General features: G+C 45.7%; 12 protein-coding genes across 24 annotated transcripts in view; 6 read left to right on the plus strand and 6 right to left on the minus strand.

The window, feature by feature from the left end:
- Positions 1-23580: 23580 nt before the first annotated feature.
- Positions 23581-33215, minus strand: MUC22 (mucin 22). The gene is made up of 4 exons (XM_082210528.1): positions 32707-33215; positions 30777-31487; positions 28623-28732; positions 23581-24218 (listed from the first exon to the last, which is right to left on the minus strand). The coding sequence occupies exons 1-4, from the start codon at positions 32771-32773 to the stop codon at positions 24147-24149; spliced, it is 960 nt and encodes a 319-aa protein (XP_082066654.1). The 5' UTR covers positions 32774-33215; the 3' UTR covers positions 23581-24146.
- Positions 33216-38143: 4928 nt separating this feature from the next.
- LOC309524955 (E3 ubiquitin-protein ligase TRIM39-like) lies at positions 38144-47986 on the minus strand. The gene is made up of 6 exons (XM_082210218.1): positions 47215-47986; positions 45920-46015; positions 42469-42699; positions 41196-41218; positions 40492-40610; positions 38144-39132 (listed from the first exon to the last, which is right to left on the minus strand). Exons 1-6 carry the CDS (start codon positions 47677-47679, stop codon positions 38624-38626), a joined length of 1443 nt encoding a protein of 480 aa, XP_082066344.1. The 5' UTR covers positions 47680-47986; the 3' UTR covers positions 38144-38623.
- Positions 47987-50404: 2418 nt separating this feature from the next.
- Positions 50405-90949, minus strand: VARS2 (valyl-tRNA synthetase 2, mitochondrial). Of its 3 annotated transcripts, none has more exons than XM_082209309.1 (30): positions 90811-90949; positions 88377-88759; positions 87173-87257; positions 86874-86974; positions 85813-85934; positions 83771-83837; positions 83018-83115; positions 82550-82631; positions 81748-81867; positions 81546-81657; positions 80179-80267; positions 74091-74181; positions 73092-73219; positions 71736-71839; positions 70767-70848; positions 69201-69277; positions 67398-67485; positions 67167-67272; positions 66335-66405; positions 64529-64654; positions 62176-62280; positions 61500-61568; positions 61312-61390; positions 60630-60757; positions 58168-58320; positions 56510-56719; positions 54987-55098; positions 54458-54639; positions 53091-53240; positions 50405-51346 (listed from the first exon to the last, which is right to left on the minus strand). In XM_082209309.1, the coding sequence occupies exons 2-30, from the start codon at positions 88653-88655 to the stop codon at positions 51245-51247; spliced, it is 3318 nt and encodes a 1105-aa protein (XP_082065435.1). In that variant the 5' UTR covers positions 88656-88759; positions 90811-90949; the 3' UTR covers positions 50405-51244. The 3 variants fall into 3 exon arrangements, with proteins under 3 accessions (XP_082065435.1, XP_082065434.1, XP_082065436.1); XM_082209308.1 differs by having other exon boundaries at positions 67167-67275; XM_082209310.1 differs by lacking the exons at positions 86874-86974; positions 87173-87257; positions 88377-88759; positions 90811-90949 and having other exon boundaries at positions 67167-67275; positions 85821-85936.
- On the plus strand, positions 90928-105987 carry GTF2H4 (general transcription factor IIH subunit 4). 2 transcript variants are annotated; one of them, XM_082210270.1, is made up of 14 exons: positions 90928-91058; positions 92313-92449; positions 94302-94406; positions 94673-94804; positions 96903-96999; positions 97758-97846; positions 99084-99195; positions 99297-99365; positions 100357-100440; positions 100708-100840; positions 102448-102578; positions 102805-102852; positions 104095-104173; positions 105292-105987. In XM_082210270.1, exons 2-14 carry the CDS (start codon positions 92319-92321, stop codon positions 105462-105464), a joined length of 1383 nt encoding a protein of 460 aa, XP_082066396.1. In that variant the 5' UTR covers positions 90928-91058; positions 92313-92318; the 3' UTR covers positions 105465-105987. The 2 variants fall into 2 exon arrangements, with proteins under 2 accessions (XP_082066396.1, XP_082066395.1); XM_082210269.1 differs by having other exon boundaries at positions 91012-91169.
- Positions 105988-136534: 30547 nt separating this feature from the next.
- LOC309525196 (early activation antigen CD69-like) lies at positions 136535-147826 on the plus strand. Of its 3 annotated transcripts, none has more exons than XR_014216093.1 (6): positions 136535-136656; positions 140759-140910; positions 142159-142275; positions 144844-145097; positions 146787-146890; positions 147602-147826. XR_014216093.1 is itself a non-coding variant. In XM_082210692.1 (6 exons), coding segments are annotated over exons 1-6 (744 nt in total). In that variant the 5' UTR covers positions 137111-137328; the 3' UTR covers positions 147717-147826. The 3 variants fall into 3 exon arrangements, 1 of the variants encoding a protein (XP_082066818.1); XM_082210692.1 differs by lacking the exon at positions 136535-136656 and adding an exon at positions 137111-137330; XR_014216094.1 differs by lacking the exon at positions 136535-136656 and adding an exon at positions 138973-139388 and having other exon boundaries at positions 139457-140910.
- A 9874-nt stretch (positions 147827-157700) lies between these two features.
- On the minus strand, positions 157701-173737 carry LOC309525199 (killer cell lectin-like receptor subfamily F member 1). Of its 3 annotated transcripts, none has more exons than XM_082210699.1 (6): positions 173594-173737; positions 167280-167378; positions 163518-163667; positions 162429-162583; positions 161918-162030; positions 157701-160342 (listed from the first exon to the last, which is right to left on the minus strand). In XM_082210699.1, the coding sequence occupies exons 1-6, from the start codon at positions 173667-173669 to the stop codon at positions 160219-160221; spliced, it is 717 nt and encodes a 238-aa protein (XP_082066825.1). In that variant the 5' UTR covers positions 173670-173737; the 3' UTR covers positions 157701-160218. The 3 variants fall into 3 exon arrangements, with proteins under 3 accessions (XP_082066825.1, XP_082066824.1, XP_082066826.1); XM_082210698.1 differs by lacking the exon at positions 173594-173737 and adding an exon at positions 169783-169900; XM_082210700.1 differs by lacking the exon at positions 173594-173737 and adding an exon at positions 168106-169325.
- Positions 173738-174345: 608 nt separating this feature from the next.
- On the plus strand, positions 174346-203070 carry LOC309524915 (uncharacterized protein). Its single transcript, XM_082210147.1, has 3 exons — positions 174346-175699; positions 175762-178417; positions 203060-203070. The coding sequence occupies exon 2, from the start codon at positions 175955-175957 to the stop codon at positions 177476-177478; it is 1524 nt and encodes a 507-aa protein (XP_082066273.1). The 5' UTR covers positions 174346-175699; positions 175762-175954; the 3' UTR covers positions 177479-178417; positions 203060-203070.
- LOC309526175 (C-type lectin domain family 2 member B-like) lies at positions 188984-197586 on the plus strand (the record flags this gene model as incomplete). The annotated part of the gene is made up of 5 exons (XM_082212090.1): positions 188984-188993; positions 193664-193777; positions 194232-194425; positions 195299-195402; positions 196607-197586. Coding segments are annotated over 5 exons (588 nt in total), but the record flags the coding sequence as incomplete, so codon positions are not given.
- On the minus strand, positions 202156-228516 carry LOC309525259 (killer cell lectin-like receptor subfamily B member 1B allele B). Its single transcript, XM_082210796.1, has 5 exons — positions 228342-228516; positions 225283-225381; positions 224483-224590; positions 223239-223396; positions 202156-202574 (listed from the first exon to the last, which is right to left on the minus strand). Exons 1-5 carry the CDS (start codon positions 228388-228390, stop codon positions 202404-202406), a joined length of 585 nt encoding a protein of 194 aa, XP_082066922.1. The 5' UTR covers positions 228391-228516; the 3' UTR covers positions 202156-202403.
- Positions 202624-215764, plus strand: LOC309525155 (C-type lectin domain family 2 member D-like). 5 transcript variants are annotated; one of them, XM_082210612.1, is made up of 7 exons: positions 202624-202976; positions 210724-210836; positions 211088-211210; positions 211665-211858; positions 212679-212782; positions 214237-214413; positions 215137-215251. In XM_082210612.1, exons 1-6 carry the CDS (start codon positions 202828-202830, stop codon positions 214400-214402), a joined length of 849 nt encoding a protein of 282 aa, XP_082066738.1. In that variant the 5' UTR covers positions 202624-202827; the 3' UTR covers positions 214403-214413; positions 215137-215251. The 5 variants fall into 5 exon arrangements, with proteins under 5 accessions (XP_082066738.1, XP_082066739.1, XP_082066736.1 ...); XM_082210610.1 differs by having other exon boundaries at positions 202625-202976; positions 210724-210875; XM_082210611.1 differs by having other exon boundaries at positions 202626-202976; positions 210724-210875; positions 214237-214398; positions 215137-215764.
- A 9679-nt stretch (positions 228517-238195) lies between the features above and the next one.
- Positions 238196-244533, minus strand: LOC309526176 (C-type lectin domain family 2 member B-like; the record flags this gene model as incomplete). The annotated part of the gene is made up of 7 exons (XM_082212091.1): positions 238196-239003; positions 239655-239831; positions 241077-241180; positions 241583-241764; positions 242220-242354; positions 243936-244031; positions 244497-244533. The coding sequence occupies 6 exons, from the start codon at positions 244531-244533 to the stop codon at positions 239666-239668; spliced, it is 720 nt and encodes a 239-aa protein (XP_082068217.1). The 3' UTR covers positions 238196-239003; positions 239655-239665.
- Positions 244534-278012: 33479 nt separating this feature from the next.
- The window catches only part of LOC309525217 (killer cell lectin-like receptor subfamily B member 1B allele A), a 15390-nt gene continuing 8903 nt past the window's right edge, over positions 278013-284499 (plus strand). For both annotated transcript variants that reach the window (XM_082210737.1, XM_082210736.1), the window contains exons 1-3: positions 278013-278155; positions 283118-283216; positions 284363-284479. In XM_082210737.1, the coding sequence (XP_082066863.1) occupies positions 278065-278155; positions 283118-283216; positions 284363-284479 (307 nt within the window). In that variant the 5' untranslated portion in view covers positions 278013-278064. The remainder of the gene's footprint in view (positions 278156-283117; positions 283217-284362; positions 284480-284499) is intronic.

Raw genomic sequence — 284499 nt, forward strand, 5'->3', positions numbered from 1 at the left:
TGGTTAGACTGGTCCATTATCCTGCAAGTTTAGTACAGTTCCATGTAGATTCCTTGAAAAGGAGACAATGACTGCTCCCTACATTAAACGAGGGGCGCTCTTTGCGTGGTCGCGCGCAGCCCCCTGGACCCTATGCAGCACCATTAGCACAGGCTTGGCTTTGCCTTCCCCAGGTGGGATACCTGGAGGTCTCTGCCTACTTCAGCCAGTTGCCCAATCCAGCCTGGCGAGGAGCTGCCAAGGTGATCAGACCAGGTAGGGGGAGGGACCACCTGCCCACACAATAGGGGGAGGATCTTACCTGGGAATCTTCAGTTGGCTCCAGAGCTTCTCCCACCCTACCCACCCTCAGTTAAGACTTCTTTTGCAGGTTAACCTTTTCTCCACAGGTACGTGGGCGCTGCTACGTCAAGGTCGCTGTTGAAGGAATTCTCCTGCATTGGCAGGTTTGCCTTTCCCGTAGCAAAACGTCACAACTTTGGCGGTATCAGGCCTTGGGTGGAATCCTTTAGTCTGTCTTCCCTAAGGGGGGGGGCATGCAGCGGTGACCCATGCCCCCTCCTCTTTGGGGCGGCGATCCCAGGGTTCCCCGTTAAAGGAGTTGATTGAGGGAGGCTTTGGCCGTACGCCTAGAGGTTGTCATTGCTCTCCCCTGCAATGGCGGCGTAACGGGGGCGGGCTCTCTCTGCTTGAATTCTCCAGAGCCAGCCCATCCCCCCCCCACACTGGATAACCCTGATGTTCCCCAGATCCCCGGCGGGGGACCGGGAGGGATAAACGCCCAATGCCTGAGCCAAGGTCTACCCACATCTGAAACATAATAAAGTTGTGGCCAGTTTTAATCCCATAGCATGTTGTCTTGAGTTGTTATTCCACATGGGGGCCGCCCAGGGTTGGGGGACTCCGCCTGTCCATGCAAATGCCACTAGATGCCTCTGAATACCAGTTGCTTGGAATTAGAAGTGGGGAGAGATTGTTGTTGCCCTCAAGGGGAATCTCATAGTCATCTGGTTGGCCACCAGGAGATCAAGATGACACACCAGATGAAGCTTCAGCCTGACCCGGCAAGGCTCTTCATAGGCTCTTCAGCTCACTTCATTGCAGAACTTAGAATGTGAGAATAAACTACTGCCTGTGAAAGCAAGCAGTCATTTTCATGATTTGTGTAAGGTTGTTAGAATAAAGCTTAGGAACTCTGGATCTAAAAAGTTTAGTGGTGTTGCCTTTGTTGTAAAATAAATAAATAAAAAATCATCGTCCTGCCCTCCCTGTCCTTTGCCATTTGCCATGCTCGGTGGGTGAGGGGAATGTCATTGAGGCAAAATTCAGGGTGCTTGATAATTGGTTTATCATCTCCTTAATGAGTAGCTTCTATTTAAAGACAAATAAGGCTGTATCTTACAGATATCTAGGGGACACACTGCAGAGACTGCCCTATTTCTGCTCCTGCTTTCAGACTGAATGCCACCAGGAAAATGGAAGGTATGTGCATCTTTCTATCTCTCCATCCATCTACCCTGTGTCTTGTACCCTGTGTCTTGTATTATAGGGCTGCTCTTTCGCCTGTTCTGTGTTAAGCTTCTTATAATCCCTGGCTGGGGAAAAATAATCATTGCCATCTTATCCCTATCCATGCATGGAATTCATTTTGTTTTTGTTTTATAAATCTATCCATTGTGACACAAATTCACCTGGATGTTCAAACACCTTTGATTTCTTTTTTCTATTACATTTCTCATTGAAATAGGCTCCCCCCCATTTTATCACACATACTGACCCGCTCTCCTGCTGTCATTATACTTTAAAATCCAGCATCTGTCTGTTCGCTGTGTAGTTCTCAAATGCTCATCAGTAAAATACGATTTTCCAGATTCGCATGTCTATAAATAATATCCAATTTGCTTACTTTTCCCTATGCCTCATTACCATTTCCCTCTCCTTCGTTATGACTACGGCACCTTATATATATATAAGTTCATAAATATTTCAAATAGATTCTCATTTCCAGTGGCGTAGCGTGGGTTGTCAGCACCCGGGGCAAGGCAAGTAATTTGCGCCCCCTAACCCGTGGACTTGCGCCCCCTAACCCGTGGATTTGTGCCCCCTAACCCTACCCCCCAGATGTTGCGCCCGGTGCGGCCGGCCCCCCCCCTGCACCCCCACGCTACGCCACTGCTCATTTCCCAATGCAACTGAATCCCAAGGAAGCGGGAAGGATACGAATCATCTTGTTCTCCCCCTGCCCTTAAAGTTCATAGTCAAGGCCGTCTTTAGCAGATGCAGCACCAGGGTGCAAATATCCGCCCAGCACCCCCCCAAATTACCATGGATAGTTGGGGGACGAAGCTGCACACTGCCAGCTATGCCCCCCCCACAACTCTCCGCCATGCCACTGTGGGAGAGCAATCCCTGCAGAGGCTTGGAAGGCAAGCTGCATGCCCGCCAGCCATATGGCTGACGGGGCGCAGCTGGCGGGCATGCAGGGAAGGGGGGAGCTGCTGGCAAAGCCGCTCAGCTCCCACACTTGCTGGGACGCCCCTGAGAAGCCAGCGCCCTGGCGCAATGCACCACTAATCCCTATGGGAAGGGCGGCTCTGCTCATAGTTGTACTATGGGAATTTGCTCCTCCAAGCTGTGGCAACAGACAGGAGCTTAGGTTGCTTTATAAAAAAAGGATTGGGGGAATTCAGGGTGGTAAAGAAATCAGTGGCTACTAGCCATCGTGATGGCTTATACCTGGCTCCAGTATACCTGAAGGAGCATCTCCACCCCCATCGTTCTGCCCGGACACTGAGGTCCAGTGCTGAGAGCCTTCTGGCGGTTCCCTCGCTACATGATTTTTGCATTTTTGTATGTTTACTTTGCTGCTGTTGTTCAGTTTTAAATCAATTGGTATTTGTTTTCTACGCATTGTGAGTAATTGTGATGGCTTATAGCATTAAAGATTTCATTCAATGATAGGGCTGGATTTAGGTTTGATCAGGCCCTAAGCTACTGAAGGTAATGGGGCCCTTTATATGTCCAGCTGTCCTTTGTCAACAACAAATTGTCACTGTTTTTGTGTGTTGAATATACAGTGGTACCTCGGGTTACAGACGCATCAGATTACAGACACTTCAGGTTACAGATGCTTCAGGTTACAGACTCTGCTAACCCAGAAATAGTACCTCGGGTTAAGAAATTTGCTTCAGGATGAGAACAGAAATCACGCGGCAGCAGCGGGAGGCCCCATTAGCTAAAGTGGTACCTCAGGTTACGAACAGTTTCAGGTTAAGAACGGACCTACGGAATGAATTCAGTTCTTAGCCCGAGGTACCACTTTATGCTATATGGTAATCTATGGACCTAATAGGTATCTCAAGCCATTTGCACATAAAAAATATGCATTTTATCAAAGTAATTGTTGAACTGAAGTACAATTAAGAAGTATATTAATAGCGAAATACAGTTAGGAAGAAGTATATTACAGTATAGTGAAATAATTATTAAGCTCTAACTTATTTTGGAAATGTACATCCAGTTTTTTCCCCTTTACATTTTTTGGGGGCCCCAAGAGAGTGGGGCCTCAAGCTACAGCTTGTTTAGCTTATACATAAATCCAGCACTGTTCATCAATACCAGTGACTGAACATAACAAGAGCCCTGCTGGATCCTATCTAGTCCAGCATTCAGTCCTCACAGATGCCTGAGGGAAACCCACAAGGAGGAACTGGGCACCAGGTTCCCCTCCTGAAATTTCCTGCAACTGGCATTCAGGCAAGGAGCATTGCCATGGAGATGGACCATAGACAGGCATCATGGCTGGGAACAATTGCCCCCATGTCTTGCTTAGAGCCAGTGTGGTGTAGTGGTTAAGAGCAGTGGACTCGTAATCTGGTGAACTGGGTTCGCTTCCCTGCTCCTCCACATGCAGCTGCTGGGTGACCTTGGGCCAGTCACACTTCTCTGAAGTCTCTCAGCCCCACTCACCTCACAGAGTGTTTGTTGTGGGAGAGGGAGGGAAAGGAGATTGTTAGCCGCTTTAAGACTCCTTTGGGTAGTGATAAAGCGGGATATCAAATCCAACACCTCCTCCTCCTCCTCTTCCTCTTCCTCTTCTGGATTTCGTATCTGGTTAGCCACTGTGGGTTTTCCTTATGCTCTTGTGCTAAACTGTAACAGCTCTTACTGCACCTGCCCTTTACAAGCCTGGATCAGGGTGTGTGTGTGTGTGTGTGTGTGTGTGTGTGTGTGTGTGTGTTCCCCAAGACTGATATTGTTGATAAAATCATTGGCAGGATTATTGTAACACCCTGAAGTTTTATAAGAATATATATTTAAAGAAGATGGATAAATGAGCAAATTAATTTGGATGTGCAGAAGCTATTAAAAAAACAAATTTAAGGAACCCCAGAAAGAAGGGGGGGTGGAAGTCAAGTTTTGAAATGTCAAAATGAATGTTAAAGTTAGTGAAATGTATAAAACTAGTGAAATGTATAAACTTGAAAAGTATAAATAAACAAAATATCTAAAAATAATAATAATTAATAATTCGTTTATTTGAAAAAATATTTTGAAAAGTGCAATATAATAAAACAACACCAACACCTGCTTTTGTTGAAACTCCACAGCTACAGGAAGTCTATAGACAAATAGTGCAGTATCAGAGATTCCTCTATGCACTGGGTTGTACCATCTAAAGTACGCACAACCGAACACACTCCCAGGAACGATGCATTGTACTGGACTATTTGTCTACAGGCTTCCAGCTGCTCTGGCATTTCTACAAAATCAGTCTCAGGGGAAACCCGCCCCATGCAGGCTTCTAAAAGACAGATGCAGTGAGGGGTGTTACAGTTTTCTGTGTGGTTTATCTTGAACACTATTGGTGTGAAATTACAGGGTAAATGGAATTACTTTATGGGACCGACTGAAGGTTAACAACTGATCAAAAGAAAAAGGCTTTGTTTTGTTAGCCCAAAAATGGAAAACGAGCGAGGTCGCAACTAAAGAAGAATGGCAGCTTGTTGACAGAATATGCACAGCTCAGACTTAACATATAGAATAAGCGAACAAGAAGAACATACTTTTAAAGAAGATTGGAATTTTTTTATTGAATTTATGGGAAATAATTGTGTACAGTTGAAAATGCTGGCAGCGTTAAGATAAATTCAGCAGTGTAAACAAGTTTTGATGGATGCAATAATGGAATACTGAATGGTATAGTTTTTGTAAAATATGCAGGGATTTATGATTTGTGATATGTAAAATGAACCATGGAAAGAGAAGAAGGGAAGTCATTGATATCTTAAGGATGTAAAATGAGTATTTTAAGTGGTAAAACAAAAAATTTAATTAAAAATTACAGTGGTACCTCGGGTTACATACGCTTCAGGTTACGGACTCTGCTAACCCAGAAATAGTGCTTCAGGTTAAGAACTTTGCTTCAGGATGAGAACAGAAATCACACAGCAGTGGTGCGGCAGCAGCAGCGGAAGGCCCCATTAGCTAAAGTGGTACCTCAGGTTAAGAACAGTTTCAGGTTAAGAACAGACCTCCAGAATGAATTACTAAGTTCTTAACCTGAGGTACCACTATATATACGGAAAAAAGAAAAGAAAAAGGCTATAGGAAGCTGCTGTTCTGATAACAGAATAATAATTTGCGGCGTTGAGTTTGCTTTTCTTGTATTGTTGTTCTCATTTGCTGCACAATCACAGGTTTCATTATTGCTGAACACGGTTGAAGATTAGAAAATGGAGCCAGTAGAAACAGGAGGAATTGCCAACATTTGGGTAGGCAGCAACCAAAAGAGCATCACAGTTGATGACCAGCAGACCAACAGTGCGGACGTTCATTCTGTGACTGACACAACTACAACCCCCAGAAACACACCTACGCTTCAGAACACAGCTCCCATTGGTGAAGACCTTGTTACCTCTGAAGCCACATTTGCCATAACATCAAAAAGCTTCACCACAGCTCACCCTAGCCCAAACACCATACATCAAAAGCACATCAGCCCAGCCTTTGAGAATGATACTGCTACTGTTGGCCGTAGGGGGAGAGACACTTCGGGGAAAAGCCACATCAGCATCGCGAAAGCAGCTCGTAGCAAGTCATCTTCTAGAGATGCACCTAGAGAAGTCTTAAGCTGGGAGTCCTCTTTCAAGTCCAAAGATGCCCCAGGAAATGCTAATTCCACAGCTTCTGAAGATGCCTTGAGTAAAGGATGTGTTATCAAGGCGAGCTGTGCTGAAAATAAGGCACCTGCAACTGAGGAGACCAGCACAGTTCTTGGAAAGATCTCCACAACGGGTGACAATTTCTACAAAGCTCCTAGAAATACTGCTATGGATGAAAGCAACAGGGACACTGCTGTCGACGTCACTCCTGGAATCAGCTGCACTCTGACAATTGCCCTAGGAGATATTTGCAACAGGAAGTCAGTTCTTGCTCCTGGAGATAGCAATAGCATCACTTCTGGAGAAAAGGCTATTGATAGCTCATTCTTTGGAGAGGTCTTCAATACTGGAGACACTGCAATTGCTGCCACTGTCTTTGGTGCCACTGTGGATACCAATGGCGCTCAAGTAACCTCAAGCCCTGAGGACTGTACCACTAAAGTGGGTGACATCACCAGTTTCTGTGATGAGTTAACCAGTGGCGCTAACCCTGTTTTTGACCCTGGAGACAGTTCAGCCACCACTTTTAAAGAAATGTCCTTCTCTAGCCCTGAAAATACCACTGTCTTCTCAGGGGGCAGCACTACCAACCTTTTCAGTGTGGAGAATTCAGTTGTCACTACAGCATTTTCAGCTCCCTCCCAACCACCTTCAGCTGTTGTCTCTACAAACATCAGCCTGGCTCTTGATGGCAACAACACAACTTCTAGTCCTAGAGAAAGTCCTACCAATGGAAACAAAACAGGAACTGTGTCTAGAGAAGCCAACGTTTCCTCTAGTACTGCTACAACATCTAGAGAAACCCATGAAGCCTCCACAGATGGCAGTCTTAACACTTCTGGCAATATATCCACCCCTGTCCCTTTAGGGGCTGTCACAACAGACTCTGGAAATTCCGTCACCATTCCTAGTGAGAATGACACGTCCCTTGGGAGCATCACGACCACTTGTTTAGACACTGCCACCGTTAACGAGCCTTTTTTCATTCTCCCTGGAAACATGACCAATGTTGTCGGCATCATAGACACTACAACTGGTATGTTTAAAAACATGGCCACAATCCACGGAAATATACCAGCCGCTATTGTAGTAGAGACCATCACCATAGCCAACCCTTCCGAAGAAATTGCCACTGTGCCATCTTCTGGCGATGTCAGGGAGACACCCACTCCTAGAGAAGGAGCTAGCACCGAGTATGAAAGTTCAACCGTTACACCTAGCTCAATTCATGTCCGTGAGAATGCTAATGCTGCTGGATATATTGATATCAGAGATTGTGGAGATAACACAATCAGGGAAGACAGCGTTGCAACTGCTCCAGAAAATGCCAACCAAACCGAACTCTTAACTTCCTCTTTGAAGGGTGCCAACATCAGTTCCAGAGAGAACCTCGACACCTCTCTTAAAAAGACATGTAGAAATACCACTGCAATTGCTCCTTTCGTTGAAAGCACTCCCATTCCTGTTGGTACTAAAATGACAGCAACTCCAGGAAACACACACACAAACATGGTTGGGAACATGGTCGCCATGAACCAGGGGTCCACCGTTGTCTCTGGAGATGCACTTAGCACCACCTCTGACGAGGACACCACCTTTAGACACAAGGACAGTAGTGATTGTCTTAGTGACAATGCCACCCCTGAGAATGACACCGCCACCATGTGCACAGAGGAAAGCTGTTTTCTTCATGATGATGCTATAACCACTGTCTCCAGCGAAGCCTTTGCTGCATCCCAGGATACCACCTTGAATGTTCCTGGATCTGTTACTATCACCACTGTCTCTCAGGACACCACTGGAACAGAACTTGGGAAACCCTCAGAAACTATAGCTGACAAAACCACTATAGCTTCTGGTAACATCATCACTCCCCATGAGAAAACTGCCAGCACTGATGTCATTATTCCTACAAATATTTCCAGGAGTGAACCTGCCAGAGAGGCCACTACTAGAGACACAACCACCACACTGGATGGCCGGTGTGCTCCTGCTCTTCAGAGCACCAGTGCTGCAACTCCTGAAGAAGTCACCGTCCCAAGGACTTCTATGGCATCTAGAGAGGCAACTACGATTCATTTAGAGAATGTCAGTGCAACTGTGACCACCTCTACTGCTTCTGAGGACACCTCTATCACCTCTGCAGGTGCTACTCCCACCATTGGAAAAAATACTATGGACGTTGTTTCTGGAGATGTCTCCACTTCTACTCACAGTGCAGCACAGGACAGAAATCTGAATGCCAGTACTATTGCTGGTAACAGCAAAGCCCCTTCAGATGCCACCATGGCTGTTTCTGAGGTTGCCACACCAAACCCCGGGTCTGCTGCTAACATTTCTTTGCTCTCAACAGAAGTAGAAAATGATGCTGCAGAAGACACTACCACCAAGGACACACCTGGTTCTTTGCTAATCAACACAACTAAGAGCAGAGACACCTCCACTGACACTCCAGAGGAGATGTGCTATGGAGACAGAGTTGATTCTGTATACAGTGAGACCACCACAATCAGGGGGCATATGCCTACCCCTAGTTTATCATTCTCAGCTGGAACTAGTATTCAAGAGGCCAACACAAGTCCAGGAGATACCACCCCTGCCTTTAGTTGCACCAGCAAAATTCCAGAGGGTGCACACCTTGCGGGGACAGTTAACTCTGTGCACAATGAGATGCTCCTTGCCCTTGAGCAGGCATCCTGTAGGAAAACAACCAGTAGTGGACGTGTCATTGCTGAAGCCACCACACAAAGTGAGAGGAACCTAACAGAAAATGCTGCTGGCTCCTCTGGAGACAACAAGAAATGGTTTGATACTCGCATGGTGGTAGGAACTAAGAAAGGGCCACCAGGCCCCAGTGTAGCTAGCAGGACTTTTAAAATATCTGAAGTCACTACTACTTTTGAAGATGCCAAATACACCACTGCTACCAGAATTTTTTCTGTATTTGCTAATGAAGACAACAACACCATTGCAATGTCCGTAGGCACCAACTTCATTCCTACCACCAAATTCAAGGAACCTACTGCTACCAATGTCTCAGGAGATGTTTCTCAAACCACCATCCTTGGGGGAGATGCTATCACCACCACTACCATGGGAGCCACATCCACAGTTACTTCCCTTAGAGATACTGTCATGGCCACCCAGGCTTTTCCTGAAGATATTACCACTGTTTCTAGAAACATATCTACTAACATCCTTCAGGACACCCCAAAACTGGGAGAAATAGTTACCTCAGAGGATACTGCTACTACTTCTCCTCTCAGAGACATCAGAATCCATTGTGATGTCCTTACTCGGGGGACAAGGTCTTCCGCAGACACTGACATTCTTGAAGAAACCTCTGATCTAGCTAAGATTATTCCAAAAGATGATCTCAGCAGTGACCTTTCTGATTGCAGGACTATAGTTACAACAAATGTAAGCACTAGTACCAGCAATACCTTGAGTGATACTGTTTCTACTCCTGATAATGCTACTTCTGTGTTCAAGATCACTACTAGCTCTGATGGAATTCCAACTTCTAGGGGTGTCCCAGCCACCATTGTAAGTGCCAGGATCCAGGATCAGACCACAATCACTGAGGCTCCCACTGTTGTCCCTGAGATATGCTCCTTTGCTACTGGAGAAAATGTCACCACCACCACACAAACTGTCACTGGAGAGGCCACCATGGCTACTGTCCCACAAGGCACAGTCACCGGTAATGTCACCATCATCAATAATCCTGAAAATGCTGCCAATATAACAGTCAGCCCTAGAGATGCAGATGATGACGCTTCTAATCCATGGGACAGAACCACTTTGACCCTTGAAGAAATAGTCCCCACAGGGAAGACACCTTCCTTGGGCAATGCAATCAATGTGACCACACCTCTAAAAGAATCCAGTGCTCATCCACCCAGCTTCCGTCCCACAGAGGCATTCAGCACTCCGGACAGCACCCTTTATGGCGACACCACTGGTCACCCAGGAGCAGTATTCATTCCAAGCCTGGACACTATTTCCATACCAGGAGATACTTCTAAGATACCTGAGACATGCATTGCCTTGGATAATTCCATCCTTCCCACCCAATTGGTTGATAGAACTGACCTGCCTGTTGCCACTGAAGACACTTCTACCCCTAAAGCCACTCCTAGCATTACCACTTCTGAAGACCTGAGCATCATCACTGTTGCCCCTGAAGCTACCACAGTTCCTGGATGGGCAAATGCCAATGAATATAGAGGGGTTATTGGTACCCCTATCCCTGAGCGTACCCCCACCACATCAGATGTCATTGTCCTTTCTTCTGGAGATAGTACCACAGGCCTCTCTGGTAGCCAGGACACAATCACCACTGCCACACTCTCTGAGGATATCATCGCCACTGAAGATGCTGCTGAAGATGCCCTTGGATACAATACTTCTGACACCATTGCTCCAACAGCCACTGCAATTGGAGACATTCACCCCACCACTGAGACTGCTTCTGGAAAGGTCGCCAGCACAATCAGAGGCAGCACAGTAAAAAGAGGTGCTTTTACAAAGATCTCCAGACCTATTCTTGAAAACACCAGCACCAAGTATGAAGCTTCTAGTCCTAGCCCTGGAAGCCACTATGGGAAGACACCAACATCTGACACTGTATCTATGCCTATGACTAATTTGGCCCCCTTTGGCAGTGATTTCTCCAAATCTGTCATTCATACAGGTGAAATGGCAACTGATAAAATTCCTGATAGTAGTGCAAATGTTGCCAACAAAGCCTCTAGTGGAAACTCTACCTCTACCAGTGGAGGTAATAGTTCTTTCTCTGAAAGCTTCGCCACCTCTGAAGGGCCAGTTACTTCCAGGCAGATCAGCATGGCAGCTATGCTTGAAGACACTGAGACACAGAAAGATACCTCTGGGGCAAGCGGTTCCCTTGAAGAGACACCTGTCACTGAGGTGCTTTCCGTCTCTGAAATGAACCTTACTTGTAGAGAAGACACCAACATCACTCCTGAAACTACAGTTACAGAAGATCCCATATTGTTCCCTATTGCTGCTGCCATCACTCTAAGCAGTGGAACCATCCTTTCCCATAGTGAGACTACATCTCTAGGGAAATCTACAGACCTAAGCTTGAGTACCATCTCTTCAGCAGATTCTATCACTAGGACTTTCACCAACCCAAGAGACGATGCCCATATTTCCCCCGAGGTAATATCTGTCCCATCCTCTGGAGGCACTGGGAAAGAGAGCTCAACTATTGGGACCACTCTTGGAACTGCTGAGGCTCAAACTTCTAAAGTTACTCCTCCTCCTGAGGAGAGTCTCGTCCCTGGTGACACCAGTGTTTCTGAAGATACCAGTACTAGTGTTTCTGAAGATACCAGTACTAGGGCAGCCACATTTGACACTGGAAAGGCCTCCACATCTGGTGCTAACAGTGTATTGGAAAAACACTCCAGTTCTAAAGCAGCATATACCACTACCATCAGCAGCACATCTTTCCCTGGGATTATTGACTCCACACCTTGTGACAGTGATAGACCTGATGAGACACTTCCTTCTGGGAAAGTCACCGCCATTGATGTCTATGGTAAGATACCCAGTTCCAGAACTACCACTTCTCCTAGAGAGGCTTTAGTATTTCAAGACAAAGCTACCAGTGCTTCAAGACACCCAAATACCCCTGAAAATAGGAGAAACGCACCTGAAAACTCAATGGCCGAAGTCAGCATTCCTGCCTCTGGAAGCAACAGTGCTGCTCTAGATGATCTCGTGACCACCATGCTTGACAAGTCCAATGACACCCACACTAGAGAGTCTGCTACCATCGAAGGGGCCCAGGTTATCAGTTACAGAAAAAGACCCACTCTAAAACCGAGAGAAGCTGATACTAGCACACTTACAGGTATTGCAATGGTTCCAGGAGGGTCTTCCACCATCCCTCCAGCAGAAGCAACCACCGTCACATCTGGAAAGACCATGGACAACAGTTCAGAGAGCCCTATGTCCATAGAACAGAACAGTGAGACTGTCTCTGGGGACCCCTCAGCTGCCCCAGGATTGGTCCTCAATGCCAACATCGGAGAGACTAATATTGCTATAACTGGAAAGACCACGGATCCCACCACTAGATCCATGGATCCAGGTGTGACTCTAGCTATTAGTTTGGGAGAGGTGCCTGATGCCGCCACGTTTGGAGAAAGTGTTGACACTACTGCAGAAACTCATGGACACAACTTGGCTGCTCTGGAAGTCTCTCTTATTGACACCCCAAGAGGAGTTGCCAAACCTGGAAATGCCACTGAAGCCACCCAAAGGGAGACCCCCACGGCCATATGTGAAAGCACCACAGTTATTCACAGGAAAATATTGCCTGCGGTCCCTGGGAAGGCCCCCACCACTGCCACCTCTGGAGCATTCCCTTCCACCGTTCTTGGTGAGATTCCACCTGCTGTCTCTGAAGATGCTGCCATGGACTCTAAAGGGAGCCCTCCTGCTTCACCTACAGAGAACGCTCCTGTTGCTGCCCCTACCTGCAAAAAGGCTCCTGTGGTTGCCCCCAGAGGGGTTACCTCCGCTTCCCAAGGAAAATCCAGAATTACCAAGCCAGGTAAGCCAGATACAATCTGGGTTTTGTGAATGCTAGCTAAATGTCATTTTATTTATTAATTGATATACCACGAAATGACAAAATAAACTTCTAAGCCATGGGTAGGCAAACTAAGGCCCAGGGCCCGGATCCAGCCCAATCGCCTTCTAAATCCAGCCCATGGATGGTCCGGGAATCAGCGTGTTTTTACATGAGTAGAATGTGTCCTTTTATTTAAAATGCATCTCTGGGTTATTTGTGGGGCATAGGAATTCGTTCATTCCCCCCCCCCAAAAAAAATATAGTCTGCCCCCCAAGGTCTGAGGGACAGTAGGCCGGCCCCCTGCTGAAAAAGCTTGCTGACCCCTGTTGTAAGCAGTTTGCAAAATATTTTAAAAAAACCCACAAGTTGCATGAACTTTAAAATAAAAACATCCATAATTAAACTATTTGTTGATTTAATGTCCTTATTTTGGAATATGGAAGGGAAGTCAGCCTTTTGGGTAACCAGGCCTGCAATTGCTTAGGCATAGCTCAGTTGGTAGAGCATGAGACTCTTAATCCCGGGGTTGTGGGTTCAAGCCCCATGTTGGGCAAAAGATCCCTGCGTTGCAATGGGCTGGGCTAGATGACTCTCATGGTCCCTTCCAACTCTATGATTCTAAGACCTTAAAATAGCCACCGCAGGTCCCTCAGCACTGACATCACACATGTCTGGGTGAGGGACACAGCTCCGTCCCCTAAGAAACTTGTGTACAATATTGCACCCAGGTGTCCATTTGTCTTTGGGATTGTCATATGTGGTTGGGCAACCATTGTGAAATCTTAGCCCCTGGTTTTCATAATGGAAAGCAGGCCTTTTGAAAGAGGCATAGGCATGGGAGCTATGAGTTCACGCCTGGCACATCCTTCCAGCCCAGTTTTTGTGTGTGCTTGATTGAGATGCCAGAAATCAACCTTCCTGTTTTAATTAATGGACCACCTCTTTCCATGTGAACCTACCCTGAGATCATCTTCTGAGGCCCTTCTTCGTGTGCCTCCTCCTCGAGAGGTCTGGAGGGTGGCAACACAAGAACGGGGCCTTCTCTTCAGTGGCTCCCTGTCTGTGGAATGCTCTCCCCAGGGAAGTTCACCTGGCACCTTCATTATACACCTTTAGGCGCCAGGCAAAAACATTCCATTTTAACCAGGCCTTTGGTTGACCTGATGGACATCCTATACCCTTTTTAAATGTGGGTCTTTTTTGGGGGGGTGTTATTGGGATGCGGGTGGCGCTGTGGGTTAAACCACAGAGCCTAGGACTTGCCGGTCAGAAGGCTGGTGGTTCAAATCCCCACAACAGGGTGAGCTCCCGTTGCTCAGTCCCAGCTCCTGCCAACCTAGCAGTTTGAAAGCACGTCAAATTGCAAGTAGATCAATAGGTACCGCTCTGGCGGAAAGATAAACAGTGTTTCCGTGCGCTGCTCTGGTTTGCCAGAAGCGGCTTAGTCATGCTGGCCACATGACCCGGAAGCTGTACACCGGCTCCCTCGGCCAGTAAAGCGAGATGAGCACTGCAACCCCAAAGTTGTCCACAACTGGACCTAACAGTCAGGGGTCCCTTTACCTTTACCTTTATTTTGTCGGACTCCATCTAACCCTAGGCAAAGGGTTAGGCTAGCAACTGTCCAGCAACGGGAACTTCCAGCATAGTGCGGCAGCCCTGGTGGAAATGACTTACCCAACACACCCCTATGGCTGGCTTCTGCATAGAATCATAGAATCTTGGAAGGGTCCCAAGGGTCATCTAGTCCAACCCCCTGCAATTCAGGAATCTCAACTAAAGCATCCATGACAGATGGCCACCCAACCTCTGCTTAAAAATCTCCAAGGAAGAAGAGTCCACCACCTCTTGTGGGAGTCTGTTCCACTGCCTAACAGATCTTACCATCAGAAAGTTTTTTTCAAATGTTTAGTCGGAATCTCCTTTCTTGTAACTTGAAGCCATTGGTTCGAGTCCTACCCTCCAGAGCAGGAGAGAACAAGCTGGCTCCATCCTACATCATGTGACAGCCCTTAAGATATTGGAAGATGGTTATCCTATCTCCTCTCAGTCTCCTCTTTTCCAGGCTAAACATACTCCTTCAAGCGTTCCCCGTAAGGCTTAGTTTCCAGATCATCTTGGTTGCCCTCCTCTGCACATGTTCCTGCTTGTCAACATCCTTCTTAAATTGTGGTGCCCAGAATTGGGCACAGTATTTCAGGTGTGGTCTGACCAAGGCAGAATAGAATGGTACTATGACTTCCCTTGATCTGTACACCAGACCTCTGTTGATGCAGCCTAGAATCGCATAAGCCCTTTTTTTGCTGCTGCATTGCACTGTTAACTCATGTTACGCTTGTGGTCCACCAAGACCACAGGGTAACTGAACAGCACTCTGCACATGACCAGCGTCTCATTGACTCATGTGATCCAAGACTGTACCAAGGCATTGAAAACAATTTCCACTGACCACAAAGGGCAGGCATAAGCTCCAGATGAAGCAGCAGCAAGCCAGGTGAAATTAAAGCAGCTCATCCTTTCTCTCCTTGCTTCCTGCAGTCACCCTTCTGCCATATTGGCCCACGCTGCTCATCGGCATGCTGGTCATCCTGGTATTGGCTATTGGATTTTGCATGGTAAGGAAGACAGACACTTCACACACCATGGACATTGTCAGATATACCCTTATTGGGTGTGTAGGTGTTAAAACAGAAAGAGGGCATTTGTTTGTTTGTTTAATTTTAATAATAATATTTTAGATTAGAGGAAATGGGCAGGGTGGGGGTAGGGGTGGCAATTGTCTTGTTATTTTAAAAAGTCTTAGGTGTTTTCTAAGCCTGGGAATAATGGATTCTGCCTACTTCCAAGATGAAAAAGCACGACAAATTTAAATTTATGGATATTTTTCGGTTTAGAAAAGGACCAAAACAGTGGGGATTTCCCCCCTGCTTTACAAAAAACAAAACCCTAATTAGCTGGGGGGTGGAGAAAGAAAACTGGCACTTCTAGAGAAAACTGCATGAACTTTAAAAGGCAAGTAGAAGGATTTAAAAAAAAAAACAATATATGGAGGTTTTCTATATTAAAGATTTTTTAAGGGAGGGACAGAATTTTGCCCAAAGGACAATGAGGAATTCAAAGAGGAGAGGAGAGTTATGCATGCCAGATGTTTTAATGCACCTTTCCCAAAATCAGAAACAGGATGTTTTTTTGAGCCAGGGCTTGAGGGTCCTTTTCTTTGACTTGCATGTTATTGTTGCCCTGAACATATATCAGTGATTCATTCATTCATTCTCTCTCTCTCTCCTAGGTCATCTATTATGCAACGTTCTTCATCCTGGTCACCTACTCAACATTGTAATTGAACATGTTCCCCTGAACCCATTTTGAAATGAGAGTATTATCAAAATTCCGAGGGTCTGATTCTGATAGGCAGCCCAAGAATGGATGGTTGTGGCTGATATTGAAGAGGGAAGCGGGGGATAAAGGCAGCCCTCTCAAGGAAAATCAATGGATCGTAGAGAAGGTTTTGATCACCAATGGCACTATCTAGTTCTGCACAAGTGAATTCATTTATAAATCAGTGTTGCTTTTATAATGCTAGCGCAAAGCCATCAGGTTTCAAAATGGGAGGGCTGTCTGCCTATAACTTCCCAAATGGAAATCTTAGTTTTATAGAATCATAGAATCAGAGTTCAAAGGGACTGCATGTCATCTAGTCCACTCCCACCACCCCGCAACGCAGGAATCTTTTGCCCAGCGTGGCACTCGAACCCACTGCGAAAAGCCTGTTGTCACCAGGTTAAGGAGACTGATTACTTCAACTTATCAAACTCCCCCGATGCTTCCGCCTTCCTTACTGTAGTAATCTGACCACCATGGTGTTAACGGCAGAATCTCTTATGGTTACAGACTGCATCAAGGTTCCAGCATGGAAAATGAATTTATTCCCACTGCTTTTTGCGTGTAGTGCTGTATATAAGGAAACCATTACGATTGTAACTAACACCTTATCTCGGTGGGGAGGGGTGTTATGTACTGAAGTTCTCACCCTGGGGCAGCAGGGGGATACTGTATAGTTCAGGTCCACATATGCAAATAAGGGATTGGAAGTGACGTTCAGTGATTGGATAGTTACAGAAAATGGTTACTGTTGTGTTGTAGTGGAGCTCTATATAAGCAGGCTGGCTGAACCCTTCAGTTCAGTTCTGCTCTGGCCTGTGAATAAACAAGAGCTGTTTGAAGAATAGCTGTGTCGTCTGATATGTTCACCCACAACTTAACACTTTTCACTTTCTGTCTGGTGTTGTTCCAGAAACAAAACCTTGCAAACCTGCAGATAAAATTAGTAGGTGTTTCATATCTAAAAGAAACAGCATACGAAACTAACTCTTCCCAGTGAGGTGGCTGCTGAATATTGGCTGTCCCATGTAGTGTATATTCTTGTTGCCAAGAGCCTGCTAAAATAGTGAACAGTAGAGTATGGTTACCAGATTTTTTTCCAATGAATCCAGGGACACTTTTTTTTTTTTTTGAAGCTGAGTAGCAACAGGGAGTCAGTAGTGGGGATGATGAGGCAAAAGACCCTAGACCCAAGCACACGTGCATATTGTATAAAGATGCAAAGCCCTTCTTTCACACCCTGTGAAACATAACTGTGCAGAGTTTTTAAAAAACTGGGCAATGGTGCGCCGCCTGCCCATGACTCCCAAGCCTCCTCCGATCTGTCAACACAAAGGGGGAAGGGGGCAGGAGATCTATCCCTGGTTCCCCTTCACCAGTGGCAGTGGCAGCAAGCAGCTCCTGAAGCCACCCAGAGCCAACTGCGCTACCAGGCTGGCTCCGGGCTGCTGAAGCTGCCACTGCCACATTTCCTGGGGACAGATTTGCAAATCTGGGGCCATTCCGGGGATGGAATTTGTCCGGGGACAGATTTGCAAATCCGGGGACTGTCCCCGGGAACCGGGGATGGTCTGGTAACCCTACAGTAGAGCATGGTACAGTGGTCTCATCTGACTCCAGGCAGCCGAGTCGTGATTGCTTACTGGTGGCAGGGAGGTCAGTACAGTACAGTACAGTGCAGATGCACCGGCAGAGGCAGCCCAGCACACCTAACAATATGTTTGCACCGCGCCAAACTCCCTACCAACTTGTCTCTCCTCCTCTTGCGAAGCAGCAGCAACCCAGCGGTATCTGAGGCATCCGTGATCAGCAATGTATCCATGTTGCCATTTGCCAGTTACCCCACTCCAAAGACAGACGGCATTTAGCGCGGTTGCCAAACTACAGGTTAAGAGAAACGCACACCTGTGAGGTGTTCAAACGGCCTTTTCTTTTATATATATATATATTTTTATTGGGTTTTCACATTTTATATAGACAAAAACAAAACACAAAACACCAAAACAAACATAAAAGACGACAAACATGTACAATTTCCTAACATCTTATTTTCTAACCCTAGTCCTTGACTTCCCCCCACCCCCACCCTTGCCTCCCTATTCCCAGATTTATGTCAGCAAGTTAGCATTTCCTTTTCATCTTAATATTAATCCTTTTATAAAGAAAGACAAAAATAAATTTTCCCTAAGTTGGACCCCAATTCTCTTCCATCGATTTCTCATTTTTTCTTGAATGATTTTCTTATTAACTAAACCCCCTGGTCTTGAGTGTTGTTTGAATTTAAATGCTTCCCTCCCTCCCATCCCCGGTTTGCGTCCTTTCCCAAGACATGTCCAAAATATCAATTTTTAGCCTGGGTTCCGCACGTCCGAGGCTCTCAAATCTCTTTCAGTCCCTCTCCGCCGGTTTTGTTGGTAGTCCTTTTTGTCGGTCATCGAGTCTCGAAAGAGCTCCTTCACAATCAATCCAATCAGTCCATAGTCTCTTCCCATATTTAGAGACAACTGTTGTAGAATTTCCACAAGGCCTGAGTCTTGATGATAATCAAAATCAAAGTCTGTGTGGAGGCCCCAATTGTACTTCTTTATTTCAAGTTCCTGAATTCCATAAACTCCCGGGGCCTCCACTTTCGTCTTCTGTATCTTTCGTAGGCTTAAAATGGACTTAATCCAATAGTCTCCTTGCTTATGTTCTCCAGATGTCAGCTTCTGGTTAGTGTTTTCCCACTTAACTTGTTCTCTTTCTTGTTTTGTCTTCTCCTCTTCTTTGTTTATTATTTCGAATTCAGCTGTGGGTTCTTTCTCACTCAAGTCCTCATTACATTCAGCAGAACTACTTGTTTCAGAATTCAAGGTCATCAGTTGTTTACTCATAGCTGTAGTCTGCTCCTGTAAAGTTCCCACCAGTGAAAACATCCTTTCGATTTCTCTCAGTATCTTTCCACCCACAGCCATTGTAATTCCACAGAATTCCCCCTAGAGGGAATCTGGTTACTTAATGTTCTTTTCTCCAAAAATCCTCTGTCCTGTTATTGTTTCTTTGTTTCCAACAATTTTGATTCAATTGTAACTCCTTTTAATCCGGAGAGATCTTAAATAACAATTTTTCCACTGTTAACAGTCCAATTGACAGCTTTGACAGCTGTCAAATTCTGCTCCTCTATACAGGCTCCAAAGCAGGTCGCTCCCGGGCCCGGGAGGGAGGGTTGTATACAACAAAACGAAGTCTCTTCCAACACTCCACTCTCCTGCTCAAATTTGCCTTTTCAAATCTTGGAAGTTACTGACCTTTTGAAACTCACCCTTTACAGGGTAGGCACTCCAGCTTAGCTCTTATATCATTGCTCTGGATCGTCTGCAAGGGGGGGGGACTTCCTTTTAGCACACCCCCCGGTCGTCTCAAATTCAGAAGGTAAAATTTTTAAAGTTCAGTTCCAGATTACTCACGGGTTCTTTTTTTTTCAGTCCAAATTTCAAGGAAGGAAGTCAGCGCTCTCCAGTTATGGCTCGCGGCTTCGCTCAGCGGCGGTAGCGATCGACTCTCAGTGCCGCGCCGTCCCCCGTATCCCCTCCATAGCCTTTAAAAAGGCTCTTCGCGAATCAGGGGGGGCGCTTAAGGCACCCGCCGAGTCTTCAGTCCGCAGGCTTCCGCGCCTGCGGTTTTTAAGGGTCCCCGTGTCGCCGGCACGGCAAAGACCCATCCACCGCTGAGCCGATTCCCTCCGGAGCTCGGAGGGAATCCGCCATTTCCAGATCGCGCCAACCCGGAAGTCTCAAACGGCCTTTTCTAGGGAAGTATGCTGGCAGGTGCATTTTGTGGGATTCCCAGCTGTTTTACCTTCTGCTCCCCCAAGCTGCCCGCATGTTTGGTACGCTTATAGTTCAGCGCTGTTATATCGATGCTTAAAAAAAAACAAAACAAAACCCTTAACCATTGCCCAGCAGAAGGAGCAGAAAATATAACACGTCTTAAGAGCTCATCCAGACTTCCTTTGGCACCACTCTTTCAGACACAGATCTGCGCTTTCCAGGTCTGTCCCAAGCGTGTGTGTTTTTAATCCCACTGCTTTAATTCTTTATTTTAATTTATATAGAGCAGAGTAAACACTGCTCTAAAGATAACATGCTGATATGTTTAGACTAAGCTCATGTTTAGACTAAGCTCATAAAGTTTCCTTGATAATATAATAGAATAGAATAGAATAGAATAGAATAGAATAGAATAGAATAATAGTATATTAAAAGAAATAATGTAGTGATACATGATTTGCAGTGTAAATAAGAACTTGAATGAAAAAATGATGAGCACTGGTGGAAGGAAGTCATAAAGGTGTATTATCATCCACCTATTTCATGTACTTCTTTCTTACCTTAACTTTTCTTTTCTTTTTCTTCTTATCCTTTTTTTTGTTGTTATTATGTTATTATGGTTGTAAGTGTATGTGTATGAATGTCAGTATGAATGTCTAATCAATTAAAATAAATAATTTAAAAAATAATAATTTATTTATTGATACATATTCCAAGATATACGAAAATACATACCCATTGCAAAGTATCTTTTTATAATATACTGAGATAAAACAGCTACTTTAGTCTATAAGAGAACAAAGTCAGGAGGGAGAAAAGACAAGGAAAGGAAAAACCTAAAGAAAGAGAAAGCGAGAAAAAAGAAAAAAAATAAAGAAGAAAAATAAAGAGCTTCTGATTCTCAGTCCTGCAGCTACATAAGATATTCATTCCTTAAGATCCAACCATTCTATCGTCTATAAACCAGTATTTTCCATCTTTGTGCATATAGCAGTCTTGCCACTGTACTGGAAACTGCTCAGACAAGGACATGGAAAACGTGTCATGAAAGGAAGTCTGGATGAGCACCTAAGTGAAAGGACTTCAGATCCTCAATGCCCAGTTCCAAATGGAGAAATCATATTGCTCTTCTGTCCTCTGGCAAAGAAGTACCGTATTGGCCCGAATATAAGCCACACCTTTAAAATTGGAGCGGGGAGGAGATAAGAAGAAAAAGACCCAAATATAAGCCACTCCATTCCTCGCTGCTTCTGGCTGCACACGGGGTGGGGGGGGAGACTGCTGCTTTGCCCCCAGCCTTTCCCCTTTCTCGCTTTCTCCCTTCCCGGCCTTGGGGGAGAGGATGGAGGACTACGCGCAAGGTGGGTGGCCGCTTTGCCGTGCTCCTGGCACTGTTTGCCCTGAGCTCCTGGCTGCATAGGTCGCGAATATAAGCCACACTTTAAATTTTCATGGTCGGAATTTGGGGGAAAAGCAAGGCTTATATTTAGGCCAATACGGTAACCTTTTCTCTGAGGTTTTGTTTCACTTGATCAATTGCCTGCCAGCCTTGAGTGGCTTTGTAGCTTCTCCAGCCATCAGACTTGTGCTGGCGAGTTGTTGTTTAGTCGTTTAGCCGTGTCCGACTCTTCGTGACCCCATGGACCAGAGCAAGCCAGGCACTCCTGTCTTCCACTGCCTCCAGCAGTTTGGTCAAACTCATGCTGGTAACTTCGAGAACATTGTCCAACCATCTCGTCCTCTGTCATCCCCTTCTCCTTGTGCCCTCCATCTTTCCCAGCATCAGGGTCTTTTCCAGGGAGTCTTCTCTTCTCATGAGGTGACCAAAGTATTGGAGCTGGCGAGTATGTGATCACAATTACCAGCCACCATGGATATGGCTGAACTTAGCGATCTCTGTGTCTCTGTGGCAGGATAGAAACAGTTTGCCCTCTCAAAATAGCCAGGAAAGGAGAGGAAAATCTGGTTGGCTGGTTTTGCCAGTGGAACCTTTGAAAAGGTGAGCAATTGCTGTAAGGAGAGAACTAATGCTGTCCTAAGATGTATCACTGCCCACCTGCCTGCCTCCGTCCTGTTCAACTTGTATATTTATAATTAAAAAAAATAGTGCAAGTCTCCATTTTTTCATTTCACTTTTAATTTGCATATTACGATGCACAAGGCGGTTCGCAAGCTGAAGGAACGACAAAATAGATAGCAAAGATCACACACGTAACCACAATCTGATCCGATACAAAAAAGGGTCATGATAACTTTTTAAAAAAACTTATATCAAATAGAGCAATATTCAATAATCCATTAGAATATAACAGCAAACAGCAGAATTAAATATCAGCAAAAAACAATTAAGCAGTCTACACTTAACAATTACAATAAAGAATTACTAAACTGTAGTCAATAAAAATAATGACAAGTCACAATGCGTATGTATATATTCCTATATGGTTCAGGAAGTGGCCTTTACATCATGTGAATGCTCAAGTATAATGTGGAAATCAACAGGGAAACTCAGTGAAAATGGAATAAACTGTCATGTGAATGTAGCTGCTGTCTAGAGTACCCAACTAGAAGGTCGGGACCCATCTGTATTTTGGACTCCACACCATGGAAGTACCGTATTTTCCTGTGTATAAGACGCCCCCATGTATAAGATGACCCCTATTTTTTCGAACCCAGAATTATTAAGAATTTATTAAGAAAAGTTGTTGATCGCCCTGCTGAAAACCATGTACAGTGGTACCTCGGGTTAAGAACTTCATTTGTTCTGGAGGTCTGTTCTTAACCTGAACTTTAGTTAATGGGGCCTCCTGCTGCTGCCGCTGCGCTGCCGCCGCGCCGCTGCTGCACGATTTCTGTTCTCATCCTGAAGCAAAGTTCTTAACCCGAGGCACTATTTCTAGGTTAGTGGAGTCTGTAACCTGAAGCGTATGTAACCTGAAGCATCTGTAACCTGAGGTACCACTGTATCAGACAACCCCCCATGTATAAAAACTAAGAAAAAAAATTCATCTTATACACAGAAAAATACGGTAAATTCAGATGCAACCCTGCTTACATTTACATGGGAGAAAGCCCATGAAGATGTTAGGTTAAAAAAAAAAAGCTGAGAAATACTCATCTTCCTTGGGCACATGAACAAACATGAACAACCAGAACGCATGGTTAGCATGTCACAACATCTTCATTAACACAAACCAATCCCACAAAAGGCATTTAACAGAAAGAATCAAGAAATACAAAATTTCCTCCTGTAAGCTTCAGGAACTACAGCTCATTGGTACTAATTCATCCAGTCTTCAGTAACATAAACAAATTATGAATCATGAAAATTGCCTCCCCTTTTCTGGCAAAGCTCCTGTAACTTTAACAACTTCATAATAGACAGATGTTCAACAGGTACACCCCCCCCCAAAAAAAAAACAACACTTCAAGCTCTGTAAGGAGAAAACAATTCATCTGCTGCTACTGTCCCTTAAAAAGCACATGATCATTCACCATGAACAGGAATGAAAGAAATAGCCCTAAATATCAAGGTGTGTGACCAAGGATCAACTAGGTAAACAGTACAGTGGTACCTCAGGTTAAGAACTTAATTCGTTCCAGAGGTCCGTTCTTAATCTGAAACACGATTTCTGTTCTCATCCTGAAGCAAAGTTCTTAACCTTAGGTAGTATTTCTGGGTTAGCGGAGTCTGTAACCTGAAGCGTATGTAACCCGAGGTACCACTGTACGTAGATCAACAATAAAGGCTCTCTTTTTGCCTTTTTATTGAAAATTGGGCATAGAGAAGGGAGCCAATCAGGAAGTTAATGGGAATTTTCCCATTCTTTTGTGGGCCACCATATATGAAAGGATTGGAGAATCTCAGGCCCAGTGACCAATTACAGAAACCCTCTCCTTTCCCTATAACTTCACGTGTTTCCAAGACTGGGTCCTGTCACTAGAAACAGGTTCTGGGACTGTCAAGAGAAGGCTGGTGATTACATATGCTAGTCAAAATTCAAGTGGGTGAAAACTGTCCACTGTCTGGGATTTTTATTTCAAAAGTAAACATATCGAAGCCGCAAAACAGAAAGAAAGAAAGAAAAACCCCGTCATCTAGAAAAGCAGCTACACAGCCGACTCATTTGGACATTTCAGCGGTCTCTCTCTCTCTCTCTCTCTCTCTCTCTGGAAAACTGCTAAGTCGACGTTCGAAGGGCTGAGCTGCAGGCCACAGTGGTGGGGTGTGCAACCTTTGTCCAGTATGGAAACTAGGAAGAAAAGAGGGAATATATATATGAATGTATGTTGCATGACTTGATAAGGAGGTGCTGTGATTCATAGGTGATGGCACTCTGTGCTTCCAAAATATTCAGTGAGGCGCACCCAAGGTCCAAGTCCAGGTCATCGCGATTATACGGTCTCCTGACTGTTCAGCTGCCACTTCAGCTCAATATTTCCTTACCTTTTTTACCATCACTTAACTTAAGGATAGGGTGCAAGTGGCCCTCCCAGATGTTGTTGGCCTACTATTATTATCAGCTATTAAATTTATTGCTTGCCCAGGTCCCAGGGCAGGTAAAAACAATTAAAAATTCAGAATTAAAAACAGTTAAAACAGATTATAGCTGCAGGAACAGAGAGGGCGCTGAAAACACACATCTCAGGGGTCAAAGGCCAAGGTAAAAAGCCGTAAGCCGTATAGTGAGGAGCCCAGGCACACTTCTGCAGGGAGTGAATTTCACAACTGAAGGGCTACCACGGAGAAGACCCCCACTCCAAACTTCTGAGGGAGGTGGAACTGCCACAAAGGTCCCCACTGCTGATCTCAACACACGTGAGGGTCTGTTGGGAAGGAGGCAGTCTTTCAGACTACAACCCCCCATCATCCCTGAGCATTGGCCAGACAAGTCTGGGGCTGGTGGAACAACAACAACTGGAGGGCCACAGCTTCCTGAATCTCTGACTTAGCTCACTGTAGTTAAGGCCAGTGGTGCCATTAGGGTAAAGCTTGGAGGGCAGATGTCTATGGCCATCCTATTCAGCAGAATGAGCAGGATTTCACCCCAACGAACACACCAGTGAAGAAGTAATGCACATTCTGAAGTAATGCCGGTTTCTGATTTGATCCCAGAATATCTCACTTTTCTTTAAAGGTAAAGGGACCCCTGACCATTAGGTCCAGTCATGACCGACTCTGGAGTTGTGGTGCTCATCTCGCTTTACTGGCTGAGGGAGCCAGCGTACAACTTCTGGGTCATGTGGCCAGCATGACTAAGCCGCTTCTGGCGAACCAGAGCAGCGCACGGAAACGCCGTTTACCTTCCTGCCAGAGCAGTACCTATTTATCTACTTGCAGTTTGACGTGCTTTTGAACTGCTAGGTAGGCAGGAGCTGGGACCAAGCAACGGGAGCTCACCCCGTCGCGGGGATTCAAACCGCCAACCTTCTGATCAGCAAGCCCTAGGCTCAGTGGTTTAACCCACAGCGCCACCTGCGTCCCTCACTTTTCTTTAGGACGTCCCTATTTTCATTAGAGAAATGTTGGAATGCATGCGTCCTAAGAGGGTGCCCATAAGTCCATGTGAAGTAATACAGTTTACCACCAGAACAGCCACCCTCCTGAAAGAGCATTAAGTCCAGAGCCTACAATTACTGAACTGTGCTACTAAAATTCAAGGCCTGATTTGAACAATGGGAATAAGGCAGAGCGAGTCATTCCTGAGGGTTGCAGGGCAGACGGCGTGCGCTCTCCGGTTAAAAAGACAAAGCAAAACACTGTGCAAACAGAAAATGAAAAACACCAGGGAGAAAGGTTCCAGCCCAGCCCTTAGCCTGCTCAGCTGGTTTTCTGTGGATGGATTTTGTTTTGTTTCTTTAACACAAAGGAGCATTTGGAAAGATCATCTGCCATCACCTCCAGTCTGAAATGACACAGTCCGTCCGGTTACCTCAACATTTATCACATTCTACTGTAGTCATTACTAGGTTTCTTTCATCGAAAGACTCAATGACCTTTGAACACCCTTCCAGCTCTGACTGTGCTGCACATCTGGATCCAGCCTAAGTTCCCTCTTCCTCCTAAAACTTAAGAGCATCTTCACATTCCAGGTCTTTCCCTCTAGCCTTCTTGGCCATGGCTACAACTGTTAGGTCAAGGCCAGGGTGGGTGTTGTGCGGATGCCTGATTATCGTCTTCCAAAGCAACCACTCTATCTGAATTGAAAAATGGTAAGCGTGATGCTGGTGGTCAACAAAAGAGGTTCAAAGAATCTCTCAAGGCAAATCTTTAAAAATGTAGTATAAACACTAACAAATTGATTGTATTGATATGGGGCTATCTGTTTAGCCCATTTTAGTGTTGGCTAAGTTCTAAAATCTTCCTGGAGCTTTTAACTGTGTATTGACAAATGTACTTTTTTCTGACTGACGGTCGAATAAAAGGTTGATGATGAACACTAACAAATAGGAAACACTGGCCTGCGAGCGCTCCAATAAGAGAACAGCCTCCACCAAAGGTGTTGTGGGTTTTGAATACAGGTAGGTAGCTGTGTTGGTCTGCCGTAGTCAAAACAAACAAACAATCAAAATTCCTTCCAGTAGCACCTTAGAGACCAACTAAGTTTGTTATTGATATGAGCTTTTGTGTGCATGCACAAGAAAGCTCATACCAATCACAAACTTAGTTGGTCTCTAAGGTGCTACTGGAAGGATTTTATTATTATTATTATTATGGATTTTGAAGATGCTCAAACTCAGGACGCAAGGGAGAAACGTGCTAAGAGGAAGCCACGCTTGGCAAACCCTCACCGTGATTAGCTCCCGCCCAGAAACCTATGTCCCCACTGTGGAAGGACGTGTGGATCCAGAATTGGCCTCCACAGTCACTTACAGGCTCACTTTTAAAACTGTGTTTATGGAAGACAATCCTACTTGGCTACGAGTAACAGTTCCCTCACTGCGAGAAGCCAAGTTACAGGGAACCAGGCAGAGGGCCTTCTTGGTAGTGTCACCCGCCCTGTGGAACGGCCTCCCACCAGATGTCAAAGAAAAAAACAACTACCAGACTTTTAGAAGACATCTGAAGGCAACTCTGTTTAGGGAAGCTTTTAATGTTTAATAGACTATTGTATTTTAATATTCTGTTGAAAGCCACCCAGAGTGGCTAGGGAAACCCAGCCAGATGGGCCAGGTATAAATTATTATTATTATTATTATTATTATTATTATTATTATTATTATTATTATTATTGAAGGGTGAGGGCCACCAAGCTGCAGTTTGTGTGCTGTGGTCTCTAGGCAGCAGAATGCAAATGGAAATATCTGGCTAAAGGATGTCCAACTCTAAGATTCCATGGTTCTATTGTTTTCATTTTTCTGTATTTTGTATTTTTTCTTCTTTTTTCTTTTCTTTTTCTTATTTTTGTAATCTTTTCTGAAACTTTAATAAATATCATTTTTTTTAAAAAGATCCCATGGTTCTATGTGATGTGGTGGTTGGACTAGCTAGAACTGGGGAGACCTAGATTCAAATCCCTGCTCATCTATTAAACTCACCCTCTTTTCATCTACCACAACCTGGATAAAACAAGGGGGGGGGGAGATGAACCATGTAGGCTTCCTTGAGCTTCTTGGAAGAGAGGAAAGATTTGCAACCTTATTGTATTTTATTTATTTAAAGCAGGGGTGGGAAACCCTCAGGCACAGGGGCCAAATGCAGCTGTCTGTGTCTCTCTATCTGACCCTCAGGTCTCTCTCCAGGTTACACCCCTCACTGCTCAGAAACCCCTAGTTTTGTACTGAATACACTTACCCTCCAACATCTGGGTGATCCAAATTGGGAAGCTTGTTTCTGTTTTTTGTTTTGGTCCTGAGCTCTTGTGGGAGCCAGCTGACTTGCGCCAGAGCACCAGACCAAAAACAGGACATTCCAGGATCCAATCAGAAGCCGAGATGGCTTCTGATGTCCCACCTAAATCAGGACAGTCGAACGGTATGAATACTACATTCTAGCCATGCAAAGGAAAAAGGTAATCTCCATTGCTCCACCCACTTTGGCATCTGGCTCCTCCCAAAAGTAGCATCCAAGCCCTTAAATGTGGCATTTTGACTGAAAAGGGTTCCCCACTCTGATTTAAATAGCTCCTATGCTGTCTTTACGAACAAAATCCACCCAAGGTATCTCACAAAATGAAATTGATCTCATATACCTAACAGGAGAATTTAAGTTCATGGACTTAGCAGAGAGTCACACTTTCAAATGAATCACAGTGCAGCCCACTTGCAATGCTCCCAGTCTTGCATTAAAGAAAACAACCAATTAAATAAATTGCTTAAGCATCCCCTCTCTGAAGTAGGATCACTCCCATCAAAGTGATGGCTTTTTCCTCCAGGGTTCACGTTTGGGACAGTTGTGTCCTGTGCCAAATGAATGGGCCTGGGCATACTTGCGGAGGAGGAAAAAGCCTTTTGTAACAAGGGGAAACAGGCACGGGGAACAAAGTTCCAGACTAGCTTTCTACTCTACTGCACCCGAGTGCCCTGCCTTTTTCAGAGACCTTCAGGGTCCGCCTGACTTCCAGGCAGCTGTAAACACTATCTATCTGCTCTGGTGAGGTTTCACAGGCGTTGGACCCAGAGCTGACCAATTCTTAATAATAATAATAAAAACTTACCAAAAACAGGAAGCCAACCAGCATGAAAATGAAGAATGACATTGTCAGGCATAGGAGAACTGTGGCCCATCCTGGAAAAGCGCCACAGTTGGGATGGCATGTGGTGTTCTCTACAAAAACAACAGGAATAAGATATGTGAACTAAACTGACAACAATTTACTCAATTTACTCATCAACAACTTCTTATAGGTGATCCACATTCCAAACACAGGGCAGCTTGAGGAGTTGGGGGTTCTCCAGCTCAGATTTTTGCTTGAAAGTAGTGAGAATGTTGAACTGTCTTCCAGCTGCTGCTGCTGCTGCTGCTGCTGCTGCAGCTGCTTCCTTGTCATCCCCTCCACCATTACTGGGTCATATCTCGGTTGTAAAAAGGTAAAGGTAAAGGGACCCCTGACCATTAGGTCCAGTCGTGACCGACTCTGGGGTTGCGGCGCTCATCTCGCTTTATTGGCCGAGGGAGCCGGTGTACAGCTTCTGGGTCATGTGGCCAGCATGACTAAGCCGCTTCTGGTGAACCGGAGCAGCGCACTGAAACATCATTTACCTTCCTGCCGGAGCAGTACCTATTTATCTACTTGCGCTTTGATGTGCTTTCGAACTGCTAGGTTGGCAGGAACAGGGACCGAGCAACAGGAGCTCACCCCGTCGTGGGGATTTGAACCGCCAACCTTCTGGCAAGTCCTAGGCTCTGTGGTTTAACTCACAGCGCCACCTGCGTCCCAGCTTGGTTGTAGGATCATAGAATTGTAGGGTTAGACCCCTTGCAATGCAGGAATCTTTTGCCCAACATGGGGCTCAAACCCACAGCCCTCCGTTAAGACTGAATGGAGCCACCAACCTCATTTCCCCCACCTGCCTGCCTTCTTACATATTACGCGTTCAAAGGGGCTGCATTACTGCCTGTCAGTTTCCACACCATCCTCTCCTCCATCTCACCGTTGCCCTTGTAGAACTCAGCAGGGAGGACAGTGGCAGACAAGGCTAGAATTTGTTGGTTCTGCCTGTCGTTGACTCTGGCTCCACCTGCTGGTGGTCTCCCTGCCTAGCATCCTACTGGTTCCAACCAGCCCCAGCCACTGCAAGGCAAACGTGGGATTCCAAACCCCATGTCTGCATTCCAAAGTGTAGGGTGGGGAGGAATGTCCTTAGGTCTGGGAGAATCAGCAGACAGAAGAAGGGTTAGGCACCCCCTCCTTCCACCCACCAGTTTCCCCCCACAAAGTGTCCCATCTCCTCACTATTTGCATACCCTCCAACATTCCTCTGAGGAAGACAGGGGTGCCCTATATTGTTGTTGTTATACCCATCTGACTGGGTGGGTTGCCCCAGCCACCCTGGGCAGCTGTCAACATATATACAGTGGATGCTCAGGTTGCGAACGTGATCCGTGCAGGAAGCACGTTCGCAACCCGCAGCACAGCGTATGCACATGCACAGGTCGCGATTCGGTGCTTCTGCACATGCGCTGAAACCAGTTCTGGTACTTCTGAGTTTGGCACGGTGCGCAACCCAAAATTGTGCAACCCGAAGCATCTGTAACCCAAGGTATGACTGTAAACACATAATAAAACATTTAAAAAAGCTTCCCTATACAGGGCTGCCCAGATGCCTTCTAAAGGTTATATACTATCTCCTTGACTCAGGGGTCAAGTAACTCCACACCCTCCAACATTTCTCCGATGAAAATAGGGACACCCTAAGGAAAAGTGGATCATTCTGAGGTCAAATCAGAAACCGAGACGGTTTCTGTAAATCCAGGACTGTCCCTGAAAAATAGGGACACTTGGAGTCTGCTCTGGGTTTACCAAAGCAAATAACCACTTTGCAGAAGTAGGAACCTAGGAACTACCTTATACTGGATCAGACCAATGGCCCACCTTAGCCCAGCAATGCCTGCACTGACCAGAAGGAAGTTCAGGCAGGGGTTTCTCCCAGCCCTGAATCGAAAGTTTCCTGCTTGGCAGGGGGTTGGACTCGATGGCCCTTGTGGTCTCTTCCAACTCTAGGATTCTATGAAAGCGTGATGAATTGAATTGACCACTGAACTGAAAGCAGATACTGTGCCGTTGAACTGTGCCCAGTGCCCTAAAGTAACATGCAGTTCTACCCTGAAGAAGCCAACTCAGCGGGGCTATAGATAGGTTGCTTATTACCTTCCGCATGGACCGTGGACTTTCTAAGAGTGGGAGTGGCATTTACAGGTGGGACGGTGACGGTGGTCTCTTCCTGCTGCGGGGTGTTAGTTTCCACAGCAACGGTGCCAGTAAAATTCTCTGTCGAAGGGAGGGTCAGATCCTCAAGGTTTTCTGTCGAGGCAAAATCTTCCTGGCCAGGGGAGCCTTCCCCCAAGAAGCTGATGTCACTTCCTGGAACGTCCAACCCAGCTCCAGTTTGGGTTGCTGTAGCAACACTCTCAGGACCCAGAGAAGTTGCATAGGGAGCAGATGGGGGGGTTGTAGAAGCAGCACTGTTGACGCTGGGAGAGGTGCTTTCAGAGGAACCTTCCAAAGCCATAGAGGAGACGTCAGGGGTGGTTGTGTGGGCAGCACATCCCAAAATGGGGCCTTCAAGTTCACCACCAACTGCATTGTTGCCGACTTCTCCAGTGGTGGCTCTAGTAATTCCTCTGACGGTGGTGGTGGTACTTCCTCCAGCAGTAACAACTGTGTTTTGCCCATGAGCTGTGACATTTAGAGTCAATATGACTGTACATCCTTGAGAGATGTGGGCTGCCATTAAGGCAACATCCACAGCTGTTGCAAATGGCAAAGCGCAGTGTACTGTAGTGACGGTATCGCCACTTACGCTGAGTGATATCTTCATTTCTGCAGCGGTTCCTTCGGTGATAACGGGACCTGTGGGTGCTGAAAATAAGAAATATATAAATTCCTGCACCGAAATTCTCTCTACCACCTTCATAGTTTTTTCATGCAAGAAGAAGAGGAGGAGTCTGAATTTGATATCCCACTTTATCACTACTTGAAGGAGTCTCAAAGCGGCTAACATTCTCCTTTCCCTTCCTCCCCCACAACAAACACTATGTGAGGTGAATGGGGCTGAGAGACTTCAAAGAAGTGTGACTGGCCCAAGGTCACCCAGCAGCTGCATGTGGAGGAGCAGGGAAGCGAACCCGGTTCACCAGATTACGAGTCCACCGCTCTTAATCACTACACCACACTGGCTCCCAGCTGGATACTGAAGGGAGGGGTGGCATGGCTCAGTGGTAGAGCACATGCTGGTTCAATCCCCAATATCTCCGGGTACGGCTAGCCTTGGGAAGAGCTGCTGCCACTCTTTGTAAACAATACTGAGCTAGACAAACGAAGCGGTGGTCTGACGATATAAGACAACCTTGTTGGAAGGGACCCCGAGGATCAACTAGCTCAATGTTTCCCAAACTTGAGTTTCCAGCTGGTCTGGGCTACAGTTCCCACCATCCCTGACCAATGGTTCTGCTAGCTTTGGACGGTGGGAGCTGTAGTCCAAAAACAGCTGGAGACCCAAGTTTGGGAAACCCTGATCCAGTCTAACCCTCTGCAATCAAAGAATAAGCAGCTGTACCTCATGGGGATTGAACCTGCAAGCTTGGAATTATCAGCACCATGCTCTAACCAACTGAGCTATCCAACTCAACAGGGGAAGGTCCCCCAAATCTGCTGCATGAGACAGCCTGCTCCACATTGCCCAGTGGGAGGGATGGCTTTCATTTGCTTATTATTGCATTGACACTCCACATTTGCTCCAAGAACTCAAGGTGGCATAGATCACTCTCCCTTCTGTATTATCCTCATAACCACTCCATGAGGTTGGTGACTGGCCCAAGGTCGCCCAGAGAGCTTCCAGACTTAGTAGGGGGTTGAATTCCTGAGTTCTAGTCCATCAACTGTAATCACTACACTACACTGTCTGCAGCTTGTGTGTCAAAAATTCTGGCCTCTGCCACACACACACACACACACACACACACACACACTGGCTAAAATCCTAAGCACACTTACATGGGAGCAAGATCCATTGACCACAGCGGGAGTTGCTTCCAAGTAAATATGCACCAGATTTGGCTGTGAATGCAGGAGGTCTTACCGGTTTCCGCAAGGCACAGGATTGCTGGGAAGATGATCTTCCAGGGGGCAGCCAGCACCGGCTCCATTGTAGCTGCTCCTTAGCGACTTCACCGGTTGCCTGAGGCAGGAGTGCCAGCGATCGCATGGTTTTATGGGAACAAAACAAACGGGATGGTTTTATGGGAAGGAGGTCGCCTGGTATCCAGTGACACCAAGGAGTGTTTCCATTAAAATGGAGGTGCTTCTGCCCAGTGATAAGGGAACTCATCCGGTGGCGTTGGGCAGCGAGAAAATTATAGCCAGTAAAGTGTAATAAAACAGCCTTTCATCTGGGGCTAAATCCTTTCTTCCAGTTGGGTCAGAGCATTTCCAAACCAGATTTCTCCAGTTTTTCTTTTTATTGCATCTCCTCTCACTAGAAAACCTTTCTAGGAAATGGAAGAGAAAACTGGAGCATTATCTGAATATTCTAGGGGCAAAGGAATAAGAGACCATGAGAGCTGAAGGGACTTCCTTAAACCCATAGGTATCACCATGTTTTGAAGCGCCCATAACAACTCAGATATGGTGGGTTAAAAAAAATAATAATCTTACATTTGTATATTCTGCGCTCTGCATGTCCACTACACATCCAGCTATCTAATTGAATCACCTACTGCAGGATCTTCCCACCTCCAGACAAGTAACTGTCATGGTGGACTGGTTGGGTGTAGCATACGGTTGCCAGATGTCCCCATTTCCTGGGGGCAGTCCACGGATTTACAAATCAGTCCCTATACAAAATCCATCGAAGTTGAAAAGTGTCCCCGGATTCATTGAAAACAATCTGGTAACCTTAATGTAGGAGTGGTGGGACACACCAGCTAGGGAACCCCCAGAGGAAGAAGGCTCAGAGCCAGGGAACTGGTGATGGGATGACCATGAGTGGTCAGAGGGAGCAGACTGGGAGGAGGTGGTGATGTCGGAAGCTGAAGAGGCAACAGGGTTTAGTGAGCAGGAAGAGGATGTGTCAGAGAGCAGTCTAGAATCAGAGGCAGAAGCAGAGATCCGGCTGCTGAAGAAACAGAGAGTCTCCCCCTCCTGCTTCAACCAGCTCCACTCTCCCTTGGTTTCCCAGATGTAGAAATGAAGAGGGTATAACAGAGACAGACAAGGCGTCAGTCTCAGACTCCTTAGGAAGAGGAGGAGCCTTAGAGAGCAATGCAAAGGTGGGGACCTTCAGTCCTCGCAACTGCCTCATTGGGGCAAGACCTACTGGGAAGAGTTGCTGTGATCACTAGACCTGAGCAGTTTTGTTTCTTTGAATGAAGAGTGAACTTCACTGGCATCGGGCACTGTGTTGTTTTATTGCTGACCTATGCCTGAGAGCATCCTTTACACCAGAGGATAGCTGTTCTTCTGGCAAGGAATTGGATCTCTTCTAAGTGAATGTTTCCCTCTTCCTCAGAGTGTTATTCTTCTGCCAACACCTTCATTCTCGCCAGCAGCAAGAGAGTGATCCTTGTAGGAAAGGGACACATCTATAACGTCCCTGAAGGCCTCACCCCGCAGCCTCTCTTAGTTTTGGCATGTCTGTCACCTTGGTCTCAGGAGAAAGAACTCACTGCATCTTGGACACACCTAGGGCTTCTGTCCAACAAGGAGATAGTTGTACATGTGGCGGAAAGTGAGGGGAAAAGCCCCACATTCCTGCTAGCATTCTCCCTGCATAATTGTTTTTGTAGTTAGTTTTGCAGCATGAGGGCATTCCCGTTGAGATCTCATAATGAAGTTCTATATCAACCTATTGCAACTTTCAGGATAGTGGTACCAGATCTCACATTATTTTTGATACAGCTTGTAAAATTTCCAAATGCTCTTCAAAGACATCTTTTAACACATCAAAGGCAGATCTGGAGTAGCGACTTCTCCCACGGGAACACTAAGATGGAAGAAGCTACATTCGTCAGAAACTTCCTTTTTCTTATTTCCGGGCTCTGAGTGCCGTTGCCAAAAGGCACCAACCCACGCGGAATATGAGCGAAGTTGGGGTAATCACATGGTTTGAAAAATACAGACGACCTCTTTGATGGGAGAATTGTATGGAATCCAATGAAGGAATGTGTTCATTGGCTATGAGATACTGACTGACTCCTGGGGTGAAAAAATATTAGTAATGGGGAGGGGGACTAAGAAAGCAAGAAGATCCCTGCTGGATCAAACCAAAATCTTGTCTAATCAAATAGTCTTGCAAAGTGGCCAACCAGCTATCTATGATGCAGGTGGCGCTGTAGACTGTAAACCACTGAGCATCTTGGGCTTGTAGATCGGAAGTTCAGCAGTTCAAATCCCCTCGACGGGGTGACCTCCCATTGCTCTGTCCCAGCTCCTGCCAACCTAGCAGTTCGAAAGCACACCAGTGCAAGTAGATAAATAGGTACTGCTGTGGCAGGAAGGTAAACGGTGTTTCTGTGCGCTCTGGTTTCATCACGGTGTCCTGTTGAGCCAGAAGCTTCTGTTGAGCAGAAGCAGGCCCACATGACCCGGAAAGCTGTCTGTGGACAAACACTAGCTCCCTTGGCGAGAAGAGCACCACAACCCCAGAGTCGCCTTTGACCGGACTTAACTGTCCAGGGTCCTCTGCAGGTTGGTGGACAGGATTGGAGCACAGTGGCATTTCCCTTGCTGTCCTTCCCCCACCAACTGGTATTCAGAGGCACAGCGTGACTGGAATCCTTAACAGGGGAGCATGCCACGCTGCTGCAACATTTTGTTGCGGGATCCATTCCTTCTCTTGACTACACAGTTATTAGAGTCACAGGCGCCGTCTCCTGAACTGCACCAAGCAACCTCCAAAGCATGCTTCTTTAGGTGCAAGCTCTGAAAAGCCATTAACTGGCCCATAATGGACAATCAGTAAGCATGGAAACCCATCTCCTGTGCCACTAACTGCCTATTTGGGAGCATTTGCTGCTCACCAAAGCTGTGCATGAGTCATTGCCGTCACTGTGTTTGATTCGTAAGTCAACACATCCCCTTGCAGTGGGAGGCCAAGGCAAGATGGCAAATAAAAGAATTGAGACTGGGTTGGGTGCCCATAAGGCAACAATGAAGAAACATTGACCTTATGGGATTCAGAATCTCTCTTCAGGACAATGCTGCATATCCTCCTGATAACTGACTCTGAAGAGAATAGTTTTTATTGTGAATGTTCCTTTAAGCAGGCCCCAATCCCCCTCTACAGGAGGCAGGGCTGTCAATAATTCAGTCAGGCCAACCATGTGCTGCCCACCAAGGCTTAATGAAGAACTCTCAGGAATTTAGGCCACATTCACACCTCACATTTAAAGGACAATGGTACCAATAATAATAACAATAATTTTATTATTTGTACCCCTCCCTTCTGACTGGGTTGCACCAGCCACTCTGTGTTGCTTTCTACATAAAGTGGTACCTCTGGTTACAAACTTAATTCATTCTGGAGGTCCGTTCTTAACCTGAAACCGTTCTTAACCTGAGGTACCACTTTAGCTAATGGGGCCTCCTGCTGCCGCCACACAATTTCTGTTCTCATCCTGAGGTAAAGTTCTTAACCCGAAGTACTACTTCCGGGTTAGCAGAATCTGTAACCCGAAGTGTTTGTAACCCGAGGTACCACTGTATATAAAAAAACATAATAAAATATCACACATTAAAAAGCTTCCCTAGACAGGGCTGCCTTCAGATGTGAATAGTCATGAATTCTGGGAGCTGCAGTTTCATAGTTGTGGGGAGACTCCTATTCCCCTCCCACAGCTACAATTCCCAGAGTGGTTAAAACAATCAATCCTTCTTCACAGGAAACTGGGGTGTTTTTACATTGTGAATGCCCCTGTGGTCCTCTAAAGAAGGGTGATATAAATTAACTGAAAAACAAACGAACTCTGGGAATTGTAGCTCTGGGAGGGGTAGAAACGAATGCAGATGAGGATGACCACGATAATAAAGGGTCTGGAAATCAAGCCTTAAGAGCAAGTTGGGTATGTTTAGCCTGATGTAATACGATTGCCATCTTCAAACCAAACCCCCTGATGATCTCTCCCAGCGGCTGCATGAAGATGTTGAAAAGCATGGGGGAGAGGACAGAACCCTGAAGGCACCCCACAAGTGAGAGCCCAGGGGTCTGAACACTCATTCCCCACCACCACTTTCTGATCACAGCCCAGGAGGAAGGAGCGGAACCACACTGGAAGAATGGCAGATGAAAGTGATGGACTACATGGAATTGGCAGAAATGACTGGCAGAATCCGTGACCAGGGAGAAGAGTCGGTGGAGGAAGGCTGGAAGAAATTTAAAGACTATTTGCAGAAGCACTGTAAAATTAAGGAATGTTAAAATGACGTTTGATTGAAAAGAAGTGGTATTGGTAAAAAGATTTTTAAGAAAATGTAAATGGGGATTGATAAAGGATAAATGCTAGAGGGTAAGGATTTGCTGAATTTAATATTTGAACTGGAATACAAAATGGGAGGCGTGAGGAGGTCAAGAAACTAGTGAATGAACTATAAGAGATGAAAATGTTAATTTATTCTTTGTTCTGTTTTTTGGTTTTTCTTTTCTTTTTTTCCTTCCTTTCTTTTGTTAATGGTTTGTTACTGTGTATTTTTTATATGTTTTGTTCCTGTATGCTTTTATTCTTGAAGTTCTTCATATGTTTAAATTTTGAAATTCTTTATTTTTTGTGAAACTTTAATAAATATTATTTTTTTTAAAAAAAGGAAGGAGCGGAACCACTGTATGACAGTGCCCCCAGCTCCCAGCCCCTCTAGACGGTCCAGAAGGATGTTATGGTTGATGGTGTCAAAAGCCGCTGAGAGATCCAGCAGAACTAGGAAACAGCTCTCACCTTTGTCCCTAGCCCGCCGGAGATCATCAACCAGTGCGACCAAGGCAGTTTCAGTCCCATGATGAGGCCTGAATCCCGACTGGAAGGGATCCAAATGGTCCACTTCTTCCAGGTGTGCCTGGAGTTGTTCAGCAACCACTCACTCAATCACCTTGCCCAAGAATGGAACATTTGAGACTCGGCGATATGTAATAAGGCACCAGACTCAAGTTATATTAGCCGAGGCATGGAGCTAGACGTTATGAAGCAAACAGCACCCCCAGACTTGTGGTTTCCTTTATATGCCAAAACATTTGACCCCCAAGTCCCACTTGTTGAGGAAAATTGCCTTTGATAAGGAATGCTTAACCCTCATCTCCACTATCTTTAATTACTTTTTGCACAGCTGAGGGGGGAAATACCATTAAGGAGTATTTGCAGGAGAAAAATAGGAAGCACAGCATAGGATGATGGAGGCACCTCCCTCTCCCGCTGGGCCTTCTCATTTATGACTACATTTCGACCCCATCCATCTTCTGAAGGAAGTGCCCTCCCAGAGTTATTGGAGTACAACTCCCATCATGCCTGACCTCAAGAGCTCAAGGCAGTGTACATCTTTATTTTCCATTTATTCAACCCTGTGAGTAGATTTGGCAGAGATAAAGCGATACTTTTTGAAGGGACGCAGTACACTTTGCAACCATGTGCTGAATGGAACCTAAACCTCCCCAGGCTACGTGGAGCACTCTATCCAGGGCACTCTGCCTCACCGGCAAACACGGGTTTAGTAATGCACGATTGCCTATAGATCAAGGGATGGTGTGGCCCACCACCCGCTGTTGGACTTCAACTCCCATCATCCTTTGCCAACCCCTGATACAGACTATGGCAGATTCTGAGTTCTACTTGGCTCCAACAGGACTCACAGACCCGGAATCAGTCTGAATGACCTTGTGTATTGGGAGTTAACAAAAATAGCTTTGTGGGTGAACCAGTGCACGTTGTTCTTTCTTTTTCCCCACATCACTCCAGGGCAGAAGACTGTGATCAAGCGATAGCATCTCCCGTTCCTTTCCACCTCTCCACTTTGCCTCAGGGACACAGTGTGAGAGAGGCCTCAGGGGACCACAGCCAAAAGAAAGGGTAAAGCTTCTCCGTGAAGGAGGCCCTCAAGGTGAAGAGTGTTTCTGAACTACAAGGGTCGGAGAACGTCACCCGCCCTGCCTCATAGTCCAAGCTAACAAGAATCCTGCGGGTCGGAGTCTCTGTCTCTGCCACATTTGCTGGTGTTGCAGGAAGGAGCTGGTAGGGTCCCAACTCCACAGCCCAAACCCCATGTTCTGGTTGAAGTACCACAGGCCTCTTCCTTTCCACAGATTCCTGAGCTACACCAAGGGCCCAACCGCAGCAGCCTTTCACATCTACCAGCCAATGGTGGCGACCGCTCAAGAAGCCCTCAGAGCCCAGCACACAGAAGGAGGGGTGGAATCTTCTAGAAGTGTCGAGGTAAGCTGGGAAGCCATCCCTGCGGCTCACGGTCCTCCGGTCAGCTGAAATCGCCAGGTTCGGATGAGCTGAATTGGGATCCAAGGTGATGATCTCTGTAATAACACAGAGGAGTGTGTGCTTCTACCTACATCACATATGAAGCGCATGCACAGATAAGATCTTCCACTCTAGATTATTAATAAAAAGAGAAACTGGCTGCCCAGCTTAGTATTATTGCGCTCGCTCCAATTCCCTGAGCGATGAGATGTTTCAGCAGTGCAGTGCTTACTATGTTTGGATTCCATTGGAAGGAGGTTACTGGAGGCATTTATATTTTTACATCTAAATAGGGTTGTTTTTCAGCTGGAACTCATCGGAGGCACCCCTAAAAGTGGCTGTGGTGCCCCGAAAAGCTCAACAACTTAGGGTTGTCCACCCCACCCCACCCTCCCACTATATATAAGAAGTCTGGTGACTTCTTTCAGTGTATCTGAAGAAGTGTGCATGCACACGAAAGCTTATACCCAGAACAAACTTAGTTGGTCCCTAAGGTGCTACTGGACAATTTTTTAATATTTTAATTTATTTCATCCCAAAAATGTGAGAGTTCCTGCACCTCTTTTTCTAGAAAAAAAAGCACTGCATATAAATACAAGTCTCGCTATCCGAACACATTACATTCTCAGGAAATTCCTTGTAAAAGCAAAGATTTTCTTAACGAGACAACAATTTCCCTGGATTCCTATGTGGAAATTTCTAATGCGTTCCTGGCCATGGAGTTTTGACCCTGAAACGAACAACAAAACAAACAGGGACAACCCTCTGAAACCTTGCAAAAGCCAAACAAGGAAGGGGGAAATGATCTTACTTGTCCAATCTTCCTCCTCCCCTTACTGCCATGGTTTCATGGTTGCTGCCGCAAACCAGCAAAACAAAAAATTAAGGCTTGCTCAAGGCCAGTTATTTGTTTACCGTACTACATGCAGATTCAACTGTTTGGATATCTGAATCTGTAGGGTGTATAGCGAGGCTTAGGGTACTAATTCCTCATGTTTGGATAAGTGGATTTTTGTATAATGGAAGCGGTATAGTAATCCCTGGCATGCTTTTGTCTCTATACCCATTCTCCTGACCACTCTACACTAAAAACCCAACTCCACCTGAACTTATTCAATGTCCATTGTAAAAAAAAAGGGGGGGGGAGGAGGAGACCTTCCTCCCATCCGTTCTTGGAAGTATCATGTCTAGGATATAACTAACATCATCAATGCTACTATATTAACATAGGAAGAGCCAAAGGTAGGACAAAGCCATTGTGGCTAGTTCCAATTGATAGCCACTGATGTTCCATGAATGACTAGGTTTTTTTTTATAAACCATCCAAGTTGGTGGCCTTCACTGCCTCTTGTAGCAGTGAGTTCCACAGTGCACCTGTGTCTTGTTGCGCAAAGAAGTTAGTGCAAAGTACTAACCTCTCATCTCGTTCATATGCTCCCACAGGGCAGTCTTCTTCCGAGAGAGATAGGAAATTCTCTCCTCCAATTCCATGGTGGACACCGGCGACCATTTTGGAAAGTTCCAGTTTTTGCACCTACCACGAAAGAGAGAGAAAAATCAGGTTGCTTCTGGGCACATAGTCCTGTTTGGCAGAAACTCTGGGCTGTATTCAACTACAGAGCAGACGCACTGAAATTGAAGCAACGACACGGGTGGCGCTGTGGGTTAAACCACAGACCCTAGGACTTGCCGATCAGAAGGTCGGCGGTTCAAATCCCCGCGACGGGGTGAGCTCCAGTTGCTCGGTCCCTGCTCCTGCCAACTTAGCAGTTCGAAAGCACGTCAAAGTGCAAGTAGATAATAGGTACCGCTCCGGGGGGAAGGTAAACGGCGTTTCTGTGCGCTGCTCTGGTTCGCCAGAAGTGGCTTAGTCATGCTGGCCACATGACCCAGAAGCTGTACGCCGCCTCCCTTGGCAAATAAAGCGAGATGAGTGCCCCAACCCCAGAGTCGGCCACGACTGGACCTAATGGTCAGGGGTCCCTTTATCTTTAAATTAACAGCATCTATTAATTTCAACGGGTCTGCTTTGAGCATGACTGAAGGTAGATACAAGCTTACAAGCTTCTCGGGCTAGTTGTTGACAGAATGAATCACACTTACAACCACAGTTGCTTACCTCTTCAAGAGGCTCCCAGCATCCTAAAGGAGGGAAAGAAATGGGGAGAAAGCAGAATTTTAAGGGGTGCCCTTTCACAGTATCAATTCACAACTCAAAATTCCTCCAGGAACTATGTGGTAGGGTGGGGTGTAACGTATGAACTGGGCTCTCGCTGAAGTCTAATTTTGTGGCGGGACGGCTTATTAAATTTGTATATTTGTATTCTATTGCTTTTGAGTGCTTCCAGGCGACCTATTTACCAAGCCTTCTTTCCAATCTGTTTGCAGGGAGTTTAGAGGCTGCCGCACCGAAGCACGTCTTAAACTGCGCTCCTAGTAAGTTAGCAAAAATGTGTAAGACAGGTACAAATGTCTGTTGGAAATGTAAAGAAAAAGAAGGCACCTCCTATCATATGTGGTGGACATGTAAGGTAATAAAAGTATTCTGGGAAATGATATACATTGGACTGAAAAAAAAAGGTTTAAAATAACTTTTTTATAAAAAACAAACCAGAGGCTTGTCTATTAGGAATTGACGGTGCTGGAATTCCAAGGGCGCAGAAAAGACGTTTTATGTATGCGAAGACAGCTGCACGGATGTTGTTAGCCCAGAGATTGAAAGAAGATAAAGTCCCTACCAGAGAAAAATGGCAAATCAAGTTGTTGGACTATGCCAAAATGGCAAAACTGACCGGAAAGCTCAGGAACCAAGAAGACCAGAACTTTAAGAAAGAATGGGGGAAATTTATAATTTATCTTGGAGACCACTGTAAACAGATGAAAACGTTAGCAGGATTGCAATAACACGCGTAATGTAGCAAGTACTATGGAGACAATGGACTTGTATAAAATATGGACTATTGAAAAGATGCAATAGAAAAGGTTTAACAACAGAACCCAAGGAGGGGAAGGTGGGAAGTCCAGAGATTCGAGGGAATCTTGTCATTTTGGGTGTGTTGTGGTATGATTATAAACTTAAATATGTAAAACCAAATAAAAATTAATTTTTTAAAAAAGTAAAAATAAAAATAACTTATAGTTGTGTTTTCCAGGAAGTTTCACTGTACATTAACAGATCTTGCACACTATTCTCTCGAAACAGAAGCACCTTCTGTTTTCAATGTTCCCAAAGCGCTTGGCATTGGAGTATGCAGTGGCTTAAAAACTCTCCCTTTCATGCTGACGGCCAGCTCCAAGATGCTGGAGAGAGGAACCCTGCAGCAAAAATAGCAATGTGTCTTCAACCCCACTCCCCGCACAAAAGACGCTGAACCACCAGCCGCTGCTTTTACCTTGAGGAGCTCAGTATCTGGCCGCTGACAAATTTGCTCCAGCTCAACTATCAGTCCTCGTAGAAGCGGCGCCCCCTGCAGGATCTTGCTCTCGTTCTCCCGCTGCCTTCTCTCCAGCTCGCTGGCCACTTCCGAAAGCCCCTGTAGGGCATGGCACTCCCTGTCCTCCAGGGTCTTCCGTAACTGCTGGAACACGCGGGCAGTTCTCTGCCTCTCAGCTTCCGCACGACCCTGCGGAGGAAGGAACGGGAAACGGTGCCACTCCAAAAGGGTAAGGACAGGTAACATCGAAAAGCACCTTTTCTCCTTGCTTGCTGCAGCAAAACCAGAGTATCGGAGTCTAGTAAGTTCAGCAATGCTCCTGGATAAGAGTCGCTGGAAAATACAGGAGGGGAGGGCGCCCTTTTGCTTGAATCCTACTTGCTGGGCTTCCCACAAGCAACTGCTCAGCTGCTGTGAGGACTGTGGCTCAGTGGTAAAGTATCCGGCTTGCATATGAAAGATTCCAGGTGTCAGCTAACAACCTTACACCATGCATTTGCCACCATGTCTAGCTTGGGTCTTATGCTTGGGGTTTTGCTTAGATCTATGGGACACAGGTGGCGCTGTGGGTTAAACCACAGAGCCTAGGGCTTGCCGATCAGAAGGTCGGTGGTTCGAATCCCCGCAACGGGGTGAGCTCCCGTCGCTCTGTCCCTGCTCCTGCCAACCTAGCAGTTCGAAAGCACGTTAAAGTGCAAGTAGATAAATAGGTACCGCTCCGGCGGGAAGGTAAAGAAGGTAAATGGCATTTCCATGCCCTGCTCTGGTTCACCAGAAGCGGCTTAGTCATGCTGGCCACATGACCCGGAAGCTGTACGCCGGCTCCCTTGGCCAATAAAGCGAGATGAGCGTCGCAACCCCAGAGTCAGTCACGACTGGACCTAATGGTCAGGGGTCCCTTTACCTTTAAGGCAGGCATGGGCAAATTCGGCCCTCCAGATGTTTTGGGACTACAACTCCCATGATCCCTAGCTAACAGGACCAGTGGTCAGGGATAATGGGAATTGTAGTCCCAAAACATCTGGAGGGCCGAGTTGGCCTATGCCTGATGTAAGGTTTGGGCTGAGGACTATACTCTACATCCTACCCCAGTCTGAAATGCAGCAACCCTGCTTTTTGCCTCGACTTTCCCAACAACAGTGTTTCCCAAACTTGGGTCTCTGGCTGTTTTCGGATTACAACTCCCACCATCCCTAGCTGGCAGAACCAGTGGTCAGGGATGATGGGAACGGTAGTCCAAAAGCAGCCAGAGACCCATAAGATATAAAGATCTGCTGGAAATCAAAACCCCTAGATGGGTGTCTCCTGTGGAGGCTAAGGCAGTGAAGAAAATCAATATGGAGGTCGGATGGCCGAAGTATTGTGAAATCTTGGAACAAGAGGGAGATAAACTGAAATTACAAAGTCATGAGAAAATGAAACATAAAGTACAAAATTGGTTTCAATATCATCAAATAATGGAGTTTTTCAAACAGGATAGGAAAATTGGCTTTCAGGTGGAAAAATCAAAATTAGAGACTGAATTGTTAGAACCCAATACTAAGAATTTATCAAGAATGTATAACTTGCTGCTGAAATGGAATACACAAGATGAAACAGTTAAATCGGCTATGATTAAGTGGGCACAGGACATTGGTCATAACATTATGTCTGCTGACTGGGAGTGGTTGTGGAACACCGGTATTAAATTCACGGCATGTAATGCCTTAAAGGAAAACATTATGAAAATGATTTACAGGTGGTACATGACCCCAGTCAAGCTAGCAAAGATTTACCATTTGCCTGATAACAAGTGCTGGAAATGTAAAGAGACTGAAGGTACTTTTTACCACCTTTGGTGGACATGCCCGAAGATTAAGGCTTTCTGGGAAATGATTTATAATGAAATGAAAAAGGTACTTAAATGTACTTTCCCTAAAAAACCAGAGGCCTTTCTCTTGGGCATTGTCGGCCAATTGGTGTCAAAGAGGGACAGAACTTTCTTTATGTATGCTACAACAGCAGCAAGAATACTCATCGCAAAGTATTGGAAGACACAAGATCTACCCACTCTGGAAGAATGGCAGATGAAAGTGATGGACTATATGACATTGGCTGAGATGACAAGCAGAATCCGTGATCAGGGAAAAGAGACGGCGGAAGAAGAATGGAGAAAATTTAAAAGTTATCTTAAGGACTATTATAAACTTGATGAATGTTAGAATGTTGAGGTTTTCAGGAAGAAAGGGATACAGTGTTAAGAGATAAGATTACAGAAAAGACTAAGATGACAGAGGTTGGAAAGGTATATTTAGAAGTTGCTAAAAAATACTTTGGACATTGGGATGCAGAAAGGGGGGGTATGGGGGAGTCCCGGAAAAGAAATGTATGAAAAAATGTTATGAAATTATACGTGTTTGTATGTCTTTTTATGTGTTTGTTTGTGTTTAAAAAATCTGTAAAACCAATAAAAAATTTATTAAAAAAAAAAAAAAAGCAGCCAGAGACCCAAGTTTGGGAAACCGTCCCCTACAAGGTACGGATTGGGGTCACTGTGTGCTATCGATTCAGCAGCACAACTGCTCTCTATTTGTGTAGCCTAGACTGGCATTTGCCTCTTAATTGCTAGCTATATACATACGTGTGCCACCCAGAGTGACACATTTTGATCTGTGGAACCATTGCTTCAAGAGCTGCTGTTGCTATTTGTCGCCCCAGCTGGTCTGACAGCGTTTGCTGGATGGACATACACATTCTGACACAAAATGTGCCTCTTTCCTAAGTGATGTCACTCAAGCCCCAAATATACCTCAAGGAGCATCTCCAACCCCATCGTTCTGCCCAGACACTGAGCTCCAGCTCCGAGGGCCTTCTGGCGGTTCCCTCACGCGAGAAGCCAAGTTACAGGGAACCAGGCAGAGGGCCTTCTCGGTAGTGGCGCCCGCCCTGTGGAACGCCCTCCCACCAGATGCCAAAGAACTAAACAACTATCTGACTTTTAGACGACATCTGAAGGCAGCCGTGTTTAGGGAAGCTTTTAATATTTGATGAATTATTGTGTTTTTAATATTGGATTTGGATTTGATATCCCGCTTTATCACTACCCGAAGGAGTCTCAAAGCGGCTAACATTCTCCTTTCCCTTCCTCCCCCACAACAAACACTCTGTGAGGTGAGTGGGGCTGAGAGACTTCAGAGAAATGTGACTGGCCCAAGGTCACCCAGCAACTGCATGTGGAGGAGCGGAGACGCGAACCTGGTTCCCCAGATTATGAGTCTATCGCTCTTAACCACTACACCACACTGGCTCTCTGTTGAGAGCCACCCAGAGTGGCTGGGGAAACCCAGCCAGATGGGCGGGGTAATAATAATAATAATAATAATAATAATAATAATAATAATGACAGCTTTGCCTAAGAAGGCGAACTTACCAGCAGCATCTCCAGCCTCTTCCCTTGGTTCACTGCAAGGACCTCCCTGCTGTCCCTCTCGCTTTTCAACAAGGCCAGGTGGTGCTGAAACTGGGCCTGCCAATAGCAAAGAGCAGATGGGTGTTCAAGGCTTAGGGAGTGGGCAGTTCTGGGTTTCTGCATCGTTCTCCTCCCTCCATAGGCATGAGCAAGGCAAGCAGATCATAGGCAGTTCTAGGATGCCCAAACACTCCTGAGAGGTATAGGACCTCAAGCCTCCTTACAAGGTGTGCACTCTTTCCTGCAAGGTTCTAGTTCTAGGTTCCTGCAAGCGCCTGGTAGGAGGATCCTGAAAACCCATTTCAGACAATGGCGAGGCTCCCAAAATGTGAACCTTCACAAAGCCTTCCATCTCAAAATGCCCTGTGACTGCAGGTCATAGGCAAGTTTCTAAGAGCCAAAGTGCATTCCATATGCAAACAGAAATAGTAGCCAAACAGCCAGTTTTAACTTGAAAAATCCACTGGAGGGGCAGAGGCTGAGAGTGGAAGAAGCAGGTGGAGGGGAAAATAAATGCTTTAACTCTTTTCCCCACCAGCCATTTCCCTACTACAAAACCACCCCTGAGAAACTTCTTTCCTGCACAGGGTTTAAATATATATAATGGTATATATATCTATGTAAAGTTGTTAAGTGTGAAGTCTTAGGATAGTACAGTGGTACCTCGGGTTAAGTACTTGATTCGTTCCAGAGGTCCGTTCTTAACCTGAAACTGTTCTTAACCTGAAGCACCACTTTAGCTAATGGGGCTTCCTGCTGCCGCTGTGCAATTTCTGTTCTCATCCTGAAGCAAAGTTCTTAACCCAAGGTACTATTTCTGGGTTAGCAGAGTCTGTAACCTGAAGCGTATGTAACCCGAGGTACCACTGTATATGATGTGACTTTAGCTATACACTGAATGTGTCGTGTGTGGTTCTCTTGTTGTTTCGATACATAAAGCAATAAGGAGGGACACTGCCATTCTTAAGAAATCCTTTGCGTGCAAAATGCACCCCCCAATCTCTCACCTCGCCCCCCCCTTCAAAAGCAAAATAATGTTTTGTTTTTAATGCAAGTATCTCGTGAACAGAGATCACTGGAGCAAACGCACCCCGAGCTACGATCCTTCCCACTATTCTGGGTTGCGTGCAAAGCTCGCCTTACTCACGAGTAGCCCTACTGAAGACAATGAACTTGACTGATTACGGGCGGCGGGGGGCGTCATTCCTTCCGACGGGAACTTCGTGGGAAGGCGACTCTCCTCTCGCTGCCTTTACCTTGTACTCCTCGGCTGCCTCGTCCGCGGGGACCACCGCGTGAGATCGGTGCTCCTTGGATCTGTCGCAGACCACGCAGATGAGAGCCTCGTCCGCCCGGCAGAACAACTTCAGCGGCTCCTGGTGCTGTCGGCAAACCGGCCCCGATCCTGGGCTGCTGCTGCTGCGGGCGGGCGGCGGGGAAGGCGCGCCCGGAGAGGCGCCGGGGAGCTCGGCCAGCTCCTTGGCCCTCTCGGCCACTTTGCCCAGCTGCGCGTTGGGCCGGAGCTTCCCGGAGCGGGACCTCTTCCTGCACTGCGGGCAGGGGAAGCAGCTGTCGCCCAGGCCGCTCCAGTAGGTGGTGATGCACGCGCGGCAGAAGTTGTGCTCGCAGCTCAGGATCACCGGGTCGCCGAAGTAATCCAGGCAGATCGGGCAGAAGAGCTCTTCCCGCAGGGCGCGGGCAGCGGCGGCAGCAGCAGCCATGGAGGAAGGAGGGAGAAGCAGCGCTTTTTTGCAACGGCCCCGGCTGGCACCGCCTGCCTCTTTCTTGCTCAGGCGTGCAAAAATAAACAGCCGCCACCCAAAACCGAAAGTAGGCGGGGAGAAAGCCAGAAGTGGGTGTGCACCATAAAAGGAAACTCTGGGAAGTGGGGACTCGTGGAAGCTAAATACGTGGCTATTTCTACACCGCTTACTGCATGAGAAATTATCTCCAAGCGGTGCACATAAAAAAGTGAAGCAGGCGCGGGAAACTTTTGGTCCGCAGACGCCGCTGGACTACAGTTCCCACCATCCCACGGCATTGGCCTGTGCTTGCTTGCTTGCTGGGGCTGTTGGGAGTTGTAGTTCAACAACACCTGGCAGGCCAAAGGTCCCCCCCCCAATGCCTGGAGTAAGGGGCAGATCCACAAGAAGCAGATTTGATGCACAGACAGTGGCGTAGCGTGGGTTCTCAGCACCCAGGGCAAGGCAAGTAATTTGCGCCCCCTAACCCGTGGATTTTAGCACTCGAGTCTCTTCCGCGCCCCCCCAGATGTTGCGCCAGGTGCGGCAGGCCCCCCCTGCACCCCCCACGCTACGCCACTGCTCCCACCACAAGTCTTCAGGACAGCCATCCGAAGGCTGGTGCGGGGAGAAGGTCTCTCCGCCCCACCGCCAGCCTTCGGAGGAGGTCCGAGGACAGTGGGGTTCCTGCTTCCTCGAGGAGGGCCGGCCAAACGCGCGCCCCCCAAATGTTGCGCCCGGTGCGGCCGGCACCCCTGGCACCCCCCACGCTACGCCACTGTGCACAGAGAATCCCGGGAACTACGGTTTTCCCCTCGAAGAGTTCCAATTCCTGGTACCCTTAAACTAAATAATAATAATAATAATAATAATAATAATAATAATTATTTATTATTTGTACCCCGCCCATCTGGCTGGGTTTCCCCAGCCACTCTGGGCGGCTTCCATAGAAACCAAAAAACACTAAAATATCATACATTAAAAACTTCCCTGAACAAGGCTGCCTTAAGATGTCTTCTGAATGTCAGGTAGTTGTTTATCGTTTTGACATCTGGTGGGAGGGCGTTCCACAGGGCGGGCGCCACTACCGAGAAGGCCCTCTGCCTGGTTCCCTGTAGCTTTGCTTCTCGCAATGAGGGAACCGCCAGAAGGCCCTCGGCACTGGACCTCAGTGTCCAGGTAGAACGATGGGGGTGGAGACGCTCCTTCAGAAACTACAGTTCCCATTATTTTTGGGGGGTGGTTATGGGCTTTGAACGTGCGTGTGCTATAGAGTGTGGAGCTACCCCAAAGTAATGGACAACTTAAAACAGCAATACAGTGGTACCTCGGGTTACATACGCTTCAGGTTACATACGCTTCAGGTTACAGACTCCGCTAACCCAGAAATAGTGCTTCAGGTTAAGAACTTTGCTTCAGGATGAGAACAGAAATCGTGCTCCGGTGGCACAGCAGCAGGAGCCCCCATTAGCTAAAGTGGTGCTTCAGGTTAAGAACAGTTTCAGGTTAAGAACGGACCTCCGGAACGAATTAAGTACTTAACCCGAGGTACCACTGTACTAAAGTTATATACATAGCTGTCAAGTTTTCCATTTTCTTGCGAGGAATCCTATTCAGAATAAGGGAATTTCCCTTTAAAAAGGGAAATGTTGACAAGCTATGTAAATATACAAAAGTTACATTTATACAAATTAATAGAGATAAATCTCAGTTCCTTCACCTGATCCCTTTCCCACTCCCCTCTGTCTCCTTGTCACAGCAGCCTGGCTTTTGCCTATGCCTTCGCCCACCCAGTTCCCCACCGGGGGCCCAAACTTACAGCCACAACAGCTCACCATGGAGAGGAACCCTGAAAAGTGCTGACACGCCTCTAGTCTCTCCCTCTCTGGTTTGCTTTTTATGGACAAGCAAAGTGTTGGAGGAAGCTTCCTCAGGCCACCCGCATCTGTGGCCCAAGCAGCGGTCAGCTGCGCCAGTTCCAGGCTAGAGCCAGTTTGGGCAAGTTTCCCAGGGGGTCCTCAGGATGGGGAAAGGTCACCCCCCCCCTAAATACTATCAGTTGCGTTTTTGGCCTTTGGCTGCTTCTGCTCCTCCTCCAGCTGCTTTTCAGATAGTTCAATTTGAGTTGCAAACTGGTCATTAAAAGGGTTGCTCACTGGTGTTAGCCCTACTCATAGCAGATCCACTAAAAATAATGGACATGATTTACTTAGGTCCATTAATTTCAATGGTTCTGCTCACAGAATAATTTAATTGGCTATGGCCCTTGTTCCTTTGTTCTCATGCTGCAACAGGTGTTTGGAATCAACCTCAAGCAGTTTGCACCTAGAGGTGATGGACCAAGAGACATGCACCTGGGCTGCAGGTCTGTGTAAACCTACACTTCACTCCAGCCTTTTGCTAGAGCAATTCTTTCAAGCCTTGCCTACCGCTAGGTCTTCTTAAGCAGTGAGCTGCCCATGATCCTAATCAACTAGGTTGCATCTTGAACTTTTAGGGGTGCCTAAGGGGGACATCTCTGTTGGGGGCGGGAGGGAAGGGTTACGGCTGCTCTCTTTCCCCGTACACCTCTTTCACAATTTGCAGCCCTTAATCTCTCCTGCAGGGGCCGTTAAGCCCATGTTTTGCATGTTCAAAATCCACATTGCATGTTCAAAAATGCAATAGTAAGAAAGATTTAAAAGGAATTGACTTAAAAGGAAGATGTAATTCCAAACATTTATTTTACACTTCATCTTGGCATGAAAGCCTCTTAAATCTGCATAGTTAACCTTGCCGGTGGATACATTCCCAACTCTGCATTGTCGCAAGGAGTGAAAAAGAAAGAAAATTATTTTAGACAACATTTTGTTTGACTACAAAGACCAAATTTCTCTCTTTAAAAAAAATATTGATGGGACAACAAGCTCAGGCGTTCAAATCCTTTTCCGAATACTGTGTGCCAACAGTCTCTGGAGTGCATTCGCATGGATAAATTTAGTGTAAAAAGCAGATAGCCGCAGGCGAAGACTTTTCCACAATCGCAGCAAGACTGTTGTGTGAATTACTTGTGGGTGGCTGCGGCTCCATGGGCAGCCTGGCTCACATATTTATTCCCTCTGTGTGAATGCATCCCATGGGAGAGAGAACAAGTTGCCTGGAGAAGGTTTTGAACACCTGAACCCATCAAGCGTACTGTGTGTGGCTATCAAGACTGGCCCTCAGTGGTTGGGTAAGGGTATATCGTAACGGTTCCACAGCTTCTGCAGTGGTAAAGGCTGGCATTGAACCTTGTTGGTGATAAAATATCCCTTCTCTAAACTTGTGAAGGTGGCATGTCAGCCCACGGAGGCTTCTGGAGTCCAGCTGGTGATCCCAAGTGTTCAAAATCAAGTCAGTGTGCCGACCCAACGCCACCCTTCATCTTGACGCAAGACAGGCCCCATCGCAGAACTGGGTGTCTCAGAACCGCACAGAGCTTCCAACTTTCCCCAGTCTTCCGTATCTTCTCAGTCTTGTAGTTAATCCACCTACGCTGTGTAAGGCTAATTTCTGCCAGTCCTCACTACTCAGGTGGTTCAGGAGACAATTCCTGCCTCACAGGCATCTTCCAGAGGGCTGACGTGGCCTGTTCTATTTGCTCTAGCTCGGAATGCAGCAAGGAAATCTGTGACAAAAAAAGGAGAAAGTTAAACACGCAGATGAAGTATCACTGCTACCAGTGAAATAAGGAGGGCCTTGGCTGTTACTAATACAGACTTATTCCCCCACAAGTTCATACCCAAAGGATGTCACAAACACGTATTTATACTATTTCGTTTGCTGAAACTTGCAGTATAATCCTATGGACATCAGCTCCAAGAAACAGTTTATGGTTGAATAGCAAAGCACAGGACAGATATACTATTATAACAGAAGAAAATTATAATGAGTCTCTGGGTCCTGTCCACAGCAAAAAGACTGATACTGATGAATTGGAAAAAAATAAAAATGTGGCTCCCTTCTACGATTGGGTTGAAGACTTCTACAAACTTGCAACATATGAGCAACTTGCATATAAATGCAGACTTGCCATGGACAAATTCAATGATATTTGGAATCCATTCTTACACCAGGTTAAGATCTGGTGAAGTACAATAACAACCTTGTAAAGTATAGTTTTAGGGACGCGGGTGGCGCTGTGGGCTAAAGCCTCAGCGCCTAGGGCTTGCCGATCGAAAGGTCGGCGGTTCGAATCCCCGCGGCGGGGTGCGCTCCCGCTGCTCGGTCCCAGCGCCTGCCAACCTAGCAGTTCGAAAGCCCCCCCGGGGGCAAGTAGATAAATAGGTACCGCTTACCAGCGGGAAGGTAAACGGCGTTCCGTGTGCGGCTCTGGCTCGCCAGAGCAGCGTTGTCACGCTGGCCACGTGACCCGGAAGTGTCTCCGGACAGCGCTGGCCCCCGGCCAATAAATGTGAGATGGGCGCACAAACCCCAGAGTCTGGCAAGACTGGCCCGTTTGGGCAGGGGTACCTTTACCTTTACCTTTAAAGTATAGTTTTGGGTTTTTCCCCCTCCCTCCCTTTACTTTCCCTTCTACACGGGTGCCGTTTCTATTTATCTTTTTCTCTCTTTTATTTACATCTTGCCATGTTTAGTGCACATATAACTACTGTCTGTACTTTTTGAACTTTCAATAAAGATGTTAAAAGAAAAAGAAAATTATAATGAGGAATATTTTTTTGTCGAAAGCCTAAAATGAAAGGGGAAAAAAAGTATTGTTTTCCAGAACAACAATGAAGTATTTCAAAAATACCCATATGCTCTTTTTTTGGTGACACTCAAAAGGTTTGTTTCTCTCCAACCAAACCATAGTACCACTTGCAGTTTCGTTCGGCGAAAATAAAGTCACGAGTTTGGGCTCAGACAATGCAATAAAGTTGCAAAGAAGCAACTTTTGAGCCACACAATCCTGATTGCCACTTGCTCATGTTGCACAATTAAACATAAGTAAAGCGACCCCTTACCATTAGGTCCAGTCGTGACCGACTCTGGGGTTGCGGTGCTCATCTCGCTTTATTGGCCGCGGGAGCCGGCGTACAGCTTCCGAGTCATGTGGCCAGCATGACTAAGCCGCTTCTGGCGAACCAGAGCAGCACACGGAAACGCCGTTTACCTTTCCGCCAGAGCGGTACCTATTTATCTACTTGCACTTTGAGGTGCTTTCAAACTGCTAGGTTGGCAGGAGCAGGGACTGAGCAACGGGAGCTCACCCCGTTGCAGGGATTCGAACTGCCGACCTTCTGATTGGCAAGTCCTAGGCTCTGTGGTTTAACCCACAGCGCTACCCATGTCCCACAATTTACCCCCACAACATTACCTGTTGTTTAATGTGGTGTGCAACCATAGCCACCTCCCATAGCAGTTAATACCTTTTGCTGGTGATCCAGTTTGGCTTTTGGGGAGACCTGCTCCTGATATCTGGCCCCTTGAACCCGTACGGTGAGATCTGCCAGCTGCTGCTCCAGTTTCTTTTGCCGAGATGCAAATTTGAGGAGCTCCTTTTGGGGATCAACCAATCCCTATGGTGAGAGAAGTGTCACAGGTTCAATGCATGATATACATTTAAAAGAACCTCCTTCTAAACCTCCTTGAAGTTACTCCCTGAAAGGTGGCCATAATCCTCCCACAATGCATTTCACCTGGTCACCACTGTTACAAGAATTTTAAGGTCTCAAATGTAGAATAAATATTGACAAATGCACACATATCTGCATTGTTTGAAATAGTAACGGTAAAGGGACCCCTGACCGTTAGGTTCAGTCGTGGCCGACTCTGGGGTTGCGGCACTCATCTCGCTTTATTGGCTGAGGGAGCCGGCGTACAGCTTCCGGGTCATGTGGCCAGCATGACTAAGACGCTTCTGGAGAACCAGAGCAGCACATGGAAACGCCGTTTACCTTCCCGCCGGAGTGGTACCTATTTATCTACTTGCACTTTGATGTGCTTTCGAACTGCTAGGTTGGAAGGAGCTGGGACCGAACAACGGGAGCTCACCCTGTTGCAGGGATTCGAACCGCCAACCTTCTGATCAGCAAGCCCTAGGCTCTGTGGTTTAATCCACAGTGCCACCCGTGTCCCGTCTGAAATAGTACAGGAGAGCAATTCTGATGCCATTTTTACTCTCCCAATGACCTCAAATGTTCCTCTGCAATAAGGGAGGAAAAATGGGGAAAGCCTTCCCATTGTCTTTTGGCTTGCAAATCCTGTCTTAAGGGCACATTTGTGTATGAATAGGGTGAACCTATGAACCGGATTCAGGATCTAAAAGTATTTACCATCACAAAAGAATGGCTGGACTGGCCAGATAATGCAATCAGTGACCATTATCAGACATCCTGTCAGGCAGGATTTCTGCTGTAGATGGCCTCCTTCTGTGATGTATTTATGATGTTTCAGGAAGTGGTGGTCTTGGGCTACTGGGCGGGCAATTTCAAAAGTCTATATAAGGGCTTGTGCAGCATTTTTCAGGGTTCTCAACCCTCCTGCGTGTGGTGACCCTATTGCAACAGTTCCTTGAATAAAGATCAGGCTTACTAGCCGCTTTGCTTCTCAATATAACTCTGCTTGGCCTCTGTTTTCTTCTACCAATAGGGAACCCACTTAAGGACTCTATATGGGCTCCGGAATACCCCATATGGGAAAGGGAGCAGGTTTTTTTCTTATAACACCACCTTTCTTTGGTTTTCTTATGAACCTGTCTCCTTGAACCAAGCAGTTGCCCCTACCTGGGTCTTACCTGCAGATCCACATAGATGGCAGTGTGCTCGTGCCCCTTCGCAGCCACACAACTTGCAGGTAGTTCTGCTCCCTCGATACCTGAGAGGAGTTTCAGAGTTCCAGCCAAGGACAAAGTCTGCAGGGGTTCTCGATAGGTCTCATATACGCCACGGGGAACTGCCTCTGGGCAAACCAGATACACTAGGGACAGACACAGAGATTTAAAAATACAGGCACTGTCCTCAGACAATCAAAGGAATCAGCCAATTGGAGGGAAGGGGCACCAGTTATACCTTCTATCACAGGCATCCCCAAATTCGGCCCTCCAGATGTTTTGGGACTACAATTCCCATCATCCCTGACCACTGGTCCTGTTAGCTAGGGATGATGGGAGCTGTAGTCCCAAAACACCTGGAGGGCCGAGTTTGGGGGTACCTGCTCTATCAGGAGTGAGGGAACTATTTTTCTATCCCAGTGACCACATTTCCTTAGTAAGCCCTTGTGCAAAATGAAGTTTTCCACACAACAGACATCTGAAGAGATCTTACCTGTTGGCCGAGCTTTGGTCAGCTGGTAAGTTGCCCTCAGGGCACGGACAGCTCTAATGACTTCCTGTACTAACAGGAAGTTTGCCTCTTCGTCGGGATGACGCCAGTGAGCCTAGAAATGTGGAGGAGGGGGAAACTGTCATGCTTATGATAATATTTTATTGTCTTGCTAATTATGCCGTTTTAAATGTGCATTTTATATTTAACTTCACTTAGCAATGTTTCCTTTGGAATTTTTAAGATTTTTTAAAAACTTTGTTTGTGTTAAATATGTATTCTGTAGCTGACCTCCTTTGTAATGTTTTATTTTGAAATCTTTAAGACAATATTTTAGTTTCCTGTTAATTATGTTTCTTTGACTGTATATGCTATATTTGACTTTCTTCAGCAATGTTTGATTCTGGATTGTTTTATTGATGTTTAATATGCTGTAAACCTCTTTGAGGTTTTTCTTAAAAATATAAGGCGGTATAGAAATGGGGGGTGGGGGTGGGCAACTTGAAAAGATCCTTCTTTCCTTGTAGAATTAGAACCATGCCTGCACCATACCTTTAAAGCTCACTATTGTATTTCGTATTTAGTTCGTGAAACTTGTATATTGTAGAAAACCTTACACCAATTTAAGTGTCATGCCTTTCCCCAAAGAATTGTGGGAGCAGCAGTTTATTAATGGTGCTGAGACTTGTTAGGAGATGCCTATTCCCCTCACAGTTACAATTCTCAGAGTGGTTTAATTATCCAGTCCCTTTCCCAGGGAACTCTGGGAATAACTGTTCCAGTTTGTGAACACTTTTCAGAAGCCGAACATCCAATTGGCTATTGTTTCCGGGGTGCCTGCACCTATCGGAAGCTGTGCCTTGGTTTTTGAACATTTTGGAAGACAAATGGACTTCCGGAACTGATTAAGTTTGGCGCTTTTGTTTTTGCTATTTATTTTGTGTTTTTGCTTTTGAGGCTTTTTCAGTTTATTTGTTTTCGTGACTGTGTGGAACCCAGTTCAGCTACTGATTGATTGATTGATTGATTGATTGATTGATTGACTGATTGATTGTGTGACTGTGGAAATGGATAAAAGTCCCCCATCCAAACAATGACTATCATCAGTGCAGGTAAGATTTATTATTATTATTATTATTATTATTATTATCATCATCTACAATACTGTCTTATTTATGTTATAGGACAGTACATTGATTATTGCTTTCATTTTATGGATCAATGGTGTCGTTAGATAATAAAATTCATGTTAAATCGCTGTTTTAGGGGTTGTTTTTAAAAATCTCGAAGGGCATTACTTTCTATGGGAAAGCCCGCCTTGGTTCGGAACGCTTTGGTTTTGGAATGGACTTCCGGAACGGATTAAGTTTGAGAACCAAGATACCACTGTAATCCAGGCTTATGAAGTAAACTTGTACAAGCACTTATGGAAAATGCACATGTGAGCCCTGAATCACTTTGAAATGCCCCCCCCCCCCCGCATTTTAACACATTTCCTTCTTTCAGGTCCCCGGAAACGCCCTCACCAGTTGCTCCGCACTGGGATATCTGGCCACGCAGATACTGGGAGGAGACTGGGATCCGATCCTGGGGAGGCGCTGCCACAGTTCCTCTGTGAGGAAAGGCATAAAGGGAGAAAGGAGGCGCAGAGCCACGTCCGCACAACTGTGCAAGGTCCGACGGGTGGAGAGTAGCTGAGATGGATCCCCGCTCCTCAATATGGGCTTCACAGACTCCTGTGGATGAAAAACCAGGCACGTTACCATCGTCTGGGAAGAGAGATGCTTTCTGAAGATCCAACTCCATGCCAGGGTTGGGAAGCTGCGGCCCTCCAGATGTTGACAAACTACAAATCCCATCGCTCCTGATCGTCATCCAGGCTAGCTGGAGCTAATAGGAGTTGTAGTCCCGTAACATACTAAGGGCCTCATGAAGCATCTGTAAATGGTTCAGCATGGAGGTGGGGGAATATTTTCCTTTACTTTGAAGGTAACCTGTTGGAGGGCACATGCAAGCAAGGGGTAGGAAGAGAGCCCCCAAAAAGGATGGAACACATAAAATGAGCCTGCTGGATCACACCAATGGCTAATCTAGTCTAGCATCCTTTTCTCATTGTGGCCGACCAGATGCCTGTGGGAAACCTGCACCCAGAGAATGGGGCCTTCTCTGCAGTGGCTCCCTGTCTGTGGAATGCTCTCCCCAGGGAAGTTCGCCTGGCACCTTCGTTATACACCTTTAGGCGCCAGGCAAAAACGTTCCTTTTTAACCAGGCCTTTGGTTGACCTGATTGACATCCTATACCCTTTAAAAATGTGACTAGAGTGGTGCCTCGGGTTAAGAACTTAATTCGTTCTGGAGGTCCGTTCTTAACCTGAAACTGTTCTTAACCTGAGGTACCACTTTAGCTAATGGGGCTGCCCACTGCCGAGCAATTTCTGTTCTCATCCTGAAGCAAAGTTCTTAACTTGAGGTGCTATTTTTGGGTTAGTGGAGTCTGTAACCTGAAGCGTCTGTAACCCGAGGTACCACTGTATGTGTGTGTGGGGGGGGTGTTATTGTTTTTATTTTGATTTTATATATTGTGATCTTTTCTATGAACCGCCCTGAGACCACCGGGTATAAGGCGGTATATAAATTCTAATTCTAATTCTAATTCTAATAATAATAAGCTGCACATGAGTGAAATAGCACTCTGCCACTCCCAACATTCTATTCTTTCTTTTTCTGCGCTCCATATTCTCTTTCTGCCGCCACCTCTCTCTCTCTCTCTTTCTTTCTCCATGCCCTCTTTCCCCCATAATCATCCTTGCTACCCACAATAAATCAACACCTGCTTCAGCGTATAGAGCACCTGGATTACTCAAAGCCTCACCTCCGGTGAAAAATCTCATGGAAAATATGAGAACCAGAAGCATACTCCCTAGACCAGCCTTTCTCGAACTGTGGGTCCCCAGATGTTGTTGAACTACAACTCCCATCACCCCTAGCTAGCAAGGCCAGAGCTCAGGGATGATGGGAGTTGTAGTCCAACAACATCCGGGGAACCACAGGTCGAGAACTGCTGCCCTAGAGCCTAGACGATGCCCACCTGTATCCTGACCTGCAAGTTTTTCACTTCTCAGGCTACGATCTAGTCCTGCCCATCTCACTCCCAGAGAGGTGGTAGGAATCTGGCAGAGCTCACCAAGTAGTTATCGCAGAAATCGTGCAGCCAGAAAAGATGGACCGAGGACGCGACTGAATGCAGTTCGTACCCTTCAAACCTCCGGGCACAATCTTCCACTGTGTGGTAGAGACGACTGAGGATCCAGCGCTCCATCGGGGAGCTAGGGAAGACCTGGAGGAAGAGGCAAACGAGTGGCAGAAGTATTCCAGTGTATTCAAATTTCTACCCCACCTTTCTTCTCTCATGCAACTCAAGACAGAGGCCATAAGGTTCCTAGCTGTCTTCCATCAAATCACTGGCCAGACCCATTGCAAGGTGACTGCATCCCTTGCCTGCAGACTAAGCCCTGTGTTTTCCTTTATTTCTCCCCTTCTCCCACATTGCTCACAGGCCCATAATGACAGAAAAGGTGAGAGCTGGAATGAATGCTGGAAATGGAAGCAGGTGGAGCACAGAACTGTAAAAGCTTCAGCCCTCAGCGCTGCTGCTTTGCATTACATTTTAGGGTGGTAGCTAACAAAGTTCACCAGCACGCCTGGTAAAATTAACAAACCTAAGTTAGTCACGTCCAATAACTTCACTCTGGAGCAGGACTAGCACTGGATATAACCATTAGTGTATACATGGCAAAATATTTAATACAGAGCACGTTTTGACACAGCCTTCTGCAAGCAAGTGCACTCCAGGTGTCGTCAGACTACAACTCCCATCCGTCCAAGTCAGAAGGGCAAAGTCAGGGAATACAGGAGTTGGGAGTCTGGTTGGGGTACCAGATTGCAGAAGGCTGTTTTAACATAAACATGTTGTTAGGTACGTCTTCCTGAAGATCTAGCTGTGCTAGTCTCTTGCAGCAAAAGCAAAGTCTCTTGTAGCACCTTAAAGAATAATCCAATTTATTGTGACATTTGCAGGGACTGCATAGCTAGTTACACGTAGGAGGGAGTGCAAATTTACATTGGGAGACCTGCATGACTCTGGGCAATTTCGTAGTATGTAGCCCTAAGCGAGGACTATATAGTACTCACAATACTTGACCCGATATTTTCTAACAGATGGCTGGAAAAATTCACGAGCAAAGAAATCGCCCAACTACCTCGGTTCCCATGCTGCACTGTCCTTAAGGCTGCTTAGACCTCCCTAGAGTCCTTCCTTCTTGCCCTGTGGCCTGTTCCGGGTGTAGTGCCAAACCACGGTTTAGCATTCTGTGAATGAGCATTGCTGAGGCTGCAGGCTTTTGTGCTCCCCTCTCCTAATGCACAGATTGCGCCTGAATGTCGGATGGGAGTTTTGCTGTCAAGCACATCCTACTTCATTCATTCTCATTCATATCTACAGTCCTACCTCGGGTTGAATGTGCTTCGGGATGAGCGCGTTCGAGTTGCGCTCCGTGGCAACCCGGAAGTAACGGGGAGCGTTACTTCCGGGTTTCGCCGCTTGCGCATGCGCAGACGCTCAAAATGACACCGTGTGTGTGCGCAGACGTGCTGTCACTTGTTACGTTTGCTTCTAGATGTGAACGGGGCTCCAGAACGGATCCCGTTCGTATCTAGAGGTACCACTGTATCTATCTATCATCTATCTATGTATTTATTTTTCTATATAAATTTTCTGTTTTACAATTTAAAATATTCATTTAAACAACCTTAAAATATCAATGACTTCCCTTCTCCTTCCATGGTTTATTTTGCATATCATAAATGCCTACATATTTTACATATTACGTCAATCAGAACTTATTTACACTGTTGAATTTATCTTAACGTTTTCAAGTGTACACAATTCCCCCCCCCCATATATTCAATAAACATTTTCCAATCTTCTCTAAATGTATGTTCTTCTTGTTCTCTTATTCTATATCAGGGGTCAGCAAACTTTTTCAGCAGGGCACTGGTCCGCTGTCCCTCAGACCTTGTGGGAGGCCAGAATATATTTTTTGGGGGGAAATGAACGAATTCCTTTGCCCCAAAATAACTCAGAGATGCATTTTAAATAAAAGGGCACATTCTACTCATGTAAAAACACGCTGATTCCCGGACCATCCACGGACCAGATTTAGAAGGCGATTGGGGCAGATCCGGCCCCCGGGCCTTAGTTTGCCTACCCATGTTCTGTATATTAAGTCCGCGAGCTGCACGTATTCCATCAGTTTAAGTTGCCATTCTTCTTTAGTTGGGACCTCCCTCATTTTCCATTTTGGGGCTAACAAAACACAAGCCGCGGCAAACATTAAAAACTTCGCCCAGTGGAACTGACTTTTGAGCCACCGTGTCTAGGATTCGGCTGTCAGTGTGGTAGACGAGTGCAGAAAATGCTTACTAGTCAAATCCTAGGTGTGCTGAAAGGTTGAGGAGATGTTTGTTTCTTCGGGAGACCTCTATTCTTCAGTCTACGTTTTACACAGCACAAAGACAGACTGACAGACGTCAACATATTCTGTAAGCAAATCACTCCTTTCCCTGCATACACACACTCCCAGTTACCTTCTCTGGCTCCAGTGGGGTAAATCCTTCTCCCAAGGCTCCCAAAGTAAACTTCAGGGCATTCCACACTTTGTTGCAGAAACGACTGGTGCTCTCCACCGCAGCCACATCGAGGTTAATGCCGTCACCTGAGGAAGGGCATGCATGTGATGTTAAGGGCCTCAGTTTCCAAGTCGGCCACATCCCCGTACCTACGGGACCGCCTCTCCCAGTATGCCCCACGGAGAGCCTCAAGATCCATAAATAGCAACACCTTAGATGTCCCGGGCCCTAAGGAAGTTAGATTAGCTTCAACTAGAGCCAGGGCCTTTTCAACACAGGATCTGATTTCTTTCCGCAGGGCCTGTAAGACAGAGTTGTTCCGCCTGGCCTTTGGCTTGGAGCCAATATGATTCCCTCCCTCCCTCTTTCTTTTTTCTTTTCCCTTTCTCCTGTGATGAGGCTGCATTTTAATATTATAATGTTTCTATATTTTTAATGTTGTATTTTAATCTTGTTTTTAAGTTGTATTCATTCAACTTGTTTTATTATTGATTGTTAGCCGCCCTGAGTCTGGCATCTCCAGGATTTCAGACAGGGATCTCTCCCAGTCACAACTGGAAATGCCAGGAACTTCTCCTTTGGTTATTTCATGGACAGCCCCCCCCCCCCGAAAATAAAGGGGAATGTTCCAGCTTCTCACCTTGGGCAGAATAGGAGCAGAGAGCGAACCTGAGGGCATCGGTTCCACATTCGGGAATTCCTTGAGGAAAATCTCGCTGCTGGAAAGGGACAATGATAGGAGGAGGTGAGAACACACAGGAACCCTAAAAAACAAAAGGGCGAGTGGGTCCGGCTGGAGGGCAGGGTGAGGTGTGGGGAGGAACCGACCTGGCCTTCCATAGCAATGGCAACCTCCCTCGGGTCCAGATTGCTGTTTTGAAGCTTCTCCTGTAGCACCTGAAAACAATAAATAATAAGAGGGAAGATTCAGGGAGAGGAGGAGCCAGAGATAAAGGAAAATCACCACTGGCTTTCCAGGGTTTTCCCTGCTTAGGGTTATACCATATACACAGAACCTTAGACAACTTATAACATCACAAGAATCTCAGCATTTTGAACTTTATTTTTAAAGCAGGTTTCTAAACCTCCTAGCTATGGATACAGTGGAACCTCGGAAGCCGAACACCTTCGAACTCGAACATTTTGGCTCCCGAACGATCTAAAACCGGTAGCAATTGTTTTCAAATGATTTTTGGAAGCTGCATGTAAGGCACGGCTTCTTGTTGGCTGCAGGACGCTCAGCAAACTCTGGGGCTCCCTAAAAATGATAATGGAGGGCAGTTTTTTACACTGTGAGTAGATTGCAGTCTCTTGGGAGTTGGACATACCTGGTATAAGGAAACCTTTTATTAGTTACTTTTGAACGCATTATCATAATGACGTAGTATAATAAGGAAAATACTAGGGCCACAGTCCTTCACAAGCGCAGACAACCCAGTGGGATGTCAAGGTCTACAGAGGGTGAAGAGAAAGACTTGTTCCAATTTTCTGAACGGTTAAGTACCTGCAAACGGGCACCATAAATAACATCCAAAGGGTTGATCACATTCCCAAGAGATTTGCTCATCTTTCTGCCATGAGCATCACGGACCATTGAGTGAAGGGAAACCTGAAAGGGAGAGAGATAGGAAATGTGTTACGTCTTCAAAACCCTGCAAAGAGCACCAACAGGATATCGAGGAAAAGCAAGGGCAACCCGTACTATAAAATTACAGCCATGGGAAGGCACAAGGAACACAGGGAATGCAGCCTTGTGTTATTATTTGAATTGGTAGATTCATGAGACTTCGGTCTGTATGCTTACAAATCACAGACTACAGTGGTTCTCTTTTCTGAAACAGCTACAGTTTCTCAAGATCACAAACTGCTGCATCTTAAAAAGCAGAGACATCACCTTGCCAACAAAGGTCCGTACAGTGGTACCTCGGGTTAAGTACTTAATTTGTTCTGGAGGTCTGTTCTTAACCTGAAACTGTTCTTAACCTGAAGCACCACTTTAGCTAATGGGGCCTCCTGCTGCCGTCGCGCCGCCGGAGCCCGATTTCTGTTCTTATCCTGAAGCAAAGTTCTTAACCTGAAGCACTATTTCTGGGTTAGCAGAGTGTGTAACCTGAGGCGTATGTAACCTGAAGCGTATGCAACCCGAGGTACCACTGTATAGTTAAAGCTATGGTTTTCCCAGTAGTGATGTATGGAAGTGAGAGCTGGACCATAAAGAAGGCTGATCACCGAATAATTGATGCTTTTGAATTATGGTGCTGGAGGAGACTCTTGAGAGTCCCATAGACTGCAAGAAGATCAAACCTATCCATTCTGAAGGAAATCAGCCCTGAGTGCTCACTGGAAGGACAAATCCTGAAGCTGAGGCTTCAATACTTTGGCCACCTCATGAGAAGAGAAGACTCCCTGGAAAAGACCCTGGTGCTGGGAAAGATGGAGGGCACAAGGAGAAGGGAACAACAGAGGACGAGATGGTTGGATAGTGTTCTCGAAGCTACCAGCATGAGTTTGACCAAACTGCGGGAAGCAGTGGAAGACAGGAGTGCCTGGCGCGCTCTGGTCCAGGGGGTCACAAAGAGTCGGACACGACTAAACGACTAAACGACAACACAGTAGTTCTCTTTTCTGAAACAGCTACAGTTTCTCAAGATCACAAACTGCTGCATGTTATCCCTAGTCCAAAGATAGGAACTCTGTGGCAGCAGCGTCGGGATGGGGGTGGCAGGAGTGGCAGAGAAGAGTGGCATTTCGTGTTTCACCTCAAGTGGCCAAATGGGATGCGCCGCTCCTGCCCGTGGCTGCCCAAATACTGTTGGGACTTCCACCAGCCCCTGCTGGCATAACAATGGGGTTTGTAACACAACAATTGGAGGGCCACTGGCTTCCTATCCATGCCCTGTGTGCAAGACATTTCTTCAAATAGAACACACAGCAGGAGAATCTAAAAGGCAATTCTAGCCCCACCACGATGACCCAGGAGAACAGAAGCACAACACGACAATTCAGGTTAAAGCAAGTGGTGGGGATTAATCAAAATAAAATAAAAAACCTGGCCGCCTGGGAATGAAGTTCTTATCACGCCAATTTTAAGACTCAGGAGGACAGAAAGGTAGAGTACTGGAATCCAGACAGAACTAAGTGGATTGACAAGGATTACTTTAAAAATACAATGGTGCCTCGCAAGACGAAATTAATTCGTTCTGCGAGTTTTCTCGTCTTGCGAATTTTTCGTCTTGCGAAGCACTGTTTCCCATAGGAATGCATTGAAACGGTTTCCCATAGGAAAAAGGAAACAAACTTGCAAGACGTTTTCGTCTTGCGAAGCAAGCCCATAGGGAAATTCGTCTTGTGAAGCAACTCAAAAAATGAAAAACTCTTTCGTCTTGCGAGTTTTTCGTCTTGTGAGGCATTCGTCTTACGAGCTACCACTGTAGTATTTTTTAAATGCAGCTTGCGATGAACCAATTGCAAGGACCTCTTCAACAGCTGTGCTCACATATCCTGTGTTGATAATCAGGAAGTACATTACAGTGGTACCTCAGGTTAAGTACTTAATTCATTCCGGAGGTCTGTACTTAACCTGAAACTGTTCTTAACCTGAAGCACCACTTTAGCTAATGGGGCCTCCTGCTGCCGCTGTGCCGCCGGAGCCCGATTTCTGTTCTCATCCTGAAGCAAAGTTCTTAACCTGAAGCACTATTTCTGGGTTAGCAGAGTCTGTAACCTGAAGTGTATGTAACCTGAGATAGCACTGTATAAGTTGTGGATAAATAGTTAGGGCTCACACTTTGCTTCTCTCAGTCCCATGGATCTTCTCGAAGTACAGAAGTACAGAATTTCTAGCATCCAATCCATACCTGAGAAAAAGGTAGCTCTCCGGTCAACTGTTTCCCCAGCATCACCATCCGGGCCACCCAGAAGAAGAGAAGGTCACTCCCAGTCTCCAAAAGGCTATTGGGGTAGAACTGCTGGAGATCTTCTGTCTGCAGGGGGACGAAGGCAGGAGCAGTGGCGTCAGCACACGCCCCACATCTGGGCTCACCATATTTCAAAAAGGAACATTCCTGACACCCCCAAAGCTGTTGAGCTTTTCTTTTCTGCCCCGAACTGGCACATTTTGCAGGGTTTTATGACTATCCGCCACCCCTGGAGGAGGAGATCTGCTGGCTTTCCCGTCGCAAGACTGTGACACTGCCGGGCAATCGCCACCCAGCACATCTGGATGCCCGCTCTGCCCAGCTCCGAAATGAAACTTTTTTTTAAAAAAAAAGGAATGCAAAAAAACCCTGGAAACACCCCCCCCAAGTGAAAATGGCCAAGCTCATGGAAGTGGTGCCTTCCTCCCTTTCCCACCCTCCTTCCTCTCTCCCCCAATTCCCCGGCCAAGGGAAGGGACCTCTTGTCACTTCCACTGCTGCTGGGGTGCAGCCTCTCCAATAATAATAATAATAATAATAATAATAATAAATTATTATTTTAAAACCAACACGGGCGGGGGGGGGGGACGACCCAGAAAACTGAAAGAAACTCTGGCTTGCCATGCGTCCCGGAAATTCCTGACATCCCTTAAGATTTGAAAATTCCCCCCAGACGTCATTTTAGGCATCCAATTTCCGTGCATGTCCGGAATTTTCCAGACGTATGGCAGGCCTACCTACTTCAAACCTGTAACAGCCCCTCCATTCCTCCTGCCTCCCTGCTGTCTCCCTGTTTCTGTACCAATCTCATGAGAAAGAGAACGTTTAGTGAAGCTGGATGTTTGATATGGACCTGGGAGAACTAGAGCCAGCAACTCACCAAATAATAATAATAATAATAATAATAATAATAATAATAATAATAATAATTTATTATTTATACCCCGCCCATCTGGCTGGGCTTCCCCAGCCACTCTGGGCGGCTTCCAAAAGAATATTAAAATACTGTAATCCATCAAACATTAAAAGCTTTCCTAAACAGGGCTGCCTTCAGGTGTCTTCTAAAAGTCTGGTAGTTGTTCTCTTTGACATCTGGTGGGAGGGCGTTCCACAGGGCGGGTGCCACTACCGAGAAGGCCCTCTGCCTGGTTCCCTGTAACTTGGCTTCTCGCAGTGAGGGAACTGCCAGAAGGCTCTCGGTGCTGGACCTCAGTGTCCGGGTAGAACGGTGGGGGGGGGGGGGGAGACTTGAAACAGCCACTTAAGTCTTGGTGCCCCATTTAGAAAATGTGAGGAGTATTAACCCAACTCAAAAGCATATTGCAAAGACGAGCTTAAAGACTACAAGTGCTCAGCTAAAAATCCAAAACCAAACCTCTATCTGTGGTGCAAAAAGTTAATCATACAGAGGACTGATCACAAGAAGACTGCTGTCATGACTCCCATTAAAAATATCCGGCCTGCTGCTCATGCTTCACCCATGGCAAGTGAGCAAGAAGCCATACATGCTACCTCCAAGGCAGGGCTGGAGATGCTGGACTCCAACTCCCATCATTCCTCATCATTGGCTATGCTGGCTAGGACTGATGGGAGTTTGAGGTCATGAGGATGTATGCCTGGGGTTGCTGTAAGGGGAGAGGTAAGTATGGCACCCCCATTACGCTACCCACTGGCTGGCTTCTTATTGGCCAGGGGCGGGGTGAACATGTGGCTCTTCAGCTCCTTGTCCCTCCCAGTTCTACTCACCTTATGGGGCCAGCCCAGCGCAGCGAAAGGGAAAAGTCCGGATGAGAACCAAGTGTCCAGGACATCGGCATCTGGTGAAAACAAAAAACAAATGTGAATGCTTTATTCAAAAGGCCCAGGGTGCCTGATCTGGAGGAGTTTAAAGGCCCTCCAGTCCCCATCCCAAAGTCCCAATCCAGATTGTCCCCCCACCCCATCTGCAATGTATAATAATAATAATAATAATAATAATAATAATAATAATAATGTATTTATATCCCACCCATCTGGCTGGGTTCCCCAGCCACTCTGGGCAGCTCCCAACAGAATATTAAAAATACAATAAAACATCAGACGTTAAAAACTTCAGACATTGAAAACTTCCCTAAACAGGGCTGCCTTCAGATGTCTTCTAAAAGTCAGATAGTTGTTTATTTCCTTGACATTTGATGGGAGGGCGTTCCACAGGGCGGGTGCCACCACCAAGAAGGCCCTCTGCCTGGTTCCCTGTAACTTGGCTTCTCGCAGTGAGGGAACCGCCAGAAGGCCCTCAGCACTGGACCTCAGTGTCCAGGCTGAATGATGGGGGTGGAGACGCTCCTTCAGGTATACCGGGTTGAGGCCATGTATGGTTCATAGAAGGCTTCCTTATAGGAATGTGCAGAGTAAATGTAAGCAATTTCTCAAGGTGGCGGGGATGGAAAGGAAAAGTAGGGATGTGTGACGGAGAACAACGTTGGCTCAGTTCCATCACAAAGGCCACCAGATTTCATTTCAAGCACTTCCTTGCGTTTGGCCTGACACATTGGCACTCTCCCTCCCAGAAGTACGAATATTTGTGCTGCTGCCTTACCTCTCACCAGCTCCAGATCCTCTTCTGGTTTTCCCAGCATGCCTGCTGCTTTCCCCCGAGCTTCTGCTTCTGTCCTGCCCACTACCCATAATCCATCGCTCTCCTCCTGCTGCAATGCAGATGAAAAAAAGTTGAAGTCGCATTGCAACTAGGACCGGGGGCGCCAGAGACTCAACCCTGCGAACCCCTTGCTACAGTGGCTGATACACAGTCAAAGAGGCTAAAACTCACCTCTGCTACATCTGGCGATCCAGGAACCATGACCCGATAGGCTGGAATCTGATGGCCCCACCACAACTGGCGAGAAATACACCAGTCACTGAGCGGGAGGGAGGAGAAAATCAATCAAAATGATGCCATTTGGATTTCAAGAACACAAGGGCCGCTTGCAAGATCAAATGAAGGTCCGTCTAGCTCTGCTTTCCCCAACATGGTGCCCTCCAAGTTTTGGACTACAACTCCCATCATCCCTAGCCATTAGCCAAGTTTGTGGAGGATGATGGGACTTGTGGTCCCAAAAACCTTCTTTAACAACATTTATATAACGCTTGCTCAATAGAAGATCTCTGCGGCTGGATGGCATCAGGCTGGGCTAGCTAGATGCTTCTGGAATAATTGTTCCCTTTATTTGTGGTGTTCAGGCTGGGAGCGCCTCTGCTTGCATAGCCAAAACAGCACCTCCCATGTAAAAGAGGGTGACTTCATAGAAGCATCTCTGTTAAGTCCCATCAAGTCCAGTGGGGCTTACACCCAGGGGGCAGCGACCCATAACCAGTGTCACCGCTTAGAAGAAGAAGAAGAGGAGGAGTTTGGATTTGATATCCCGCTTTATCACTACCCTAAGGAGTCTCAAAGCGGCTACCATTCTCCTTTCCCTTCCTCCCCCACAACAAACACTCTGTGAGGTGAGTGAGGCTGAGAGACTTCAGAGAAGTGTGACTGGCCCAAGGTCACCCAGCAGCTGCATGTGGAGGAGCGGAGACACGAACCCGGTTCACCAGATTACAAGTCTACCACTCTTAACCACTACACCACACTGGCTTACTAAGAGGGAGAGGTGGCAGCGAGGTAGGTGCTGTGCAAACACACTAATGCGGGCGACAGGAGGTCAGGTAAGTGCTGCCAGCCCACCCCAACGGCCACAGAATTGCAGTCAAAATCCCTCTTCATTACTTCAGCAACAGGAAAGAATGAATGAATCTTTATTTGCGTCAGCCATCAGCCATAGCAGTAAAACAACAATACAATATACAAAGAATAGAAATAAAAGGTCAAGTATATAAAATACATTTAGGGGTTTTGAATCAATAGTCAGAAGGTGGATCTTATCCTGATTGCCTCAGCTAAAAAACCTTGCAACCTTTGCTGTCACTTGCTCATCTTGATCTGCCAGGAGAAAGGACACTGTGGCAGTGGTTGGGCGACCCGGAATGGGCAGTAAAAGAGGTGTGATAATCTCAGTCCTCAAGTCTTTATAAAGAGTGCAAGCCAGAAGGGCATACACTACTGATTCGGGACTGCCATCTCCGCAGGGACATAAGCATTTTTTGTGTGGAATCTGTAGGAATCGTCCCTCAAGTACAGCCGAGGGCAAGACATTCAATCTTGCAAGAGTAAAAGTGCATCTATATTTTAGAATTGCTAGGTTATTCTAGGTGGAACAGGAAAAGGGACCACAGCTCTGGGAAAAGAGCACATGCTTTAAATGCAGAAGGCCTTCAGCTCTATCCTGGTCATCTCCAAGAAAAAAAGCACCCCAGGTATATTCGTGATGGGTAAAAATCCTGCTCAAGACAGCGGAGCACCTGAAAGCACTCCACAAATTTATTTTCAGAGTAAACTATACAGGCTGGATGAATGAATAGCCCGAGAGAGTAACACAGTGTTCAATGGTCCAGCATAGGGGAAGCTGTTACTTGAACTGGCTCTCACTCATATGAGTCCTGATTGGCCAGTCCTAAGAGATACGTCAAGTCTTGGAAGGAGGAAAAGAAGAACACAGGTGATCAAAGAGGCATAACTCCCTTATCTTACCTGGTATTCGAGAGCCAAGTCCTCCAGTTTTTCTCATGGAATTTAGGGGTCAACTTCAAGAATCCGGACTCCACAGCCTTAGGGCAGAAACAGATAAACCTGGTTAACCCAATTTAGGGCAAGCTGATACCTTGATTTATCAGCTACTTTAAAATGAGGCTGCATTTTAAATTGCGTTTTAACCTGTATTTTAAATTGGTTTCCCCCCCTTCCCCCCCTATTATATTTTTACTGTGGTTTTATTGGTGTTAGCCACCCTGAGCCCAGCTCTGGCTGGGAAGGGCAGGGTATAAATAAAATTTATTATTATTATTATTATTATTATTATTATTATTATTATTATTATTAGGTGGAGAAGTGCATCTTTCTATCTCTTAGTAACCAATGAGATGCCCCCAGGAAACATGCAAGCAGGCGACGAGTCAAGCCAAAACACTTCCCCACTCTTGGTTCTCTGGCGACTGAAGTTCAGATGAAGGTTGCCTCTGATTCTGCAAGTGGCATCTAGCCATCATGACTAGTAATCGCCAGTAACTCCATGGGTGGCATTCAACATCACGTAATGTGATCATTGGGACGCAGGTGGCCCTGTGGGTTAAAGCACAGAGCCTAGGACTTGCCGATCAGAAGGTTAGGATTAGGGTTAGGGTTCGACAGGTACCACTGTGGCGGGAAGGTAAACAGCGTTTCCGTGCACTGCTCTGATTCGCCAGAAGTGGCTTAGTCATGCCGGCCACATGACCCAGAACCTGTACGCCGGCTCCCTTGACCAGTAAAGCAAGATGAGCGCCGCAACCCCAGAGTCGGTCACAACTGGATCTAATGGTCAGGGGTCCCTTTACCTTTAATGTGATCACTCCATCAGAGCAAGCATTTCTGCTTGTCGGATGGACCAATCTCTCCTCCCCTCCCCCCACGAGCTGTTCTGGGGACTTTCCAGAATCCAAAGAGCTGATTTAAGGAGGCATCACAGAGGAGGAGAAGGGGGCAAGTACTGTTGCGTTAGCGGGACTCTTTGTGCTGTCTCACACTGCCACAATTCAAAGCGTTGGTGCTGACCTTTAAAGCCCTAAATGGCCTTGGCCCAGTATACCTGAAGAAGCGTCTCCACCCCCATCATTCTGCCCTGACATTGAGGTCCAGTGCCGAGAGCATTCTGGCAGTTTCCTCCCTGCGAGAAGCCATGTTACAGGGAACCAGGCAGAGGGCCTTCTCGGTAGTGGCACCTGCCCTGTGGAACGCCCTCCCACCAGATGTCAAAGAGATAAACAACTACCAGACTTTTAGAAGACATCTGAAGGCAGCCCTGTTTAGGGAAGCTTTTAATGTTTAACAGGTTATTGTATTTTAATATTTTGTTGGAAGCCGCCCAGAGTGGCTGAGGAAACCCAGACAGTTGGGTGGGGTATGTATGTATGTATGAATAAATAAATAAATAAAATTATTTAGCAATTCTTAAGATCTCTGCAGTCTAACGCAAGCATGCTCTCCTCCCTTATAGTTCCAGTCTTAGAATGTGGGCTGTATCAGATTATCCTAGCAATGTTAAAGCATTTGGGGAGTTACCTCCAAGGCCCCACGAGCCATTTCTTCACATCGGACAAACCACTGGTTCTTCAAGAGGGTTTCGATCACATCCCCAGAGCGGCTGTGAAGGATGGGAGTCGGGGGAGAGAGAGAACAAAGGGTCACTTCCGATTCCCAGGATACCTTCCACCTTGCAAAGCTAAAATCCTCCAGCCTCAGGATGTTAGTGCCATTTATATAGGGATGTGGGCATAGGTGGAGCATATGCAATAATGATAATAAAAAGCCTCAGCCCCAAGGAGCAATACATTCTCAGTTGTTTGCAGGGACCAGAGAGAGAGTGAGCTCTGGATGACTGCATTTTTAAAAAACATATTTATGATTTTCAGTTTTATACATTTCAATAATTTTACATTCAATTTAACATTTCAAAACTCAGCTTCCTTCCCCCTCTTTTTCTGCATATTCAAATTAACTTAATTTGCTCACTTATTCATCTTATTCAGCTTTAAATATATACTCTTATAAAACTGCAGGTTATTATCCTCCCAATGTTCTTATCTGTTTACAGTTGATTTGTAAATATTCAATAAACCATTTCCATTCTTTTATTAAAAAGTTTGCTATCTTGATTTCTTTCTTCCCACCCCCACCCCCCAAACCCGGTAGGTTTTGCCATTTCTGCATATTCCATAGGTTTTTGTATCCATTCTTCTTTCGCTGGGACTTCTTTTTCCTTTTGGGAATTATAGGGACAGAACTACCCAAGACGTATAGAAGTTTATTCATGTATGCGACTACAATGGCAAAAATGTTACTTGCCACCCCTTCCCCCAAAAAACTGGATGGCTGCATTTGTTCCCCAGGGCCTGGGATACCCCCACCCCTAATGTACAGCACCCTGTTTCAGCAGGGCTTTAATCACCATCACAATAAAGACAGCTAGATGAAACTGAAGGATGGCTGGGGAGGGAAGGGGAGAGGTATAAAAAATAATTCTACCATTACCTGCAAAGTGGAAGCACCATGGGATGCTCCCTGGCCCCCCGATGGAGTCCTCTCTCCTTCAAAGCAGACAACACCTTCTCACGGGCCAGGAATCTATGCAGCCCCTGAAAGGGGAACACCTTTCCTATCACCCAGTGTCTTGTGCTAACTTTAAAAATTATACTGTATTTTTCCGTGTATAAGACGCCCCCATGCATAAGACGCCGCCTATTCTGGGGGACTCAAATTTAAGAAAACGGGAGAGGGGATGGCTCAGAGTTATTGAGCTTTTTAAGGGGGAGATGACGCAGGGCTGTTGAGCTTTTTTAGAGGGATTGCTGAAAATCTCCCCTCACTGGCAGAAGCTGCCAATCGCCCACCCAATTGCTGCAGCGCCAGCCAATCAACACCAGCCCTTGACGCAGCAACCAATAACACGACCAACAGCCGCTGACAGCAACCAATCAAATGTCCACCCTACACACTATACATGTATAAGACGACCCACACTTTTAAGCATAACTTCAAAAGAAAAAAACCTAGTCTTATGCATGGGAAAGTACAGTAATTAATGGTTTTATTACAACATAGGTTTTGCTGGGGTTCTTTTTTCATGCGCATGGTGACTGGGAGTGGCCGCCAAGACCGTATAACACCGGTCCTGAAAGGTCTTCATTGGCTCCCAGTATGTCTCCAAGCACAATTCAAAGTGTTGGTGCTGACCTTTAAGGCCCTAAACGGCCTCAGCCCAGTATACCTGAAGGAGCGTCTCCACCCCCATCATCCAGCCCGGACACCGAGGTCCAGCTCTGAGGGCCTTCTGGAGGTTCCCTCACTGCGAGAAGTGAGGTTACAGGGAACCAGACAGAGGGCCTTCTTGGTAGTGGCGCCTGCCCTGTGGAACGTCCTCCCAGCAGAAGTCAAGGCAATAAACAACTGGTTTACCCTTAAAAAACAACTGGAGGTGGCCTTGTTTAGGGAAGTTTTTAATGTCTGACACTGTATTGTTTTTAATATTCAGTTGGAAGCCACCCAGAGTGGCTGGGAAACCCAGCCAGATGGGTGGGGTATAAATAATATATTATTATTATTATTATTATTATTATTATTATTATTAACAGACCCCATCTAAGACATTTTGGTATTGGGGCATAAAATCCAAATGTCACCTCTCATGTAAGAAATCCATCCACATTGAAGAATCAAACAACTGCCTTCCAGTTAACAGTGCCTCCGAATCTGCCATCTTTGGCAAGCTACATCAGTTGGGTCAGCCCCAACGTGGAGGGATGTGGCGGTGACTGCAAATGGCTCTTGCTGCAGTCTTCCGAGCAACCGGAACCTTGCATGGATGCCACCTTAAAAGGCCAAGCTTACCTGTAGCCAATGGCCACACTCGGCCGTCATCGTGCCATCTTCCGCAATAACCGAGATGAACGGCAGGCTGTGCCGCCGAGCCAGTTCGTAGTCGGCATGGCTGTGCGCTGGGGTCACCTTCACAGCCCCTGCAGTGAGAAAAAGTGAGAAGGGGCATCTCTGAGAACAGATACCCCACGCCGGACGCCGCTGTTGGTATTCATCACACTGAATGGAGACTATCTCCCTCTCTCTGGAGAATAGCAGAAAGTGCTATGTAAGCCATCTAGGCCAGAAAGACAGTCACAAGAGATGAGCTAACTCGTGTCTGTTTTAAAATTTGCACAAGACAACAGTTTGGGGAAATTTGCACAGGCTGGCAGCTTGGGCATACGGGGGGGGGGGGGTGGAGAGAGAGACTAGAAACGTTCTGCTTTTTGCCGCTTGAGGAAAGTTCTGCTTTTTTGCTTGAGTAATCCTGTAAGCTAAGGGAGCAGGTGGAGCTGTGGTCTAAACCACAGAGCCTAGGACTTGCTGATCAGAAGGTCGGCGGTTTGAATCCCCGTGACAAGGTGAGCTCCCGTTGCTCGGTCCCTGCTCCTGCCAACCTAGCAGTTTGAAAGCACGTCAAAGTGCAAGTAGATAAATAGGTACTGCTCTGGTGGGAAGGTAAACGGCGTTTCCGTGCGCTGCTCTGGTTCGCCAGAAGCGGCCTAGTCATGCTGGCCACATGACCCGGAAGCTGTATACCTGCTCCCTTGGCCAATAAAGCGAGATGAGCACCGCAACCCCAGAGTCGGTCACGACTGGACCTAATGGTCAGGGTCCCTTTACCTTTTAATCCAGTAAGAAGTTGTTTGTTGCTCATTATAAATGGCAGCCCCCCAGCGAAAAATCGGTGCTCAGCATTTGAGAAACATCTCGTGCAGCTAAATGAATTCTGACCTTCTTCGGAGAACCCGTGTCTGTCTTTATTGACTGCAACAACACAAACATCCAGCTTCCACAAAACAGGCCTACCTGTGCCCATCTCCTGCTCCACAAAGGGGTCGGTAAGGACAGGAAGGAGACGGCCGGTCAACGGGTGGCAGAGTCTCTTGCCGTGAAGGTGCTGGCAAAAAAACCCCAGAAAGACAAACCAGGTCACACTGCGGTCAGCTCTCGAGAAAGAGAAAATTCAAAGGAGCTCCCCTTTGGTGGTGGTGGGAGAGTCCCACACATAAACTGTTCCAATATGCTACCAATAATACTTCCGGCCACCCCAGTGAGCAGGGCAGCTGCTTCACAGTAACTGATCCCTCCTGCCCAGTACTGCCTGATCTGCACACCCAGATTCATCGAAACATAGGAAGTTTCCTTCCACTGAATCTTCTCGCTTAGTACTTAGACTGCCAGTGGCTCTCCAAGGTTTTAAAGCAAGAGTCTTTCCCAGCTGGAGATGCCAGGTACTGAACTTGGGGCCTTCTGCAGGCAGTGCAGTTGATCCACCTGCATTGCAGGGGTGTTGGACTAGATGTCCCTCGGGGGGTCCCTTCCAATTCTAAAATTCTGATTCTTTTTTCGGGTTTTTTAAAAAAATTCTTTTTTTTAAAAAAAGAATGTTCTCTAACTTTAAATCATTTCCCATTTCTTAACACTTGAATCCCTGGGCTCCCCGCCCCATTTCCCAAAACATTTCTATTCTTTCTGCTGAATCTACATTTTTCCAAATTCCTTTTATATCCATTTTCAACTTACGCCTTGTTACATTTTAAGTGTTATAACCATCTTCCTAATGTTTTTAAATATCTACAGTGATCTTTAAGATACAGTGGTACCTCTGGATGCAAATGGGATCCGTTCGGGAGCCCCGTTTGCATCCTGTAGTGAACGCAACCCGCGTCTGCGCGTGCGCGGGTCGCGATTCACCGCTTCCGCGCATGCACATGACATCAGAGGGGGGGACATGTAAAGGTCAGAGGGGGCAGGGTTTCTGTTGAGGCAGGGGATTAGCTGTGGGAGGAGCTTATCAGAGTTTGCAGGGCATCAGTTGAAGAAGGAGCAAAAAGGGTTTTCTTGTGTGTGTGTGTTTCTTTGTGGCTGATTAGCTGTTTTCCCTGTGTAAAGGTCAGAGGGGGCAGGGTTTCTGTTGAGGCAGGGGATTAGCTGTGGGAGGAGCTTATCAGAGTTTGCAGGGCAGCGGCGCGCGCAGTTAGATCCATATTTTAGATTTAGGGGAGCTAGTCTCAAACGTTTGTTTGGGGAGATCTAGGTGTTTTTTTGTGTGGGGGAAGTTATTGTCCTGTCTTCAAGCTTTTTATGATGGAGGACCTCTGTAGCCAACCCCAACGACACGATCTCAAGATGGAAGGGGAGGGAACAGCTGCAGTCGCCTGTGATTCCTGCGCAATGTTTGCCATCTTGCCAAAGGTTGCAGGCAGCTTTACCTGCAGCAATTGCATGTTGATTGCCCTCTTAAAAGACAAAGTCCAGCAACTGGAGGAACGTGTAGCTACGCTCCAAAGAATTAGAGAGCTGGAGCTCTTCTTGGAAGCAACAGAGCACACCGTCTCCACCAAGGAGGAGACAGGGGACTCCCCTGAGAAGGAGTCTAGTTCACCAACACAGGAGCCAGATATATGGAGAAACGTGACTCAAAGAAGTAGGAGGCCCAGGGTTCACTCTGATTGTTTAGAAATACACAATCGTTTTGAGGTCCTCTCCCCTAGCATGGAAGACAAAGAGCAGACTCCATTTGAGGATCTCTCCCTTATTACAGTCGATCAGGTATATGAAGACGAGCAGCAAAGTCAGTCCTCAGGGAATGTGCAGGCGACCTTGGAACGGACAGCTCACGGAAGAACCCCGACCAAACCCAAGAGGAGGCGTGTAGTGGTGATAGGGGATTCCCTACTGAGGGGAACAGAAGCAGTGATCTGTGGGCCTGACAAGATGTCTCGGGAAGTGTGCTGTCTCCCCGGGGCTAAGATCCAAGATGTAACTGAACGACTGCAAGGAATCATAAAACCCACTGACAAATACCCCTTCCTCTTGGTTCATGTGGGAACCAATGACACTGCAAGCAATAGCCTCCAGAAGATCAAAAGAGACTACGAGGCTCTCGGCAGGAAATTGAAGCAACTAAATGCACAAATTGTCATCTCATCTGTCCTCCCAGTTGAACGATGTGGCCCAGGGAGAGAGGGGAAAATAGTGGAAGTGAACAGCTGGCTTCGCAAATGGTGTAAACAGGAACGGTTTGGATTCTTAGATCACGGACTGCAGTTTCTTGAAGATGGACTTCTGGCAAGTGATTGGCTGCACCTCACAACAGTTGGGAGAAATGTTTTTGCCAAAAATCTCAGAAACCTCATCAGGAGGGCTTTAAACTGACTAATGTGGGGGAGGGAGACAGTGCTCCTGAAGGTAGGAGTCTATCAATTAATGAAGATGATCATCCAAATGTCATAGACCAAATGGAGCAAACAGTACGCGGACCTAGTGGTGGGAGGAAAAAATCCTTAAATAAGAGACACGGGGGAATGATTAATGGACTTCAATGTCTGTACACTAATGCGCAAAGCATGGGAAATAAACAAGATGAGCTTGAGCTCTTGGTACAGCAAACTAAATATGACATAATAGGCATCACTGAAACCTGGTGGGATAAGTCCCACGATTGGAATGTAATAATGGGGGGATACAATCTATTTCAGAGAAACAGACCAGACAAAAAAGGAGGAGGAGTGGCGTTATATGTCAGGGATGTGTATACCTGTGAAGAGATCCAAGATTTAGATCCTCAAAGCCAAAGTGAGAGCATTTGGGTCAAAATTAAGGGAGAGAAGAATAACAGAGACCTCATTGTGGGAGTTTACTATAGATCCCCAAGCCAAACGGAGGACATAGATGATGCCTTCCTGGAACAGATGGCCAAGCATGCAAAAGGAAGGGAGATAGTAGTAATGGGGGACTTCAATTACCCGGATATTTGTTGGACGTCAAACTCAGCCAAGAGCATAAGGTCAAACAGATTCCTCACTGGCCTTGCAGACAACTTCATTGTCCAGAAAGTGGGAGAAGCAACAAGAGGAACAGCCATTTTAGATCTGGTCCTAACCAATGTTGATGACCTGGTTAGTGGGGTAGAAGTGGAAGGATCATTAGGCGCGAGTGATCATGCTCTTCTGAAGTTTACTATACAGCGGAAAGGAGCAGCCAAGCATACTAGGACTCAATTTCTTGACTTTAAGAAAGCCGACTTCATAAAACTTAGGGAAGTGCTGGGTGAGATCCCATGGACAGTAATACTAAAAGGAAAGGGAGTTCATGATGGCTGGGAGTTTGTTAAGAGGGAGATACTAAAAGCACAACGTCAGGCAATACCAATGAGACGGAAACATGGAAGGTGCCTAAAGAAGCCAGGGTGGCTATCTAAAGAACTTTTAACTGAATTAAGATTAAAAAAGGATGTGTACAAAAAATGGAAAAGGGGGGAAACCACCAAAGAGGAATTCAAACAAATAGCCAGCACGTGTAGACACAAAGGCAGAAAAGCTAAAGCACAGAATGAACTCAGGCTTGCTAGAGAGGTTAAAAGCAACAAAAAAGGCTTTTATGGGTATGTTCGTAGCAAAAGGAAGAACAAAGAAACAATGGGGTCACTCAGAGGAGAAGATGGTGAAATGCAAACAGGGGACACAGAAAGGGCTGAACTACTCAATGCCTTCTTTGCCTCAGTCTTCTCCGATAAAGAAAACAATGCCCGACCTGAAGAATTTGGAGCAAATGATTCAGCAAAGGAAACACAGCCCAGAATAACTAAGGAGATAGTACAAGAATATTTGGCTAGTTTAGATGTATTCAAGTCTCCAGGGCCAGATGAACTGCATCCAAGAGTATTAAAAGAACTGGCAGGTGTGATCTCAGAACCACTGGCAGTCATCTTTGAGAATTCCTGGAGAACAGGCGAAGTCCCGGCAGACTGGAGGAGGGCAAATGTTGTCCCTATTTTCAAAAAGGGGAAAAGAGAGGACCCAAATAATTACCGCCCAGTCAGTCTGACATCAATAGCAGGGAAGATTCTGGAGCAGATCATTAAGCAAACAGTCTGTGAGCACCTAGAAAGGAATACTGTGATCACCAATAGTCAGCATGGATTTCTGAAAAATAAGTCATGTCAGACTAACCTGATCTCGTTTTTTGACAGAATTACAAGCCTGGTAGATGAAGGGAACGCAGTGGATGTAGCCTACCTTGATTTCAGCAAGGCATTTGACAAGGTGCCCCATGATATTCTTGTAAAGAAGCTGGTAAAATGCGGTCTTGACTATGCTACCACTCAGTGGATTTGTAACTGGCTGACTGACCGAACCCAAAGGGTGCTCATCAATGGTTCCTCTTCATCCTGGAGAAGAGTGACTAGTGGGGTGCCACAGGGTTCTGTCTTGGGCCCGGTCTTATTCAACATCTTTATCAACGACTTGGATGATGGACTCAAGGGCATCCTGATCAAATTTGCAGATGACACCAAACTGGGAGGGGTGGCTAACACCCCAGAGGACAGGATCACATTTCAAAACGACCTTGACAGATTAGAGAACTGGGCAAAAACAAACAAGATGAATTTTAACAGGGAGAAATGTAAAGTATTGCACTTGGGCAAAAAAAATGAGAGGCACAAATACAAGATGGGTGACACCTGGCTTGAGAGCAGTACATGTGAAAAGGATCTAGGAGTCTTGGTTGACCACAAACTTGACATGAGCCAACAGTGTGACGCGGCAGCTAAAAAAGCCAATGCAATTCTGGGCTGCATCAATAGGAGTATAGCATCTAGATCAAGGGAAGTAATAGTGCCACTGTATTCTGCTCTGGTCAGACCACACCTGGAGTACTGTGTCCAGTTCTGGGCACCACAATTCAAGAAGGACACTGACAAACTGGAACGTGTCCAGAGGAGGGCAACCAAAATGGTCAAAGGCCTGGAAACGATGCCTTATGAGGAACGGCTAAGGGAGCTGGGCATGTTTAGCCTGGAGAAGAGGAGGTTAAGGGGTGATATGATAGCCATGTTCAAATATATAAAAGGATGTCACATAGAGGAGGGAGAAAGGTTGTTTTCTGCTGCTCCGGAGAAGCGGACAAGGAGCAATGGATCCAAACTACAAGAAAGAAGATTCCACCTAAACATTAGGAAGAACTTCCTGACAGTAAGAGCTGTTTGACAGTGGAATTTGCTGCCAAGGAGTGTGGTGGAGTCTCCTACTTTGGAGGTCTTTAAGCAGAGGCTTGACAACCATATGTCAAGAGTGCTCTGATGGTGTTTCCTGCTTGGCAGGGGGTTGGACTCGATGGCCCTTGTGGTCTCTTCCAACTCTATGATTCTATGATTCTATGATCATTTTGACTGTACTCTATAAAATTTTCCCACTTTTCACTGAATTTCTCATCAGCTTGGTGTCTGATCTTCACAGTCATTTTTGCCATTTCGGCATAGCCCATCATCTTGGTTATCCAATCTTCCTTTTGTTGGGACTTTTTCTTCCTTCTATTTCTGGGCAAAACAATACTCTGATTCTACCACTGAGCTAGCAAGAGAGAGACACAGAGACTCACAGGGCTACAACCCAATGTAGGTAGAGATTTTGCGGCCCAACAGCATCTAAGCCAAATTGAGCCACACAGTCCGAATGGGAAATTGTTTTCATAATAATAATAATAATAATAATAATAATGTATTATTTATGCCCTGCCCATCTGGCTGGGTTTCCCCAGCCACTTTGGGTGGCTTCCAACAGAATATTAAAATAATATGACTCGCAGGAAAATTTAGTCAGGTCTGCTGTCAATGATGGGTTGCAGGATTATACAGCTCTCTATTCCACTCCATCTCACTTTCTTTCCCTCTCCTCTGTACCCCATTTTTGTGGGCTACATGAAATTAATCTGTCACAGGCTGCCCATGTCAGGTTTCACATCTACTTCCCCCAAGGCCTCTGCCAGCCAATATGAATTTCAAGCTGGGCATTGCTATGCTTTGAGTCCAGGCATTCCTACTTGTGCTGTGCCCCTGAAACTACAGTTCCATGGCCCCATCGGAAGGGAGAACAGGGCGGAGAAGTCTTACTCTATACCGTGGGTCATCCGGATGGACAGCGACTGCCACGTCTCCCAACATGGTCTCCGGACGGGTTGTGGCCACAGGAAGTTCCTCGCCTGCCCTCAGTCAAAGGAAGCAGAGACCAGATGGGGGAAAACAAAGGTGTTTTAGTCAGAAAGGTAGCGTTCCTGTGGGGCTCGTCAGCACACAAGATTAAAAAAAAGAAGCATGTGGCCATGTTAGGGGAATGGGGATGACCATTTAAGCTGCCTTAATTTACCCACTGGATTGTTTACCCACCCTTTTACCATAAGGCCTCCTTTAACCCAACTGAGCAAAATCTTGGCCTGCTTTCTTATCCTGCCCAATAGCCGAGCCGCATCTCTTCCCGTTAATTAACAAAAGAGAACCATTTGTTTGTAAGAGATTCTGTGGCTTTCTTTCTCAATAGGTTGCTAACTGAAACATCCAAGAACTGACTTGTCCTGTAAAAAACAGCTAGAAGAGTATCTTCCGTTTCTATGAAAAGATAGCGTCTCAACCTGGACCCGACAGCATTCGATGCCGCAGACAAAGCCTTGGAGCAGGGAGATAAGGGTCTTTCGCATCTCTCAGCTGTGAAGCACAGTGATCTTGAACCAAAATCTCTCCGCTAACCTACCTTTCAGGGCTGTTGCAAGGTTAAAAAGCAGGCGGGCTCACCTCGCCCCCAGTGTGGCTATCTTGAGTTTCTTAGGAGGGAAGGTAGGATTGCAAATGTGACGACAGCCTTCCGTTTGTTTATATGTAAAGGAAGGCCTTGAAAGAGGCTAGCACGATTGAAATAGATGGAAACTGAAAATCAAAAGACTAAAAATAGCAGTGAACATAGCTGACCTTAAACTGTCCCCATTCAAGTTCATATCTAGGTTATTACCAGCTTCCTCTTTGCTCCATGATTCTACTATTTGTAGGCCACCTTTCCACAACTCAGGGTGGCTTACAACATAAAAAATACACCATTACAAAATAACAAACGTAGTCATCACACAATACAGTCGTACCTTGGTTTTTGAACAGCCTAGTTATAAAACATTTTGGCTCCTGAACAATCGAAACTTGGAAGTGACTGTTCCGGTTTTCGAATGTTCTTCTGGAAGCTGAACATCCGACGGGGCTTTCGATTGGCTGCAGGAGCTTCCTGCAGCCAATCGGAAGCCGCGCTTTGGTTTTTGAAGGCTTTGGAAGTTGAATGGACTTCCGGAACAGATTCCGTTCGACTTCCAAGGTACGACTGAAGATAAAACATTCAAAGATACACAACCAAACCAAACCATTTCAATATAAATCACAAGATCTAAATTAAAGATACAAAAATAAACAACAGGAACGACATCTTGCCGCTGTTAACTCACCATCCTCTCCTTCCACTTTGTAGGCAAATGTCACCAAGACCCCAAACGGCACTTTGCCTTGGAGTCCGGGCACAGAGAGCTCCGTCCGTCCTTTGAGCTGCCTGTTCTCCACCTGCCAGGGACACCATCCATGAGTCACCTCGGTCCTAAAGAGCACCCCCTTCTCCCAGCCACCGCGTGCCGCCAGACTCCTCCCACTCACCTCAATGTCAGAAATGGCCGATCGCAAGGCGCATGACCAGTTCACGAGGCGCCTCTCCCGGTACACCAGGCCCTGCTCGTGCAGTCGCACAAAGGCCTCAGTCACCGCTTGGGAGAAGCCCTAAGAAGGAAAGAGCTGTGGTAATGGTGGAAGAAGGCAAAGAAACAACGATGGCAGCTATAGCCAGTCTGCAGCAGCAGCAACGATGACGGAAGCCACAGTCCGCACCCATTTCTGCATCAGCTTGCAAATTACTTGAAGTCCACGGAAATTTGCATTATTTTCGTCCACCATTTCCCCTTAGAACACACCTTTATTTATATTCAGATTTAATACAACAAAGTTAACGAAGAGGTTAAAGAAAAAGATATGTTGTTCTGGCAACTGTAACAGCATTGCTCATACAGTGGTACCTTGGGTTACAAACTCAAATCATTCCAGGTCCATTCTTAACCTGAAACCATTCTTAACCTGAGGCACGCTTTTGTTAATGGGGCCTCCCACTGCTGCCGCGCAATTTCCGTTCTTATCCTGGGGCAAACTTCTTAACCCGAGGTACTACTTCCAGGTTAGCCGAGTTTGTAACCTGAAGTGTTTGTAACCCAAGGTGCCACTGTATTTACAATTGCAATTTCCAAAATGCTACCTATTTATATCTTTCTTGTTTCATGTAGAGAAAGTACAAAAGAAGCAGAACTTGATAGGTCATCAGCAACCAAAGAAATCAACCACAGACTGACATTCCTATAACACACGTCGTTACGTACAGACCACATTTGCATTTTCAGAATCTGCTACTCACAGAGTCCATGGTGAAACAGACTCTGTCCCAGTCCAATGAGGCTCCCATCACCTTCAGCTGCTGGAATATTTCGTTCCCTTTCCTGATCTCAGGAGAAAAAGCAGAACAAAAACAAACCATTTATGTACAGAGGTAAAAGGAAGAACAAGAAGGAGGTTTTTCTGTTTGGTTGCTATGCAAGAAGCAAACCTGCTCTTGTCTTAAGCTTAAGCACATTCCATTTTATGTAATTTCTTGTAATCCTTGGACCGCCCCCCTATCCCACATTTAATAATAATAATAATAATAATAATAATAATAATAATAATAATAATTTATTATTTATACCCTGCCCACCTGGTTTCCCCAACCACTCTGGGTGGCTTCCAACTGAATATTAAAAACAATACAGCATCAGACATTAAAAAACTTCCCTAAACAGGGCCGCCTTCGTTTAAGGCAAATGGCCTGAGTCCCTCGGATACTCACTCCTCTTTCCAGTTCCAGACCTCCTGGAGGAATTCCTCACGCTTGAGCTCTTTTCGGAGGACTCCCCTCTCCTTCCAGATCTTTCTTTCCACCACAGCCTGGCCAGACAACAGTAGAAAACAACGAGAATCTGAATGCAGCCCATGCAGGAAACTTTACTAGAACCCTACACTCTCATTCCATCCCCCTCTAAGGCTACCATCCTAAGACGGCGTGCTAGGAACCAAGTCCCATCAGGTAAAGTGGGACTTACTTCCGTGTCAGGAATGGGGAACCACACGATAGGAGCCTTTCCTGGTATGCTCCTGGGACCACCTCTCCTGGTATGCCCTGCAGAGGACCTTAAGGTACACAAATGACAACATTTTGGAGGTCCCAGGTCGCGAGATTATTAGATTGGTCTCAACCAGGGCCAGGGCCTTTTCAGTACTGGCCCCGACTTGGTAGAACGCTCTATCACAAGAGACTAGGGCCCTGCGGGACTTGAAATCTTTCCCCAGGGCCTGCAAGACAGAGCTGCTCTGCCTGGCCTTTGGTTTGGACTCAGTCTGACCCTTATGTTTCCCTCCCCTTATGGTTCTGATCTATGGGCTACTTTTAAAATGAGGCTGCATTTTAACCTGTATTTTAAATTGGGGTTTTTTCCCCTATTATGTTTTTACTGTAATTTTACTGGTGTTAGCCATCCTGAGCCCGGCTCTGACTGGGGAGGGCAGGGTATAAATAAAATGTGTATGTAATTATTATTCTCACCTGAGTGGCAATCCCAGCATGATCGGACCCTGGAACCCACAGAACTTTATAGCCTTGCATTCTTTTCCTGCAAGACACCGAAAGACCACAACGCAGAACTCAGCAACTGCCCTGCTGCTAAACACAGAGCCCTGATGCCAGATCAGAACCAGAAATAGCATAGTCCCCCCCCCCCAAAAAAAAGACAACATAAAGAGGAAGCCGATCCCAAACCTGTTTCCAGGTTTGGAAACAGCAGCAATTACCAAGAGTAGAAGAATGGCGACAGAAGGTAATGGAATATGCAGAAATAGCCAAACTAACAGGGAAAATTCGACAACAGGGAGAGGAAACATTTCAAAAAGAATGGGGGAAATTTATGTTGTATATAGGAAAGATAAGATGAAATAGTAAAACCACCGTAGAATTGGAAACAAACCTCATAACAGGAAAGATTAAGAAAAGTGATAGCTAATGAAAATAAGAAGAAGCAACATGTATAAGGAAACTAATATAACTAACAGTAGTGGTAAATGAATACAGACAGACAACAAGAATTGTATAAACAAGAGGACTTATTTGTTTATGGATACACTATGGACAAATATGGAAAATGAATAACAATATTTGAAATGGAAGAAAATAATGCGATAAAATTATATGTGATATAAAAAAACCAGAAGAAGGAAGGAGGGAAGTCAGCTCTGAAGAGCAAGTATAAATGTAAAACAAGATGCGTATGTGGAGCATCTAATTGAAAAACTAATAAAGATTATTGGGGGGGGGGGGAGAGAGAGAGAGAGAGAGAGAGAGAGAGAGAGGAAGCAGATCCCAAGGACAGAGCACAGACTTTACAACATAGGCAGAGAACCTCAGGTTTGGGGGCCAAATTCAGACCACCAGCCCTCGGCGCACTGCTGAGGCCACGCCATGCTTGCAACCTCCTCAAGCACTTTTGCCTTGCTGGAACATGTCCCTGTTCTGTAATAATGCCTCCCCATTTCCTGGACGGAGACAGGTGCCTATGGGGTGTGCCTGTTGAAACCTATGAATTTTGCATAGCCTGAACATAGCCTTCTGTACAAAAGTGTTCTAAGTTGGATCAGGCCAATGCCACATCCACACTATGACATTTTGGTGGAGGAACAGAGAGTAATATACCACTTTAAACAGACATGGCTTCCCCAAGAGAATTCTGGGAGCCCTGTAATTTGGGCTGTGATACATTCAAGACAGTGGACCCCTCTTTCTAAACCAGTGGTTCTCAAAGGATGTGTCATGCCACACCCATGTGGCAGGGGGATGTGGCAAGTGTGGCGGGGAAGATTCAAGGACAATCAGAGAAACATTTAAACATTTCGGCGTAGTATAGTTCAAGATACAGTGGTACCTCAGGTTAAGTACTTAATTCGTTCCATAGGTCCGTACTTAACCTGAAACTGTTCTTAACTTGAAGCACCACTTTAGCTAATGGGGCCTCCTGCTGCTGCCGCACCGCTGGAGACCGATTTCTGTTCTCATCCTGAAGCAAAGTTCTTAACCTGAAGCACTATTTCTGGGTTAGCGGAGTCTGTAACCTCAAGAGTATGTAACCTGAAGCGTATGTAACCTGAGGTACCACTGTAATTTTTTATTGGCAGAATATATTTTCAAAAGGACAGCGAGAGCACCAGCTGATGCTCTTATGACTCAAAACACCGCTAGCAGTTGTTTCTTTTTGTTTTCCAATGTATTTCTTATCAATGGAAAATTCAGCGTGGTGTGAGCAAATTTTTATTCTGAAAGTGTGGTCCGGATAAAAGAACTTTGAGGCCACTGCTTTAGACTGCCCATTGGAAGCAAGGAATCTGCCTTATATCAAAAGCATGGGCTCTTTTTCATGAGCTGCAGACCCCCCTCGTGCATATTTGTATACCTGCTGCAAGCCACTCACCCTTATATCTTAAGGGGCTTGATGGCTATAAATCTAAAAATGAATACATGAGCGAGAAACACAAAGCTGCAAGGGAGCCATCGGCTGCCGGAGGCAAAGTACCCCCATGACGACGCAGAGCATCACTTACCAACGTACCAGAGCGTCTTCAAGAGCCACGGTCAAGGCGTGGCCCAGGTGCAGGGACCCCGTGACATTTGGTGGAGGGAGAGAGAGCGAAAACGTTTCTGGCTTCCGATGGGGCAGGAGGTGCTTTGGGAAAGAGAAACAGAAAGAGAGATCAGCAGCGTCCAAGGTCAGAACAGCCTGGCAGCCAGTGCACCATCAGGGTACCATGGCAGAGCCGCTAATTTCAAGGTTTGGCAAAAAAAAGTAAGGGGAGACCTGCAGGCAAGGATCCAAAGCCCATCTAATCCCAGGATTGAGGAGGCTTTTGTGTGCAACTGAGTTAAACCCCATGATAGATGCAAATAATCCAGAGTTAGTGCATTCCCAGCAGGTGTTGGAAGTCATTGCTTGACAGCTGTAAGTCATCGGCTCCACTCTGCATCAAGGTGTTTTTCATAGAATCATAGAGTTGGAAGAGACCACAAGGGCCATCGAGTCCAACCCCCTGCCAAGCAGGAAACACCATCAGAGCACTCCTGACATATGGTTGTCAAGCCTCTGCTTAAAGTCCTCCAAAGAACGAGACTCCACCACACTCCTTGGCAGCAAATTCCACTGTCAAACAGCTCTTACTGTCAGGAAGTTCTTCCTAATGTTTAGGTGGAATCTTCTTTCTTGTAGTTTGGATCCATTGCTCCGTGTCCGCTTCTCTGGAGCAGCAGAAAACAACCTTTCTCCCTCCTCTATGTGACATCCTTTTATATATTTGAACATGGCTATCATATCACCCCTTAACCTCCTCTTCTCCAGGCTAAACATGCCCAGCTCCCTTAGCCGTTCCTCATAAGGCATCGTTTCCAGGCCTTTGACCATTTTGGTTGCCCTCTTCTGGACACGTTCCAGGTTTTCTTCACCTCTCCACCAAAACCTTCTTTTCTGTTAATTTCAGTCCTTTCATTATTACATCTAGTGCTCCTCTGGGGTCAACATTTCTGCCATTCAGCCATCTGTCAACTCTCAAGGTTCGCCTGTTTATGGCACAACCCACATAAAACCACTTGTTTACAGCATCAATTTTTCTACCTGGTGCTCTGGTTTAAAAAATCCCTCCTTCACCCACCAGGAATACCAGGCAGCTTCAACATAGCGTGGGCTATACGAGACGGGCAGCGGTGCCGAGGTATCTGTGGGGAAGAACGCAACAGAGGGTACCTGCTATTAAAGAAAAAAAACCAATAATGCGTATTTCCATTAAATCCCAGAACTGGCGTGTATAAAATGTACAAGGTGTGGAACCCAGCATTCTGAAACTGCCGGCTTCCCAACAGACAGATGCAGGAGGCTATGGAAAGGGCAAGGAATTCTGTTTCCCCCACTGTTACCTTTCTTTTCTCCAGCTGCGGTTGGGATGTCGTACAGAACGGTGCTTTTCAAGGCTCGGCCCCTGGCTTGGCTTGGCGGCTGCTCCTGCAAAATACAGCAGAGACAAGATGGCTCCCAGGGCGGGGCTCATGCTTTTCCTCCACAAGTCCTACTTGGAGATGCCGAGAATCAGGGTGGATTTGATTTAAATCAAATCGATTTAAATCACAATTTAAATCACTAGTCAGTAAGACTTGATTTAAATCATTTTTTTACAGAAATACTCATTCTTGCTGGCATAATCTTAATATTTACAACCAGATGAAGGTTTCATTTTTGGAATAATAAACTTGCACAATTATTACACAAAGATCCCAAGACTTGTGGAGTATTCTGCTCACAAGGTTGCACTTTCATTTTCACGGCTTCACACTTAGCTACTTGTGCAGATCTATTCCACTCCAAACAATCTATTCATTGAACCTCTTGGAACTTAACATTTAAGAGGTAAGGGTCTGATTCTGTGTATATAAATTTGCAAAAGAACAATGGGATTAAGGGTTTCCCCTCAGCTCTGTATGTTTATTTTATAGCATTTTTCCTTTGAAGAAAAGGCATGTTATCTCTGCAGACACAATTTCACACTTTTGAGAACTGCAAAAACAAGCCTCTGTGATAATATATTCTCATTAGAAAAACTGCCCCAAATAATCTTACAGAAACCTCTGGAAATGCATGCCATTGTGAATGGATTAATGGAATTCATTTCCCGAAGAATTTAAACATTGCATATAAAGCCTCATGCTACATAATTAAAAACATACCCTTATTTCCTGATGAATAGCCTTTGGACTATAATGTAACTTAAATAGAAAACTATCTTTAGAAAGATTTTCCCTCCAAAAGCATTTTATTTTTTAAAATCCTATTTAAATTTTAAAAAATGCAATTTAAATTTTAAAAAATGCAATTTAAATTTTAAAAAATGCAATTTAAATTTTAAAAAATGCAATTTAAATTTTAAAAATCCGTTTTTTAATTATTATTTTTTAAAAAATCATGACTTTTAACAATCCTGTCAAGGATTGAACCGGAGATCAAAGCAGCATTCAAACCAGATGCTCTCCCTCTGAGCAACGGCCCTTCCTCACTCGACTCTCCCCTATTAAATAATTAGCCAAAGTGGGGACATCCATGTCTCTGGTCCTCCAAGCACCGCCTCACCTTGGACCCAGCAAGCAGCCCAGCTTCGATGGCCTCCAGCCTCTCCCGCTGCCGTTTCTGTTTCTCTGCCTTATTTTTCAGGTGGGGCGTTTTCCCTGCTTGGCTATGGAGATCCGTTGGGTTTCCTTCAGGCTTCCTGGCTTGGGAGTAAGACCTCCAAACGCCAGGTGCCCCCCAGCGCCTCTTCTCAGCCCAGAGAAGCAGACGGCAGAGAGAACACAGGTGCCGGACAGGCCCAGAATTGTACTGGGGCAATGGCATGCTTAGAATTGGACGCATTCAGTTCTCAGGCACAGTGGCGCAAAGCACACCTCTCTTGCAGCTACCCGTCTCGCAGTGCCATAAGCTCTCTTTTCCGTCTTTCCACGGTGGGCAGGTGGAACCTGCAGAAAAGAAAACCAAGCAAACTAAATGTTTATTGAATATACAGGGGGATATTCTGTACATTTGAAAACACGGACAGCATTAAGATGAATTCAACATTGTAAATAAGTTTTGGTGGATATAATAATGTAATACTGAATGGTTTAAGCTCATGGGTTTTCAACCTGATCCCTACCACCCACTAGTGGGCGTTTCAGGATTCTAGGTGGGCAGTAATGGGTTCTATGGCCAGAGGTCCCCCAAATAAGGCCCACGGGATGGATAAGGCCCGAGGGATTTGTTTATCCGGCCCGCAGCAACCCCCGCCGCTCGCTCTGACCGGCGCTGTGCTGTGCGGCTGCCCACTTCCAGATCGGAGGAGCACCGGAAATAGCTTGTGCACATGCGAAAGCGTTATTTACGCATGCTCAATCGTTATTTCCGATGCACATCCAGGTCGGAGGAAACCCGTGCACATGCGAACAAGCTATTTCCGGTGCTCCTCCGACCCGGAAGTGCGCCGGAAATAGTGTGTGCACACATGTATGGGCACGCACTCCCCCGCCCTCTGGCCCGCCGCGCGATTGGCGCTGGAGACACCGGCCTGAGGCGCGGTCAGTTTGCTGACCCCTGTTCTATGGCACAAGCTGAATCCTCCTTCCATCGAGCGCCGATGGGCGGTAAGGAAATTTTACTATCAAGAAAGATGACTAACCCTCCCTTTCACCCAATCAGACAGAAATATGACAATTTTCTGAAAAGTGCACTCTGCTCTCTGGCATCAGACAGACATCTAAAGACACCCCGGTATAGGGAAGTTTTTTATGTTTCAGATTTCCTTTTGGGTGAAGACAGGGGCAAGGCAGGTACGGAGTAGTTCTGCCTGCTCTTTGTCACCAAATTGCATTTCTCCATCCTCTCCACGCTGAGGACCTACAATAGTGGCCAGAATTCTGGAAACCTTTTGGGAAAAGTGTATTTCCGAGGATTGATGGCTCATAACACCCGATTGGCTCTCTAAACACTCATGCTCATTGGCTACATTCAAATGAAGGAAAGCTATTGCAATATCAACCCAAGTCCTAAGCAATTTGTGCTTCCCGTTTCTGGTTATTTGGCTATAACATTTGATAGAATACAGATAATTGAACAAACTTTGTTGCATTACATTCTTCCTTAAATTGTCTTTCCAATGACTTTATGGTATTACTCCCCCCCCCAAAAAAAAAGTGGTGTTATGAGCCATCAAACCTCAGAAATACCCTTTTTCCAAAGTAAAGGTAAAGGTACCCCTGCCTGACAGGGCCAGTCGTGACCGACTCTGGGGTTGCGTGCTCATCTCGCTTAAGAGGCCGGGAGCCAGCGCTGTCCGAAGACACTTCCGGGTCACGTGGCCAGCGTGACGAAGCTGCTCTGGAGAGCCAGCACCAGCGCAGCGCACGAAAACGCCGTTTACCTTCCTGCTAGTAAGCGGTACCTATTTATCTACTTGCACTTGGGGGTGCTTTCGAACTGCTAGGTGGGCAGGAGCTGGGACCGAAGGACAGGAGCTCACCCCGCCGCGGGGATTCGAACCGCATCGGCAAGTCCTAGGCACTGAGGTTTTACCCACAGCGCCACCCGCTTTTTCCAAAAGGTTTCAACAATTTTGGCCACTAGTGTGCTTGTTCTTCCTCTTGCTTCAGACACAGCCAACCCAGTGAAATACAATATAAGGTACCGGTTTCCAAAACACACTCAAAATCGCTTGAAATCTGCCATGGTCTTGATCGATCCTTTAAGGACATTTGTTGCATTTTCCTTATTTGCGTCTTTTTAAACAGAATGTCAGGTTCTTTTCACATGTTATGGCATTCGCAAGTCACTTTGAGACATTTTCTTGCGGTGAGCAAAAAAAAATAAGAAATCAATGCCGAAAATAGGAAACAGCCACGGTGCCAAAAACAACAACTCTGCGCTTCAGAAAGAAAATGTCAATCTGAAATACTGGGGCGGGGAGAGGCAACGACTCCGATCAGGTCAGAGATCGAAAGAGACATGTTTGCAATGAAGTTTCCTAAGAGACTCTTACCTTCAGAGGCCCCCGCTGCAAAAAGGGAGAAGGGGACGCGCGGCTTTTTTCTGCAGCCGGAGGGAAAACGCAAGAAGCTCACGTGCAGAGCGAGAGGCCGACCCCGACCTCTCTCTGGCGGGTTTCCTGTCTGTCTCGTGTGAAATGCATGACGGGAGCTTAGAGCCCTAGGAAGAGGAAGGGCTTTGCAGGGTTGTCTGAGCCGAGAGAAATCCGGAGGAGCTGAAGATCGGGAAAATGTATGCGAGGTGAGGACTGGGTCGAGGCTCGTGGAGAGAGCGCAGCGCTGCAGCTTTGGGAGCGCGTGCTCACAAGGAAGCCCCATTGAATTCAATGGAACTTACTCTCCCGGGAGCGAGGTGAGGATTGCAAGCCTAAGGGGACGTTGCAGAAAGGAAGAAGGGGTTCCTCGAGGCGACGGGACTGTCTGGGAATTAGTTGTGGGACGGGGAAGTGCAAGCAGAAAGCCGCATGCATTGCCGAGAAATTGCAAAAGACTTTTTGCAAATGTCTTGCAACGATCGGTGCAATTCCTATCCAGGCTTTCAGGGTAAATCAGTACCCTTCCAAGGCGGCTCTCAAGCAGTTACTGCCTAGGAGTAGCTCCCGCTGGATTTAGTGAGGCTTACTCCTGAGTAGACGTTGCACCTTCAGAGCCCGGCTGAGCAGGATCGCAGCTCGTAGTGGAAGTAAGTGCAATTGAGGCCGGCGGGGAGGGGGAGAAGAGATTTCCTGATTAAAAATATGGAAGATTCTATTATTGCTTGAGGTTCCCGCCTCAGGGTAAGGGCTTTGTATTTGTAAGATATTAAGCTTGCGTATATTCATGCAGACATCTTGTTCTGTTGTTGTTTTATTTTAAAAAACCCAATAAAATTATTATTTTAAACGCATACACCTTATTTTTCAGATTATATATTATTTTGACCGATAATTATTTATGTGTGTGTATGGAACAGAATTATGTCTTCCACTTAATCATTAAAAAAAACCGCTAAGCAGTCACATATTCTTGTAACCTTTTTGGTTAAAGGCGGGTAAGGAATCTGGAAAAAGAAGAATGAGCTTGCAATGTTGCACGGGGCAAAGATCCTGACTCTACTTGTGTCTATGTTTTGCATAGCAGGACAAGCTCAGGCTGTTATACTTTCTTCTAGAGACTCTTAATCTCAGGGTTGTGGGTTTGAGCCCCAAGTTGGGCAAAAGATCTTCATTGCAGGAGGTTGGGCTAGATTAGGGAAGCTTTTAATGTTTAATAGGATATTGTATTTTAATATTCTGTTGGAAGCGGCCCAGAGTGGCTGGGGAAACCCAGCCAGATGGGCGGGGTATAAATAAATTATTATTATTATTATTATTATTATTATTATTATTATTGATGACACTTGTGGTCTCTTCCCACCCTGCAATTCAATGATTCACAATGTACTGATAATAATTGGATTCAGAATCCTGCCCCCCCCCCACAAAAAAACCCTTTTAAAACTTCCTTCCTCCTGTAGATTACTATGGAGTCGGTGATGAAATTGCAGAGGGTGCAGCTGAAATGCAAGAACCTTCATGAATTCCTGCGGGGCCTCAGCCCTGGCATCTTAGACCGGCTGTACAACCATCCTGCCACATGCCTCGCTGTCTTTCGGTGAGCGAGAACCCCCTTCCCAAATACTGGGGTGCTGGCCAGAGCGGGGAGGGTGGAATAAAAGAATCAGTTTACTTCCGAACTAGATTATTTACAGTTCAAGCTTAACCATGCTTACTCTGTAGTAAGTCCTGCTTATATGTGGCTTATTCCTGAGTAAGTGGAGTTAGGATTACAGCTTTAGGCTTGACCTTAACTGAATCACGAATCCTCGATTCTCTAAAGTTGCCTGCACTGGGTGAGAATCCTGCTGTAAACAAGATGTGCAGATATTTTATTTTATTGTATGTGCATTCTGGTGTCTTGCTTAAATTGTGCTTTTAGTATTTAATTGCACCCATTCACAATAACAGGAAAAGGCGAGTCTTTTTTTAATCTAACAGGTTGTTGTTTTAAATGAGCCAGTCATTCCCGTGATTATATTTTGTATTGTTTTCTGGTATTTCATTTTGCACATTGCCCTTGTTAGTTTATGCGAACGGGTGCTATATAAAAAATCTTTTAATTACATAAATAAAATAAACAGTAGCATGTTTCCAAGTTTTTTAAAAAGTAGATGCTTAAAATACTTGATTGGCGTCTCTTGTGAAAGCAGTTTCACTACACGCTAAACCGTCCACGCATTGATCTGTGTGTTTTAAGCCATTTATTCCAACTCATGCTTCCCCAACTTGATGCCTTCTGTGCGTTTTTGGTCAAGAGGGATGGGAATTGTGGTCCAGCAACATCTCAAGGGCCAAAGGTTCCCCATCCCTACATCCCTCTGAGCAGGAGATGCTGTGGCTAATCTCCGACTCTCCAGATGTTGCTGCAGTTCCCGTCAGTTTCCCATCAGCAGAGTCAAGGGCAAGGAACATGGGAGCTGTTTTTCAGAAATGTCTGGAGGGCCTCGGATTAGCCACCCCCTGCGTTTTGGTATAAAAGTATTTTATAAAAGCTCCTTCTGGTATGCAGGCTGAGGCCCTAAGTGCCCGCGGACTGTCTCGCAAGAGTAGTGCCTGCTCTGGTTATCTCCCACTTGGACTACTGCAATGTGCTCTACGTGGGGCTACCTTTGAAGGTGACCCGGAAACTGCAACTACAGTGGTACTTCGGGTTATATACACTTCAGGTTACATACGCTTCAGACTCCGCTAACCCAGAAATAGTACCTCGGGTTAAGAACTTTGCTTCAGGATGAGAACAGAAATCGTGTTCATGTGGTGCGGCGGCAGCAGGAGGCCCCATTAGCTAAAGTAGTGCTTCAGGTTAAGAACAGTTTCAGGTTAAGAACGGACCTCCGGAACGAATTAAGTACTTAAACCTGAGGTACCACTGTAATCCAGAATGCGGCAGCTAGACTGGTGACTGAGAATGGCTGCCGAGACCACATAACACCGGTGCTGAAAGACCTACATTGGCTCCCAGTACGTTTCTGAGCACAATTCAAAGTGTTGGTGCTGACCTTTAAAGCCCTAAACGGCCTCGGCCAAGTATACCTGAAGGAGCGTCTCCAGCCCCATCGTTCAGCCCAGACACTGAGGTCCAGCGCCGAGGGCCTTCTGGCAGTTCCCTCACTATGAGAAGCAAAACTACAGGGAACCAGACAAGAGGGCCTTCTTGGTAGTGGCACCCGCCCTGTGGAACGCCCTCCCATCAGATGTCAAATTAATAAACAACTATCTGACTTTTAGAAGACATCTGAAGGCAGCCCTGTTTAGGGAAGCTTTTAATATTTGATGAATATTTTAATATTTTGCTTGAAGCCACCCAGAGTGGCTGGGGAAACCCAGCCAGATGTGCGGGGTATAAGTTATTATTATTTATTTTATTTTGTGTTCACAGCACTGTCCTTGCATTCTTGCATTTTCAGGGAGCTGCCAGGGTTGGCCAAGAACTACGTCATGAGGATGCTTTTCCTGGAACAGCCCCTCCCTCAGGCCGCTGTGGCCTCATGGGTCAAGAAGGAATTCACCAAGTGAGTTGCTGGTTGTGACAGGACAGTGTGGAAGCAAAAGCTTGGGTTGTGTAGCAAAGCATCAGAACAGCAAGAGAAACCAAGCCTCTGTTCTGTGGGGGCCTAGTGATTCATACACACACAGATGAGTTTCTGAGTACCTTCTGGTCCAATTCTTCATATATTACATTCTTTGCTTTGACAAGGGAACAGCCCGGCTGATCCTTATCTTCCCCGGAGCCCGGTTTTGCACTCATCCTAGCTCACAATTGCTTCTTGCCTTTCAGGGAACAAGATGAAAGCTCAGATGTCTTGCTGGGGCTGCGGCTCTGGCACACACAGCTGCTCCCTGGCGGCCTCCAAGGAATCGTCCTGAACCCCATCTTTAAGGAGAACCTGCGCATCGCTTTGCTGGGAGGGTAAGTGAGAGCCATGGAGAGAATTAGGAACCAAGGCAGAGGCTCAGTGCATTTAATGCACTCGAGATAATCCCGTATGTGGCTGTGTTCACACACAACGCTAAACCATAGTTTGCTTTAACCTTGATTTGTTCAAGAAGCCGCAGATTGTTTCTTCTGCACTTGTGTTTGTTTTTAAGCTGCTCTTTCCTTGTATCTCTGTAGCATATGAGGTTCTGGGGTGGGATGGGTTGACCAAGGTTGTTGACTGAGGCATAACGCCAAACAACAGTTAAAACAAGGCACAGTTTGCAAGCCAGCAACAAGCCATGGGCTCACCTTGTTTCCAGGAAACAAGCCTTGGTTAATCAGCTGGGCTGGATTCAGACATTCAGACCAATCAGATATTTGCAAAACAAACCATGGTTAGGTGTTAAGTGCAAACCAGGCCTCTTGCCGATGTGCTTTAGTTGCATTGCAATTAAGAGTGCTTTCCTTAATAAATAGAGCAATGAAATAAAGAAAACTTCTTTTCTAACGGCCCCACACAGATACAGTGGGGCGACTTGCAAACCATGGGTTTTTCAGAAACTTGCCTGCTCCTTGCATGTGAATTATTATTATTACTACTAACACATTTTTATGGTTTGCTTTAGCCATCGTTTAATGCTCACGCTGGCATTGGCACAGACATGGTTACGTCTAGTCCAGGGTTTCCCAAACTTCGGTCTCCAGCTGTTTTTGGACTACAACTCCCATCATCCCTAGCTAGCAAGACCAGTGGATGATGGGAACTGTAGTCCAAAAACAGCTGGAGACCCACGTTTGGGAAACCCTGGTGTAATCAGTGATTGGGAATGGCATGCTGCGTATTCCTTGTCAATCTCCCCTGCAAAAAAGCCATGATTACTAGAAGCAAAACAAACCAAGCAAATGTGATTGGTTTGAAGTCCTGTACTGGGATTTGCCCCTGAGAGCTGGAGGAGCTTGTCATGTAATGGATCACAATTAACCATGATGTGGAAGGTAAGATGTTTGGGAGCAAAAGAGCACGTAGATTACAACCGTCTGTTTCTGACTGCGAACGACATTGTCGCTTTCATACCTGTGGAAGGTAATGGCGGCTGGGTTTCAGAATGCCAGTTTTGTGTTATTCGGCCAGGGGTTATGGCTTTGAGAAAGTTCTGTCCCTCCTGCAGCTTTCTGCTGGTTCTATAACAGAATAGAATTTTTTTATTATGGTCACAGACCAGTTCCAGGTCACTTACAATATCAGGAAAATCATAAAACACAACAGGAATACATTGAATTGCAATTGGGTATTACAGAGACAATTCAGATACGGTGGCAGTTAAAAACAAAATTTAAATCTTGATCACTAAAATATAACCTAAAATTATCATTTAAAACCTTAATCATTTTGGTAGTACAGCTTTTTCCCTAAATTTTATGGCAGTCACACAGAACTTGGCCACCCTTAGCGTAATCTCTAGATTCTTGTCCTCTACCAGGAGTTTTAGACATTGAAGTTTGGACCCATTTGGAGATTTTTGTACAGTGGTACCTCGGGTTACATACGCTTCACGTTACATACGTTTCAGGTTACGTACTCCGCTAACCTAGAAATAGTGCTTCAGGTTAAGAACTTTGCTTCAGAATAAGAACAGAAATCGGGCGCGGCAGCAGCAGGAGGCCCCATTAGCTAAAGTGGTGCTTCAGGTTAAGAACAGTTTCACGTTAAGTACGGACCTCCAGAACGAATTAAGTACTTAACCTGAGGTACCACTGTATAACAGGAGTAATAAATACTGAGTGTATATCCCCTTAGAAACGGCAGCGTAACAAGACATGAGAGACAGTTTCTACCTTCATCAAGTTCCACGTATGGTTTACCCTCGAATCTGCCCTGCAGTGAGGCAGATGGCCGCACGTTGAATCTAGTGAGGGTAAATGACCATATGTATTTGGGTATTTGTAATTTTGACAAATAATTTGCTGGGGTAAATCCTCTCCCATTATCTTTTATTGCTGTGTGTTTATTCATCTCGCTCACGCGGCATTGCAGTATGGCTCTATAACTGTCCAACAGCATTCCTTGCATCTCATCCTGTGTCTGCAGAGGTAAGGCCTGGTCTGATGACACTGGCCAGCTGGGCCCAGACAAGCATGCCCGGGATGTCCCGTCTCTTGACAAGTACGCTGAGGAGAGGTGGGAGGTGAGTGTTTTGTTTGTCCTTGTGCTCTGTTACAGGACTCCATTTTTTTATTATTGTTTTTTAAATTTATTTAATCGTTTTTTCAATACATACAACAACCGCAATAGACACATACAACAAAAACCACAATAACACTAATAACACAATTTGACAATTCATATTTGAATACTGATATACCTATGACTACACCTTTTTAACAATATTTCCCCACCTCTCCTCCCCCTACTTCCCACCACTGTCCACCTTATCGCTTAAGTATTCCTTCCAGATTTCTTCATATTTAGCCATTCTTAATTTGTGTCGACATGCAATTCGTTCGTATGTAGCTAGTCTGTCCATATTATCAATCCAATCCAGTGCTCAATGGAATCTTTTTGTGGCTCTTCCAATTCATCAAAACAAGTTTTTGGGTTTTTTGCTTCTAATATGGCGCGATACATCCATTTTTTTTGACCCCTTGTAATCTCCCACATTTCCGGAATATAATTTAGAATTAAATTCAATTCCCCTAAATAACAATTTCTTTCTATTACTCTTGCTATAAATATCCTCACCTTTGTTTGTCCTTGTGGTGCGAGGACGGGGCTCCATTGTAAGAGTCTTTTGGAGACACCACCTCATCTGGGCTGTGGGAAGATGGATTGTTTGCCATAGCTGTGGTAGAACAGTGTGGATGCACCAGGGCCTGTTTCCAGTGGCGAACCAGTCTGGACAAACCCTTTGTCTCCCACCCGGTTCCATTTTTGTGCATCCTCCAGGTCATCCTGCATTTCATGGTGGGCTCTCCAAGTGCAGCTGTGAGCCAGGACTTAGCTCAGCTACTCATTGAAGCCGGACTGATGAAGAGGTAAGTGGCAAAGAAGAAGGGGGCAGACAAACTATGGGGTTGAGGGAGTAGGAATGAATGGTAAAAGTAGCTATCTCAGCATCCCATGCGCAGTTCTCAGTACTGGTCCTGTCTGATTAGGAGTCACAAACCATGTCACTCTTAAAAGAATGGCCACTAGTTGGCAGGCCCCACTGACTTGAACACCTTGGGGGCAACATAACAAACCATGTGGCAATGGTGGTGCTGATCGCTGCATAGGAATGCAGGTGGCGCTGTGGTCTAAACCACAGAGCCTCTTGGGCTTGCTGATCAGAAGGTTGTCAGTTTGAATCCCTGTGACAGGGTGAGCTCCTGTTGCTCTGTCCCTGCTCCTGCCAACCTAGCAGTTTGAAAGCATGCCAGTGTAAGTAGATAAATGGGTACCGCTGCGGCGGGAAGGTAAACGGTGTTTCCGTGCGCTCTGGCTTCTGTCACAGTGTTTTGTTACGCCAGAAGCGATTTAGTCATGCTGGCCACATGACCTGGAAAACTGTGAACAAGCGCCCGCTCCCTCGGCCTGAAACAAGATGAGCTCTGCAACCCCATAGTCGTCTTTGACAGGACTTAGCTGTTCAAGGGTCCTTTACCTTACCTTTTATAGGTAACTGCATGTTGTTGGGGGGGCATTTAAAATCCACAGTCTACTTGAGAATAGATAATGAAGCATATAGCGTGTAACACCGGTCTTGAAAGACCTACAATGGCTCCCAGTACATTTCAGAGCACAATTCGAAGTGTTGATGCTGACCTTTAAATCCCTAAATGGCCTCGGCCCAGTAAACCCTCAGTGCTGGACCTCAGCGTCCGGGCAGAATGATGGGGGTGGAGACGCTCCTTCAGGTATACTGGGCCGAGGCCGTTTGGGCTTTAAAGGTCAGCACCAACACTTTGAATTGTGCTCGGAAACGTACTGGGAGCCAATGTAGGTCTTTCAAGACCGGTGTTATGTGGTCTCGGCAGCCGCTCCCAGTCACCAGTCTAGCTGCCACATTCTGGATTAGTTGTAGTTTCCGGGTCACCTTCAAAGGTAGCCCCACGTAGAGTGCATTGCAGTAGTCCAAGCGGGAGATAACCAGAGCATGCACCACTCTGGCGAGGCAGTCTGCGGGCAGGTAGGGTCTCAACCTGTGTACCAGGTGGAGCTACTAGAGCTAAATACACCACAGAGGAGGACCTCATTCTGTTTTCCTCCAGCCTCTGTGTGTTTCCTCTTTAGCTCTGAACCTGGGGAGCCCCCCTGCATCACATCTTCTGGCTTCCAGTTCCTGTTGCTGGATACCTCATCTCAGCTGTGGTATTTCATGCTGCAGTATCTCCAGTCGGCTGAGGTGAGGAGAAGAGGGGGCAACCTCCCCATCTTTGCCCCCCCCCCCCCCGTCTCTGGCAATCTCCCTGTTGTGTTTTAATCACCTCTTCTTTCCCCCTACAGACCCGGGGCATGGATCTGGTGGAGATTCTTTCCTTTCTCTTCCAGCTCAGCTTCTCCACTCTCGGCAAGGTGAGCATCTTCCCCCATCAGCTCCCAGTTTGGCAAACAGCAAAGTAGCAAAACAAGACAATTGAAAATACAAGGAAAAGCACACTCTAGAATTTCAGGGCTGCCAGGAAGCATGGTCTTTCAGCCATCCAGTTCCTCCTGGGTGTTAATCATGGGCAAAGGCAGGCACAGCTTACCAAGGGAAGGCATTTCAGAGATAGGGAGCCACCACGGAAGAGGCCCTGCAGCTCCATCCAGGCAGTACCAGTAGTGGCACCACTCCCCGTCGATCGTAGGGTCTGTGATGGTTGATATTGGAAGGGGGGAGCACTCTTTTAGTGGAGCCTATAAAGCAGAGAGCTAAAGGATAGGAGGGGCCAACTCCATAATTCTGCATTGCAGGGAAAACATTCCCCTTTTCCCCAGAAGCCTTTTAGGATTGATTCCTGTTTATTTTCCCATTTATAACTTGACAAATCTCTATTGTGTCCCTTTTTTAAAAAAATTCCCCTCATAAGCTACATTACCTCAAGGGAATATGCTTCAGCCTGGACGGCTGCCCAAAGAGGGAAAAGAGTCCTTGCCCCCTTTCAGCTCTGTGATTTTATAAGACTGGGGGGTGGGCGGGGAATGCATAAATCATGCTTTTTCCAAAACCAGATTGCATCTCCCTCCTCAGACCAGAACACCACATTCTTAGCTTTAGTCACCTGGAGGTGATGTTTATATTGGGCTTCAGGAAAACAAAGCATGGTTAAGTGTGTTATGTCTGTAGGCTCTTCCACACATGCAGGTTCTTGATATCGGCAGCATCCGGCAGTGATGTTGACCCGCATGTGTGAATGCGCTATCATCACTGCAGCAGAGAGAAATTTCACATTGCCTCCTGGTGGTTTTCAGTAGTTTGGCCTGATTCGGCTGGCAGGCACGAAGCATTGACTGATCCAAGTGGTGCCCCCCCCCATGTGTGTGTGAGTAAATCAGCCCCCATTTCCCCCCCATCTGTTCCCAGGACTATTCCGTGGAAGGAATGAGCGAGTCTCTGCTGAATTTCCTCCAACACCTTCGGGAATTTGGCCTCGTCTTTCAGAGAAAGGTAAGACCCCACAAGGACGTTGGCTGAGATAGATCGTATGTGGGGTTTTCCCGGGAAAGAACAGGGTGGAAGAAACAGCAGAAAGTTGTGCCCCCTGTTGTAGGCTGGGGAACAGAACGTTTTAGAGGACTTGCTGCAAAGGTGCGGAACTTAAATGAGTTCAAAGTGGAAGTTTGGAGTGGCACTTGTAAACAGACTTAGGTAGGTATGAGGGATTTCAAGCCTGCAGTCACCTTGCTGCCATTATCCGTCCTTCTCCCCTTCCAGAGGAAATCTCGCCGTTACTACCCTACACGGCTGGCCATCAACCTTTCCTCTGGCATCTCGGGCACCGCAGTGGACACCCATTACCAGGGCTTCATCATTGTGGAGACCAACTACAGGATCTATGCCTACACAGGTCAGAGGCTGACTCCCCGGGTGGATCTTAGCTTCTGCATGCGTCCCAGGTGCAATTCCCCTGCCTGTAACCTTGGAGAGCCCCAGCTAATCCGTGTTTCCCATATTATTAAAAATGATTGATTGATTGATTGATTGATTGATTTGATATACCACCCTACACCTGGGGGGTCTCAGGACAGTTCACAGAATAAAATCAAGATATAAAACCACAAAATACCTAATGAAAGCAACAACCCAATAGCCCCCCCCCAAAAAAAACCCCAGATCAACCAAATGCCCAGTTAAAAGGAAATGTTTGTGACTGGCACCTGAAGGTGTATAATGAAGGCACCAGGCGAACTTCCCTGGGGAGAGCATTCCACAGACGGGGAGCCACTGCAGAGAAGGCCCTGTTCTCGTGCTGCCACCCTCCGGACCTCTCGAGGAGGAGGCACACAAAGGAGGGCTTCAGAAGATGATCTCAGGGTCTGGGAAGGTTCATATGGAAAGAGGTGGTCCTTGAGGTATTGTGGTCCTGAGCCGTTTAAAGCTTTATAGGTCAAAGCCAGCACTTTGATCCCGGAAACTAATTGGTAGCCAGTGCAGTCAGACCGGGATCTGTGTAATATGCTCAAACCGTCTTGCTCCAGTGAGCAACCTGGCCGCTGAATTCTGCACTTGGGTCTTTGGCGGCTTTTGGACTACAGTTCCCCATCATCCCTGGCCACCGGTCCTGCTATAGCTAGGGATGTAGTCCAGAAGAAGACCCAAGTTTGGGAAACCCCAGTAGACAATACTGAACTCAATGGCTCGGTGGAGCGACTCGGTGTAAGACAGCGTTCTATGGTCCTCTTGTTTGTGGCTTTGCTGGCCTCCCTGCAACAACCTCTGCAGATCCAAAATAATAACGCTGGTTTTGTAACCCAATGGCACTTAAATGGAGAGGAGACCAAGGTAGGTAGCCACTAATTATTCAGGACCGTCATCCTCCCTCTTGGAGGGCTTTTGTGAATGCCAGGTTCACCGGGATCTAGTTCAGGACTAGGAAGCTCCTAGGTCAGACTAAACTCAATGTGGGCTACTCAGACTGGCAGCAGCTTTCCGGGAAACAGAGGCTGTTTTAATTGGAAATGCCTGAGGTTGAATCTGAGGCCTTCTGCAGGCAGGGTAGTTTCTCACAGGGAACCAGACAAGAGGGCCTTCTTGGTGGTGGTGCCCGCCCTGTGGAACGCCCTCCCATCAGATGTCAAGGAAATAAACAACTATCTGACTTTTAGAAGACATCTGAAGGCAGCCCTGTTTAGGGAAGCTTTTAATATTTGATGAATTATTGTGTTTTAATATTTTGTTGGAAGCTGCCCAGAGTGGCTGGGGAAACCCAGCCAGATTGGGGGGTGGGTATAAATAATGTTTTGTTTTGTTTTGTTTTCCATTCTTTGGTTCAGCTGTGAAATAATAGTAAAGGAGAGTACACATGAGCAAGTGCAGAATAACTTTTTGTCCATCTCGCACACACCCAAAAAAATCTGAGCTTGGTAGACATTTTTCTGGGTTGAAGGGGTGTTCACTTTCTTAGGAGTTAAGCTCTTGACCTTTCTCTCTCTCTCTCTCTGCCCGGGTTTCCAGATTCCGAACTACAGATTGCGCTCATTGCCCTCTTTTCTGAGATGCTCTACCGCTTCCCCAACTTGGTGGTGGCTCAGGTCACCCGGGAGAGCGTGCAGCAAGCCATCGCCAATGGCATCACGGCAGACCAGGTGGGGAACCAGGGAGAGGCTGTTGGGTTTACCAGTTTAAAGGGAGCCTAGCAGAGTGTGGTTCGCTTCTGTCTACTGGGCTGGTTAGCCTCCTCTTCCTTTGGATGTTTCCCAGCACAGACGAAGCCAGCACTGGGAATAGTAGAAGCGGTCAAGTGATGGTGTAAGTCAAATAGTACTAAGGCCAGCTCTGCTTCGTTCCCTTTTTCTTTTCTCTGTCCCACAGATCATTCATTTCCTACGTACCAGAGCTCACTCTGTGATGCTGAAACAGGTGAGGATTACGGCACAGGGTGTGGTCACTTAGTAGATCACTGCATAAAAGGATCACACCTCCCTTTCCAAAGGGTTTGGTGCTGTTTTTATGACTTTGTGGGATAAGTCTATGTTCCAGCTCAGCTGTTTGGAGGCAGAATGCGAGTTGCCTGGAATCGCAAGTCGGGAGAGGGATACAGTGGTACCTCGGGTTAAGAACTTAATTCGTTCTGGAGGTCTGTTCTTAACCTGAAGCACCACTTTAGCTAATGGGGCCTCCTGCTGCCGCTGCGCCGCCGCTGCACGATTTCTGTTCTCATCCTGAAGCAAAGTTCTTAATGCAAGGTACTATTTCTGGGTTAGCAATGTCTGTAAGCTGAAGCGCCTGTAACCCGAGGTACCACTATATTTTTATGCTGTGAACCGCCCTGAGGTCTATGGACAAAGGGCAGTACAGTGGTACCTCGGGTTACAGACGCTTCAGGTTACAGACACTTCAGGTTACAGACTCTGCTAACCCAGAAATAGTACCTCGGGTTAAGAACTTTACCTCAGGATGAGAACAGAAATTGTGCGGTGGCAGCAGGAGGCCCTATCAGCTAAAGTGGTACCTCAGATTTCAGGTCAAGAACGGTTTCAGGTTAAGAACGGACCTCAGGAATGAATTAAGTTCATAACCAGAGGTACCACTGTATATAATTTTATTATTGCTAATTAATGTTGCACTTAGGCTACACTTTTGGGCTTCCCGTGAGCATCTGGGTGGGCACTATCAGAACATTGTGCTGGACTAGATGGGTCATTGGGCCTGATCCTGCGGGGCTCTTCTTATGAAAGGCTAAGGATGGGCGTCACATGTTGGCAAGAGAAATTGGAATGTGGCCTCGAGGATTCTGGGTAACCTCTGCTAGGGAGATTCCAATGGAAGCCTTGGCTGCTGCAGCAATAGGAATACTGTATTGGCCCGAATATAAGCTGCACCTTTAAAATTGGAGGGGGGGGGGGTTAGAAAAAATATACTGTATAAAATACCCAGATATAAGCCGCTCCATTCCTCGCCGTTCCTGGCGCTGTTTTCCTCGAACTCCTGGTTACATACCATAAGGTTGTGAATATAAGCTGCACTTTAACTTTTCATGGTTGGAATTTGGGGGGAAAGTGAGGCTTATATTTCAGGCCAATATGGTAGATCATTTTTTGTTTTCCCCGTTGTCTTTTCCATATGCGTCCCCGACTCTTTCTCTGATGTCTTGTCCCATAGACCCCAGTGCTGCCTCCCACCATCACAGATCAGATCCGGCTGTGGGAGCTGGAACGAGACAGACTCCGCTTCTCTGAGGGTGAGTGTCTGTGGGTGAGGAACTCCGGTGGGGTGGAAAAGAGAGAAGAACATGGGGAAGAGAAGGGGTGTAGCTCTAGTGGAAATATCTGCATTCTGGCAGATTATCTTCCCGTCTTCCACCCCACCCAACTTCCTTCTTGCTTCAGATCCACCTTTCTGGGTTCCCCCATATTGTGTTTTTTCTTCCTTCTTTCACATCAATTGCTCATTCCTCTTTTGCCTCCACGGTCGGACGCAGCAATACTTCTGAATACCAGATTGTGGAAACCACAGAAGAGCAGCGCGCCAGTTGTATTCTCATCCGGGTGGATAAAAATCAATGATTTTTTAAAAAATATATCTGGGGGTTTTTTTATCTGAATCGGATTTTTTAAATTTAAATTGGGTTTTAAAATAACATGCTTTTGGAGGAAAAAATCTTTCTAAAGATAGTTTTCTATTTAAGTTACGTTATAGTCCAAAGGCTATTTATCAGGAAATAAGGATTTGTTTTAAGTTTTTCATGTGTGCTATAAAACTCATTAAAGAAAAAAAAAATGTTTAACCACATCAGTTAACAATCATGGATACATATGCTATAATGTTATTGTTTTAGTTAATTTTTTTTAAAATTGTTATTAAGGAAGTGATTGTTTTTCTCCTTCCAATAAAGTACAGCAGAAAAGTTGTACCAATATAGATAGTTAACTTATTAAACCTCACAATAATTTCATAATTATCTGTCTATGTATTTCTAAGAGTATAACCAAATCAATAATTTTTTATATAACTGTAAAAAGTACTCTGAAAAAGTACTCTGAAAACCTTCTTCTGGTTGTAAATACCAAGATTATGCCAGCAAGAATGATTCTTTTTGTAAAAAAAGAGAGAGAGAGAGATTTAAATCAAGTCTTACTGACTAGTGATTTAAATTGATTTGATTTAAATCAATTCCACCATGGTTCTCATCCCCCCTTCTTTGCATCCACCATCTTCCCCCTCAATCCTCTCCCTGCCACCTTGTTCCTTTCCCTGACCCTTCTCTGCCTGCCTCCCCATCTTCTCCTCGCATCTCAAACTCTTGAGCTCCCCTCTGTGCTTTTTCACCATGTCTTCCTGCTCCCTCTCTCTCCCCAGGTGTCCTCTACAACCAGTTCCTGTCCCAGGTCGACTTTGAGCTGCTGCGCAACCACGCAAAGGAGCTGGGGGTCCTGGTCTTTGAGAACCCGGCCAAACGTCTCATGGTGGTGACGCCCGCCGGCCACTCAGACGTCAAGCGCTTCTGGAAGCGGCAGAAACACAGTTCCTGAAGGCCGGGGAACTGCCCTTGCACTTTTCTGCTGGGAAACAGGAGTCGGGGTGGGGGTGTTGACTGCATCCCCCCTGCCCCTAACTGTCAAGGAGTAGCAGAGAGACAGAGAGGAAGGAGAAGAAGGTTTCTTAGGGGTTGTCCGATGACCCCCCCCCCCTCCGGTCAAGAACTGATTAAGAGGAGCAGGAAAACATCTCTAGGTTCAGCTTCCTCTTAACATAAGTGGCTAAAGCTTGCCAGCTGCCGGCTGCCACTCATTCTCTGAGCGGATGTGGCCCCGCTGTTCCAGCTGGGCTACTGCTGATATGGAATAGGTTAAGACAACTAAGCAGCTGTTTAAAATGTACGTGCCAGGGTGCCAGCATGGATTTGGAACAGACTCACACTGTTTAAACAGAAAGTTGATCTAAAACCTGGATCAAGCAGGGTAACAACATCGGATCAGATTTGTAAATAGCCTCTTTTTTGTAAATGTTTTTATTGCGATAGAAGTATCAATAAAACACCCACATCTGAAGTTATTTTAGATGGGTTCCTTTCCCTTCTCTCCTTGTGTTACGGAGGAGGAAACTCTAAGAGAGGTCAAGAACTGCAGGCAAATGTAGCCCACAAAAAACTGGGTAGTGTGGATGAAATGTATTTTACCCCATCTGGGCTTGCTCTCTTGTGAGTGGGTTACGGGGCTTTCAGTCTGCAATCCTGCACACACTTACCTAGAAATACACCCCCCCCTCAATTCAGCTCTTCTGAGTAAGAGTGCACAGGATTGGCTTAACCCAGGCACCCCCAAACTCGGCCCTCCAGATGTTTTGGGACTACAATTCCCATCATCCCTGACCACTGGTGCTGCTAACTAGGGATGATGGGAGTTGTAGTCCAAAAACATCTGGAGGGCCAAGTTTGGGGGTGCCAGACTTAACCATTTCCTCATTTTTGCAGTGCCAGGCTGAGTTCCTTGGACGAAAGGTGGGATACAGTGACTTGTGGTGAATTTTTCATAGGGGAACAGTTAGGGCCATAGATGCCAGCTTGCAAGTGTGGTGGTGGGGCGGTGGCAATGTCACGTGTGTGACATTCTGCCTGTAAACATCACGCCTCATTTCCTGAACCAGGCAGAAGCTTCCTAGGCTTTGAGAAGGAGGCACCAGGGGGGAATTTAGGTGACTAGCCTAGTCCCCCTCGCCCACTGACTGCACACCACTGGTGGGATATAAAGGTAATTACTGTACTAAATAACAAATGCAGTACTGGCAGAAAATGGCATAGATAGATTTAGGTATTAAAATATTTATTTTAATTTGACAGAATCTGGATACCTGTAATCAAAAAAAACCTTTATGCAGTTTACATAAAATAAGAGTTTAAAACAAGTTTAAACTAAAAGAATGACATAAATACAAATGAAATCTGCAGTTTCAATATACGGTGGTACCTCTGGTTATGTACTTAATTCATTCCGGAGGTTCGTTCTTAACCTGAAACTGTTCTTAACCTGAAGCACCACTTTAGCTAATGGGGCCTCCCGCTGCCACCGCGCCGCCACTGCACGATTTCTGTTCTCATCCTGAAGCAAAGTTCTTAACCCGGGGTACTATTTCTGGGTTAGTGGAGTCTGTAACCTGAAGCGTATGTAACCCGAGGTACCACTGTATACATTATAAAGTGAAATCACGGATTAAAATACATGTCAGCTTTACATATCTGGGTGGGCTTGGCAAAAAGAACCCTTTTTTGTAAATGCTTTGAGGGTGGTGGTTTTTGTTTTACAATCAAGTGGTTTATACATTTTATGAACTAAAGAAAGTATAAATGTTGTAACAGCACTGAAAGCACCCCCAGAAGCAGCAGAAAACTGAAGGGCCAATACCCTGAGCTGGGAGTTTCTGACTACAATACTCAGCAGGTTCCTCTGCTGTCCTTGGGGGGCCGCGTGACCCCCATCTCTTGCTGCCAGACTGACCATGGGGCACCTCCATCACGTGGTGACAGGGGCCCTGAGGGACCGTAACTTAAGCAGCAGGGGGTGGCGCTGGGAAGAGCCGAGCTGGGTGAGTCACGTCCCTCTCGGTAGGCGCCTATGTCCAGCTGCATTAACATCTGTTGTCGGTTCTTTGGCTTCAGTTTCGCGCTCTCAGCCGCTAGGTGTCAGCAATGTGCTGTTGCAAATCGCTCCCAGTGTGAAACCGAAGCGGAATCAGATGTGTGTGAATGGTCAGGTTGGTCAGGTTCACTGGCAACAATCCACTTCGTTAGCTGTCTGAAATCATTTGCCGGCTTGGTGAGCATCTAAGCACCTGGGTGTAAAGGAAACGGGGGGGCCCGCAAATTTTATTATCATAGAATTGTAGAGTTGGGAGGAACCCTGGGGGTCATCTAGTCCAACCCCCTGCAAAGATGAAACCTACAACCTTGGTGTTATCAGCCCCACACTTTAACCAACTGAGCTATATGGAGGCTAACAAATGACATTCTCTCGGTCACTTTTTTTGAAGTGGGGTGGGGGTGAGGAGTCATTCAGTTACTTATACTGTATAAAGATGATTAATGAAAATAATAAACAATAATGATGGAACAAATCCTTTCCCCCAACCCCGCCCCCAGAAACGTATTCATTCATTCACTTATTTGGAGTGGGGGCGATACGGCACTCTGCACATATGCAATGGCACACTTTCCTAAACAGGCGCAGCACAAATTGCTATTGTGAAGAAGACTGGATCGCTGCCTAAAAAGCAAAGCGAAACAAGCGCCACGTAGTGCTCGATAAGGAAACGGTCCGTTCCGCTTTCAATAGTGTAGCCATTTTGAGCGCCTTGAGTTTTGGTAATGAGCTTGCAATGAGGGTAAGTGCATGTATTTCGCTTTTTTTGGTGTTTGGGGGCGGGTTGTACCGTTAAGGTACAATAATTGGTTTTTTAAAGGGGGGGCAGGAGAAACAGGACAGGCGGGTGGCGGGAAAAGCGTCCCGCTGCTTCTGCCGATTCGTCTTGTGCAGCAGTCGGGGAGGCGGCCGTCTCCAGGCTCGGAGCTCCGCGTCTTTTAAAGCGAAGCCAAAAGGGCGCACGAAATATGTGCGAGTTCCTTGCTTCGTGCGCAGCCACCTGCGGATGGTGATATATGTACGTTGCTATTCTCAAATCATATAGCGCTGGGTAAGGGTGGTTCAGGCGGGAGGAAAGCTAGCAAGGGAAACTTCTGCCTGGCCGCCTGCCATCGCGAATGGCTGACGCAGCCGGGAAAGAATTTGGTTCCCTTCCTTTCCTTCGGATTTCTGCCCATACCTCACATTCCCATATCATAAGTACAAAGCTGCGAGGAGCCGCGCGAAGAGGAGTCTCTCTTTGTGTATCTTGTGTATTGCATCTATTTATATCTCAAAAGAAAGAAAGAAATATTTCTGCCACCCTTGGGACCGTTTCGCACGGTCGTCTTTTATTCCACGGGACGGCAACTCTCTGAGGTTCATGCGGCACATTTCAGCCGAAGCTAAGCTTGAGATAATTTTATTTAGATGGGGGCAGAGGAACGAGCTCCACTGTTCATTATGATTATTGTTTCTTGATCTGTTCAGAATTGCGTGGATCTGAATCTGCCCACCCACGTTTTAAATAGTTGGGACTGCTCAAGGACACACACACACACACACGCAGGGCACATGTTTTGCTACTTAGAAACGCGACTATAATACCAAACCAATAAAAGCAAGTGTGTAGGGAATCATTATTGCAAGCAAGGTAAAATTTAAACATTTTAAAACAAGTCAAGGTTGCAGGTTCAATCCCCGTAGGGTTCAATCCTCATATATTCCCGCATTGCAGGGTTTTGGACTTGATGATCCCCAGGGTCCCTTCCAACTTTACAGTTCTATGATTCTAAGTGTAATTAAATTATGTGGCTGCAACAGCGGCGTAGCGTGAGTTGTCAGCACCCGGGGCAACGCAAGTAATTTGTGCCCCCTAACCCGGGGCAAGGCAAGTAATTTGTGCCCCCCCAACCCCTAACCTGAGAGTTGCCGCTGGCGCTGCCGCGCAAACAACGCTGCTTGCCCGGAGGAGGATGGAGGCAGAAGCAGCCGCCGCCTGTGGCTGGGCCGAGGGGATGGCGGCGGCAGCAGGGTGCAGAGGCTGCCCGTGCCCGGCCAGGCGTCGGTGGCGGCGTCGGCGCTGCTGCAGCGGCTGCTCCTCCTGCGAGCAGTGAGCGGAGCGCAGCCACAGCGATGGCGGGGGGCGCGCGCGCTAGGGCACAAGGCTGGCGGTGGCGGCGGGGAGCCCGGCGGAGGAAGGAACTTGTCCCTTCCCTCTGGACTCGCGCCCCCCCAGATGTTGCGCCCGGTGCGGCTGGCACCCCTGGCACCCCCCACGCTACGCCACTGGGCTGCAATCGGGCTTACTGGAGTTTTCGGCAGACGTGTAATAATACAATATGTACCTGCCTAGTGCCACCAAAGGCAGTGTTTGGTGTGGACGAAAAATACAGCAGTTCAAGATGGGGAGCGGGTTTTGTTACTGAAAGAAGGGAAGGCACCTTATACATGGCGAACCACGACTCAAAGGACGGGGCCAGCCCTCCCATGAGATCAGGGGACTGCCTCAGGCAGCAGGATCCACAGAGGCAGCAGATCCCATGTTAGTCTTTCTTCCCTGATACTGGTGGGGAGATGGGATGCCATTTTGGGGGGTCTGCCTCAGGTGCCAAAAGGCTTTGGCCTGGCCCTGTCGAGGGATAGGAGAGACTCACAAATGACTACCAAGAGCTTCTGCAAAACGGCTCTGTTCCCATTGGCCTGATCTTGCTCAGTATTCCCTACACACGGATTGACAGTGACTGCTCACAATTTCAAAAAGGGGAGGTGCCTGAAACATTGAGAGACTGAACTTGAGATTTGCTGCTCTGCCACTGAGCGATGCACTTCTGCCCTCCCTAGTTCTATGGAGCAGATTCTTTCCTAGCTTCCCCCACTGTTCTGCATCCCCTTGCACTGTGGCCTGATCTATACACCCCTGCAGAACAGATGGACTGTACCGCTTTAAATTATAAGTAGGGGGTGCTCTTTTTGAAGGCTCCCACATCTGAAAATCTTGTTGAGTCATGGGAGAAATTGCATGCAGTTGGAGAAAGGCTTTAGAGCTCAGTCCTCTCCTCTCCTTGATCTCCTGGTTTTCTACTTGCACAGAGGGTTTTGTTTTGTTGCAAATTGATAATTTAAAATGTCAGACATCTGCTGTCTGACGTTGCGTGGCCTGTTCAGAAGTTCTTCTTGATTTCCACTTCATCCTGCCATGAGGACAGCCCAGGACTGAATTTGAGACAGCCAAGTTGGGAGTGAAGAGGCTGGGACAATGTGGAAAAACTGGTTTACAGTTTCTCCAGTAGAGAGAAAAGAGACTTTGACCTATCTCTAAATAAAAAATTGTTCCATTAGGAATTGTTCCACCCCCATTGTTCTGCCCAGACACTGACAAAGAGACACCAGACAAAGAGAAAAATAACTACAGTGGTACCTCGGGTTACATACGCTTCAGGTTACAGACTCTGCTAACCCAGAAATATTACCTTGGGTTAAGAACTTTGCTTCAGGACGAGAACAGAAATCGTGCTCTGGCGGCGTGGCGGCAGCGGGAGGCCCCATTAGCTAAAGTGGTGCTTCAGGTTAAGAACAGTTTCAGGTTAAGAATGGACCTCCGGAATGAATTAAGTACTTAACCCAAAGTACCGCTGTACCAGACTTTTAGAAGACATCTGAAGGCAGCCCTGTTTAGGGAAACTTTTAAATGTTTAATAGACTATTGTATTTTAATATTCTGTTGGAAGCCGCCCAGAGTGGCTGGGGAAACCCAGCCAGATGGGCGGGGTATAAATGATATATTATTATTATTATTATTATTATTATTATTATTATTATTATTATTAGTGCTGTGTAGTGGGTAGCTAACCAGTGCAAGTAGATAAATAGGTACTGCTGTGGCAGGAAGGTAAACAGTGTTTCGTTGCACTCTGGCTTCCCTCACAGTGTTCTGTTGCACCAGAAACAGTTTAGTCCTGCTGGCCACATCATAAGGAAAACTGTCTGTGGACAAACGCCGGCTCCCTCAGCCTGAAAGCGAGATGAGCACCACAACCCCATAATCACCTTTGACTGGACTTAATCTTCCAGGGGTCCTTAACCTTTTTACCTGACTTCCTGCAGGCAATGCTTAAGCATCTGAAGTGCCTCTCCTAATTTAATTAGAACTGGGAATCAGCAAAGGAATGGTACATAACTCCAAATCCTCTGCTTCTGGGCATAAGGTTTAGGGGACATAACATTTGCAAATGGATCACAGGTTTAAACCATAGTTGCAGGTATCTCACGCATTCAACGATAATTTTCACATTTGTTTACTTATCAAAATAACTTACGTATGCAAATGTAAAGGGTAAAGGGGACCTCCTGACCATTAGGTCCAGTCGTGGCCGACTCTGGGGTTGCGGCGCTCATCTCGCTTTATTGGCTGAGGGAGCCGGCGTACAGCTTTCGGGTCGTGTGGCCAGCATGACTAAGCCACTTCTGGAGAACCAGAGCAGCGCACGGAAACGCCGTCTACCTTCCCGCCGGAGCGGTACCTATTGATCTACTTGCACTTTGACGTGCTTTCAAACTGCTAGGTTGGCAGGAGCAGGGACTGAGCAACGGGAGCTCACCCTGTCGCAGGGATTCGAACCACCAACCTTCTGATCGGCAAGTCCTAGGCTCTGTGGTTTAACCCACAGCACCACCCGCGTCCCTTATGCAAATGTAATCAACTATAAATTATAGTTACAGAAAGTTGATACTTGTTTTATTAATTCTATGAGGGAAACTTTGATGAATATTTTTATTAGTATGGAAATAATCTTTGTTTAATGATCATGGATGGTATACAACTATATTTTTGCATTAGTGCATGGATTATCACCAGCCCAGGAGGATTTCCCACCTCTCATCCTCTTCCTCCTCCTTGTGCTCATCCTCCTCCTCCTCCTCAGAGAATTTGGGAAATCCCCAGAACAGATTTAGGGCACTCATGGTAGGGGGAGAGGGGAGAACATTCCTTTGCACAAGGAGAAATCCTTGCGCTCGTGGAATATTTATCTTAGCGTGTGTTTTGTATTTGTTTTGTGCCACAGTGGACGACTAAGCAAGGGTGGACATACAGTGGTGCCTCAGGATGCGAACGGGATCCGTCCTGGAGCCCCATTCGCATCCTGAATAGAACGTAAGATGCGACAGTGCGCGGGTCGCGGTTTGCCTCTTCCGCGCATGCGTGTGACGTCATTTTGAGCGTCTGCACATGAGCAAGCAGCGAAACCCAGAAGTAACATGCTCCGTTACCGGTACTTCCAGGTTGCTGGCACGAAAACGCTCAACCTGAAGCACATTCAACCCAAGGTATGACTGTAGTTTGCGTCTTATTTTGTATTTATTTTGTGAATTGCATTTGGATGGGAAATGGTGAATGGCTTATGTAGCAACAAACTTAATTAATTAATTAATAATTAATTAATTAATTATTATTAGAATGGGAGACTAAGGATGAAGAAGTTAAATCAGTAAAGATTAAGTGAGCACAAGATATAGGGCATAATATACAATTTGAAGACTGGGAAAAATTATGGAAAGTGAACTTAAAATTAACGGACTATATTGCTCAAAGAGAATTACATGAAAATGATGTACAGATGGTATACCACACTGGTAAAAATGGGAAAACAATTCTATGATTCCATGACTCTGCCTCCAGCGAGTTGGCAGAGTCAATATACCTTGCTCCTGTATTTCCATAGGGAGACAGGAGTTTTTCTGCTCAACGTTAGAGTGGGTGACAATGGCTCACAAGGTGGACCACCTCATGCTGTTCCTTGACTGAGGAGGACAGTCTGTCCCTGAGTCCTGATATTGGTATTTCTACCTTGTGGGCACCTCTAGTTAAAAATGCAGATAAAAGAAGGGAAACGTATTCCAATTAGAATTTAGAATACAGTGGTGCCTCGCAAGACGAAATTAATCCGTCTTTTATCTGTCTTTTATTAGCCTTTTATCCGCTAATCCGCTAATCCTTTAATAGCCGCTAAGCCTTTAATAGCGCTAATCCGCTAAGCCGCTAATAGGGTTGCTTCGCAAGACGAAAAAACTGCTAGACGAAGAGACTCGCGGAACGGATTAATTTCGTCTTGCGAGGCACCACTGTGTTGCTGTCTCATCCAGTGCATAAGCCAATACTACTCACATGCTGTAACCAATAAAAGTTGTGGCCTAATTTTGCCCATTAACCTAAAATAATGTGTCTTTGTATCTTATTCTACTCCTATGCGGGTGGCGGGTCCTCAACTCACAACCCAGATTGTGTTGTATAGTCAACATTCAGCTGCCAAGATGTGTATTCCTGGGCACTGGCCCTTGCTGGTTGGTGCTAGGCCATTGACCATAAAGGGTGGGTGGGTGGGTGTGTAGATGCACATACATATTGTGTGTACCACAGTGGTGCAACATTTTACTTCTTCCCCATCCAAGTGCTTTCAGGGACACTTTGTGATAAATCTACTGCAGGCTTAGTAGGTATTTGACAGAAAGAACCCAGGATGAGTGTATATAAAAATCTGAGCTCATATTGCACCCTGCCCTGACAGGCTATGTACAGTGGTACCTCGGGTTACAAACACCTCAGGTTACAAACACTTCAGGTTACAGACTCTGCTAACCCGGAAGTAGTGCCTCTGCTTAAGAGCTTTACCTCAGGATGAGAACAGAAATTGCGTGGGAGGGAGGCCCCATTAGCTAAAGTGGTACCTCAGATTAAGAACGTTTTCAGGTTAAGAATGGAGCTCTGGAACGAATTAAGTATGTAACCAGAGATACCACTGTACTAGAATTTTCTAACCACAACTCTGTAGAGATTCTGTTGATGGATCTCAACCATAACTCTTGCTACCAGCTGCCAAATCAGTGACTTCCAGGACGATGAATAGGAACAGAACTTGCTGACTAATAACTTTATTTTTAGTTAGCTTAATTATAACACAGCAGAGTAAAGCACAGCTTTGTACAAGTTACTATATACACAGACTAGATTCAAACTTCTTTCCAAAACTTCAATACTCCAACAAGAAAACTGTTTTTTTAAATAAATTTTTTATTGGTTTTTCACAATTTTTATAAACACAAACATTACACAATAGAAACAGACAAACACATAAACAAACATATATAATTTCAAATCCTTTTTTCTTAATCCTTACTTCACCGACTTCCCCTTTCTGCATCCCAATTTCCAAATTTGTTTCAGCAAATCCTACCCCTTGATTTTGTCAGATTTTCCCTTATTCTTTTCCTTTACAGCTGTAATCATCTTTTTTCAAAAACCTCAACATTTTAACATTCATTAATTTTACAGTGTTTCTTGAGATAAATTTTAAATTTCTCCCAGTCTTCATCCGCCGTCTCTTTCCCCTGGTCACGAATTCTGCCGGTCATTTCCGCCAGTCCCATGTAGTCTATCACCTTCATCTGCCATTCTTCCAGAGTGGGTAAATCTTGTGTCTTCCAATACTTTGCGATGAGTATTCTTGCTGCTGTTGTGGCATACATAAAAAAGTTCTGTCTTTCTTTGGCACCACTTGGCCGACAATGCCCAAGAGAAAGGCCTCTGGTTTCTTAGGGAAAGTACATTTAAGTACCTTTTTCATTTCATTATATATCATTTCCCAGAAAGCCTTAATATTCGGGCACGTCCACCAAAGGTGGAAGAAAGTACCTTCAGATTCTTTACATTTCCAACATTTATTATCGGGCAGATGATAGATCTTTGCAAGCTTGGCTGGGGTCATGTACCACCTGTAAATCATTTTCATAATATTTTCTCTTAAGGCATTGCATGCTGTAAACTTTATACCGGTGGTCCACAACTTTTCCCAGTCAGCAAACATGATGTTATGACCAATGTCTTGTGCCCACTTAATCATAGCTGATTTCACTGTTTCATCTTGCGTATTCCATTTCAGCAACAAGTTATACATTCTTGACAGATTCTTAGTATTGGGTTCTAACAGTTCTGTTTCTAGTTTTGTTTTCTCCACCTGAAAGCCAATTTTCCTGTCCTGTTTGTAAACCTCCATTATTTGGTAATAATGGAGCCAGTCTCGTACTTTAAACTTCAACTTCTCATAACTCTGTAATTTCAGTCCCCCCCCCCTTGTTCCAAAATTTCCCAATATTTTGGCCATTTGGCCTCCATATTAAGCTTTTTCACTGCCTTCGCCTCCATCGGCGACAGCCACCTTGGGGTTTTGTTTTCCAACAGATCTTTATATCTAATCCAGACATTATATAATGCTTTCCGAACAATATGATTTTTAAAAGCTTTATGCGCTTTGACCTTGTCATACCATAAATATGCATGCCATCCAAATACATTGTTAAAACCTTCCAAATCCAAAATATCTGTATTCTCGAGGAGCAGCCACTCTTTAACAAGAAAACTGTTTTGTCATCCTGCTTATAAGGAAGAACTTAGCCAATCACCGCCTGTTGCTCAGCTTCCTTATCTCCAAGCAGACTTTCCACATGTTTAACTTGGCTTGTTGCCAACCCACTAATTGTTTTTCCAAAAGCTGCAGGAAAACTCAAAGTCTCAACAGATACAACATCTGGCCGAGGGAGCCTGCGTACAGCTTCCAGGTCATGTGGCCAGCATGACTAAGCCGCTTCTGGCAAACCAGAGCTGCGCACGGAAACACCATGTACCTTCCCACAGGAGCAGTACCTATTTATATACTTGTACTTTGATGTGCTTTCAAACTGCTAGGTGGGCAGAAGCTGGGACTGAGCAACGGGAGCTCACCCCGTCGCAGGGATTTGAACCGCTGACCTTCTGATCGGCAAGCCCTAGGCTCTGTGGTTTAACCCACAGTGCCACCTGCGTCCCTTTTTTCTGAATAGTGGTATATAAATATTTTTATAAATGAGCAAACTCTTGTGAAACTATCTACATCACCCAGAGCTGATACTCATCATCTGCTGGCCTTAACTGAGAAAATATCTGGGACCAAAAGAGCATTTTTCACTCCATCTCGTGATAACAAAGGAAGGCATGAGATTATGCTGAATGCTCTTGCTATTGTACTACATTGCATCCTGTTCTACAAGCACTTGTCACTTTTGGTGCAGTTAAATTGTTTCGCTAGGTTGTGCCTGTGTTCCCAATTCCCTATTCTTCTGGATCACATATCTTCTCTTTTGTACCTGCCAACTAACATTTCTGTATCACAACAGAAAACTTTTAATGTTGCTCTCAAATCCTATCCAGTTTGTACCTTGAGTAGGACTTGATAGGATCACGCTGTAAAGAAAACAAATTATCCCTTTGTAGGGATGTGTGCATTCCAGCCTCTATAGTGTAACATACCCCAAAGACCCTAGGGAAGAGTTTTACCGGAGGAGCATCTTTCAGAACTTACTACAAAGAGTTGCATTTATTTGATGTAAGCATGCATTATTCATTTTGTCTTTTATTTTGTGGTAGCCTTCCATTGCCTTTGTTGCACTCCACACAGTGATAGTTCCACGGTCAAAATAAGTTGTCTCATTTCCCCAATTGTGAGGTCTCTCATACATTCCTAAACAAATTTCTCTTTCAATACCCGTTTGCAGGTGTACCACCAGGGAAGTTCGGCTGGCACTTTCATTATACACCTTTAGTCACCAGGCAAAAACGTTCCTTTTTAACCAGGCCTTTGGTTGATCCAGTTTACATCCTATGCCCTTTTAAAATATTGTGGGTTTGGGAGTTGGGGTTGGGAGGGGAGGGTCTGTTATTGGGTTGTTGTTTTTATTTTGATTATATATTTTGTGGTTTTGTATTTTGATTTTGTTCCGTGAACTGCCCGGAAACCTCCAGGTATAGGGCAGTATATAAATATAAAATATAAATACAGTGGTGCCCCGCAAGACGAATGCCTCGCAAGACGGAAAACCCGCTAGACGAAAGGGTTTTCCGTTTTTGAGCTGCTTCGCAAGACGATTTTCCCCATGGGCTTGCTTTGCAAGACGAAAACGTCTTGCAAGTGTTCCGATTTTTTTCCGCTCCCCCCCTTTTTCTAAGCCGCTAAGCCACTAATAGCCTTTTAGCCGCTAATCCGCTAAGCCTTTAATAGCCGCTAAGCCTTTAATAGCCACTAAACCGCTAATAGCGCTAATCCGCTAAGCCGCTAATAGGGTTGCTTCGCAAGACGAAAAAACCGCTAGACGAAGAGGCTCGCGGAACGGATGAATTCCGTCTTGCGAGGCACCACTGTAGTAGTAGTAGTAGTAGTAGTAGTAGTAATAATAATAATAATAAATGTGATGGTTTAAAGTGGCACAATACGGCTTTAAATGTATGGTGCATATGTGTCTGGGACTGGCTGGGACTGGCTGGGAATAGGCACCAGAAAAAGCAGGGTTGGAAATGGACTTGGAAGAAGGAAGGGATCAGTCTTCTGAGGGAACCTGTTGCAGCTGGGAGATGAGTCAGATGCAGCAGAGGCTGTAGGACGGCAGAGTGGAGAATAAGTGCAGGGGGAGGGCGAGACAGGGAAGGCTGGTAAAGAGTCACAGACGTCCACACCTCCTGCAGGTTACATGCAGGCAGAATGTGTCTGCTTGCACAGATACGTAAGCTGAAGTCGGATTGTGGCCTTTCTTCTGCAGCGACTGAGTCATGGACGGCTACAATTTCCCTAACCTGTGTGTGACCTTTGGCAATAAAGAATGAATTACTTCCTCTGGAAATTGTTTGCCTTTCTAGTGCCTTGACCAAATGTGACCCTAGGCTACATGGTTAGTGAAAAGAGAGGTTAACCTTGAGTCCTGGTTCAGGCAACTCAGCACAGCATGGCAAGTAAAAGGTAACGGTAAAAGACCCCTGGACGGTTAAGTCCAGTCAAAGGCAACTATGGGGTTCATCTCGCTTTCAGGCCGAAGGAGCCAGTGTTTGTCCACAGACAGCTTTCCAGGTCATGTGGCCAGCATGGCTAAACCGCTTCTGGCACAACGGGACACCGTGACAAGTGCCAGAGCGCATGGAAATGCTGTTTACCTTTCCGCCACAGCGGTACCTATTTATCTACTTGAACTGGCGTGCTTTTGAACTGCTAGGTTGGCAGGAGAAGGGACCGAGCAATGGGAGCTCACCCTGTCGCGGGGATTCGAACCGCCAACCTTCTGATTGGCAAGCCCAAGAGGTTTAGAACACAGCACCACCCAAAAAGGACCAGGGAGGGGCAAGGTGGCTGCAGGTTCCTCCAGGGGAGCCTACACACTGGCATGGTTCCAGTAATCCATAGTGTGGCTTACTGTGCCATACAAACCAGGCTTCTCACTTGTTCGATGCAAGGGCAGTCTAAATGAGCCCAATTTCATGTCAGTCCAGCCTGAGAGCCATTGTTATCTCACCATACCTTATTATCTCTTCTTTCCAGGTTAATAAACACCATGGGTCCCCTGAGAGAACCTTTATTTTACTGGATCTGTTGTCATCACACATAACCTTATACAGAACAGGTGGGAAGAAGTTTCTCCAGTTGCCCACCTGACATACTGAAGACTGGAATTTTCATAGGCTGTTCACACCTGAACCTTGGCAGATGTGTCTAGAGTAAAAGGCTCGGCCTCACTTGGCATGAAGTATCTGGCGGAAAGTATCTTTTCCTATTGGCTCCATGAATTTATGGAATTATCTTTGCTGATGGGTCTGCTGGATGGCATCTCTGCAGAAGTAATGCCTTTTTGCTTGGGCTGTGGCCTTTGACCACCTTTGGTCTATGCAGGTGAATATACAAGTTGTTTTGTTTTCACTGTTTGCCTTTTTAGACATGTGTGTAAAGTGTATAGGAACAATTGTAACTAATGTTCTGTTTATTCCTCAACTTGAACATAATTTAATGTCCATTTCAAAACTTCTTTGAATTTTGAAGTTAGATTTGTTGAAGAGAAATGTGAAATGGAAAGGTTTGCATAGCAGGAAAGCTAGAAAATTCATTGTATCTTGTAAGCGGAAATTGTTTGGAATCTTACAACAAAGAAAATTTAAAAGTAGAGATGACAATGTAAAATGGGGGGAAAGCCTCCATATGATGAATGCACACATTTGTTCCATAGGTGTTTAGGACATGCCAGCTTTCAGACATTAAGTAAAAGGCCAGGATTGTGCTCAGATATGAAGTTAAAGCCATGTAAATCCTTTATGGAGTGTAATACTTGCAGGGAGAGTAAATCAACAACAGCTCCAATATAGTGGCCCCCAAACTTAAATTGATTATGGATGAAATAATAGACAAAGGAGAAATTCCAGAATCCTGGCAAGAAGCTTTGATAAATCTCCTTCCAAAACAAGGGGCAGACCCGAAGTTGATTAAAAATTATAGACAGATTTCTCTGTTGAATATAGACTATAAAATTTTTACTGGGGTCTTAGCAAATAGAATCATAGAATCATAGAATCATAGAGTTGGAAGAGACCACAAGGGCCATCGAGTCCAACCCCCTGCCAAGCAGGAAACACCATCAGAGCACTCCTGACATATGGTTGTCAAGCCTCTGCTTAAAGACCTCCAAAGTAGAAGACTCCACCACACTCCTTGGCAGCAAATTCCACTGTCAAACAGCTCTTACTGTCAGGAAGGTCTTCCTAATGTTTAGGTGGAATCTTCTTTCTTGTAGTTTGGATCCATTGCTCCGTTTCCGCTTCTCTGGAGCAGCAGAAAACAACCTTTCTCCCTCCTCTATGTGACATCCTTTTATATATTTGAACATGGCTATCATATCACCCCTTAACCTCCTCTTCTCCAGGCTAAACATGCCCAGCTCCCTTAGCCGTTCCTCATAAGGCATCGTTTCCAGGCCTTTAACCATTTTGGTTGCCCTCCTCTGGACACGTTCCAGTTTGTCAGTGTCCTTCTTGAATTGTGGTGCCCAGAACTGGACACAGTACTCCAGGTGAGGTCTGACCAGAGCAGAATACAGTGGCACTATTACTTCCTTGATCTAGATGCTATACTCCTATTGATGCAGCCCAGAATTGCATTGGCTTTTTTAGCTGCCGCATCACACTGTTGGCTCATGTCAAGTTTGTTGTCAACCAAGACTCCTAGATCCTTTTCACATGTACTGCTCTCAAGCCAGGTGTCACCCATCTTGTATTTGTGCATCTCATTTTCTTTTTGCCCAAATGCAATACTTTACATTTCTCCCTGTTAAAATTCATCTTGTTTGTTTTTGCCCAGTTCTCTAATCTGTCAAGGTCGTTTTGAAGTGTGATCCTGTCCTCTGGGGTGTTAGCCACCCCTCCCAGTTTGGTGTCATCTGCAAATTTGATCAGGATGCTCTTGAGTCCATCATCCAAGTCATTGATAAAGATGTTGAATAAGACAGAACCCTGTGGCACCCCACTAGTCACTCTTCTCCAGGATGAAGAGGAACCATTGATGAGCACCCTTTGGGTTCGGTCAGTCAGCCAGTTACAAATCCACTGAGTGGTAGCATAGTCAAGACCGCATTTTACCAGCTTCTTTACAAGAATATCATGGGGCACCTTGTCAAAAGCCTTGCTGAAATCAAGGTAGGCTACATCCACTGCGTTCCCTACATCAACCAGGCTTGTAATTCTGTCAAAAAACGAGATCAGGTTAGTCTGACATGACTTATTTTTCAGAAATCCATGCTGACTATTGGTGATCACAGCATTCCTTTCTAGGTGCTCACAGACTGTTTGCTTAATGATCTGCTCCAGAATCTTCCCTGGTATTGATGTCAGACTGACTGGGCGGTAATTATTTGGGTTCTCTCTTTTCCCCTTTTTGAAAATAGGGACAACATTTGCCCTCCTCCAGTCTGCCGGGACTTCGCCTGTTCTCCAGGAATTCTCAAAGATGACTGCCAGTGGTTCTGAGATCACATCTGCCAGTTCTTTTAATACTCTTGGATGCAGTTCACCTGGCCCTGGAGACTTGAATACATCTAAACTAGCCAAGTATTCTTGTACTATCTCCTTAGTTATTCTGGGCTGTGTTTCCTTTGCTGAATCATTTGCTCCAAATTCTTCAGGTCGGGCATTGTTTTCTTTATCGGAGAAGACTGAGGCAAAGAAGGCATTGAGGAGTTCAGCCCTTTCTGTGTCCCCTGTTTGCATTTCACCATCTTCTCCGCTGAGTGACCCCACTGTTTCTTTGTTCTTCCTTTTGCTACGAACATACCCATAAAAGCCTTTTTTGTTGCGTTTAACCTCTCTAGCAAGCCTGAGTTCATTCTGTGCTTTAGCTTTTCTGACTTTGTGTCTACACGTGCTGGCTATTTGTTTGAATTCCTCTTTGGTGGTTTCCCCCCTTTTCCATTTTTTGGACACATCCTTTTTTAATCTTAACTCAGTTAAAAGTTCTTTAGATAGCCACCCTGGCTTCTTTAAGCACCTTCCATGTTTCCGTCTCATTGGTATTGCCTGACGTTGTGCTTTTACTATCTTCCTCTTAAGAAACTCCCAGCCATCATGAACTCCCTTTCCTTTTAGTATTACTGTCCATGGGATCTCACCCAGCACTTCCCTAAGTTTTATGAAGTCGGCTTTCTTAAAGTCAAGAAATTGAGTCCTAGTATGCTTGGCTGCTCCTTTCCGCTGTATAGTAAACTTCAGAAGAGCATGATCACTCGCGCCTAATGATCCTTCCACTTCTACCCCACTAACCAGGTCATCATCATTGGTTAGGACCAGATCTAAAATGGCTGTTCCTCTTGTTGCTTCTCCCACTTTCTGGACAATGAAGTTGTCTGCAAGGCCAGTGAGGAATCTGTTTGACCTTATGCTCTTGGCTGAGTTTGACATCCAACAAATATCCGGGTAATTGAAGTCCCCCATTACTACTATCTCCCTTCCTTTTGCATGCTTGGCCATCTGTTCCAGGAAGATCCTCTGTTTGGCTTGGGGATCTATAGTAAACTCCCACAATGAGGTCTCTGTTATTCTTCTCTCCCTTAATTTTGACCCAAATGCTCTCACTTTGGCTTTGAGGTTCTAAATCTTGGATCTCTTCACAGGTATACACATCCCTGACATATAACGCCACTCCTCCTCCTTTCTTGTCTGGTCTGTTTCTCTGAAATAGATTGTATCCCCATTATAGTTGTTAAATCATAAAGGAGCAAATAAAATTTTCACATGGTGTAAATGTTGTGTAAATGTTTTGAAAGTATAAATGGAACAAAAAAAATGTTTAAAATATTTGAATGGAAAAGATTCTTATGACCCCCCATCTTATGACTTTGGGTACCCACTGTCTTCTTGTCAATGTTGTATTGTTCTGCTGGGGGGGGGGGGGCTACTGTGAAAAGTGGCGTTGGCCTGGTTTTTTTGTGGATTTTCAGTGGAGATGTTTTGAAGCTCAGAATTCAACACTTTTCATGGCACCATATTTGGCTTTTAGATCAGGCAAAGTGGTCAGGGATGATGGGAATTGTAGTCCCAAACATCTGGAGGGCTGGAGTTTGCCTTTGCCTGTTTTAGATAGTATTTTAGAGCATGGGGAGCAGAAGGTAGGTCAAGATCTACCAATGTGTGCTTTGAAGTTCATCATTGGCAAAGATTTCTGTTTAGCAGTGGCAATGGCAATGACAAGAAGACCTCCTCCAACACAATTATACTCCTAAAATGATGAATATTTGGGGGTGTGGGGGGTTTCTGGAGTAACGACAACAACAAACCACATCAGTAAAATCAAGAAAAATTAACAACCCTACTTTAAAACAAAGAAAAGCTAAAATATTAAAACAGATTAAAATTACTTCAACTTCCTAAGCATCTAAGAATGCTTTTAGCAGGTGCCTGAAAAGTGTATAGCAAAGGCACGTGCTTTGTTGCAATAGGCGGGGAGTTCCAAAGTGCAGCTGCTGCCACACTAAACAATGCAGTACATATATTATGTGGAACCTGTAGTAGTGCTTGAAACTACTGAAGGGGAGGTTTTATTTATTGTGATTTCACCGTTCTCTGTATTATATGAAGAGGAAAACACTTATTTAAAAAGCAGGACTGGACAGCAGCAACCTACTCGCCTGCGAGTCTCGTCATGATCAGTGGCACTTATTCCCGAGCCAACGGTGCATAAGACGGGCTGCAATCCTATGCACCCCTTGCATCCAACTTGTACCTAAAAACCTGCACAAACCTGCACCAGAGAATTGTAGAGTTGGAAGGGACCCCTGAGGGTCATCTAACCAACCCCCTGGGGCAATGCAGGAATCTCCAGCAGGACCATCCCTGACCGATGGCCATCCAGCGACTGTTTATGACCTCCAAGGAAGGAGAGGCCACCTCCCCCCAAGAGAAATCTTTCCACTTCCTGATGTTTTGACAGCATGGGGGAAGCTTGGGAGTTGTGGGCGGGTGGCGCGCCGCCATTGCCCCACGCTTCTGGGGTTGCCTCCGGGGGGGGGAGCCTCCCAAGCCTCCCCCGAGGGGGAAGGCCGCCTGCAAAGCAGTGCAAGCCCCACCCCCAGAGAGCAGCCCGGGAGTGCGGGGCAACAGCACCCAGTCTGCCCGTGACTTCCAAGCCTTCCTAGAGCCTTCAGGGGAAAGGGGAGGCCGCTGGCAAAGCAGCGTGGCTCCCCGCCCCCACCCCGGAAGCAGCCTAGGAGCTGCCATTTTGTCATCCTCCTCAGTAATGACACCTGGAGTGGCTCGCACCCTCCCGCCCTGTTATTCATAGAATCATAGAATCATAGAGTTGGAAGAGACCACAAGGGCCATCGAGTCATTGTTGTTGTTTAGTCATTTAGTCGTGTCCGACTCTTCGTGACCCCATGGACCAGAGCACGCAAGGCACTCCTGTCTTCCACTGCCTCCCGCAGTTTGTTCAAACTCATGCTGGTAGCTTCGAGAACTCTGTCCCACCATCTTGTCCTCTGTCGTCCCCTTCTCCTTGCGCCCTCCATCTTTCCAAACATTAGGATATTTTCCAAGGAGTCTTCTCTTCTCATGAGGTGGAGTCTCAGCTTCAGGATCTGTCCTTCCAGTGAGCACTCGGGGCTGATTTCCTTAAGAATGGATAGGTTTGATCTTCTTGCAGTCCATGGGACTCTCAAGAGTCTCCTCCAGCACCGTAATTCAAAAGCATCAGTTCTTAGGGGATCAGCCATCTTGATGGTCCAGCTCTCACTTCCATACATCACTACTGGGAAAACCATAGCTTTAGCTATACGGACCTTTGTTGGCAAGGTGATGTCTCTGCTTTTTAAGATGTTGCCTAGGTTTGTCATTGCTTTTGTGGAACATCTTTCAGTGCTGCCAGGCCAAGCCACTGATCAGAGACTGGGCTGGATCTGCTCTAAGATCTAGCATCTTAAAATTATCTCAAGACCAATATTCTCAAAAGAAACTTAACCAACATTTACACCAAAGTCACGTTGACTCTCTCACCTCAAAAATGATGGAATGGACCCTAAGTTGTCATCAGAAATGATTTACATGACAGCTTTTAAGTATATTTTGTGTTTTATGTTTTGAATTAGATTGATATTTTATATGTTTTTAAAGAAAGATAGGCTGACAGAGAGAGAGAGAGAGAGAGAGAGAGAGAGAGAGAGATGGATATTCTTGCTAAGCCTAGCAATACCAAAAAATGGTTGCTGGAGTTATGGGCAGTGCTTTTTTTTCAGCGGGGACTCGCCAGAACTCAGTTCCAGCCCCTCTCAGGTGGATGCCATTGCCATTATAAGAGACCAAGGGAGGCTTCAAGGCGAGTTCCGAGTAGTGCTTTCTTTCTGGAAAAAACAGGTGGGGAAACTCACCATGAGATGAGAGAGAGAGAGAGAGAGAGAGAGAGAGATAGATAGATAGATAGATGATTGATTGATCGATTGGTTGTGGGCCCAGTCATAGTGGCACAAACCCACACCCCAGGCAGTGGCTAAATATAAGACATGTTTAATAAACAAAAGCAGACAATGATTGGGTTAGAAATGCCCACAACTTCATTGATTTGAGATATAGGTGGGTTTTTGCCTTGGCGCTTGCACTGTGACTTCAAATGCCTAGTACTGGTCCTTCACTAGCTGTCTGGTCCGCTGCTTCTTCCACCTTCACTCAAGATGGCAGTTTCGCTTGTCGGGAATCCACAAGAGCAACACACACACACAAGGGCTGCTTTAGTCTTAGTGTCTGCCCCTGTTTTCTTTCTTCCCTGTCTCCCTGGTTTGCTTTCCCCACTTCCTATCTTCTCCTCAAAGCCGACAATCCGAGATTGACTCCACCTACCTGGCAGTGAGTCCCACTGAGGTGAATGGGATTCACTTCTGAAGAGATTTGGTGAAGGTTGCAGTGTCCTGTCAGAAGCTCCCCCTCCATCCCATCCCATTCTATCCCAACCTGTGTTTTTCCTCAGGCCTTGACAGAGCTCTTTCTCATTTCTGAGGCAATCCTAACTTTTGAAAGTGTGTAATTTTTTTGCCCAAGGAGCTGCTTTAAAGGGGAAGTGAGGGAAATGGGAAGCATCCTAAAAGTAAAGGGACCCCTGACCATTAAGTCCAGTCGTGACCGACTCTGGGGTTGCGGCGCTCACCTCGCTTTATTGGCCGAGGGAGCCGGTGTACAGCTTCTGGGTCATGTGGCCAGCATGACTAAGCCGCTTCTGGTGAACCAGAGCAGCGCATGGAAATGCCGTTTACCTTCCCACTGGAGTGGTACCTATTTATCTACTTGCACTTGACGGGCTTTCAAACTGCTAGGTGGGCAGGAGCAGGGACTGAGCAAGGGGAGCTCACCCCGCGGCGGGGATTCGAACCGCCGACCTTCTGATCGGCAAGTCCTAGGCTGTGGTTTAACCCACAGTGCCACCCACCCAAAAGCTGTTTTGCTGTCTTGGGAAGTCTGGAAGAGGAGATAGAGAGAGAGCTGAGGGCAGAGTTGGAAGCGGAGTTTGAGAATACAGTGGTACCTCGGGTTATAGACGCTTCAGGTTACAAACTCCGCTAACCCAGAAATAGTGCTTCAGGTTAAGAACTTTGCTTCAGGATGAGAACAGAAATTGTGCTCCGGTGGCACGGTGGCAGCAGGAGGCCCCAAAGGCTAAAGTGGTGCTTCAGGTTAAGAACAGTTTCAGCTTAAGAAAGGACCGCCGGAACGAATTAAGTACTTAACCCGAGGTACCACTGTACTGCTGTGAGATGATCACAGAACCACAGATTTGGAAGAGACCTCAGAGGGTCATCTAGTCCAACCCCCTGCAATGGAGGTACCTCAACTCAAGCAGCCTCAAGTTCAGGCAGCCACTTAAATCTCCCCCTCCATTAACCCCTATTGAAAGCCCCTTGAAAGCTCCCTTCTCACCAATCTCTCCCTTTTTATCGAAGGGAAGGGGGCAAGCAAGCAAAGAGCTAGCCTCCTTTAATCCCCCCCCCCCATTTTTAATATGGAGGGAAGAGAGAAGCTATTTCACCCCCCCCCTTTGTTTTCTACCAGTGGGGGTAGGTGCGAGGGAAGAAAACGAAGCAGCAGCAAATAATGGTGTTTAGGGGTGGGGAAACAGATGTGTGGAAAAGCAAAGGGGAGAATTGGGAAGAGTTCAAGGCTGAGGAGGAGAAAATGGGGAGCATAAGGGGGCGGGTAGAGATTGCCAACTCAGAGAGAAGGGAGGAAGGGAAGGCAGCATGCTGCTTTCTGCCTTCCAGGAGGCTCACAGAGAACGGAGCAAACGGGGCCTTGAAGGCATGCCAAGCCTTTATTTAGAACAAGAACATATTACTCTACTGCAGCTTCTAAGCAAGCGTCTCTGTTCAGAGAGGCAAAGGGAGTCTCATGACTCATGATCCGTCCAGGGAGGAAGAACCGCTGCTCCCGCTCCTACCCAAACCAAGCGTGCTCAGTGCGCAGCTGGGCTGACCCGTGGCCTCCCTGAGGAGAGGAGGGGGTGGAGTGTCCTGCAGGTTCAGGCAGTGGCGTAGCGTGGGGGGTGCAGGGGGGGCCGGCCGCACCGGGCGCAACATCTGGGGGGGCGCGCTCGCACTCGCAGCTCTCTGCCCCTACCTGGCTCACTCACTCTCTCTCACTGCAGTGCTGGCTGTGCGAATCCGATTCGAGCCGCTGGGTCGCCGCCCACTGTGGAGGGGGTGGGTGCCAGGCGTGCGGTGCGGAGAGAGAGCGAGGGACTATCTGGGGGAGGGACAGTGCAGCGGTCGCCCAGCGCAGCGCTGAGCGCGGGAGAGAACCACACCAGACCAGACCAGGCAGCAGCAAGAAGAAGCTGGCAGCGGCGGCAGGTTAGGGGTTAGGGGGCGCAAATTACTTGCCTTGCCCCGGGTTAGGGGGCACAAATTACTTGTCTTGCCCCGGGTGCTGACAACCCACGCTACGCCGCTGGGTTCAGGCTCCTGCTCACCTCTCCCCACCCCCCCATGATGGCACCCGGGGAAGCCCCCCCCCCATATGCCTCTGAGTGCACCTCTCTTCCCCCCTCCTGCCCCAGCCATTCTGTTGGCTGGGGCCCACTCCCAGGCACTCCTGACCCTCTTCCCTTCAGAACAGAATATGTCTTGGTATAAGGCAGCTTCCTCAACCCTGGAAAGATACTGCATTTTGCAGAGGAGGGCTGGACATGGTCCTCAGCTGAGGCAGCCAACTGTAAAGGTAAAGGGACCCCTGACCATTAGGTCCAGTCGTGACTGACTCTGGGGATGCGACGCTCATCTCGCTTTATTGGCCGAGGGAGCCGGCATACAGCTTCCGGGTCATGTGGCCAGCATGACTAAGCCGCTTCTGGTGAACCAGAGCAGCGCACGGAAACGCCGTTTACCTTCCCGCCAGAGCGGTACCTATTGATCTACTTGCACTTTGATGTGCTTTCGAATTGCTAGGTTGGCAGGAGCAGGACTGAGCAACGGGAGCTCACCCCGTCACGGGGATTCGAACTGCCGACCTTCTGATGGGCAAGTCCTAGGCTCTGTGCCACCCGCAGCCAGCTATAAGCTCAGCCAAATAGAATATGTTTAAGTTGAAGAATGACAATGGGCAAGCATGGTGGTAGGTCACTGCCAGGTTTTGATACTGGATACTTGACATGCCTAATATAGCTGACTCCTTGAAAAGCCGTGCGGCTAGTAGGCAAGGGGAGGTGGTGGAGCACAGTTGCCCTTTCCTTCCCTCCTGGCGGGGGAACAAAGATTTTGCCTCGGGAGAGACCTTATGCAAGAGAGTTGTGAATCTCCAAGGCTGGCGTCTCTCCAAATGGCTGGAGGCAGAATCTTTGCTTTCCCGCCCAGGAGGAAAGAAAAGAGCAAGTGTGCTCCACCACTTCTTGGAGTTGTGAATCTCCACACCTTAGGAGGTGTGAGCCGGGATGAAAAGTAACTCATCCAGCGCTGGCATGTTCCTTAAACACTCTTGGAGTGCAGTAAGAAGAAGAAGAAGAAGAAGAAGAAGAAGAAGAAGAAGAAGAAGTTGTTATTTATAGATTGAATCTGTGAGTCTTACTCAGAGTAGACCCACTAAGAAGCCTGAAGAGCTTAGCTCTGTTCATTTCAATGGACTTACTTTGAGTAAAAGTTACTTGGATACAAATTAATGATGATGACAATGATGCACACAGGACAAAACCCTCTCTTGGCTTGGTGAATACCCCTCTCACGTCCAGACACCTCAAGCCTAAAGTCTGTTGACCCCTGACCTAAAGTGCACAAATAACTTTAAAACATGCTTTTAGAGATCTGCACAACCCTACAAGTAGATTTTTGTTTAAATGACATGCTTTATCATAGCTCTGGATAAGCGTAGCCTTCCAGATGTTGTTGGACTGCAACTCCCATAATCCTGGGCCAGCAGGGCCAATAGTCAGGGATAATGGCAGTTGTAAGTAGTCTACAATGTCTCAAAGGCATAAATAAGCAAGCCCAACCCCCAGGCACACCCCTGGCTGGACTAAATAGGGATTTGGTCTGATCCACCAGACTCTTCTCATGCCTTACCCACTTAGCTGGGTCCGGGACTTCATTCCAAGTAGATAGATATTTATAGGAATTCACTGCATGCCCTTGGGTGCCAGGAAGTTTTCAAAATGCTCCTAGGGCAACAGAGATAAAAGCGGGGAAAGGGCAAATGCTCAGTTTTTGGAAATATAAATTCTGGTACTATTGGACTCCGGCACTATTTGGAAAGTATGGACTCTTGGGCATGCAGTCCGCCCTAAGGGTAGGTTCTGTTATAAGAATTTTAAGGTCTTGGATATGTAAGAAATGTTCATAAATGTACCAAGCAAACACGTACATAAATATATAAACAACATGTCTGGAGCAGCACAGGAAGACCGCCCCGAAACCATTTTGACTCCCAAACTGACCAAATGTTTTCTCTGCAAGGAGGGAGGGGGGTGAGGGAACTTTCCCATTGTCTCAGGAATTGGGTAATCACCATCTCAAAGGAATGGCCAGACTACCAGGAAAGGCAATCAGATAAGGCATTATCAGATAACCTGGCAGACAGGAAAAACAACAACATTCAAATTTCTGTTGTAGACCGCCTTTTCTGTGATATAGGTATGATGTTTGTGGGGGGTGGTCTTGGGTTACACCCCTTCTGTGATGTATGTATGATGTATGGAGGGGTGGTCTTGGGCTCCAGGGCAGGGAATTTAAAATGTCTATATAAGGACAGGCACAACTGGGTTCTGGGTCTCCTCTTCCTTTCTGCATATGGGGGAGCACACTGTTGCAACAGCTTTAATAAAGATCAGGCTTACTAGCTGCTTTGCTTCTCAATATTCTCTGGTTGGCCTCTGTTATTTTCTCCTACCAATAGGGAAGCCACGTAAGGACTCTATATGGGCTCTTGGATACCCCATAAGGGAAAAAGGGCAGATTTTGTTTACAACAGTTCCAATTGTCAGCCCTGACTGGTAGAACTAGGAAGCGACAGCAGCAGTGCAGAGACAAAGGCAGCCTTAAATTCTGTGGTTGTAAGGAGCATCACACAGGGGCTGCAAGAGGCAGCAGAGTATAGACCTCAAATCTGTTCATGGGAGAGATTTTTTTTTTAAAAAATGGAGGTGAAGAGTGCCTCTAGAAATCTTTGGAAAGCACTGCCCTCTCTAATACGGCTAGAGAAGGTATCGCTTCCAGACAGGGTTGATTCTCAGAGCCTTTTTAAAAAGTTAACATTTTAAAAAGTTAATTAAAACTACTTAAACAAATTGGTCCAATTTTGGTCATCCTAACTACTGAGAAACAAGTCCTGCTGATTTCTATGTCATCTCCCAGGTAAGAGTGCATAGGATTATTAAAATTATTATTTTTGTTGTCTGCCCTTCACCAGCAGGTTCCAGGGCAGCTTTCAAGAATTAAAAATGGAAAACAATTAAAGCAGGGTGGGCTCTGAAAACACATAGTTGGGTGTCAAGGCCAGGGTTGAGAGGTGCATCTCAGCATTTTCCGAAAGGGGCATAATGAAGATGCCAGCAGCCAGAATCACCTCCATGGGGAGGGAATTCCCCAGCTTAGGGACTGTCAAAGGGAATGGATTCACCTGGCCTGCTGCTATGCAAACTGCTGAGGGAGCTGCGACAGCCAAGAGACTTCCTAACACTTCCTAACAGGACAAGACAAGAAGTGTCTCTGACAGCAGCCTAATCTGACCTGCCCTGTCATTGTTAGCAGCAGAATAAAGCACCCTTCTTACATCTGCAGCTTGGACCACTTCCAGACTTTAAGGAACAGGATGATCGGGAAAGAGAAAGGGGGCTGGACTAGAAGGGGCCTGTGTAGTTTTGGCTCAGCTGGAGTTTGCTTCTGGGTCATAGCTGTCGTCAGCTTACAGATTTGAAAATAAGGGACCAGCAGCTTTGAAAATAAGGGATCAGCAGCCAAAATAAGGGATCAACAATTACTTTTATAAAATATCTATTTTGTTGCGTGCAAATGGCTTTAGATACCTATTAGGTCCATAAATTACCATATAGCATATATTCAACACAAAAACAGCAACAATTTGTTGTTGACAAAGGGCAGCTGGACATAGAAAGGGCCCCATTACCTTCAGTAGCTTATTTAAGGGACATCATCAATAAGGGACAGCAGTGGGACATGGTGCTGGGATAAGGGACTGTCCCGCCAAATAAGGGACACTTGACAGCTATGTTCTGGGTTCCCACATTCCCCAAGCCTGGCCAAGGCCCATCTGAGAAATAATAGCCTGTGAGGTCACTCTGAGGAAGACGATTGGATGACAGATGCTAAATACTGGTATGTGTCTGATATCTGCCTCACACCTTTTTGCAGGCTATTTGCCTTACAAAAGGGGGGTATTTATGACCTTTCACATATGATAGCCATATGTCAAATGGGGCAGCCCAAGCCCCTCTGCTTTTATTACTTTTTTAAAAAAGCCTGCAGGCTGTAGCCATCCAACAGCAAGAAAGGAGAAAGGGTGGTTGCCCATAGGGGCTGTCAAGTCAGAATTCCCCGTGGAATGACGGTAAGATCATAAGAAGGTCTTTAGGGAAGGAGGAGCTTTCAGATATTTGGGGTCTGCATCATTCGGAGCTTTAAGTACTGAGTCAAGCATCTTAAATCAGGTCTGGAAACCAACCGGCATTGTCACACCTGCGTTTGAAGCACTGAAAATAAGGTTTCAAAATTGGCTGAACAGGGTTCTGCTCTTTGTGGAATCCGGTCTCTAATTCTACCCTTCCCCCTCCTTTGTGAGCCCTCTGATTAACCCTTGAAAATGTTTAAAGATCTCGCTGCATAATGAACTCTGTGCACCGACAGGAGACACACAATTCTCAAATAGGGGGGGGGGGAGGGTAGAATTAGAGACCGGATTCCTAGGCAATCAGATAAGGCATTATCAGATAACCTGGCAGACAGGAAAAACAACATCATTCAAATTTCTGTTGTAGACCGCCTTTTCTGTGATATAGGTATGATGTTTGTGGGGGGTGGTCTTGGGTTACACCCCTTCTGTGATGTATGTATGATGTATGGAGGGGTGGTCTTGGGCTCCAGGGCAGGGAATTTAAAATGTCTATATAAGGACAGGCACAACTGGGTTCTGGGTCTCCTCTTCCCTTCTGCATGTGGGGGAGCACACTGTTGCAACAGATCAATAAAGATCAAGCTTACTAGCTGCTTTGCTTCTCAATATTCTCTGTTTGGCCTCTGTTATTTTCTCCTACCAGTAGGGAACCTAACATAAGGACTCTATATGGGCTCTTAGAGACCCCATAAGGGGAAAGGGCAATTTTTGTTTACAACAATGACAATGATGCACACAGGACAAAACCCTCTCTCGGCTTCCAACCCTAGATAACTCAGTTGGTTAGCACATGGCGCTGTTAACACCAAGGTTGCAGGTTTGATCCCTGTATGGGACAAGGGCTTGGGCTAGAAGATCTACAGGGTCGCTTCCATTGTACATTTCTATGCTTCTATGTCCTCTGGCCGCCTCCATTCCTGCCCCCACCCAATGTCCTTCCAGCTCCTAAACACAGAGACAAGACCTGGCCATGTGGATTCCTGCAGTTCCTGCTAGGCTACAGTGGTGACATGAGAAAGGACACACTGGAAGGGGCATGCAAAAAGCCCTGCAAGCCAGTCTGCATAAAAAGATGTTGCTTGGCGAATGAGCATGGAAAAGAACCTTGAAGCCAATTCTTTTTTAAAAAACGGCCTAGGACCCTCGTACCTACGGGACCGCCTCTCCTGGTATGTCCCATGGAGGACCTTATGGTCTTCAAATAAAAACATCTTGAAGGTCCCAGGCCACATTGAGGTTAGGCTGGCCTCAACCAGAGCCAGGGCTTTTTCGGCTGTGGCTCCGATCTGGTGCAACGCTCTGTCACAAGAGATTAGGGCCCTGTGGGACTTGACATCTTTCCGCAGGGCCTGCAAGGCAGAGCTGTTCCACCAGGCCTTTGGTCAGGGCACAGCCTGACTCCCTCCTTTGGCAATCTTCACAGAATCTCTAGCCCAATGGTTGCCATCAATTTGATTTGAATTAATTTTATAATGAATGATTTTAGAATGTTGTACTATTTTATTGTTCTTAGCCGCCCTGAGCCCAGCTTCAGTTGGGGAGGGCGGGATATAAATAAATTTATTATTATTATTATTATTATTATTATTATTATTATTATTATTATTAAAAGTTAGATACTGGAGTCATGTGCAGTATTAAAAGATAGAGGTTGATGAATACCCCTCTCACTTCCAGACCCCTCAAACCTAACGTCTGTTGACCCCTGACCTAAAGTGCACAAATAACTTTAAAACATGCTTGTAGAGACCTGCACAACCCTACAAGTAGATTTGTGTTTAAATGACATGCTTTATCGTAGCTCTGGATAAGCGTAGCCTTCCAGATGTTGTTGGACTGCAACTCCCATAATCCTGGGCCAGCAGGGCCAGTAGTCAGGGATAATGGCAGTTGTAAGTAGTCTACAATGTCTCAAAGACATAAATAAGCAAGCCCAACCCCCAGGTACACCCCTGGCTGGACTAAATAGGGATTTGGTCTGATCCACCAGACTCTTCTCATGCCTTACCTACTTAGCTGGGTCCGGGACTTCATTCCAAGTAGATACCTGTCAGGGAACTGCCATCGGAGCCCAAGGGAGAGGGAGGGCTCCAGAGGGGTTCCGGAGAGCGTCCCGGGAGGGAGAGAAGCAGCACATCTTCTGGGGAAGGAATTCAGCATAGCACCAGTGGAGAAGGGGGGCAGATGGGGGAATCGGCGAGGTGGCTCCATGACTCCTCGCCGGAGACCAGTGGGGAGAGCTCGGGTCCTCCGATGCCCACACCCTCCCTGTGCAGAAGGCTTCTGCGCAGGGAGAGTAGGCGGCGACTAGGCGTCAAAGAGCTTCTTTGCTGGAAGAAGTTCAAGAAACGCCCACTGACGGATTCTGCCAGCGATTGAGACAGCCACGGGTGAGAGGCTGTCCAGACAGAAAGGGTTCACCCAGATATCCTAGCCAGCAGTGGCATCGATTTACACACGAGCAACCCCTAGAACCATTACGATACCGTATGTATAGGATTTCACTGTATGCCCATGGGTGCCAGGGAGGTTTCAAAATGCTCCGAGGGCAGCAAAGATAAAAGCAGGGAAAGGACAAGTGCTCAGTTTTTGGAAATATAAATTCTGGTACTATTGGACTCCGGCACTATTTGGAAAGCATGGACTCTTTATTATTATTATTAAACATTTTCTTGGTTTACGAAAGTGTGTGCAATGTCTCTCTCATATTTTTTCCTCCATGTAACATTTTTACAAATCAGTTTCATTTCTTGAGGCATTAGGAAGAAAAGGGGGAAAGAGGTGGAGGGGTGGGGAAGATGGGTGGGGGTGAAATTGGGTGGCCATGTTTCTATTTTACTTACCATATGTAGAATTTGGTGTCAGCGTTGCTTCTGCAGGGTCTTTGCTGCTCACCTGTGTTCCTTTGGTGGTGAGAGAGGTTCGGGATGGCCTAGGGTGTGGTTATTCATTTGTGGTTGGCTGTGGTGGTCTTTGTTTTCATGTGTGAGTGGGGTGGGTGGGTGGTTTGGATCAGGTTAGCCATATTGATTTGTATGCTGTTGGTAGATTTTTGTCGTTGTCTTGTTGGGCTGTGTATGTGATAAAGGGGAGGCATACCGGGATGAAGGCATTTGTCCCCATGTCAGTTTCAGTTTATTGGTTAATTTTTCTAGTAGGGCTATTTCCCATACTGTTTGGTACCATTGGTCCATGCTTACTCCTGACAGGTCTCTCCAGTGTCTGGCTATGAGGCTTCGGGCTGCTAAAAGTAGGTGGGTTATGAGTTCTTTGTGGTGTAAGTGGGCATTATTGTTTTGGAAGATGTTTAGTAAGGCTAGTTCTGGGGTGATTTCTAATACAGTGGTACCTCAGGTTACATACACTTCAGGTTACATACGCTTCAGGTTACAGACTCCGCTAACCCAGAAATAGTAGAATCATAGAGTTGGAAGAGACCACAAGGGCCATCGAGTCCAACCCCCTGCCAAGCAGGAAACACCATCAGAGCACTCCTGACATATGGTTGTCAAGCCTCTGCTTAAAGACCTCCAAAAAAGGAGACTCCACCACACTCCTTGGCAGCAAATTCCACTGTCAAACAGCTCTTACTGTCAGGAAGTTCTTCCTAATGTTTAGGTGGAATCTTCTTTCTTGTAGTTTGGATCCATTGCTCCGTGTCCGCTTCTCTGGAGCAGCAGAAAACAACCTTTCTCCCTCCTCTATGTGACATCCTTTTATATATTTGAACATGGCTATCATATCACCCCTTAACCTCCTCTTAACCTCGGGTTAAGAACTTTGCTTCAGGATGAGAACAGAAATTGTGCTCCGGCAGCGCAGCGGCAGCAGGAGGCCCCATTAGCTAAAGTGCTGCTTCAGGTTAAGAACAGTTTCAGGTTAAGAACGGACCTCCAGAATGAATTAAGTTCTTAACCAAAGGTACCACTGTACTGTCTTCTTTCTCGAAGCGGAGTAAGACTGTATTAAAGGTAAAGGGACCCCTGACCATTAGGTCCAGTTGTGACAGACTCTGGGGTTGCGGCGCTCATCTCGCTTTATTGGCCGAGGGAGCCGGCGTACAGCTTCCAGGTCATGTGGCCAGCATGATTAAGCCGCTTCTGGCGAACCAGAGCAGCGCAAGGAAAAACCTTTTACCTTCCCGCCGGAGCAGTACCTATTTATATTTTGATATTTTATTATTATTATTATTATTAAAGATTTTATACATTTACAGAAGTATGTGTAATGTCTCTTGTATTTTTTCCATGTAACATTTTTACAAATCAGTTTCATTTGTTGAGACATTAGGAAGAAAAGTGGGGGGGGGGAGAGGTGGGGGTGGGGGGGTCCGGTGGCGGTGTGTCTATTTTGCTTAATGTATGTAGCAGTTTTTATCTACTTGCACTTTGACGTGCTTTCGAACTGCTAGGTTGACAGGAGCAGGGACCGCCGACCTTCTGATCGGCAAGTCCTAGGCTCTGGTTTAAAACACAGCGCCGCCTCCGGCGTCCAAGTGGGAGTGGTCATTACAAGAAAAGAAGGGGCCGGGATGATTCGACTGCCATTCCATCGCTCCGGCAGGCTGGCTTCAGGATCGTAACCAGGTCCCCGCGAGAGGTGACAATTCGCCGGAGAAAAACAGCGCAGCAGGTAATCTAAAAGAATCCCCCTCCCCCTAGATCAGGCACGTCCAACTCCCCAGAGACCTGTTGCACATGCCTGCAGTGGCGGAGCTTCGTGCTGGGGGGGGGGGGGAGAGAGAGAAGGCCGGGGGGGGGGGTGATGGCCGCGATGGCGCCCTGCCGGGTCGCGCTGCCGGGGGTGGGGCGCTCCCTCGCCCTCCTCTTCCTCCGCCAGTGCATACCTAGATCTTGTGACGAGCAAGACCCTGCATATCTAGCTGTGCACGCTAAAGTGCACCTGAAGCAGAGATAAGTTCTTTCCTCGCTGGTCCTTTAAAGAAGGGGGTGAGCCCTGCCGCCCGGCAGGATGGGCCTGAGGCGGTTACCTCCTCCGCCTGCTTAGAGCTCCCAAAGTCTCTCTGGAGTCCGGTTAAGACGGGGTGGGGGTGGGCTAGCTGGCCGCTTTTCGTTCGGGGAAGGAAGCCGCCAGATGGCACCATAGCCGCGACCCATACGCGGATCGCCCCCCCCCCCCAGTGCACATCATCTTTGCAGCTCCTGGTGCGCCCGGGAGTCACGGACTTTTGGGTGTGCCAGGTGGCGGGCGCTGCGACTCCCCAACGAGCTGCCATTCTCCCCCGAAGGCGCGCTCCTCCCTTATATCCCGAGGCAGACGGATGCTCACCGAAGCCCTGCCGCGATGTAAGCAGACCCTTGCGGGGATGGGGATGGGGGTCTTATCATTGAATCTGGGGTGGAGCTTACCTGTCGCCTTCCGCGCAAAAGTACTTTATTCAAGTTGGCACCGCTGTTTGGTAGTGATTGCTGTTGCGCCCCTCTTCGGTTCGTTTTTCATTGAAGGTGTGCGCGCAGACACGGATACAGAAATGCGCCCGGGCGAGCTCAGAGCGGAAAGGGCTAATGCAGGAGGGAGGGCGAGCGGGAAAGACGCAGCCTAGATAACATCCCAGATTCGTAAGCTTGGTTTCGCGCCCAACATGTGTAAAGCTCTTCCTTTCCTCCATCAACTTAAATAGGATAGTTGTAAATAGGTGCTGCTCCTTCTCTGACAGCGGTCACTGTGTGAATAGCAGAAGTTATAGCCAAATAGTTTTATTTTATTGCACCGGCTTCACTAGTAGGCACTGTGATCGGAGTGTGGCCAGAGAGTGGGATTTCAGTTTGCTTTTCTGATGCACTTAACAAACAGGCGGGGAGGAGGGGGGTCGGAGAAGAGAGAAGGCAGCACCTCTGATCCCAGAGGCCTTCGGGATAGTGGGCTCCGGCGGTGGGGTAAGCGCGCTCGGCCGCGGAGATTCCTCCAGTTAGGCTACCGTGGTGCCACTGGAAGGGACATAATAATAATAATAATAATAATAATAATAATAATACCGCCCATCTGGCTGGGTTTCCCCAGCCACTCTGGGCAGCTTCCACAGAGACCAAAAACACACTAAAATGTCACACATTAAAAAATTCCCTGAACAGGGCTGCCTTAAGATGTCTTCTGAATGTCAGGTAGTTGTTTATCGTTTTGACATCCAATGGGAGGGCATTCCACAGGGTGGGCGCCACTACTGAGAAGGCCCTCTGCCTTGTTTCCTGTAACCTCACTTCTCGCAGCGAGGGAACCGCCAGAAGGCCCTCGGCGCTGGACCTCAGTGTCCGGGTAGAATGATGGGGGTGGAGACGCTCCTTCAGATATACTGGGCCGGGCTTTAAAGGTCAGCACCAACACTTTGAATTGTGCTCGGAAACGTACTGGGAGCCAATGGAGAGCTTTCAAGACCGGTGTTATATGGTCTCGGCGGCCGCCCCCAGTCACCAGTCTGGCTGCTGCATTCTGGATTAGTTGTAGTTTCTGGGTCACCTTCAAAGGTAGCCACATGTAGAGCGCATACAAAAAGCCCTGCAAGCCAGTCTGTTGTTGGCGGACATGGTGGCCTGCAACAACTTTTTCCGCGGAGTTGCGCGCTGCTGTTTGTCCACACTGCGGGTTGATCCGGGGCTGAGAGAGAAACTTGCAACAACCCTGCAGTGTAGACAACACTCTTCTGGAGTGGGGGCTGCGGCGGGACTGAATTTCCAGCCGAAACTCTCCTGTACACAAACCTGCAGGCTGCAGGGAAGGTCAGTCAGCCTCAGTTTCCCTCCTCTCGATCATAGCTGTCAACTTTCAGATTTGAAAATAAGGGATCAGTCTACGGGATATCTAAAACGGCGCTGGAATAAGGGAATTTCCCGCAAAAAAAGGGAAGGTTGACAGCTATGCTCTTGATCAAGCTCAACTTCACGGTCAGAGAGAGAGAGAGAGAGAATGCCCAAACACAGCTATTTTAAAATACTGGATGGGTATGGGCAGGTTTGCTTCTGATGCAGGAGAGAGGGAATGAAATCGGAAGCCAAGCGGATCACTCTACTTAACTTCTTATGTCTAGGTGCTCATCACAAGTATGAGTAGCCAATGGCATCGTGGAGATAAGAATGCTATGGAGCAGCCGGCGGTGGCGTGGTTCAATAGAAAAGCGCGCCAAGGAAAGCCGGCTGGCTCAATCCAGTCCACATGCAAGGCAAGGCGGAGCCCCATCTGAGTTGCCACTGAGGGTGTGGGCTGACACGTACTGGTATTTTGGATTCCCTCTCCACTCAGAGCCCGATCGGCAGGCAGGAGGTGGGCAGGGTGCTTAAAGGAGCAGAAAACTACAAGCGATGACGAAGCTGCAGTTCCGGAGGTGCTTAAAGAAGTTTGTCACCGTCTGTGTAACAAGATGTTGCTTGGCGAATGTGCATTGACAGGAGCCTTAAAGTCTTCCCCCCCCCTAAGTTAGTTACTGGGGTGGTGCACAGTATTAAAAGACAGAACTTGATTTATGTTTCTACCCTTCTCACGTCCCTCTCACGTGCTGCCAATCCCACAGGTTTACTCAGAATCAAAGCCCTTTCTGCTTCCTCTCTCACGAGCGCATAAAGAAATAAAGGAAGACGGGCAGTCCCTAAAACCCGCGAGAGGGGAGGAAAGTATGGGGACGGAAACCATAGGCATTAGATGGGATAGAACCGATTTGGAGGCTGTTCTGTTGGCAGCCCTCTGGATCTCCCTTGGGACTCATTTACAGTGGTACCCCGGGTTACATACGCTTCAGGTTACAGGCTCCGCTAACCCAGAAATAGTGCTTCAGGTTAAGAACTATACTTCAGAATGAAAACAAAAATTGTGCTCCGGTGGCACCGCGGCAGCAGGAGGCCCCATTAGCTAAAGTGGTGCTTCAGGTTAAGAACAGTTTCAGGTTAAGAACGGACCTCCGGAACAAATTAAGTACTTAACCCGAGGTACCACTGTATCTCGCACCCACTCTTTTGGCCCGACTGGAATGTGGCTTCGAAATCCAAATGCTTGCCTGCCTGCGTCAAGGACAGAGAGAGGTGTGAGAGTAGTGTATAATCTAGCTTAAGACTGTAAGAATAGCCTGCGGGCTCAGGCCAATGGCCCATCTAGCCAGCATCCTGTTCTCACTGGGGCCAGCCAGATGCCTGTGCAAGAGCACTCTCACCTCCCATGGTGTCCAGTAGGGTTGCCATATTTCGAAAAGTGAAAATCCGCACACCACTTTTCAGCGATTTCCAAACAGACACTGCTTAAGGGGGCTGAATACCGGCTATGACAGGGAAATTCCAGATGTATAGCAACCCTATTTTCAGCAACTAATATTCGGAAACACTGCTGCTCCCAACTGGACAGGTGGCTAGTAGCTTTTCTCTTTCCATTTTCTTTGTCCCATGCATAATTTTATAAACTTCTATAGATGTACAGCTTATGTACAAAGGCAAAAATTACAGTAGCTGCCCTGCGCATCTAGCTCTGTGGAATGTGACACAGAAGGAAATTTGAGGGGAAAAGATTCCTACCTCTCTTCTTTCCTATGGCTACTGAGCATGCTTAGACATCAATGTATTTTTAAATTTTTTTTTGAAGGGGTTGTCCTCTTCACTTAAATATTTGTACCCCTGCAAACCTCAATTTTTGATACTTCCCTCTTGTTTCTCATAAAGGCGTCTGGTGCTCCTAATTGCATGTAGGCAAGCAAGGGTTGTTTTGCCTGTAAATAAGGTTTTCTATTATCTTTCTGAAGGATGAAAGATCTGCTGGAAGATGAGCCAAAAATGGTGGAACATGCCAATACTTATGAGGAACCTGTAAACAGAGCAGAGCAAGTTACTCTTTTGCTTCAACAGAACGGAGCAAGTTACAATTCTGAACATTCAGAGAGGAGAGAAAATTCTGGTAAGCAAGTTAATTCTGATGCATGAAAAGTATTAAGACGTAGATTGGAGACAGATTGTAGTTGGTTCTGGTTTTTTTAAAGAGCGAGCTCTTAAAAATCTCTTTTTGCAGAATGCGCAGTCATTCCATTTTGTAAGCAGGTTTTGGAAGTTGGCAAAATCCTGCCCAGCCTATGTAGCCAAGGATGACGATGGGCCATATTCACGATAGCGTGGCTGAAAATGAATGTGGGCCATTTTCAAATGAAACAAATAACTTGCATGGAGATTTTGTTACCAACTGAAGTTGTTGTTGTGTAGTCGTTTAGTCGTGTCCGACTCTTCATGACCCCATGGACCAGAGCACGCCAGGCACTTCTGTCTTCCATTGCCTCACGCAGTTTGGTCAAACTCATGCTGGTAGCTTCGAGAACACTGTCCAACCATCTCGTCCTCTGTCGTCCCCTTCTCCTTGTGCCCTCCATCTTTCCCACCATCAGGGTCTTTTCCAGGGAGTCTTCTCTTCTCATGTGGTGGCCAAAGTACTGGAGCCTCAGCTTCAGGATCTGTCATTCCAGTGAACACTCAGGGCTGATTTCCTTCAGAATGGAGAGGTTTGATCTTCTTGCAGTCCATGGGACTCTCAAGATTCTCCTCCAGCACCAGAATTCAAAATCAACTGAAGTGAAGGGGGTCAAATGTCCAGTGAGCTAGCCAGACAGCATTAACAAAAAATCACCTGTAGTCGTTGTGATGATTTAATTGCCCAGAAGTCTGAAAAGTGTTTCGAGAATAATGAATGACTACAGCCAAGACAGCGTGAATTATACAGTGCTGTGGAACCATGATTTGTGATATTTGGTGCAAAATCCAACTTTATCAGAATCCCACATTTCATTCTTTTTTTTTTTTAAATAAAATAAAGTCCAGATAGTTCCATGCCACAATGCCTACTCGGTCTTGGAAGCAAAAGAATAGCTAAGAAGGTTTTATTTAACAGCCAGGGTGGTTGTGGTGGTGAATCTTCATTTATCCGCAAAGCTTTTTTATGCTAATACGTTGAGCTTGCATAATCTATACAGGTTTCAGAATTGCACATAGCTTTGATCACTTTGGTGCAAAAACTTGGGAGGGTTGTGTGGTTTCGGTTTGTTTTAGCGCAGAATACTCACAAAACTGGTCAAAAGATAATTGATTACGGAGCTGACACGTAGCATATGCATTTCTCTCTCTCTCTCTCTCCCTCCCTCCCTCCCTCCCTCCCTTGTAGTTGGTGAAAATAAACCAGAGGTGGCGAAGGAGGAGAAAACATATACTTTTAAAGATCGGACTGTGCATTTATTTGGAGCTTTCTCTTCTCTCTCTGTTATTAGCAATATTGTTCTCGGTGAGTTATCAGCTCTTCTCTTATTCATTACCTTTGACTGCCACCTTGTGGTCATTGTTTGCTTCTGTGCCTTAACAGGCAGAACAGTGGGACCTTGGCAAACACGCGCTTCTGTGTCTGTTTGCCAACGTAATACAAATGTGGAGCAAACAGGTGGCAATCTCAGGGAGATGGGGCTACTCTTCCATGTAACCAATTTCCCCCTGAAAATGGTTGCCCGTGAATTAGCGTTTTGCAGTGTGCAGAGGACTGCAGCCTTAGCTTCCATAAGACCAGCAGGAGACGGCTCTGGCAATGACTATAATGTATCATGGTTTTAGGACTACAATGTCCATTTGACCGATCAATGAAAAACCTTTTTAATCAACTAAAAATGTCTCCCGTGTTTAATCAGGTCAGCAGCCCCTCCCCATTTCATATTAACGCTTCCAAAAATTGTGGGCGTCAGGCACCATTTTAGAAGAGGCTTTCTGTTTTGGGCAGACAGAAGACATTCCCGTTATATTGTCTTATATTGTTTGGGTTTTCCAGGCCGCAGCTGAACTTCTGGGGATGAGGGCCGCTGAGGGGCAGGGCCGGGGCGAAAATGGGGCAACGCAACAGGTGTGATTCTTAGCTTTGTACAGTAGACCACACACCAGCTAGAGCGGCTACAGGCTAACAGGCTAACATCAGAGCCTTTAGGGAAATTGTCAAGTATGAGTGTCTCTCAATTTAATACATGTTGCTTGATAATTAGACTGCAGTCCTGTACCACAGGGAGGCAGAACCCTTTTTGAGCATCATAGGAAACCTTCCAGTATGTATGGAACAAAATATGTATCTACTGGTTCACTTTGCATTTAGTTCACCGTTTAATTCAATTTCTTCCGAATGACCCTTGGCAAAAAAAAAAAATTTATAAAAAGATCAGCATCCAGAACGTTATAAACTGCTGTGTTGATATATAAATTATACGTAAGAAGACTAAGGAAACATCAAGGCACAGCACACAGATAGTAGAATGTTTAGTTTATTTTCCCCAGCAATTATTATATTTTAGCTTCAAGGCCCAAAGAGTTTTGGAGAGTTAAGAACAAATATAAGAGAATGAACTTGAAGATGGATTAGAAATTGTGTGCTTCAGAGATTATTATTTATTTTAACAAATTCAGTGAACTTTGCGTTATTTTTTTTTTACTTTCTCTTCTGCTCTATTTTCTAAAGCAAAAAAAGGGCTCCTTTTCCTACTTGTGTGGAAAAGTACAAAGCTATATTCTAGTCAAGCAAAAGACAAGAGGCTGGGTTTAATTAATTCAGTGGTACCTCTAGTTACGAACTTAATTCATTCCGGAGGTCCGTTTTTAACCTGAAACTGTTCTTAACTAGAGGGGTGTTTTCGCTAATGGGGCCTCTTGCTGCTGCTGCTGCACTGCCAGCACATGATTTCCGTTCTCATCCTGGGGCAAATTCTCAACCCAAGGTAACTCTTCCAGGTTAGCGGAGTTTGTAACCGAGGTATCACTGTAGTTGCATTAGCTGGAGCCAGCATAAGTCCCTCTAGTGGAACAAGCTTTCTCCCTGCCTGGCCCCCCTCAGAACAGACTGTGGGGAGGTGAAAGGGAGAAATAGCTTGAAAACACACACGTTTTTGCTTACCCGATTGAACAATTTCCTTTATGCTAGTTTAAATTCCGCCCAGAGACTTCTGCACTCACATGTCAAAAGTCATAATTCAAGAACGCATCATAGCTTGGTCAAACCTAGACCTGCAGCAGGGCAGGTGAGGGGGGCGGCCTGGGTCCCAAGGACCAAATATTTGAGGGTTGGAGGGCTGTATTTGGCCCTATCTCCGCAGTAAGGAGTTAAACTGTGTTAGGAATGGCACCAGTCAGGAGAAGCAGGAGATGGGTAGGTGCACCTCCCACCACAGCGATGAATAAATGGACTATGCCTCAGTGTTAGCAGACGCAGCTGTTTCCCCTCTTAATGTTAAAGTAATAGGCCTTTGTTTTCAATCACTTTCTTCAGAGCTATTGTTCTTATTCCTATGCAAAGATTTGCAATTTTAATCTATGGAATTACAAATCAATATGTTATCTGCTCAGAAGCAAGTCCCACTGGGCTGGAACTCCCAGGTCAATGGTTGTGGGATTGCAGCCTAAGTAGAGCAACAATCTTCACCTTGTCTACTCAGAAGTAAGCCCTATTGAATCCAGTGGGGCTACCTGCCAAGCTAAGTGGAGTTTGGGTTATAGCCCCCTCTATTTCCAGAGCAGTAGCTGTGCAGTTAGGTTAAGGTAAAGGTAAAGGTAAAGGTACCCCTGCCCGTACGGGCCAGTCATGTCCGACTCTAGGGTTGTGCGCCCATCTCACTTAAGAGGCCGGGGGCCAGCGCTGTCTGGAGACACTTCCGGGTCACGTGGCCAGCGTGACGAAGCTGCTCTGGCCAGCCAGCACCAGCGCAGCACACGGAAACGCCATTTACCTTCCCGCTATAAAGCGGTACCTATTTATCTACTTGCACTTGGGGGTGCTTTCGAACGTGCAGTTAGGTTAGCTGCTCTTAAATTACTTTCTTTCTTTCAGTTATCTGGTTGACACGCTCATCAATGGATCAGTACCCTTCAGGTCACAACCCCTGCCCTCAGGGCATGGTTCTGTCAAAACCCACACCATCACATCCGCACCCTACCTGTGTCACTCCCTGCCCTCAGGGCTGGGTCGTGCATGAAGCCTGGTGCTACTATTTTTCAACTGCTGAGGCAAACTGGACCTCCAGTCAGAGCAACTGTTCTTCTTATGGTGGCTCCCTGACGGCAATCGATACTCCAAGTGAAATGGTGAGAGCCTTTCCAGTCTGCCCTGTGGACTTCATTATACGCAAGTAGCATTTAGGCCAAGGCTGTATTGTCATTTACCAGTTAAATCAGCAGCGGGGAGCCTCATGTCCACCACAGCTCCCAATCAAGCTCAGTGCTTCTGTCCCAGTTGCCAGTCATCCCATTACAGTGTCAGAGATAGTATTCCATTGGCCCTTACTTCAATCTTTGAAGTTAGTGCTCTAGGGCTTAGCTAAGATCAGTAGATAACACCTGTCTGCTTGCCCTTTAGAGATTCTCTCTCAAGGGGCAGGTAGAAGGATCTTTCCACCCACTTCAACCCCGGCACTGGAGTGGAGGGGCCTGAAATATTCTTTGGGTGCACATCATCTCCCGGTCATTCAGAATTATGACATTGGACTCCTTGTGGATTCACTGCCATGCCTGAAACTTTAGTTTGCTGTATCGACCAGGGATGTTTTGTCAGCTCAGTTTGGTGCACCTCCTAGATCTACACCTCAGCTGGGTTGTGGATGAGACCCTCCTGACTGTACCATGACCTACAGAGCTCCATCTGGTGGACGTGCAGAGCAGGGCCTTCTCTGTGTTGGTGCCTACTGTATGGCATTCAGTCCTTGTGGCATTCAGTCAGGCACCACCCGTAGAGTGCTGATTCTTCATTACTTTGTTGATCACTGCTTTTTACTAGTTATTGTGTGAATCACTTAGATATTTCTCTTTTAGTGGTATAAAAGAGTGGTATAAAAACATTTTAAGTGAACCATCCTGCTTTTGTAGCTTCAGACTGGACTACTGGACTGTAATATATTTTCTGTGAGGCTCCCTTGGATGAGAGTTTAGAAATACCTTTGGCTGTAAAACACAGTCCATCGTGTAATGGCAAGTGCTATATGAGGCCATAGCATATTTTGCTTGGTTGTTTCTAATTCATGTCCTGCCTTTCCACCAGATGGTGCTCAGTGTTCCAGCTTCTCTGCATAAATGGCCCTCTGGCCACAGTTACTTTGGCAGCCATCTTGCCAGATTTGTCTGAAGGGACGACAAATTCTCCCAATAGTTTCCTTGGACATGGGGCTCGCCATTAGCACTTGCAGGGCCACAGCTTCTTTCTCCTCCTCCCACCGTCGCCTAAAGGTTTTTGTTTTTGTTGCCACGGCAACAGAAGCAACTGTAGGAGCATGGGCCCGGCATCATTTCAGGATATGAAGCAGAGAGCAGGGAATGGCAGCTACAAAAAAAACCCCTAATGAATAAATTAGCCTTGAAGACTAAGAATAAAATAAAAAAAGACTGTTAGTTTTTGCAGATAGTTTTCATATTACAGTCGTACCTCGGAAGTCAAACACCTTGCGAGTTGAATATTTGGGTTACTGAACATCGCAAAACTGGTAGTGAGTGTTCCAGTTTACAAACATTCTTTGGAATCCAAACTTCCGACGCGGCCTCCAATGCTTCCGATTGGATGCAGGACTTCTGGAATGAATTCTGTTCTACTTCTGTGGTACCACTGTACTGTTTTTATCAACTGCTGTGGCAAATGTTTAAACATGTTAGTGTATTTGAAGAAAATCCTACCAAGTGTGTAGAATTTCTGAGGTTCTTCTTTTTGAGAATAATGTCCTCTGAAAAAGGTCTGTCATATACTGAGTTACTTTCTCTCCCCCCCCCCAAAAAAAAAAACAACTGCAGAAATTTCTACTGGACAAGAAGGAAGCAACTGATTATTGGGTTGGGCTAAGGAGGGAGGAAGGACAGCCCTGGAAATGGGCAAATGGCTCAGATTTCAACTCATGGTAAGGTATCGATTTGATTCAAGTTTCAGATGATCTTGAGGCGGTTGTGTGATTAGAGATTTCTGTTAAATATTAAACACACAGAGAGAGAAAAGTTGTGTCTCTTTTTAAAGGAATTGGAAACGAAACCTCTGTCGCATGATCCACTGTTCTGCAAGGGGCTTGGGTGAGGCAGAGATGCTTCTTCTCCCATTGACTGTTTTGGAGTTTTGGTACTGATTTAAGACATTTTTATCCCACCGTTTCTTCCCAGGAGGGTAATCCTGACTTGGTCACTGTTAATTTTGGAGCAGTATAATGATGTTTTAACACGTTTCTAACCGGTCCTTAATAAATTGCATATTTATACCTCGCTTGGTTGCTCTTTGGAATATGAAGTGATTAAGATGTTTTCTAAATAAGGAATAATAAACATGGACTCCATCTCTACGGTGTCCACATTTGTGGAATGCTGTCCCCAGGGAGGCTCGCTGGCACCATCATTACATATCTCTAGGCACCAGATGAAAACAGTTCTCTTCAACAAGCCTTTGGGAGATTAACATTAATAATGGGGGGGTTGTATTTGTTTCCGTTTCATTAGCTATTTTGAATGCTTATTTTGCATTTTTATGCTGTGAACTGTGCTGTGTTATTTGGATGAAGGGCAGTATATAAATTTAATGAATAATAATAATAATAATAATAATAATAATAATAATAATGTTGCAGGTTTAAAATTGGAGCAGATGGCCTGTGTGCTTACTTAAATGACAGAAACGCCAGTTCTTCATGGTGTACATCCGAAAGAGAGTGGATATGCAGAACACCTCATCTCCCAGCTTGAAGAGAGCTCAGAGTCTTCCCAGCACGAAAGCTTCATCGACTGCACTCTGTACAACAGCTACCAATTTCTTAACACTGTCCTAAAAAATAAGTGCCTTACTTTTGAAAGACTTGAGTTGTATCCGGTGTTAATCATAGGTAGGGTTTCTTCCCATAAGCCAGGGAAACCTCTGGGAGAGCCAGGTTTCCCAATTTTAAAGTTAACCTGCTTTCTAGCCAGTTAAAGCTGAAAAGCTATTCCTTTTAACCACTCCATTTCTATGACGTCTATTCCATCACCGTCCTTTTTATAAGTTTGGCCTGTGCGATTCAGCCGCTTGCTTTCAGGATAGAGGGGGGATGCAGGATGCTAGAAAGGGAAGGAGACCTTCCTCCTCACCTGGGTTCATCATATCCAGTGCCAGATTTACGTATAAGCTAAACAAGCTACAGCTTAGTGCCCCACTCTCTTGGGAGCCCCCAAAAAAGTTAAAGGGGGAAAAAACTGGATGTACATTATTAAATTTTAGAATCAGGTAGGTAGCCGTGTTGGTCTGATGCAGTCAAAATATATCTATAAAAGTAAACAAATTGTCCAGTAGCACCTTGGAGACCAACTAAGTTTGTTCTTGGTATAAGCTTTCGTGTGCATGCTTTGAAAGGAAGCATTTTTAACAAAAGCACGATGAGAAGACGCAAGGCTGAGCTAGTGTTCATTTGCTAGTAGCAGGGCTGGATTTAGGTTTGATGAGGCCCTAAGCTACTGAACGCAGGAGGCGCTGTGGGTTAAACCACAGAGCCTAGGACTTGCTGATCAGAAGGTAAGCGGTTCGAATTCCTGCGACGGGGTGAGCTCACGTTGCTCGGTCCCTGCTCCTGCCAACCTAGCAGTCCGAAAGCACGTCAAAGTGCAAGTAGATAAATAGGTACCACTCCAGCGGGAAGGTAAACGGCGTTTCTGTGTGCTGCTTTTGTTCACCAGAAGCGGCTTAGTCATGTACGCCGGCTCCCTTGGCCAATAAAGCGAGATGAGCGCCGCAACCCCAGAGTTGTCCACAACTGGGACCTTTACAGGTCTCTGTTACGATATAGAAGCAATGCACCCGCGAGCTGCTGGTAGCTTGAAAGCAAAACATAATGGGAATGTTGGGACTGTTCCGTGGGAAACAGACGCTGAGGAGGATCGCCTATCACGACCTAGCCTGTATCCTGCTGGGAATGCAGACAGGGAGGTCAACAGGAGATCAAGCCGGGTGCCTGGAGAGTGGCCAGTTTCTCCTGATAAAGGCTTGATTCCCAACAGTCTCAAAATCTATTTTTATATGTTTGTATAATGGATATCCTGAAATATATTTTTGTAAAAAATAAATCAGTGATTAATAATAATCAGAAGAATATGGAGGGGGAAATACTTCAGTTGCGGGGTTCAAATGTTTCCCAAATAACAGCTGGTTGCTGTGTCCATGCAGTGGGATCCTATAAGGCAAGGATTTGGGTGGTGCCCAATGCTAATCCTATTCATTGAACTTGTTGGACATGGCAAACTTGGGCTGATTGATTCCATTGGGATTACTCGGGATGAAACTTGGTTAGATACAGCCCATTATCTCTGTCATGTTTGGTTCATGTGCTTCCACCTGGTACTTGGCTGTTTGTCCCCCGTCCCCCTAATTTTTATTAATTTTTTCCAAATATCTTAAGCACAAATCAGCTTAACAATATTATTCTCCTTTAAATCTATATCTTATCCGAATTAACTTCCCACCACCCCTCTTCTGGCTTCTCTACATTGCTCTTGCTTAAGCGTGATTACTATATATACTGTTATGTATTGAAATTCTCACCCTGGCCACCAGGGGGTATTGTGTATATAGTTTTCAATCAGGTCCACATCAGTTAATTTAGGTGGGAAACCCTGGAGTGTTGTTGTTACAGTGTTGACAGCGGCTGCCTATAAAAGCAGGCTGGCTGAGCTGTTTGCTGTTCAGTTCAGTTCCAGCTTATAGTGGTACCTCAGGTTAAGAACTTAATTTGTTCTGGAGGTCCGCTCTTAACCTGAAACTGTTCTTAACCTGAAGCACCATTTTAGCTAATGGGGCCTCCTGCTGCTGCCGCGCCGCCGGAGCACGATTTCTGTTCTCATCCTGAAGCAAAGTTCTTAACCCGAGGTACTATTACTGGGTTAGCCAAGTCTGTAACCTGAAGTGTATGTAACCCAAGGTACCACTGTACTTATAAAGAGCCGTCTGCTTTGTCAACCCACTACTTAATATATACATTCTATAAATGTCTATAATTCCTTAATAATTTTTTGTGTTATACATTAGACATACATTCCTTATTATATTACAGTATTACATCTTGTGGTCTAACCAACTGTTTACAATAAACGTTATGAGTTTTATTTCAGCCCCTCGAGTGTCTTTATTTATGTACAATTTTCTCTAAGTATACCATAAATTTGGACCATTCTTTTTGGAAGTTCTCATCATCCTGCTGTCGGATTCTTCCAGTTAGCCTTGCTATTTCTGCATACTCCAATACAGTGGTACCTCGGGTTAAGTACTTAACTGGTTCTGGAGGTCCGTTCTTAACCTGAAACTGTTCTTAACCTGAGGCACCACTTTAGCTAATGGGGGCTGCCGCTGCGCTGTCGGAGCACGATTTCTGTTCTCATCCTGAAGCAAAGTTCTTAACCCGAGGTAATATTTCTGGGATAGCGGAGTCTGTAACCTGAAGCGTATGTAACCTGAAGCATATGTACTTTCTGTTGTCATTCTTAAATTGTTAGAATATCCTGTTGTTTCCATCTCTGTGCGAGGAGTAGTCTTCCTGCTGCTGTGGCATACAGTACAGGAAGAGTTTCTGATCTTCCTTTTTAATGTCCTCTCCAACCATTCCTAGCAAAAATGCCTCCAGTTTTTTTATAGAAGGTGTACCTAAATATCTTTTTTAACTCATTATAGTGTACACACTATCCCAAAAAGTCTTCACCTTGTCACACAACCACCACATGTGGAGAAAATTTCCCTCTTTTACAATGCATTTCCAACAGTTATTTTTCATTTTGTACATCTTTGCTAGTTTGGTGGGTGTTAAATGCCACCTATACATCATTTTTAACAAATTCTCTTTTAAGGTCATGGATGTGTTAAATTTTATTCCTAAATTCCATAGTCTTGTCCATTTCTCATACTTGATATTATATCCCCGGTCCTTTGCCCACTTAGTCATGACCTCCTTAATTTCTTCATCTTTTGTATGCCATTCCAACAAAAATTCATATACTTTAGACATCTTTGTACGACATTGTAATACCACCGTCTCCAGTATTGATCTATCATGATTAAATCCATTTTTTTATCTTTAAGGAATATATCATTAATTTGGTGATATTCCATCCATCCTGACAATCTAGATTTTAGTTCTTCATAAGGTCTGATTTGATTACCGTATATTATTGTCTTCTTCCAACAAATCTCTATAGGTTATCTAATCTCCTTTCATATTTAATTTTTTAACTGAAAAGGCTTCCTGGGGTGACAACCACCACGGTGTTTTCCTTTCAAACAAGTCTTTAGATCTCATCCATGCTTCATATAATGGTATTTTTATAATATGATTTAAGAAATCCCAAAGTACAGTGGTACCTCGGGTTAAGTACTTAATTCGTTCTGGAGGTCTGTTCTTACCTGAAACTGTTCTTAACCTAAAGCACCACTTTAGCTAATGGGGCCTCCCGCTGCCGCCGCGCTGCGATTTCTGTTCTCATCCTGAAGCAAAGTTCTTAACTCATCCTCCCTATATAAAGTAGCCATTTTGTCTCTGGGCCTCAGAGAGCTGTATGGACTGTGTCTGTAACGTAGTCTCTCTCTGCTCAGTATGTGTGTGCAGACAGAGCAGCTCCAGGACTACAGTTACTCAGTAACTAAGATGTGTGCCTCTATGAAGAATCAGAAAGCTATTATGAGCATTCTGTGTATGCTCTTTGACTATACTGTTTATGGACAACTTTATTTTCTTCAGTAAACTTTTATTCTGTTTATGAAGAAGACTCTGCTTGATCAATTTACCGCTGCGCAACAGTATTTAGGGTGCTTGTGAATTTTCTTTCCCAACATGTCAAACTCTTGTTTATTTATTGAATGATGTTATGCAGATAGATACAGTGGTACCTCGGGTTAAGTACTTAATTTGTTCCGGAGGTCCGTACTTATGATGGGATGATTAGCTGCTTGTGCGTAAATTCGTGCTCCCTCAGAGTTTGTGCGGCTCCACAAACCTCTGTGTGTGACAGAGCTCCTCAAACATGTCTGCTCTAGTCACTCGTAGAGTCTGACAGTGGCTGTCTGCGGAAGCGCTTCCAGCAAAGAAGCTCCTTAACGGAAACGCGTCTCCTGGACTCACGACGTGGCAGCTTCCGACGAAGCATGGGTCTCCCTATGGTAGTTTCTGACACCTCCCCGCTGTTCTCGCTGGACGTGTCTCTCACCCCTCCCTTTTCCCTGCTAGTTCCTGCCTTGGCTGCTGCGTCTCTCTCAGCATTCCTGAGATCCTCCTCCCGAGTACACTCTCTCCCCCTGCTGGTCCCAGCTTTAGCTGCTGACTCCCTCCCAGCCTCTGGGAGCCCTTCCACCTCCCTTTCCTCTGATGTCAGTTCCCTGACATCCACCTCCCCTCCAGGGCCCCCTTCCCCCCCGCCCATACTCTCTCCTCTGGGCGGTGAGGAGATAAAACCCCGAAAAGAATCTTCTTCATCTTCAGACGTCTCGAACATTTCCCTCCATCGGTCTTCGTTCCGGCTCGCTGAATCCTCCTCCTCCTCGGAATCAGAGAACCCCTCCCACTCTTCTTCTTCGTCGGTGGTGGCTAAGTATTCCCTCCGGAACCTCGCTACTGGCTGAGGTTTACGAGGGAATCTCTGATGAAAAGTTTCTATTAAAACCTCGTCATCTACATCCTCTGCCATGACCCAGGTGTTTTCCGACTCCGGCTCCCCTTCCCACATTACCAAATACTCTACTTGATCTCCCTTCCACCTGGAATCGAGAATCTCCGCTACATGGTAGCTGTGTTCCTTTTCCTCCATTGCTGGTCCCCTATTGACCCTCCCTTCTCTGTCCCCTTTATACGGTGACAGCAACGACCTGTGGAAAACTGGGTGCAGCTTCATGTGGTTCGGTAACCGGAGTCTGAAAGCCACTGGGTTGACCTGCTGCGTGACTTCAAATGGGCCCAGCCTTTTGGGTCTTAACTTCTTACAACCCCCTTTGAATGGTAACCCTTGGGTAGACAGCCACACCTGGTCCCCCGCCCTAATGCTTTCACCTTCCCTTCTGTTTTTGTCTGCCTGCCTCTTATATTCCTCCTTCGCCCTGTTTAAGTTAAGTTGGAGCTGGCGATGGATCGCTTCCATTTCTTCAACGAACTGTTCTGCAGCTGGAACGCTCCAGTTCCGCCCTCCCCCCCCCCCGGGAAGGCTCGGGGATGGCACCCGTGATTAGCAAAAAGGGGCTCATCCCCGTGGACACGTCCTCTGCATTGTTGTAGGCAAATTCTGCCAACGCCAGCTTCTCCACCCAATCATTCTCTCTGTCATTCACATAACACCTCAAATATTGCTGGAGGACACCATTAGCTCTTTCCGCCTGCCCGTTGGTTTCTGGATGACGGGCAGTAGAGAAATTAACCTCTACATGCAGTAAGCTCATGAGCTTCCTCCAGAACCTGGAAGTAAATTGTTTCCCTCGGTCTGAAACCACCCTCAAGGGGGCGCCATGCAACCTAAACACATTTTCTACAAACAATTTAGCGGTTTCTTCTGCTGTGACCGCATGTGAGCAGGCTATAAAGTGGGCCATCTTGGTTAACAGGTCTACCACAACCATGATGGCTGTTTTCCCTCTAGACCTTGGCAGATCAGTCATGAAATCTATTGCCACTGTTTCCCATGGTCTTTCAGGTGTGGGTAGTGGTTCTAATAAACCTGCCGGTGCCCGCCTCTCCCCCTTGGCTCGTTGGCATTGGTCACACCCTCTCACATACTCCCGCACATCTTCCCTGACCTTGGGCCACCAGAATTCCCTGGTAACCAGCCACATGGTTTTGTGTTGCCCAAAATGCCCTGCTGTGGGGCTATCGTGCAGTTGCTTGAGTACCTTTTCCCTCAATTCCCCTTCAGGTATATATAACGCTCCCTTGTAGTACAACGCCCCGTTTCTCTCCTCAAAACCCCCGGGTTTGTCTCCCTCCCTCCTGAGACCCCTGAGTTTGTCCTGGGCGTATTCATCATGCACCGTTCCCTCTACCAGTTCCCTTTGCCCCACCAATGCCGCCCCACACACCCAGCGGTCCTCTGGAATGACATGGGTCTCTTCGGGTGCTCCCTCCCCCTCCAAATATTCAGGTTTGCGTGAGAGAGCGTCCGCCCTAACGTTCTCTGGGCCTGGCACGTAACAAATCTCAAAGTTAAATTTGGAGAACTCCTGGGCCCATCTCAACTGCCGTTGGTTGAGCACTCGCGCAGTTCTCCAATACTCTAGATTCTTATGGTCCGTGCACACTTGCACCTTATGTTGTGCACCAATTAGCAGGTGCCTCCATCTCCGGAAAGCCTCATGAATAGCAAGAAGTTCCCGGTCGTACACCGTGTAGTTCCTCTCGGATTTGTTCAGCTTTCGCGAAAAGAAGGCACACGGTCGCCACTCTGACTCCTCCTTCCCCGGCTGCAGAAGAAGAAGCACCGCCCCTATGGCTCTGTCAGATGCGTCTGTTTCGACCCTCAGCTTTTTTTGTAAATCCACATGCAGAAGTTGTCCTTCAGAGGCGAAGGCCCTTTTCAGTTCCTCAAACGCTCGCTCCGCCTCCGCCGTCCAAACAAACTTCTTTTTACTGCTGAGACAGTCCGTAATGGGCGCCGTCAGGTGGGCGAAGTTTCGGATGAACTTACGATAAAAGTTTCCAAACCCTAGGAACCTCTGCACATCCTTCTTGGTTTTGGGTGTTTTCCATTCCAGCACTGCTTGAACCTTGCCGGGATCCATGGCCAATCCCTTGTCTGACAGGCGGTACCCCAGGAATTCCACCTCCTTGGTATGAAACTGACACTTCTCCAGTTTCACCCACAGCCTGTTGGCTTGCAGCCTGCTCAACACTTCTCTGACGTCTCTCACATGTTGCTCCTCATTCTCCGAATACACCAGCACATCATCTAGGAAGGCCACGCAATTCTTGTAGAGCAAAGGCCCCAGTACGTGGTTCATAAACGATTGAAAGCACGCGGAGCCCGCTTGTAATCCAAAAGGCATCACGAGATATTCAAATGCCCCCAAAGGGGTGAACATGGTGGTTTTCCATTCATCCCCTTTCCTTATACGTATCAGGTTGTACGCCCCCCTTAGGTCCAGCTTTGTAAAAATCTTTCCCTTCCGCACCCTGGTCAAAATATCATCAATCCTGGGCATAGGGAAAGCCACTGGTTCTGTCACTGCATTTAACCGCCTGAAATCACATACAAGTCTCGGCTTGTCCACAAAAAACACTGGGCTACCCCCCGCTGCTTTGGACTCTCTGATGAAGCCTCTCTTCAGGTTCTTGTCAATGAACTCTCGCAACTCCTGCATTTCTCTGTCTGACATGGCATACAACTTGCCTACAGGAAGCTGTGCTCCAGGGAGTAAATTGATCTGGCAATCAAAGGGCCTATGCGGGGGTAGTTGGTCAGCTTCCTTCTCGCTGAACACGTCGCTGAGATCTGCATACTGTGGTGGTACCTTCACCTTCTCCATTACTTCAGTCCCTGCTAGGGTGGCTTGGGCCCCTGCTGAACCCTTTTCCCCCTTGCAGTGTTCTAAGCAATGTGCTGAACCAAAGGAAACCACTCTTTGATGCCAGCCCACCAGCGGATCATGTAGCGCTAGCCAGCTCATTCCCAAAATAATGGGAGCGCCTCCCAAGGTGGCCACATTAAACGCTATCAGTTCTGTGTGCCTTGCCACCCTCATTATCATTGGGACGGTCTGCAAGCTGACTCCTCCTCCCAACAGCTCCCTGCCATCGATCGTGGTCACCTGCAGGGGGTTGCTTAAAGGGATCGTCTGTATCTGGTGTTCAGCAGCAAACTCCTTGCTCATAAAATTGCAGGAGCTGCCTGAGTCCAACAGCGCCTTTATTTTTAAGGGGTGTCCATTTTGCAGCTCTAGCGACACTTCAATCACTAGGGCAGGTTGAGGAGCTTCTGGCACGGGCACTTTCACTGCTCTTTGGCCTGGCTGCAGTGCCCCGACTGTGGCAACCAGGCGTTGGCTTTTACCTGCTCCGTTTCTCCCTGCTCTCCTCCCTCAACAGCTCCCACCATCCCTTGCCATTCCTTCCTCTGGGGGCAGACTCTGGCAAAGTGGCCTGGCTGTTGGCAGAGATAGCATTTCCGGGCGCCCTTTCCCTCCTTCTTAGCCCCCTCACTGGGCTTTGAAACTGCGCGCGCGCGCGCTGTTCCGATTTCCATCGGCTCTGCCGGCGGGAAAGCTGGCTCAGGAATGTCTGGAATGCGGAACTCCTTCCAACGTTCCCCTCTCCCTTCCCGCCTCTCCAAGGCTCTTGCCTCCTGCCGCGCTCCTATGGTCAGCGCAGATTTGGTCAGCTGATCCATAGACACCGCCCTGGGGCTCCGGGACAGTTCGTCTTTCACAGCCGAAGAAAGACCTTCTTCAAATAGCATCTGAATGGGTGCCGCCGATAAATCCCACCCCAATCGGTGAACCAGCATGGTAAATTCAGTCCAGTACTCACGGACAGATCGGCTTCCCTGCTTGCAAGCCATTAGCTGTCTGCGCACCACCCCTTCCTCAATATCGCTGGAAAACATGATATCCATTGCACGAAAGAACTTCATAGTGTCCTTTAGGATGTCATTGTGCGTTGCCATCAGGGGTCGAACCCAGTCCCGCGCCCCCTTCTCAAGATGCCCAATTACGAAAGCAACTCGCGATTCCTCATCAGGGAACTCATCAAACTGCACATTAAGGGCATATTGCATCTCTGTCCTAAAGGCATGGTAATCCTTGGGGTCCCCCCCAAACTTCTGCACCAATCCTGGTACCTTTCTGGGGAACTGAGTGGTTCTCCCCTTCTTGTCTGCATCCTGAGCCCTTCTCTCCTCAAGCCTCGCCGTCTGCAGCGCAAGTTGGACTTCCAACGCTCGGTACCTTTCTTCCAAGCTTGGACCAGCTCCAACCCCTGCTCCTCCGGTTCCGGCTGGGTCGCTCATGATGCTTTCTCCTGCACAGGCAGCGTACAGAGACTGTCAGACTGCTATGATGGGATGATTAGCTGCTTGTGCGTAAATTCGTGCTCCCTCAGAGTTTGTGCGGCTCCACAAACCTCTGTGTGTGACAGAGCTCCTCAAACATGTCTGCTCTAGTCACTCGTAGAGTCTGACAGTGGCTGTCTGCGGAAGCGCTTCCAGCAAAGAAGCTCCTTAACGGAAACGCGTCTCCTGGACTCACGACGTGGCAGCTTCCGACGAAGCATGGGTCTCCCTATGGTAGCTTCTGACACCTCCCCGCTGTTCTCGCTGGACGTGTCTCTCACCCCTCCCTTTTCCCTGCTAGTTCCTGCCTTGGCTGCTGCGTCTCTCTCAGCATTCCTGAGATCCTCCTCCCGAGTACACTCTCTCCCCCTGCTGGTCCCAGCTTTAGCTGCTGACTCCCTCCCAGCCTCTGGGAGCCCTTCCACCTCCCTTTCCTCTGATGTCAGTTCCCTGACAGTACTTAACCTGAAACTGTTCTTAACCTGAAGCACCACTTTAGCTAATGGGGCCTCCTGCTGCTGCCGCGCTCCAGAGCACAATTTTTGTTCTCATCCTGAAGCAAAGTTCTTAACCTGAAGCAATATTTCTGGGTTAACGGAGTCTGTAACCTGAAGCATATGTAACCTGAAGTGTATGTAACCCGAGGTACCACTGTAGATAGATAGATAGATAGATGATAGATAGATAGATAGATAGATATCATCATCAAACCTTTTATTGGCATCACATACAAACATCCATAGTAAATCAATACAGAATTACCACCTCCCCAATGTCACAGAACATTTGTTAAATGAAAAGAGGCAAAAAAGTCTAATGTTACATCTCTAGGTCTCCAGGGAGATCAGACGTCTGCAATGTGTCTCTGCAACAAAAAAACCAAATAAAGATACTTGGCTACTAACTTGGTGAGATCCTGATCATTCCCCAGTAATAGAAAATGTATGACCTCCAACTCTGGTTTCCATTTGGGGATGCAGAGTTGATCTAGAAACTGCTGGTGGAGATCAGCATATAGTTTACATTTAAGAACCATATGTGTAAGGGTTTCCACCAGGTGGTCTTCACATGGGCAATTTCTTTCTCCTTCCACAATTCCCGAGAACCTACCCCAAAGGAGGTTTGATGGGTTTGCATTAAACCTGGCCAGTGAAAATGCCCTTCTTTCTTGGGGGATAAGCAGAAATTCAAGATAATTATAATTTGTTTCATGTGCCCAAGAAAGTTGAAAGTAAAGAGGGGAACATGTTTTCTCTGATGCTGTTGTTAGTTCCTGGCGTTCAATGTCCCACAGCCTACTTTTTATTATAACCTTGGCAGATGGTGGGGGCATTGATCGCAAAAGTTCCATTGACAGTCCAAGTTGCTGTACCTTTATGTTAAACTGTTGTAGCCCTGGCGAAAGAAAGGGGTCTGACAAGACTTTGCTAAGGAGAGGATCTTTGTCTAATGTGAGGTAGATGTTTAACCAACATAGAAGATATCTCGCCCAGGCAACGGTCTCTACCTTGTGTTCACCTCCCTCTTAGACACAAGGCTGCATTGGGTACACAACGTGGGACAGCAAAAATCTTAAAAAGGAAAGCTGCCTGCACACGTTCTACCAGCTGGGTAAACCCTGGCAGCCAGACTGGAATTCCATAGAGCAATTGAGCTATTATTTTGGCGTTGAAGACCTTGAGGGCAAAGGGGATATGCGAATGACCTCTTGTTACGAAAAGTCACATTATGGCCTGCACAGACATCTTACTGGCATTCACTGCCATAGCACGGTGCAAGGACCATAGAAGCCTATGTTGGAATGTAATTCCCAGATAGTTAAATAAAATACCTGCTGGATGGGTTTTCCACCAAATACCCAGCTATAGCTCTTGTGTGAATTCCCAAAAACCATTATTTTGCTTTTATCAAAGTTCATGCACAATTTCATTCTGGACAGATAGTCAATACAGGAATTTAACAATCGTTTTAGACCCAATTCTTGTCCGTGAAAGCATATCTGTGCATAGGAGGATGGAGATAGATAGACAGATAGATAGACAGGAACATCACGATGGAAACCAGAGCGCACAGAAACACTGTTTACCTTCCTGCCGCAGCGGTACCTATTTATCTACTTGCACTGGTGTGCTTTCAAACTGCTAGGTTGACAGGAGCTGGGACAGAGCAACAGGGGCTCACTCCGTTGCGGGGATTCAAACCACTGACCTTCTGATTGGCAAGCCCAAGGGGCTCAAGTGGGTTTATTTTATTTTTGCTGGCTCCTTCGATACAGTCTACATCTGATCACCAGATCCTTTTGTATACCTGAGATATTTAACTGGCAGATCCCACTTGCAGCCAGTGATGTGGGTTGACCTGGAGAACATTCTATGCAAATTATGTTATTTGCACAGGATAATGTACATAGGAAAATGTACTGGTGTCCTAGACAGTGAGCTAATTTAGCATGTTTTCAGTTGTACCTCAGAAGTCATATGGAATCTGTTCCAGAAGTCGGTTCAACTTCCAAAACGTTTGGAAACCAAGGCTCAGCTTCCGATTGGCTGCAGAAAGCTCCTGCAGCCAATTGGAAGCCACAGAACCCATGTTGGACGTTTGGGTTCCAAAAGAACATTTGCAAACCGGAACACTCACTTCTGGGTTTGTGGCATTTGGGAGCCAAAAGTTCGAATTGCAAGGCGCTCGACTTTCGAGGTATGACTGTCTTTTACTTACATTTTACTAATATGCAAAAACTTTGAAACCAGTGAAGATACGACACGGGAAATTCTCCAGACCACACCATGGCATACAGTAGGACGCCTCTATCCCACTCTGCCCTGCCCTGTCCATTTCCAGCGCGGCTTCAGTGCAGAAGGCAGTCCTCAAGTGTGTAGTTGCCACATCCAGTGCTGCACTAGAAAAACAAATGAACACTGCAAGATAGCAGAGTGTGACAGAGATATGGGGCTTGGACTGAAGGGGGTCACCGAGTTCAGGAGGTTGTTTCAGGAATTAAAAAATAAAAATACTTGAACATTCAATTTACAAAGTTACATATATGTCTGCATATCTAAGGAGTCCCCTGAGCGTTCAGAAGCTACCACCTAATTTTATTAGAGGGGATGATGATTACTTGGGATAGCAGCTCTTCCTCGTGCAGCCTTTGTGGTTCAGGGAAATAAAAAGAGTCTATCATACTAGCATATGAAGGTTGGTGGCTGGCTTTCACAGGTTAGAACAAAATGGCTTCTTTTTCACAAATCCACCTAAATTCGGCGGTGCACATTTCAGAGCGAACTTGACCGGATTTCACAACTCCACAACCAGCTCCAGTTCCTGGAAGAGGCAGTGGGAACCTGTGGAAAAAGAGAAAACCTCTAGTCAGTAATTTTACAATGCATGAAGCGCCATGCAGGATTAGACCAAAGGTATATCTTGTCCAGGAACAGGGACCAGCCATTTGTCTGGAACTTGAGAAGAGCTGCCAACAGACTCCAGCAGGGGTCCATCAACTGATGCCATTATGTCAGATGGTTGACAGGTACATTGTCCTGTCCACCTATGGAAGTTGGACCACAAGGTGATAAGAGAAGAATCTGGCCCGCTGGACCAAGAAAGGTTCCCCTGATCTAGTCCATCCAGCCTAGTGTCTCTGAGAAGCTCCTGAGGATTTTCCTTCTCTTGCTCCCCAAATCTGATATTCTGAGGGATTATTGCATCTAAAACACAGCAGTCTGAATTAGTGGTCACAACTAATCACTGCCTGCAGTCTATCCTCCAATCATTTATTTAATCCTGTTTCTCCAAGACATATAATCTCCAGATTGGGAAGTTCAGATTAGCTATAGCCATGGATAACAGTAATCAACTGTGAAAGCTAACCTGAACTTCCCAGTTTGCAGATTTTAATCCCACAAACATCTAATCTCCTAAATGAGGGACTAAGATAACAAAAGAGTGGCCACAGTAATTTTAGAGCAAAATCACAATGTGCCCTTGGAAGAAGTCTCACTTGCTCAAGCCTGATTGTCTGAATGTACCTCATGAGGCCTGGCCCGCAATTTGAGGGCCTTGTACTGTGCTTGTCATGTGACAATGTGCTGAGCTGTGATAGGCTCATGTTCCCATACAGTGGTACCTCGCAAGACGAATGCCTCACAAGACGAAAAACACGCAAGACGAAAGGGTTTTTCGTTTTTTGCATTGCTTCGCAAGACGATTTTCCCTATGGGCTTGCTTCGCAAGACAAAAACGTCTTGCGAGTTTGCTTCCTTTTTCTTAAAGCCGTTAATACCCAGCAAATCCGCGCTCCGCAAGACGAAAAAAATTGCTAGACGACACAACTCGCGGAACGAATTAATTTCGTCTTGCGAGGCACCACTGTATCTCACAGTCCATGTCCACATTCCTCCCCCTACCATAGTAGGGTGGTGTTAAAGAAACTTGTGAAGCGTGAGCTACTTTTCTTTAGGAAAAAAAGTTAATCTTGCTACGATCTGAGAAAAGGTGGAAGAACCGCAAACGAAATATTGTGGGTGTCCCATAAAAGGAGAGCAAATAAAGCACGGCAATTCCATACTAAACACCAAGTTTGAAGCTATTGAAATTTGGTGTGTGGAGTGCGGCTTGTGAATTTGGTTAGAGTAGGCATTACTTGTTGTGCTCTCTCTCTCTCTCTCTCTCTCTCTCTCTCTCACACACACACACACACACACACAGACAGAGAGAGAGAGAGAGATTTGTAGAGGAAAAATAATAAAAGTTACTTATTATAGGAGGTACATAAAACTTGGAAAGGAAAAATACTAGTTCTAAGCTAACAATGTAGAGAAGACAAAGGCACTAATATGGAAATGAGGCATCTGCAATTCAGAGAAAGCTATTACTGTACAGGAAAGGTGGTGTTTGTACAAATGTAGGAAAACACTTACAGGGCTTGATTTAAGGCTGAGCCTTCCACCCAGGTCCAGGTGTTGCGCAGATGTGTAACATTAAGTCCAATCCAGACAGGATATTTCTCTTGAGTGAAGTCCTGTATGAATTTCTGCCAATAACATGAGGGAAATTGTAATTCTGCTAGTGTTCTTGTTTCTTTGTCGAAAACTGTTGAGCAGGGATGGTTCAGTTTCAGTTTCTCTGTGTCTAATTTTTCCAACCTTCAACACAGTTCTCTACATTTTCACATCAGTGTTTTGGGTGTGTGAATTTCTTCTAATATACCTATTTCAGAAGCAGCTTTGCCTAATGCATACATTTTTTAATTTTTTTTTTTTTGGCAAAGGAAGCTTCCCTAATACAGTGCATTTTTTATTTTTATTAATGCATGCATTTTTATGCATGGTTCATAATGCATGCTTCATGACTTCAGTATGTGCATTTTTGTACACAGCACATGACTGAAGACCTGCATTGCAAAATCCATAGTCATGTTGTTTTTCCTACCATTTCTGCCCAATCCTGGACCACGAGCATTTGAGATCTCTTCCTGGAACAGTCGTTGTAGCCCAAAAGCCATTGCCATTTCTCTTTAGAAAGCCAGTAGCACTTCCCCTCCCGTGCAACCCAGTTGTTTGGACAGAGCTTACACCTGGCACTTTCTATAAGGAGGAAAAAAGAGAAAGAAAAGGCATTTGGTTATTTTAGTCTAGTCATCATTTCAGTTCTTTACATACAGTGGTACCATGGTTCTCAAATCCGTTCCAGAAGTCTGCTCCAAAACCAAAGTGTTCCAAAACCAAGGTGCGCTTCCCCATAGAAAGTAATGCAAAATGGATTAATCTGTTCCAGACTTTTAAAAACAACCCCTAAAACGGCAATTTAACATGAATTTTACTATCTAACGAGACTATTGATCCATAAAATGAAAGCAATTCATTGAAAATGTAAAAAATGAAAAAAATGAAAATGAAAAAAAATGAAAGCAAAAATGTACTACAGTCGCACAATTAATCAGTCAATCAGTAGCTGAACTGGGTTCCACACAGTCACAAAAACAAAACAAAAAAGAGCCGCAAAAACAAAAAGACAGATCTCAGCGTGGCACTCAAATCAGAAGCATAACACTCAAAACGGAGCATGTTCGGCTTCCGGGAAAGTTTCGCAAACCGGAACAGTTACTTTTGGGTTTGCAGTGTTTGGGTTCCAAGTTGTTTGAGTACCAAGGCGTTTGAGAAATGAGGTACCACTATATTATGATTGTTCACACAAATGAAGACTGAACTAATACTCCATGCTCTGCTAGTTGCAAGATGCTCTATGTGAAGCTGCCCTGAAAACTGTTTGGGAAACTACAGAATGCAGCAGCCAGATTGCTGGTGGGGATGGCTGTGAGAAGGAGCATGAAGCAGCCACACAGCTTGACTATTAGTGTCCAAGCCCAATTCAGGGTGCACAGGTTAGTTTCAGAAGTCCTAAAGGACGTGGGACTCAAATATCTCACTATTTTCAGATCTGTCCTTACATAAGAACCTCATTTTCTCCAGTACCAGGCAAATGTTTCAGGCATTGTAGGAGGAAGAGATGGGAGCTTACCTGTAAACGGCTCACACAGGTGAATGGCCATCTGTTCAGAACAGGGGCTTCTATCTGCTCTTGTTGGGCTTTTCAAGGTTCCTGCTCCATCCTCAGTAGCATTGGCGGCTGTTCCACGAGTTTCACCTTTCCATAAGCCTCCCTCCAAAGCTTGAGCCGCAGAGGGGCAGATGATACCAGAAAGCCGTTTTACAATAAATAGCAGTGCGAGGCAGCACAAAGCAAGTGTTATCCCACAATTTCAAATGCATCCCTGCCCCCATCTCTTTCCCTGTTGCCAGAAATATTGTGAACCACCCGGATATCTTCAGATGAAGGGCGGTATATAAATTTAATACAATGAAATTAAATCCAGGCTTTTAGAGAAGTGGGTTTCTTGCATAAAAGTGCTCGATCCACGACAATTGCGCAAACAGAATCTTGCTAGTAGGTGACTGAATCTCGCCCAAAAATAGTGACAGTCAGGAGGTGCCCTTAGACAACAATCACTGGATTTCTAACATCTGAGGCCTAAAATGAATTGGGTGGTGGGACACTGAAGTGGAGAAACTGCAGGAAAACTCACCTCCTGCTGCTTCCCCCCCCCAAAAAAAATACTGTTCTCCAGGCCATTTCCCCCTTTCTGGATGCAAACCTCTGCTGCGAGTTAAATATGATAGGAGCAGCAAGGGTTAAGCCATCCCTTTTTACCTGCTATACCTCTGTATTCCCTCCCAGCATCAAAGGCTGGGAGCCAAACTGAACCATTATTTAAAAATCTTTATTTAACCCATAGCTGTCAATTTACAAATCTGAAAATAAGGGACCAGCAGCCTTGAAAATAAGGGACCTGCAGCCTCGCCTGTTCCAGGCACTCCAGTCTTCCTGTCCTCCTGCCGTCTGGTCAAACTCATGCTGGTAGCTTCGAGAACACTGTCCAACCAACTTTGTAACCAGAGGTTCAACTGAATAGAATCTGAATCACATGCACCACAAGGCCTATGCAGCCTCAACTTAAGATGGCTCCCCGGCCTGGCTTTGCACTGCAAAGTTTGCAGCAGCACGTGCAACAAAATGGCGACCAGCATTCAAAAAACTCCTCAGCTTGCATTAACTAGCCACACACAAGGCATGCAAGCTCCACCCCCCAGTCGTTCTTAGACTCCTTATTGGGTGAGCAACACAGCCAAGCAACACAGTTGGAGCCTCCCTCCTCCCTGGCCGGCAGGGAGAGAGGGAGAGGAGCTGCTTCCTTTGAAATTTAAAGGACATCATTTAAGGGACATCCATCAATAAGGGACAGCAGCGGGACATGGCGCTGGAATAAGGGACTGTCCCTTCAAATAAGGGACACTTGACAGCTATGATTTAACCCTCCCAGCCTTGAAAACATCCAGATGATGGGGTTGCAGCTGCATGTCACACTGCACTCCCTCATCCCCAAATACCTACTTATTTATTTAATATAGTCTACCTTTCTTCCAAACTGGGATTCATGGCAGCTTTAAAAGCATCATTATAAAATGCAAAGTAATAAACCAATAGTTAAAAATAGATTAAGACACACTCAGAACCAGCACTAAAGTGCAGTTTGCTCTGGCAGCAGCTAGGTGGTCAACATCATCTGCACTTCAGTTTTCAGTGGTCTGTCTGATTAATAAGGTCTTATCCTGCCAGAGGAAGGGAAACAAAGAGGAAGTCCTTCTAGCCCAAGCACGTACATTTTTTCCGGTGGTAAAATCGTAAAAATAGCTCAACAACTTCAATCCTAAAAAAAAGGTCAACAACTTTGGTCAGCCCTTTGGTTCACTTCATCAAATTTAGCCCTCTTTGAAAAAAGTTTAGACACCCCTGGTCTAGCCTCTCACATATGGGGGGAGCTTTTAATCACGTACCCCCAATTCCAACAATAACCAATAATATGAGGTGTAGACAGAGCACCAGAGAGATGATTTGAAGAATGAAAGAATAGACACTCACGAATGTTTCTCCCCCCCCCCGAAAGAAAGGGAACTATCCCCCCAAAAAACCCTCACAGAGGTGAACTAGATGACCCTCACGGTCCTAACTCTATGTTTCTGTAATCTCTTCAACTTTTTATTTTTTCTATTTTTGGGGTGTGTGTGTGAACGAATTCCTATGCCCTACAAATAACCCAGAGATGCTTTTTAAATAAAAGGACACATTCTACTCATGTAAAAACACACTGATTCCCGGACCGTCCGCGGGCCAGATTGAGAAGGCGATTGGGCCGCATCCGGCCCCCAGGCCTTAGTTTTCCTACCCATGGTCTGCACAGCTAGCCATTATTTGGGTGGGCATATGCCTCTTCCAGCTGTCTGAAGGCCTGCTTCCCTGAGGCCAACGCCTCACCTTGCTTCATGGGAAAGCCAGGCCTGAGAGTCAGACAACCTCTTTCTAAACTAAAAAGATACCAAGTGCTCTAGTTTAAGATGATCCACCTTAGCTGTACATTTACTGGGGGAGGGAACGCAGATTCCCTTCGTTGTCTCCCCCTCCCCTCACTCTGAATAATAATAATAATAATAATAATAATAATAATAATAATAATAATAATAATAATTTATTTATACCCCGCCCATCTGGCTGGGCTTCCCCAGCCACTTGATTTGATTTTGATTTGATTTGATTTATTACGGCCATTGCCCATATCTAAAACAATACATCAAAATTTATCCATAAACAAACAATTTAAACAGTTCCAAGTTAAAACACCCATATAAAACCAATTTTACTTCAATTAGGTAAACACTATATACAATAAGCTCCCTCTATATCAACCGCAATTCAAATCCCTCGGATTCTGGGGGATATGCGTCTTAGTTCTGGCACTTATTGATGGTTCTTAAGTTTGGCTAAGCTGTCAGAGTCATACAGTGATCCATTTCTCCTCTTATGAAATAAGACATTAATCAGGTATCTAGCGACTGCAAGGGATCTACTTGAGTCTTCGTCGTTTAATAAGTATATTATTTGAGCTTCCTGAGGTCTGTCAGCAATTCTCGATAAATATGGGACCAGAAACTTGGACCGTGAAGCCGAATGTAATGGACAACAGAAGATTATATGATATAACGACTCTATAGATCCACTTTAGAGTCACAGAGGAGTGAGATCTGACCGTTGGAGAGTCTGTTACCCAACACATTTGATGGGAAAACATTGAATCTAGCCTTTATAAAGGCATACCTGTGCATCACCATGGCTAAGGTAGTTAAATAAGATGGAAGTTTCATTGGTGGTGTTAAGCCAAGGTTTATCGGCGAACAGGTGCCACCACCTGTCGCAATATTAAATTGTAAATCGATCTCCTCTAATTTGTGAGTTATAATTCTCTTGGCAGAAATTAAATCCAATTTTAGTAGTTCAGATGGAGATAGTCCTAAGGACACAAGTTTCCCATGTATTATTTTTGCCCAAGGGCTAGGGAAGTCATCTCCCCAGCCACTCTGGGCGGCTTCCAAAAGAATATTAAAATACTATAATACATCAAACATTAAAAGCTTCCCGAAACAGGGCTGCCTTCAGATGTCTTCTAAAAGCCTGGTAGTTGTTGTTCTCTTTGACATCTGGTGGGAGGGCGTTCCACAGGGCGGGCGCCACTACCGAGAAGGCCCTATTTCTATTATTCTATTATTTCTATTTCCCCCCCAGAGTTTTGACCAAGGAACTGTGCACTACACATGCCATGTGGTTTTAAAATAAAGGGTTTCTGGGTTTGTTTGTTTTTTGGAAAACGAAGACGGACATCTAAGAACTTACCAAACACGATCAACGCAATCACGGCCGATCCCAGAATGACACAGGTTGCCCCTAATATCCCCAACGAGATTTTGTACCGAGCGATTAGCCTAGAATTGCCTGCAAGAATTCAATGTGGAGTGAGGAAACTTAGCCACAGTTCTGACCCTTGGCAGCTAATTCCCGCCCCCCCCCCCGAATACATATTCAACACAGCACTAAGATTGCCATGTTTCATATTTTTGGCATGAGTATCCTGGAAACAACCGTATGTCCTGAATCAGAAACAATCATTATATTCAGGACAGAGAAGCTGTTGTTGTAAACATGCCTTGTTGGCCCTCTGCAGGGGCTATCACGCACTAAGGTTTTGCAATGTCTGACTGGCACAGACGGAGGAGACCTCAGAACATACCAAAAAAACCCTGTTATGCAGTTTGCAAGCAGCATATGAGCACAATACCACTCTCTCCACTTGTAATCTCCAGTAATTGGTATCCAGAAGTAGACCACAGCAGCTATTATTATTATTATTATTATTATATAAACAAATTTAAAGAATGCTTCACAGTATAAAGTCATCAAAGCAGTCTCCGTGATTAAAAATAAAGCCAAACACAAAACACAGGTTCTAAAAACAATAAAACTTGCAGTGCAACACAATTTCATCAGATACAAAAGGAATCTTCCATAAAGGACTGGGTTAAAACCTTCCAAAACAAAGTCTTCAGTAGGTGACTGAACATTATCACACATAGCACATCTATCTGATTTTGACTGGTATCTGATTCCAGAGAGCAGGAGCTGCAGCACTAAAGGCCAGGTTTCTAGTCCATGCTAAGCACACCTCTGGAGTGCATGATACTTTCAGCAGTGCCCCATATGAGGAGCACAGTTGCTGGGCAGGGCAGGGAAGTGATACAACAGGCCAGAAGTTCCCTCAGATATCTTGGTCCCTTCTAGGGCATTGCAATTTGTGTCACATCTAACTTCCTCTGGTGAGTGCTGGAAGGAACATTATTTTAGTTTGCAGTTGGACTGCAATGAATGTTGCATTTGTGCAGCTGATAGACAAGTAGCAATGCAAGAGGCTTCAGCCGGCTTTGTGGGCCCAGGGCTGTTTTAAGAAATCACACTGCCAGCATGCATTCATTTCTGCTGGCCCGGTTCAACCTGAACTTTTAGAAATAGTATTTTATCACAAAACAGTACCACAAGTATCTAGCACTCTGGCCTCAAGATTAATAAATGATGATGATGATAACAACAACAACAACTTGACCCTGTCAAAAATTGCACTGAAAGTGTGCAGAGCAGACAGTGCATTATATTCAGAAGTATATCAACTGCTCTAGACTAGCCTTGCTTTTGGCCAGATTCTCCTGCCTCAAAGACACGGCCAGCTCTAGACCTTATTATTTCTTAAAGCCACAACAGTCTCCACCGTGTCTCAATTCTCCAAAGGAACACAGACCCCAGGTGAATGCCTGGAACCCCATGGCCTCTTGCCACCACTCAGCAGAGAGCGCACGACTATTGTAACATTGTTATATTTCTTAGGTACTCTTATTGCAAGGTACCTCAAAGTGGCTCACGTTTAAATAAATTACAAACACCAATGAAAACCTAAAAACACAACCATACAAATTTTAACAGTGAAAAGCACGATTAAAAAGACGCTACTGCTCGTTGCCACTAGCAGCCTTATCCTCCATGATTTTGTTTAATACCCTTTCAAAGCCATCCAAGTTTTGCAGGAGCGGATTCTATAATTTCAATATGCACTGTCCCTTTGTCTGTCCTGAATCTCCCAACATCCAGCTTCATTGGATGAACCCTAGTTCTTAGATTAGGAGAGAAGGAGAACTTTGTAAATTTTCTTTATGTTATGTGCCTGTATTCATGACCTTGCCTTCTTTTTCTACCGGCCCTCCAGATCATTTTGTTTCCCCCTTTTGGTTCCCTTTCCAGATGTCCAGTATCAAATAACAAGCAATGTCAACCTCTCCCTAGCTGCCACTGATGTTGTGAATTTTAACACAAATATAAATAATAAAAAAGATTAGCACAACACTGTCATGCAAAGTATGCAATAAAATGAACCTTATGCCCAACTGCTCCCTGCTCTCTGCATTTACTGCTAAGCAGCTTACAAAGTATCAAACTCACTTATGCAGAGTGGTATTCAACTAGATGTTACTCTGAGTAGACCCACTGAAATTAATGCACATGACCAAGGCTATCCTCCTAAGCCCACAGTCACCTGGAAAGTAAACTCCATTGAATTCAGCAGAACTTACTCCTCAGTAGACACGGTTAGGTTTGCGGTGCATAAATTGCAACGAATCTACATTGAGTAAAAACTTAGTTGAATACAACCAACAAAATATGAACTAGCAGTGATACCCCAAAAAGTTGCTCAAACCTAATTCAGAGAGGGTTGTGTGCCCCAGAGAAGGGCACTGTTTAATAATAATATAAAAGTGCAAACGAAGATTTTTTTTCTATTAAAAAAACCCCATACCTTGCATCCTCTTAGCTTCTGCCCAGCGTGCAGAGTTTTTATTACGTGGCTGGGGACTTAATGCCAAGTAGCCGTCTTCATCTTCCATGGCCCCAAATGGTTAAATCTCAAGAGACCTATGAAAAAGAATGAGCTTGACTAAATGCTGGCTAGTTCTCTTGAATGTGGGGCTCAGGGTTTCAAAGGAAATGCAAGCACCCTTTCCGGCGTCTCAACTGTGAAACCACAGGTAAGGTCTTAAAAAGTGACCATAATAGATAATAATCTAACACAGTATATAGCAGGCAAGGTCTAGCACTTTTCTTGGGTACCAGATCTCAAATGCATATGCAGGCTGCCAATATATAGCAGTATTCAAAAGCACACTGGCCGCGACTGGCAGCAACGCTAGAAGCCACTGAGAGCCTCATCCTTCCTGAATTCATCTAGTCCTCTTTTTAAGCCATCCATGTTGGTGGCCATATATTTGTTTCTTGCTCTTCCACCCAGGAGCTCATGGTTGTCTATTTTCCTCCCCTCTCCTCCTGCCTTTTATATTTGCACATTGCAACAGCCTGCGAGGCAGGCTAGACTAAGCTAATGGATGTACATGGCACAGCAGCTCTTGCCAACAGATGCAGGGATGCAGGGAGCCTAATCCACATACAGTGTTCCAGGCGCAGAAAATCCTGTTGCAGTTTCCATCCAGCGCCTCCTAACTAGAACCTTGCAATTAGAGAAAGCTACTTCTTGTTAGCAACTCTGAATGGCTTGCTAAAGTGATCAACAAGCCTCCTGTTCTAGCGTTTTGCCAGAGGACAGCTCAACCTGGACATCCTGCAGTATAATTTATATCACTGAACGAACAAAACCAAAAGCCAGGATCTCATATCCAGTACACAGGTAAAACCAGTGCTTTTTTTCCTTTTAAAAAATGTTTAGGGGTACTCTCACTTTTCTACTCTTATTGAAATACTGCCCCTCAATTAGGCCAAACTTAGATTCACAAAAGGTTTAGGGGTATGCGTAGCCCTGCGTACCCCCAGAAAAAAGCACTGGGTAAAACTGCAACTGATATACGCAATATATATATATATACACACAATATGCACAATATATACACAATATAGAAACTGCCATGTTTTTACCCTGCAAACATGGAGGAAAACACTTTAATTCTAAGAAACATAGCTTGCTGGATTTATCAATAATTGCTATGGTGATGCAAATAGATCCAACAATGTTAGCAAAAGGGGGGAATTTGTGGATATAAACATGCTGAGCACCTGAACACTACGCGGCCCCCACTTTTGCGTAGCTTTGGCGAACGAAGGTCTTCTGAGCACTCCATCTGCAAAAGTCTGTAAATGCCACCTTGAAAGCAGAATCATTTTTATTAGAGCAACTGATAAAGAAGGATAGAACTTTCTTTATGTATGCCACAACAGCAGCAAGAATACTTATAGCAAAGTACTGGAAGTCACAAGACCTACCCACTCTGGAAGAATGGCAGATGAAGGTGATGGACTATATGGAATTGGCGGAAATGACTGGCAGAATCCGAGATCAGGGAGAAGAGTCAGTGGAAGAAGACTGGAAAAAGTTTAAAGACTATTTACAGAAATATTGCAAAATTAATGAATGTTAGAATGATGTTGGATAGAAATTAAGTGGTTTTTAGCTGTAATATTATAAGGGAATATGAAAAATGGATTATTAACAGGTAAAAATTTAATGTCACAACATTTTAAGATTAAAGACTAGGATAAACAAAGAGGGGAAGGATTTGCTGAACTAACAAACTGAATTGGAATACAAAAAAGGGAGGCAGGAGGAGGTCCGGGAAATAAGCAAATGAAAGATAAGTAACGGAAAGATTGAGTTGTTTTTAACTACTTTTATTTTGTATTTTTGTTTTTTCTTTTTTTCTTTTGTAATATTTTGAAAATCTTAATATCTTTTTTTTAAAAAAAAATTCTCATCGCAAAATGTTTTGTCTTCTGTATTTATCAGTTGCTCTAATAAAAATGATTCTGCTTTCAAGGTGGCATTTACAGACTTTTGCAGATGGAGTGCTCAGAAGACCTTCGTTCGCCAAAGCTACGCAAAAGTGGAGGCCGCGTAGTGTTCAGGTCCATAACTGTTCCCAGTCAGCCATCATAATATTATGTCCAACATCTTGTGCCCATTTAATCATAGCAGATTTCACAGTTTCATCCTGAGTATTCCATTTCAACAGCAAGTTATACATCCTTGACAAAATCTTAGTTTTGGGATCTAACAGTTCTGTTTCCAATTTTGATTTTTCCACCTGGAATCCAATTTTCTTGTCCAAATTATATGCCTCCATTATTTGATAATAATGAAGCAAATCTCGCGCTTTATTTTTAAATTTTTCGAAACTCTGCAATTTCAATTTGTCTCCCTCTTGTTCCAAACTTTCCCAATATTTTGGCCATTTGGCCTCCATATTGAGCTCTTTCTGAGCCTTTGCTTCCATCGGTGACAGCCACCTTGGGGTTTTATTTTCAAACAAATCCTTATATCTTATCCAAACATTAAACAATGCTTTCCTAACAATATGGTTTTTAAATGCTTTATGTGCTTTGACCTTATCATACCATAAATATGCATGCCATCCGACTACATTATTAAAGCCTTCTAAATCCAAGATGTCTGTGTTTTCAAGAAGCAGCCATTCTTTCAACCAGCAAAAAGCTGCTGATTCATAATAAAGTTTAAGGTCTGGCAGGGCAAATCCGCCTCTTTCCTTTGCATCCGTTAATATTTTGAATTTTATTCTAGGCTTCTTGCCCTGCCAGACAAATCTAGAGATGTCTCTCTGCCACTTCTTGAAACAATCCATCTTATCCAAAATTTGCAATGTTTGAAACAAAAATAGCATTCTAGGCAATACATTCATTTTTATCGCAGCAATACGGCCTAGCAGTGAAAGCTTCAAATTTGACCAAATTTCTAAGTCCTTTTTCACTTCCATCCAGCATTTTTCATAATTGTCTTTAAATAGGTTCCCATTTTTAGTTGTCATATTAATCCCAAGGTATTTCACTTTCTTAACCACTGTTAAACCTGTCTTCTGAACGAAGGTCTTCTGAGCACTCCATCTGCAAAAGTCTGCAAATGCCACCTTGAAAGCAGAATCATTTTTATCAGAGCAACTGATAAATACAGAAGACAAAACATTTTGCGATGAGAATTTAAAATATGTTTTGTGTGTCAATGTAATAAATGTACGGTTTTTAGTGATTAGGGGAGGGGTGGTAGCTCTGGTGGGGGCACACTGTGCCACTTCTGGGGTGTTTTGTCCACCTTTGGGCCCCCACCAGGGCCGGATTTAGGTTTGATGAGGCCCTAAGCTACCTAAGGTAGTGGGGCCCTTTATATGTCCACCTGTCCTTTGTCAACAACGAATTGTCGCTTTTTGTGTTGAATATATGCTATATGTTAATTTATGGACCTAATAGTCCCTACACAATACAAAATCGTTGCTGTATGTTTTATTTTATTCGTTTTTTATCTTATATTTGCCCCTTTATTTTTTTTGCTGGCCCCGAAAGGGGCCCTAAGCTATAGCTTGTTTAAATCCGGCACTGGTCTCCCCCTGCGGTTCCGAGAAGGTGTCAGCGCAGCTTTGACTGGCCGGCTAAACCAGGTGAGGGGAGCCTATGAGTCTCAAACTCTTGGTGTTTTAGGGACTTCCTGTGCATGCGAAGACAGGCTGCAGCAGATGCAGCAGACGAGACCAAGCGTGGGTCCCACAGTCACTATATGTGCTACTACCACTTCCTCTAAAAATAATAAAATAGCAAACCTTGAAGCGAGTTCCATGAAAGGAGCTTGAGGTTATCTTTTGGGGAACTTACTTTATGGAAGCTTTTTTTTCTCATAAGGGTGGAAGTGGAAGGCAGCCTTCCATAACCCCCTTGAGTAACCCTAACCTAGATCATTTAAACGTGTCAGGGGGAATTCCATCTGCTTTCAGTGGGACTTACTTCTCAGCGGAAGTTCCTCTAAGCCTTAATTACTGTGAACCGCAGGCTGGGTTTTCCTTTATATATACATATATATATATAAATCGTCCAGTAGCACCTTAGCTAAATTTGTTCTTGGTACGAGCTCATACCAAGAAGAAGCTTAGTTGGTCTCTAAGGTGCTACTGGAAAATTCCTTTATCCATTTGTAAGATTGCTAGCAGCACTGGAGCACAAAGCTGAGCGTTTGGTTGCATGCTTGCTGTGCGTAGCCGAGGTCCCTCTGCGCGATTGCAACGCGCACCCCCCAATTTCCAAACGGGGACGGGCTTTGCTTTCCTCCCTCTGGGGCTGCAAGGCGTCGACTAAGCGAGCGTATCCTCCTTGCAGCATTGTGCGGGGGCAGTTTCTGCTGGCTTGCGGGCATGAGGACGAGGCATCTGCAACAGAAATTGTTTTTTTTTTCCGGGGGGGCGGCGTCGCAGCCACCAGCCAGCCCCGCCTCCACAGTTTCCCGCGTCGGGGCGGAGGGAGGCTGCCTTCCCCCCTCCTACGTCACGGCCGGGCGAGTCATCCGAGCTGGGACAGCCCCAGCCAATCTGCTGGCAGGGTGGGTGTGGCCGCGAACAATTTAATCTCAGTGCACCTTCTTCCTTGCTTCTTCTTCGGATCAGGACTAGAGAGGACTGTGCAGTCGTTGTTGCATCCCTGCTGCTTTTGCTCCCTGCCGCTGCTGCACGAGGCTTTTTGCCTTTGCACCAGCCGCGCGCTCCTGCTTCTCAGCTGCTGGGCTGCAAGCTGGGTTTTTGGGGTATTTTTTGCTCAGCAGGCTTCTTGTACGGTTTGCCAGCGGCACGTTTTATTTCAACAGTAGGGTTAGACTCTTCTGCACACACCCCTTTTGCTTCTCCTCCGTGAATTTTGTGAGAACGGAAGGCTGTGCTCGTGTTTATTTGCATTTACTGAGTGGGTGCTTTTGAGAGCGGGTGGGTTCGTTTGCTTGTTGTTTGAGCTTGCGGCACCGATTGTGTGTGGCCTGATTGATTGATTTGCTTTGGTCTGGGCTCTGTCCCTTGCCTCTAGGGGCTTTCTGCTTACTTTGGGGTTGCTTTGGAAATCTACGGTACTCTCCTTCCTTTTTGGCTTGGAAGTTTGCATCCTGACTGTTGCCCTATTTTGTTTTGGGTTTGCTTGCCCAGTTCGGTTTCTGATCTTTAAGGGGCGCCGCCTTCGTCGCCATTTTGATTAAGGGCAGCGTGGTCGGGGCAGTCGGTCATTTTGGGAGAGGCACGTGGCCCGTCACTTGTTTTGAGTAAACGGCGGGAAGCAGCTCTTTCACCAGCTCTCAACTTGCTTGCTGGGATTCCTCTGTGCTTTTAGGCGCGCGTTGTTGTTGTTTTTTTCGCAGGCTTGCATTTCCCCCTTCCTCTTATTAATTCTGAGCTGCGTGGTTACACTTTTGTTTAGATTCATTCTGCGTTTTCACTCCTAACTTTCTTCCCAGTTTCCCTTGTCGCTCACTGGGCTGTGGAAGTCCTGGTTTATATCCCCTGCTCCATGGGCCTTTTTACTTTCTACCCAACTGTAAAATAAAATTGATAAAAGTAATATAAACAAAATTGAAGTAGGTTAAAATAGAACTAGTAATAAGAAATAAGTGATAATAATAACTCTAGCTTTCATTTGAATACGTTTTGTCCTATTTGGATTCTGCAGTTGGTTTGGTGATTCTTGCTGATCGCCTGCCTGCTCATTTTGTGCTTATAGTTGCTGGTTAGTGTGGTCAGTGCTAAGCCCAAGGCTGCTGGCTTTTTAGTGTCAACAATACTGCCTCTGACTGCCTCCTGGTGTTGCAGCCAGTGTCTAAGCAGTACTAGACAGTCCTTTTGAAGTCCCATCTGTTAAGCTTGCTGTAGGTAATACTGAGCTTGCTTGATTGTGCACAGGTGCCGCTGCCTGCCAGTGTGGCCACTATTGAGATTAGCTGATTACACTGCACTGTGCACAGATGGTGCTGGCTGCCGGCCTGCTTATGCAATATCGACCTTAGTTGACTTCTTCTGGCCCGGGTAGTGCTTGCTGCTGGCCAGTGTAGACAGTGCTGAGCCTGTTTTACACTGCTCAGTGCCCTGCTTGCGTTGCTGCCGGCCTGTGTGTCCTGTCATCTGTTAGTTATTTCAGCTCCTTATTGAATTGTCGCCATGCCCGTAAACTCCAAGCAGAAGGTGGCCGTTTCCCCTCCACGCACCAGGCGTGGGACTGTTAGGCTTCCTCCTGCCCAAGCCCCCACTAGTCAAGGGTCTGGTTTGTTACCTCGCCAAGTTTCTCTGACTGCAATGGGAAATAGTGTTGGTGCAACTTCTGAAGTCATACCCCCTACCCAGACTGACGTAGTGCCCGCATCAAGACCCAATCACGCCTTCATACGTTTCATCGAGGGGCTCGAAGGCTTGGTCCACAGTTTCAAAGCTCGGGCACTGAACCAATCACACGCCTTGTCCTCAACCCAGGGTCATGTGGTGGGATCTTCGTCGGCTTTTTCTGGCTTTTCACCTTACCAACCTCCTTCAACCCAGGCATCGCCTCCGGGTTTTTTGCCAACTTCTCCAGGCCATACCTATTCTCACCCGCCTCCAGTACAATTGACGCCAGAGCTTCCTAGCATGTCATCCGTTTTGTTTAACCAGTCCTCGACCACATCTGCTAGTGTGTTTCAGGCTGCCCAAGTGGCCAGCCGTCCTGCGGCTGCAATAGCACAGTCTCAAGGTGCTGCTGCTGCAACAACAACGGTACAGGGACCGAGTGGCTTAGGGGTTTCAGTTGCAGTAGCTGAAAAGCGGAAGAGGGGGCCTGGTCAGGATCAGAATGCTGGGCCTAAGTCTCCGGCAAAGAAGTGCAAAAGGAAGCGTAGTGGTAAAGGAAAGAAGAAAAGGCGCAAGGACGACTCTGATGATGATGATGAGTCAGGCACATCAAGTTCAGATGATAGCGATGCCTCGCTTGGTTGTTATTGGGGTGAAGGAGAGGATTTGGGGGCCCTCCCATACTGGTGCTTGGAGCGGAGAGCCAACTCCCACCGCAAACGGTTTGGGGGAACTCTAGAGTGGAAGGACGGGGCTTTGGTGGAACAGGTAAACACTACAGACGATGTTCCTGGCAATGTTCCTGGCTATCATTTGAGCACAAAATTGCGGGCAAAAATTCTGAACGGGGAATATGTGGACATATTCAAATTAGTGCCAACATGGATTGCGATGCGTAGGGGAAAGTTGAAGTGCCGGAATGGGGCACCTCAGGTTGAGAGGTCCTTCGCCAATTGGCTTGAGGGTTTCTATGTTTTTATGGGAGTGGTATCTGTGGCCTACCCTAAGCGGGCGTGGCATCTTATCAGCTACCTCAAAATTGTAAGGGAGGTGTATGCTCTGGCGGGAGAAGATGCCGCAATTGCTTATGACACAGAATTTCGCCAGAACGCTTCCCACCTATCCAACACCAGATGGGATCAGCTGGATCAGCCATTATGGTTTGAGATTGTGTATTCGGAAAATAACAACAAACCGCAGGAGGCTAGCAGGCATCCTAAGTTCGCCTCCAAGCATAAACCTCATCACAAAGTCTGCTGGGATTTCAATGATGGGACTTGCCAACGGGCGAACTGCAAATTTTCCCATAAATGCGAGAGGTGCCTTGGAACTCACCCCCGCATTTCTTGTAATTGGGGTTAAGCAGCCCTTTTGGGGGGCTGGGGGTTTCATGCTCGGGGAGCCCCCAGGGCAGCCCCAAAATCGGGCATGCAAGGCATACATGAACAATAGTTGCTTCTCACTTGCAAGCCTCCCCATGAAACTCAATTCACTCAAACGATTACTTGATGAATACTCAAATCCTGAGTCGACTTAATACATTTGGGACAGTTTCTTTTTCTTGTAAAAAATTTTTATTAATTTTCAATTAAAGGCATTCCAATTAATAATAAAATTGAATCTTGCCACATTAACACACACACAATAAAACCAATATTACAATCTGAATTAAATAATTTCAAGGGAGCTTCCCATGTTCTGGATGTCAGGAACAATGTTCCTGTGTTCATTTCTTTTGTTCTTCCCCAGCTTCATAAATCCAATCTTAACCATTATTTTATGCATTCCTGGTGTGGAACTCTCGTGTCCATTAAATCCATTTCTATTCTAACACAGGAGGCAATTCTGTTGCTGTTGTTCATTCATATCTATATATATATATATAGATATATATGATCTGCATAGTCCTCTCCGTGACCCCATCTTTGATTTTCTGCTTTATCTTCCAGGCTCCAGGCTCTGTTCCCACTTTTCTCAACAGGTGCCAACCCTCCTTCTTTTGATAAGATTTATGGCACAGCAGTCTTTAGGTCTTTCAGACTTCTAATAAGTTAATATTCCAAATATAAATGAACGTCCATAGAAAAGCAATGGCATGGGATATATTTCACTAATTGTTTGGTGAATGTTTAGCTTAGATCATCTAAGGAAGCACTCCCGCTTCCCCGGGCCCTAAGGAAACAAGCTAAATCAAAATTTCACATTTGCATTTACATTACACCTTCTATTGAAAAGGGAAAGGAAATCCATGTAACCAAATGCAGTTTTTTAATGTGAAATATCCCCTGATTGTGTCCAAATGTCCTAAGGCCCCCCCCCGGGGGGGGGAGGCCGTTTCTTTTTCTCCTACGCCATAGCCGCCATTTTTTTTCAGCCCAAGCCTCTTCATGTCTGATCTTATTTTGCCAGTTCTAATTGGGGCTCTCCACCGAGAGCTACGCAGCTTAAATATTGAATTCCTTTCTTGCAAGGTTTGGAAAGTCGTGATTAGCAAATGTAGAAAAAGATATAGGTGCTCACCTCACAATGAAGCACCACGATGAAAGTCCTTTTCAAATCAAAGCTCTGGCATCCAGTGACTGATTTAATTAGCAAGGGTTTTTTATCTCCTCCTTTCCAGAACACGCCTGTTTCTTAGTCCAAATTTTAGTGATTTTAGGAAACAGGGCTCTCCCCCACTCATGGCGATGACTCTGGAGAGTTGCCAATTCATGCAGTGCAGCCTCATCCAGCATCCTTTCTGTAGCGAGTGGCAGTTATCGGACGAACTGCGGGTGACGACCAGTCCCCCCCTTTACCCGGGGGGGGGGGGGAATCAGCAGGGATAATTACCCCTGAAAATCTGCATGGTTGGAGTCTGGTGTTCTGGGAAAGCAGCCATTTGGGTCGGTTTCATTCGGGGCTTCCGAATTCCTGTTTCTTTTTCCCTTAGCTCCCAGGAACCACCAAATTAAAAACTGGTGTGGTATTTTTATCATGCACAATTTAACATTTAACTCCATTTCCTTCAGATGGTGCAGGGGCTCTCAGATGCAGCTTCCGGGCTGCCTCCACTTTCCCCGAAGGAAGCCAGGCTGAATAGTTGCTGGGGTCCGGGAAGGTGGAAGCAGCCCGGAAGTTGCACCACCTGAAGGCAGCCAGGCATTCCCTGACTGCATGCAAGCAGGAGTGGGGGCAGGAATATCTCAGCTGGGAAGAGGGGAGGCTTAGCTCCCCAGCTGAGCATTCAAAATTAAAACTAAAATTTCCAGAAAGCCAGCAAACTTGCAACTTGTGAAAAAGCAGCAACACAACAAATTGAAAAAGCAAACCAACCTCAAATGAATCAAAATCACAAGAAAACGTAAAACACTGACCCCAACCCCAACCTGATTCTAATTCTTACCCCAACACTAACCCAGTCCTAAAATTAACCCGAACCCAGAAATGTTCTGGTTAGATTTTCCGATTGAGCCAGTACATAGGTACATTTATCAGTGAATTGCTAAATATGGCAATGTGCAGCAGAGGCTCTTTGTCTTTGCCACGTGGTTTGACTGAATTTCCGTCTGTTGCGCAGCTGGCACATGGAGTGTGTTTGCGCTATAAACTTTCAATCCCTAAACCATTCGTGTTTAGGTAAGTCTAAACCAACGTGCAGAATCTTTTTTTCCCCCTTCCTTTCTGTAGATGCTATTTATTCTGGAATGCTTCCAAATGCTAATTGTGTGCATGTTTGTGTGGAAAACCCACTACTACAAAGCTATGAGCAGAGCAATTCTAGCCGCGCCTACTCAGCTCTTACTCCCAGGGAAATAAGGGTAATGACGGTTGGTGCATTTCTCAAGATAACAGCAGCGCTTGTACATTTTTTCCCAGGCTACCCTGAAGGGCCTCAAGGAAGACACGCTGCTCTTTCCCCCAGCTTTTATAACTTTCTTTTAAATGTATAGGAACCGTTCATCATGGTTTTCACACGTTTCTCATTTTAGGATTGCAGCTGTTTTTTTCTTTTTGAATATTTGCACCCCGCTTTTCCAACAACAAATGTTGAGCTCCAAGGGGTTTTCAATAACTGCATTAAAAAACAAACAAGCCTTGCAGTCACTATAATATCAAGCGTTGTGCTTCCCTGGCCCCCGTTTTTTCTTCCAGTGGCTGCAGCAGCAGCAGCTACAACAAAGGCACCAGGACCCATTCCTGGAGTTTTCTGACTGGAGTTTTCCTGGAGTTTTCTGACGGGAGAGACCCAACTCTTTGCGACTTCCAGATTGAGTAATGCTGTGGTAGAATGTCATGGATTCTGTGGCATTTTGCTCATTGCACCGATTCGTTTGGCTACTCGGAGAGCAACTGCTTCAACAGCTGCGGCTAACGTTTAGATCAGTTTCCACGTGTTTCAAAATTGAAAGTTCAGATTGTTAAAATTCCCCTTTCAAGCTTGTGGTTTGCCCCAGACTGCTAGCTGCAAAAGGACTCGAGCTACTATTGAAGGACCTCTGCTGTGCAGCCAATAGGTTTACACATCGTGGCAGGAAATCAGGAAAGAGTAAAGTGGCCCACCCCGGAAAATGTGAGGAGGAGGAGGAGCACCGCATGCTCTTCATCGAGAGGTAAGGATTTCTGCCTAGTCCCGGAGGGAAAAAATCTTTAGAACCCGATATGAACAGATTCTAGACTGGAAGCAGGTCTGGTGGGTGGGAGATGTTGAAATCATAGAATTGTAGAGCTAGAAGGGACCCTGAGGGTCATCTAGTCCAGCCCCCTGCAATGCAGGAATCTCATTTAAATCATCCAGGATAGATGGCCATCCAACTTCTGCTTAAATGAAGAAGAGGTAAGGTGACTGAGGAGGCGGGAATTGGGAAGCCGCATAAGTGCTTGCTTCTGGAGTGTGGATCTTGGTTGTCTGTGGGGGTGTGTGGAATAAAGGAGTTCTGGAGAGGCAGGAAAGTGCTGTGCTGAATTTAGGCAGGGGGGCTCCCCTCACTTGGGGAGGAGGCTTTTGTGTAGCCTCTGTCTGTCAGGGACTGGGCAGAGGAGGAATGGGGGAGACCATCTCGCCAGCCTGACCCTTCCAGAGAAGAAGAAGACAGCTTAGATTTACAGCAAGGGTTTGAGGGAGGTCACAGCTTAATGGCAAAGGAGGCAGGAAAATGCTGTGCTGAATTTAGGCGGAGGGCTCCCCTCACTTGGGGAGAAGGCTTTTGCCTAGCTTCTATCATACAATTGTACTCTATTAAGGGGCCAGATGGAGGGGGGGGGGAAACACGTGTACATGTGTGTGTATAGAGGTCGCCCCAGCACATGGCAAGAGCCTGTGACTGGCATCCCTATGTTAACTCCTTGGGAGAACCCAGAACTGTTAGGGACTGAAGAGTCTGAATAATTCTGTGGAAGTATTTACCGTATTTTTCACTCTATAACACGCACCCGACTATAACACGCATGTAGTTTTTAGAGGAGGAAAATCCGTAGGCATGCCACCCGTAGGCATTCCCTCCATAACACGCACAGACATTTCCCCTTACTTTTTAGGAGGAAAAAAGTGAGTGTTATGGTGCAAAAAATACGGTAGGTGTATTTTGGCAAATTCGCAGAAGTACATTAAATTAAATTACACTTCTCTGCTGAACAAGGATGGTTGCGTTATTAATAATGTTGCGTGTGTGAATGGGCACTGTTAATGTAATTCTCACTGCTTGCGCTTCACAGCGTTTCATTTCTTCCTGACCATGCGGCTTACAGTCTTCCTCTCCTCTCTTGTGTGCTTGCGCATGAAAGCAACTTGGTATCCGAAGAAGGGCACTGTATTCCATCAAAGGTTACAGCAACATACAGTGGTACCTCAGGTTACATACGCTTCAGGTTACAGACTCCACTAACCCAGAAATAGTACCTCGGGTTAAGAACTTTGCTTCAGGATGAGAACAGAAATTGTGTGGTGGTGGCATGGCGGCAGCAGGAGACCCCATTAGCTAAAGTGGTACCTCAGGTTAAGAACGGTTTCAGGTTAAGAACGGACCTCCGGAACGAATTAAGTACTTAACCTGAGGTACCACTGTACACCTGTTAGTCACTCAGTCTAAGCAGATGGTTTTCTCGCTTCCCCTTTCCAGTTCTGCAAAGAAGCAGCAAGTGAGACTTGAAACTGGAAGAAAAATGGGGCCAGGGGCTTTTGGGAAGTGATCTGTATCTGAGGGTGTGAAAACCTGGCTGTGGATGTCACTGTGTTTTCCAAGGCTTCCTTTAGCAGGAATATCTGCCCTCTAATGCTCAGAACTCCCTCCCAGAACATTTCTATTAACCCCCAACCCATGAATCCTTTCTCAATTTAAGGCCTTAGTTTTAATCTCTTCCTGGGTTTAGTAACTTGCCTTGAGTATAGTCTTACCATCTTCTTTGGACTCAGCTACAACCAGTCAAAAAACAGTGCTTTGCATGCTTTATAAGCCTGCAAAACCAGGTGGTGCTGGAGACAAAAAAAATAATAAAAAAATTCTAAGCGGTTTTTACATAGTTTTTCCCCTTTTGTTATAACAATTTAATTTCTGACTTTTTAGAAGCGCTTTTTTTCGTGTGTGTATACCCACCCTTTTTCTCCTTCCCTTTATTAACAATTGCTGCACTGTTGAAATTTAGATTCTAAACTTCTAGGGGCAGTTATCTGCCTTTTTGCATCACTTGTTACTCTAGTCCTGGTGGTTCTTAGTTATTCAGTTTAGTTTTGGGTTACTCATGACATTTTAAAGAGGAGACATTTATTTAACTACCGTATTTTTCGCCCTATAGGACGCACTTTTCCCCCTCCAAAAATGAAGGGGAAATGTGGGTGCGTCCTATGGGGCGAATGCAGGCTTTCACTGAAGCCTGGAGAGCGAGAGGGGTTGGTGCGCACCGACCCCTCTCGCTCTCCAGGCTTCAGGAGAGCCCCAGCGCCAGCCCCACAAGGTCGGGGGACAGAGGGAGGCGGAACGCCGCCATCCCGCTGTCTCCCGAAGTGGTTTGGAGGCTGACGGCGGGGAGAAGAGCGCTTCTCCCCGCTGCCTGCCCCACCACTCCGGGGACAGCAGGGAGACGCAGCGCATCTCCCTGCTGTCCCCGGATGTGGGAGACGGGGAGAAGAGCGAATTATCTCTCCATTATCAGATAGTTCTCTCTCTCTCTCTCTCTCTCTCTCTCTCTCTCTCTCTCTCTCATTGGCACCTAGCCTTAAACAAGCAAGGCATTCAACACTTGCCACCAGGCTGTACCTCAGTGGAAAGTGTTTGGAGGGCAGGAGAGGGGAATAAGATAATCCCTTGGCAGTGCTTGTACAGCACATGGGGCCCATGGAAATCACTGCAAGTGAAGGGAAGGGGGAGAGATTGCTTGGGTAGCATTTAACGCTAAATAGAAAATGCAGGGGGGGGGGTGAGAAAAGAATGGAAAGAGAAGGAATTCCTAGGACAAGGGAGAAGAAGCTATGTATGTCTGGACTCTGGAGGGGACCAGCAGGGAGTGGTAATGAGTATACTACTTTCTCAAGTTTTGTGTTATGATATGCCCCCATGGCAGCCATTTTGTGACACCTACCAACAGCACCTTATAAAAATTCCACAAATGCCCACGCTCTAAAGAAGTTGGCAACCTGCATCCCTGCCATTAATATATACACTCGACACACCATATCAGTGGAAAATTGAGGCTGCTGGGAGCTCAGGTGGGTACAGCAGCCCGCCGCACCATCCACTCAGGGGATTGTTTATTTAAAATAATTTACATGCTGCTTTTCGTTTGACGCCCATGTTTTTTTTTTAAAAAAACAGAAATAAAAAAATAACTATCCCAATAAAGTATAACTGTAAAGCATCACATGCCTAAGATTAAAAGCTGGTGTCAGTGGTCAGGATATGCACATATCAGCAGCTAAGTTTTTATTAAATGAGATTATTGGAAAAGAGTAGGTGCCAGCAGTTTCCTTGTCACAAGATAAGAGCTTTGGAGGGCGCAGCAGGGCTAAAGGCATCCTATGAAGATCTTAGTTACAGTTCTGTAATTTATTTTATTTATATAAGCATTTATATGCCATCCTCATACAACATCATACAAACTTTTTATACAATATTTTTTTATTAAAAAAACCAATTAAAAGCAGTTCAATCAATCACTAAAATGACTGGCTACTCAATAAACTTTTATACAACTGCATAGGCCTGTTGGCATAAAAATATCTTCAAGAGACACCTGAAAATCAAAAGTGAGTATCTCTGCCAAATCTTTCCTGTTCCACAAAATGCCCAACTTTTGCTTGAGACTGGTGAAGCCTCTGGAATACAGGGGACAGCTAACAGGGCTTCTCTGGATGATGTCAGTGACACAAGGGTTCATGTGGTCAGGGCTTTGCACATCATCACAAGGGCAGCCACTTGTTATCACATGCTGCCCTTGTGATGTTATCAGTGTTATCCCATGCTGTCAGTCATCTTCCTCCCAATCAGCAGTCTCGCTTCTGCATTCTCTCCCAGCTGAAGCTTCTGGAGCAAGCCCAAGGGCAGCCCTCCATGAAGTATATTGCAGTAATCCAGTCTCAAGGTTCCCAGGGCATGGACGATACTGGTCATTTTATCCCTATCCTTGTATAGCCAGGGCCGGATTAAGACCTTTAGAGGACTTAAAAGACTTTGGTGGCCCAAAATATAAATAACAATAGACCACTAAATAAAATCTTATTTTTTTAAAAAAAGAAACAAAACCTACAGTAAGATGGAAAATAATGCTTCCATCTATAAAGGTAAAGGGACCCCTGACCATTAGGTCCAGTTGTGACCGACTCTGGGGTTGCGGCACTCATCTTGCTGTATTGGCCAAGGGAGCTGGCGTACAGTTTCTGGGTCATGTGGCCAGCATGACTAAGCCGCTTCTGGAGAACCAGAGCAGCGCATGGAAACGCTGTTTACCTTCCCACCGGAGCGGTTCCTATTTATCTACTTACACTTTGACGTGCTTTTGAACTGCTAGGTTGGCAGGAGCAGGGACTGAGCAACGGGAGCTCACCCCGTCGCAGGGATTCGAACCGTCAACCTTCTGATCGGCAAGTCCTAGGCTCTGTGGTTTAACCCGCATCGCCACCCGTGTCCCTGCTTCCATCTATACTTCCACTTTATTTGGGGGGAAGGGATTCATATTTTTTCTAATTGCAAGGTCTTTGACCAGATCCTTGAAATTAATCTAACATAGCATATGCTTATGCAGGGGTGATTCATTGCATCATTTGCAGTCTCCCCTTCTCCAGGTGCAGTGTCCATACTCTGCCTGTTTAATTGTTGGCAAAGGCTTCTAACCCAGATCAAGCACAAAGATGAAGAGATAAAAAAATTCCTTCCAGTAGCACCTTAAATGACCTTTTCCTGTAAGACCTATTGCAGTCGTTAAGAGTCGTCAACAGGCTCATCTCAGCTATCTGCCAATCTCCCATTCCCACCACCCTTCTGAGTAATACCCCTCCCCACCTTCTCACTATATAGAAGCATCTGGCAACTTCTGTTTCAGTGTATCTGAAGAAGTGTGCATGCACACGAAAGCTCATACCAAGACCAAGAACTAACTTAGTTGGTCTTTAAGGTGCTACTGGAAGGAATTTTTTTATTTTGACTATGGCAGACCAACACGGCTACCTATCTGTAACTGGAACCAAAGATGAAGAGAGAGAGAGAGAGAGAGGTGAACTCAGAAAGTTTTTTTCAAATCAAATTCAGTTCAGGTGGAGCTTCTCTTCCAAACTGTACCTCTGCCCAACTGTCGTAGTCTGGAATTACATTGCCCACAAGCAAACAACCACAGATATTTTGGCTATTGAGTGGCTCCCTTGAGCAACTACATTCTTTCTGTGGCGCCCCTGCGAGGCTCAGCAGCCCAGTTATGTCACCCCTTGCCTACAGAGCCGGCAGCCTCTCACCCTTTTTCAAACACCCTCCCTTGTGGAGGGCTCCCTTAGCCCCCTCTCCTCTCTCCTCTCCTTGGGAGGCCTCTGGGCAGCCGCTGCTGCTGTCCATGGTCCCTGAGCCGCCTCAGCTCGTGGCACCAGCCCCCCTGGCCAGCCCCAGAGGCATCTTTCACCTGGAGAACTTGCAGCCAGGGCTGTTGCAACGAACAGCTGTGCAAGCCTTTAAGAGGCAGAGACAGTGCGTCAGAGGAGGGAGGGAAGTAAAGAGGGACAGAGGCCAGCGTTGAAAACCACAGCCACACAGCGTGATGTTAGAATGCTTTAAAAAGCAGGGAAAAAACGCTATTTCCGTTCTGGGTTTTCCCATCAGCCCAGGTAATTACTGCACGGATCCTGAAGGCTGCTTTGTCCTCAGCAGAAGCTCAGCGAAGGAACTTAACTGGGTGTGGTTGCTGCCTGCTGCTGCTGCAGGTATCCTGGTAAGGCTTGTATCCCTCTCTTGGTGTGGCAGAGTAGCATTTTTGTTGCTGGTTATTGTTGGTCAGGGACAGGAAATCGGGTCAAGAGCTTTGCAGCTTAGAAGGCTAGGACATAGCCTGAGGTGAACATTGTTGCCAGCTAAATTGCTATTGCAAAATAACCTTTTTAGACCTTTTGAGGAGGGAGCTGCCCCTCCATGGGTAGAGCATGGGCGGGGCAGCTGCCCCCATCAATAAAAATACATAGCAAACTGAGGTTCTGCCCCCCCAAAAAATCCTGGCTGCGCCCGTGCCGCTCCCCCTTTTGCAAATGCTGCTCCTCAAGATGGATTTCTGCTTTTGGTCTTCTTTTTCTTTTCAGTATTGGTTTCTGCTCCCTAGTGTTTGTTTCTATTTTTAGCTTTTCTAGCTCTGGGAATTTTCCTTGAAAGGCAAAAAATGGGCCTCCCGGGTTACGCATGTAAGGACACCACATAGCAGGAAACCTATTTGGTTATTGATTAAATTGGTTAGTCACTTTATCTTGTCCAAGGCAACAAAAAAATGACTTAACATTACTGCAGAGGTGTTAAGGAGCTGGAAATTTAGAAGCCATTGAGCAAAACACTATTTTTTACTGTGTTTTTTTTTCTTGGGGAGTGGATGGGTGGAATTGGAATGTTTTTGGGGAAATGAAGAGGTACGTAAAGGTGAACATAACTCTAAACCTGATAATTTTTTACTTAACCTTTAACATATTGTTGCAACTGTTACGTTATAGTAATACTCTACCAAAAGTAACACATTTTCTCTAAAATTAAAGCTGTAGAAGTAATTAGTAGCATTGATATCAAAGGTTGCCTAAAAAAATAATTACACTACTTAACAAGGGGAAAAAAGCAAATTCAGTGTCACAAATATTCAAATTATATTTGAATGGATATTCAAATATAATTTACTATTGAGTCTTAGTATGCATCGCACAACACCAGTTATTTGATTGTTGGTTAATTTCCTTTTCTAAACCAGGCCAAAGAAGAAAGAATGTAATGGATTAATTTTATCAGAACAAAATATAAGCAAATTTTATATTTTTATTGGCAGGAAACTTTACATTTATTTTATAACCCAGGCCAAACCAATAAGGATGGGTAGAATTTTACAGAACAAAAAATGATTAAATGAAGTTTATATTTTTTGCAAGGAAAATTTGCATGTTGGCGTTCTCTGGCAATAGAGATGCCCTTTGTATATGAAGAACATTGCCAGCCATGCTGAACATACGTTCAAATGACACACTTGTTCCTGGGATTTTTTAATACCACATACACAATATGCGTTAAATTACAAAGTCATTAAAAAAAAACAACTGTTACCACAATTTGCTCTGAAACCTGGTATCAGAATATATATAGATTTATAGCACAGCCCTAGTCTCTGGTATTGATGTTTCCGATGAGAGACCATCAGGGGGATGTCATCAGCAAACGTTAAGTGACATAAGAATCAGGGAACTCTGACTCATTTCCTGGCTTTTTATGGCAGAACAATTCTTTAATTGTTGGCTTTAATGGCACTAAAATCTGGTACCCAGTCCCGAGGCAATATGCTATTGAAAAATTTATAAAGATTGGGGGGGGGGTGTTTCAGAAAACTTTATAAACAATTTCTGTGAGCAAAAAGCTGGGAAGCGAGAGACAGAGCTGTGTTTTGTGTCTATTTGAATCCAAGGATGGGAAAACAAAACGCTTTGAGGTGTTAATGCTGGGAACCCATCTACTTTTGGCTCTGGCTGTAAAGGTAAAGGGACCCCTGACTGTTAGGTCCAGTCATGGCCGACTCTGGGGTTGCGGTGCTCATCTCGCTTTACTGGCCGAGGGAGCCAGCGTACAGCTTCCGGGTCATGTGGCCAGCATGTCTAAGCCGCTTCTGGCGAACCAGAGCAGCGCACGGAAACGCCGTTTACGTTCCCGCCGGAGAGGTACCTATTTATCTACTTGCACTTTGATGTGCTTTCGAACTGCTAGGTTGGCAGGAGCAGGGACCGAGCAACGGGAGCTCACCCTGTTGCAGGGATTCGAACCGCCGACCTTCTGATCAGCAAGTCCTAGGCTCTGTGGTTTAACCCACAGCGCCACCCACGTCCCGCCCTGGCTGTATCTATGTGTAAATAAACCGTATATCATAAAAGGCACCACAATCTCCGCTGTGCCTCATTTCCAAAAGGAAACACGGACCTTGGATGAGGGTCTGGAACCCCTGGAATCAATTGGAGTAGCATCATTCAACAGTATGTTTTATTTTTTTTCTAACCTGAAGGTGCCGTCAGAGGGGAATTGATCTCTTCTGCCTGGGCACTTGGTGCTGGACAGCAATGAGAGAGGAGAAATGATAAGCCATGATGATGATGCTGTAGAGAGAGACAGCCTGAGAGCGCCTGAAGAGACAGAAGCTGCCCAAAGGGGAAAAGGTGTTTCCCAATCCAGGTATTTTTTGTCCAACATAAGAAAGGCAGGTAAGTTGAAAAAGCTACAGAGCCTCCTTGACAGCTGGTTGTGGTGTGTATGGATGCAAGCGTGTAGCCTGCAAGGCAGCTATATTTTCCCCTGGGAATTAGGGCAGGAATGAGGAGCCTCTTGCCCTCCAGATGTTGCTGGATCCCTGACCCTTAGGTCCAGTCGTGGCCGACTCTGGGGTTGTGGCGCTCATCTCGCTTTATTGGCCGAGGAAGCCGGTGTACAGCTTCCGGGTCATGTAGCCAGCATGACTAGACCGCTTCTGGCAAACCAGAGCAGCGCACGAAAACGCCGTTTACCTTCCCGCCGGAGCGGTACCTATTTATCTACTTGCACTTTGATGTGCTTTCGAACTGCAAGGTTGGCAGGAGCTGGGACTGAGCAACGGGAGCTCACCCCATCGCAGGGATTCAAACTGCCAACCTTCTGATCGGCAAGTCCTAGGCTCAGTGGTTTAGACCACAGCGCCACCTGCATCCCTAAAACTAAAAGCCCCACTATTCCTGCCCCTGTTGGTTATGCAGTCTGGGGCTGATGGGAGTTGGAGGACCCCAACATCTGGAGGGCCAGCAGTTCTCCATGCCTAGTTTATAAACCTGTTGGCGTTTGGCTTACATTGTGTGTGTGTGTGTCTGCCTTTCTCCCCTTCCAGTTCCCAAATACATTTTTCTTCAAGTTCTCGCCTGTGTAAGTTAGAAGAAAATATTAAGCGGTAAGATTGTGATGTTTGCCGATGCCACTTCACAAAACCTGCAGCGTGTGGAGTCTGTACAGGAGCTAGTCTTGTTCTCTGTAGAGTATCTGCTGATGCAAATGGATAAATTCCTGCACCTCGTAATTCTTGCTCAATTACCTTTTACGTAGGACACTAACTTCTGCCAAGTCAGACCCTTGGTCCACCTGGCTCAGTGGCAAGCAGTAGCCCTGCAGGGTTTAGGGCAGGAGTCTTTCCCAGGAATAATTGCAGGTCCCAGATTTGAACCAGGGACCTTTTGCATGCAAAGTCCATGCTGAACCACTGAGATACAACTCTTCCCCATGCCTCCTCCTTGTATGCAGATAATTGCCGAAAGGTTGTCATATGCCTGGGTTTCCCCAGACATTTAAAACTGGTTCTGAAATTTCCAGCCAGAAGCAATTTTCAAAGGCCAAATACTGGCAATGTCTGGAAATTTCCAAACATATGGCAGCCTGTGTGTGTGTGTAATGTTGATATGCTGCATTAATCAGTCTGGAATATCTGACACATGCATCTTCCTGATTTCTAATCAATGATCACGCCCTCTAAAACTAGATGGTTGTCTCTTTTCAGTTCACAGAGAGCCAGTGTGGTGTAGTGGTTAAGAGCGGTAGTCTCGTAATCTGGGGAACCGGGTTTGAGTCTCCGCTCCTCCACATGCAGCTGCTGGGTGACCTTGGGCCAGTCACACTTCTGTGAAGTCTCTCAGCCCCACTCACCTCACAGAGTGTTTGTTGTGGGGGAGGAAGGGAAAGGAGAATGTTAGCCGCTTGGAGACTCCTTAAAGGGAGTGAAAGGCGGGATATCAAATCCAAACTCTTCTTCTTCTTCATTGCTGAAAAATTATACACTGCTTGATTGAAAAAAAAAAACCCCTCTAAGCAATGAGAACAGTTAAAAACAAGTAGTAAAAACATGTAATTTCCTTTTAAATGTATTAATTTATTGTTTTTAAATGTTTTCATTGGTAATGTGACTTTCTTATAAGCTGCTTAGAGGTTTTGCACATTGTCCTTGGGGGTCTGTCTGAGCAAGAATCATGTGGAAATTGCTGCAAGCGGCACACTGACGTGGTTTTCTGCAGAGCTCTGCCCACATTCTTGAAAATCCTATTGGGATTTGTTTAACTGAAGTGAGCCTGTTTTCCAGAAGTATTTATATACAGCTGCTGGAATGTATAAACTGAGGTATACAAGCCTTTAATGTTTGAAGGATTATCTTTATTAAGCCCTGCAAAAATATTAGCCAAAAGATTGCCTCAATCTCTCTGCTTTGGAGCAAAACCTAATTTTGAAATCCAGTATCTTTTGCATCAGTAGCTGAGAATTAGCATATAAATATATACAGCATGTTAAAGGCCTTCCTTGTTTCATGTCCCTCTCCCAGGCACCCCAGATTCCAATTTTGCTTTTGCTTTTTGCAACGCTATTTCCAGGAGTTAATACAGGCACCGGGCCACTCATTTGCATCTTTGCATTTCATTAGCTTTTCTGAAGTGGGAAAAAACCCTCCCACAATGATGGTATTCAGAGAGCCTTTTAAAAAGTTACTGGGAACCAGGCAGAGGGCCCTCTTGGTAGTGGTGCTCGCCCTGTGGAATACCCTCCCATCAGACATCAAGGAAATAAACAGCTATCTGACTTTTAGAAGACATCTGAAGGCAGCCCTATTTAGGGAAGTTTTTTTAATGTTTGATGTTTTGCTGTGTTTTTAATAGTCTGTTGCGAACCGCCCAGAGTGACAGGGGCAACCCAGTCAGATAGGCGGCGTATAAATAATAAAATTAATAACACTAACAACAACTATTATTATTATTAATTTGCATCTTGGGACTTATCTATGCTTTCTCTTGTCCAGCTGCTTCCCACTGGGTAAAACTGCTCTTTAGGGCTCAATCAGAGCAAATGGCAATTCAAACACCTTTGTTTCAAGCAGCTTAGAAAGACAGAGGGGTGCCTGAAGAATAGTGAGATTAAAAGTCCCCTTGACTCCTTTGCTGGGCTTGGAATAGGTTGCATTTGTTCCCTCCATGCCCAGCATAGAAACAGAAGCAGTTGCCCATCTGGCAGTCATGGTGGTTTCTATGCTGGGCCCCTCCCCGTCTTCCTCCCCATGCCTAGTGCAGACGTGGTTAAGGGAAAGAGGAAGCCACCTGCCCCATGCCATAAGCTCACAGCTCATTTACCTGTACACAGTTCCCCTTTCCCCATAGCAACCAGATAAGTGGTTAAACAGAAGGTGGTTTTTATTATAGCTAAGCCTTTTGGTTACAAAGAATAATGAAGATTTGAATAAACTGCTACAGCATGATGGCCAGAAAAGCAATTGGCAATGGCAGGGGAGTCCACATAAGCACAAAATGTCATCTTTGGCTACTGCTGCATCTGGAGAGCTTTGGCTCTGCTTACTATTCAAGTTCAGTTTCTTTCTTTTTTTATAAATATTTTTTATTGCTCAATTTCCACATAACAAATTATCAAACCATATAATCACCTACATAATTTCCCCCACTCCCCCCCCAAGGACTTCCCTCAGATCCTCTCCCTGATTTCACTGCACATATTTTCTCTGCATATTATAAAATTGTATATATCCTTACATATCTGTCCATCATGTTATCAACAATAAATTTGTGTATGTTTATTCAAAACCTGCCAAGGAGTCCAGTTCATTTTGTTGTCTTTTAAAATAATTTGTAAAAAGTTCCCATTCTTCTTTAAAGTCACTGTTTCCTTATCTTGCAGTTTATGTGTGAGTTTAGCCAGTTCTGCATAGTTCATCAATTTTTCTTGCCACTGTTCTTTTGTCGGGGTTTCCTCATTCTTCCATCCTTGTACTATCAAGACTCTTGCTGCTGTTGTAGCATACATAAATAAATTCCTTATTTTCCTTAGCAGGTCTTGTCCCACAATCCCTAACAAAAATGCTTCTGGTTTTTTGTGTGTGTTTTTTTACAAATGTCATTTTAAACATTTTCTTCAATTCATTATATATCATTTCCCAAAATTTTTTAATTTCTGCCCCTCCTGCCTCAGATATACTGAAAAGGATTGAAGGTGAGTCACGTTTCAGAGGCCGGGGAGATGTCTTCTGCATATCCTCAGATAATTGAAGATGCATATCAGTTCTGTAGATGGTCTGTGAGACCAGTCAAATTCTTCAGCTATAGGTAAAAGATTGCTCTTTCTGAGTAAATGTCTTATTTTGGCAAGGGTCTATCCCTATTTGCCTTCTTGCTATTCCTAGTAGTGATCAGTTCTTGCCCCCAAGGATGAACCGCAGAATCACCTGCCCAGTTTAACATCCGCTTTGTGGATGAGCTGGATGGGGCCATCTGTGAGGTGAGGCCTCCAAGTCTTCCTGTGGGGAGGGGGAGCGGCTGTCACTCATATTTCAGTAATAATCTGACTGCCTGGGTGCCCAAAGGCTGCTGGCTAATGTGTTCCAGCCCCAAATTAAAATTCTTTGTGAATAATTTGGATAAAGGTAGAGAAATACGTATGGTGTGGGAGGCAAGTAAAGCATATATAAGAGGTTACTTTATGCAACATAACTCGTGACTTAAAAAAGAGAGACAGGAGAACATACAAAAAGATTCTGTGTGAATTTAACCAAAAAGAAAAAGAGCTGGGAAAATCTCCAACAAATACAAATATTACCTGGCATATTAAGATGCTGTAGAGATAGCTGTGCTAGCAACGCAGGAGATAGAAGCAAAATTGAAATATACTCCTGAATGCCAAAATAAATAGATATTGCAATAATATCAAGAGTTCTGGTATTAGCAACCCAGTTTATCATGGAAGTTTTACTTTATTGTATGTGTGTTGATGTGGCTACATGTGAAATACGCCTTGTAGGTGAGATTTGTGTTCTTCCTTAGTAATGGTAAATCAAGACCATTATTTGTGTGTGTTAATTTCATTTCAGGGGATCACCATAATTATCAGGGTAGAGGAATCACATCTAAGTGTACCATCTTATTTGCATTCATTATTATCCTCCTCTTCCTCATCACCATCATTGCTCTTGCTGTCCAGAGAGGTGAGTTTTCTGCCTCTTTTCTTAGTGCTTTCTTCCAGGTCTGTCCCAGTCATGACCTCTGTCTTCCATCAGCACTTTGGCTTCTAATGGCCAGTTCACACTGAGCAGCAGCAGTTAGGAAAACAGTTGCCTTTGACTGAATCACTATTATCCATGCTCTTGCCAATGGCTCTCTGGGACTTTGGAGGGGATCTTTCCCAGCCCTACCTAAAGATGCCAAAAATTGAACCTGAGACTGTCAGCATGCAGAGCAGATACTCTGCCACTGAGCAACAAAGCTCCCCCAAGTTGTGTGATTCTTCTACTGCTGCTTCCCTTTCCTCCTCCAAGATGCATCTGAATCCAGGGGCTACAATTGCTGCTTATTGGTTCTTTCTTTGCCCTCCCTCCAAGCCGGAGGTTGAAATGTTATGTGCAGATCCCAGTTCAGAGCAGAACTTTCTCTCTCTTGCAGGGGGGAAATCCAACCAGATTTGCCCTGATGGGAATAACTGTGCTGTTTTGGGACCAGCTTGCCCGGCTGGCTGGGTTGGCTATGAAGGGAAGTGTTATTTTTTCTCAGAAGAAGAAAGAAACTGGACTTCTGCCCAGAGCTTTTGCATTTCCCAGGGCTCTTCTCTGGCTGTGATTCAGAGTGAGCTGGAAATGGTGAGACCAACAAATGTATAAAGGTTTGTGAGAATTATCTTCTGCACAACACCAAGGATGAGCTATCCTTATGGAAATATAAAGAGAATCTGGGACGTAACTTGGCTTTGTCATAGCTTGATGCAAACAAGAATAATAAAAAAAATCTCCAGGAGCACCTTAGAGACCAACTAAGTTTGTTCTTGGTATAAGCTTTCGTGTGCATGCACACTTCTTCAGATATGCACACGAAAGCTTATACAGTGGTACCTCGGGTTACAGATGCTTCAGGTTACATACGCTTCAGGTTACAGACCCCACTAACCCAGAAATATTACCTCGGGTTAAGAACTTTGCTTCAGGATGAAAACAGAAATTGTGCTCCAGCGGCGCAGCGGCAGCAGGAGGCCCCATTAGCTAAAGTGGTGCTTCAGGTTAAGAACGGACCTCCAGAATGAATTAAGTACTTAACCCAAGGTACCACTGTACCAAGAACAAACTCAATTGGTCTCTAAGGTGCTACTGGACAATTTATTTTCATTATTTTTATTTTTATTTCGACTGCATTAGACCAACACGGCTACCAACCTGAATCTTGATGTAAACAAATTATCCATCTTGCAGCCATAATGGGAATTATAGATTAACAAAATCTCAAGGGCCGCAAGTGCCATATACTCTTCCTTCAGCCACTTTCCTATCTTCCTTGAACCTCCTTCCTCCCTTTTCAGCACAGCTTTCCTTCTGCTATCTAAGCCTCACTTTCTTTGTATCTCCTGTCTCACTGCCCAGGTCTCTGTCAGAAGTTTGTTCTCCTCCCACAATTGGCATTATTTGAGGTAGCAGGCTCATTTGGAGGCATTGCTCTAATCTGTTTGTGTGTTTTCGACCAAGGTGTTCATGCTCCGGTTCAAGGGCGAAGCTGACCATTGGATTGGCCTCCGGAAGGACTTCAATGATACCTGGATATGGGCAGATGGGTCAGAATACAATTACACGTGAGTCCTTGCTCTTCTCTTGAATTGGGATTAAGCAGGAGGCATGCTGGGTACAGTGAGTTGATCCCAAACCTGAATCTGTAACCAAAAATCACTCCAGAATGTGACCTTCAAGGAATCAGAATTGCACTCAAAGCATAAACCTCTCAGTAACCTTCCTGATATGTTGCGGTTTCTCACCTCTCACCAGACACACAGAAACCATCCACACTGCTGACAAGCTTCAGCTAAGGCTCTAGAGCTACCTCTGGTGTGGAGAAAGAGGATGGGGGTGATGATGATGATGATGATGATTATACCCCACCCGTCTGGCATGGTTTCCCTATCCAATCTGGGTGGCTCCCTACAGAATATTAAAACATCAAACGTTAAAAACTTCCCTAAACAGGGCTGCCTTCAGATGTCTTCTAAAAGTCAGAGAGTTTTTTATTTATTTGCATCTGATGGTAGGGCGTTCCACAGGGTGGGCGCCACTAACGAGAAGGCCCTCTGCCTGGTCCCCTGCAACCTCACTTCTCGCAGCGAGGGAACCACCAGAAGGCCCTTGGTGCTGGACCTCAGTGTCCAGACTGAACGCTGGGCATGGATACGCTCCTGCAAGGAGAAATCCTTGTTCTCTCACTCTCATAATTCTTAAGGTCAATCAATTAAGCTGAAAGGTGGGGGATTTACAAACTATGGAATTGTCATATAACCAAAGAACAAAACCACATAGGGTGGAGCTTATCCGTGGATCAGATCTCTCCATAATGTTAAAGGTGGTTTCATTAGGGAGGCAGATTTATGAGTATAATCAAGAAACATAAGCCATGTACTCTCACACTTTCTTAATCTGCTATCTAACAATCCTGCTTTGCTCCCTGACCGGCCTCCCAGTCATGCAATATAATCAAGCCATGCAACACATGCCCCAAATCAATGGATTCGAGTTACAAGAAAGGAGATTCCAACTAAATCTCAGGAACAACTTTCTGATAGTAAGAGCTGTCGGACAATCAAACCTTGGGAGGTTGTGGACTCTCCTTTATTGGAGGTTTTTAAAGAGAGGTTGGATGGCCACCAGTCAAGGGATTTTCAGCTGTGATGAACACAATGCGGCTTGCTAATGGATTCTTGGCTAGGTAGTTTATGACACTGTCCCACCCGTACAAGACAGAGCAGCCAACCTGGCTTGCCCATCTCACCTTTCCTCCTCGTGTTGCAGGTTGGTAGTGAAAGGAAGTGAATACTGTACATATCTAAGCAAGGAGTTTGTCATTGCCTCCCGGTGCCACATACCAATAAAGTGGATCTGCAATCACCCTGATGCGTATATGAGGAATGTAAACTCTACAGCAGGAAAAGTCATATGCCAAGAGGAATTCTGGTAAGTCCCAGGGATGTAAGAAATCAGCAATTTCCATTCTGGCCCATTTTAATCACAATCAGCACTATTTCCACTCTACTGCAGTTTGATTTCCTTCTAATGCTACAATATTCAGCTCACTGTCTACTATTTAACATCGTTTGTGCAACTTGCATTCATTTCTGTGTAAAGGAAGCATCAAAACAATGTAAGAAAGTATTTAATGACATACCATTTGTGGACATCAAGAAGGCAAGAACAATCAGGTGAACAAATACCGATTGTATTCACTTGATTATCTGACCACAGAGCTGCCACCATTTCTGCTTTCTTTTCTGTTTTTGTCACAATTCTCTGACATGCTTAGGTACGCCTTTCCATTGTATGACCTAGATACTGTTTCTAGAAGGAAAGGCAGCAAATTGTATGTATGGAAACAATTTACCACCAAATCTGGTATGTGACAGGAGACTACAGATAGGAGTGCTCAACTCTGACGCTTTTTCACAGCTTCATACAAAACCTCAAATGATCTGAACTAGGCTTCAGTGCCTGCACACTTTCAACCTGATCTTTGCACAACATCAGCTAAAAACTTGTCTTTATAATGAATCTTGAAATCTGTCACCAAAAAAATCATAAGCAGAGGCATTCGTCTTCTACATTGAACCTAGCCATTTGCTAACTAAGTGGAGAGGGCAGAAGTTGATGATTTGTGGATTTAAACCGTTCTGCCAGAAATCCATCAATTGTTTCTTCTATTTCAGATTGTTATTAGAGTTCCGAACAGGACCACATTTCCTTGCAAAGAACCCTGAGGACACGAGTCAATATCTGTGCAGCATTTATGTATCATAAAATTATTTATGTATCATAAAATTTTTGAAAATTAGCAAAATTGATTCTTTTTGTAAAAGATCTTTTAAGAAGTTATGTAAATGCCTTTTTATTTTTAATTTTTATCTGTATTTTTGATACAAAAACAAAAGAAAAACAACCTATCCCACATCCCCTTTCCTCCACCCCTCAGTTGTACGACTTTGATATCAATCTCAACATACAAATAAATGTCTGATAGCTTCCCTTCTGCCCTTTTCTTGGTTTCTTTACCTTTCTGCTAAATAGTGTATTCCAAATTTTTAATCTTCAACGTTCATTCTCTGTTAAATGCTGTTAATTCTGTTGATTTTTATTCTGCTGGATTTACTCAAGACCCACTGGGCTATTTACTTGTTGTTTAGTCATTTAGTCGTGTCCGACTCTTCGTGACCCCATGGACCACAGCACTGCCAGGCACTTGTTACTTATTTATACTGGTTCTTAAAATATTCAATAAACGTTTTCCAATCCTCCTTATATTCTTTGTCATTTTTTCTTTCTTGCCCTGTTCTTTATGCCTGCCAATTCATTTTAAACTGCCACTCTTCCTTGGTGGGTACCATACTCATTCTCCACCTTTGTGCCAATAAGATTCTAGCTGCAGTGGTGGCATATAATAATCAATTATTTTGTTTCTTAGGGACTTCTGTTGTTATCATTCCCAAAAGGAATGCATTTTGGGGAAGGTAATTTTGATATATCTTTTAAAATTCATTATAATTTCCCAGATTCCTTTGCAGGACCACCACATGTGGAAAAAGGATCCCTCTACTTAATTGCATTTCCAACCTTTACCTTTTAAAACATTTTCGCTAGTTTGGCAGGTGTTAAATATCACCTGTGGCTCACTTTCACCATACAGTGGTACCTCGGGTTACATACGCTTCAGGTTACAGACTCTGCTAACCCAGAAATAGTGCTTCAGGTTAAGAGCTTTGCTTCAGGATGAGAACAGAAATCGGGCTCCGGCAGTGTGGCAGCAGCAGGAGGCCCCATTAGCTAAAGTGGTGCTTCAGGTTAAGAACAGTTTCCGGTTAAGTACGGACCTCCGGAATGAATTAAGTACTTAACCCGAGGTACCACTGTATTTTCCCGCAATGCACAACATGTCGTGAATTTACTATCCATAAATATCATATTTACTATCCATAAATTCTCCCACAGACAGTGCACTGATGGGGGTGCAAATCATCACTTCATTTATTAGATTAGTAATTCCCTGAGTGAAGAGGCTGGTGGCGCTGTGGTCTAAACCACTGAGCCTCTTGGACTTACCAATCAGAAAGTCGGTGGTTCAAATCCCCGCGACTGAGTGAGGTCCTGTTGCTTTGTCCCAGATCCTGCCAACATAGCAGTTTGAAAGCACACCAGTGCAAGTAGATAAATAGGTACTGCTGCGATGGGAAGGTAAATGGCAGGACCCAGAAAGCTGTCTGTGGACAAACACTGGCTCCCTCGGCCTGAAAGTAAGTTGAGCGCCACACCCCATAGTCGCCTTTGACTGGACTTAACCATCCAGGGGTCCTTTGCCTTTTACCTTTACCCTAATATCTGGTAAACTCCCCTTTGCCTTTGGCTACAGATTCTTCACTTACCGGTAATTGCATTATAATAGTATATTAATATAAATCAATGAAAAGGAACTCAAGGGAACTGACAAACTGGCTGCTTTTGTTCCAATACACTAGCAAAGGTTTGGATTTTATGACGTTGCCCATTTGGGGCATAAAACATTACCCATAATACTAGAGCATTTGGCTTCCTGCCATAAGTCAGTTAAGGAGCATCCTGGCAACTGCAGACTATTCTGGGCTGTAGGCGATTTTGCAAGCTGCACAAGAAGTCAGGGGCCAACTCATTGTTCAGAAGGAGATGGTTTCTTACTTCCAACACTTGACTCCATTTTGTGCTTATATCTGGAAAGCTGCTTTCATGCACATCCAATGAGATAAAGAACTGCATGCATCAGAATTAACATTATTTCGCCTTATCACCCCACAGCTGTTTACTTTAGCAGGGTCCGATACTGAAAACCCGCAAAATAAAGGAAATGATTTGTTATCAGGATACTGTTTTCATTCCCACATCAAAACCTTTCCCTTCACTCCAAGAGGTGAGCTATTTATTCCCAACTAAGATGGATAGTATGTCTACCACTTCTGAAAATAAATTTGACAGACTTTTCTTTTGTAGTCAGAGGTGCAAATTTAGTTAGCCCTGCTGGTCATCAGTACCTTTATGCACAGACATTAATTAGCAGGTGGTGGTGCTTTTTTCCCATGTCCTGCAAAGTTTGCATGTTCATTTTTGCAGATCAACCTCCTAAAAGAGCTCCCCTGGCAATCCCCGCCTTGGGGGAGTGGGGAGGGCAGATTATAAATGTGTGTGGGGGGGGGGATGGTTTAAAACACTTTATTAGAAGCTTGCTGGTTTTTTGAATAGGGCCTTTTATATTAGCACAAAGTTACGCAAACCCCAACATTATGTTTTTGTCTTTTGTTGAAAACCATACATTTTATACAATCTAGTGTCCAAGCCCCAACATTGCAGGAATCTCAGTCTCCTCACTCTCGGCAGTGCCAAATTACTGCCATTTGTTTCTATCGCTTGTTTGTCGTCTTTATGTAGGGCTGCCATACGTCGGGATTTTCAACTGACACCCGTAGGTTTTTTTAACAAAAAAAATCACAATTTTTGGGGCGTTTTTGTAAAAAAAATGTTCAACAACTTGGGGGTTTGTTGAGCTCAACAACTTCTGGTGTGTCCTTGTTTTTACTTATTGAAATAGGGCAAGCCTACTTTATGTCTTAATACTGTTATGATTTCCATTTTAAATTCTGTGCTCCACTTTTTATGCTGGTTTATTGTTTAGTTGTACTGCATTTTTTACTTCTAGCTGTTACTGTCAAGTTTTTACTGGCGATTGTAAGCTGCTTAATGGAAGAAGTTCCTCAAAAAGTATACATCCCCCTCCCCAAGCTCTGGATTTTTTTGGAGGGGGGGGTGACTGCAAAACCAGACTCTTTTTCATGCAATATGGTCAAATTTTACCTTGAGGTTAGATTACTACATTGTGTTCATATGTAGGGCTGCATCGGAACACGGTTTGGAAACTTTATCGAGTGTAGAATTCAGTAGCCGGTTTGCTCACTGGGGCAAGACAGTTTATAACAATAACAATAATAATAATTTATTATTTATACCCCGCCCATCTGGCTGAGTTTTCCCAGCCACTCTGGGCGGCTCCCAATCGAGTGTTAAAAACAATACAGCATTAAATATTTAAAAAAACAGTGTTTGCTTCAGATGTCTTTTAAAGATAGGATAGCTGCTTATATCCTTCACATCTGAAGGGAGTTTGAGCATGTTACACTGATTCTGGCCTGACTGCACTGGCTGCCAATAAGTTTCTGGGCCCAATTCAAAGTGCTGGTTTTGACCCATAAAGCCTTAAACAGCTCAGGACCGCAATACCTCAAGGACCGCCTCTTTCCATATGAACCTACCCGGACCCTGAGATCATCTTCTAAGGTCCTTCTTTGTGTGCCTGAGGTCCAGAGGATGGCAACACGCAAACAGGCTTTTTCTGCCGTGGTTTCCTTTTGTGGAATGCTCTCCCAAGGGAGGTTTGCCTGGTGCCTTTATTATACATCTTAAGTGCCAGGCAAAAACATTCCTCTTTAGTCAGCACCCCTGTTCCTGAAATAGTTGCTCCTTGGTGACGAGGGGTGCACCAGTTTATAGTTCACCACAGGTGCCAAAATGTCTTGGGCCTGCCCTGCAACAAACTATCAATTCTTATTTTTTCTCTCCTTTTTCTCTTTTTCCTCCTTTTTCTCTTTTTCTTTCTTAAAGTGGATGGGATAATTACTTTTTCTGGAGCGTGTCTAATGCAACATATTTTTGTTTTGGTTATAGCAGGCAAGAAATATGTCTCTAGTTTGCATATGCTTGACAATGCATAGGAGCCGAACAGTGTTGGAGGCAAGACGGCAAACAAGGGCGTGTTCACAATACACTTCCTTCCCCTCTGCCTGAGAAAGCAAAGAGCATGCTGCAGCTACTGCTGCCACTGTAGCAAAGGCAGAGGCCAAGGCATTCATTGGAGGCCGAATCTGCTGCATCCTCAGTAGTCCCCTCCCTGCCCCCCCCAACCTGTGGATCCTTCCACCTGAAGCCTCATGCTCCCATCAGTCCCAGCCAGCACCATGGTCAGCAATGAGGGGAGCTGGAGTCTCTGGAGCATCTGCATCATAGAATAATAGAAGCATTGGATTGTAGAGCTGGAAGGTGCCCCAGGGGTCATCTAGTCCAACCCCCTGCAAGGAAGGAATCTTTTGCCCAAAGTGGGGCGCAAACCCATGACCCCGAGATTAAGTGTCTCGTGCTCTACTGGGTGTGCTATCCCAGGACCGCTGGTTCCCCACCTCCCTCTGTAAAGGGCAGTGTACACTCCCACACCCATCAAAGCCTTGTCTGTTGCTTTTACATAATAATAATAATCAAAGAATCATAGAATTGGAAGGGAGCCTGAGGATCATCTAGTCCAACCCCCTGCAATGCAAGACTAAGCAGCTGCCCCATACGGGGATCCACCCTGGAGCCTCGGCGGTATCAGCACCATGCTGTAACCAAATGAGTAGGAGTAGTAATAATAATAACAACAACAACAATAACAACAGCAACCCATCTGACTGGCTTGCCCCAACCAGTCTTCCAACAAATGTAAACACAGGAAAACATCACACATTTTAAACATCCCTCTACAGGGCTGCCTTCAGATACCTTCTGAAAGTTTATTTCCTTGGCATCTAATGGAAGGGCCTTGCACTTCTACCGAGAAGGCCCTCTGCGAAGGGAACACCAAATAAGATGCAAAGGGGAGGGACGCCTTGTCTTGCACGAGGGCTGAAGCAGAGTTGCGGCTGGGGCACTTCTGAGAACTTGCCTGAAAGGGGGGGGGGGCGGGGAGAGGGAGGGAGGGGGGAGAGGGGAGCGGCTACTGAGTTTCCTCTCCGAGCCGAGAGAAGAAGCCGAGGCTTGACTTTCCGAGCGACTGCTTCTCTTTCGCGTTGAGGCTGAGAACTTGGCAGCGCCTTGCAAAGGACAGGACAGCGCAGAACGGGAGCAGCGGGAAATTATGCGCCAAGTTCTTCCCGGAGCCTTGGAGCTGGCAAAGACCCCGAAAAAAGCTGGTCAGGATGGAAGGGGGGGAGATCGAAGGTCCAATCCTCGCCCCCTCCCCACCCCCCAGCGCCAGTGAAGAGAGAAGTGAGGGGAATGTTGTAGCCAGTCGTCTTCGCAAATTCTTTTTGCCAACAGGCAACGAGACTGGAACGAACGGATGGAGGTAGGTCGTGGGAAGCTTTTGTGGATTCACAGGGGCTAACATAAAGAGCAAGTGTCTAGGTGTGGTTCATGGGCATAACAAAGTGGGGAGGCTGGGAGGGACAGCTGTCCCCGCAATCAATAAAAATATATAAAAACACATAGCTAACTGAGGTTCTTCCCCCCCCCCAAAAAAAAACCCTAAAGACCTAACCCGCTCCAACAAAAATCTTGGCTACGCCCAAGGTGTGGTTGGAATTGGCACCGATTGTGGGTTTAGGAACGAGGAGACCACAGAAGAAAGGATGCTAAGGGATTGATTGGGGAAAGGGAAGCTGGAGGAAGCGAAAAGGAGAAGGAGACAGAGGCAAGGCTAGGGAGAGAAGCAAGAAGGACAGGAGACAAATGTAGGAGGAGACATAAATAAGGAAGGGAGGTTCTCTTGTGGAGCACAGCGGCCATTTGAAGTTCAGTATGTCTCCACTATAACCCTCACTGCAGCAGGCACCATTTTACAAACTTATTTATTTGTAAAATCAGCCTTATGGGCAGGACCTGACAAGAAGTGGAGAAGGTTAGGGTAGAGAAAGGTGGTGGAGAGTTTTAAAGGTAGGGGTGAAGAGTTTGCTATGGGTGCTGAAAGATGCGAAACGACAGCACAAAGATACGAGGAGAGTTTGGCTTGGCAACGGGGTGGCAAAAATTATGTGGATTATATTCAGGTAGGTAGCCGTGTTGGTCTGACGCAGTAGAAATAAAAAGAAAATGTCCAGTAGTACCTTAGAGACCAACTAAGTTTGTTCTTGGTACGAGCTGAAGAGGTGTGCATGCACACGAAAGTGAGTGGCACTGTGGTCTACCACAGAGCCTAGTGAAGACCAAAGTACGAGATTGGCTCCATTATTATCAAATAATGGAGGTTTATAAACAAGACAGGAAAATTGGCTTCCAGGTGGAGAAATCAAAACTAGAAACAGAATTGTTAGAACCCAATGCTAAGATTTTGTCTAGAATGTATAACTTGTTGCTGAAATGGAATACACAAGATGAAACAGTTAAATCAGCTATGATTAAGTGGGCACAGGACATTGGTTATAACATTATGTTTGCTGACTGGGAACAGTTGTGGAACACCGGTTTGAAATTTACGGCATGTAATGCCTTAAAGGAAAATATTATGAAAATGATCTACAGGTGGTACATGACCCCAGTCAAGCTAGCAAAAATCTACCATTTGCCTGATAATAAGTGTTGGAAATGTAAAGAAATTGAAGGTACTTTCTATCACCTTTGGTGGACGTGCCTGAAGATTAAGGCTTTCTGGGAAATGATATATAATGAAATGAAAAAGGTGCTTAAATGTACCTTTCCTAAGAAACCAGAGGCCTTTCTCTTGGGCATTGTCGGCCAATTGGTGTCAAAGAAAGATAGAACTTTTTTTATGTACGCTACCACAGCAGGAAGAGTACTCATCGCAAAGCATTGGAAGACTCAAGATCTACCTACTCTGGAAGAATGGCAGATGAAGAAGAAGAAGAAGAAGAGTTTGGATTTGATATCCCGCCTTTCACTCCCCTTCAGGAGTCTCAAAGCGGCTAACATTCTCCTTTCCCTTCCTCCCCCACAACAAACACTCTGTGAGGTGAGTGGGGCTGAGAGACTTCACAGAAGTGTGACTGGCCCAAGGTCACCCAGCAGCTGCATGTGGAGGAGTGGAGACGCGAACCCGGTTTCCCAGATTACGTGACTACCGCTCTTAACCACTACACCACACTGGTGATAGACTATATGGGACTCGCTGAAATGACCGGCAGAATCCGTGACCAGGAGAAAGAGACGGCGGATGAAGATTGGAAGAAATTTAAAATTTATCTTAAGAAATATTGCAAAATTAATGAATGCTAAAATGTTGAGGTTTTAGGGAAAAAAGGGGATTACAGCTGTAAAAGATTAAGTAAAAGACAAGAATAAGGGAAAAATTCGATAAAACCAAGGGTTAGGATTTGCTGAAATAAGATTGGAAATTGGGATGTAGAAAGGGGAGGTATGGGGAAGTCGGTGAAGGAAGGTTTAAGAAAAAAGGTTATGAAATTATGCATGTTGGTTTGTGTGTTTGTTTGTTAGTATTGTGTATTGTTTGTGTTTATAAAAACTGTGAAAAACCAATAAAATTTTTATAAAAAATAAAATAAACCATAGAGCCTAGGGATTGCCGATCAGAAGGCTGGCAGTTCGAATCCCCATGACCGGGTGAGCTCCCGTTGCTCAGTCCCTGCTCCTGCCAACCTAGCAGTTCGAAGGCACACCAGTGCAAGTAGATAAATAGGTACCGTTGTGGTGGGAAGGTAAACGGCATTTCAGTGCGCTCTGGTTCCCATCACGGTGCCCTGTTGCTCCAAAAGCGGTTTAGTCATGTTGGCCACATGACCCAGAAAACTGTCTGTGGACAAACACTGGCTCCCGCAGCCTGAAAGCGAGAAGAGTGCCGCAGCCCCATAGCCCCCTTTGACAGGACTTAACCACCCAGGGGTCCTTTACCTTTACCTTAACCTAATATATGGTAAATTTCCCTTTGCTTTTGACTTCAGATTCTTCACTTAATTGCATTATAATATTACATTAATAGAAAGCAATGAAAGGGAACTCAAAGGAATTGACAGCCATTGTTAAAATATGGCAAAAGTTTGAATTTTATGACAGTTGCCCACTTGGGGAATAAAACCATACCCATAATACACAAGTTATTACTACGGCTTTTGGCTTCCTGCCATAAGTCGGTTAAGGAGCATCCTGGCAACTGCAGACTATTCTGGGCTGGAGGCGATCTTTCAGGCTGCATAAGAAGTCAGTGGCCAACTCATTGTTCAGAATGAGATGGTTTCTTACTTCCAACATTTGACCCCATTTTGGGCTTATCTTGGGAAAGCTGCTTTCACGCACATCCAGGTACTACAAGCTTTAGAATTAACTCTATTTTGCCATAGCTGTTTACTTTAGCAGGGTCCGATACTGTAAACCTGCAAAATAAAGGAAACGATTTGTTGTTGCTTTTAAAAAAATAAAAGAAAAGACTCTGTCATTCAGTATCAGGATACTGTTCTTATTTTCACATCAAAACCTTTCCCTTCATGCCAAGAGGTGAGCTATTTATCCTCAGCTGATAGACATGCAGCTGATTGACATCCAAAGCCCTTTTAACAGGTATTGGGGAGAAGGGGGGTGGGCTCTTGGGCTGCTTTTATAAAAATGTATTTTGTGTTTTCATATTGTGATTTTAAGTTGTAACTGTACTGAGACCTGTGGGTATAGGGCGGTGTATAAATTTAATAAATAAAAATAAAAATAATACCAACAGAAGTTACGAGACGCCTCTTGGGACAGATGAAAACTTATACCTTGGCATCAGTAAAGACAACTCTTTTATTTATATTAGTAAAGACATCTCTTTTATTTATATTATATATTTTATTTATATTAGCCTTTGTGTATGCATTTTCATTTCTGTGCTTTATTTACATCACTAGGTCTATGCTTCTTTGCTTTGACTTTAAATAAGATTGCTATGTGTTTATTGTTTTAAGAGGGATATAAGGGAACTTATATATCAAACAGCTTAGACAGACAATGTTTCCACACCTCACCTTTTCATCCTCTTCAATCCTAGCAAGAGACGCATTGTTTGAGAAGCAAAACATGTAGCTGGAGTTCCAATCCCCTTCTTCTTCCGAAAAGTAGTAGCATTTGTTTCTAAAGCTAGTCCAGTTGTATGGGCAATATTCAGCAAAAACAGGGTTGTAACTTGTTTGCTCTGTTCTGTTAGAAAGAACTAAGATAGGTACAGAGAATTCAGTGATACCAGATTATTCATCCAGCTATCACTGAGAAGCAAAGACAGAAATTGGGATCATTCGGCTGAAACAGAGTAGGGCCTAGCTATCTACCTCACAACTCCTTAAAACATAACTTTTTTGTATTCTTTTGCAATTCCCAAGTGCAAAACACAAGTCACATGCCTGTATGTCTTAAGCCACGGGTGTCAAACACAAGGCCCGCGGGCCAAATCCGGCCCGCCAGACCTCGTCATGTGGCCCGTGTAGCTGCCGCCGGCCGCCAGCCTTCACCTTTTATTCTCGGTTTTGTTTGTTTTTTTGACACAAGGAAGTTTACATGGTGCGGCTCCCTACTTGCCTCCCCCCCGTCGCTCTTAAGGACGTGGCTGCTGCTTCAAATGTCCCCGCGTCTCTCAACTTGCGCCTTCGTTGTCGGGGGCCGAAGCGAGGCGGGCAGCTGGCTTCTCTCTCCTGCTCACTGCTCAAAAAGAGCAAGCGGAAGGTCAGGTCTCTCCGTGCGGCGGAGGGGAGTCTTTCTCCTCGGAGAAACTTTTTTATTCCAGCCTTGGATCTTCTCCAGGGTGCAAACTCGCCCTGCGGGAGGCGTCCTCTTCTCCTCCGCGCTGGATATCACCAGCCCGGGGCTTCCCTTCCTCTTCATTTCGCCTCCCTCTCCATCTTTGCACAGCCAGCCTTTCCAGGACGCCCGTGATCAAGTTGTTCTTTGGGAATATGGGGTGGCTGGGGGGGTGAGTGGGAGAGAGAGAGAGGCACGTGCACACACTCCAAACACCCCTAAAATAAATGTAGAGTGGGGGCGGCGATGATTATGGCTGTGATGGGAGGGGCTGTGTTCCCTGGCACCCCCTCCGCTCCCCGCCCCCCACCGCCGCCTTCCTCCTCCTCCTCTTGCAATTTCGCGGCAAGCCAAGCGAGGAAGGCAATCTGGCGCCCGGCTCTCTATCTCAGCTCCACAAGTTGGACTCCGCGCCCGCGCAGCGGCGCTGGGCGGTTCTCCCCACCTTCCGGCACATGTCAGTCCCACTGGCACATTCCTGGGAGGAGATCGGGCGCGGCTCCTTGCAGCCCTTCCATCACTCGGTCACACAATTGGGCGGCTCGCTCTCCACCCTGCCAGCAGCTCCAACTTGATCTCTCCCTCCCGCCTCGGGGAAGGAAAGGAAGAAGCTGGAGATCCAGTTGCAGGCAGCGCGCTCGTGCTCTTTCCTCTTTTGCGCTATGCAATGGCACCCCGAGATCGGGGGAGGCAGGGGAATTAGCCAAGGAAAATGAGAGTGCACAAGGCATGTTGATGTTTTCCTGTCAGAGCTCTCTCTCTCCCCCCCCCCACATTTTATTTACAGCCCCATGCCGTGTATGTTTACTCAAAAGCCAGCCTCACTTTCTTCGACAGGAGTTTCAAGTAAATGCACATAGGATTGCAGCAATTGTCTCATTAGGGCTCATTCTTTGTAACAACTTTGTTTCCTACTTCTGCTGGATCTCTCAGCGGCCTTTGATACAATCGACCATAACATCCTTCTGGACTGACTACATTATTACAAAAAACAGTAATAATTGAATGCAGTGGCAATAATTTATGATAATAAAGAGTGGACACATAGTCCTACAGATACAACCGGCCCTTTGAGGGTGACCAAACGGCAGATGCGGCCCCCGATGAATTTGAGTTTGACACCCCTGCCCTACTGCATTCCTGGCCAGAATAATGTCACAGTTCACTTGGGTGAACCACCAGCCTTGGGGCCAAGGGACAACAGAGGTTTGTGCCTGGAAGAACTTCACAGCAGGGGAAGGACCAGCAGCCCCAGGTTGAGGGTGATGGGCGCTTTGGTCCAGCAAACACCAGAAACATTCATGTAGTAGTGGGATGAAGTGAGATTTGAAGCAGCTCACACTCACGCAGCCCAATCCCACTCACATTCCCTAAGAAACAAAGGTTACAAATACAGTGGTACCTCGGGTTAAGAACTTAATTCCTTCTGGAGGTCTGTTCTTAACCTGAAAATCTTCTTAACACCACTTTAGCTAATGGGGCCCGGGCCTCCCACTGCTGCTGGAGCACGATTTCTGTTCTCATCCTGAAGCAAAGTTCTTAACCCAAGGTAATATTTCTGGGTTAGTGGAGTCTGTAACCTGAAGCCTCAGTTACCCGAGGTACCACTGTCCCATGTAATGTAGTTTTGTGTTTTTGTGTTGTGAGCCTTGGATGTTAAACAGCCACCACCACCGCAGGCCCTTAAAAACAAGGTACTTTCATATTCATCTTTACTTGGAGGCAAGCCTCCCTCTTCCCAAGGGGGCCACTTCCCAATTCAGAGTGCTTGGCATCCTAAGGAGGGGAGCAGCGCTGGATTTGGGACGCTGCTGGCGGCAGAGGGGCGCAAATAACAACACTGAACAGATCCGTTGGAAAAAGCAGCTGTACCAAAATGAATTATTGCGAAAATGAGGGATATTTGAGGGAGGGGCCGTCAAATGTTGTCCTCGCCCAGGACGCCACTTGAAGGAAGCAGCGGGGGCGGACGCGGGTTGGAATCCTCTCAGCCCGGCCTCCCTCACAGGGTTGTTGTGGGGGGTAAATGGCGGGGAGCCCCCCCCCACCGGAGCTCCTGGGAGGGAGAAAAAGGAATGCGAAAGCGCTAATAATAAAAGCCAATTTATATATGTGGAGAGAGGGAGGGAACCCTGAGGCCGCGTCAGGCCCACAAAGGCGGGAAGGGGCCCCTCAGCCGCGCAGGAGGCGCCTGTCCCGCAAGAGGCCGGCAAAGGTCACCTCTGACGCCCTTGCGCCTCCCTCCCTCCCTCCATTGCACGCGCAGCGGGGGGGCGCCGCTCACCATCCTCCGTGGCTGCGCGTGGCGGCTGCAGGTCGGCGGGCCCCTCTGGCGCGCGTGGACGGCGGCGCCCCTGGCGCAACTCAGGCACTGGAGGGAGCGGAGGGAGCGGTACATGGCGGAGGCTGAGGAGCGAGGCGCCGCAGGCGGGCGAGGGGGAGGAGGACGGAGTGGGCGGAGTCGCAGCCAATGGGGTGGAAGAAACCCACGTTTCCTTTTTGAAAGAGAAACTTTTAAACGAGCGCGTGGTTGAAGAAGGCGCTTGCCCAGCTCCCCTCTGCGCCTCGGAGGGCGGGTTTGAGCACGCGCAATGCGCCACCCTCCCGCCCTGCGCTGCCGTCGTCTCGCGCTCCTCCCTTTTGCGCGCGCTGCCCCGCCGCCGCCCCATTGGCCGGGTCCTGTCAGCTGATCCTGTGTTATTTCCTGTGTGTGTGTGTGTGAGGAGAGAATGGAGAGAGAAACCTCGGCACCACCCCGGCTCGACGCGGATCCTCGCCGCCGCCGCCCCGCCTCTCGCTGCCCGACTCGCCCGCCTCCCTCCCACGGCACACCAGGCAACGTCTCGCGGCACACTAGTGTGCCGCGGAACACCGGTTGGGAAACACTGGTTTAGAGTATGTGCTGTGTAGAGAAGTACTTTCTTTTTTCCTAAATCTTCCAACCCTTTCCGCTACTTCCGGGTCGCTGCAGGATGCAACCTGAAAAGATGTAACCTGAAGCAAATGCAACACAAGGTATGACTGTAATTTTATAAACTTCTATAGATGTACAGCTTATGTACAAAGATAAAAAAATACAGTAGCTGCCCTGCTGCCCTTTGCTTCTAGCTCTGTGGAATGTGACACAGAAGGAAATTTGAGGGGGGAAGATTCCCCACCTCTCTTATTTCCCATGGCTACTGAGCATGCTCAGACCTCAATAGATCTTTTTTTTGGCGGGCTGTCCTCTTCACTTAAATATTTGTACTTCTGCAAACCTAAATTTTTGATACCTTCCTCTTGTTTCTCATAAAGGTGTCTGGTGCTTCTGCAAGCAAGGGTTGTTTTGCCTGTAAATAAGGTTTTCTATGATCTTTCTGAAGGGTGAAGAATCTGCTGGAAGGTGAACCAAAAATGGTGGAACATGCATTCACCTACAAGAAACCTGTAAACAGAGCAGAGCAAGTTGTGTTTTTACCACAACAGAATGGAGCTAGTTACAATTTTGAACATTCAGAGAGGAGAGAAAAATCTGGTAAGCAAGTTAATTCTGATGCGTGAAAAGTATTAAGATGGAGACTAGAGACTGATTGTAGTTGGTTGGGGTTTTTTTAAGAGAAAGACTTTAGTTTATTGTGTGTGTGTTGATGTGGCTACATGTGAAACACACCTTGTAGGTGAGATTTGTGTTCTTCCTTAGGAATGGTAAATCAAGACCATTATTTGTGTGTGTTAATTTTATTTCAGGGGGTCACGCTAATTATCACAGTAGAAGAATCACGTCTAAGCGTACCATCTTAATGGAATTCATTATTTTCCTCCTCCTCCTCCTCCTTCTCATCATCATCATTGCTCTTGCTGTCCAGAGAGGTGAGTTTTCTGCCTCTTTTCTTAGTGCTTTCTTCCAGGTCTGTCCCAGTCATGACCTCTGTCTGCCACCAGCACTTTGGCTTCTAATGGCCAGTTCGCACTGAGCAGCAGCAGTTAGAAAAACAGCTGCCTTTGGCTGGATCCGTATTATCCATGCTCTTGCCAATGGCTCTCTGGGACTTTGGAGGGGATCTTTCCCAGCTCTACCTAAAGATGCCAAAGATTGAACCTGAGACTGTCAGCATGCAGAGCAGATACTCTGCCACTGAGCAACAAAGCTCCCCCAAGTTGTGTGATTCCTCTACTGCTACTTCCCTTTCCTCCTCCAAGAAGCATCTGAATCCAGGGGCCACAATTGCTGCTTATTGGTTCTTTCTTTGCCCTCCCTCCAAGCCGGAGGTTGAAATGTTATGTGCAGATCCCAGTTCAGAGCAGAACTTTCTCTTTCTTGCAGGGGGGAAATCCAACCAGACTTGCCCTGATGGGAATAACTGTGCTGTTTTGGGACCAGCTTGCCCGGCTGGCTGGGTTGGCTATGAAGGGAAGTGTTACTTTTTCTCAGAAGAAGAAAGAAACTGGACTTCTGCCCAGCGCTTTTGCATTTCCCAGGGCTCTTCTCTGGCTGTGATTCAGAGCGAGCTGGAAATGGTGAGACCAACAAATGTATAAAGGTTTGTGAGAATTATCTCCTGCACAACACCAAGGATGAGCTATCCTTATGGAAATATAAAGAGAATCTGTGACATAACTTGGCTTTGTCATAATTAGATGCAAAAAAAATAATAATAAAATTCTCCAGGAGCACCTTAGAGACCAACTAAATGTGTTCTTAGTATAAGATTTTGTGTGCATGCACACTTCTTCAGATATGCACACGAAAGCTTATACAGTGCTACCTCGGGTTACAGATGCTTCAGGTTACATACACTTCAGGTTACAGACCCCACTAACCCAGAAATATTACCTTGGGTTAAGAACTTTGCTTCAGGATAAAAACAGAAATCGTGCTCCAGCGGCGCGGCAGCGGCAGGAGGCCCCATTAGCTAAAGTGGTGCTTCAGGTTAAGAACAGTTTAAGGTTAAGAACAGACCTCCAGAACGAATTAAGTACTTATCCCGAGGTACCACTGTACCAAGAACAAACTTAGTTGGTCTCTAAGGTGCTACTGGACAATGTATTTTCATTATTTTTATTTTTATTTTGACTGCATCAGACCAACACCTGAATCTTGATGTAAACAAATTATCCATCTTACTCTTCCTTCAGCCACTTTCCTATCCTTGAACCTCCTTCCTCCCTTTTCAGCAAAGCTTTCCTTCTGCTACCTAAGCCTCACTTTCTTTGCATCTCCTGTCTCACTGCCCAGGTCTCTGTCAGAAGTTCGTTCTCCTCCCACAATTGGCATTACTTGAGGTGGAAGGCTCATTTGGAGGCATTGCTCTAAGCTGTTTGTGTGTTTTCGACCAAGGTGTTCATGCTCCGGTTCAAGGGCGAAGCTGACCATTGGATTGGCCTCCGGAAGGACTTCAATGATACCTGGATATGGGCAGATGGGTCAGAATACAGTAACACGTGAGTCCTTGCTCTTCTCTTGAATTGTGATTAAGCAGGAGGCATGCTGGGTACAGTGAGTTGATCCCAAACCTGAATCTGTAACCAAAAATCACTCTAGAATGTGAACTTCAAGGAATCTGAATTGCACTCAAAGCATAAACCTCTCAGTAACCTTCCTGATATGTTGCGCTTTCTCATCTCTGACCATTCACACAAAAACCATCTACACTGCTGACAAACTCCAGCTAAGGCTCTTGAGCTACCTCTGGTGTGGAAAAAGTGGATGATGATGGTGATACCAATAATAAATATATTATTTATACCCCACCCGTCTGGCATGATTTCCTTATCCAATCTGGGTGGCTCCCTACAGAATATTAAAACATCAAACATTAAAAACTTCCCAAACAGGGCTGCCTTCAGATGTCTTCTAAAAGTCAGATAGTTTTTTATTTATTTGACATCTGATGGGAGGGCGTTCCACATGGCGGACACCACTAAAGAGAAGGCCCTTTACCTGGTCCCCTGCAACCTCACTTCTCGCAGCGAGGAGACCGCCAGAAGGCCCTTGGCGCTGGACCTCACTGTCCGGGCTGAACGATGAGGGTGGAGACGCTCCTGCAAGGAGAAATCCTTGTTCTCCCACTCTCATAATTCTTAAGGTCAATCAATTAAGCTGAAAGCTGGGGGATTTACAAAATATGGAATCCACTCCCGCAAGACAGACAACTTTAGCAGGGAATTAGACAGACTCATGGAGAACAAGGCTGTTGGTGGACCCTGTTGATGAGTCCTATGCTGCCTCCAAGAACTGAGGCAGCGTAGCTTTGAATACAAGTTGCTGTGGAACAATCATTGGGGAAGGTTCTAGTAAAAGCATAAGTATTTTATTGATTTTTCAGTAAACAGTGAAGAGAAAGGAAACAATACAAAATATCAAGTACAGATCATATGTCATACAACCAGAGCACAAAACCACACAGGCTGAAGCTTATCCGTGGATCAGATCTCTCCATAATGTTAAAGGTGGTTTCATTAGGGATGCAGATTTATGAGCATGATCAAGAAACATAAGCCATGTGCTCTCACACTTTCTTAATCTGCTATCTAACAATCCTGCTATGCTCCCTGACCGGCCTGCCAGTCATGCAATGTAATCAAGCCATGCAACACAAGCCCCAAATCAATGGATTCAAGTTACAAGAAAGGTGATTCTGACTAAATCTCAGGAAGAACTTTCTGATAGTAAGAGCTGTCTGACAATCAAACCTTGGGAGGTTGTGGACTCTCCTTTATTGGAGGTTTTTAAAGAGAGGTTGGATGGCCACCAGTCAAGGGATTTTCAGCTGTGATGAACACAATGCGGCTTGCTAATGGATTCTTGGCTACGTAGTTTACGACACTGTCCCACCCATACAAGACAGAGCAGCCAACCTCCCTTGCCCATCTCACCTTTCCTCCTCGTGTTGCAGGTTGGTGGTGAAAGGAAGTGAAAACTGCACATATCTAAGCAAGGAGTTTGTCATTGCCTCCCGTTGCCACATACCGATAAAGTGGATCTGCAATCACCCTGATGCGTATATGAGGAATGTAAACTCTACAGCAGGAAAAGTCATATGCCAAGAGGAATTCTGGTAAGTCCCAGGGTTGTAAGAAATCAGCAATTTCCATTCTGGCCCATTTTAATCACAATCAGCACTCTTCCGCAGTTTGATTTCCTTCTAATGCTACAATATTCATCTTACTGTCTACTATTTAACATTGTTTGTGCAACTTGCATTCATTTCTGTGTAAAGGAAGCATCAAAACAATGTAAGACAGTATTTAATGACATACCATTTGTGGACATCAAGAAGGCAAGAACAATCAGGTGAACAAATACCGATTGTATTCACTTGATTCTCTGACCACAGAGCTGCCACCATTTCTGCTTTCTTTTCTGTTTTTGTCACAATTCTCTGACATGCTTAGGTAAGCCTTTCCAGTGTATGAACTAGATACTGTTTCTAGAAGGAAAGGCAGCAAATTGTATGGAAACAATTTTACACCAAAGCTGGTGTGTGACAGGAAACTGTAGAGCGGAGTGCTCAACTCTGACGCTTGTTCACAGCTTCATACAAAACCTCAAATGATCTGAACTAGGCTTCAGTGCCTGCACACTTTCAACCTGATCTTTGCACAACATCAGCTAGAAACTTGTCTTACTTTATAATGAATCTTGAAATCTGTCACCAAGAAAAATCATAAGCAGAGGCATTGGTCTTCTACATTGAACCTAGCCATTTGCTAACTAAGTTGAAAGGGCACAAGTTGATGATTCGTGGATTTATACCGTTCTGCCAGAAATCCATCAATTGTTTCTTCTATTTCAGATTGTTATTAGAGTTCCAAATAGGACCACATTTCATTGGAAAGAACCCTGAGGACACGAGTCAATATCTGTGCAGCATGTGTAAATTTCAGTTTGGTATTATCTAGATTCAAGGCTTTTTAAAATTGTATTTATTTATGTATCATAATTTTTTTTTTAATTAGCAAAACGGTTTTTTTGGTAAAAAATCTTTTAAGAAGTTATGTAAATGCCTTTTTATTTTTTATTTTTATCTGCATTTTTTATACAAAAGCAGAAAAGAAAAACAACCTATCCCACATCCCCTTCCCTCCACCTCAGTTGTACAACTTTGATATCAATCTCAACATACAAATAAATGTCTGATAGCTTCCCTTCCACCCTTTTCTTGGTTTCTTTACCTTTCTGCTAAATAGAGTATTCCAAATTTTTAATCTTCAACGTTCCTTTTTTGTTAAATGCTGTTAATTCTGTTGATTTCTATTCTGCTGGATTTACTCAAGACCTGCTGGGTTATTTACTTGTTGTTGTTTAGTCATTTTGTCGTGTCCGACTCTTCGTGACCCCATGGACCACAGCACTGCCAGGCACTTGTTACTTATTTATACTGGTTCTTAAAATTTTCAATAAACGTTTTCCAATCCTCCTTATATTCTTTGTCATTTTTTCTTTCTTGCCCTGTTCTTTATGCCTGCCAATTCAGCATATTCAAGCATTTTAAACCGCCACTCTTCCTTGGTGGGTACCATACTCATTCTCCACCTTTGTGCCAATAAGATTCTAGCCGTGGTGGTGGCATATAATAATAAATTATTTTGTTTCTTAGGGACTTCTGTTGTTATCATTCCCAAAAGGAATGCATTTTGGGGAAGGTAATTTTGATATATCTTTTAAAATTCATTATAATTTCCCAGAATTCCCAGATTCTTTGCAGGACTGCCACATGTGGAAAAAGGATCCCTCTACTTCATTGCATTCCCAACATTTACCTTTTTATTTTCAAACCATTTTCACAAGTTTGGCAGGTGTTAAATATCACCTGTGGCTCATTTTCGCCATGTTTCCTGCAGTGAAAATGAATTTCATATTTACTATCCATAAATTCTCCCACAGCTCGTAATCAATGTTATCACCTGTGCCCACTTAATCATGCTTGATTTCACAAATTCCTCTTTTGTATCCCACTCTAGTAGCAGTTTGTACATTTTTTGTAATACTTTTGCTTTTGTATCTAATAGGTCCCTTGTGAATTTGATTTTTGTTCTGTGAATCCAATTTTTTTATCCATCTGAAACAATTTGTTAATGTGGTGTATATGTAACCAATCTGTTAATAGGTTTTTTTAGTTCTTCAGGATCTTTCAACCTTCGTCCCTGGCCTGTAAGATCTTGTATTTCTTTATACATTAATCTTTGTTTATCCATATTTGTTCTTTTCCAAGCAGTGGCTTCAATAGGGGATATCCACATTGATGTTTCATTTTCTAATAGATTGTTATGCTTTTCCCATACTCTGTATAGATTTTTCCTGATCACATTATTTTATAAACGTTTGCCATTCCATACAATAGGCAGGTATGCCACCCAAATTGTATATAATGTCCTTCCAAATTTAAACCTCTGATATTTTCCAACAATATCCAATCTTTTATCCACCATAAGCATGATGCCTCAAAGTAGATTTGGAAATCTGGTAGGGCGAAGCCTCCTCTTTCTTTTACAGTGGTACCTCAGGTTAAGAACTTAATTTGCTCTGGAGGTCTGTTCTTAATCTGAAACTGTTCTTAACCTGAAGCACCACTTTAGCTAATGGGGCCTCCTGCTGCTGCTGCCGTGCCGCTGGAGCATGATTTCTGTTCTCATCCTGAAGCAAAGTTCTTAACCCGAGGTACTATTTCTGGGCTAGCAGAGTCTGTAACCTGAAGCGTATGTAACCCGATGTACCACTGTATATTGATCATGACTTTGTTTTATTCTGGGCTTCCTTCCCTGCCCGATAAATCATGATATATTTTTTCTGCCACTCTTTGAAGCATTGAGAGTTAATTATTGGGATATTTTTAAATAAGAATAACATTTTTGGAAGGATATTCATTTTCATAGCCAAAATCCTACCTAGTAGCGATCGTTTCATTCTTTCTCATATTTCCAAATTTCTCTTTATTTCTTCCCAAACCTTTACCAAATCTTGGTAAATGTTATAATTATTCGCTGTTAGCCAGTTCCCCAGATATTTATTTTTTCCCTCTACTTTCCACCCACACATGGTTTCTAGATCAATTTTTGTTTGGTTGTCCATATATTTAACCATCATCTTGGTTTTTCCTGTGTTTAATTTGAAACCAGCTAGTTTTCCAAATCTGTCTATTTTTTCCATCACTTCTGGTATGCTCTCTCTCTCGGTTGTTCTAAAGTTACGGTAATACTAAGTCTGCAAACGTTTTTATTTTATAGTTTTGCTGCCCCACTTTTATTGTATTCTATCATTTTTCCTTATATTTTGTGCCAAAACATCAAATATTAATATAAATAACAGCGGAGACAGTGACAAAGAAGTCACCTGGGGAAATGTCCTGAACTGCTTGGGGTCTTTGCATTAATTACCTGAAAGGACAGGAGGAAACATCTAAGACCAGCTGAGGCTGCAAAGCCTCAATGTGCTGGGACCTCGCAACAATCTTGCACAGTGAGTCTTCAGTTGGAGGGCAGTCTGCTTGGGGGGAGGCAGGATATACAATTTGGGGGCTTAATCTATCTCCCAAGATGCTACCAATCTTTTTGACTACCAGCCAAAGAAACATAAAATAAAAACAGACAGTGCACTGATGGGGGTGCAAATCATCACTTCATTTGTTAGATTAGTCATTCCCTGAGTGAAGAGGCTGGTGGCGCTGTGGTCTAAACCACTGAGCCTCTTGGACTTGCCAATCAGAAGGTCGGCGGTTCAGACTGAGTGAGGTCCCATTGCTCTCTCCCAGCTCCTGTCAACATAGCAGTTTGAAAGCACACCAGTGCAAGTAGATAAATAGGTACTGCTGCGATGGGAAGGTAAATGGCAGGACCCAGAAAGCTGTCTGTGGACAAACTCTGGCTCCCTCGGCCTGAAAGTAAGTTGAGCGCCACACCCCATAGTCGCCTTTGACTGGACTTAACCATCCAGGCGTCCTTTGCTTTTTACCTTTACCTAATATCTGGTAAACTCCCCTTTGCCTTTGGCTACAGATTCTTCACTTACTGCTAATTGCATTATAATAGTATATTAATATAAATCAATGAAAAGGAACTCAAGGGAACTGACAAACTGGCTGCTTTTGTTCCAATACACTAGCAAAGGTTTGGATTTTATGACAGTTGCCCATTTGGGGCATAAAACATTACCCATAATACACAAATTATTACTAGGGCATTTGGCTTCCTGCCATAAGTCAGTTAAGGAGCATCCTGGCAACTGCAGACTATTCTGGGCTGTAGGCGATCTTGCAAGCTGCACAAGAAGTCAGGGGCCAACTCATTGTTCAGAATGAGATGGTTTCTTACTTCCAACACTTGACTCCATTTTGTGCTTATATCTGGAAAGCTGCTTTCATGCACATCCAATGAGATAAAATACTGCATGCATCAGAATTAACATTATTTCGCCTTATCACCCCACAGCTGTTTACTTTAGCAGGGTCTGATACTGTAAACCTGAAAAATAAAGGAAATGAGTTGTTGCTTTTCCAAAAAGAAAAAAGAAAAGACTCTGTCATTCAGTATCAGTCTGTTTTCACTGTTTTCATTCTCACATCAAAACCTTTCCCTTCATGCCAAGAGGTGAGCTATTTCTCCTCAGCTGATTGGCATGAGGCTGATTGACATCCAATGTCCTTTTAAAATGTATTGGGGAGAAGGGGGGGTTGGGCTGCTTTTATAAAAACGTATTTTGTGTTTTTATATTGTGATTTTAAGTTGTAACTGTATTGAGGCCTGTGAGACCTGTGGGCGGTATATAAATTTAATAAATAAAAATAAAAATAATACCAACAGACATCACCAGATGCTTCTTGGGACAGATGAAAACTTATACCTTGGCATCAGGAAAGACATCTCTTTTATTTATATTGGTAGTTCAGCCTTTGTGTATGCGTTGATTTGAAGGTTGTAGTTAAGGCCTCCCACTTCTTTTCATTTCTGTGCTTTATTTACATCACTAGGTCTATGCTTCCTTGCTAACATGTAAATCAATAAAAAATTAAAAATTACAGAAATTATCTGTGCACACCTGGAACTACTCACAGTTCTTCTTTGAAGGGGGATCCATCAATCCATTCCCAAGTCCACTCTTCAGAAAGTTTGGCTGTTGTGAGTCCCAATCAATAGTGGGTTTCCTTTGCCAAGTTCTTTATAATTGCCTATACTGGAACAGACAAGGGTGTTGCCAGGGCTTTTCTTTCAGCTGGAACTTGCCGGAACTCAGTTCTGGCACCTCTAAGGTGGTCACCGTTACCATTATAAGAAAACAAGGGAGGTCTTCATGGTGAGTTCTGGCACCTCTTTTTCTAGAAAAATAGCACTGGATGTTGCAATTCTGACCATTTTATTAACAACTCATGCTCAGTTCCATCAGCTTCATTTCTATGGAGCTCTTCATGGCTCCACATCCAGCTCCTCAGCCATCTTCAGCTGACCCAGTTGGAAATCCTTTTAGCTGAGGAAAGGAGGGGGGTCATCTACTTCTATATGCGTGTCTAAGGACCTCCTGTACAAATCTGCATGAATTTTAACTAATGCGTATTTAATATTGTGGAGATGCCTATCTGATTTCAGCAGTGCCTGTCTAAAGCAGCTTTTATGCCAAGGCAGAGTTGACAGCAAGGCTCAAGGGATTGGATTGATTGATTGATTGATTGATTGCAACTTAAGTGCATTTTTTGCTTCTTTTTATACACCTCACTGGAGGGGTGAAGAGAATGAAGTCTGAACCAGGAAGTCCCTGTTTTGAATTTCACCTCTGCCATAACATGATCACACTTGGTGGCCTTAGGCAAGCTACTCTCTGAGCCTCAAGTCTTCCAAATGCACTATGGAACATAATAATATTTACCATTTCAAAAGATTGCTATGAAGATTACAATTGAATCATGCATGTAAAGCCCTCTAAACACTTACAACAGGCATGGCCAAACTTGGCTTTCCAGATGTTTTTGGGACTACAATACCCATCACCCCTGTGAAGAGATCCAAGATTTAGAACCTCAAAGCCAAAGTGAGAGCATTTGGGTCAAAATTAAGGGAGAGAAGAATAACAGAGACCTCATTGTGGGAGTTTACTATAGATCCCCAAGCCAAACGGAGGACATAGATGATGCCTTCCTGGAACAGATGGCCAAGCATGCAAAAGGAAGGGAGATAGTAGTAATGGGGGACTTCAATTACCCGGATATTTGCTGGACGTCAAACTCAGCCAAGAGCATAAGGTCAAACAGATTCCTCACTGGCCTTGCAGACAACTTCATTGTCCAGAAAGTGGGAGAAGCAACAAGAGGAACAGCCATTTTAGATCTGGTCCTAACCAATGTCGATGACCTAGTTAGTGGGGTAGATGTGGAAGGATCATTAGGCGCAAGTGATCATGCTCTTCTGAAGTTTACTATACAGCGGAAAGAAGCAGCCAAGCATACTAGGACTCAATTTCTTGACTTTAAGAAAGCCGACTTCATAAAACTTAGGGAAGTGCTGGGTGAGATCCCATGGACAGCAATACTAAAAGGAAAGGGAGTTCATGATGGCTGGGAGTTTGTTAAGAGGGAGATAGTAAAAGCACAACGTCAGGCAATACCAATGAGACGGAAACATGGAAGGTGCCTAAAGAAGCCAGGGTGGCTATCTAAAGAACTTTTAACTGAATTAAGATTAAAAAAGGATGTGTACAAAAAATGGAAAAGGGGGGAAACCACCAAAGAGGAATTCAAACAAATAGCCAGCATGTGTAGACACAAAGTCAGAAAAGCTAAAGCACAGAATGAACTCAGGCTTGCTAGAGAGGTTAAAAGCAACAAAAAAGGCTTTTATGGGTATGTTCGTAGCAAAAGGAAGAACAAAGAAACAGTGGGGTCACTCAGAGGAGAAGATGGTGAAATGTAAACAGGGGACACAGAAAGGGCTGAACTCCTCAATGCCTTCTTTGCCTCAGTCTTCTCCGATAAAGAAAACAATGCCCGACCTGAAGAATTTGGAGCAAATGATTCAGCAAAGGAAACACAGCCCAGAATAACTAAGGAGATAGTACAAGAATATTTGGCTAGTTTAGATGTATTCAAGTCTCCAGGGCCAGATGAACTGCATCCAAGAGTATTAAAAGAACTGGCAGATGTGATCTCAGAACCACTGGCAGTCATCTTTGAGAATTCCTGGAGAACAGGCGAAGTCCCGGCAGACTGGAGGAGGGCAAATGTTGTCCCTATTTTCAAAAAGGGGGAAAGAGAGGACCCAAATAATTACCGCCCAGTCAGTCTGACATCAATAGCAGGGAAGATTCTGGAGCAGATCATTAAGCAAACAGTCTGTGAGCACCTAGAAAGGAATGCTGTGATCACCAATAGTCAGCATGGATTTCTGAAAAATAAGTCATGTCAGACTAACCTGATCTCGTTTTTTGACAGAATTACAAGCCTGGTAGATGAAGGGAACGCAGTAGATGTAGCCTACCTTGATTTCAGCAAGGCATTTGACAAGGTGCCCCATGATATTCTTGTAAAGAAGCTGGTAAAATGTGGTCTTGACTATGCTACCACTCAGTGGATTTGTAACTGGCTGACTGACCGAACCCAAAGGGTGCTCATCAATGGTTCCTCTTCATCCTGGAGAAGAGTGACTAGTGGGGTGCCACAGGGTTCTGTCTTGGGCCCGGTCTTATTCAACATCTTTATCAACGACTTGGATGATGGACTCAAGGGCATCCTGATCAAATTTGCAGATGACACCAAACTGGGAGGGGTGGCTAACACCCCAGAGGACAGGATCACACTTCAAAACGACCTTGACAGATTAGAGAACTGGGCCAAAACAAACAAGATGAATTTTAACAGGGAGAAATGTAAAGTATTGCACTTGGGCAAAAAAAATGAGAGGCACAAATACAAGATGGGTGACACCTGGCTTGAGAGCAGTACATGTGAAAAGGATCTAGGAGTCTTGGTTGACCACAAACTTGACATGAGCCAACAGTGTGACGCGGCAGCTAAAAAAGCCAATGCAATTCTGGGCTGCATCAATAGGAGTATAGCATCTAGATCAAGGGAAGTAATAGTACCACTGTATTCTGCTCTGGTCAGACCACACCTGGAGTACTGTGTCCAGTTCTGGGCACCACAATTCAAGAAGGACACTGACAAACTGGAACGTGTCCAGAGGAGGGCAACCAAAATGGTCAAAGGCCTGGAAACGATGCCTTATGAGGAACGGCTAAGGGAGCTGGGCATGTTTAGCCTGGAGAAGAGGAGGTTAAGGGGTGATATGATAGCCATGTTCAAATATATAAAAGGATGTCACATAGAGGAGGGAGAAAGGTTGTTTTCTGCTGCTCCAGAGAAGCGGACACGGAGCAATGGATCCAAACTACAAGAAAGAAGATTCCACCTAAACATTAGGAAGAACTTCCTGACAGTAAGAGCTGTTCGACAGTGGAATTTGCTGCCAAGGAGTGTGGTGGAGTCTCCTACTTTGGAGGTCTTTAAGCAGAGGCTTGACAACCATATGTCAGGAGTGCTCTGATGGTGTTTCCTGCTTGGCAGGGGGTTGGACTCGATGGCCCTTGTGGTCTCTTCCAACTCTATGATTCTATGATTCTATGATCCCTGACCACTTGTCCTGTTAGCTAGGGGTGATGGGAATTGTAGTTCCAAAACATCTGAAGGTTCAAGTTTGGCCATGCCTGACAAGATCTATACAAATGTGATTGAGCAAAGTTAAACCTAGTGTTGAGGAATAAAGCATCCCGATGGATGGTTAGGACTTGTTGGACTCCAGCTCCCATAACTGAAGGACCACAGGTCCCACATCCCTGGCCAGAAGACTCACTCTCTTGTGGGCTTTGCTTCAACTGGATCCCTGTTGGCTAGACATTTCTCATAAGCTGCATATTTACCATCTCCTGCTGGTCCTGAATCACAAGCAGGGTGGAGTTCTTTCCTTTGCAGTCATCTTGGCTCTCGGTCCAGGTTTTTTGCCCTTGAGATTTCCAGTAGCAGGTGTCCCTGTGCAGTTCCCAGTCCTTGGGGCATATTTTGCAGTTTGGGGCATCCTCTAGTGGTAGAGAGGGAAAGCAAGAGGCAGAATATTTCTGTACATAAGTGGATGCTTTTATTTCCCCCGTCCTGGGAGAATCTGAGAATTTATTGCATATTACAAAATGTCTCATTGCAAAGGGGAGCTTTATTTATTTCAGTAAATAAACTTCCCAGGAGTTTTGAGTAACGTGTAGAATCCCAAGTGGTCTCAGATACTAGTTAAGCATTTCCCTCTTTTGAGAGGAAACTACGGTACATGGGAACCTGACTTCATGCTGCCTTTGTGATGCTGCAAGACTGCGTGAGGAGGAAATGTACCCGGGGCCAACACCCCTCTGGCCCTCCCTAAGCTATGCCACTACTGATGAACTCAGCGTGTGAAGAGGCTAAGCTGGTTGCTCTAGCCTGGCTGCATGACACTCACAAGCCAATCTTGTGCTCCTATACCAATAATTTACGAACTTCCACCACTTTGGAACTAAACTAAGTTTTACTGCCTGTGCAACCTTTCTGAGTGATGTATGGAAAAGAACATGAACCTGACCTTTGAAGGGTTTGTAAGTAAACCATTTTTTAAAGTACTAAATGTGGGATCTTTCCCTATGCTGAGGGAAGATGGTACTTTTTTTGGAACGCAATTGGAAAGACATATTTTAAAGGTCTAACAGTCTATATTTCCAAACTTTACTTTGCCCCAAACTTGGATCTTGGAATCCAGGAATCTTCCTTTCTATATAATATCATGTTTTGCTTGCATCAACAGTTTCAGCATGCCTCAGTTCCAGTTCTTCATCTGGCTATCCTGGTCCTTCTCAGGGTTTGCAGGTTAATGAAGCCTGCAAGGTTCTTTTCATTACAGAGATAGGAAAAGACATTTGCAAGCCACAGCATAATCACTTAGGCTGAGAATTAATTTGAGCAGTCCTTCTAGGGGGAGGAGGAAGTCAATACATCTGAATTCTGTGTCATGTTTTAAAAGTAAAACTTTTAAATGGTGTTTTAATAGTAAATCTGATTCGGAAGATGGAAGTGGCTGAGGTCCAGACAGTGTTTCTGGTACACATACACAAAGCATGAGTCATCCATGAGTGGCTGAGGTTACCTGTTCCGCTCTGGCTTAGAGAGCTGCACATATAGCTTTTCAGCTGTAGCTTAAATTCAGAGTCAGTGCTGCTGCTGGTGTCCTCTGGTGTTTGTTTCGGCTGCAAAACTAAATGCATTTTATAGTATTGCATTTGATCCTGAATACCAGCTTTAGTTTTAAAAGATGCTATGGGCAACTGTTGGAATACAGTCTGTTTTTGTTGCACAGGAAAAGAAACATAGCCATTTTGTTTTGTTACATAGCCAAATGTAATTCACAAAGGATACATATGTTTGGCACCCTGTAACCTGTCATCAAATTATGAAGAATCCTGCTGCTCACAATGACTGGGGCTAAACAAGCAGGGCATCAAAGAGTATTAATAGGAATATTAAATAATGTTCATTATTTTAATTAAAATACAGAGGTGGAAAATAGGGCTAAACATTAGGGTTGCAAAATAAGAAATACAATTCCCCACAGTTTATTCAGAGCACAGAACTGGGGCTTATTTGATGCATAATTTATCTTTTCTCAAATAAATAAATATTTTTTGAAATGCCCACACTATTTTTTATTCACCAGCTGCTAAGGTGCCTTTGACAAAAAGCAGAGTAACAGAAGCCTTCCAAGATGACTCCAGGATGGCCAACTTTTACTGGACTGTGCCAGGAAACGTTATCTGTATTCACACTCTCAGGCTGCAATCCTATTCCCACCTGGGAGCAAACGCTACTAAATTCAACGGGGCTTGACTTGCACAGGATTGCAAATACGGTATTCTTCGGGAAACCAACATTAAGCATGCAGTTACTTACCCAAAACTTTCAGCCTTACTACAGCCAGAGTGAGGACGAAAATCACAGCGCAGGCAGTTCCAAGAGCAACGCGAAGGCCCTGTGTATACTTATGGTCATCTGTAAGGATTAAAAGTTCATAAAAGAACAATGCTTTTTGGTGTAAAGAGATTGAAACTGATGCTGGTGTGATGTTATGAATTATGGCATCTACTGCCTGCACAAAAAACCCTGTTCTATATTAAGTCGAGGGTTTTTTTTGGGGGGGGGGTTACACTCAAAGTGTTTTATTTAAATATGACATTCGCAATGCAAGATTCAGTAGCTACAGACCAGTTTTAATTGACACAAGCTTTTGTACAGTTCCAAAGGAGATCCAAAAGAGATCTCTCATTTTTTTTAAAAGGCTAGCAATTCAGCTAATATAGATAGAAGATCAACTTAAATCAAATCTATTACTTATTTATACAGTGCATAACTAAAATATTGAATGCAGTAGACGAACACAAATTATAAAGGATAATGGATCAAACCTAAGATTCTTAGTACAGAATTCTGTTTGCAATTATGAAAACCTAATTCTCTCTGGATTGAAGCTATGACATTCTGCTGTAGTTTTATTTATTTATTGGGTTTTATAAAAAAGAATAATGGTATACAAATAAGTATACCAAGTCTTCTCATGTCATTTGTATATCACAAAAAATAGCATAATAAATGTGGGAAAATATCTACAACATATGTTTCATTATTAGTGGTCAATATATAAGTTCTTGGTTCATTAATTGGTTTCACATCACCGCCATACTCTCTCCACAGTCCTGCAGTCTCACCAGATACTTTAGCTTCCCCCAAGGCAGCAGGGCAGTTTATACAATATTGCCTGCCCTCAGAGACTGATCGATCTGGTGGATTTCCAGATTGCTCTGGGTGATTTCCCAGCTGATCTGTCTGGCGCTGTAAAAACACTTGCCTGGACAGCTGACACAATCACTCCTGACTTCCTCTCCTGCTTAGCAGCCCCACACATGCCCAGAGCTTATTGCAGTGATGCAAGCTGCCAGGTGATTAGGATGCAGGTGGAGGAAGACTTCTAATGTCTCAAACCGAACACCGATACTCGCTGGTAATTGACACATTATACCTGGGGCTAGTTTTGAAAACATCAGAGCCATATGCATGTTCAGAACATGGCTGCAAAGTTCTTGACTGGGACCAATCAACAGGAACATATGAAGGAGTGACCGCTGGGTGTGTAGCACACTTCCACCTACAGACAAAATCACAGCTGTCTGAACATCATGCCCTCTATCTAACTTTTGCTCGCTTAGTGGTCTGCCGTGCCCTGTCTGTGACCTTTGTCTCCTTCGCTATACATTGTTCAAGGGGAAAATGACGCGGTGGAAACAGGTGCCAAAATAACTTTGTACCACTCCACGGTCTCGTGATTGGAAGATGTAAAGGGCACAGTCCAAAATGTATTTGACTGGTTTTGCATATTGTGCTAATAAAAAGAGCCTCAGCAGAGCTAGCTGGCAGCTTGCTTATGCACAGCTCACCTGCATTACCAACTCCTGCCTCACGTCCTTCACTTAACATACTTCAAGTTGTTGGCCCCCTGAAGATGTCATTTCTATGGCTCACTCATGATTATTTATGCTCCTGATGCCGCTCATAAAGAATCCGACTTTCAGTTTTGTTTGTTCCTGCAGAGGGTGCTTTTTTGTTGTTGCTTGCTACACTGTTTTATTTCCAATCTGTTCCTATCCTGTGTCTTCCTGCTGAAATTCCACATTTTTCATGTCACAGAAGTTCTGGATTGTGTGTGTGTGTGAGAGAGAGAGAGAGAGAGAGAGAGAATTTGTATGTGTGTGCCCTGCTTTTGTTGCACTCCAGACAGCAATAATGTGGTAGAATTGGGGAAACATTACAAAACCAGCAGAATAAATCCACCACAGATGCTTTATTCTCGTGTCAATAACATGCTGCTGAATACATCCACAGTTAAATACCTGCCTGGAGGGGTCCTCAAACTTTTTTACATGTATGTGGGCTTATCCAGACCCACCTGTCCTCCTGCTTTCCAGGCACATTTTCACACTTTAAAGCTCCATGTCTGAGCGCTCTTTTATTGCCCTGGAGCTTTCCCCACAAAAAAACCCCTATTTAAACTAAAACACAACAAACATCAACTTGGTTTTTCTGTGGGTTGCTGTTCGTACCGATTGAGCTTTAAAGAGAGGTTTTCATGCGGAAATCTCCAGGGCAAAAGAAGGAACACGGAGCTTTAAAGTGTGAAAGTCCTAACAAAAGAAGAATGGATACAAAAACTTATGGAATACACAGAAATGGCGAAACTTACCGGAAATATAAGAAATCAAGATAACAAACATTTTTTATAAAATAATGGAAAAGGTTTATTGAATAATTTCAAATTGTAAACAGATAAGAACACTGGCAGGATTGCTATAATAACCTGCAGTTCAATATATTTAAAGTAGATGAATAGATGATTACGTTAAGTTAATTTAGAATATGTAGAAAATATAAAAAATAAATTTAAGGATCCACAGAAAGAGGGGAAGGAAAGTGAATTTCAAAATGTTAAAATGATTGTAAAATTATTGAAATGTATACAATTGAAAATCTTTTTTTTTTATTTAAAAAATGAACGTGATCCTTCTGCAGGCAAAGCCTTTATTCCATCACTGAGCCCATTCTGTAATATGTGAAGGAAAATAATACTTCCATTTGCCTCTCTTGCTTCCAATTATTTTTATTAGGCGACTTCAAGGTTGGAGAATTATGCAAAGGAGAGGAAGAAACAAACCCCTTTCTAGTCTCTCCATACTGTTCATGTTTTGTAAACCTCTAGCATGTCTACCCTTTGTAGTTTAAGTTTAATTTTCTAAAATAAAAGAAGGATGCATCGGGCTGAAGACTATCCAGGCAACTACATTGGGCAGCAAGGATTTAGCAGAGACCCACAAGACACACCTAAGGACCTCAGATTCTGCAACCCACCTGCAGATTAATTACCCTACACAAAATAAAAATACATGACTAAGTGAGCCACTTACTGTAGTTCCTGCCAGGACGAGGCATCGGTATCCTTGAACAGGAAGGCATTTCCTAAATGTTTAGGTCCGCACATGCTATTTCCCCAGCCATGACACATGCAGAGAAAGCTGAATGTGAACTAAAGGAAGGAAGCTGAGCTACAGCAACAGGAGCTGCTGAGGTGAATGTTCAGCTCCAAGCCACAGCGACTAGCACGCTCAGCAACACAGGGTCCAAGTGGTCTCTGTCAAAGGTTTTTTTTAAAGACTTCCTTTTCTCGTAAGAATCAATTGGTTGAGACCAGTGAGTGCATCTCTGTTTAAATTATAACTGCACCAGTGTCCTTGGCCACCCCCTCCACCTGATTCTACTGTTGCTTCTCTGCCAGAAACTGCACTTGCTGGCATCCTGTAACCCCCTTAGTTTTGGGGACTGGGGATTTGCCATCTGGTATTCTTGAGGACCAGTAACCCATTTTTATTTGATTAACCTTGTGCCTTTTAACTGATTGATTCAATCCACAATACATTTGTTCATTGTTTTATAGGTGTCTTTTGAGATATTGAATTTTCGAGTTAAATGTTGACACCCAGTCTTAGAATGGAACACCTTTCGTTGCTGGGACTTAGCAGTAGCAACATTGCTTCAGAAGGTCTTCCCTAGGGAATATTAGAAATGCTCTCCGATCAATGGTCTCTCAAGATCAGGGTCAATGAGACAGTGAATTTTGTTTGAGTTAAAACTTAGGTAAAATCCAATTGGGAAGCCCATTTATTGATAGTCTCTATATACTACAGTGGTACCTCAGGTTACATAGGCTTCAGGTTACATACGCTTCAGGTTACAGAAATAGTGCTTCAGGTTAAGAACTTTGCTTCAGGATGAGAACAGAAATTGTGCCGCAGCAGCAGGAGGCCCCATTAGCTAAAGTGGTGCTTCAGGTTAAGTACAGTTTCAGGTTAAGAACGGACCTCCGGAACGAATTAAGTATTTAACCTGAGGTACCACTGTATCTCTATGTGGCTATAGACCAGCAGTACTGTTCGCAGCAGAACAAGGTACCCGGCTTTGCCAGTTGGAAAAATATAGCTACAGTACGTATGAAGCACAAATTCAGCACCCAGCAGCATAGTAGGAGGACAGGTGCACCTATTAAATCAGTACAGCACCTAAGAAGAGCCCTGCTGGACCAAAACAAAGACCTATCTCCTCCAGCATCCTGTTTCTCAGAGCGACTGAGCTGTGGGAAGCTGTGATCTACTTCTGGGGAAAGGGAACATCAGCAGAGTCTTGCCCATGCTTTCCGCAGGTCACACCTGGCCAAAAAGGTATCAGTTCACATCTGGTCTGCTGTACATGTCTGGCTTCACCCCTAGGCCAGATTCCTGTCAGCAGCCCTCTTCTTCCAAGGTGGCCCCTTCAGAGTCTCCATTTTCCGGTCCTGTCTCCTCAAGGGTGAATTCCAAATCTCTGGAACAAGTAGAGCTTCCTAGGGATCCAGGGATCCAGAAAAGGCTTTTACCAAAGTGGGCAGAGATATTTTGCTTCAGTGCCTTTAACCAAAGCAGGCTTACATCCAGGGTTCATTTGTCTCCCCAGTGAACAGGGGACTAGGTAGACATATACTAATGACATTCCCTTTCTGGCTATGCACAGTGGGGCTTAAGGGGGACCCTAGTAAAACCCAAGATCCCCCTATCTCTGTGGAGAAGCCTTCTTAGGTACACAGCCTGTTCCTTGCATCTACCCTGGGCACCTCTTCCATCTCTTCCACCCTTTCTTTCTCTTCCACCCTTCATTTTGCCTGAGTTACAGCAGCTGGACTCCTCCCCTACCATCAGGCATGTGACTGAGACTTCCCCATCCTTCTTTTCCCATAGGTTGGGCCGGATTAACACCTTTAGAGGCCCTAAACACTTTAAAAATTGGGGTGTCCCCATATATATCCAACTCAAAATATAATCACAAGTAAACCGTAAAATTATTTTTTATTTTTCAAAATGAAATAAAGCTTACAGCAAGATGGAAAACCATGATTATTTTTGTATACTTCCACTTTATTTATATTTGATTTTTTGTCTCCTCCTTTTTTCTAATTGCAGTGTCTTTGATCAGATCCCCCAAACTAATCTTATGTAATACATCTGCTTCTGGCAATGGAAAATTTCTTTTTTTTTAAAAAAAATAATTTTTTTGAAAAGTTTTTATTGTTAAAATAATTCAGCATCAATACTATTGCCAATATACAAGCATACAAACATACATTTCATACAATCCTTAAGGAAAGGAAAGGGAGTTCATGATGGCTGGGAGTTTGTTAAGAGGGAGATCATTTTTCTCCTCCTTTTTTCTAATTGCAGTGTCTTTGATCAGATCCCCCAAACTAATCTTATGTAACACATCTGCATCTGGCAATGGAAAATTTCTGTTGTGCTCCTCCCTTCCCTCCATGCCGTAAGTACATGCTTCGTTTGCTTGAGGTTAATCATCATCATCATCATCATCATCATCATCATCATCATCATTTTATTTGTATGCAGCCTTTTCACATTTAAAATAATGCTCAAGGCCGCTTACAACATGAGAACATCTACCGTAGAATCCGGCGTATTAGGCGACTGGGCGTATAAGACAGCCCCCAAACTTTTGCTGCCAGGGCAAAGCGCGCACCCCTCCACTGCCTCTGCTATCGCAGCAGCAGCAGCCCGAGGCGAGGTGTGTGGTGGGCAGAAGTCCCTCCCTCCCTCCATGAAAAGGCCGTGAGCGGCTGCCTTGGCCTCCGCCACCCTCACTTGTGGGGAAGCCGCGCACCACCTCGCTGCGGCAGCAGCAGGTGGGTGGACAAGCGCCGTGCTTGGAAGGACTTTCCGTGGTGAGGAGAGAGTGGCAGCCAACAGTACAGAAGAGGAGGGGCTGCGTCCCCTTCTGTGGGGAGGGAGGAGGAGCGACGGCAGAAGGGGCGCCTCTGCTCACCGGCTCCCTCTCCTCCTTCCCAGCAGGTGGCTCCGTGTATACCCAGAGTACAAGATGACCCCGACTTTTGGGGTAATTTTCCAGGGATAAAAAGTCGTCTTGTACGCCGGAACATACGGTGCATAATTACCAACATAACAAAAGTCATAAACAATAAATAAAACACATGAAAATGTACACAATCAGTTGGAAAAACATTTCCACATAAATCAGAAAATCTAAAACTAAGAATACAGCATTAATATCTGTCAGGGGTTCAGGAGCAGAGACGCAGAGAAGGGAGGAAGCAGAGAGCGAGGGGGAGGAATCCGAAGGGAAAATGAGTGATGATGACGACCCGAGATCTCCAAGCCTAAGCAGTGAGTCAGAGGACTCCCAAAAGGGAGCCCCAGTGAGCAGAGCAAGGGGGGGATCCGGGGGGACACCCCAGGAGGAAGGGAACAGAGGAGATTCAGAGAGTAGCAGCTGGAAGTCGGGACCCACGCTCATAACTGAGGGCGGCAGCAGCTGGAAGTCGGGACCCACGCTCAAGACTGAGAGCAGCAGGGAGGAAGGTAGCCAGGCATCGGGTTCCGGAGGCTGTCAGCAGGAGGGAGGGCACGAGTCAGGGGTGGTCACGCCCTCCTCAGAGAGCGAGGCAACGGTTAAGAGGAAAGTAGAGAGTTGGGCGCGCGCGCCAAGTTCAAATGCAGCGGAAGCCGGAGCAGTAAGCAGCCCGGAGAGTGAGCCAGGTCCCAAAGCCCGCCGCAAGGAGGCAGAAGGATCAGGGGGGTCAGCGTCAGAGGAGAGTAGAAGGGAGGAGGCCCAGGGGGGCAGAAGGACCCAGAGACGTAGGGAGAGGCGAAGGAGGTGGAGCAAGGCTAGGGTATTAAGCTGGTGTGCAAGAGGCGGGGACTCAGACGGGTCTTCGCCGACCTAGGGCAGAAGGTGTAGAGCTGCACGCTGCAGTTCGGAAATGAAACCTGTAACTTAATAAAGACTCTTATAAAGTGAACGCTGGCGGACTTGGTCCTATGTGAGCTGGGACTGGGTGGCAGCTCTGACAGTAAGACCCGTCTCTTAAAAGCTTCGGACACCTGATATCTCGCAGCGGAGAGAGAGGCAGCGGGAGGAGGGGATCGGTGTTTGGGAGCAAGCTCACGACGGTTAGCAGAGATGACGGAAGCAGAGAAAGTTGCAGCGCTGCAACAGGCAGTTACCCAATTGAACGCGGAGGTACTGGCATCCAAGGAGAGGGAGGAGGATGCGGCAGCCGCCTACAGAGATCTCCACGCCAGGTTTGAAGCATGGGTTAAACACGGGCAGCCAGGACCCAGACCGGAGGGGGTTGGGTTGGCACGGAGAGCAGGAGGGCTTGTGGCTCACTTCGATGGGAATTTACAACAGTACCCCAATTTTCGAGCAGACGTAATGTGCGCACTGCAACTGCTGGCAAAAGACTTTAGAGATGAGGAAGAGAAAGTGGGGTTCATACTATCCCATTTGCATGGGGATGCTAAAGCGTGGCTACGCAATTTGTGGAGGGATAAAGATCCGGCGCTTCAGAATGCAGATGCCTTTATCAAAGCGATGGATGCGTGTTTTTTGTCTACTATTGATGTGGATCTTGCCCGACGGGAGATTCATGGACTGAAACAAGGGAGGGCAAGCGTCCGGCAGTACCACGCCCGCTTTTTTGCGCTGGTCAGTGCCTTAGAGTGGGACCGGGATTCGCCCCCTGTCAGAGACCTGTTCTGGGAGGGTCTAAGCTCAGCGGTCAAGGATGAAATTGCAAGGGGGGAGAGGCCCCGAAGCACGCAGGAGGTGGTCCAAAGGGCGCTGACTGTGGGGGTGAGGCTGGAAGAACGTCCCTGGTGCAGAGATGAAGGACGTGGAGGGCGCGAAGCAGCGAGAAGTTTCTCTTTCGTTCCAAGAGAAGCAGCGCGTGCGCAATCCACACCTCCGCCAGGAGGGGGAGGGGAACCGATGGAGGTTGGAGGTGCAAGGGCTCAGTCAGCAGCCAGAGCCCTAGCACCAACAGCAGTGAAAGCGAAGCCTCCTAGAGGGAACAGGAAGTGTTACATCTGCGAGGATCCAGGCCATTTGGCGAAAGAGTGTCCCCGGAGGCTCCACAAGCACACTGCAGCCTCAGCAATGGTGACTGCAGCAACGCAGCAAGGAGAACCACAGCAGGGAAACGACGATGTCTGGCTGGAGACAGAGGCACTGGGGCCCAGCCAGACGCATCAGTGAAGCAGTCCCCAGCGATCTTGCAACCCACGGACCCCCTCCCACCCAAACCAGTAGTGCAGCTCACAGCATCTCTCCAGCTACCCGATGGCGTCACTATCGAAGTACCGCTTTCTGTGGATTCTGGAAGCAACGCAGACTTTATAGCGCAGGATTTTGTGGAGCAGCACGCTATACAGCTACTGCCTGCCACTCTGCCCCTGCAAGTCGTCACAGTGGATGGCAGAGAGTTGCTAGGGGGGCAGGTGGTGAAGCAAACGCCACCGATGGTGATGCGCCTTGGCAACCACAGGGAAGTCATCAGTTTTAATGTCACCCAACTGTCGGACACGCCCATTGTGTTGGGCATGAGTTGGCTGGACAGGCACAGTCCGACACTGGCTTGGTACCAGAGACAGCTGATCTTCGGCTCCTCTTATTGCGCAGAACACTGCATCCTGCCCAGACAGGAGGGAGAGGAGGAGGAATCACAACTGCAGTTGGGAACGTTGCAAGCAGTCCCCCACAAATACGCAGACTTTCTGGAGGTCTTCTGCGAGAAAGAGGCTGACAAGCTACCACCGCACAGGCAATATGACTGCAAGATTGACCTCCTACCAGGGGCGACGCTGCCGAAAGGGAAGCTGTATTCCATGTCTGAGGACGAATTACAGGAACTCAAACAGTTCATAGATCACAATTTGCAGCGCGGTTTCATCCGGGAGTCCAGGGCAGTAGGGGGCAGTCCTGTTTTCTTCGTGAAGAAGAAGGACACGCCCCAGAAAAGACTGGTGGTGGATTTTCGCCTCTTAAACAAGATGACCAAGCCTTCTGATTTCCCCATGCCCAGGATTGACGACCTGCTAGCGACGGTGCGCAAGGGACGCGTGTTCACCAAGTTGGACCTGCGAGGTGCGTACAATCTCATCCGCATGAGGGAGGGCGATGAGTGGAAGACAGCCATGTTCACGCCTCTGGGCACCTACGAATACAGAGTGATGCCGTTTGGATTGCAAAACGGTTCTCACTGTTTCCAAGCTTTCATGCATCATGTGTTGGCGGGACTCCTTTACAAGAAGTGCGTCTGCTTTCTGGATGACATCCTGATATTCTCCGACTCACAGCAAGCCCATGACCAAGATGTTCGGGAGGTGCTGAAGAGGCTGCAGCAGCATAGACTGTACGCCAAACTGGAGAAGTGCCAGTTCGACACGACGGAGGTGGATTTCTTGGGTTACAAGTTGTCGGACAAGGGGCTAGCCATGGACAGCGCCAAGGTTCGTGCGGTGTTGGATTGGAAGAGCCCGCGCAATCGGAAGGAGGTCCAGCGGTTTGTCGGCTTCGCCAACTTCTATCGCAAGTTTATCAAGGGGTTCGCGATGCAGACGGCGGCCATTACGGACACGCTAAGCTCCAAGAAAAAGAAATTCATCTGGACGGAGCAGGCGGAGCAGTCCTTTCAGGCACTCAAGCGTCTCTTCGCGTCGGAAGAGCAACTGCTGCATATCGACCCCAGCAAATCGATGCGGGTAGAGACAGACGCGTCCGATAGAGCAGTGGGAGCTGTCCTGCTGCAAAGGGACCCACAGGGGGTCTGGAGGCCGGGAGCGTTCTACTCCAGAAAGCTCAGCAAGTCGGAGCAGAACTACACCATCTGGGACAGGGAGTTGCTGGCCATTCATGCAGCTTTCAAGGCGTGGAGGCACTTCCTGATCGGCGCCAAGCACACGGTGCAGGTCTGCACGGATCACAAGAATCTGGAGCACTGGCGCACGGCTCAGTTCCTGAACCAGAGGCAGATACGTTGGGCGGAGTTCTTTGCTGACTTCAATTTCCGAATAGAGTACGTCCCAGGCGACACCAACGTCATGGCGGATGCACTGTCCCGCAAACCGCAATACCTCGAAGAGGCGACGCCAGCGGCAGCCATGCACATCTTCGCGCCAACAGCGTGGGCGTGCGCTTCAGCCACAGTAGACCTGGATGCGGTGCGGCGGGCGTTGCAGGACGACTCCTTCGCGCGGGCGAAGATGGCAGAGGTGCACAAGGGCACGGCGAAGGGCGACGAGTTCCAGATACGAGACGGCTTGCTCTTACGTAAAGGGGCCATCTACGTGCCGGGAGACGAACTTCGCGCCAGGGTACTGCAGCAGCTGCACGACGCACCCACGGCCGGGCACTTTGGCACGGAAAAAACGGTGGAATTAGTCGCAAGGGACTTTTGGTGGCCCAGACTGAGAGGGGAAGTCGCGGACTACGTTGCGAGGTGCGACACCTGCCAGAGGGCCAAACCGGTGCACAAACCACCGGCGGGACTGCTGGAACCGCTGCAAACGCCGTTTGAACCGTGGGAGAGAGTGGCCCTGGACTTTGTTACGGATCTACCCAGCTCGAGAGGCAAGACAGCTGTACTAGTGGTGGTGGACTTGTTCACCAAGATGGCACATTTCATTCCGTGTGCGAAGGTGGCCACGGCGGAACAAACCGCCAAACTGTTCATAGATCACGTGTTCAAAGTGCATGGTCTGCCGCGGTCTATCCTGTCCGACCGCGGGCGCCAGTTCGTCTCGAATTTCTGGCAGAAGCTGATGAGTTTTCTAAATGTCAAGGTCGATCTGGCATCAGCAAGACACCCGCAGACCAACGGGCAAGCAGAGAGGGTCAATGCCATCATGCAGCAGTACCTGAGATGCTATGCCAATCAACAACCTGCGACCTGGGTGGATTACCTGCCGCTCGCCGAGTTCGCTTACAACAACACGAAGCACGTGTCCACAGGGGTGACGCCGTTCTTCGCCAACAATGGGAGGAATCCCAGAACCTTCCCGGGACGGGAGAGAGTGGGGGACGGAGAACCACAGACGGCGGACGCGTTCGCGTCAGAGTTGCAGGCGGTACACGATCAACTCAGACGGCAGCTGGAGCTAGCTAAGCACGCCTACAAGGTGCAAGCTGACAAGCACAGGCGGGTTGGCGAAGAGATCCAAGTGGGAGACTGGGTCTGGTTGGCAGCCCACGCAGTGCCGACCAGGTCACTAGCCAAGAAGAAGTTGGGGCACAAGCAAATTGGTCCGTACCAAGTCGAAGCACAGATCAACCCGGTAGCCTTCCGACTGGTGCTGCCGGAGGGTTCCAGAATGCATCCGGTGTTCCACAGGTCGGTGCTCACTCCCTACAAGGCACCTCACAGATTCCAGGAGCCAGGGACGGCACCGAGTCCGTTCCGGGAGCGGACGGAGACGCGAGGGGTGACGCAGCAAGACCCCATCAACGAGGTCACGGAGATTTTGGACTCCAGATGGGGGGAAGAGGGAGTCGAATACCTCCTAGCCAGAGAGGGCACCCGGGCCAGCGCCAATAGCTGGGTGCCAGACTACGCTTTAGAGGAACCCCTGCTCAAGGACGAGTTTCATGCCCTTTTCCCACACAGACCCATGCCAGCGAGCTTCTTCGACGACTGGCTGTTCACGCCCACACTTTCTTCCAGCACGTTCCATGGATTCGACTCGGACGGGGAACCCGCACTGAGCACCCGTTCCCCAGAAGGATCGCCGGCGGGTGCGGCGTCAGACACCTCGTATTGGTGGGACGATCGACCGGAGGAGCAATGGCGCAGGAAGTGGCTGGAGATGCCAGGTCGAGCGACCGACGCAGAGACTGACATGGACGTGTTCGGGGAGGACCTTGGGTTCGAGCACGGCGGTACAGAGATGGAAGCGGAACAGGTCAACGTCGGCGACCGCGAGGAGGAAGACTCGGAGGTCTTCAGTTGGCGGCCAACCACGGGGAGCGAACTGTATCCGGCATTCCCTCCCGTGATGATGGAGCACCCAGCACCCACACCTGAAAGCGGGGAGGGGGGAAGGGGGGGCTTCGAGGGGGGGATGGATGTCAGGGGTTCAGGAGCAGAGACGCAGAGAAGGGAGGAAGCAGAGAGCGAGGGGGAGGAATCCGAAGGGAAAATGAGTGATGATGACGACCCGAGATCTCCAAGCCTAAGCAGTGAGTCAGAGGACTCCCAAAAGGGAGCCCCAGTGAGCAGAGCAAGGGGGGGATCCGGGGGGACACCCCAGGAGGAAGGGAACAGAGGAGATTCAGAGAGTAGCAGCTGGAAGTCGGGACCCACGCTCATAACTGAGGGCGGCAGCAGCTGGAAGTCGGGACCCACGCTCAAGACTGAGAGCAGCAGGGAGGAAGGTAGCCAGGCATCGGGTTCCGGAGGCTGTCAGCAGGAGGGAGGGCACGAGTCAGGGGTGGTCACGCCCTCCTCAGAGAGCGAGGCAACGGTTAAGAGGAAAGTAGAGAGTTGGGCGCGCGCGCCAAGTTCAAATGCAGCGGAAGCCGGAGCAGTAAGCAGCCCGGAGAGTGAGCCAGGTCCCAAAGCCCGCCGCAAGGAGGCAGAAGGATCAGGGGGGTCAGCGTCAGAGGAGAGTAGAAGGGAGGAGGCCCAGGGGGGCAGAAGGACCCAGAGACGTAGGGAGAGGCGAAGGAGGTGGAGCAAGGCTAGGGTATTAAGCTGGTGTGCAAGAGGCGGGGACTCAGACGGGTCTTCGCCGACCTAGGGCAGAAGGTGTAGAGCTGCACGCTGCAGTTCGGAAATGAAACCTGTAACTTAATAAAGACTCTTATAAAGTGAACGCTGGCGGACTTGGTCCTATGTGAGCTGGGACTGGGTGGCAGCTCTGACAATATCAATCACAATTTAAGATGACATAGATAAAAAATAAAATTTTAAACAAAAACAAAAATGGAGCCCTCTCTGCCCAGCAGCACTTCTTTATGGAGCCTGTCAGGCCCCAGGCCAAGTGGAGAGAAGCAGCTCAGTCCCTGCAGGTTAATCCAGCCCTGGGTTGGGCCTTCACGAAACGTCCACAGGTGGCCTCATCAGGACCCATTGCCTGGCTGGTGTGGATTGGGGCCTACTTAAAGTGTCAAGTGCTGGCAAGGGACTAGGAAGCCCTGAGAGCCCATCACAGAAGCTGGCAGCCATGGATGAGGCATGCATTCCATATTAAGGACACAATTTCTGGCAGAATACAGATGGCAGAAACATGATGGCACTAGTGGACACTTCGTCTGGCTATGAGGAGCCACTGGACAATGCCAGGTGAAATGAAAGGAGTCGGATAATATTTTGCCCAGGATCCCCAACTGTGCCGCACAATAATGTATGCCAGAAACATGAGAGCTGCCAGTCTGGGTCAGTATAGGTCAGTCTGGGTCAGCCAGATGTCCCTAATAAAAACCAAGTTGTACACCTGCCTCTGAATGGGGTGGTCCAGTCCCTGGCTGCCCTGGTTAATAGCTGTTGATATGCCTGTGCTCTTTGAACCAAGGACAGTCCATTTTGAAAGCCACCTATGCTTGTGGCCATTGGAACATCCTATAGCAATGATCACATGACAATTTCCTGTGGCAAGCCACCACAGCAGAGTTGTCTCGCATTGAGCCTGCACCAAGTCAACTTTTGTGTAGGTGGTCATCTTCACAACTCTAATAATCTGAAATGGAAGAAAAAATTGATGGAATTCTGGCAGAATGGCATAAATCCATGAACCATCAACTTGTGCCCTCTCCACTTAGTTAGCAAATGGCTAGTTTCAATGTAGAAGCCCAATGTCCCTGCTTATGATTTTCCATTCTCTTCTTGGTGACAGATTTCAAGATTCATTATAAAGTAAGACAACTTGTTATGCAAAGATCAGGTTGAAAGTGTGCAGGCACTGAAGCCTAGTTCAGATCGTTTGAGGTTTTGTATGAAGCTGTGAACAAGCTACATACAAAACACTCCTCTGTGAACACTCATCTGTGTAGTCTCCCGACACACACCAGGGATGTCAGAGAATTGTGACAAAAACAGAAAAGCAAGCGGAAATGGTGGCAGCTCTGTTGTCAGAGAATCAAGTGAATACAATCAGTATTTGTTCACCTGATTGTTGTTGCCGTCTCGATGTGCACAAATGGCATGTCATTAAATATTTTCTTACATTGTTTTGATGTTTCCTTTACACAGAAATAAATGCAAGTTGCACAAACGATGTTAAATAGTAGACAGTAAGATGAATATTGTAGCATTAGAAGGAAATCAAACTGCAGCAGAGTGGAAATAGTGCTGATTGTGATTAAAATGGGCCAGAATTGAAATTTCTTACATCCCTGGGACTTACCATAATTCCTCTTGGCATATGAGTTTTCCTGCTGTAGAGTTTTTGTTCCTCATATATGCATCAGGGTGACTGCAGATCCACTTTTTTGGTATGTTGCAATGGGAGGGAATGACAAACTTCTTGCTTAGATAGGCACAGTTTTCGCTTCCTTTCACCACCAACCTGCAACACGAGGAGGAAAGGTGAGATGGGCATGCCAGGTTTGTCGCTCCGTTTTGCATGAGTGGGGCAGTGTCATAAACTATGTAGCCAAGAATCAGATCCATTAGAAATAGGAGCTTAGTTCCAGATCATTTCATAACTTTCCATCTCAGAGACTTATGGTGCAATCCTCTAGCCATGTCTACTCAGAAGCAAGTTGCATTGTGTTCATCACAGCTAAAGAACCCTTGGCAGGTGGCCATCCAACCTCTATTTAAAAACCTCCAATAAAGGAGAGTCCACAACATCCCAAGGGATGTTTGACTGTCAAACAGCTCTTACTGTCAGAAAGTTCTTCCTGAGATTTAGTCCAAATCTCCTTTCTTATAACTTGAATCCATTGATTTGGGGCCTGTGTAAGCATGGCTTGCTTACATTGCATGACTGGCTTACAGGTCTTGGGAGACAGCGCTACTGGAGATTAGCTCAGCATTGTTAGATAGCAGATTAAGAGAGTTTAAGAGTACCTGGTTTATGTTTCTTGATCATGCTCATAAATCTGCCTCCCTAATGAAACCACCTGTTACATTATGGAGAGATCTGATCCACGGATAAACTTCACCCTGTGTGCTTTTGTACTTTGTTTGTATGACACATGATCTGTACTTGATATTTTGTATTGTTTCCTTTCTCTTCACTGTTTACCCAGAAATCAATACAATACTTATGCTTTTACTAGAACCCTCCCCAATGATTGTTCCACAGCAATTTGTATTCAAGGCTACGCTGCCTGGAGATATTGAATTCCTGGATATATGCCTCATCATCAGGTCCCATCAACAGCCTTGTTCTCCATGGGACTGTCTAATTCCCTGCTAAAGCTGTCCATCTTGTGAGAGTCGATTCCATAGTTTGTAATGTATGAAGAAACACATTAGTGCATCCTGAATCTCCTACCTTTCAGCTTAATTGATTGACCTTAAGTCTTATGAGAGTGGGAAGACAAGGACTTTCTCCACACCAGAGGAGCTCAAGAGCATTAGCTGGAGTTTGTCGGCAGTGTGGATGTTTCTGTGTGTCTGGTCAGAGGTGAGAAACCCCGACATATCAGGAAGATTACTGAGAGGTTTATGCTTTGAGTGCAATTCTGATTCCTTGAAGTTCAGATTCTGGAGTGATTTTTGGTTGCAGATTCAGGTTTGATCAACTCACTGTACACAGCATGGTCCCTGCTTAGTCCCAATTTGGAGAAGAACAAGGACTCACGTGTTACTGTATTCTGACCCATCTGCCCATATCCAGGTATCATTGAAGTCCTTCCAGAGGCCAATCCAATGGTCAGCTTCGCCCTTGAACCGGAACATGAACACCTTGGTTGAAAACACACAAACAACTTAGAACAGTGCCTCCATATGAGCCTTCCACCTCAAATAATGCCACTTGTGGGAGGAGAACAAGAACTTCCAACAGAGACTTGGGCAGTGAGACTGGAGAAAGAGAGGCTTAGATAGCAGAAGGAAGGAGTTCAAGAAGGATAGGAAAGTGGCTGAAGGAGGAGTATATAGCAGGGATGGGGAACTTGCTGGGGAATTGATCTACAATCCCTATTATCCTTGATCATAATGGCTGCAAGATGGATAATTTGTTGGCATCAAGCTATGACAAAGCCAAGTTACGTCACAGATTCTCTTTATGTTTCCATAAGGATAGCTCATCCTTGGTGCTGTGCAGGAGATAATTCTCACAAACCTTTATACATTTGTTGGTCTCACCTTTTCATGCTCACACTGAATCTCAGCCAGAGAAGAGCCCTGGGAAATGCAAAAACTCTGGGCAGATGTCCAGTTTTTTTCTTCTTCTGAGAAAAAATAACACTTTCCTTCATAGACAATCCAGCCAGCTGGGCATGTTGCTCTCAAAAAAACATCAGGGCAAGTCTGGTTGGATTTTTCCCCTGCAAGAGAGAGAAAGTTCTGCTGTGTACTGTGATCTGCACATAACATTTCAACCTCCGGCTTGGAGGGAGGGCAAAGAAGGAATCAATAAGCAGCTCTTGTGGCTCCTGGATTCAGATGCATCTTGGAGAGAGGAAAGGGAAGGACCAGTAGAGGAATCACATCACTTGGGGGAGCTTTGTTGCTCAGTGGCAGAGCATCTGCTTTGCATGCTGACGGTCTTGGGTTCAATCTCTGGCAACTTCAGGTAGAGTTGGGAAAGATCCCCTCCAAAGTCCCAGAGAGCCGTTGGCAAGAGCATGGATAATACGGATCCAGCCAAAGGCAGCTGTTTTCCTAACTGCTGCTGCTAAGTGTGAACTGGCTATTAGAAGCCAAAGTGCTGATGGAAGACAGAGGTCATGACTGGGACAGACCTGGAAGAAAGCACTAAGAAAAGAGGCAGAAAACTCACCTCTCTGGACAGCAAGAACAAGGATGGTGGTGAGGAAGAGGGGAATGAGGATAATTCCGACGATGATGATGATGGATGCAATTAAGATGATACGCTTAGGTGTGATTCTTTTACAGCAATAATTAGGGTGACCCCCTGAAAGGAAATTAACACACACAAATAATGGTCTTTATTTACCATTGCTAGGGAAAAAGTAAGAAGAGCACAGATCTCACCTACAAGAGGTGTTTCACATATAGCCACATCAACAAATGCGCGCGCGCGCGCGCGCACACACACACACACACCTAATACCAGAATTTTGTTGTTGTTATTTAAATATTTATTTTTGGGGGCGTTCGGGAATTTGGAGTTGGCATATTTCAATTTTGCTTCTATCTCCTGCATTGTTAGCATAGCTAATTGTCTCTCCAGCATCTTAATTTGCCAGGTAATATTTGTATTTGCCCTGCCCTGGGTACCGGAGGAGCTAGCTATGCCCCTGCATGGGGTCTGGCAGCAATGAATATGGACTTCCCTGCCATTGCCAATTGGTTTTCTGGTCGTCATGCTGCAGCAATTTATTGAAATCTTCATATCCTTTGTAACCAAAAGGCTTAGCTATATTAAAAACCACCTTCTGTTTCACCACTCACCTGATTGCTATAGGGAAAGGGGAATTGTGTGCAGATAAATGGACTGTGAGCTGCTGGAATGGGGCAGGTGGCTTCCTCTCTCCCTTAACCACATCTGCACTAGGCATGGGGAAGGAAGACATGGAGGGGCCCAGCATAGAAACCACCATGACTGCCAGATGGGAGCCCCCCAATTTGCCCTTTGGGCAACTGCTGGGCAGTTTCTATGCTGGGCATGGAGGGAACAAAAGCAATAATGAATGACTGCAGCCAAGACAGCGTGAGTGATACAGTGCTGTGGAACTACGACTTGTGATATTCAGTGCAAAATCCAACTTTTTCAGAATCCCACATTTCATTCTTTTTTTCCTTTTTCTTTTTTTGAAAAACAAAGTTTCTAGTTCATATAATTCTATGCCACAATGCCTGCTCGGTCTTGGAAGCAAAAGAATGGCTAAAAAAGTTTTATTTAACAGCCAGGGTGGTTGTGGTGGTGAATCTTAATTTATCCACAATCCTTTTAGGTTTTCATAGTTTGCCAAATCCTGCCCAGCCTAAGTAGCCATAGGAGATGATGAGGATGGGCCTCAGTAGCTGAGGAGTAGCATATATATACAGCAGGTTAAAGGCCTTCTCTGTTTCCTGACCCTCTCTCTGTCACCCCAGATGCCCATTTTTATTTTTGCAACCCCATTTCCAGGAGTTAATACAAGCACCTGCCCACTCATTTGCATCTTTGCATTTCATTAGCTTTATTGAAGTGAAGAAAAAACAACAACTCCCAGAATGACAGTATTCAGAGAACCTTTTAAAAAGTTACAGGGAACCAGGCAGAGGGCCTTCTTGGTAGTGGCACCCGCCCTGTGGAACTCCCTCCCATCAGATGCCAAAGAAATAAACAACTATCTGACTTTGAGAGGACATCTGAAGGCAGCCCTGTTTAGGGAAGTTTTCAATGTTTGATGCTTTATTGTGTTTTTAATATTCTGTTGAGAGCCACCCAGTGGCTGGGGAAACTCAGCTACATGGGCGGGGTATTTATCATCATCATCATCATCATCATCATCATCAAAGACAGCTTTGCCTAAGGAGGCAAACTTACCAGCAGCATCTCCAGCCTCTTCCTTTGGTTCACTGTGAGGACCTCCCCACTGTCCCTCTTGCTTTTCAACAAGGCCAGGTGGTGCTGAAACTGGGCCTGCCAATAGCAAAGAGCAGATGGGTGTTCAAGGCTTAGGGGTTGGGCAGTTCTGGGTTTCTGCATCGTTCTCCTCCCTCCATAGGCATGAGCAATGCAAGCAGATCTTAGGCAGTTCTAGGATGCCGAAATCCTCCTGAGAGGTATAGGACCTCAAGCCTCCTTACAAGGTGCGCACTCTTTCCTGCGATGTTCTAGTTCTAGGTTCCTGTAAGCACCTGGTATCATGTTTTTAATATTCTGTTGGGAGCTGCCCAGAGTGGTTGTGGAAACCCAGCCAGATGGGCGGGGTTATTATTATTATTATTATTATTATTATTATTAATAATAATAACATCATCACCATCATCATCACAACAGCTACAGGTGATTTTTCATTAATACCCACTTTTCACTGACCCACTTTGCTTCATTTGGTAGCAAAGTCTAAATGCAATTTATTTGTTTCATTTGAAAATGGCCCACGTTCATTTTCAGCCACGCTGTTGTGAATATGGCCCATCGTCACCTATGGCTACATAGGCTGGGCAGGATTTTGCAAACTACCAAAACCTGCTTACAAAATGGAATGACATGACTTCACATTCTGCAAAAAGAGATTCTTAAGAGCTCGCTCTTAAACCCCCCCCCAACCAACTACAATCTGTCTCCAGTCTCCATCTTAATACTTTTCATGCATCAGAATTAACTTGCTTACCAGAATTTTCTCTCCTCTCTGAATATTCAGAATCATAAATTGCTCTGTTCTCTTGAAGCAAAGGCGTTACTTGTTCTGCTCCGTTTACAGGTTTCTCGAAGGTATTGGCATGTTCCACCATTTTTGGCTCACCATCTAGCAGATCCTTCATCCTTCAGAAAGATAATAGAAAACCTTATTTACAGGCAAAACAACCCTTGCTTGCAGAAGACCAGACGCCTTTATGAGAAACAAGAGGGAGGTATCAAAAATTTAGGTTTGCAGAAGTACAAATATTTAAGTGAAGAGGACAGCCCCCCAAAAAAGATCTATTGAGGTCTGAGCATGCTCAGTAGCTGTGGGAAAGGAAAAGGTGGGGGATCTTTCCCCCTCAAATTTCCTTCTGTGTCACATTCCATAGAGCTAGAAGCAAAGGGCAGCAGGGCAGCTACTGTAATTTTTACCTTTGTGCATAAGCTGTACATCTATAGAAGTTTATAAAATTATGCATGACACAAAGAATGTGGAAAGAGAAAAGCCTTTCTCCCACTCTTCTTAGGACACTAGAATCAGTGGGTATCCAACAAAGCTGAATGTTGGGAGATTTTGTGCGGGGTACAAAGAATAAAATTAAAATTAGAGTTTGCTTTCTGAGGGTGGCTACACTCAGGAAAAGAACAGATAGGCAAGGGAAAGCAGGGCACACAATTCAGCTGCTGACTGGGCAAAGCGAAAGGATTGCCACAGAGGAGAAGGGAGGCAGGGAGGAGCCAAAGGAAGGAGCAGTCCAGCCAGGCAGTAGGAGTGGGTCGGAGGTTTATTTTATTTTATTTTCAGTTTTGAACAGGAACCTAGGAATCCAAATTCATGCTAAAAGAAGAGAAAAAAAAAATGAGATGCCCACAGCTATAGACCAACTTCATTCAGTATTCACAGAGAGAGGCTTGGGAAAAACAATTGTCTAGGTTTGTATGATAGTATCAGGCGTCAGAGGAACCAACCCCATGGCAAGTTGTCAGGAACGGATAAGCATCAGCTTTTATTCAGTATTCACAGAGAGAGGCTTGGGAATACAGCCTCTCGGAATAACATGTTGCTTCGAGTGAAACTGCACCCCATCCGTCTCTTCCATTTCCTCATTGGTCATCCCTATGGGTGCTGAGAAGTGCCCTCTGCCTTTGAGGTCTTTGCCCTCCAACTTCCAAGGCCTGCTATGTTTTTGTAGGGGGGGGGGGGGTCAGGAATGCTTTCTGAAGACAGTGTGTCCATCAGCTGTGACCCCCATGCTTCTCCCTCCTCCTCCTCCTCCTCCTCCTCCTCTCCCATTATTTCCCAACTTTCCCCCTCATCTTCCTCTGAGCTGTGACCTCCCTCAAACCCTTGTTGTAAATCTAAGCTGTCTTCTTCTTCTCTGGAAGGGTGAGGCTGGGGAGGCGGTCTCCACCATTCCTCCTCTGCCCAGTCCCTGACAGACAGAGGCTACACAAAAGCCTCCTCCCCAAGTGAGGGGAGCCCCCCTCCCTGAATTCAGCACAGCATTTTCCTGTCTTTCCATAACTCCTTTATTCCTCAACCCACACAGACAGCCAAGATCCACACTCCAGAAGCAAGCACTTGATATTCATCAGATATCTTCTTCATTGAAGCAGAGGCTGGATGGCCATCTGTCCTGGATGCTTTAAATGAGATTCCTGCACTGCAGGGGGCTGGACTAGATGACCCTCTGACCCCTTCCAACCCCACGATTCTACGATTACAACGTCTCCCACCCACCCAATGTGCTTCCAGTATGGAATCTGTTCCTAGAGAGTTTTTCCTCCGGGACAAGGCAGAAATCCTTACCTCTCCATGAAGAGTATGCAGCTCCTTCTCCTCCCCCTGTGCACTGCAAGTTTTGCAGGTTACGCCCCTTTCCTCTTTCCTCTTATTTCCTGCCACAACGAAAACCCCATGGCGGCACAGCGGAGACCCTTCGAAAGTAGATTGAGCTAGCAGCCGCTGCTTAAAGTGCTCAGTGTCACCTGTTGAAGAAGCAGCTCCCCACAGCCGCTCATCTCAGCCTTTAACCTGCAGTCATAAATACATTTACCTGGCAATAACAACTGAGTAGGTGCGGCTAGGATTGCACTGCTCATCTCATGCTTTAGTGCCCGAGGGCCCTGCTCCTGCCACTCACCACCTGGCCCGGGGCGGGGCCTGACAGGCCTCACAAGGACTGCTGCTACTGCTGCCCAGGAGGACTCCCCTGTGTCTCCCCAGGGCGGGGCCTGACAGGTATCACAAGGACGGTTGCTGTTACTGCTGCTCCTGTCCAGGAGGACTTGCAGGGGCGCAGAGTTCTTTTAAAAATGTTTTAAAATTTTCTTTTTCCCTTTTGAATTTTTTGTACGTGGGGGTGGGTGGGGGTGGGATGGATGTTTGGTTGGGCTTGGGAATTTGATTTTGATGTATTTGTGATTCTTACAGTTTTTTGTTTGTATTGTTTGTTTTTTTAAAAAAGGTTTTATTTTATTCTTAAGGGGATGGGTGAGGGCTGCCGGGGAGTGGGTCCCAGTCAACAAAATGGCTGGGGCATGTTCCACAGAGGGGGATACGCTGGGACAACCGATCTCAGTGATCACGGGTAGGAGGAGGAGCTACGCTAAGACCAGACCATGTCATTACAGAGGGGGCAGGTTTAGTCGTTGTCTGAGGACTATCCCTGCCTCCGGGTCTGGTCCTGACTGGCTGGATACTAGAATCAGCAAGGGATACCCACATGACCTGAAGGTGCTGCTGTGCAATGCCAGGTCAATGATTCATAAGACCACTGCCACCCATGACTTGATCATGGATGGAGGACTTGACCTGGCATGTGCAACAGAGACTTGGTTGGATGAAGCAGATGGGCCTGTCCTTGCCGCTGCTTGTCCACCAGGTTTCTCTTACGCACAGCAACCCAGGCCTTGTGGGCGGGGAGGGGGGGTTGCAGTGATTTTTAGGAAGTCACTAGTTTGCACCAGGCATCCTATTGGGAAGATCCAGTTCTCTGAGTGCATGTTCTGGAAGTTGGACAATAGGGGCAGTACAGGATTCCTTTTGGTGTACCGACCTCCCCGCTGCACCAAGGATTCCCTGTCCGAGCTGCTTCAGGTCGTGGCTGATGTTCTCCTGGAGACACCTAGTTTGGTTGTCCTAGGGGATTTTAACATCCATGCCGACACGACCTTACAAGGGGCCGCTCGGGACTTCGTGGAAAGCATGGCCTCCATGGGGCTGTCCCTGAATACGTCTGGCCCAACCCATAGCCGTGGACATGCCTTGGACCTGGTGTTTACCTCTATGGATGTTGGTGTTCTGACACTAAGTAAAAGCGAAATGAAAGAAGTGCCATGGTCAGATCACTTCCTGGTGCAACTGGACTTCTCTGCGACCCATCCCCTCTGCAGGGAGGTGGGACCGATTCAGATGGTCCGCCCCCGCCACTTAATGGATCCAAATGGTTTCCAGAGAGTGGTAGGGGATGCTTTATCCCATGTTGATGGCCTTTCAGCTGATTCCCTGGTGGCCCGCTGGAATGTGGAGTTAACCAGGGCTATTGACTGTTTGGCTCCGAAGCGCCCTCTCCGACTGCATGGAGCCCTGACAGCCCCGTGGTTTTCCATGGATCTGAGGGCAATGAAACAATCGTTGAGACGGCTGGTGGCGGATAACTCATTCTGAAGCTGACCGGACAAATGTTAGAGCTCAATGTCAAGCCTACCAAGTGGCGGTGGCGACGGCGAAGAAGACTTTCTTCATTGCCTCTATTGTGTGGGATGTGAAACACAAGAGCAGTCAAGTACAACGTTTACACATGGGGAGGGATGTTTGTCCAGCCAGCAGGTAAACTTCCTGTTTCCTTCTGGGCTGGGACAGACTTCCTCTGCGTGTGACTAGAGGTGGGTGTGGTCTCACCTGTGCAGGTAATGACAAAAGCACAGGGCAGGGCAGCCATCTCTCTCTCTTTCACCACATGCATCGAAGACACAACATCTACTAAGTCAAAGATGCCCTCTTGGCTTCCAGCCAAGAGAGGACAAAGGGACTGTCTTCTTATAAGATAGATTCCAAGTGTATGTTACTTCATTAAGCTAAGTCTGCCTTCTGGGATCTGATTGTGAACAGAATTTGAGTAAACTCTTTTTATACTTTTGTAAAAGACTGTGTCATCTCTTATATTTTATGAGGGAATAAGGGGAAAATACCAGAACAGTTATTATAGAGGCTTTAGCGAGCCTGAGCAAATGCACCCATTGCAAAGTTTAAAATAAGAGGAATGTTACTCTGCTGAAATTGTGAAACTTGTTAACACAAGTTGGATATGGAAATAATCAGACAATATATCCTCTCCTGCATCCCTGAACATTCCCACATATTGCATCTGCAGAAAACAGCAGCAGGAGACTTTTTTGGGTGGTTCGCAATTTAGCGGAACCACCTGCTACATCGGGGCCCAGTACGGGCCACACGATCTCCTGCAATGATTTTGCAAAGTTTTTTTGCAGATAAAGCCGCTCAGATTCGGGAAGAGGTAGACGCCACCGTGGGAGCAGGCCGGGGCAGGAGAGTGCTAGAGTCCTGTCTAGTCAAGTTGCGTGGGATCAATTCCAGTCTGTTACCTCTGAGGATGTGGACAGGCTGCTTGGACGAGTGAAACCAACCACCTGTCTCCTTCCCCATCCTAGCTTATAAAAGCTAGCCGGGAAGGGCTGGGCGATGGGCTTCGTGGGGTGGTGAATGCTTCCCTCCGTGAGGGAGCCTCCCCAGACCCGCTGAAAGAGGCGGTTATTAAACCGCTTCTTAAAAAACCATCTTTAGATGCGGCCACTATGGCCAACTATTGCCCAGTCTCAAATCTTCCATTCTTGGGCAAGGTGATTGAGCGAGTGGTTGCTGAACAACTCCAGGCACGCCTGGAAGAAGCGGACCATTTGGATCCCTTTCAGTCAGGATTCAGGCCTCATCATGGGACTGAAACTGCCTTGGTCGCACTGGTTGATGATCTCCTGCGGGCTAGGGACAAAGGTGAGAGCTGTTTCCTAGTTCTGCTGGATGTCTCAGCGGTGTTTGATACTGTTATGTACTGAAGTTCTCACCCTGGGCCAGCAGGGGGATACTGTAGATAGTTATGCAAATGAAGGATCGAAAGTGACATTCAGTGATTGGATAGTTTGTATGCAAATGAAGGATCAAAAGTGACATTCAGTGATTGGATAACTTTAGAAAGTTGCTATAGTTACGTTGTTCTGGAGCTCTATATAAGCAGGCTGACTGAGCTCTTCAGTTCAGTTCTGTTCTGGCCTCTGAATAAACAAGAGCTGTTTGAGGAATCACTGTGTCGTCTCATATGTTCGCCCACAACATAACAGATACCATCGACAGTATTTTAATATATTTTTGGAAGCCGTCCTGAGTGGCTGCGGAAGCCCAGCCAGATGGGCGGGGTATAAATAATAATAAATAATAATCAAATAATAATAATAATAATAATAATAATAATAATAATAATAATTAATAATAATAATAATAATAATAATAATAATAAATAATATTGTAGCAGGCATGAGTTGCTTCTTTCTTTCTTTCTTTCTTTCTTTCTTTCTTTCTTTCTTTCTTTCTTTCTTTCTAAAATATTTTTATTGGTTTTTCCATGTATACATCCTCTAACAATATTTCTCTAACAATTTTCCATACCCCCCCAGACTTCCCCTCCCATTCCCATTTTGTTTTATTTTCATATTACTGTGCCTTTTGTTTCCCAAAATTTCCCCAATACATATAATCTTACTTTTTGTTATATACAATTTTGTTTGTTCATTCAAACCCTGCCAGTGAGTCCAATTTTTTATGTTGCTTCTTCATACCTGTATATGTTGTAAATGGTTCCCATTCTCTTTTTAAAGTTTTTGTTATCTTTTTCATGTAATTTATCTGTTAATTTTGCTAGTTCTGCATATTCCATAAGTTTCCCTTGCCATTATTCTTTCCTGGGTATATTCTTTTCTTTCTTTCTTTAACAAAATAATAAAATCCACATCTTGCTGGAGTGTAATAAAACCTCTTGTGTTTTCCACACAAACACACACACAATTAGCATATAAAAACATTCCAAATTAGCATGTAAAAACATTGGCACAGCTCTTTTACAGATCTTTTCTGGGCCTGCCTCCCTCCTCGTTCATTCCCCTTGAAAGAGTGCAATCCAAACTCCTCAGAGCCCTTCTACAAGTTCCTAGATGCATTTTAAATGCATGGGTCAGACTAGAAACAGGCATGATGAAAGTCGAAGCTCATATTGTCTAGTGGCTAACTCTGAAACTGCTTCCTTGAGGAATAGCCCCAGTGATTCTGAGCGACCAGTTTCAGTCTGGTTGGCAGACAGCAGTCTTAAACACTCTTCAGAAACTGGGCCTTGCTCCCCAAACCCTCATAACTATGGGCCTGGGCCAAGCTAGGTCCATGGTTAGGCAAAGAATCATGGACACAGAGAGACAACATGACTGTACAAGGGTCCCCGATTATAAAATCATAGAAAATGGGAGATACGTAGCTGCTCCCGCAGCATATCTCTGTTTCCTCACATCCAGAAGGGCTTTTACTCTTGCTAGAAGCTTGGTCTTGCCCTCACTGGTTCTGGAAGGCTGCTATAGAAGGGTCCTGTACGCACAGAGACTTTGCACCTGCCCATTAGGGGTAATAGGAAGCCTCAAACATATATTTTTTAGATGTCATTTTTATGCTGAGATTCGTAGAGACACCACTGATCCTTTGCTGAAGAGGCTCGCCGATCTTTCAGACAAGTCTAAACTTAATTCTCTCCTCTCATTTGGAGGGCTGTCCTGCCACTTCCACCCTTTTTGAAAAAAAGGTTCCATAAAGGTTCCAAAGCAGGTTTCTTGCTTTGAAATTTTATTTTATTATTTTTAGAGAAAGTGGTAGTAGCACATACGGTAACCGCCTCAGTGATGGTTGGACCTACTCTTTGTCTCGTCTGCTCAATCTGCTGCAGCCTGTCTTCGCATGCACGGGAAGTCCCCAACTCACCAGGGGTTTGAGACACGTCAGCTCCCCTCACCTGGTTTAGCCAACTATTCAACGGTGTCTCCGAAAAAAATTACATATCACTTGGGAAGACAGGTGAACTAATACCAGTGTACTGGAAGAAGCAGAGGTCACCAGTGTCAAAGCAATGATTCTTCAACATCAGCTTGGTTGGATTGGTCATGTTGTGCAGATGCCTGATGATCGTCTTCCAAAGCAACTACTCTATTCCGAACTTAAAAATGGAAAGCATAATGCTGGTGGCCAACAAAAGAGGTGTAAAGACTGTCTCAAGGGAAATCTTTAAAAATGTAGTATAAACACTGACAACTGGGAAACACTGGCCTGCGAGCGCTCCAGTTGGAGAACAGCCTTTACCAAAGGTGTCATGGGCTTTGAAGACACTCAAACTCAGGACGCAAGGGAAAAATGTGCTAAGAGGAAGGCACGCTTGGCAAATCCACATTGTGATCAATTCCCGCCTGGAAACCTATGTCCCCACTGTGGAAGGATGTGTGGATCCCGAACTGGCCTCCACAGTCACTTATGGACTCATTGTAAAAACCGTGTTTATGGAAGACAATCTTACTCGGCTACGAGTGATCGCCAAAGAAGACAAAGGCGTTCCCAGGTGTATCTGCTGTCGCATGCTGGCAGCTTCTAGGAGCTGCAGATGAGAGCTGAGTGCAGGGTGGGGATCAAAGGTGGACAAACTACTCCAGAAGCAGCACAATGTGTCCCCTACCATAGGTCCTACCCCTCCCCCAATGGATACAGTTAATCACTAAAAACCATACATTTATTACATTGACACACAGGAGCCTCTTCAGTAGGGCTGGTGAGTGTGGGCCTTATCCCCTAGGCCAGGTGGAAAGGGCCTTTCGGGCAGAGGCCTTCACGCCTCACAGCCGGGCGATGTTCCTCCGGCGTAGTGTTCATGTGCTCTCCATGTTTATATCTACAAATCTCATCCTCTTTGCTAACATTGTTGGATCTATTTGCATCACTATAGCAATTATAGATAAGTCCGGCAAGCTGTTTCTCAGAATTAAAGTGTTTTCCTCCATGTTTGCAGGGTAAAAAAAAAAAAAAATGCAGTTTCTATAATGTGTGTGTAGGTCAGTTGCAGTTTTACCTATGTACTGGATGTGAGCCTGGTGGCATTCCCTTTCTGGCTATGCACAGTGGGGCTTAAGGGGGACCCTAGCAAGAACCAAGATCCCCCTATCTCTCTGGAGAAGCCTTCTTAGGTACACAGCCTGTTCCCTGCATCTCCCCTGGGCACCTCTTCCATCTCTCTGAGGCTTCTTACACCCTTTCTTTCTCTTCCACCCTTCATTTTGCCTGAGCGACAGCAGCTGGACTCCTCCCCTACCATCAGGCATGTGACTGAGACTGCCCCATCCTTCTTTTCCCATAGATTTGGCTGGATTAACACCTTTAGAGGCCCTAAGCACTTTAAAGATTTGGGTGTCCCCATATCTATCCAACTCAAAATATAATCACAAGTAAACTGCAAAATTATTTTATTTTTCAAAATTAAATAAAGCTTACAGCAAGATGGGAAACCATGATTAATTTTGTATACTTCCACTTTATTTATATTTGATCTTTTTTTGCAGTGTGTTTGATCAGATCCCCCAAACTAATCTTATGTAACACATCTGCTTCTGGCAATGGAAAATTTCTGTTGTGCTCCTCACTTCCCTCCATGCCCTAAGTACATCTTAGTTTGCTTGAGGTTAATCATCATCATCATCATTTTATTTTTATGCGGCCTTTTCACATTTAAAACAATGCTCAAGGCGAGAACATCTACTGTAGAATCTGGCGTATTAGGCGGACTGGGCGTATAAGACGGCCCCCCAACTTTTGCTGCCAGGGGCAAAGCGCGCACCCCTCCACTGCCTCTGCTGTCGCAGCAGCAGCAGCAGCCCGAGGTGAGGTGTTTGGTGGGTGGAACTCCCTCCCTCCCTCCCGGCTCCCTCCCTCCCTCCATGAAAAGGGGGAAGCCGCGCACCACCTTGCCACAGCAGCAGCAGACGGGTGGGCGGGTGGACAAGCGCCGCGCTTGGAAGGACTTTCCGTGGTGAGGAGAGAGCGGTACAGAAGAGGCAGGGCTGCGTCCCCTTCTGTGGGGAGGGAGCGATGGCAGAAGGGGCGCCTCTGCTCACCGGCTCCCTCTCCTCCTTCCCAGCAGGTGGCTCCGTGTATACCCAGTATACAAGATGACCCCGACTTTTGGAAAGACTTGTGGAAAGACATTTCCACATAAATTAGAAAATCTAAAACTAAGAATACAGCATTAATATCAATCACAATTTAAGATGACATAAATACAAAAGAACATTTTAAACAAGAATGGAGCCCTCTCTCCCCAGCAGCACTCCTTTATGGAGCCTGTCAGGCCCCAAGCCAGGTGGAGAGAGGCAGGGCAGGGCCCTTCAGGCTCCCAGCAGCTCAATCCCTGCAGGTTAATCCAGCCCTGGGTCGGGCCTCCAGGAAACGTCCACAGGAGGCCTCTTCAGGACCCATTGCCTGGCCGGTGTGGACTGGGGCCTACTTAAAGGGCCAAGGGCTGGCAAGGGACGAGGGAGCCCTGTGAGCCCATCACAGAAGCTGGCAGCCATGGGTGAGCCATGCATTCCATATTAAAGTAACAATTTCTGGCAGAATATAGATGCCAGCAACGTGATGGCACTAGTGGACACTTCCTCTGACTATGAGTAGCCATGGGACAATGCCAGGTGAAATGAAAGGAATTGGATGATGTTTTGCCTAGGATCCCCTGGTTGTGATTAATATGGGCCAGAATGGAAATTGCTGATTTCTTACATCCCTGGGATTGATCATAATTTCTCTTGGCATCTGATTTTTCCTGCTGTAGAGTTTTTATTCCTCATATACACATCAGGGTGACTGCAGATCCACTTTATCGGTATGTGACAACGGGAGGCAATGGCAAACTCCTTGCTTAGATAGGCACATTTTTCACTTCCTTTCACCACCAACCTGCAACACAAGGAGGAAAGGTGGGATGGGCAAGCCAGGTTGGTTGCTCTGTTTTGCATGGGTGGGACCAGTGGCGTAGCGTGGGGGGTGCAGGGGGGGCCCGGCCACACCGGGCACAACATCTGGGGTTAGGGCAAATCCACAGGTTAGGGGGCGCAAATCCACGGGTTAGGGGGCGCAAATTACTTGCCTTGCCCCGGGTGCTGACAACCCACGCTACGCCACTGGGTGGGACAGTGTCATGAACTATGTAGCCAAGAATCAGATCCATTAGAAATGGGAACTTAGTTCCAGATCATCAGTATTTCATAACTCTGTAGCTCTGAGACTTATGGTGCAATCCTCTACACATGTCTACTCAGAAGAAAACCCCATTGTGTTCATCACAGCTAAAGAACCCTTGGCAGGTGGCCATCCAACCTCTATTTAAAAACCTCCAATAAAGGAGAGACCACCACCTCCCAAGGAAGCCTGTTTCACTGTCGGACAGCTCTAACTGCCAGAAAGTTCTTCCTGAGTTTTGGTCGGAATCTCCTTTCTTGAATCCATTGATTTGGGGCCTGTGTTACATGACTGGCTTACCAGTCTGGGAGACAGCGCTACTGGAGATTGGCTTAGCATAGCAGGATTGTTAGATAGCAGATTAAGAAAGTGTGAGATTATGTGGTTTATGTTTCTTGATTATACTCATAAATCTGCATCCCTAATGAAACCACCTGTAACATTATGGAGAGATCTGATCCACGAATAAGCTTCACCCTGTGTGGTTTTGTACTTTGGTTGTATGACAGATTATCTGTATTTGATATTTTGTATTGATTCCGTTCTCTTCACTGTCTACTGAAAAATCAATAAAATACTTATGCTTTTACTAGAACCTTTTCGAATGATTGTTCTACTTGTATTCAAAGCTACACTACCTCAGTTCCTGGAGGCAGCATATGTCTCATTATCAGGTCCCATCATCAGTCTTGTTCTCCATGAGTCTGTCTAATTCCCTGCTAAATCTGTCTATCTTGGGGGAGTGGATTCCATAGTTTGTAATGTGTGAAGAAAGATATTAGTGCACCCTCAACCTCCCATTTTTCAGCTTACTTGATTGACCTTAAGTATTATGAAAGTGGGAGAACAAGGACTTTCTCCACACCAGAGGAGCTCAAGAGCCTTAGCTGGAGTTTGTCAGCAGTGTGGATGGTTTCTGTGTGTCTGGTCAGAGGTGAGAAACCCCAACATATCAGGAAGGCTACTGAGAGGTTTATGCTTTGAGTGCAATTCTGATTCCCTGAAGTGCACATTCTGGAGTGATTTTTGGTTGCAGATTCAGGTTTGATCAACTCACTGTACACAGCATGGCTCCTGCTTAATCCCAATTCGGAGAAGACCAAGGACTCACGTGTTATTGTATTCTGATCCATCTGCCCATATCCAGGTATCATTGAAGTCCTTCCGGAGGCCAATCCAATGGTCAGCTTCGCCCTTGAACCGGAGCATGAACACCTTGGTTGAAAACACACAAACAGCTTAGCACAGTGCCTCCAAATGAGTCTTCCACCTCAAATAATGCCACTCGTGGGAGGAGAACAAAAACTTCCAACACAGACCTGGGCAGTGAGACTGGAGATGCAAAGAAAGTGAGACTTAGATAGCAGAAGGAAAGCTTTGAAGGAGAGAAGGAGAGCCAGTGTGGTGTAGTGGTTAAGAGCGGTAGTCTCGTAATCTGGTGAACCGGGTTCGCTTCCCTGTTTCTCCACATGCAGCTGCTGGGTGACCTTGGGCCAGTCACACTTCTCTGAAGTCTCTCAGCCCCACTCACCTCACAGAGTGTTTGTTGTGGGGGAGGAAGGGAAAAGGAGAATGTTAGCCGCTTTGAGACTCCTTAAAAAGGGGAGTGAAAGGTGGGATATCAAATCCAAACTCTTCTTCTTCTTCTTTGCTGAAAAGGGAGGAAGGAGGTTCAAGGAAGATAGGAAAGTGGCTGAAGGAAGCCAAAAATCAGGGATGGGGAACTTGCTGGGGAATTGATCTGCATTCCCTATTATCCTTGATCATAATGGCTGCAGGATGGATAATTTGTTTGCATCAAGCTATGACAAAGCCAAGTTACCTCACAGATTCTCTTTATATTTCCATACGGATAGCTCTTCCATACTGATGTGCAGGAGATAATCCTTAAAACATTTATACATTTGTTGGTCTCACCTTTTCCAGCTCACTCTGAATCGTAGCCAGAGAAGAGCCCTGGGAAATGCAAAAGCTCTGGGCAGAAGTCCAGTTTCTTTCTTCTTCTGAGAAAAAGTAACACTTTCCTTCATAAACAATCCAGCCATATGGGCACGCTGCTCTCAAAGCAGCAGAGTAATTCACATCAGGGGAAGTCTGGTTGGATTTCCCCCCTGCAAGAGAGAGAAAGTTCTGCTCTGAACTGGGATCTGCACATAACATTTCAACCTCTGGCTGGGAGGGAGGGCAAAGAAGGAACCAATAAGCAGCTCTTGTGGCTCCTGGATTCAGACGCTTCTTGGAGAGTGGAACGGGAAGGAGCAGTAGAGGAATCACACAACTTGGGGGAGCTTTGTTGCTCAGTGGAAGAGCCAGTGGCATATGCCCACGCTGCCCAGGGTGGGCTTTCCCGAGGCGTGTGTGGTGCGAAGGGTGCCCTCCCACTGAGGCTTGGGTGACCTGGGATAGAGGCTCGGGTGACCTGGAGCTGTGTGCGTGCCTTGCAGCCGGGGGTAGAGCAAGCCCCCCACGGGGACGAGTGAGCCGCCCATGGCGGACATTTGGCCTGCCCGTGACTCCCAAGCATCCTTCAAGCTGTCAAAACGAAGGGGGAAGGGGGGAATGCCCCCCCTTACCTCAATGGCTTGGGGTATGCTTGGGAGCTGAATATCACCCCCCATGGTGAGGGCACCTGGGGTGGTTCACCCCTACCGCCATTCCCTTCCTAGGCCCAGGGAAGAGCATCTGCTTTGCGTGCGGAAGGTCCCATGTTCAGTCTCCAGCGTCTTCAGGTAGGGCTGGGAAAGATCCCCTCCAACGTCCCAGAGAGCCATTGGCAAGAGCATGGATAATTCAGTCAAAGGCAGCTGTTTTCCTAACTGCTGCTGCTCAGTGCAAACTGGCCATTAGAAGCCAAAGTGCTGATGGAAGAGAGAGGTCCTGACTGGGACAGACCTGGAAGAAAGCACTAAGAAAAGAGGCAGAAAACTCACCTCTCTGGACAGCAAGAACAGGGATGGTGATGATGATGATGGTGGTGGTGATGAGGAGGAGGAGGAGGTCAGTGATGATGATGATATTAATAATGAATTCAATTGAGATTCTTTTATGGTGATAATTAGGGTGACCCTCTGAAAGGAAATTAACACACACAAATAATGGTCTTGATTTACCATTGGTAGGGAAGAAGTAAGAAGAACACAGATCTCACCTACAAGGGGTGTTTCACATGTAGCCACATCACAACACACACACACACACACACACACACACACACACACACCTAATACCAGAACTTTGTTGTTGTTACTTCAATATCTATTTCTTTTGGGCATTCAGGAATTTGGAGTTGGCATATTTCAATTTTTTTCTATCTCCTGCATTGTTAGCATAGCTAACTGTCTCTCCAGCATCTTTATTTGCCAGGTAATATTTGTATTTGTTGGCAATTGCTCCAGCTCTTTTTCTTTTTATCTAATTTCACACAGAATCTTTTTGTATTTTCTCCTGTCTCTCTTTTTTAAGTAAAGAGTTATGTTGTATAATGTAACCTCTTATATATACTTTACTTGCCTCCCATACCATACATATTTCTGTACCTTTATCTAAATTATTCTCAAAATTCTTTTTCTTAATTTGGGGTTGGAGCACATTAGCCAGCAGCCTTTGGACCCCCAGACAGTCAGATTCTTACTGAGATATGAGTGACAGCCCCCCCCCCGATCCCTGCAGCAAGGCTTGGAGGCCTCACCTCACAGACAGCCCCATGCAGCTCATCCACACAGCTGTTAAACTGGGCAGGCGATTTTGGGGGTCATCCTTTGGGGGCAAGAACTGATCGCTACTAGGAATAGCTAGATAGACACCTACCAAGGGATAGACACCTACCAAGATAAGAAATTTGATCAGAAAGAGCAATCTTTTATCTATAGCTGAAGAATTCATCTGGTCCCACAGTCCATCTACAGACAGAAAATGATGCAAAGACAGATGCCTCAACCAGCTCAGCCATCATCTGTTTTCTTAGATCTTACTAAGCACTGACCATACCCTTTCAAATTCACAGACATACAAGCTTGAAACTGAACTTGAAATCTAAACAGTGCCAAAGCTCTCCAGATGCTGCAGTAGCCAATGATGACATTTTGTGCTCATGTGACCACTGGCATAGGAATGGGGGAGGGGCCGAAGGGCGCCCCACCCCGGATACCGGAGGAGCTAGCTACGCCCCTGCATGGGGCTTGGCAGCAGTGAATATGGACTTCCCTGCCATTACCAATTGGTTTTCTGGTCGTCATGCTGCAGCAATTTATTTAAATCTTCATATCCTTTGTAACCAAAAGGCTTAGCCGTATTAACAACTGCCTTCTGTTTCACCACTTACCTGATTGCTATAGCGAAAGAGGAATTGTGTGCAGATAAATGGGCTGTGAGCTGCTAGAATTGGGGCAGGTGGCTTCGTCTCTCCCTTAACCTTATCTACACTAGGCATGGGGGGGGGGAGATGGGGGAGGAGAAGGTTGCCCAGCATAGAAACTACCATGACTGCCAGATGGGAGCCCTCCAATTCGCCCTTTGGGCAACTGCTTGTGTTTCTATGCTGGGCATGGAGGGAACAAAAGCAATAATGAATGACTGCAGCCAAGACAGCATGAATGATACAGTGCTGTGGAACTACGACTTGTGATATTCGGTGCAAAATCCAACTTTTTCAGAATCCCACATTTCATTCTTTTTTTCCTTTTTCTTTTTTTGAAAAACAAAGTTTCTAGTTCATTTAATTCTATGCCACAATGCCTGCTCAGTCTTGGAAGCAAAAGAATGGCTAAAAAAGTTTTATTTAACAGCCAGGGTGGTTGTGGTGGTGAATCTTCATTTATCCGCAATCCTTTTAGCTTTTCATAGTTTGCCAAATCCTGCGCAGCCTAAGTAGCCATAGGAGATGATGAGGATGGGCCTCAGTAGCTGAGGATTAGCATATATATACAGCAAGTTAAAGGCCTTCTCTGTTTCCTGACCCTCCCTCTGTCATCCCAAATGCCCATTTTTATTTTTATTTTTGCAACCCCATTTTCAGGAGTTAATACAAGCCCCTGCCCACTCATTTGCATCTTTGCATTTCATTAGCTTTTCTGAAGTGAAGAAAAGCCAACTACTCCCAGAATGACAGTATTCAGAGAGCCTTTTAAAAAGTTACTAGGAACCAGGCAGAGGGCCTTCTCGGTAGTGGCACCTGTCCTGTGGAATGCCCTCCTACCAGATGCCAAAGAAATAAACAACTATCTGACTTTGAGAAGACATCTGAAGGCAGCCCTGTTTAGGGAAGTTTTTGATGTTTGATGATTTATTGTGTTTTTAATATTCTGTTGAGAGCCGCCCAGTGGCTGGGGAATCTCACCTAGATGGGCAGGGTATTTATCATCATCATCATCATCATCATCATCATCATCATCATCAAAGACAGCTTTGCCTAAGGAGGCAAACTTACCAGCAGCATTTTCAGTCTTTTCCTTTGGTTCACTGTGAGGACCTCCCTGCTGTCCCTCTCGCTTTTCAACAAGGCCAGGTGGTGCTGAAACTGGGCCTGCCAATAGCAAAGAGCAGATGGGTGTTCAAGGCTTAGGGAGTGGGCAGTTCTGGGTTTCTGCATCGTTCTCCTCCCTCCATAGGCATGAGCAATGCAAGCAGATCTTAGGCAGTTCTAGGATGCCGAAATCCTCCTGAGAGGTATAGGACCTCAAGCCTCCTTACAAGGTGCGCACTCTTTCCTGCGATGTTCTAGTTCTAGGTTCCTGTAAGCACCTGGTATCATGTTTTTAATATTCTGTTGGGAGCTGCCCAGAGTGGTTGTGGAAACCCAGCCAGATGGGCGGGGTTATTATTATTATTATTATTATTATTATTATTATTATTAATAATAATAACATCATCACCATCATCATCACAACAGCTACAGGTGATTTTTCATTAATACCCACTTTTCACTGACCCACTTTGCTTCATTTGGTAGCAAAGTCTAAATGCAATTTATTTGTTTCATTTGAAAATGGCCCACGTTCATTTTCAGCCACGCTGTTGTGAATATGGCCCATCGTCACCTATGGCTACATAGGCTGGGCAGGATTTTGCAAACTACCAAAACCTGCTTACAAAATGGAATGACATGACTTCACATTCTGCAAAAAGAGATTCTTAAGAGCTCGCTCTTAAACCCCCCCCAACCAACTACAATCTGTCTCCAGTCTCCATCTTAATACTTTTCATGCATCAGAATTAACTTGCTTACCAGAATTTTCTCTCCTCTCTGAATATTCAGAATCATAAATTGCTCTGTTCTCTTGAAGCAAAGGCGTTACTTGTTCTGCTCCGTTTACAGGTTTCTCGAAGGTATTGGCATGTTCCACCATTTTTGGCTCACCATCTAGCAGATCCTTCATCCTTCAGAAAGATAATAGAAAACCTTATTTACAGGCAAAACAACCCTTGCTTGCAGAAGACCAGACGCCTTTATGAGAAACAAGAGGGAGGTATCAAAAATTTAGGTTTGCAGAAGTACAAATATTTAAGTGAAGAGGACAGCCCCCCAAAAAAGATCTATTGAGGTCTGAGCATGCTCAGTAGCTGTGGGAAAGGAAAAGGTGGGGGATCTTTCCCCCTCAAATTTCCTTCTGTGTCACATTCCATAGAGCTAGAAGCAAAGGGCAGCAGGGCAGCTACTGTAATTTTTACCTTTGTGCATAAGCTGTACATCTATAGAAGTTTATAAAATTATGCATGACACAAAGAATGTGGAAAGAGAAAAGCCTTTCTCCCACTCTTCTTAGGACACTAGAATCAGTGGGTATCCAACAAAGCTGAATGTTGGGAGATTTTGTGCGGGGTACAAAGAATAAAATTAAAATTAGAGTTTGCTTTCTGAGGGTGGCTACACTCAGGAAAAGAACAGATAGGCAAGGGAAAGCAGGGCACACAATTCAGCTGCTGACTGGGCAAAGCGAAAGGATTGCCACAGAGGAGAAGGGAGGCAGGGAGGAGCCAAAGGAAGGAGCAGTCCAGCCAGGCAGTAGGAGTGGGTCGGAGGTTTATTTTATTTTATTTTCAGTTTTGAACAGGAACCTAGGAATCCAAATTCATGCTAAAAGAAGAGGAAAAAAAATGAGATGCCCACAGCTATAGACCAACTTCATTCAGTATTCACAGAGAGAGGCTTGGGAAAAACAATTGTCTAGGTTTGTATGATAGTATCAGGCGTCAGAGGAACCAACCCCATGGCAAGTTGTCAGGAACGGATAAGCATCAGCTTTTATTCAGTATTCACAGAGAGAGGCTTGGGAATACAGCCTCTCGGAATAACATGTTGCTTCGAGTGAAACTGCACCCCATCCGTCTCTCCCATTTCCTCATTGGTCATCCCTATGGGTGCTGAGAAGTGCCCTCTGCCTTTGAGGTCTTTGCCCTCCAACTTCCAAGGCCTGCTATGTTTTGGAAGGGGGGGGGTCAGGAATGCTTTCTGAAGACAGTGTGTCCATCAGCTGTGACCCCCATGCTTCTCCCTCCTCCTCCTCCTCCTCCTCCTCCTCTCCCATTATTTCCCAACTTTCCCCCTCATCTTCCTCTGAGCTGTGACCTCCCTCAAACCCTTGTTGTAAATCTAAGCTGTCTTCTTCTTCTCTGGAAGGGTGAGGCTGGGGAGGCGGTCTCCACCATTCCTCCTCTGCCCAGTCCCTGACAGACAGAGGCTACACAAAAGCCTCCTCCCCAAGTGAGGGGAGCCCCCCTCCCTGAATTCAGCACAGCATTTTCCCGCCTCTCAAGAACTCCTTTATTCCACACACCCCCAACAGACAGCCAAGATCCACACTCCAGAAGCAAGCACTTGATATTCATCAGATATCTTCTTTATAGAAGCAGAGGTTGGATGGACATCTGTCCTGGGTGCTTTAAATGAGATTCCTGCACTGCAGGGGGCTGGACTAGAGGACCCTCGGGGTCCCTTCCAACTCTACGCTTTTATGATTATAACGTCTCCCACCCACCCGATGTGCTTCCAGTCTAGAATCTGTTCCTAGGGAGTTTTTCCTCCAGGACAAGGCAGAAATCCTTACCTCTCCATGTAGAGTATGCGGCTCCTTCTCCTCCCCCTGTGCACTGCACGTTTTGCAGGTTGGGCCCCTTTCCTCTTTCCTCTTATTTCCTGCCACAACAGAACCCCCTTGGCTGCACAGCGGAGACCCTTCGACAGTAGATTGAACTAGCAGCCGCTGCTTAAAGTCGTCGGTGTCACCTGTTGAAGTAGCAGCTCCCCACAGCTGCTCTTGCATCATTCGAAACAAGCCCTTATCAGTACTCAACTCAACCTTTAACCTGCAGTCATGAATACATTTACCCGGGAATTACAACTGAGAACTGCTGGCATACTGGAAGCCGACAGGTAGTCATTCCAAGAACGATCATAAACCCAACCTCAGTGGAGTCAAAGGGTGTGCTTAACTTGGCTGGGAAAACAGAAAAATGTAAACACTTACCTTTGTTCCACCTGTGGTGTCCATTGCTATCGCAGAAAGGTCCTTGGCTATGCACAGCAAGCAAGCAGACGCTCTAGAACTGCTAGTAATCTTACAAATGAACATAGGAAAACCCAGCCTGCTGTCTTCATTGACAAAGGCTTAGAGGAACTTCAGCTGAGAAGTAAGTCCCACTGAGTGCAGAGGGAATCCCCCCAACAAGTCTAAATGATCTAGGTTAGGGTTCATTGAGAGGTATTTGGAGGGCTGTCCTGCCACTTCCACCCTTTTTGAAAAAAAGGTTCCATAAAGCAGGTTTCTTGTTTTGAGATTTTATTTTATTATTTTTAGAGAAAGTGGTAGTAGCTCATACGGTAACCGCCTCAGTGACTGTTGGACCCCCTCTTTGTCTCGTCTGCTCAATCTGCTGCAGCCTGCCTTCGCATGCACGGGAAGTCCCCAACTCACCAGGGGTTTGAGACCCGTCAGCTCCCCTCACCTGGTTTAGCCAACTATTCAACAGTGTCTCCGAAAAATTTTACATATCACTTGGGAAGACAGGCGAACTAATATCAGTGTACTGGAAGAAGCAAAGATCACCAGTGTCAAAGCAATGATTCTTCAACATCAACTTCGTTGGACTGGTCATGTTGTGCAGATGCCTGATGATCGTCTTCCAAAGCAACTACTCTATTCCCAACTTAAAAATGGAAAGCGTAATGCTGGTGGTCAACCAAAGAGGTTTAAAGACTGTCTCAAGACAAATCTAAAAAAAATGTAGTATAAACACTGACAACTGGGAAACACTAGCCTGCGAGAGCTCCAGTTGGAGAACAGCCTTTACCAAAGGTGTCATGGGCTTTGAAGACACTCGAACTCAGGACGCCAGGGAGAAACATGCCAGGAGGAAGGCACGCTTGGCAAATCCACACCGTGATCAACTCCTGCCCGGGAACCAATGTCTCCACTGTGGAAGGACGTGTGGATCCAGAACTGGCCTCCACAGTCACTTACGGACTCATTGTTAGAACCGTGTTTATGGAAGACAATCGTACTCGGCTACGAGTGATCGCCAAAGAAGAAGACAAAGCTGTTCCCAGGTGTGTGTGCTGTCGCATGCTGGCAGGTTCTAGGAGCCACAGGTGAGAGCTGAGTGCAGGGTGGGGACCAAAGGTGGACAAACTACTCCAGAAGCGGCACACTGTGTTCCCTACCATAGGCCCTCCCCCTTCCCCAATGGATACAGTTACTGTAATCACTAAAAACCATACATTTTTTACATTGACACACAGGAGCCTCTTCAGTAGGGCTGGTGAGTGTGGGCCTCACCCCCTAGGCCAGGTGGAAAGGGCCTTGCAGGGAGAGGCCTTCACGCCTCACAGCCGGGTGATGTTCCTCCGGCGTAGTGTTCATGTGCTCTCCATGTTTATATCTACAAATCTCATCCCCTTTGCTAGCATTGTTGGATCTATTTGCATCACTATAGCAATTATAGATAAGTCCGGCAAGCTGTTTCTCAGAATTAAAGTGTTTTCCTCCATGTTTGCAGGGTAAAAAAAAAATGCAGTTTCTATAATGTGTGTGTAGGTCAGTTGCAGTTTTACTTATGTACTGGATGTGAGATCCTGGGTTTTGTTTTTTGTTCATTGAGTGATATAAATAGTACTGCACATCTTACAAGGACAGGAAGAAATACCACGGACAGAATAATTGCCACACACAGGAAGAACTGTTGGTTTCTGCTCTCTTCACTGTGCAGCGAAATGCTTGTCACAAGACAATGTTTACATTCCACAGTCAGAGCACTGTTGGGTTTTCCCACGGGAATGGGAAACTGGATGTGACGTACACTGGTTTCCTGTTTTTCACTGCTCTCTCGGTGTTCTTCGTTCCAAGGAGAAGGATGGTTGCTTCTCTGCTCCCGCAGAGGCAAGATGCATGTTTGTAATTTCTCAACATTGAACTGAAAATAAAGCAACATTAAGCATGTGGCACGTACTGCTCATCATTCCGTTGTGCACAGGACTCTGCAATTACAACATTTTTGGTTCCGGGCCCAGAAAGACGCAATCAAACTGAGGAATGGAGACTCCAGAAGTCGAGTCGGAATGCCGGCAGAGGAACAGAAAAACGGATAGGCGTTATCTGCTCTGCGCGTCAAGTTTGATTGATGAAGGTATGTGCTCATGCTCCGGGCAGCCTGCCAGCTTCTAATTTATGGCTTTATGGCTGGACTTTGAACTTTTGAAGCCGTTTTGCCGCGATACAGGCAAAGGCTTTAAGGCACAGGCTTGGTGGCTGGGAAAGCGAAAGTACTTTTTACAGTGCTTTTGGATGCAGCTGCTGTACTGTGACGCAGCTTGATTAAAGCAGCAATGATGGCTAACGCAAAGCTGGCTGATGCTTTTGGGATTCCTAAGCTCAATAAGAAAAATTATACGGACTGGGTACTTTATGCAGAGGCAATTCTGCGGAAAGAAGGTCTGTTTAATGTTATTACAGACAACCCCCCCAGCTCCAATTACAGATCAATGGGCAGCTAAGGATTCCAAAGCAAGGGGAACGCTTACGTTGATAGTATCCCCAGAAGAGCTCTGTCTGTTGCGTGGCAAGACCACAGCCAGAGAAATTTGGGACACTTTAAGAGAGGCTCACTTGAGGACAGAAGCTGGTTCCTCAATGTACTACTATGCCAAGCTGCATGGTATGGCTCTTGCTGAAGGTGGAGAGGTGCGTACACACCTGATGGAGATGCAGAATCTGAGACACGAGCTGCAACAGAGAGGACTCAACTTTCCAGAGGCTGTGTATTCCTTCATGATACTACATTCTTTGGGTCCAAGTTGGGAGTCCGTTGCCACTCAGATTGCTGTTCAGCCAACTGCTCAGCTCACAGTAGCCTATGTTACTGCCGTGATCCAGAATGAAGCAGATCGCCGGGGTGCTAGCTGCATGGGTATGGGGGAGTCTTCACAGACGTCATCCCTGAGTGCAGTGGAACCACCAGAGGGCGCCAAAGCTTTGAAGGCAGAGAAATGCTACTCGTGTGGACGTCTAGGCCATATGAAGAGGGAATGCAGATATCCCAAGGCCAAGACAGAGCAGCGCAGCGGAAGCTCATCGCGTGGAAAAGGCCAAAGCAAAGGCAAAGGTCCGGTGTCCAGGACAACGCAGCACAAGGCAATGGTCTCACGCTTCACTCCAAACATCGCAAAGATCCAGAAGACGTTTAGATCTTTCTTCGTTGTTGATTCAGCAGCTACCCACCACATGTGCAACGATAAGCGACTGTTCGTGTCTTTTACACCGCAGGAAGGTGCGATTCACCAGGCGGATGACCACACGATCCCCAGTCAAGGCTACGGAACTGTTGTACTTCACAGTTTGGACTTATCAATACAGGATGTACTGTACGTTCCAGATGCCACACACAATCTTCTAAGTGTGATGCAGCTGAATGAACGGAACATTGACGTTTCCTTCAAGAACAAGAAATGCACCATCACAAAGAAAGACCATTATGTATTGCATGCTGAAAATGTTGATCGTTTGTTTGTTTTGTATTATGATGATGTTGTGCAGAATGAGACTTGTTGCATTGCAGGTTCTAACAAAAGTTTGCATGCAGGATGTATTCATGATTTTCACCGAAAATTTGGTCATTTGCATTTTGAGGCAGTATCTAAAATGCCTGCCTTGGTTGAAGGTATGACTATTAAACCCTGCAGGTACCACATGAAGTGCAAGGCATGCGCAGCAAACAAGGTGAAAATGGCTGCGAAAGGTAAGGTGTCTAGTAGGCAAGCTACAGAACCATACCAGGTTGTTCATGCTGATTTAATTGGTCCACTATCGCCCTCTTTGGGTGGAAATAGGTTCTTTATGGTTCTCATTGATGCATTTTCCAGGTACATTTACGTGTACAATCTCAAGCAGAAATCAGAGGCTTTCCAAAGGTTTAAGGAATTCTGTGCTTGGTTGGAAAATGTGCATGGTAAGAAGATAAAAACTCTTTTCACAGATCGCGGGGGAGAATTCACTTCTCAGCAGTTTGAAGCTTTTCTGACTGAGAAAGGAATTCAACACGATTTGTCCAGTCCTCGCTCGCCATGGCAGAATGGACTTTGCGAAAGGGCAAATCAAACATTGCTTCAAGGGTTAAAAACCTTGCTGCATGATGCCAATCTTCCAGAGAGTTATTGGGCCGAATCTCTCTCATGTTTTGTTTACAGTTACAATCGCAGGTTATCTTCAGCGATTGGTTGTACCCCCTATGAGAAGATGTTTGGCAAGAAACCGTACATCAAACACATGAAAATTTTTGGTTCTGACATGTGGGTTCACTCACCACAAGGCTCCAAGTTAGGCAAACGTGGATTGCATGGTATCTTTCTAGGTTATCAGAAAGGTTCTTACAGAATAATGATGACTGACTCTAAAACAATTAAGCTCACAAGAAGTGTTGAGTACAATGCCAAGTGGGGGGAGAATGTGGGAATTTTTCAATGTTATCCTGATGACAGTGATGAGACTGAGGATAAGCAACAGCAACCCACACCCACTGATGAAGGTTCTGATTCTGAGTCTGAAACTGAATCGGATAATTCAGAGGATTTCAAGAGTGCGAAAGCCTCTATGCGACCCTCTGAAAGCTCTGATCAGGAATTGGAAGAACCATTGTTCACAATAGGCCACTTTTCTCCTAAGAAGGAAGAGGAAAGTGTTGAAGACCAAAGGCTGATTCGCAGGTCACAAAGAGAGCAAAGAGATTTGCTGATGAATTTGCTAAGACAGCAGTAGCAGCTGTTAAAAGCTCCAAGAAGGTATTTGAACCTTCAAGTTTCCAAGAAATCCAGGATTTGGATTCTAAGGAAGCTGAGCCATGGTTAAATGCTATGAAGGCTGAGCTTGATTCCTTAGAAAGGAACAAAACTTGGGAGCTAGTTCCAGTAGTTCCAGGAATGAAACTGCTTGGAAGCAAATGGGTCTTCAAAGCGAAGACTGATCAAAATGGCAAGATAGTCAGACACAAAGCCAGATTGGTAGCCAGAGGTTTTGCACAGGTACCAGGTGAAGACTATCACGAGACCTACTCACCCACTGTGAGATATGAGAGCATTAGGCTCATGCTCAAGCTAGCTGCAGAGGAGAATCTACACGTTAGTCACCACGATGTGAATACAGCATTTTTGTACGGATCTCTAGGTGAATCACTTTATATGCTTCCACCTGATGGCGTACAGGTAAAACAGGGATTTGTTTGTGCTCCTTTATGGTCTCAAACAAAGTGCACGGTGTTGGCACACAAAACTCACTGAAGCATTGTTTTCTCTAGGTTTTCAGCAAGGGAAAGCTGATCCATGTGTGTTTGTCAAAGAGGAAGGGCAAAAGAAGCTGTATTGTTTGTTTTATGTTGATGATATTTTATTCTTTTGGAAAGATGTCACAATGTGCAATAACGCCCTAGCTCAACTGAAAGAGCACTTTGACATGAAAGATCTTGGTGAGGTAAACAACTACCTATCTCTGGAAATAGAGAAAGATCAAAGTGGTAACATTCTAGTACACCAGTCACGGAAAATTGCTGATGTGTTAAGCAAACTGAACCTGATGGATGCTAACCCTGTAGACACACCAATGACAACAGGTTATCAGGTAAAAGACACTGAAGAAGCATTTTCTGACACTACACTGTACAGAAGTGTGCTAGGTAAGCTAAACTTCATTGCCAGATGTTCAAGACCTGACATTGCTGTTAGCTGTAATTTGCTAAGCAGACAAGTTAACAATCCTACTGTTAAGGATTGGAAAGCTCTGAAACGCATAGCACGCTATTTGAAAGGCACTATGCATTACAGACTGAGATTTAACAATCAGAAGTCTGGTGGTCTTGAAATCTTTGCAGATGCAAGTTTTGGAAGTGACACTACAGACAGGAAAAGTACGTTTGGAGTTTGCTACATGTACAATCAGGGTCTATTTGATTGGTCATGCAAGAAGCAAACAACAATTAGCTTAAGTACTTGTGAAGCTGAACTGAATGCACTGTCTTATTCACTTAAGGATTGTGAATGGTTGTTACAATTGTGCAAAGACATGAAAATTCCTGTCAAATGTCCAATCCAGGTTTACCAGGACAACAAAGCATGTTTGGCTTTGCTAAATTCGGAAGGTTGTAAGCAAAGCACGAAGCACTTGCAATTGAAGGTGCAACATGCTAGGGAATATATTCAGAAGGGACTCGTAACGGTGTCCTATATGCCAGGTAATGAAATTCCTGCTGATGTATTGTCCAAGATTGTATCAAGGGATCAACACTGTACCTATGTACAGAAGTTGGGTTTGTACTGATATTGTACGAACACGCTGCCCAGTGATGTTCACAGAAAGGGGGAGGATGTTGGTTTCTGCTCTCTTCACTGTGCAGCGAAATGCTTGTCACAAGACAATGTTTACATTCCACAGTCAGAGCACTGTTGGGTTTTCCCACGGGAATGGGAAACTGGATGTGACGTACACTGGTTTCCTGTTTTTCACTGCTCTCTCGGTGTTCTTCGTTCCAAGGAGAAGGATGGTTGCTTCTCTGCTCCCGCAGAGGCAAGATGCATGTTTGTAATTTCTCAACATTGAACTGAAAATAAAGCAACATTAAGCATGTGGCACGTACTGCTCATCATTCCGTTGTGCACAGGACTCTGCAATTACAACAAGAACAAGGGTATAGTTTGAGTTCCTCACTTGTACTTTTATAACTCGTTTAATGTGTCAACACGAATAAAAGTTATTAATATTGCAGTGGTTTATACAAGGGATTATTATGATGATCAGAATGTAATGGAAACTAATATTGAAACTGAAATACTTTATTGTCACATTACAACTTGTATACATTTGTACACTCAGCTCTCTTAGTCTTAATTACCTCGTTTATGACACACACACCCCAAACCCAAAAGTCAGTTGCCCTGTTGTGATCTTTGCATTCAGCAGCCTAACAGCCCATGGATGGAAGCTGTTCTTTACCCTGTTGGTGTGACTGATCTTGCTTCTATATCTTCTGCCCAAGGGCAGGAGATCAAGAAAGTGCCGGCCAGGGTGTGAATCATCCCTGGGAATTTTCCCCATTCTCCTGAGGCAAAGTTCTTTTGCTATGTCACCCAGCAGATTCACGGGACAGCCCATAATATCTTTTGCTGTATTCACCACCCTCTGTAGGCACTTCCTATCGGTTGATGTCAAACCAGCATACCACACCGTGATGCAGTATGAAAGAAATGCAGAAATAATGCAAATAATGAAGCCATCAATTCTAGCACCGCCATATCTAAATTATATAATTCAGTATTTGAACTATTGGTATTAATAATTGTATTATCAATTGGTGTTGTTATAATGAGGTTATTACTCCAGACTGTAACTGAAAACTAATAAAAATTATTATCAAAAAATATATAAATTAAACTGCAGGATGTGAAGTCAAGCTGTCCTGTGGCAAAATGCTAGAACAGGAGGCTTGTTGACCACTTTAGCAAGCCATTCAGAGTTGCTAACAATAGGTAGCTTTCTCTAGTTGCCAGATTCTAGGTAGGAGATGCTGGATGGAAACTGCAACAGGATTTTGTGGGCTTGGTACAACGTAGGTGGATTATTATTTATTATTTATTGTTTATTATTTATTGTTTATTATTTATTTATTGTTTATTGTTTGTTTATTATTTATTATTTATTGTTTATTGTTTATTGTTTATTATTTAATCAATTTATACACTGCCCTATACCTGGAGGTCTCAGGGCGGTTCACAAACAAGACCACAACATATAAAATCAAACCAAAAACAATAACCCAATAACCATCCCCTCAAAAGAGCCATATTCTAAAAAGGTGTTGGATTAGGCCCCCTGCATCTATTGACAAGAGCTGCTGTGCCATGTACATCCATTAGCTTAGCCTAGCCTGCCTCACAGGCTGTTGCAATGTGCAAATATAAAAGGCAGAAGGAGAGACCGTTAAACGTCTGGGGACCCTGTGTGATTGCCACAGACACTAATAGACAAGCCGTGTGGCTGCTTCATGCTCCTTCTCACAGCCATCCCCACCAGCAATCTGGCTGCTGCATTCTGTAGTTTCCCAAACAGTTTTCAGGGAAGCTCCACTTGCAGGGCAGGGGTGAATGGGAAAGAGGCGTCCTCCCATATGCCATAATGTGGTCTGGAGAATTTTCCATGTCACATCTTCACTGGTGACAAGGAGCGGATGCCAAAGGGCAAATATTGCATTTGGCAGATCCGGCCCAATCACCTTCTAAATCTAGCCTGTGGACAATCTAGGAATCAGTGTCTTTTTACATGAGTAGAATGTGTGCTATTATTTAAAATGCATCTCTGGGTTACTTGTGGGGCATAGGATTCATTCATTCCCCCCCCAACATAGTCTGGCCCCCCACAATGTCTGAGGGACAGTGGACCGGTCCCTGCTGAAAAAGTTTGCTGAGCCCTGATCTAGGGCATCAGAACATATTCCTATGTACATTATCCCGTGCAAATAACCTAATTTGCGTAGAATGTTTTCCAGGTCAACTCATACCACTGGCTGCAAGGTGGGAGGCTGCCAGTTAATTATCTCAGGTATACAAAGGGATGTGGTGATGTGGGCTGTATGGAAGGAGCCAACAAAAAGAAAATAAACCCACTTGCTTTCCTATCATGGACCCCAGGAACTAATAGGAGACCCAAGCCTGGGGCTGACAGTCATATATATTATATATTCTTTGTATCTATCTATCTATCTATCTATCTATCTATCTATCTATCTATCTATCATCTATCATCTATCATCTACCTATCTATCTCTATCTATCTATCTATCTATCTATCTATCATCTATCTATCTATCTATCTATCTATCTATCTATCTATCTATCATCTATCTATCTATCTATCTATCTCTATCTATCATCTATCTATCTCTCTATCTATCTATCTATCTATCTATCATCTATCTATCTATCATCTATCTATCTATCTATCTATCTATCTATCTATCTATCTATCTATCTATCTATATCTATCTATCATCTATCTATCTATCTATCTATCTATCTATCTATCTATCTATCTATCTATCATCTATCTATCTATCTATCTATCTATCTATCTATCTATCTCTATCATCTATCTATCTATCTATCTATCTATCTATCTATCTATCTATCTATCTATCTATCATCTATCTATCTATCTATCATCTATCATCTATCTGTCTATCATCTCTCTATCTATCTATCATCTATCTATCTATCATCTATCTATCTATCTATCTATCTATCTATCTATCTATCTATCTATCATCTATCTCTATCGATCATCTATCTATCTATCTATCATCTATCTATCTATCTATCATCTATCTATCATCTATCTATCTATCTATCTATCTATCTATCTATCTATCTATCTATCTATCATCTATCATCTATCTATCTATCTATCTATCATCTATCATCTGCATAACATCATTCAATAAATAATTAAACAAAAGAACTTTAACACAACCGTAACAACACAGTGCACTAGAGTTTGACATGTTGGACAAGAAAATTCACAAGCACCTTAAATACATCCACTTAGGAATGCCTGCCAGGAGCTGCTTAACCAGGGAGACGTCTCAGTAATGTAACCAAAACACTGTGGCTGTTGTATTATACCGAACTGGCCACGTAAGAGAAGAATTTCTTCCACATACCGTATGTACCTGCAAACCTGTTCCACCTGCTTTCATCCCTCTTTATCTTAAGTTTTTGCTTGTCAGCTAAGATAAGAGACCAAACTTTGCACCCTCATCTCTGCAATGAGAACTGCATGGATGGTGGCACATGCAAGGAAGAGCTCTTTCTAGTCAGGCAGTGGCTGTGAGACACAAGATTAAGTCTCTGCATAACATGCCGTCTGGTTAACAATGGTTGCAACCACCTGTGTCTGCACCACAGAACAAGAACACGTGTAAAACATTGTGCCAATCACACCCTTCCCATCATAGCATACTCACTGGGTTGGATTCACATGACATAACCTCACTGGGGTAATACTCCAATGGTATCCTAGTTTAAGCATCCTCTCTCTCTCTCTCTCTCTCTCTTACTGTTTCATACTAAAAATAAAAAAAATTCATTCCAGTAGCACCTTAAAGACCAACTAAGTTAGTTCTTGGTATGAGCTTTTGTGTGCATGCACACTTCTTCAGATACACTGAAACAGAAGTTGCCAGATCCTTCTATATAGTGAGAAGGTGGGGAGGGGTGTTACTCAGAAGGGTGGTGGGAATGGGAGATAGGCAGATAGCTGAGACAGCCTGTTGACGACTCTTAACGACTGTAATAGGTCTTACAGGAAAAGGCAAGGGGTGAGAAGGTGAGAAATGGTTTAGTCATGTATAGTGAGATAAGAATCCAATATCTTTGTTCAGCCCAGGTCTTTCCATGGTTTTAAGTTTGGTAATGAGTTGTAATTCAGCAGCTTCTCTTTCCAGTCTATTTCTGAAATTCCTTTGTAGTAAAACAGCTACTTTGAGATCTTGTATAGAATGTCCTGGGAGATTGAAGTGTTCTCCTACTGGTTTCTCTGTTTTGTGATTCTTGATGTCAGATTTATGTCCGTTTATTCTTTGGCGTAAGGTTTGGCCTGTTTGTCCAATATAGAGAGCTGAAGGACACTGTTGGCATTTGATGGCATACACAATGTTAGACGATGAGCAATTAAATAGTCCCGAGATGGTATGTGTGATGTTGTTGGGGCCAGTAATGGTGTTGTCCGGGTGTATGTGGCAGCAAAGTTGGCATCTATCTACTACTGTTTCATACTAGATCACCTTACAATACCTCTCAGAAATTTACCAGTGGTTCAGAGATTTGGGATAAAAGGGCTTGATGCAGAATTGTTACGACATCCTTCAATTTGGGGCAATCATGGTTGTAGTAGCGCTCGAAAGTCAGATCCCTGCGTGTAGACCCTTCTTTTTAGAGCTTTGCTAGAAGTCTGCATCTCGATTATTTGCAGCCAATTATGTCGTGTTTTTCGGTAGGTTAGCTACATAAGTGCCATCTAGGGGCCAACCAGCCACAAGCAAGTCATATCCCTCCTCTGTACTGCTGTGCTTTGCCCAAGATCTCAGAATGTTGGTGGAATAAGGACAACAACATTGCTCTCAAAAATGGATTTGGGACCTTTTAAAGTTTAGCAAAGTATAATTTATTCAGGGATGGGAGCACCCATATATGAGGAGACCCAGTGGCCTAATGGATCAGCCACCAGAGCTGGGGATTGTGGATCCAAGTTCCATCTGGGTTGTTCTTTGTTCTTGTTTGGAAGGGAGCAGGTGAGGCTGTGGTCTAAACCACTGAGCCTCTTTGGCTTGCTGATCGGAAGGTTGGCGGTTCGAACCCCCGCGATGTTGGTGAGCTCCCGTTGCTCTGTCCCAGTTTCTGCCAACCCAGCAGTTCGAAAGCACACCAGTACAAGTAGATAAATAGGTACCACTGTGGCGGGAAGGTAAACAGCATTTGCATGGGCTCTGGTTTCCATCACAGTGTTCTGTTGTGGTTTAGTCATGCTGGCCACATGATCCAGAAAGCTATCTGTGGACAAACACCGCCTCCCTCGGCCTGAAAGCGAGATGAGCGCCACACCCCATAGTCGCCTTTGACTGGACTTAACCATCCAGGGGTCCTTTACCTCCCTCCCCAAATAGATAGGGCACAGAAATATATTTGGATCTTTAAGACCTATCCCCAAGTCACTGGCTTTATTGTGCAGCCACATGTCATTTCCTTGAGCACTACAATGCCCCCACTTCAGACTTTAACAGTAACCTTTTCGTTCATGCCTCCTACGGAAAACGCCCCCTCACCAGCCTTTAAAGCAGATACCTATACAAAAGTTTGCTTGGTGCAGGCTGAATGCAATGAGAACGTGCAACTCTGCTCTGGTGGCTTGCCACAGGAAGTTGTCACGTGATCGTTGCTATAGGATGTTACGATGGCTGCAAGCCTAAGCGGCTTTCAAAGCGGACTATCCTTAGTTCAAAGAGCACAGGCATATTGACACCTACTAAACAGGGCAGCTAGGGGCTGGACCACCCCATTCAGAGGCAGGTGTACAACTTTGTTTTCTGAGGACACTCAGAGGGGATGCTTATCCGCATTATTTCCTACTTGTGAGTTTTCTTGGGGGCATCTGGCTGGTGACTGAAGAGTTCATTATACTGACACAGACTGGCAGTTCTTGTGTTTTTGGCATACATTCTTGTGCATCCTAAGCAAAATGTGGTCCAATTCCTTTCATTTCACCTGGCATTGTCCAGTGGCTCCTCATAGCCAGAGGAAGTGTCCACTAGTGCCATCATGTTTCGGCCATCTGTATTCTGCCAGAAATTGTGTCTTTAATATGGAATGGATGGCTCATCTATGGTTGCCAGCTTCTGTGATAGGCTCTCGGGGTTTACCAGTCCTTTGCCAGTGCTTGGCCTTTTAAGTAGGCCTCAATCCACACCAACCATGCAATGGATCCTGAAGAGACCACCTGTGGACGTTTCCTGGAGGCCCCACCCAGGCTTGGATTAACCATTAAGCAAACTAAGCACATGCTTAGGGCATAAAGGGGAAAAGGGGAACACTACAGAAATTTCCCGTTGCCAGAAGCAGATGTATTACGTAAGATTAGTTTTGAGGATCTGATCATAGATTCTACAATTAGAAAAAAGGAGGAGAAAAAAATTCAAATATAGATAAAGTGGAAGTATACAAAAATAAACATGGTTTCCCATCTTGCTGTAAGCTTTGTTTCATTTTGAAAAATAAAAAATAATTTTACGGCTTACTTGTGATTATATTTTGAGTTGGATATATATGGGGGCACCCAAATCTTTCAAGTGCTTTAAAGTCCTCTAACTGTGTTAATCCAGCTCTACCTATAAGAAAAGAAGGTTGGAGCAGTCTCAGTCATATGCCTGATGGTAGGGGGGGAGTCCAGTTGCTGTGGCTCAAGCAAAATGGAGGGTGGAAGAGATGGAATGGGTGTAAGAAACCTCAGAGTGATGGAAGAGATGCCCAGGGGAGATGCAGGGAACAGGCTGTGTACCTAAGAAGGCTTTTCCACAGAGATCAGGGGTGGGGAGGGTTTTGTTTCTTGCTCCCCTGCTAGTGTCCCCTTAAGCCCCACTGTGCATAGCCAGAAAGGAATGCCAGCAGTATATGTTTACCTAGTCCCCTGTTCACTGGGGAGACAAATGAACCCTGGACATAAGCCTGCTTTGGTTAAAGGCAATGAAGCAAAATATCTCTGCCCACTTTGGTAAAAGCCTTTTCTGGATCCCTGGGGTGATTCTAGGAAGGGCTACATGTTCCCGAGATTTGGAATTCACCCTTGAGAAGACAGGACTGGAAAATGGAGTCTCTGAAGGGACCACCTTGGAAGAAGAGGGCTGCTGACAGGAATCTGGCGTAGAGGTGAAACATATTCCCAGAGGAACAAGTGGAGCAATGTTCTTGAGATAAACCCTATAGCATACCAGATTTGAGCAGATGCCTTTTTGGACATTTTGGCCAAATGCGACCTGTGGAAAGCACGGGCAAGTCTCTGTTGATGTGCCCTTTCCACAGAAGTAGATCACAGCTACCCACAGCTCAGTCACTCTGAGGAACAGGATGCTAGAGGAGATAGGTCTTTGTTTTGGTCCAGCAGAGCTCTTCTTGGTTGCTGTACTGATTTAATAGGTGCACCTGTTCTCCTATTGTGCTGCTGGGTGCTGAATTTGTGCTTCATACCTAGCTATATTTTTCCAACTGGCAAAGCCGGGTACCTTGCTCTCTTGCAAACAGAGAGAGTATATAGAGGCTATCAATAAAGGGGATTCCCATTTGGATTTCACCTAGGTTTTAATTCCTACAAAACTGTCTCATTGACCCTGATCTTGAGAGACCATTGATCGGAGAGCTTTTCTTATATTCCCCAGGGAAGACCTTCTGAAGCAATGTTGCTACTGCTAAGTCCCAGCAACGAAAGGTGTTCCATTCTAAGACTGGGTGTCAACATTTAACTCGAAAATTCAAGATCTCAAAAGACACCTATAAAACAAGGAACAAATGTATTGTAGATTGAATCAATCAGTTAAAAGGCACCAGGTTAATCAAATAAAAGTGGGTTACTAGTCCTCAAGAATACCAGGTGCCAAATCCCCAATCCCCAAACCTAAAGGGGTCACAGGATGCCAGCAAGTGCAGTTTCTGGCAAAGAAGCAACTCTGTGCAGGCACCTGCAGAATAGGGTGGAGTCAGTGGCCAAGTACGCTGGTGCAGTTGTAATTTAAACAGAGATGCACTCACTGGTCTCAACCAATTGATTCTTATGAGAAAAGGAAGTCTAAAAAAAAACTTTGACAGAGACCACTTGGACCCTGTGATGCTGAGCGTGCTAGTTGCTGTCGCTTGGAGTCGAACATTCGCCTCTGCAGCTCCTGTTGCTGTCGCTCAGCTTCCTTCCTTCATTTCACGTTCAGCTTTCTCTGCACATGGCTGGGGAAATAGCATATGCAGACCTAAACATTCGGGAAATGCCTTCCTGTTCAAGGATTCCAATGCCTCGTGCTGGCAGGAACTGCAGTAAGTGACTCACTTATTCATGTATTTTCTTTTGTGCAGGGTAATTAATCTGCAGGGGAGTTACAGAATCTGAAGTCCTCAGGTTCTGTTTCCTGGGTCTCTGCTAAATCCCTTTTTCCTTGCTGCCCAATGTAGTCACCTGGATAGTCTTCAGACTGATGCATCCTTCTTTTATTTTAGAAAATTTAAATTAACTACAAAGGGTGGACATGCTAGAGGTTTACAATAGAATCATAGAATCATAGAATCATAGAGTTGGAAGAGACCACAAGGGCCATCGAGTCCAACCCCCTGCCAAGCAGGAAACACCATCAGAGCACTCCTGACATATGGTTGTCAAGCCTCTGCTTAAAGACCTCCAAAGTAGGAGACTCCACCACACTCCTTGGCAGCAAATTCCACTACATGAACAGTATGGAGAGACTAGAAAGGGGTTTGTTTTTTTCCTCTCCTTTGCATAATTCTATGAAGCCACCTAATAAAAATAATTGGAAGCAAGAGAGGCTAATGAAAGTATTATTTTCCTTCATGTATTTAGGAAAGGGCTCAGTGAGGGAATGAAAGCTTTGCCTGCAGAACGATCCAGTTCATTAAAAAAAAAATTATTTATGATCCTCAATTTTATACATTTCAATACTTTTACAATCATTTTAATATTTTGAAACTCGACTTCCTTCTTTCTGCGATTCCTTAATTATTATTATTTTTAGTATTTTCTGCATATTCCAAATTAACTTAACTTAATCATTTATTCGTCTACTTTAAGTGCTTACTCGTATAAAACTGCAGGTCATTAAAATAATCCTGCCAGTGTTCTTATCTGTTTACAGTTTGTAAATATTCAATAAACCATTTCCATTCTTTTTTTCAAAAAAAGTTTGTTATCTTGATTTCTTATATTTCCGGTAAGTTTTCCTGTTTCTGCGTATCCTGTAAGTTTTTGTATATCTTTTGCTTTCATCGGGACTTCTTCTTTCCATTTTTGGGCAAATCACATTCTTGCCACTGTAGTCACATACATGAATAAATTTCTATACAGTTTGGGTAGTTCTGTCCCTATAATTCCCAAAAGAAAAGCTTCTGCTTTTTTTTAAAAAACAAATATTATTTTAAACATCTTTTTCAATTCATTACATATCATTTAACTCACTCTAGGTGGGGCTGCCCTTGAAGCTGACCCAGAAACTCCAGCGGGTGCAGAATGCTGTGGTGAGACTCCTTACGGGGTCCTTACCATAGGATCACATTCACCCAGTGCTATACCAGCTGCACTGGCTCCCGGTGGAGTACAGGATCAGGTTTAAGGTGCTGGTTTTAACATTTAAAGCCCTATATGGCCTAGGACTCTCGTACCTACGGGACTGCCTCTCTCGGTATGCCCTGCGGAGGACCTTACGGTCTGCAAATAACACCCTGGAGGTCCCAGGCCACAGAAAGATTAGGCTGGCCTTGACCAGGGCCAATAATAATAATAATAATAATAATAATAATAATAATTTATTATTTATACCCCGCCCATCTGGCTGGGCCTCCCCAGCCACTCTGGGCGGCTTCCATAAAAACCAAAAATACAGTAAAATATCACACGTTAAAAATTTCCCTGAACAGGGCTGCCTTAAGATGTCTTCTGAATGTCAGGTAGTTGTTTATCGCTTTGACATCTGCTGGAAGGGCATTCCACAGGGCGGGCGCCACTACTGAGAAGGCCCTCTGCCTGGTTCCCTGTACCTTTGCTTCTCGCGATGAGGGAACCGCCAGAAGGCCCTCGGCGCTGGACCTCAGCGTCTGGGCAGAATGATGGGGGTGGAGACGCTCCTTCAGGTGTACTGGACCGAGGCCGTTTAGGGCTTTAAAGGTCAACACCAACACTTTGAATTGTGCTTGGAAACGTACTGGGAGCCAATGTAGGTCTTTCAAGACCGATGTTATATGATCCCGGCGGCCGCCCCCAGTCACCAGTGTAGCTGCCGCATTCTGGATTAGTTGTAGTTTCCGAGTCACCTTCAAAGGTAGCCCCACGTAGAGTGCATTGCAGTAGTCCAAGCGGGAGATAACCAGAGCATGCACCACTCTGGCGAGACAGTCCGCAGGCAGATAGGGTCTCAGCCTACGTACCAGATGGAGCTGGTAAACAGCTGCCCTGGACACAGATTTGACCTGCGCTTCCATGGACAGCTGTGAGTCCAAAATGACTCCCAGGCTGCACACCTGGTCCTTCAGGGGCACAGTTACCCCATTCAGGACCAGGGAATCCTCCACACCTGCCCGCCTCCTGTCTCCCAAAAACAGTACTTCTGTCTTGTCAGGATTCAACCTCAATCTGTTAGCCGCCATCCATCCTCCAACTGCCTCCAGACACTCACACAGGACCTTCACCGCCTTCACTGGTTCTGATTTAAAAGAGAGGTAGAGCTGGGTATCATCTGCATACTGATGAACACCCAGCTCAAACCCCCTGATGATCTCTCCCAGCGGCCGCATGTAGATGTTGAAAAGCATGGGGGAGAGGACAGAACCCTGAGGCACCCCACAAGTGAGAGCCCAGGGGTCTGAACACTCATCCCCCACCACCACTTTCTGAACACGGCCCAGGAGGAAGGAGCGGAACCACTGTATGACAGTACCCCCAGCTCCCAGCCCCTCAAGACGGTCCAGAAGGATGTTATGGTCGATGGTATCAAACGCCGCTGAGAGATCCAGCAGAACTAGGAAACAGCTCTCACCTTTGTCCCTAGCCTGCCGGAGATCATCAACCAGTGCGACCAAGGCAGTTTCAGTCCCATGATGAGGCCTGAACCCCGACTGGAAGGGATCCTTCTCGGTCATGGCCCCGGCCTGGTGGAACGCTCTGCCACAAGAGATCACTTTAGAGCTCCATGTCTGAGCGCTCCTTTTTTTGCCCTGGAGATTTCCCCATGAAAACCTGCTCTTTAAAGCAGATCCTGTACTCCACCGGGAGCCACAGAAAAACTGAATCGCTGCTTGTTGCACTCAGACATGGAGCTTTAAAGTGTGAAAATGTGCCTGGAGAGCGGGGGGCGGGGGAGGTAAGTGTGGATAAGCCCACATACCTGTAAATTTTTTTCCCTCAGGACTCCTCCAGGCAGGTATTTTACTGTGGATGTATCCTGCAGCATGTTATTGACACAAGAATAGTGCCTCATTGGTGGAAGGCCACCAGATCCATCAGTTTCTGAGGGGCAGACAATTTTGTACAAACTGCCCTGCTGCCTTGTGGGAAGCTAAAGTATCTAGTGAGACTGCAGGACTGTGGAGAGAGTATGGCGGTGATGGGAAACCAATTCATGAACCAAGAACTTATATATTGACCACTAATAATGAAACATGTGACGTGGTTAAACCACAGAGCCTAGGACTTGCCGATCAGAAGGTTGGCGGATCGAATCCCCGTGACGGGGTGAGCTCCCGTTGCTCAGTCCCTGCTCCTGCCAACCTAGCAGTTTGAAAGCACGTAAAAGTGCAAGTAGATAAATAGGTACCGCTCCAACGGGAAGGTAAACAGCATTTCTGTGTGCTGCTCTGGTTCGCCAGAAGCGGCTTAGTCATGCTGGCCACATGACCTGGAAGCTGTACGCCGGCTCCCTCGGCCAGTAAAGCGAGATGAGCGTCGCAACCCCAGAGTCAGTCATGACTGGACCTAATGGTCTGCGGTCCCTTTTTTGTTGTTTAGTCGTTTAGTTGTGTCCGACTCTTCGTGACCCCATGGACCAGAGCACGCCAGGCACTCCTGTCTTCCACTGCCTCCTGCAGTTTGGTCAGACTCATGCTGGTAGCTTCGAGAACACTGTCCAACCATCTCGTCCTCTGTCATCCCCTTCTCCTTGTGCCCTCCATCTTTCCCAGCATCAGGGTCTTTTCCAGGGAGTCTTCTCTTCTCATGAGGTGGCCAAAGTATTGGAGCCTCAGCTTCAGGATCTGTCCTTCCAGTGAGCAATCAGGGCTGATTTCCTTCAGAATGGAGAGGTTTGATCTTCTTGCAGTCCATGGGACTCTCAAGAGTCTCAGGGGTCCCTTTACCTTTACCTTTAATAATGAAACATATGTTGTAGGTATTTTCCCACATTTATTATGCTATTTTTGTGATATACAAATGACATGAGAAAACTTGGTATACTTATTTGCATAACATTATTCTTGTTTATAAAACCCAATAAGTAAAAAAAATACTATGGCAGAATGTCATAGCTTCGATCCAGAGAGAATTAGGTTTTCATAATTGCAAACAGAATTCTGTACTAAGAATCTTAGGTTTGATCCATTATCCTTTATAATTTGTGTTTGTCTACTGCAGTCAATATTTTAGTTATGCACTGTATAAATAAGTAATTGATTTGATGTAAGTTGATCTTCTGTCTATATTAGCTGAATTGCTAGCCTTTTTAAAAAACACAAAAAACACACAAAAAAACAAAAATGAAGGATCTCTTTTGGATCTCCTTTAGAACTGTACAAAAGCTTGTGTGAATTAAAACTGCCCTGTAGCTACTGAATCTTGTACTTCTCATACATTGTGGATATCATATTTAAATAAAACACTTTGAGTGTAAATCCCCCCCAAACCCCGACTTAATATAAAACAAGGTTGTTTGTGCAGGCAGTAGAACCCATAATTCATAATGTCACACCGGCATCAGTTTACACCAAAAAGCATACAGTGGTACCTCGGGTTACATATGCTTCAAGTTACATATGCTTCAGGTTACATACGCTTCAGGTTACAAACTCCACTAACCCAGAAATAGTACCTCGGGTTAAGAACTTTGCTTCAGGATGAGAACAGAAATTGTGCTCCGGCGGTGTGGCAGCAGCAGGAGGCCCCATTAGCTAAAGTGGTGCTTCAGGTTAAGAACAGTTTCAGGTTAAGAACAGACCTCCAGAACGTTTTAAGTACTTAACCCGAGGTACCACTGTAGTTCTTTTATCAACTTTTAATTCTTACAGATGTCCGTAAATATACACAGGGCCTTCGCGTTGCTCTTGGAACTGCCTGCGCTGTGATTCTCCTCCTCACTCTAGCTATAGTAATGCTGATAGTTTTGGGTGAGTAACTGCATGCTTAATGTTGGTTTCTCCAAGAATGTTTGCAATCCTGTGCAAGTCAACCCCCCTTGAATTTAGTAGCGTTTGCTCCCACGTGGGAATAGGATTGCAGCCTGAGAGTGTGAATACAGATAACGTTTCCTGGCACAGTCCAGTAAAAGTTGGCCATCCTGGAGTCATCTTGGAAGGCTTCTGTTACTCTGCTTTTTGTCAAAGGCACTATAGCAGCTGGTGAATAGAAAATAGTGTGGACATATCAAACTTATTTATTTATTTATTTATTTGAGAAACGGATTTGTATTCCATTTGTCCAAAATGTTCGGGTTAATTTGCGAAAACCATACACGTAAAGATAGCATAATAATAAACAATATGAAAAAACGCACACAACAACAAACAAAGCAGCAAAGAAAACATGTGCACACACAAACTGCGATCCTTTGCGTATTTACAAGGATCAGAAATAAAATCCAGTGAATTCAGCTGAATAAAAACTACAGTTTCAGATCCAACTGTGACCGTAACCTGCCAGGCCAACATGCTAGGTGCTGGATCATCTAGTCCAGCGTTCTGTTCTCACTGTGGCCAACCAAATGCCTGCTGGAATATTTTAATATTCCTAAGAATGCTCCTTGATGCCCTGCTTGTTTTGTCCTAACAGCAGGATTCTTCATCATTTGATGACAGGTCACAAGGTGCCAAACATATGTACCCTATGCCTTCATGAATTACATTTGGCTATGTAACAAAACAGGGACACGGGTGGCGCTGTGGGTTAAACCACAGAGCCTAGGACTTGCCGATCAGAAGGTCAGCAGTTCAAAAGCATGCCAGTGCGAGTAGATAAATAGGCACCGCTCCGGTGGGAAGGTAAACGGCATTTCTGTGCGCTGCTCTGGTTCACCAGAAGCGGCCTAGTCATGCTGGCCACATGACCCGGAAGCTGTACACCGGCTCCCTCGACCAATAAAGCAGGATGAGCGCCACAACCCCAGAGTCAGCCACGACTGGACCTAATGGTCAGGGGTCCCTATACCTTTACCTATGTAACAAAACAAAATGGCTATGTTTCTTTTCCTGTGCAAGAAAAACAAACTGTATCCCAACAGTTACCCTTAACAATGCAACACTATAAAATGTATTTAGTTTTGCAGCCTAAAGAAAGAGCAGAGGACACCACCACCATCACCAGCGCCACTGACTCTGAATTTAAGCTACAGCTGAAACGCTATATGTGCAGCTCTCCAAGCCACAGTGGAACAGGTAACCTCAGCCACTCATGG

This window comes from Podarcis vaucheri (genome assembly GCF_965113315.1).
Source record: "Podarcis vaucheri genome assembly, chromosome: 2".
Lineage (NCBI taxonomy): Eukaryota > Metazoa > Chordata > Lepidosauria > Squamata > Lacertidae > Podarcis > Podarcis vaucheri.

Bases quoted from the DNA above. Each gene is read 5' to 3' on its own strand.
- MUC22 (XM_082210528.1), bottom strand. From the start codon at position 32,773: ATGGAGCCGGTGCTGGCTGCCCCCTGGAAGATCATCTTCCCAGCAATC. The intron at 31,488-32,706 runs GTAAGACCTCCT...TCTTATTTTCAG, and splicing joins CCTGTGCCTTGCGGAAACCG to CACCCACAGGTCCCGTTATC. The intron at 24,219-28,622 runs GTAAGTTTTTAT...TTTTCTTCCTAG, and splicing joins TGGTTGGCTTCCTGTTTTTG to TTTCCATACTGGACAAAGGT.
- LOC309524955 (XM_082210218.1), bottom strand. From the start codon at position 47,679: ATGGCTGCTGCTGCCGCCGCTGCCCGCGCCCTGCGGGAAGAGCTCTTC. The intron at 46,016-47,214 runs GTAAAGGCAGCG...TGCTATTGGCAG, and splicing joins AGGCAGCCGAGGAGTACAAG to GCCCAGTTTCAGCACCACCT. The intron at 39,133-40,491 runs GTTAGTACTTTG...GTGTTATTACAG, and splicing joins GCATATGAACGAGATGAGAG to AGATCATCACCTTGGATCCC.
- VARS2 (XM_082209308.1), bottom strand. From the start codon at position 88,655: ATGCGTCCAATTCTAAGCATGCCATTGCCCCAGTACAATTCTGGGCCT. The intron at 80,268-81,545 runs GTGAGTTAACAG...GACTGAGGGCAG, and splicing joins CAAAGTGGAAGGAGAGGATG to GCGAGGAACTTCCTGTGGCC. The intron at 66,406-67,166 runs GTAAGGCAGCAG...TGTTTTCACCAG, and splicing joins GGATCTGGAGCTGGTGAGAG to ATGCCGATGTCCTGGACACT.
- GTF2H4 (XM_082210270.1), top strand. From the start codon at position 92,319: ATGGAGTCGGTGATGAAATTGCAGAGGGTGCAGCTGAAATGCAAGAAC. The intron at 97,847-99,083 runs GTAAGTGGCAAA...TTTCCTCTTTAG, and splicing joins GAAGCCGGACTGATGAAGAG to CTCTGAACCTGGGGAGCCCC. The intron at 102,853-104,094 runs GTGAGGATTACG...CTTGTCCCATAG, and splicing joins ACTCTGTGATGCTGAAACAG to ACCCCAGTGCTGCCTCCCAC.
- LOC309525196 (XM_082210692.1), top strand. The intron at 140,911-142,158 runs GTAAGCAAGTTA...CCTCCCTTGTAG, and splicing joins AGAGAGGAGAGAAAATTCTG to TTGGTGAAAATAAACCAGAG. The intron at 146,891-147,601 runs GTAAGGTATCGA...ATAATGTTGCAG, and splicing joins GGCTCAGATTTCAACTCATG to GTTTAAAATTGGAGCAGATG.
- LOC309525199 (XM_082210698.1), bottom strand. From the start codon at position 169,870: ATGGAAGATGAAGACGGCTACTTGGCATTAAGTCCCCAGCCACGTAAT. The intron at 162,584-163,517 runs GTAAGCTCCCAT...TCCTCCTTATAG, and splicing joins CCTGTGTGAGCCGTTTACAG to AAAGTGCCAGGTGTAAGCTC. The intron at 162,031-162,428 runs GTAGGAAAAACA...TGTTATTGGCAG, and splicing joins TCCAGGATTGGGCAGAAATG to AAATTCATACAGGACTTCAC.
- LOC309524915 (XM_082210147.1), top strand. From the start codon at position 175,955: ATGCCCGTAAACTCCAAGCAGAAGGTGGCCGTTTCCCCTCCACGCACC.
- LOC309525155 (XM_082210610.1), top strand. From the start codon at position 202,828: ATGGAAGGGGGGGAGATCGAAGGTCCAATCCTCGCCCCCTCCCCACCC. The intron at 210,876-211,087 runs GTAAGCAAGTTA...ATTTTATTTCAG, and splicing joins AGAGAGGAGAGAAAAATCTG to GGGGTCACGCTAATTATCAC. The intron at 211,859-212,678 runs GTGAGACCAACA...TTTTCGACCAAG, and splicing joins TTCAGAGCGAGCTGGAAATG to GTGTTCATGCTCCGGTTCAA.
- LOC309525259 (XM_082210796.1), bottom strand. From the start codon at position 228,390: ATGCCTTCCTGTTCAAGGATACCGATGCCTCGTCCTGGCAGGAACTAC. The intron at 224,591-225,282 runs GTAAGTAACTGC...AAATGCATTTAG, and splicing joins AGTAAGGCTGAAAGTTTTGG to TTTTGCAGCCGAAACAAACA. The intron at 223,397-224,482 runs GTAACCTCAGCC...CTCTACCACTAG, and splicing joins TCTAAGCCAGAGCGGAACAG to AGGATGCCCCAAACTGCAAA.